The sequence below is a fragment of the Dasypus novemcinctus genome, chromosome 9, assembly GCF_030445035.2.
Source record: "Dasypus novemcinctus isolate mDasNov1 chromosome 9, mDasNov1.1.hap2, whole genome shotgun sequence".
NCBI classification, from domain to species: Eukaryota; Metazoa; Chordata; class Mammalia; order Cingulata; family Dasypodidae; genus Dasypus; species Dasypus novemcinctus.
This window is the reverse complement of record NC_080681.1, coordinates 43,225,022-43,513,379: the sequence shown is the minus strand read 5'-3', so window position 1 is coordinate 43,513,379 and position 288,358 is coordinate 43,225,022. Positions and strand designations below refer to the sequence as shown.

Here is a 288,358-nt window from a genome sequence, read left to right as displayed (position 1 = left end):
GAACATTTTAAATAATGAAATTAGGATTTCATTTTTAATCAAGGTAAGGGAGCGGTAAGACTATCTGTGAGAAAGGAATTTCATACAGATATTGACCAGCTGTTCCTTTATCTCCACTGGGAGATAAAAAATTTAAATTAGGAAAAGAAACCCTCAGATATATAGGAGGACATTTAGATGATGAGGATGACTGAAGAAGGTTATGGAGCCTTTAAGCCTGGAGGTCTTTCAAAGGACAATCCATACCTACCTGGGGTGACGAGGTCCAGACATATCACAAAGCCCCAATTAATCTAAATATTCTATTTTTGACAGGTGTTCTCTTGTGGGTTCTATGACAGGAAACTGAAATTTACATTTAAAGAGTACATCTTTGATTGTTAAGCAAAAAAATATTTGCCCAAATTAGTCTGACCCAGGATGTGAACTTTAATCTCAAAATGGTTGAATCCTGAAAACTCTGTCATTGCCTTTTAAAAAACCCCAAACTGGAGAAAGCTTCTTCAGTCATATAATTAATGTGGAAGCATCTTTCACAGATGTGACGGCATAACTTTCCATGAAGCTGATAGAGAAAACTTTATCATGCCCAGCAAATGAAAGGGTTTCTCTTTATTCTCCTATTTATCCAGTTCAAAAAAAATTTTTTTTAACTAAGTCAAACACTAAGAACTCAAAAATTGAAGCACTTAGGAATTATGTAAAGCTCCCAAATAACAGCTTGAAAATAAATCCTGTTAACTGCTCCATTTATCTATTTTTGTTTAAAAATTTTTTTATTTGTCCCTTTTCCTTTTATTAAACTCTGTAATTATTTATTATATCACCAAATAACATGTATGGTTGTTAGCAATCACCTGTAGCATTTCTTAAAGCAGTTAGAAAGCAAAGTCTTGAGATTTGCCAACATGAAAAGCTAGATTATGAAAACATTATTTCATCAGAGAAAATAAACTGTTAGAATTTTTTAATACTATGAATATACCCACACTTCTTCAGATCTTTATTCCCATTAGCATCACCTGAAAAAATAATTTATTCTGTGAAGCAGTGCCAGACCAAGTTTTAAACTTAATACAAGTTGCAAAATTCAATGAGTTTGGATGGTGGATGGATGGATGGATGGATGGATGGATGGATGGATGGATGGATGGATGGACAGACGGATGGAATGACATAGCAAATGTGGCAAAAGGTTAAAAGGTAGTGGAGCTGGATATCTGGGTGGATATATAGTGAAGTTCACTATATTATTTTTTCAAATATCCTGTAAGTTTGAAATTATTTCAAAATAAAAAGTTTAAGAATGAAAAAAAGAATTCAAAGAGCTTATCTTGTCCCAGAGGCTGCCAGGGGAGGCTAGTTAGGGTCTTATTTGCATAAAGACCCAAGGAGTCAAGAAAACCTTGGAAATACTTATTCTGACACCTAAATGTCAGGGTTAAGACCTTTAATCTACCTGGGGTAAGGTTATCTACAGCCCCCAAGCAGCATACCTGGGTGGACACTATAATGAGATGAAAAAGATGATGCTAATGATCTCATGGAGAAATAAACCATCCTGAGAAGAGAAGGTTGAGGTCCAACACTTGACCCAGGGACATGGTTGAGGTCATGGGAGACAGATGGTTTTATCAAACTGTTAGTGACAGATTTGTTTTAAAGGAAAATGCTTATGGTGCTGTGTCACATGGAAGAGTCAGGCTACCAGAGATGAGAAATGAACCAAGTTTGAGGCTTAGTATACCCACACAAAGAAAAGAAGAGAATATTTTCCTACTTCCACTTGGAGAACACTGGAACAGTACTGAAGAACAACTAGAACTAAGCCACCACTAAATAACAAAAGATAATAGCACAGGTGATGGGATCATCAAGACCTATGCTGAGAGTGACAGCAGAAATAGCAAGATAAGTGGAGATCTGCTGTATCCAGGGATTTGTTAAGAGATACTTCTTTAATTGATAGAAAGGATTTGGGGAACTGGGATTTTAGTGATTTTATTGGTGGGTGCTAAGCCAAAGATTATTGTTTTTCACCATTATTGTGATTCTATTATGGTTGCAGATAAGAATCACATAAGAACAAAAGAATAACTGGTATACTGAATTATTTAAATCCTGCAAAGCCCAGTGCTGCTGCATACTTTCTTGGGGAAATGTTGTCTGACATGATTCAACTTACCCTCTTCTCTGTATCTACCTCTGGTATGACACCCTAATGGCCTCTGGCTACTGGTATCCCTTCATCCAGTATTTGGTCGGCATCTTTGCCTGATGGCTCATGTGCAGCTATCTCTTTCAGAGTCCTCAAGATCCACAAGAAACACATGGAAACCTGCTAAGCCAAACAGTGTGGCTGCATGCAATACCCCCACTCTCTATCTTCCAGCCAGCTTTCCCCAATTCCCTTTTCTCTTACTCAAATCCACTTCATATGCAGATGTCCACCTGGAGGAGAAGTCAGTCTTTTTTTTTTTAAGGCATCCTTACAAATTTAAGAGGTTCTCTTCTCTCATTTGGATTGGTGTGAGGGGGAGGTGGGTGTCAAGAATGCACTAGAGACTGACAACTTCTCTGATTATTCACCTTGACTTCCGGGTCTTCTGCTTATACAAATGGCAGTGATGGTAGCAGGGATAGATCTCCTACCTCATCAGTAGTTCCTTAAAGGATGTTTGGAGGCTGCTTTTTGGTTTGTTTGTTTGTTTGTTTGTTTTAAGATTTATTTTTTATTTATTTATCTCCCCCCGCCCCCCCCCCCCCCCCCCCCCCCGCCACTGTGTGTTCTTCTCTGACCACTTCTATCCTTATCAGCAGCACTGGGAATCTATGTTTCTTTTTATTGCATCATCTTGCTGTGTCAGCTCTCAGTGTGTGCGGTGCCATTCTTGGGCAGGCTGCACTTTCTTTCAAGCTGGGCAGCTCTCTTTATGGGGCGCACTCCTTGAACATGGGGCTCCCCTATACAGAGCCCCATGCAGGGGCATGGCAGGGTACTCCTTGCATGCATCAGCACTGCACATGGGCCAGCTCCACATGGGTCAGAAGGCCCTAGGTTTGAACCGGAGACCTCCCATGTGGTAGACGGACGCCCTATCCATTGGGCCAAGTCCACTTCTCTGGAGGCTGTTTTTAGAATGGGAAGCTTACTGTCCTCCTTTTGAGAGATTTAGCTGCAAATTGAGACACAAGAACAGTTTGATTCAGCATCCTGTTACATTCATAAACACCTCAGTAGATGGGTGTCAAATGGGGCAGGAAAAATGTTGCTACTCGAAGCAATCTGAGAATCTTTCTCAAGATCATCTTACTTCCATTCTATTGGTACAAGATATAATAGTATTGTTATTTTTAGGTCCATTTTATAGACAAAGAAACAGAAGCTTAGCGAGATTAAATAGCTTGCCCAAGATCACATAACTAATAAGAGGTAAAGTCAAGATTCTAATACAGTTTTCTCTTGAGCAGAACTTTTTTGATTTCCTATTTGAGGAACTGTGACTCATATGTCATATTTTTTGTTGTTAAAGTGAATCACTTATATGGTTAAATCAATATCCATGTGTTAGCTCACCTAAATATGTTACATTGTTAAAAACTAAAATTCATAGTTGTAGCATCTCAAGTAGATGTTATTTGAACATTGACCTAAGTATATGGCTAAGCCCAATATATTTAAGTGAATAATCTGTAAATTTATTCTCCATATTCTATTCCCCAATTGATTTGATAAAATTAAGAACCCATTCTCTAGTTATGTGAGGAGGGCCACAGTCAGGTGTAATAGTTTTTATGTAAATTTCTACAACTTGAGACTGTCTCATATTTTATATCCTCTAACAAAGAGCAGACCAATTACAGGCCAATTAGGTAATGGGGTGGAAAATCATTAGTGAAAATAGATCTAGCATATCTGTATTTTTAGGCAGAGACCCTGCAAGATAAAAAAAAAGTGGGGAGATCAATTTGACCCAGCTTGACATTTATTTATTGTATCTATTTATTTATTGTATCATAGCCAATACAACACATCATCATAAACAATGGTGAATTTTAAATTCTGTCTAGGAATATCCCTGAATAATGACACATAGATTTAGTAAACCTTTTATAGGATAGCCAGTGTATTCCAGTTACAAGTCAAATGATAACTGTGTGCATTCAGAAGTCCTGTTTTCATTATTGAAAGTTTCAGCTATGGCCTAAGGCACTAAGGATTTTATGCTGGTCAAAGGTTAAAATTCTAAACTAGTTGCCATTTCATGCCAAAAGGAGACAAAATTCCCACATTTAGGGTACCTTAGAAGTTCAAGTTTAGAAGCAAAAGAACTCTCTAAGAATTCTCAAAGATGGAAATAAAGTTGCTTCCTTCAAAGCATAGGAATGAATACAAACTTTACCTAAATGAACAGGATCTCAGGCCCATACAAATTGCCTATAAGCTAATTGGAAGAAATAGCACATCCAAGTTGGATCAATCTTTTCAAAGCAAAGAAAAAGAAGAGTCACAGAAGGAATACACTGGTAATGCTCATCCACACATCATTGAGAGGATGCCCAGCCTCACCAACTGTATCTGATCATTTTGAGAGGTCTATTTATATTCAGGAGAATACAGCAACCATAAGGTCATAATTAACTTATGAATCATATATGTTTTCTTATTTTGATTCTATACTCATTAATAAATTTTCTGCAGAGATGGGAGTGCAGTGGATAGACATATAAACTTCTCTGGTATTCATCATATACGTTGAGAGGGCAGGATATGAGAAAGAATGAAAGAAAGGGTCAGAAAAAATGAATGTACAGATCCAGACACTTCTTTTGCAGTTTGGGAATAGAGTCTTTTCCTGGTGAATGACATTAAGAATAATGTTGGTCACAACAGTAGAAACATATTAATATGTTTTAAAATATCTTAGCAATTTTCTGTTGGTCAAGACAGAAGTTTGAAATGCATTCCAATTTTTACATGAAGTTTAGAATATGTACTTAGAATTGAAAAAGAATTTCTGTTAATTCTGAAATACTGTTTTTAACTAATAAAATTTTTTCTTCAGAATACTCAAATTATTTCTTAGAAAATATATTACAATAATGGTTTTTATAAATAAAGACATGTTTTTCTCAACCTTAAAAAATTAATTAATTAATTAATTAATTAATTTTCTGATAGTCTGGCTTCCATTGGAGATTTCCCATTGGAAGAGACTTCACCTGTCTGGTAAGTGTTCAATATTTTTCTAAAGTAATAACTTACACTTTCAGGTTTTATAAATCAGTCTTGTTTCAGTTAGGGCTCTTTAGGTGAAAGTAGCAACATTTACCTTTGACTAATATAACCAAAGATGAATTTATTAGAAGGACAAATAATGGAAGATGAGACACTTCAGATTTAGGGACAGTCAGGAACCAAAGTAGCTCCAGAGATCAGAAGTCAGAAATAATAAGATGTCTTTGGTGGAATCTTGTATCTAGGATGCATGATCTCCATCCATCTCTCCTGCCTCTGTGTCAAATCTGAAGATCTAAGTGCTGAAAGAGATGATCTGCTAGGGCAAGCTTAATACAACTGCTTTTGGTCATATTAGGGTAATTACATGAAGGATATGGATGAGGAGCCTCTTCGTATCTGCAAAGAAGTACAAGTATCATGATTCACTGTAACACCAAGACAAGACACGATACAAGAGAGGTAATTTTACCAAAGAAAATCAGAGAGTTGTTGTAGAAAAGATGCTTGTTTGGTAAAACCAAAAAATCCACCACAAGTGCCCATGAGTTTTTAAATGTGATTTGGAGGCCCAAGTTCGGTCAAATTTGAGATAAAGGTAAAATTAAGTTCTTAAGAATGCAAGGATAAGGTCCAGAAATAAATGCCACCTTATGAATTTTGGGGTAAAGTGGCTTTACAAGCCATTCCAGCCTCCCCATGAATTACTGGTATTCTCTTACACATCATGACTGAAAAGGATTGTTCGGTCTGGTATTTTCCAAACTTGGTTTCATATCAGAATCCCCTAAGAAACTTAAAAACAATAAATTCTAGAACCCCAGTATGTATATATTTATAAAAATCTTCCCAGATCATTTTGATAAAGCTCATTCCATCCTCAGACTACATTTATTTGTTTGTTTGTTTTTAAAGATTTATTTTATTTATTTCTCACCACCCCTCATTCCCCCTTTGTCTGCTCTCTGTGTCCATTCACTGTGTGTTCTTCTTTGTCTGCTTGTATTCCCATTAGACAGCTCTGGGAACCAATCCTGGGAACTCTTTCCAGAGTGGGAAAGAGGCGATTACTCTCTTGTGCCACTTCAACTCCCTGTTCTGCTACATATTCTTATTTTCTCTCCTCTTGTGTCCCTTGTTGTATCATTTTGCTGTGCCAACTCTCAGCTTCAGCTGGCACTCTTGCACGGGGCAGCTTTCCCACGCTGGGCAGCAGTCCTGTGCAAGATGGCAGTTCCATGTGGGCCGGCACCCCGTGTGGGCCAGCTCACCTCATGGGCCAGCTTGCCCTGGGGAGGAGACCCTGGGGATCAAACCCTGGACCTCCTATATGGTAGACAGGAGCCCAGTTAGTTGCGCTACATCCATTTCCCCAGACTATTTTAAGTATTAGAAAAATTTTCCCTTTTATGATCCAAATGTATTTAAATTATAGATTTCCACATATGGATACCAATTCATATTTTTAATACTAATGGATAATGACTATTCCCTCTGCTCCTTAAATTTTCAAATTTCAAATTTTCCTTAAATATTTGAAGGCAACTATTAGGTCCTTCTCCACTTTTAAGCCATCTTCAGGCTGGTGATTCCCAGGCTTTTCCAAACATCCCTTAGTGTCATCAGTCATCAAATATTTGATATTATTCCCAGCCTCACTAATCAGAAATTTTGAAAATTGCACATCTTTTATATTTTCAAGTAAGTAATTAACAAAATGCTATTTATAACAGGTTTGCAGGCAGAAATATTACAAACATGCCTCCTGATTACTATTAATTCATCAGAAATATTTTAATATAGTTATTGAACTTGTTATGACTCTACCTTATTTTACTTTCACATAGCCTTATGTCTCCCTAGTTCAAGCTTTTCATGGGAAGCAGACTTGGCCCAATGGATAGGGCATCTCTCTACCACATGGGAGGTCTGTGGTTCAAACCCTGGGCCTCCTTGACCTATGTGGAGCTGGCCCATGTGCAGTGCTGATGCGTGCAAGGAGTGCCCTGCCATGCTGGGGTGTCCCTGCATAGGGGAGCCCCACACGCAAGGAGTACGCCCCGTAAGGAGAGCCACCCAGTGCAAAAGAAAGTGCAGCCTGCCCAGGAATGGTGCTGCCCACACGGAGAGCTGATGCAGCAAGATGACGCAACAAAAAGAGACACAGATATCCGTGCCAATGACAACAACAGAAGCAGAGAAAAGAACACGCAGCAAATAGACACAGAGAACAGACAACCCGGGTGGGGAGGGGAGGGAGGTAGGGGAGAGAAACAAATGAAAAAAAAAAAAGCTTTTCATGATACAGCCAGTTAAAGAGAGAAAAAAAAAAAAACATAGCCAAGATATTTCAGTAAAATAGCTCTGGCAAAGAAACAGTTAGATTAGCATGTCTTGTGATAAGTAAACGCATCCATCAATACAATAGCTCTCCTATAAATTTGCCTGAAATTGACTTCAGTTTCTAGAGTTTATCTTTGGGTTTAATATACTGAAAGTTCCACAAGAACAGGGAAGCATAACTGCCTCATGTGCTGAGAGCCCTGCAAATTGCCCAGCCCAAGTAGACACACTTCATTGAGTTGGTTGTTTGATTGGATGAATAAATCTATGGTTCAATGAATCTACTGTTTTGCTATTTTTGAAAAAATCTAAAACTATTTTATCTGTTTCTAGTCTTCTGACTCCTCCAAATTTCTCAAATTTTCTGAGTCTTGTCTGACCCAAATTTGCCAGAAATAACATCCAGGTACATACAGGATAAGCTGCAAATAGACCCTGAAGCAATAATAGCCCACTCTTATCCCTTCCAATCTGTACGTTATGTCCTTGAATACCACACCCAATGATTTTGTAACAAATTTTGTGCCCTGGATATCTAAAGGCACTCTGATCTCTTGTGTTTTATTCCAATGCAAATCCTGTATGTTGGAATAGGTGATAGTATGTGCCTTGACTAGCTTTGCATTGGGGATTGCATCATATCCCCCACAAAAGACACGTTCTTTTGCTTCTGTGGGTGTGGACCCTTTGTAAATAGGACCTTTGAATCTTTCTAGTTAAGGTGTGCCCAAACTGAATGAGGTTGGACCTTAATCCAAAATGACTGAAGTCCTTATAAGCAAAGGAAATTGGACACAGAAAGCAAGCTACAGGAGTAGCCAGAAGCTGGAAGTCAATGGAACCCTGAAAAGAAAGGAGAAAATGCCACCATGTGATGGAAAAATGTTCACCCCAGTGTTCACAAGGAACCACAAAGATAGCTGGTCAGCCAACCAGAAGTTACCAACCCTGGAAGGAGGCAAGCCTTCTAGCCACTGAAATTGTGAGCCAATAAATCCCTATTGTTAAGCCAACCCCTTATATGGTATTTGTTTTAGCAGATGTGAAACTAAGACCGTTTTGGGTACGAGAAAGTGGGGTGCTGTTATGATAAATACCTAAAACCATGGAAATGGCTTTGGAATTAGGCAATGGGTAGAAGCTGGAGGAATTGTGAGGTATTTGATAGAAAAAGACTAGATTGCTTTGAAAAGACTATCAGTAGAAATATCAATGGGTCTTCAAGAGACTTCCAATAGAAGTACCTAAGAAGGAAATGATGCATGATGCATGTATTATTGGAAACTGAAGGAAAGGCAATCCTTATTATAAAGTAGCAGAGAACTTTGAAAATTGTAACCTGATATTGGATGGAAGGCAGAACTTGAAAGCAATGAACTTGGAGATTTCCAAGTGTAGAAGGTCCAGTCTGATTTCTTCTTGCAGCTTATAGTAAAATGAAAGAGGAAAGTGTTAATTGAAGTGTTAATACCAAAGAAACTAGCAACTGATGATTTGGAAAACCCTCAGTCTATTCAGATAGTGTGCTCTGAGAGTAGGGCCAAAAGCAGTTCTAGCAGGGACCTCCCTGAGCTTTCAGGAAATGAGTCCGCAGAGGACAGGGCTCCACGTGAGGGTTTGCTAAAGAGGGTATGGGTGGCCGCACATGGATCCAGTCAGTCATTTTAATGGAAGTCAGGATTGGAAATGCAGTTATATTCCTGCATTTGTGGAAAGTTCTATCATCTGATGGTGTGGACACACAAAACCAACAAGGTTTTTGCAAAATTTGTATTAGCAAAACCACTGCCAGCCTGGGCTGAAACGGAAGGGATAAATTGAAGGAAGAATGACTTCAAAGGGCAGAACCTTGTCAGCAAATGTCTCCACCAAAGAGATCTTCTCTGGCCAAGAGAGCGAGTCCACCCACATTCATGGAGAGGACAGGTCAGCCCTTGCACTTGGAGAGGGTGGGACTTGCAAACTGTTGTTCCAGGAAGAGTGCTACTACTCTACAAAGAAGGTGGGGCCTATACACGGCAAAGAGCCTGGCCACCATTCAGATGCTGGGACGGTGTGAGGCCTTCACCCCAGTGTTCAGGAAGAGCATGGACACTGAGCAAGCACTTGAAGGGATGGAACTGCTACTCCACCAGGCCCAGAGATGGCTCTCAGACCTTGAGAGCTAATGAGCTTTTCCCTGCTGGGTCTTGAACTTGCATAGGACCTGAGACTCTGTTTTCCTTCCAAGTTCCCCCTTTTGGAATGGGAATATCTATACTATGCCTGTCCCACCATTGTCTACTGGAAGCAGATACATTGTTTTCTAGGTTTTACAGGTCCACAGCTGGAGAGAAATTTTTCCCCAGGACTAAATACACACGTAACTGATTTGATGAGATTTTGTAGTTAACATTGTTACTGAAAGGACTTAAGGCTTTTGGGATGATGTGATAGAATGAATATATTTGCATGAGGGAATAACATGTCTTATAGGGGTCCAGATGGCAGCCTGTTGGGAATTGAATCACATCCCCACAAAAGGCATGTTCAGGTCCCAAGTCCTGGTCCTGTGGCTATGAACCCATTTGAAAATAGAACCTCTGAAGTTGTTATGAAAAAGCATACCCAAACTGAATGAAGCTGGCCTTATGAGCAAAGGAAATTGGACCCAGAAAGGAAGCCATGAGGAGCAGCCAGAAGCTGGAAGTCAATGGTAGAGAAAGAAAATGCTGTCAAATGCACTGACATGATGGAAAAGCCAAGGTACACAAGGATTGCCAGTCAGCTAAAAGTTACTGACCGTGGGAGGAAGCAAGACTTGTAGCCTCTGAAACTGTGAGTCAGTGAATCCCTGTTATTAAGTCAACCCATTGTATGGTCTTTGTTTTAAGAGCTGAGAAACTAAGATACTTCATATCCAATTTTTAACTGGAACTGAGGCTTGACTCTAGTCCCTAGGCTTGGTGCATGAACCCTTCTCTTTTTTGCCAGCCCTAGACTGGATCTCAGTTCTGATATGCTTGTCACAGACTTTATTCAGTAATCTGACCTATAAATCACATATTGTTGGCATGCCCTACTCTGCCACCTCAAAGGGCCTTTGAGCACCACCAGCATCTTGGCTAGAATTAGAATCTGCTGGCCTTGCTTATGTTTGGAGGCCTTGGGTGTCTGTCTGGCTGTACCATGGATAGGAGTAGCTCTTCTGTAAGATCATCTGTATTCTGCTTACTTTCCTTAGTTACCATTCTGGCCAGTCCCTATATGCCTATCATGTATCATAAACATAGTAAAAACAACATCTAGAAGGCAAGGCATCTGCGCTTAGAACTTCTGGGCTTTCTTAAATTCTTTGCCATTTTTAAAAATAAAATTTTATTGAAGTATATCATTCATATATGAACATACATAAACAAGTGTATAGCAAAAGTTGTGAACTTAAAAAACAAATATGCATATCATCGTAGAGAGCTCCCATACATAACCTCACCACAACACCTTGTGTTGTTGTAAAATTTTTTTACAAACTATGAAAGAGCATCATCAAAATATTACTAACTGTAGCCCATGTCATACATTTGATGTATTTTCCCCCAACCCACTTAATTATTAATACCCTATATTAGTATTATACAGGTTATAGTTCATGAGAGAATGTTCTCATATATGTCCTAGTCCATCTTCCACCACTGGACTCCTTGTGTTGTACGGCCCTATGTTTTGTACAGTCCATTCAAAGTGTACACTCAGTGTCTCTCATTTTCATCACAGAGTTGTGCTGTCATCACCTCGGTCAATTTTAGAACATTTTCATTACTCCAAAAGGAAAACTCCCATGTCCCCATATAAGCACCCTATAGTTATCTCTGAGAAATGATGTATCCCCTTTGCCATTGCTGCAAAAACATTACAGTATTGCTGAAACTATCATCCATAAGTTACATTAGTTGTAATTTTTCCATGTATTACCATATTCTTAATACTTTGTAACAGAAGAGCATTCTTATATTTATACTATTAACTCCAATCATCGTTCACCTCCCACATCCCTATGTAATACTTACCTCAGATTATTCTCGTTTCCCTTCAATTGACTTTATATCTACAGACTACTCTTTCAGCCACAATCTCATTTATAAATCAGCAGTATTAATTATATTCACCATAAGATTACCATCAATTCTATTCATTTTCAGACTTTTAAAATAAACCTTATTAAAACTTCTACATACATTACTCATCAGCTCCCATTCTCAACCCACATCCTATTTCCTAGTAACATATACTCTATGGGGTTTGCCTCTTTGAGTTTACTCAAAGTTTATTCATATTTAGTTCATATTTGTGAGACCATACAACATTTGTCCTTTTGTGCCTGGCTTATTTCACTCTTGATCCCCATATAATTTTGGGTCCACCATTGTTCAGCTCGAAGACTAATTTCCTTGACAGATAATACAAGCAAAAACAACTATGGAGTTCTGTGTTCTTTTCTCTTTTTTTCTACTAATGTATACCATTACTCCTTAATGATTAAAATAAGCCTCAGTACATTTTATATTTTAATCTGGTTGACACTGTCATCATATGTCTATTCCATTCTCTTTTAATCACCCTTAAAAACTGTCTTTCTTTCAATTTGTATATATGTATTTTTCATCCATATATTCTAAATATACATTTGGAAGATTGCTATTTGCTGAATCTTATTCTCTAAGTGCTGATGATAAAGCCATGAACAAAACAAAGCTCTGTTCTTTGGTGCTACATTCCAGTCTGGGGAGAAAGAAAATCAGCAAACAAATAAAAATATAAAATTATGTAGAGAAAAGTGTTACAATGAAAAATAAAACAATGTAAAAGGGGTACTGAATAAGGGTAATTAAAGAAGGCCTCCTAAGATCACTTTTGAGGGAGCAAGTTATGAGGATATCTGGAGGGAGAAAATAATAGGCAAAGGGAATAATAAAGGCAAAACCTTGAAATGGGAATGTGTTTGGCATGTTCATTATAGTAGATGATGTAGAGTGAGCAGCATAGGTGTGGGCAGATGAAATAAAATGGAACACTAAAAAATTAGAAAAGGAATATAGGTAAAATAAGAAGAAAAGGAAACTTGTAAGACAAATAGAAAACAAATAGCAAGATGGTAGATATAAACCAACTATATCGGGAAACGGACTTGGCCCAGTGGTTAGGGCATCAGTCTACCACATGGGAGGTCCACGGTTCAAACCCCGGGCCTCCTTGACCCCTGTGGAGCTGGCCCATGCGCAGCGCTGATGCGTGCAAGGAGTGCCCTGCCACGCAGGGGTGTCCCCTGCATAGGGGAGCCCCATGCGCAAGGAGTGAGCCCCGTAAGGAGAGCCGCCCAGCACGAAAGAAAGTGCAGCCTGCCCAGGAATGGCGCCGCCCACACTTCCCATGCCGCCCACACTTCCCGTGCCGCTCACACTTCCCGTGCTGCTGACGACAACAGAAGCGGACAAAGAAACAAGACGCAGCAAATAGACACAGAGAACAGACCCCCGGGGGGGGGTTAAATAAATAAATAAATCTTTTTAAAAATAAATAAACCAACTATATCAATAATTGTATCAAATACATATGATCTAAGTCAGCAGTTTTTAACCAGGGGTTAAGATTTCAGGGGGGGTCTATGAGCTTAAACTGAAAAAAATCAAATCAATTATATGTCCAACATGATATACACATTTCCTTGTCAAATACTACACCGTAGCTTAATGTTCTTATTCAAGATAAACAACAGTCTGCATAGTGACATGTCTTTTAAAAAATAAAATTTAACTTTAACTTTCTTATATTTGTTATGTATTGGATTATTATTTAATGTGTTAAGAAAGAATCATATGTGTATAGTATTATATCATGTGTTTTTTATTTTAGTAACTATATTTCAATATATGTAGCTGATTTCCTTCGTAATTTTATTTTATGCATTTAAAAACATTCTTGTGGGGACGTGTTTGTGCGGGTGTGATATATTTATTAAATAATACACAATAGAGTGTGGACTTAGTATGATTTTTATTTCGATGTAGCATGTTCTGAGAGCAGTGAATAACTGCCTGCAAAAAGGTTAAATAAGGATGGTGAAAATAGTTTTATGACACCGTGGGAAAACTCAAATTTCTAAATATTTGCCAAAAATGACCGTTTGCACAGATATTGAACTGTTAAGCTATCAGGTATTGAAATTATGAGAAAGTTGTAAAACTTTAATTTTGAATAATCCTAAAATTTAATTTAAAGACATGCCAGTGTATCTGCTGCTACATAAAACTATCTGCTGCTACATTCTGAGGAGGGGTCTATGGTTTTCATCTGATTGGCAAAGGGGTCCCTGGAACAAAAGAGGTTAAGAACCCCTGGTCTAAATCCATTAAAAGTCAGAGATTGTCAGTCTGATTTAAAAAGCAAGACCCAACTCTATGCTGTCTACATAAACACACTTTAAATATAAATATTCAGAAAGATCAAAAGTAATAGGATAGTAAAAGATATATCTTACGATTACTAACCATAGGAAGCCTGTTGAAGCCAAACTAATATCAGACAAAAGAGAAATCAAGACAAGTATTACCAGGAATAAAGAGTGACAATTAATAATATTAAAAAGGTGCATTTATCAGAAAGATTTAACAATTTCAAGTGAACTTCAAAATACATGAAGAAAAAACTGACAAACTGAAAGGATAAATAGACATATTCACAATCATAGTTGTTTTGTTCAATATCCTTTTCTCAACAATTTATGGAACAATGAGGAAAAACTGTCAGGAAAATGAAGATTTGAATAACCAACTTGACATAATTGACACATAAAATAATAAAGCTAATAATTGCAGACTAATATTTTATATAATATGTTATCTAAGCACAACAAAAATAAATTAGAATTCAAAAACAGAAAGAGGTCTAGAAAAAGCTAAAATATTTTTATTTTCTTAAATGATGTTATTGGTTTTGGGTTTTTTTTTTCAGATTTATCTTTTTTATTTATCTCTTTCCTTCCTTCCCCCCTCCCATTGTCTGCTCTCTGTGTCCACTCATTGCACATTCTTCTGTGTCTGCTTGCACCCTGCACTTTTTTCATGGGGGGCAGCTCTCCTTGTAGGGTGTACTCCTTGGGTGTGGGGCACCCCCATGCCTGGGCATCCCTGCATGGCACACACTCCTTGCATGTGGCAGCTCTGCACATTGGCCAGCTCACCACACAGGTCAGGAGGTCCTGGGCATCAAACCCAGGACCCTCTTCTTTGGTAGGCAGATGCTCTACCAGTTGAGTCATGTCCACATCCCCTAAAATATTTTTAAACTAAGCAGCACACTTCTATGTAATCTATGCCACAAGAATATATCACAAGGCAAAATAAAGTGTATTTTAGTTGAATATTTAAATGAATGATGATGAAAATATGACATATAAAATTTGTGTGATGCGAGCAAAGCAGTACTTAGAAATTTATAGCCTCAAATACATTTATTAGAAAAGAAGAAAGGTATAAATATAGTGATCTAAGTTTCCACCTTAAAAAGCTGGGAAAAGAAGTGCAATTGAAAACCAAATTGAGTAGATGGAAAGAAATAATAAAGAATAGAGAAGGAATCAATGATAGAAAACAAAAAATAGATAAAATTATATATGTTTATTTGAAAAAGAATAATAAAATTAATAAATTTCTAGCAGACTGATGAAGAGCTTAAGAAAGAAGACACCAATTAGTAAGAGGTGATATCACTACAAATTCTAGAGACATTAAGAACATTTATTAAGGACAGATTTATTTAGTAGACAGTTGCAAGAAACCACTGCTCTCACCCTAACAACTAAAGTAAGGCTGATCAGACAGGCTACAAAATCATATTTTAAACTAACCAAAATACTGAGGACAAAAATAATCTCAAATAAATTAAACGCCAGAAATTGAGGGGCCTTATGTAGGAGAGGAAACAACTCTTGATGCCAAGAATTGGGAAACGTGTGGAGCTGGCCCATGCACAGTGCTGATGCATGCAAGGAGTGCCCTGCCACGCACGGGTGTCCCCCGCATAGGGGAGTCCCATGCACAAGGTCTGCACCCCATAAGGAGAGCCGCCCAACATGAAAGAAAGTGCAGCCTGCGTAAGAATGGCACCGCCCACACGGAGAGCTGACACAACAAGATGACACAACAAAAAGAAACACAGATTTCCATGCTGCTGACAACAGAAGCAGACAAAGAAGACACAGCAAATAGACACAGAGAACAGACAACGGGAGTGGGGGGGGAAGGGGAGAGAAATAAATAAATCTTAAAAAAAAAAAAAAGAATTGGGAAAGATCCCTAGCAGAAATGTGAGAAGATGAAGAATCTACCTCAGGAGTAATTAGGAGAAACAAGCTGAATGTTAAAAATTTCTGTCAGATGAACAGACATCTTAGAATTCCAAGAAGAAGCATCCACAGAGAAAATCTCCACTCATTCACCAATTCTTTTCTACAGGTTTCCACCAAGTACTTCCAGGGTAGAATGCCAAAAGACAAGGACAGAGGACACCTAAGAGACACATAAGGCCTGAAATGCACAGGACCTCTTTAAGTGCATGGCAGAAAGGAGGCAAAAAGGGAAAGTTAAGGGCCCTCACCTTCTCAGGAATTCAAGACTTCCACTTAAGGAAGACTGGGGTGAGGGAGAAGAGCTGAGAGTTATGGCCCATGGCACTCAAAATTTTTTACTATTAAAGAATGAGGGAAAGGCAGAAACTTTGACATTCCAAGGTTTATCAGGCCATATAAAGGGTTAGGCCTGCCTCCTTCAGAATACCCTGAGAGTGGGGCCAAAGGGGGCCAAAAATCATAAGGCAGGGGAAGAAAGAAAAGCAGCAAAGAAGACTCACTCCTTTAGGGAATCAAACAAGGCTGCCAGTCTTTAAAAAAACAGAATGAGATCCACCCAAAGTTCCAAAAGTTAGTAGCTCAGCCAAGAAGCACAGGTAGATTTCCAAAGTCTTGTCAGTGCTCAGATCCCAAACCATGCTGAAAGATAAGTCCTAATCCAGCTTTCAAAATAATTGAAGTGCAAGTGGTAAACTCAATCAAACCAGAATTGTAACAAACCCTAGACTCTGCTCAACTACACATTAGATTATATCAACCATCATTCTAATGACATGACATAAGAAAATGTATGCCCCATTCTGTGTGAATGTTATATCAGTATCTACTGTTATTTTATAAGACAATGAACATACAATCAAACATCACTGGACACACGGAAAAGGGAAACAGAAGAATAAGGGGATTAAAGAGGAGGAAGGAAAAGGTTAGGAGGAAGGTAACAGGAGGAGGAGGAGAAAGAAGAAGAAAATGTGAACCATGGCCAAGAAAGGCAATAGTCAATAGAAATAGACCCAAACATGGTCCAGGAATTAAAATGATCACACAGGACCTTAAAATAACCATGATAGGGAAGCAGATGTGGCTTAAGCAGTTGGGCACCCACTTGTCACATAGAAGGCCCTGGATTCAGTTCCCAGTGCTTCCTAAAGGAGATGAGAAAGACAGTGAGCTGATGTGATGGGCTGGCGCAGTGACCTGATGCAACAAGAAGATGCAATGATATGATGCAATGAAAAGACACAACAAGCAGGGAGCAGAGGTGGCTCAAGTGATTGGGCACATCCTTCCCACATGAGAGGTCCCAGGTACCATTCCTGGTGCCTCTTAAAAAAAAAAAAAAAAGACAAGCACACAACAAAGCAGGCATAGAGAGCAGACAGTGAGCACAAATGGGGGGTGGAATAAATAAATAAAATAAATCTTTTAAAAAATGATAAAAGTTCTAAAAGGTTTAGCAGAAAAGGTGGATAACATGCATAAAGAGGTGGAGAATTTTAGCAGAGCTATGGAAACTCTACAAAAGAACCAAATGGAAATGCTAGAAATAAAAAATTATCAGAAATGAGAATTCATTACATGGAGTTTTTAGTAGACTAGAATTAGCAGAGGAAAGACTGAGTGAACTAGAAGACAGAACAACAGAAAGTACAAAACATAAATACAAAAAGAAAAAACATTAAAACATAGTACAGGGAAGCGGACTTGGCCCAGTGATTAGGGCATCCGTCTACCACATGGGAGGTCCGTGGTTCAAACCCCGGGCCTCCTTGACCCATGTGGAGATGGCCCATGTGCAGTGCTCATGCATGCAAGGAGTGCCCGGCCCATGCAGAGGTGTCCCCACATAAAGGAGCCCCATGCGCAAGGAGTGCGGCCCATAAGGAGAGCCGCCCAGCACGAAAGAAAGTGCAGCCTGCCCAGAAATGGCCCCCCACACATGGAGAGCTGACACAACAAGATGACGCAACAAAAAGAAACACAGATTCCCATGCCGCTGACCATAACAGATGTGGACCAAGAAGATGCAGCAAATAGACACAGAGAACAGACAACTGGGGCAGGGCGGGGCGAGGGGAGAGAAATAAATCAATAAATAAATCTTTAAAAAAAAACATAGTACAGAGTTCTGATATCTGTAGAACAATCACCATTCCAAAATCCTCAAGATTGGGGAATGAACAATGGACTAAAGTAGACTTATTATTCTACCATAGACCTATTATCCTAGCAGTGGAAGAACTCTTATCATTGATGTAAATGCAGCGACCATCAGAGGTTCTGAGGGATGGAAGAGGGAAGAATCTGTGTAATATGGGGGCATTTTCAGGACATTGGATTTGTCCTGCATAACATTGCAGTGATGGATACAGGCCATTGTATATTTTGCCATAACTTACAAAATTGTGTGGGACAAAGTATAAATTATAATGTAAACTTTAGTCTATAGTTAGTAGCAATGCTTCAATATGGATTCATCAATTGTAACAAATGTACCACACTAATGAAGGATGTTGTTAATGAAGGAAAGTGTGGGAGGTGGGGAGTGGGGCATATGGGGATCTCTTATGATTTTTATGTAATATTTATGTAATCTAAAGCTTCTTTAAAAAATAAGAATAAATATTTCAAAAAGGAAAGAAAGAAATGCAGAGGAGAAAAATGTCAAAATGCAGAGGAAGCTCTGCAGCTGAAGGTGATCTTGGGTAACAATTAAGGTGAATAAATAGGATGAAAGAAAAAAAAGTACAGAGAGTTCTGATATCTGTAGAACAATATCAAATGGTCTAACATATGTGTAATTGGAGTCATTAGAAAGAGAAATGGGGTAAGAAATGTCAGAAAAGTCAATGATAGCACCATTTCCAAAAATTATAAAATGTCTTCAAAAATCTCAGTTAAATCCAAACAGAATAAATATAAAGAAAGCCACAATTAGCATATCATATTCAAGCTCATGGAAACCAAAGATAAAGACTCTATCTTAAGAGTAGTCACAGAAAAAAAAGGATATATTACATAAGGGGATAAAAATATATAAATAATGACTTCTCAACAGAAACAAATGCAGGTCAAAAGACAAGGAAAAAAAATTTTAAAGGATATTGAGATTGGGTGTCCAGTCTACCTAGATGGCAGTGTAAGATATACCAGGATATCATTCTCCCATAGAATCTTTGAATAACTAGGAAAAACTGCAGAGCCATCTTCCTCAAAACACCAGAAAACAGTTACAGATTGCAGTAACTGGGAAGGGGGGTGAATCAAAAAAAGAGCTTTTAAAACCATAGGAGAAGTCTACAGCACACTTGCAGGTTCCCCTCCTGACTACCCAGTGTGGTATGGCACCAGCCTATGTTCCCAATGTGGGTCCCTCTGGTCCTGTTCTGGAGGAGTAATCCTTATGTGTATAGTGGGGTGTCAATCTATTGGGTGACAACTTAAAAGACTGAACCAGGAAAGTCATCTCAGGTTCACCCTCTCAGAACTTGTCTTGTAGCTAGTAGCAGCTTGCAGGCAGTTAGAGCACTTCAAGAAACACTTAAGTCAAAGCAGACTTGGTCAAAGGATTACATGCCTTAAGTCATGAAATTGAGCACACAAGTGGGGGGATGAGAAAATCTATTTCATAGGGAATAGAGGGACACTGAAATTATTGTAAACAGGGAAATTCCTAGGGCCATGAACAAACACAAGCCCAGGACTAGACACAGGCTCAGAAAAGACTGAGAAATCCCTGCACTTTATATTTGCCTTGGGCTGCGGGCGGTTTCGGGCCTCTGGGAGGGCCGGCGAGGCTGGCCGGGCGGGCTCTCCGGATGGGGCCGCCGCGCGGGCGAAGGAGGAGGAGCGGGCACATAAGCCTCAAGGCCCCTTCTCGCTGCTCAGGTTTGGTGGGGACGCGCGACGCGATGAAGAACGCCACGGAGACGAGGACTATGCGCAGGTCTGTTTATTGAGGAAGTGCTTGCAAATATAAGTCTGGGGGAGCAGAGGCGGGGCTGGCCTGGGGCGAGTGTGGATTGGTGGGAATGGACTTTATGCCCTAATATGGCTGGGAGATGTCGCTATCCAGGCCAGTGGGCGGAGACGGGGCAGAGGGGGGGCCGGCAAGGGGCGGGCCGGGGGCTGGCAGGCTGTGACTGCCAGGCGCGCCTGCGCCCTGCCGGGAGGGGTGTGGCAAGCGGTGATTATGCCTGCACTTGCGTGTTGTGGGAGGGGGGAAGAGGCGCGGGGGTTCCTCTCGCGGAGGCCCCTGAAGGAGGGGGTTGAGAGAGAGGCGCAGGCAGCAGCCGGATTGTGGCGGGGGAGCGAGGGGAGGGCGGGAAAGCGCCCGGTTTCCCCTCTCGGCAGAGGGCAGAACGCCCCTGCCTGCCGCCCAGGCTGGCTCACGCCGGCGCCTGGCGTGTGCCGAGCCCTGCCACTGCCGTGAGCCACACCTCGGCCTGACGTCTCTCCCCATTGGGCTAATCTTGAAAAGAGTGCTAAACTCTTAAAGAGAGCATTAGCCAATGCATAGCCAATTTCAAAGACAGTGAAAGGTATTTTTTGCATTAGTTTGTTTTTGTTAGCACCTAGCTAAGAAATCTCTGTCATATCATTAACTGGATAAAAACTTAAAGAAGAGACTGCTAAGAGAATAAATTCCAGAGTCAATACTAAAAATATTAAAATGTACAGTATGCAAAAAAGTTTACAAGATAAAGAAACAGGAAATGATGGCTCATACAAAGGAACAAGGAAAAAGTGTAGAAACCATCATTGGAAAAGACCAGGCTTTGAATACACTGGAAAAAGACTTAAAAAAATTAAAGTTTCCCATGTGTTCAAGGAGATAAAGGGAAGCACACAAAAAAGAACTAAAAGGTATCAGGAAAACAGTGAATGAACAGCATGAGACTCTCAATAGAGAGAAATTTTCAAGGAGAACCAGACAGAAATACTTGAGTTGAAGACCACAATAACTGAAATGAAAAATTCCTTAGAGGATCAAGAGCATATTGGAGATGACAGAAGAATCAGTGAATCTAAAGACAAGACAATTGAAAAGTTTCAGGCTGAGGAGCAGAAAGGAAAAAGAACATTTAAAAGTGAACAGAGATTAAGAGATCTTTGAAATACCTTCAAGTTTATCATTATACTCATGATGGGAGTCCCAGAAGTGGAAGAGAGAAAAGGGTAAAAGGAATATTCAAAGAAACAATGGAAGTAAGCTGTCCAAATTTAAGGAGAGACATGAATATGCATATTCTAGAAGCCCAATGATATTAAACAGGATTAATTCAAAAAGAACCATGCCCAGACATAGAGTAGTCAAACAAGTGAATGCCAAGTACAAAGAGAAACTTCTGAAAGTTGTAAGAGAAAAGCAACATGTACAAAGGAGTGCCAAAAAGAATTAAGTACTGATTTCTCATCAGAATCCATGGAGGCAAGAAAACAGTGGTACTACATATTTAAAGTGCTGAATAAAAAGCAATTTCCAACCAATTATTTTGTATCTATCAAGACTGTCTTTCAAAAATGAGAGGGAAATTAAGACACTCCCAGGTAAACAAAAGCTGAAGGAATTCATCACCACTAGACCACCCCCACAAAGCAATGCTAAAAGGAGTTCCCCAGACTGAAAGAAGAGGATACCAGACAGTGGGTTGAAGTGACATAGAGAAGTAAAGACCTACAGTACAAAGAAATAACTATTGTATTTTTTCTTTGGTTTGTAACTACACTTTTATTTCTCACAGTTTCTAAAATACAAAAGCATAAAAAAGTAATTATTTATCTATGGTTTGGGACATACACTGCATAAAGATATAATTTGTAGAACAAAAAGGTGGGGGACAGAAGATAAAGGAATATTGTATGTGTATGCTCTTGAAATTATGCTGGTATCAAATCAAATATGATTGCTATAGATTTAGGCTGTTAAATTTGAGCCACATGGCAATCGCAAAGAAAATATATGAAAAAGTATACAGAAAGAAATAAGAAAGGACTCAAGATGGTACAATACCAAAACTCAAATAAATATAAAAGTAGGCATTAATGGAAGAATTGAGAGACAAAGACTAAATGAAAAAGGAAGTCCTGCATTATCAGTGGTTAACTTAAATGTATATTGGTTAAACTCTTCCATCAAAAGGCAGAGATTTCCAAAATGGGTTAAAAATAAAAAGCATGACCAAACTATATGCTCTTTACAAGAGACTCCCCTTAAATTCAAAGACAGGAGTAGGTTGAAAGTGAAAGGATGGGAAAATATATATATACCATGCAAATAGTAACCAAAAGAGAGCTAGGGTACCTATGCTAATATCTGAAAAAAATACAAAATAGGCTTTAAATAAAAAACAACCCTGCCCTACCCCTAAGATATTAAGTGAGGGTAAACCTGGCAAATTGCAGCTGAGAGGACAGCAGATGTTTTCCTTCCTGCCAGCTACTTTGAATATGTAGAGAATGGGAAGGTGGTCTGAGTCATCTAGGAGGGTACTCGACAGATAAAGAAGCCAAAGGAAAACCCTCAGTTGCCAGTCTCTGCAGTTGGAAGCAACACATACACCCTGCCCTCGGGGCAAATAGCCTAGGTGGAGCCGCTGGCTCCCTAATCCAAACAAGGTGTGAAGGGGGCATTGCCTGGGAGGAAGAGGGGACTGGGAGGGTGGTGAGTGGCTTGTTTGTGATGAGTTTGGCCAGCTGAGATCCCTTTGAATCTTGGAGAGAGGAGATGGGAAGGGATCTCCTCAGGCAGGCTGTGACATCCAGCCTCCCAAGTAAAGAGAGGAATTAGATTAGAGAGGGGGCAGGGACAGACTGGCACCTAATAAGCAGGACTCTGGCAAACTGCAAGGAATCTAACCTGCCCAAGGAAAAGGGGGTGAATAGACTTCTGAAAGCCTAACTAACTTAAGGAGATGGATTAGCTCTGTGGAGGAATTCCTGCCTTGTATATACAAGGTTCCTGGTTTGATTCTGGGCTCTTCTTAGAGAAGTGATGCACTGGGTTATCAGGCATCCAGCTGAAACCTTATGACAAAGAACATATAGACATTCTTTTTGTATTAGCTTTCCTTGGATCACTCTCTCTCTCTCTTTTTTAAGGTTCCTTTTTTGATTTTCCTTATTTTACTCATTAAACACTGGTTCACAACTTGGAGAGGGTAGGCTGCAGGGTGTTTGATTATTGAACAGCAGCCTGGGAAGTTCTTTAGGGGTATAAGAGGGAAGGCTGTTTTTTCCTTGTTACATTTGTTTTTTGGCTCTTTTCTTTCTTCTTTTTTAAAATTAGTTGCTGCTATCTTATTTGTTCTGTTTCCCCTTCCTTTGTTTCCTGTTTTTTCCTTCTTTTACCATTTTTTAACCTATGCTATTCTTTTCCCTCCCTCATCTTTCTATCTTCTGTTTTCTGTTGTTGATCTTTCATTCCTTGTATTTTTGTTTGGTCTTCAATTTTTCTTGTTTTTATTTTCCTCTCCTTTTTTCTGTTTTCTTTCTTTTTTACTTCTTTCTTTCTCTCTTTTCTTTTTTCTTTTCCTCTCTTCTCATCATTCCAGGTTTTTCATTCATTCTATATATTTTTCTCTATACTGCTTCTCATTTCATTGTTTCTATTCCATTTCTTTATTCTTATTCCTCTGTACTTCTGACTTGTGTTATTTTCATCTTCCTAGGTCTTGTGTGGTTCCTCTTCTACCTTTTACTATTACTATTATTCCATTCCATTTCTCTTCTAATCTCTTTCCTTTTCTCTGGCCCTAATTTTTTTCCAGTGAAACATAGACAAGAGCAATAAAATAGAATAAGAGGAATGAAGTGTCAGAGTGAAACCTTACCACACAAGAACAACAAAAAAAAGCCAACAAAATAAAACCCTAGAGTAGAGAGAGAAGCCAATTAATGGAATAAACCCATTAAGATTAACAGATGCCTGGACACCAACAAAAAATTATGAGTCATACTAAGAAAAAGAAGACATGGCCCAGTCTAATGAACAAATTAAAAACCAGGAGGAGATGCAGAACATGAAACAACTAATCAGAGACATTCAAAAACATATCATGAGTCAACCCAATGAAGTGAAGGAAGAGATTAAGAATATTAAGAAGACACCAGGAAAACATACTGAAGAAATTGTAAACATACATAAAAAGATAATGGATATGATGGTGATGAATGGGAAAATGCAAGAAATCAAAAATACACTGGAAGCACAACAGCGGATTTGAACAGGCAAAGGAAAGAATCAGTAATGTGCAAGACACACAGGTGAAATAAGACAGTGGAACAGATAGATAAAAAGATAGAAAAAAACCAGCAGGGACTTAAGGATTTGAATGACAACATGAAATGCACAAACATACACATTACAGGCATCCCAGAGGGAGAAAGGAAGGGAAAGGGAACAGAAGGTGTATTGAATGATATAATGGCTGAAAATTTCCCAACCCTATTGAGGGTCATGGATGTACATGTCCAGAAAGTGCAGCACATCCTGAACAGTATAAATCCTAACAGGTCTACACCAAGACATATAGTTGTCAAATTGTCCAATGCTCAAGACAAAGAGAGAATACTGAAAGCAGTAAGAGAAAGAGATTCAAGGGAAGCTCGATAAGATTAAGTGCTAATTTCTCATCTGAAATCATGGAGACAAGAAGGCAGTGGTATGACATAGTTAAGGTGCTAAAAGAAGAAAACTTCCAGCAAGAATTGTCTAGCCAGTAAAGCTGGCATTCAAAAATGAAGGAGAATTCAAAATATTCATAGATAAACAGAAATTAAGAGAGTTTGTCAATAAGAAACCTGCCCTTCAAGAAATACTAAAGGTAGGTCTGCAGGTCAAAGGAAAAAAGAGGAGAAAGAGAGTTGAAGAGTGTAGGAACAACTAAAAAGATTAAAAAAGGAAATAAAAACAACATATGGCACACATGAATCCAAAAGAAAATGTGGTTAATGTAAGTAATTCCTTGACAGTAATAACACTGAATGTTAATGGATTAAATTCTCCAGTCAAGAGACAAAGATTGGCAGAATGGATAAGGAAATATGATCCATCTATGTGCTGCCTGAAAGAAACTCACCTTCGATCCAAAGACCCAAGAAGGATGAAAATGAGTGTTTGGAAAACAATTTTACATGCAAACAATAACTAAAAAAGAGCAGGAGTAGCTATACTAATATTGGACAAAATAGACATTAAATGCAAAACTATTGTAAGAGACAAAGAAGGACATTATATATTAATAATAGGGGAAATCTATCAAGAAGAAAGAACAATCATAAACATTTATGCACCTAACCTGGGTGCCACAAAACACATAAGGTCAACTACTGGAAAAACTAAGTGGAGAAATAGATCCCTATACAGTTATAGTGGGGGACTTTAATTAACTTTTATTACCATTAGACAGAACATCTCAACAGAGAATCAATAAATAAAGACCTTGAATAATAAATTAAAGGACCTGAACCTAAAAGACATATACAGAACATTACACCCAAATACAGTGGGATATATATTCTTCTTGAGTACACATGGATCATTCTCCAGGATAGACCACATGCTAGGTCACAGAACAACTCTCAGTGAATTAAGAGAGACTGAAATTATACATAGTAATTTCTCTGACCACAATGGAATGAAGCAGGAAATCAATAAGGGGCAAAGAACCAGATTAGGCAAATAGATATGGAAGTTAAACAACACACTCTTAGACAAAGAGTGGGTCAAGGAGGAAATTACAAAAGAAATCAGTAACTACCTTGAAACAAATGAAAATCACAACACAATGTATCAAAACCTATGGAATGCAGCAAAAGCAGTACTGAAAGGAAAATTCATAGCCATAAATGCCTATATTGAAAAGGGAAAAAACAGTTAAAATCAAAAAACTAACTGCACACTTGGGGGAATTAGAAAAAGAACAACAAAATAACCTCAAAATAAGTAGAAACAAAGAAATAACAAAGATTAGAGCAAAGCTAAATGAAATTGAAAACAGGAAAGCACTAGAAAAAAATTAACAAAACCAAAAGCTGGTTCTTTGAAATGAGTAATAAGATTGACAAACCCTTACCTAGACTAACAAAGAAAAAAAGAGAGAAGATGCAAATACATAAAATAAGAAATTAGGAAGGGTATATCATCGTTGACCCCAAAGAAATAAAGAGTACCATAAAAGGATATTTTGAAAAATTATATGGCAACAAGATGGATAATTTAGAGGAAATGGACAAATGTCTAGAAGCACACATGCATTGATGAAAGAAGAAATTGATGAATTAATGACCAATCACAAGTCATCAAAAACCTCCCAACTAAGAAGAGGCCAGGACCAGATGGCTTCACAAATGAATTTTACCAAACATTCTGGAAAGAACTAACACCAATCCTGCTCAAACTCTTCCAAAAATAGAAGTGGAGGGAACATTGCTTAACTCATTCTATGATGCCATCACCACCTTAATACCAAAGTCAAACAAAGACACCACAAGAAAGGAAAACTATAGGCCAATCTCTCTAATGAACCTAGATGTTAAAATCCTCACCAAAATACTTGCTAATCATAGTCAATAACACATCAAACAAATTATACACCATGACCAAGTGGGTTTCATCCCTTGTATGGTTCAAGGATACCCACTTTCACTGCTTTTATTTAACATTGTGTTAGAATTCCTTGCTGAAGAACTTAGGCAAGAAAAAGATATAAAAGGCATCCAAATTGGAAAGGAAGAGATAAAAATTTCACTATTTGCAGATGACCATGTCCTTTACATAGAAAGTCCTGAGAAATATACAACAAAGCTTCTCAAGCTTATAAATGAGTTCAGTAAAGGGGCAGGTTACAAGATAAATGTGGAAAAGCCAGTAGCATTTCTGTACACCAACAATGAACAATCTGAGGAGGAAATTTTTTTAAAAATCCCATTTACAAGATCAACTAAAAGAATCAAATACCTAGGATAAATTTTAACTAAAGATGTAAACAACTTGTGTGCAGAAAACTACACAACACTGTTAAAGAAAATCAAAGAAGACCTACATAAATGGAAGAATATTCCCCCTGTTCATGAATAGGAAGACTAAACATCATTAAGATGTCTATCCTACACAAACTGATTTACAGATTTAATGCAATCCTAATAACATTACCACATTTTTTTTCTGTATTGGAAAAGCTAACTATGAAATTTATTTGGAAGGGTAAGAGGCCCCAAATAGCCAAAGACATATTGGAAAAGAAAACATGAAATCAGAGGAATCACACTACCTGACTTTAAAACATACTACAAAGCTACAGTGGTCAAAACTGCATAGTATTAGCACAAGGGTAGACATACTGACCAAAAGAACTAGACTGAGAGTTCTAAGAGAGACCCTCACATATACAGTCACCTAATATATGACAAGGTCACTGAGCCCATTCAACTGGGAGAGAATGGGCTCTTCAACAAATGGTTTGAAGAACTGGATATCCATATCCAAAAGAATGAGAGAGAAACACCATCTCATACCTTATACAAAAATTAACTCAAGATGGATCAACCATCTAAATATAAGAACCAAGACCATAAAGATCTTGGAAGATAATGTAGGGAAGCATCTACAGGATCTTGTGTTAGGAAATGGTTTCATGAACTTTACACCCAAAGCATGAGCAATGAAAGAAAAAATTGATAAATGGGACCTTCTCAAAATTAAAACCCTTTGCATGTCAAAGGAGTTTGTCAAGAATGTGAAAAGGCAGCCTACTCAATGGAAGAAGATATTTTGGTAACCATATATCTCATAGGGTCTAATATCCAGCATATACAAAGAAATCATACACCTCGAAAATAAAAGTACCAACAATCTATTTAAAAAATGGGCAAGTGATGTGAATAGACACTTCTCCAAAGAATAAATACAAATTGCTAAAAAGCACATGAAAATATGCTCAACATCACTAGTTACTAGGAAAGTGCAAATCAAAACTACAATGAGATATCATTTACATCCATTAGACTAAAAGCTATTAAAAAAAAGAGGACTACAAGTGTTGGAGAGGAAGTGGAGGAATGGGAACACTTATCCACTGCTGATGGGAATGTAGAATGGTTCAGCTATTGTGGAGGACAGTTTGGAGGTTCCTTGGGAAGGTAACTATAGAACTTCCATATGATCCAGCAATCCCACTGCTGAGTACATACCAAGAAGAATTGAAAGAAGGGACACAAACAGATATATGCACACCAATTTTCATAGTGGCATTATTCACTATTGCCAAAAATTGGAAACAACCCAAATGTCCTTCAACAGAAGAAGGGATAAACTAATTGTGGTATATACATACAATGGAATATTATTCAGCTGTAAGAAGGAATGCAGTGTTAACACATGGGATAACATGGATTAATCTTGAAGACTTTATGTTGAGTGAAGCAAGTCAGACATTGAAGGACAAATATTAAATGACATTACTGATATGAATTAAGCAAATTGAGCAGACTCACAGAGCTAGAGTCTGGAAGATAGGTTTACAGGAGACAGAAAGGGACTGTACTAGAATTGATAGGTGCATGTCCAAGAGATTTAAATCTTTGGGCTGTCCATGTGCCAGCTAGGCCCTGAACCTCAACAGAATTGCAATACCTACTCTCCAGTTCATTGGACTCACCCAGGACAACTAACAAGGAGATGATGATGGACAACAACCATTCCAAGGAACAAAGACAAGCTGAAACTGCAAGCAAGGTAGTACCATTCATCTGCCCCATGGGATCTAAGCCCCCTCTCAATTAGAGGTGGAGTGGGCATCACCATCCCAGAATCCTCAGGATTAGGGAATGAATGATGGACTAGAGTACACTAACTGGTATTCTACTAAAGACTTATTTTGTTTCTAGCAATGGAAGAACTTTTGCATTGATGTGGAGACAGTGGCCACTGGAGGTTCTGAAGGTAGGGAGAGGGAAAAACAGGTGGGGGGGGGGGCGTTTTTTTGAACTTGGGAATTGTCCTGAATGACATTGAAATGACAGATACACGTCAATATATATCTGGCCAAAACTACAAGATTGTATGGGAGAGAGTGTAAATTACAATGTAAAGTATGGTTCATGTTTAGTGACAATGCTCCAAAATGTGTTCCTCAAGTATAACAAATGTACCACGCTAATGAAGGACATTGCTGATGTGGGAAAACACAGGAGGGATAGGGAGTGAGGCATATGGGAATCCCTTATATATTTTATGTGACATTTATGTAATCTAAGTACCTTTGAGGGGAAAAAATTAAAAGTACCTTTAAAAAGTTACAAGAGATAAAGTATGTCATTATATACTGATGAAGGGGTCAATTACACAAGAAGATATAATAATTATAAACATGCACCTAACAACATATCCCCAAAATATATGAAACAAATACTGACAGATTTGAAGGGATAGATTGATTATTCAACAATAATAATGGAAAATTTCAATACACCACATTCAATAATGGATAGACTATCCAGACAGAAGATCAACAAGGAAATAGAGACTTTAATGATTCTATAAACCAAGTACACCTAACAGACATTATAGAACAACTTACCAAAAGGCAGCAGAATACATACTCATCTCTAGTGCATATGGGTCATCCTGCAGGATAAACTATATGTTAAGTCACAAAACTAGCCACAATAAATTTAAAAATATTGAAATCATACAATACATCTCCAATCACTATTGAATGAAGCTAGCAATCAGTAACAGAGGGACATTTGGAAAAGCCACTAATATGTGGGAATTAAACAATGCATCTTAAACAACTAATGTGTCAAAGAAGAATTTGCAATAGAAATTAGAAAATATCTCAAGGGGAATGCAAGAGAAAACACAATATACAAAAATTTAATGGATGCAGTAAAGGAAGTGCTGAGAAGGAAATTTATTTCTAAATGCTTACATTAAATAAGAAGAAAGTTCTTAAATTAGAGCGCTAACCTCTCAATTGTAGAATCTAGAAAAAGAAGAGCAAACTAAACCCACAGTGAGCAGAAGGAAGGAAATTACAAAGAACAAAATGGAAAGAAATGAAATATAAAACAATAAACAATAGAGAGAATCAAGAAAACCAAGTCTGGTTCTTTGGAAAGATCTATAAAATTGAAAAACACATAGCTAGACTGATAGAAAAAAAAAAGGGAGAGGTACTAAGTAACTAAAATCAGAAATAAAAAGGATTATAAGAGGATACTATAAACAACTACATGCCAACAAGTTAGATACCCTAAATGGAATAGACAAATTCCTAGAAACATACAAACTACTACACTGACTCAGGAAGAAATAGAAGATTTCAAAAGACAATAAGTAAAGAGATTGAATCAGTAATCAAAAATCCTCCAATTAAAAAAATACCAGGACTACATGGCTTCACTGGGTGAATTTTACCAAACATTTCAAGAAGAATTAACACCAATCCTGCTCAAACTCTTCTGAAAAAACAAAGAGAAGGAACTCCCCAACTCATTCTATGAGGGCAGCATCACTCTAATGCTAAAGCCAGAGAAAAATACCACAAGAAAAGAAAACTACAGACTAATAACCCTTATGAATATAGATGCAAAATACTCAACCAAATACTAGGAAACCAAATTGAATAGCATATTTTTAAAATTATATACCATGACCATGATCACGTGGAATTTGCCCAAGTTATGAGGTGGTGGTTCAACATAAGAAAATCAATTAATGTACTAAACAACACTAATACAATGAAGGAATAGATACATGATCATGTATATATAAAACTCTTAAACTAGGAATGGAAGGAGATTTTCTCAACCTGATAAAGGACATATATGAAAAACCCACAGTTAACATCATACTCTACAGTGAAAGACTAAAAGCTTTCCCTCCAAGATTGAGAATAAGACAATGATGCCCACTGTCAACACTGTTATTCAACGTTGTACTCGAAATTCTTTCCAAAGCAATTAGGCAAAAAAAAAAAAAAAAAAAAGAAATAAAAAGCATTCAAATTGGAGAGGCAGAAGTAAAACTTTTCCTATTTTCAGATATGATTCTATATACAGAAAATCTTGAAAACTTTCAACAAAGCTCCTAGAAGTAATACATAAGTTCAGCGAAGGGGTAAAACATCAATATGCAAAAATCAGTAGTGCTTCTTTACAATAGTAACAAACAGTCTGAAAAAGAAAAACTTCCACTTAAAATAGCAACTAAGGAAGACAACCTTGAACTAACAGGCAGAATTCAAAGCTCTCACAAAAACAATGGAGAAAGAGCCAAAAACTGCCTGGGGGACCTGTTTGGGGGTCAGCAGACCAGGAAAGTGCTACACCACTCCCAGGAAGGTGAGGGACAGAGAGATCAAGAAGCCGAAACAACAAATGTGAGTTACTAAGCCCCCACAGCAGCCAGGAAGGGGCTCCCCTCCCCCACCCCCAGGATATTAAGCTGGGGTAAAAACCCCTGGCTCACTGCAAACAACCAAGAGGGAACAGACATCGTCTGCCCTGTCAGCTTTTTCAAGGGAAAAGGGAGAGGACATCAAGGGTACTTTTCCTGAGTGAATTTGACCAATAGATCCTGCTTTGAATCTCTCATGTAAAGATTCAATACAGGAACACAGGAAAGCAGAGACTGAAACACCTCCATAGAAAGATGTATTGACTAGTGCCATCTGCTGATCGGTCTTGAAATTGCATAGATGAAAACTTCTTGGTTCTCTTTGTATCCTACCCCTGGGAGAAAATCTGCACCTCACTAGTGACTCCCTGGTCCAATTATGATAACTTAAGCTGGGAAATTTTAAAAACCTAGGATAAGTTACCCAAATATCAGAGAAGAATTGTGGGGTGGGGGGGGTGGGGGAGAGGGGAAATAGGCAATAGAGAAAGAAATTGGCCATCAGGGTAAATTCAGCAACATATTCAGATGTCTAGACATCAACAAAAAATTACAGGCCATGCTAGGAAGCAGGAAGAGATGGTCCAGCCAAAAGAACTAACCAAATATCCTGAAAAGACACAGGATTTAATACAATTAAATTAATTGATAGTCACACAACTCTTCTAAATCACTTCAAATAACTTAAAGAAAATATGACTAAAGAAATAAAGGATATTAAGAAGACACTGGGAGAGCATAAAGAACAATTTGAAAGCCTAAAAAGAAAAGTTGCAGACCTTATGGAAATAAAAGTCACTTTGGATGAGATTAAAAATACATTAGAAGCACACAAGAGCAGATTTGAATTGCTCAAAGATAGAATAGGTGATTTTGAAGACAGAGCATCTGAACCAGAAAAGCAGGAGAACAGAAAGAGAAGACATTAGAAAAAATGGAACAGAGTCTCAGGGAATTTAATGATAATGCAAACCACACAAACATTCGCATTATCTGTGTTCCTGAAGGAGAAGTGAATGGAAAAGGAGCAGAAAGAATATTTGAGGAGACAACGGCCAAAAACTTCCCAAAGTTTATGAAGGACATAAATATCAATATCCAAGAAGGACAACACACCTGAAACAGAATAAATCCAAATAGATCTACTCTGAGATACCTACTATTCAGAATGACAATTATCAGAGATAGAGGATTCTGAAAGCAGCAAAAGATAAGTAAACCATTATTTACAAGGGAAACTCGATAAGATTAAGTGCCTACCTCTCATCAGAAACCATGGAGGCAAGAAAAAAAGTCATATGATGTATTTAAGGTACTGAAAGACAAAAACTGCCAGCCAAGAATTCTGTATCCGGCAAAACCATTCTTCAAAAATTAGGGTGAGTTCAAAGTCTTCACACACAAAAATTGATAAAATATGTTACCAAAAGAACAGAATTATAAGAGATAGTAAAGGGAGTGCTGCAGCCTGAAAGGAAAAAAAAAAACCAAACAAACCCATGTGGTTAAAGCAGATTATGGTGTTTGTACCTAGCAGAGCTATTATATATGTATGACGGTGGTTGAAAGGGAAAGTCTAAGGTCATGTACGTAACTAGAAGGAAAGCTAAAAACTGTAACACGGGACTGTATAGGATAGTAAAACTTCATATAAAACACCAATATGGATGATATTGCATATATGATTGTTTTTACAAAATATAAATACAAATATACTAGAGAGAAGAAAAAATAGCAGTTATGTATGACCCCTGAGGCATAGAGAGATTGAGAGGAGATCGGTTTTGTCTGTTCATTTGTTTTTTGTTTATTATTATTATTGGAATAATGAAAGTGCTCTGTGAATGATTGGGGTGATGAATACACAAATATGTGATTATACTGAATACCATAGATTGTATTCTTTGAATGGATTTATGCTTTATTAATATGTATCAATTAAATTGATTTGTTTAAAAAAAAACACCAGAAAACTGAAAGTGTTGGAGAGGATGTGGAGAGATGGATACACTTAGTCATTGCTGGTGGGAATGTGGAATGGTACAGCCACTATGGAATTCTGTTTGACAGTTCCTAAGTTAGACATAGATTTACCATGTCACCCAGCATATCATTACTAAGTATATACCCAGAAGAACTGAGAGCAGTGACATGAACAGACATCTGCACACCAGTGTTCATAATAGCATTGTCAAATGTCAAGCATGACTGCCAAAAGATGGAAACAACCCATGTGTCCATCAGCAGAAGAATGGATAAACAAATTGTGGTGTATACACATGATGGAATATTATGCAGTTGTCAGAAGAAATGAAATCGTGAAGCATATGACAACATGGATGAACCTAGAGGATATAATGTTGAATGAAGCAAGCCAGGCATAAAAGGACAATTATTGTATAATGTCACTATTATGAACTAAATATAATGAGTAAAATCATGGAGTTAATAGCTAGAATATAAGTCATCAGAGAATAGAATGTGGTTAGAAAATGGAAAGTTGAGGTTTAATATGTGCAGAAGTGGTAAAAAGTTTGTGAATGTTTGGAAATGAAAAGAAATGGTGAAAGGAAATCATTGGATTTGTAATTAGAGCTAGCATATGGGTATAATAGTGGTTTACTTTTTCTTTTTTGGAATAATGAAAATTCTCCAAATATTGATATAAGTGATGAATGCACAACTCCGTGATTATACCAAATGCCATTGATTGTACATTTTAGATAAATTGTATGGTTTATGAACAAAAAAAATAATAGGGTGGTTGGGGGAAAATACAGCAAAGTAAGATATGGACTATAGTTAGTAGTCATATTTTGATGATGCTATTTCATAATTTGTTACAAATGTTTCTAAACATGCAAAATATTGGTGGTGCGATGAGGTATGGGAAGTCTGTAAGATGTTATGCATGTTCATTTTGTAAGTTCACAACTTTTACTATGCACTTATTGTTTATGTATGTTCATGTATGAATGTTATACTTTAATAAATTTTTAAATGAAAAAAGCAACTAAAAGAGTCAAATATCTAGAAATAAATTTAACCATGGATATATAGAACTTATGCATGGTACTCTACAAAACATTGCTAAAAGAAATAAAAGAGATCTACATAAAGGGAAGGACACTCCATATCCATGGATTGGCAGACTAAATATTATTAAAATGTCAATTCTACCAAAGTGATTTACAAATTAATGCAGTCCCAATCAAATTTCCAGCAGCTTACTTTGCAGAAATTCAAAAGCCAATCATCAAATTAATATGGAGGGAAACGGATTTGGCTCAATGGATAGAGCATCCATCTACCACATGGGAGGTCTAGGCTTCAAATCCAGGGCCTCCTGACCCATGTGATGAGCTGGCCCATGCACAGTGCTGATGCGTGCAAGGAGTGCTGTGCCATGCAGCGGTGTCCCCTGTGTAAGGGATCACCAAGCGCAAGGAATGAGCCCCATAAGGAGAGCCACTCCATGTGAAAAAAGCACAGCCTGCTCAGGAGTGGCACTGCACACACAGAGAGCTGATGCAGCAAGATGGCACAACAAAAAGAGACACAGATTTCCGGTGCCGCTGACAAGAATATAAGTGGATACAGAAGAACACACCGTGAATAGACACAGAGAGCAGACAATGGGGGGGGGGGGGGGGCCGAGGGATGGGGAAAGAAATTTTTTTTAATTAAAAAAACTTAATATGGAAGGGTAAGGGCCCTTAATAGCCAGAATCATATTGAAGAACAAGAGTGAGGTTGGAGGAGTCACACTTTCCAGTCTAAAAACTTTTTACAAAACTACAGTAATCATACAGCATGGTACTGGCACAAGGATACACATATGGACCAATGGAATCAAATTGAGAGTTGACAAATAAACCCTCACATCTATGATCAATTGAGTTTTGGCCAGGATTCAAAGTACACTCAATTGGGAAAGAATAGTCTGTTAACAAATGGTCCTCAGAAAACTGGATCTCCATATGCAAAAGAATGAAAATCTACCCCTACCTCACACCAAATATAAAAATTAACTCAAAATTGATCAAAGACCTAAGTATAAGAACCAAAACTGTAAAGCTCCTAGGAGAAAATGTAGTGAAGCATCTTCAGGTCTGTGTGTTAGACAATAGTTTTTTAGACTTTAAACTCAAATCATGATCAATAATAATAACAAAAAAAGAAAATGGGACTTCATCAAAATCAAAGCTTTTGTGCACCATAGGACTTCATCTTGAAAGTAAAAAGACAACGACAGAATGGAAGAAAATATTGGGAACCACATATGGTGATTTGGAACTATATACCCCAGAAAAACATGAATAAATTTCCATTGCTTAAGACAGTCCATTGCCTGGTATTTGCTTAAGCAGCCAAGGAAACTAAAACACCATATATTCATTAAGTGCTTTGGTTTTTTTTAAGATTTATTTATTTATTTATTTCTCTCCCCTTTCCCTACCCCACCCCGGGTGTCTGTTCTCTGTGTCTCTTTGCTGCGTCTTCTTTGTCCACTTCTGTTTTTGTCAGCGGCATGGGAATCTGTATTTCTTTTTGTTGCATCATCTTGTGTGTCAGCTCTCCATGTGTGTGGCACCATTCCTGGGTAGGCTGCACTTTCTTTCATGCTGGGTGGCTCTCCTTACAGGGTGCACTCCCTGCGCGTGGGGCTCCCCTACGTGGGGGACATCCCTGTGTGACACAGCACTCCTTGTGCACATCAGCACTGCACATAGGCCAGCTCCACACGTGTCAAGGAGGCCTGGGGTTTGAACCACCAACCTCCCATGTGGTAGATGGACACCCTAACCACTAGGCCAAGTCCGCCGCCTCCATTAAGTGTTTAATACCCAAAATATATGAACAAAGACTATAATCCAGAAACAAAAAGAAAGAAAAACAACCCAAAGTTTAAAAATGGGCAAAAAAAATTTTGCTGTTTGACAAGGTTATGAATTCCAAAAATAGATATTGGATTATGTCTGTGATCTGGTCTGCACCTGGGCATGATTGAGTTATGATTGGGGCTTTGATTGGGCCATGTCATTAGGGCACTGAGTCCCTGCCCCTTGGTGGGTGGGGACTCACAGACAAAAGGCATGGCAAAGGACAGAATTGGGGGTTCTTAATGTTGCAGTTTTGATGTTGGAATTTGATGCTGAAGTCTTAAGCTGGCACACCAGGAAGTAAGCACGCAGAGGAAAGAGAAGCAAGCTCCAGGAAGAAAGAATTTTGAGCTCAGAGAGAAGCAAGACCCTGGAAGGGAGAAACCCAGGAAGCCTGAACGCTCGCAGATGTCGGCAGCCATCTTGCTCCAACATGTGAAAATAGACTTTGATGAGGCAAGTAACTTAACGCTTCATGACCTGGTGTCTATAACTTCCTACCCCAAATAAATGCCCTTTATAAAAACCAACCAATTTCTGTATTTTGCATCAGCATCCCTTTGACTGACTAGTACAGACATGAATAGATATTTTTCCAAAGAAGATATACGAATGGCCAAAAGCACATGAAAAGATGCTTAACATCATGAGCCGTTAAGGAAATGCAAATCAAAACTACAAGAAACCATTTCATACCCAATAGAATGGCTACTTTCACAAAAATGGAAAATTAGTGCTGGAAAGGATATGGAGAAATAGGAACACTCATTCATTGTTAGCACATATATAAAATGGTACAGCTACTGTGGAATACATAATCACCATATGTGACCCAAAAGTCCCACTTGTTGGTAAATACCCAAAGAAATTGAAAGTAAGAACTTGAACAGATATTTGCACATCAATATTCATAGTAGCATTATTCATAATTGACAAAAGACAGAAGCAACCCAAGTGTCTATCAATCAATAACAGATTTTAAAAAGTGGTACATACATACAATGGAATGAAGTTATAATATATGTGACAGCACTGATGAACCTTGAAGACATCATGTAGACTGAAATAAGCTAGTCACAAAAGGACAAATTTTATATGATCTCCCTGATGTGAAATAATTAGAATAAGCAAAATCATAGTTATAAACTAGAAAACAGGTTACCAGGGGTTGGGGGAGAGGAAGGTGTAGACAAATGTTTAACTGGTATAGAGTTTCTATTTGGTGTGATAGAAAAGTTTTGGTAATGGACGGTGTTGATGGAAGCACAACATTGTGAATGCAATTAATATCTCTGAATTGCACATTTGAATGTTGTTAAAAGGGGAAATTTTGATTGTATAAATATAACCAGGATAAGCATTACCAAAAAACACCATAGAACTGTACAACACAAACTGTGAACCCTAATGTAAATTCTAGAACTTTGATTGGGACTGTAATTCTGGACTATAATTGATGAAAGGACTATTTCATCAATTGTAACCCAAGTAGCAGCCTAATGCAAAGTGTTAATAATAGGGATGTATATGGGAACTCTGTATTTTCTGCATGACTTTTCTGTAAAACTCTACCAACTTCTCTAACAAAAAATATATTGAGGCAATGTTATAAATGAATTTACACTAATAAATACAACAACTTCAATTAAATGGTCCAAATTCCATGAAAAACACAACTTATTAAAATTGACACAAAAAGAAATGGTGGATTTAAATAGCCCTATATTTTACTAAAGAAAATGAATTTGTATTCTAAAACCTTCTCACAATGAAAACTCCAAGGCTAGATAGTTTCAATGGTAAGCTCATCTATGGAGGAAATAATACCAATCTGATATAAACCCTTTCAGAACATAGAGAAAGATGGAATACACCCAAATTAATTTTATAAGCAGAGTCTATCATACCAAAATTTGACAAGAATATTACAAAAAAAAAAAGGAAACTACAAATCAAAATCCCTCATGAACACAGATGCAAAGTTCCTTGACAAAATATTAGTACATCAAACTATGCAGGATATAATAAAAGGAAAATATATCATGATTAAGTGGAGTTTATCCAAGGAATGCAACATTTATTTAACATTTGTAAACTAACCAACATCACTCATTATATTCTAAGAATAAAGGAGAGAAACTATATGATCATCTCAATAAAAGTAGAAAAAGGATTGACAGCATTCAACTCACATTCATTACAAAAACTCTCAGCAAATTAGTAATAGAAAGGAAATTTCTCACCTGAAAAAGAACATCTATGAAAAATCTACAAGTAACATCACAGTAGCTGGCTAGATATTGAGCAGGATGCCCATTCTTACTAATTCTATTTGACATTTAGTGGAAATCCTAGTCAGTGCAAAAAGATTAGAGTAAGAAATTAAAGGTAAACTATTGGAAAGGAAGAAACAAAATTTTCTTTTTTAGTAGATAATATGATGTGTAAATAAAATATTATAAGATAGGGAGGGTTGGGAAACTTTTTGTAAAAGTTTGGACAGAAAATATTTCTAGCATTGTTATAGCCAATTAAGTCTGCCATTACAGTATGCAAGCAATTGTAGACAATATGTAAACAAATGGGTATGGGTGTATTCCAATATATTACCAATAAAACTATTTATAAAAATAGGCAGCAGTCCAGCTGTGGCCCAGGTCATGACCCCTCCCTTAAGGAATCTACAAATTGAAAAACCTTAAAAGCAACAATAAGTGAATATAGCAAGGTCACAGAATACAAGGTAATAAACATAATCAATTATATTTCTATATCCTAGCCACAAACCATTGACAAATAAAGGTTTTCTATTTTAAAAAGCAGCAAAAACATGTAATATTTGGAATACATTTAACAAAGAAATGAAATGCCTGTATATTGAAAACTCAAATCATTGCTGAGAGATATTAAAGAGGTTCTAAATAAATATATACCATATTACTGGATTAAAAGACTCAATATTATTAAGATGCTAATCCTACCCAAATTGGTATATGCATTCAATGTACTCAAAATCAAAATCCCAACAAACATTTTTGTAAAATTCAATTATTATATTTTAAAATATGAAGGGCTTAATGTAGCCAAAATAATCTCATAAAAAGAATAAAGCTACTTATTTTCAAAACTACACTATAAAGCTACAGTAATCAGGAAGCGGATTTGGCTCAACTGATACAGCATCTGCCTATCACAGGGGAGGTCCTGGGTCCAAACCCAGGGTCTCCTGACCTGTGTGGTGAGCTGGCCCACGTGCAGTGCTGATGCACGCAGAGTGCCATGTCATGCAGGGGTGTCCTCCACATAGGGGAGCCCCATGCGCAAGGAGTGCACCCTGTAAGGAGGGCCACCCTGTGTGAAAAAAAGCGCAGCCTGCTCAGGAGTGGTGCTGCACACAGAGAGCTGATGCAGCAAGATGATGCAACAAAAAAGAGACACAGACTCCTGGTGCCACTGACAAGAATACAAGAGGACACAGAAGAACACACAGCTAATGGACACAGAGAGCAGACAACTGGGTGGGGGAGAAGGGGAGAGAAATAAATAAAAAATAAATCTTAAAAAAATAAAGTTACAGTAATTAAACTCATGTGGTATTAGTGTAAAGACTGACAAAAGATCTATGGGACAGAATATGTTCCACTCAGCAGCCACTGGGGAAAACAATTTGGTGTTTCCTCAGAAAGTTGCATTAGAATGACCAAACAACCTGGCAATCCCATTTCTTACTCCAAAGAATTGAAGCAGGGACACTAAAGATATCTGTACATCAGTATTAACAGTATTATTCACAATAATTGAAAGGTGGAAACAACCCTAGTGTTCAACAGATGAATAGATAAACAAAATGTGGTATGTACACATGTGATGGTTTGTACCTTAGAAAAACATGCTCTTAAACTTAATCCATTCTTGTGGGTGTGAACTCATTGTAAGTAGGACATTTTGATGAGGCTCCTTCAGTTAACTGCCCACCTCAATCAGGGTGGGTCTTAATCCTATTACTAGAGTCCTTTATAAGTGGAATGAAAGTCAGAGAGAGAGAAAAAGTCCCAGAGGGAGCAGCCAGAAGCTGAACAACAATGGAACCTGGAAGAGAAAGGATTGACCAGGAAATATTGCCATATGTCTTGACATGTGACAAGCTAAGGACCAAGGATCACTGGCAGCCAGCCCCAGAACACCACAGTCTTTGGGTAGAAAATGTCAACTTATTATGCCTTGATTTGAACTTCTTTTAGCCTCAAAACCATGAGCTAATAAATTCCCATTGTCTAACCAGCACCAATTTCATGGTATTTCCTTGAGTAGCCAAAGAAACCAAAACAATATACAACAGAGTATTATTCAACTGTAAAAAAGAATGAAGTTCTGATTCATACTACAACATGGATGAACCTTAAAGACATCATGTTGAGTGAAATAATCAGACACAAAAGGATAAATATTGTGTGATTTCATTTATATTAAATTCCTGGAAGCAAATTTATAGAGACACAAAGTAGATTACAGGGAAGCAGACTTGGCCCAATGGATAGGGCATCCACCTACCACATGGGAGGTCTGCGGTTCAAACCCTGGGCCTCCTTGACCCATGTGCTGGCCCATGCGCAGTGCTGATGCATGCAAGGAGTGCTGTGCCATGCAGGGGTGTCTCCTGTGTAGGGGAGCCCCATGCACAAGGAGTGCACCCCATAAGGAGAGCCACCCAGCAAGAAAGAAAGTGCAGCCTGCCCAAGAATGGCACTGCACACACGGAGAACTGACATAACAAGATGACGCAACAAAAAGAAACACAGATTCCCCATGCCGCTGATAAGGATAGAAGTGGTCACAGAAGAACACACAACAAATGGACAGAGAGCAGACGACTGGTGGGGAAAAGGGGGAGAGAAATAAAAAAATAAATCTTTACCAAAAAAAAAAAACAAAGTAGATTACAGGTTACCAGAGGCTGTTGGGTAGGGTGGAGAGGTGGTAAAGGGAAAGGAATGGCGAATTATTTCTTAACGGGTACAGAATTTCTCTCTGTGATGATAATAGATGGTGGTGATGATTGCACAACATTGTGAGTGCAGTTAATACCACTGAATTAGATACATGAAAGTGCTTAAAATGGAAATTTTTGAATTACATATAAATTACCACACACACACACAAAAAGGTAAAAAATGAGTGTCCTTAAAATGTTTATTGCAGTGTAGGCATATACTCACTCAAAAAAAAAAAAAGTAGCCATTATTGGCTGCTGTTTTCCTTTTTCTTTTCTTTGATTACAGAGATTACACACAATGGGTGAATTCACAATTTACACTTCTTCCAGCATGCAAAGGAAAGCTTTGGAAGGATGATGAATTTGGGTTAAGGAATCATCACAAAAGGTTTTAGAAATGGGTAACATTAATAGCAAAGCTCAAAAGACAAATCCAGTTAAATGAGGAAATGTAAAACACATCTTGGTCCAATCCAGTTTTAATAGCTGAATTAAAGTTACAGTGGAATAACTGCTAATCAGCCTTTCTTCATTTTCACTGACTGAAAGCTCCAACTCCTATACAAAAGCTACCAATACTCTAAACTGCCTATGATTTTCCTAAGCCTCAGAGGTTTAGAATTAATATCACTAAAGCTCTGTTCTTACCACATACAGAACTCTCTCTCTTTCTCTCTCTCTCTCTCTCTCACACACACACACACACACACACACACACACATATACACAAGCCTGTGTTCAACATCAACAAATACCCACAGCTTGAGATTAATAGTCAGGAATTAGGAGGCCAGGAACCTTCTATAAAAGCCACATGTGAAGGCCAAAGTGGATTTTTAATATTGGGGACAACAAGCTTTAACTAATTTTTCCTACTGGAGTGCACTGTCCTTTAGTCTCTATTTTTGCTACTAATTGTTCCTGCAGGTAGTAGGTTAACATGTAATGTACTTAGAAAAAGAAGCAATTGAATGTGGCATAGATACTGAAAGAAAAGTCTCAATAAAAGAGCAGCATGTGCTCTAATCTGGCCTTTTACAACATCCACTGTAAAAGAGCTTTGGGGGTTTAAGGGGATTAGATACCATAACCCATCTGTCAGGTCATTATGTAAGGAAACGCTCCTGCTGTTTTCAAGGGAAGATGCCCTACTGTATATTATTATCATTAAGCATTTACAGAGTATTATAAGCCTTCAAAGCACTTTCAAAGCATTTCTACTTGTTATTACTCACAAAACATTGTCAACTGTAAGAATTATTTACAAACGAAGAAACTGAGGTACAGAAAAGATGATGGCAAATGCCTCGGTCGCCCAGGGAGTAGTGGGAACTTTGAGGGGGCTCCAAGCATTTGAGAAAACAGAATACCTCCTGTGGCCCCTACCTAAAAATATGCCAAAGGTATTTGGTTTTTTAAAAGCCAAGATCAAGTCCCTTGTGTTCTCCTATAATCTTATACATTATCCCATAAAAAAATATGTATGGATTATTTTCTGAAGACCCAGGATGTATCTCAAAATAGGCATATATCATGATTGACACTGTTCCATATGGAAGGAGAAGCAGGATGCATTCAAGCATGAGCATGTGTAAAGATGCACTGATATATCACAACTATCATTTACAAAACTGGAAATTCCAGATCTAAAGCATAACAAGGCAAAAATGAAATAGTACATGTCCACTCATCCGTTTTGCTTATAATTTGCTAGAAATAATTTAGCATTCCAGTAAACCCTAGGAAAGCAATTTAGTGTACAGGGGGAAAATAAAGATGTCCACTGGAAAATAGAAGGGCTATTTAATAGGGGCTCCCTGGAGAGGAGCTCTAACCCTTCACAATAATATGGGTGCAGTGTTTCTTTTTCTGAGATTTCCCCTCCTATTTAGAATGGAATTATTGGAGTCATTTTTCTTACAATTACTATTTAAGAGATTACAGTTTTCCTTTGAAAGGGAATTTATCTCCATTAAAATAAAGGAGTGAATAGCATTGATATATTTAGACCACAATGTCAAAAAATGTTGTGCAAAGTGTACAAATATACTGATCAAACTGGAAGACTTTTGTATCTTTCAAAGTTGGTCCCCTCCATGAAGAGGAAAAAGAATTTTATACTATTTTTCAGTCACGAGTTGGTAAAAATGATTAACAGTATTCACTCATTTATTGTCTACAAAATACCTACTATATATACACATATACACAATTCCTTCCTAAGAAGCTCACAGCTTAACAGAAGAGATAAGATATATTCACATATATCTATACTACAAGATAGAGGTTGAGGGTGCCATGAGTGAATTATAGATAAATTATTCTGGAGCTTTAGGGAAGGTCCAAGGCTGGACAGGTTACCATCTCTTTCTCTGGCAGTGGCTGGACAGGGTCAGGTGAGGAAAGGAGATGTGGGGAAGCTTTATAAGGCAGATTACAATTGAGGTGGTCCTTCATGAATGTGTAGAAACTGGGCAAATGGAAAAGTGGGAAATGAGGCATTCCAGGAGAAGCAATGCCGGATAAAAAGACACGGGTTCAAAGAAAGTACTTGCAGAGGACAGTACTTGGTAATTGGTAGTAGTTAGTACTTATAAGTAGTGCTTAGGTTGGGTCATAGTTATATGCAAAAGGAGGTAGGTGAGAAGGCAAAGATGTGTCAATTAGTGCCAGGGCTCAAAACCTGGTTAATATCAAACTACACAAATTCCATGGGATTCTGATTTAGGGTGACAGGGGTACAGGCTCTGAATCCATGAAATTATCCTCAAGCAATTTGGATACTCAGCCAGATCGAGAGACACTTACCACTTAGAATCTTCTCTTATTCAATTTTTCTCTTTATTTCACACCCACTGCTTTACTCCAGGCCCTCATTACCTCTCACCTGAACTATTGCTATAACCTCTTGTCTTGCTTCCTTATAATTTATATTTCTCATTACACTAGAATTATATTTCTAAAATACATGTATGATCCTCACTTCCCTACTTCAAAACCTCTGATGACTCTATGTTGCCCATTAAATAAGACGTGGTATACTAGGTCAGTCAAAATCTGACCCTGACCTACTCTTTGCCTTATCCGTTCCATTCATCAGCATAAATGCACATATACACACGCCCAACATTTCCTAAAGCCTATTCAACCTCTGTTGGAATACCCTCTGCTCCCAGAAGAAATGCTAACAGCACTTAGCATTTTCATTCCTGGGAATCTATTCTAATGAAAAAATCTAAAATGTCAAAATATCTCCCTTTGGTCTCATCTCTTATCACTTCCCACCTCAGTCTCTAGCTCATTGTAAGGAACAAACTATTTGCAATCCTCATTACCTCCAGGCCTTTGCAAATGGTGTTCCCTCTGCCTGATTGCTTCATTTTGATTAATTTTTTTCCCCTTGCTTCTTTTCCATCCTTAAAAGACCAGTTCCAATGTCCCTGTGGAGTCTTCTCCATTCTTCTAAGCCTGAACTATTCCCTTCACCAGATTTCCATAGCATTTTGAATATATCTTCACTATTGCACTCACCATGTTGCATTATAAGAGCTTACAAGACCATCTTTCTCTAAACCATTAGTGCCAAGAGAACAGGAATCATTTCTTGTTTATCTATGTGCTTTAACATTAGCAGTTAGCCCACCAACATTTGTAAATAAATTAATGATTCAAACAAGAAATAATGAAAACTTTAACCAGGGGTGTTTTTGAAGGCTGTTACAGAGGTAGAATTTATATAGGCTTGTTAAATGTGAATTGTAAAGCTAAGAGAAGTGTCAAAGACAAGGTCAAGTCTAGGTAATGGTGAGGATGATCTTGCCAAAAGAAATCAGAAAGCATAGAAGGAAGTTAAAAGGAAGACATTGATAAATTTAGCCCATAGCTTGGGAGAACAAGGAAATGTAGTGCAAAAGAGAGGTCTGGGATACAGGCACACACTCATTAAACATATGGATCACCCCTTCATCATTCTCGTGGGCTGAAAAATCTGGACATTTCCATGCTCTACCCCCGATTCTCCTTCTGTTAGCGCTTACACTATTGAAATACAGTGTGAGTAGCTATTACTCACTGTATGACTATATAAGAATCAATAGACATGTAAACCAGCTTATTGAAAGGGCTGAATGTAATGAATACAAACAGGAAGCAGCTGTATTTTCCTCCTTCCACTGCCTTTCAATATGTCAGATTTCCCTTTCCCATTCCTTAATGATATTTTGGGCAGTTCCCATAGCTTTGTAGTCATTTTCAATAACTACAAAAAATCAGTCTGGTTACAGTAAGTATCACTGGCTTCCAGCTAGTTAAAGGACCAGTTCAGTTAAATCTAAAACTATCTCACTTCTCATTCAAAGCTCCTCCTCTCCCCCAAACTCAGACCTGATCTGACAGTAAAGAAGCTGGGCAGTACCCTTTTCTTTCAGTCCGCCTCTGTCTCCTCCACCATTTGCACCTGACTTTTCCAGAACCTGGGAAGTGAGGAAGGAATGTCTAAAGAAAGGAACAAAATGTTTTCACGTAGGTGTTACTGCTTGTAGTTCTTTCTTGGCTATTCCTGGTTACTTACATGCCATCTGTATATTCTAATATTAACTCTTTTGTGAGGTTTCATATGTAGGTATTCCAGAGCCCTGTCTTTCTCTGAAATAGGCACTCTGCAACTAACCTCCTATGATCCCCACAGACTCACACACATGCACAGTACAGATTCTAGTAAGGCAGCTGAGTCTGGTTCCTTCAAGCATTTACTCCATGAGAAAGATACATCTCCGTGACACCAAATGATGGGAGCACAAATTTACCTTCCAGCTACCACTTCTCCCTTCATGAGTGGACCTATAAGTCCCACAAAATCATGTTGGGTATCCCCAACGTTCAAAAATGACCAACATTCCCTGTCTCAGGGAGAACAGCCTTGTTACAGCAAATGAAAAGATAGGGGGAAAAGGAAGGGTCAGTGCAAATTTTCTAAGTTTAAAATAGATTTATGAAACACAGCAGAGACAAAAGTGTGAAAGCTAAAGCTTTGACATGCAAGAACCAGATTATTTTGCAAGGAAAAAACTTTCTTTAGTTCCAAAATCATGGTTTGGGGGTATGAGGGAATAAAAAGGCAAAGCACTAAAGAAGCTCAGGGCATAAAGTTTATGCCATAAATACAGGATTATTATCCCCCCAAACAGTGCCCTGGAATCTAACAGTGGAAGTAGCACTTGGAAGAAGCTGCCAGCCCCCAGGCTCCATACATAGAATGCACTGAATGGATTACTCTAACCCAAGACTTCTAGCCCCTATGCCAAACACCACAGTTACATATTGTTTCTCTTTGGAAAAGATCTAAAATCACTGTAAAACAATAACCCTCCAAGGCTTACCTGGAAGAAAAGTACAATGACAAAAAAAACTTGATAATTTGGAAAAAGAATAAGGCAATCTAAGTTTCCATACAACAAAATGCTATTCACCCCAGCTGTCTAGACCCCTTTCCTAATTTGAGCATGTGGGAGAATGGGCTTTCTGGGGTAGCTCTGCTTCAGACTAATTTCTCCCTTGATACTTCACTTTATTCTCTTCTAGAAACTATTACGTTATGGCAAATGGGTTCCATAGCTTATCAAAAGAAAATCAAGAAAAAGGAGAATATGGAGAGGTGATGCAGCTATGAGAAATTCCAAAGTCCAATCTGCATAAGTATTAAGATGCTATTTATTGAATGTGGTACTATTCAGTTTTCATAAAATATTTAAAAATTACTGGATCATAAAAATGTTTATAACACATTCTGCATTTCTCTATATATTCAAAAGCAAGTATTTCATTCAACAGTGAAGAAATTTTCCTGAAGTTCTTTTGAAATGTATTTATATTGACTGTTTAAGAACCTATCATTATTGACCTCTAAAATTCCATTTCCTTCTATTGCATTCCATATCAATAGGCTAAAGCATGCCTGGAAAACCTTCAATAGTAAATTTCTTACAGTCCTTGGAGGACCGACTACAGTTTATATATTCTATTCACATCTATAGTTGCAAAGTACCTTCGTAGGCTACAAGATGAGATGTTACACAATGAAAATTTTCTTTGTATTTTTGACATTTTAACGAATATTTACTATGGACCTACTTTGGTGTGCTAGGAGCTGAGAAACAATCGTTGCCTTTAGGGAATTCATAATCTTTTTCATTTAGTGCCTTTATGTGGTGTTCTCTTTTTCTTTCTATTCAATTTATATAGATAAATGGGGTATACATGTTGAACTTTGCATTCATACTTCTGTGTTCTTATTTAAAGGTAAATCTCATTCTCTGCACCTCTTCTTCTAAGCTCTCTACATGCATGTCAGAGTTCATCTTCTGTTTCTCTCACTCTCCCTCTACTTCAAGCTTCGTCATACTCCTTCTCTCTTCCTTAGCCAAGTTAAGTGAAAATATATTTTGTTAGACTTGTTAGATTTGGTGGTTCCCTGATCTTAAATCTTGATTCTTACACTTTCAGTTTTTATTTATTTATTACTTATATAGTATCCCTTATATATATATTTTTCTACATGTCAGTGGAACTTTCCAGGAAAATAATTTCTCAAATTCTCTATCTCTGGAGCTGACAACTCCCCGATTTTCATATATACATTTATTAAACATATACATATACATAGTCCAAAAATTATTCCTATGAAATACAACAATAATAAAAACCTATCACTAATAGAATGAATACATTCCTTTCTCATTTTTACTCATTGTGTCAACTCTATGGCTTTCATTAGGCTTGTGCTGATTTTTTTTTATGTTCATAATATGTGAGCCAGGATAAAGCAATTGAACTTTAGAGAAATAAGAAATTCCCTTAAAAGAAATCAGGAAATGGAGAAGCGGACGTGGCTCAGGTGATGGGGCTTCCGCCTACCATATGGGAGGACCTGGGTTTGATCCCTGGGGCCTCCTGGTGAAAAAGAAGAGAAGGCATGCCTCCGTGGTGAGCAGTGTCTGCATGGTGAGCTGAGTGCCTGCATGGTGAGCCGAGTGCCCACACGGTGAGCCAAGTGCTCATGTGGGTGTCCATGTGGCGAGCCAAGTCCCCACATGGTGAGCCAAGTGCCTACACAAATGCCTGCATGGCAAGCCGGGTGCACACACAGTGAGCTGTGGTGAGCCAAGTACCTGTGTGAATGCCCACATGGCGATCCAAGTGCCTGTGCTATTGCCACGCAGCAAGCCAGTGCCTGCGTGGTAAGCCAGTGCCTGCACAAGTGAGTCATGCAGCAAGAAAATGACACAATAAAAGAGACGAAGGGGATAGTCAAGGTGAAGCGCAGCAGAGACCAGGAACTAATGTGGTGCAATTGACAGGGAACCTCTCTCCATATCCGCGGTCCCCAGGATCAAATCCCGGTAAATCCTGGAGGAGAAAGACAAAGAGAAGACAAAAAAGAGAAATAGATACAGAAGATCACACAGCAAATGGACAGAGACCACAAAAACAGCAAGGTGGGGGAGGGAGGAAAAAGAAATAAGGAAATGGACAGATTAGGAGCAAAATCTAAAAGCTAATATGTAAAAAGAGCTGACTCAAATACTCAAACATTTCATGCCCCAGAATAATTACATCTACCATACAAAATGAAATCAATGTTATTTATGAATAACAATTGTACCCTTATTTAATGAAACCCCAAGATTTTAGATTATTCACCAAATTCATTTTCATTTGGGGTCTCTTTATTAATAGGCCCTAGTTTTAGTCTTAGCTCAAAGTACAGTTATAAATATTGCTACTTGGTTTCTCCCAAAAGCTTTGCCTCCCTCCAATCTACTTTATCAATTCCCATAACAGCTTTAGATTGCTGCAGCTCCCTGACTCTCTACCATGTGTCTGAGTTCTCTCTGTGGGGAACTTTGATGCTTTGTTCTAAAATATACCTTCTCCTTATGTTGTGTGATGGGAGACGTTTTAAAGCTCTTTTGGTCATGTCTCTTCATTTGGAGTTTAAATTGAAAATCTATTGCATCAACTGGACTGCTACCCAGAGAATCTTTATCTCAAATATTCCTTGCCATCTTCTTATCCCCACAATATCTTTACTGACTTCATGCTCAACTCACACAATGTGACCTTAAGTACATTTTATAATCTTGAATTCAATGCAGTAGGTATTCATGGAGTACATACTCTGTGCCAGATAGTCTGATAGGAATTCAGAAATACAAAAAAAAGACAGGAAACTTATCTTAAGGGAAAACATGAATAGTCACCAAAAACACTTTGAATGCAATTTTAGAAATACATATAAGCTTCAGCATAAAGAACTGAGATAGTTATTAATGGGGATGGGGGTGGGGTTATTGGTAGATTCCAAGTAAAGGGAATGGAATTTGCAAAAGGAAAAGCAAGAAGGGAAACAGCACAACTTATCTCAAGTATTACATGCAGCATATATTATGGATAAATAAAGAGAGGCTCAGAGAGGTTAAATAAAAGGTGATAGAATTAGTAAATATTAGATTTAGACTTAATACTCAGGTTGGTCTGACTTGAGCCTATGCTCTTCACACTTATGCCTAAAAAAGAATTGCATTTACTGTGTGTATTATATATGTACTGCAACATGCGATGGCTTCTTAATTCCTCGATTTGGTATGATATTTGTGCTTCCCATATATTCAACCTAATCTGAACTGGCTTCCATTCCCCTTAGTCCACTGAAACTGCTTGATGAAGGTCACCAACAATCCCATGTTGATCAGTCCACCTCTCTTCTCTTCTTACTCAACTTCCATGCAGCTTTCAACTCAGAACAATTTTTTCTTTGGATTTCTATGACCACAGGCTTCTATGACCATATCCCCTGGTCTTCCTCTGACCTAAGTGGTTGCTCTTTTTCAGTCTCCCTTGCTACTTTCTCATCTCCTTCACCTCCTTTAATGTGTGAGTACCCCTGGCTTGGCCATGTATCTTTTTCTTCTTCCATCTACCTTCTCTTCCAGAGTGAGCTCATTCCAAATCCATGATTTTAAGTATCTACATTCCTGAATGCCAGAATGATAAAGGAGTGGCTCTGGTGCAGGTTCCTGGATTGTAGTCCACCTCCACAGACTAAACTATACAAGGTGATCTTGGGTTAGTTGCTTAATTCCTCTGTACCTCAGTTTTCTCATTTAAACTGGAGAAGGTATTAGTAGCTTTTATTTTATCCAACTACCTTCTTGACATCCATACATGGATAGCAAATTTGACATGTCCAAAAATGAATTCTGGATTCCCCGTCCCCTCCCAAGTCTGTTCCACCCCATCTCAATAAATGGCATCATCATACATTCACATGCTCAGGTAAAAAAACATAACAGTCTTGATTCCTTTCCTTTACTAGCTCCCAATATCTTATCCCTCAGCAAATCCTATCTTCTCTAGCTTCAAAATGTTCTATACATCTCCAGGTTTCTTTACCTCTTTTTTCTCACCCTCAAGAATCCACCATCATCTCTTACTTGGGCAATTTTAATAGCTTCCCAACTGACATTCTAGTATTCACTCTTGCCACCCTACAATCTATTTTTCACATAGGAGTAAGAATTATCTTTTTTAAAAGGTATAGCAGATCACATTACTCCTCTGCTTAAAGTCTTCAAGTAGCCTCCCACTGAAATGAACATCCAGGTTCCAAGCCACGGCCTAGAAAACCCATGTGAAGAGCTTCCTCATCTCCACCCTCATCTGTCCTGCACTCCCTGACCCATCACACACCTGCCACACTAGTCTTTCTCTGTTTCTTACATACCTCATGTTATGCTATTCCAATATCTTTGCGCTTCAGCAGAATGCTCTTCCACATGCAGGGTTATTTTTACCACTGGGTCTCTGGTACTTATGGAGTTTCTGGCACATAGTATGTGTGCAACAAATTTCTGTTTAACTGATTGATGGACTGATGGTTCTTTAGTCTGTAAGTCAAGACTTCATTTATTGAATTTATATAATAAATTTACTAGGGAAGCTCTCTGTGCAAAAGACCCCTGAAGTGAAATATTGTAAAATGTATAGAGTCATTTCTAAATTATTATTTTTAAATTGGGATTTTGCAGTTACAAGCCTATATAGGTATGATCTAAGAATGTAATTTAAAAAATGTGTCATTAGATAGATGAAATTGGTATTTTTTTAAGAAGCTATGTGAAGACCCCACAGTCTTAGGTATAATTACTGTTTTTTCAAAGGTAGATAGTAAAGGAATAGAGCAATACCATGTCCCAAAGGTGCAGTAATAGGGCCAATGCCCCCCGCCCCCAACACTGGCATTCGCATCTCCAGCACATGTCTGTCAATATTCCTAACAGCAATCCACTGAAACCAGGCAAATATTTACACACAATTTGTTAAATCCACAAGCTTCTTCTTATAGAGACTTTCAAAAGGAAATCTTTTAAAAATAAATGGCTTTAAATGTGTTTTTCTGAAATTTTCTGAATTTAAGATCACATGAATATAACTTTCCTAAAAGCACAGAACAATTGCTCTATTTGTAACCATTACCTTTTTTACCCTTTTTTCTCCTCTCACTCTGGTTAATTCCTCCCACCCACCACCACTCCCAGAGGCTGACAAGTATCTAAAGAGCCATAAAGCATGAGTTTAATAAGAGTAATAAATCATTCGTCACTGGCATTTTTAAGATTTGGCCTTATCGAGATTTAACTGATACGTTTTGCAGGTACTCCTGCTGTTATATGGTAGCAATATAAGTTTAATACTTATTACTGCAACCTACAGACACTATGCCTTACTGAAGTATGGACATCTAGAGAGAAAATAGTGTCCTTCAAACAGTTAAGATTTTAAGCCACAAAAAGCAAGCAAAATTTCTAATAAAGTTAATCATAACATTAAAAGTTCAATATTTATTAGCGAAATCATCACACTTCCATTTTATAACCAAGTCCCAATTGTTAAGAGTCCTAAAGTCTTTGAAAATTGTCCAAACATACCAGTCTCTTAAACATGGATATTACGTACTTTAATTATTTTAAAATAAAAATTGAAAAATCCACCAGTCACAACTTTGTGTTTTTTTAATTTAAAAAACTTTTAAAGATTTATTTTCCCCCTTCCCTTCCCCCTCCCCCCACCCTGCTGTTTTTTGTTGTCTGTGTACATTCACTGTGTGATTTTCTGTATCTATTTCTCTTTTTGTCTTCTCTTCTCATTTTTTCTCCTCTAGGATTCACCAGGATTCAGTTCTGGGGACCTCTGATGTGGAGAGATTTTCCCTGTCAGTTATGCCACCTCAGTTCCTCGTTTCTCTTGTGCTTCACCTTGACCCTCCCCTTCTTCTCTCTTTTGCTGCATCATCATCTTGCTCCTCGACTCACTTGTGCTGGCTCACCACACAGGCACTTGGCTCACTGTGCAGGCACTGGCTCGCCATGCGGGCACTTGCGCAGGCACTTGGCTCACCATGCAGGCACTCAGTTAGCCACGCAGGCACCAATGCAGGCACTTTGCTCACTAAGTGGGCACGCTTTCTCTTCTTCTTTTTCACCAGGAGGCCCCAGGGATCGAACCCAGGTCCTCCTATATGGTATGCGGAAGCTCTATCACTTGAGCCACATCTGCTTCCCCACAACTTTTCTTAACATCATTTATACCAAAGTAAGAAAATGCATATTTTCCTTTTTCTTTTATTATCTTTTTTAAAAGATACATAAATCACACAAAATGTTACATTAAAAAATATAAGAGGTTCTCATATACTCCACTCCCCACACTCCCCACTCCTCTCACACTGACAACTTCTTTCATTAGTGTGTTACATTCATTGCATTTGATGAGTACATTTTGGAGGATTGCTACACAGCATGGATTATAGTTTAAGTTGTAGTTTATACTCTCTCCCAGTCCATTCAGTGGGTTATGGCAGGATATATAATGTCCTGCAATATCACTGAGGAAAACTCCAAGTCCCGAAAATGCCTCAATATCGCAGCTCTTTTTCCCTCTCCCTGCCTTCAGTAACTCCCACAGCCACTGTCTCCACATCAATGATATAATTTCTCTCATTACTAGAGTCACAAAAATTCTGTAGTAGAATACTCATAAGTCCACTCTAATCCATATTTTATTCCTCCATCCTGAGGACCCTGGGATGGTGATGCCCACTCTACCTCTAAATCGAGAGGGGGCTTAGATCCTTAATGATCATCCATGGCTGATGGATGGAATTCTCCTGATTGCAGCTGTAGACTCTCTCAGTTCCCTGGTGTGGTGGTGGTTGACCATCCTCACCTCCCTGTTAGCTGATCTCAGTAAGTCCAACGAACCAGAGAATAGGTGTGAAAATGCATATTTTTGTAAGCCATTTCTGACAGGTAAAACATGCCAATGTTCAGAAACTCATAAACATGTTCCATAAGTGAAATCGTAATGAAGAAACATATTGTGCACAGAAACATCTAAAGACAAAAATATGGTCTCCATAGCATGCATCATCAACTGCCATAACCCTAACTAATCACTGCACCTCATCCATCAAGTCAGAGGCAGGTAAGGTAATAGATTCCTAAATAGGGAATGTACATGGTGCTAATGCTTACAATGTAAAATGCCCACATCAATATATTTTTGTAAAGTGTGCTTATGTTGCTCTCTCTTGGTGAAAATGTAGTACTGTTCAAATTGATTGTCACTTATTTTTTTAACTTTGTAAAAAGGTTTTCTTGCTAAGAGAAACAGTCTGTTTTGATACTGCATTTTCAGTGCTATTTGCACAAATGAAAGTGCTAATTGCAAACCTAAGAACAGCTAGAGCTACTTTAAATAATTCTGAGTTCTAAATTGATGTAAATTAAAAGTCAGTTGGAGCACACATTCAAATGTTTTCATTTATGGACTCCCAGGAAATTTCGTTTATAATAAACAACCAAAAAAGATCAAAAGGAGGAGGATACAAACTATATAAGAATGTCAGCTTTTGAAAACCTAATTCATTGAAAGAAGGTGACAAGTTTGGCAAAGAATCTCCTAAGTGCTCTATCCATTTATATATTTGCAGAAGCAAATTATGATCCATTTGAAAGAAAAAAAATTACTGGATACACTTAAATGGTAGAAGACTACATGTTATAAAAAATCTTGTGTGATTACCAGTTTCAAAGTCAGAACCAATGGTATACTAGGGCCAGCTGGTACCAGCTCACAAGTGCTAACTATGCACATATCTTCCCAACTCCTGGTTCAGTGACATCATCTTGACAGTTGAAATCTCTCAAGGTGGGAGTATTTATACCAGAGAATTAGGAAACACTACAAATCAGGGTTTTGCTTTTTTGTGTGTGTATGTGTTGTTGCTTTGTTTTGTTTTGTTTTGTTGACGACTGGTTGATAAATACCAGCACACTGCTAGAAATGCCAAAAATCATGCCAAAAAGATTTTTCCATATGACCAATGACAATTGATATATGAACAAAATTTCCTAATTGCAATGAGTATAAACACTAAATAAAGGACTTACCAATAGGAAGTCATTGTATACTAAACAATTTATAAGTGAAAACAGTAATTTTGAAGGTATCTTGAGATTCACAATATTCTCCCTCTAAATTTAGTGTGCTACCTTGTAACAAAAGGACATCCTTCCCTTTCTTTCATTCACACATAAATCAAGTAATTTATAGCACTCACTTGTCAGAATAGAAACTATACCCAATTATCATTTCCTCTCCTCCAAATAGTGAGTATTTTTAGAGAGGAATTCCAGTCATATTTTCTGCAGCAGTCAAATAGAACTGAGTAACCCTTGGGAAATTTTTAACTTATCGAAATACCACATTCAACAAAAGCTAAATGATTCTTTGTGTATTTTATATTCTAAACACGAGACTGAATGGAAGTGAATGTTCAATGTATGACCAAAGACATAAAAGAAGTAAACAAAATGATGTTCCATAAGCCAAGCCCCCTCACATGCTCCCTGGGAAACACCCACCCTTGAAAAGCAAGACTCAGGGAACTTTCAGAGTCTTCCTTTCAAATAAAGTTATTGTCAAATAACTTTAGACAAAAAAAACTCAGAAAACAACTGTTCTGGTGATTAAAACATTAGAGTAGGACCACCTATCTACAAGGCATGAAAATGTAACTTTCAGAGTATCACAGTCTTCTGCAGCTCACGTACGTCAAAAGCACCGAAGTGAAGTCATAATGCATGGTCCAGTGGCTTGTGCTTGCATTAGGTACAGCTCACTGGTGGGTAGGATTATCAAGGGAAGGTGTGATTAATTATTATTCTATCTCTGTCTAAGCAGCCAGGATCCATTTGAAGATGTTATACTTCAAGGTAACTATTCTGTTGAAGAAAATATAATATAAATTAATTAATGATTACACATAATGTAAAGAGACTAATTGAGCAATAGTTGAGTTAAATAGTTCCAATGATGCCACCAACAGTGACAACAAACTAAACAATTGATAAACAGTACCAGGCATCAAGGGCAGAAATACAGCCTTTTCAATTACTATTTCCAAGTATCTCCTCATAATGAAAACCAATAACAAAAGCATATTTCAGATGAACAGATGTTAGAGAAGATACATCATTGAAACAGCAAGAGTTGTACCTTAATCACTAAAAACCTCAGAATAAAAAAGCTATCTGATGATGTAAGATTTTTTTCTAATATTATTGATTGAAAGAGAGAAAGATCATCATATCAGTAACACAGAAAGAAAGTATTATCACACAGGAAAGAACAATCAATAGGAATGCAATTTTCAATGTTACATGTCATTAAGTTGAAGATACATAAGAAACAGTTTTAAATATAACCTATTATCAGAATCTATCATGAAATGACATAATAAAAATAACTTTTCTAAAACTGCACCAAATCAATAAGGTATTCATTTATAAAATAAAAACCTGACCTTTGCTGCAGTTATTTTGAAGGTTCTCTGTCTTAAGGAATTAAAATGAGACTTCATTTCATTGATGTCTTCAGAAATGCACAAATAAATCTTCCTAACAACGCTATGAGTATTATCATCATTCCCATTTTAAAGATGAGGAAAATAAAAAACAGTACATTAAGTAACTTACCCAAAGTCAGACAGTTAATTAGAAAGTGGTGGAGCCAGACTTCAAATCCTGGTAGTTTGATTCCTGAGTTCATGCCCCCAGTGACTACATTATACCCCTCTCAATATTTGGATAAAAACACAGCTGTAGAAAATTCAGAACTCCTTTCTAAAGAGAAAGTTCCATTTTGAGTTTTCCCCCCCCCCCCTCTCTACTATATGCTCCTATGTACAATTCACCATAACAGGCATGCAATAGCATGTAATTCTGCTTTCTGTTAAGCAGACGACCCATTACACCTGTTCTATAAGAGCCATTCCATCTGGGAACCTGAGGCAGGCCCTCGTTTTATATAGAGGTGTTCCATGCTAACAGTAATAGAACATTTTGTAGAATTCCTTACTATACCTCTATGTATCCTTATTGCACTTCATGGTAATTATTTTTTACATGACATTTCTCGTACTAGAAATTTAGCTCATGAAGTGAGGATATGACTTTAATAATTTTGTTTCTCTGGTATCTAGCACATTTCCTAGCATAGAGTTGATACTTAATACATGTTTGTTAAAAGGAAATTACATGCCAAGCCAAAGAAAGCCAGTTTGAAAGGAACAACTTTAGCTTTCATATTAAACATTGAATCATGTTTTACACTAAAGTTTTTACTATAATGAAAAAAAATGTAAATGATTCCTTCACTCCTCTCTTCATTCATTCTTCATACAAAATAGGTGAAAAAAATGTCCAAAATATTCTTTCTCAGACATGTCTCTTGAATCTGGATCATTACCACCCTTCCTCAGCTTAGACCCTTGTCCTAGCCTCCTGGACTCAGGTGACAGTGTTCCAACTGCTCTCCCTGACACTAGGTACTCCTTATCCCAGTCTTCTGCCCCATTTCCAACACAGCTGATTTCCATAAATTTTATCTCTTGATGTCCTCACTCCTACCTTTAAAAATGTCCATCATGTGCACTGTGTAAAGGCTAAAATCCAAACTCTGGCATCTAAGGATTTGTAACTTGGCCCCAACCTATCTCTCTCTATACACACTCATCCCAACCCATGCTGAGCTGCTACATTCCTTGAGTAAATCAGGTTTTCTGGCCTCTAGTCCTTTGCATATTCCCTGTGTTTGCTGTTGAAATCCCACTCACATATCAACATCTAACTCAAATCTCTTGTGAAACTTTTTCTGACTCTCTCACACAAATATAATCATGTTTCCTGCTATACTCCCAAAATTCCTTCATGTCTCAGTATTAGCTACTTTGCTGATGCAAAGTACCAGAACTCTGTTGGGTTAATTCCATATTTCAGCTTCCATGGTTTTCCTCTTAAAGCTGTTTCCCTTCAATCTTTCCCTTTCATGTCCCTTTTCGTCCAAGCTGACAGTGATTTTGTTCATACAGCTCTCTCAAAAAGCTTGTTGGTTTTGCATGCAAGAAGCAGGGGTCCAAGCCATAGAACAGTAAGTCTTTCCACAAGTCTTTCCTACATAATTGCATCTTCAATCCTGATTTACAAGCTCCAAGTTTAAAGTCTTCGAATGGGGCACTCACTATCATCTGGAAGCTTGAGTCCCAGAGGCTTGGAATTTCCAGCATCAGTTTCTGTTCTCTTTGTGCCCAACAATTCAGTCCTCAGCTTCTCTCTCTCATCTAGCATATTTGCTATAAGCTGCAAGGAGAAGCCAAGCCACATTCTCCGAGTTTACTTTGGAAAGTTCTTTAGCTAAATGCCAGACTTGCTGTTTTCAAATTCTGCCTGCCATAAAACACCAGAAGTCAATCTTGCTAAGTTATCTATAACTTTAAAACACAGATTGCCTTTCTTCCATTTTCCAATAATAGTTTCATCATTTACTTCTAAGTATAATAAAAAAGTCTCTTTAGCATCAATATTCCTATCAACAGTCTCTTCAAAGCAATTTAGTTTTTTTCCATCAAGCATCTCACAATTCCTCCAAAAAATACCCCTTACACATTTACAAAACTGTTCCAGCACTTTGTGATAATTGCAAAAACACAGCCCCACTCCTGGTACCAAATTCTGTATTAGTTGGCCAAAGGGATGCCAATGCAAAATACCAGAACTCTGTTGGGTTTTATAAAGGGTTTTTTATTTGGGGTAGAAGCTTGCTGTCACAAGACCACAAAATGTATGTTACTTTCCTCACCAAAGTATATTGCCACATATTGGAGCAAGATGTCTGCCGATGTCTGCAAAGGTCCAGCCTTCCTCTTCCTCTTAAGGCTCCATGGTCACAGCTTCTTTCAATATCAGCTGTAGGCTGAAATATGTCTCATCTCTCTCCTGGGGCTCATTCCTCTCCAGGCTCAACTGCTCTGTTTTCTTCACAAGGTCAGCTCTAGACTATCAGGCTCTCTCTCTTCCTGGAGCTCTCTTCCTGGAGCTCTGCCCTGTCTATGGAGCCATCTCTATTCCCCTGTGTTCCTCTCCTGTGTGTTTACTTCCTGGTGTTCCAGCAGCAAAAAATTCCCTCCTCTGAATCCAATATGATCTAATATGCCCAGAGGAACAGGACAATTTACAAACATAATCCAATATCTGTTTCTGGAATTCATAAATAATATTAAACTGCTACAGTCTGGGTTGTACCACTTGTCTGCATTAGTATTATCCAGTTGTACATGTGTCTCCCCATCTATAAGGCAGGTAGGAAATAGGCCCTGTGTTGATGGTGCTAAGTACTGTTTTTACATTAATGAAGCCTTGCTAAGCAAAACTAGTTGCCAACAAAAGCTTTCATTTATTATCATTTTTTCATACCTTTTTGCTTCAGAAAAGACATGCACATACATAGTAATTCTATGATGTTTGTACTTAGCATTTCCTAAGAACAAATGCCCAATAAATTATCTTTATAAACTGCCTGATATTCCTTTCTATCCACACTGTCTATTCAGAAATCTCACTGGTTAGAAGAGCGTTCTGGGAATTGAACAACCTCATTGTCCTCTAATCTGAGGACTGAAGCTAGACAGCAAGGCCTGAAAAGAACTTTCAACAGAATTGTGTTTCTCTGGGGATGGTGAAGAAAGGCATCATATAGAAATAACAATAAAAACAAACATGTATTGGGAGGTAGGTGCCAAGCTCAGAACTTTACATGCAATATCTCAATTCCCACATGACACTATAGGGAAAGGCATACTCTAATGTGAATAAACTGAAGCTTAAAGAGAATAATTTTCCTAAGGTGCTCTGGGGATTGAAACTCAGTCTTCTGGTATCTGAGGGCATCCTTTTAACAACCTCTGTATTTTATTGAGAATAACAGAAGCTATGGGTTTTTGTATTTTGTCTAAAATTTCTGGCTGTGTATATTATATAACTTTTAACTTACTATGTGGTCTTGAGCCTGGAGACTACCCTGGGCAGAAAAGGCAGTATGAGGCAAGTCCCAAACTGAACTATCTTTCCCTTGACCAGCATGCCCCACCCTTCTCTACTTAACCGTTTGCCCACGAGGTGCCTCCATGCGGGGTCTACACCCATAAGGTCCCCACCTCCATGCCAGGCTGGGCCAATACTCAAGGTCAAGCCCTGGCCTCGGACTGCAGAGCTAAAGTTCAGGTGTTGGCGGCAGACTTGACCCAGTGGTTAGGGCATCTGTCTACCACATGTGAGGTCCGCAGTTCAAACCCCGGACCTCCTTGACCCAAGTGGAGCTGGCCCATGCACAGAGCTGATGCACGCAAGGAGTGCCCTGCCACACAGGTGTGTCCCCCGTGTAGGGGAGCCCCACACGCAAGGAGTGCACCCCATAAGGAGAGCCGCCCAGCGCGAACGAAAGTGCAGCCTGCCCAGGAATGGTGACGCACACACGGAGAACTGACACAACAAGATGACGCAACAAAAAAGAAACACAGATTCCCGTGCCACTGACGACAACAGAAGCGGACAAAGAAGACGCAGACAACCGGTGTGGGGGCAGAAGGGGAGAGAAATAAATAAATTAAATAAATCTTTAGGGAAAAAAAAAAGGTCAGGTGTGCCCCTCCCAAGCATTCCTGGGTGGATGGCCATGGCCCCAGCCCTACTGGCTTTGCCAGAAGGGGTACCAAGGCTTCCCAAGGCCTGGGCTCAGGTTGATGAGGTTCTACTCAGTGAGTCTGTGCAATGTCATCTTCCAGGTCCATTTTAGCATTAAGATGGTGACACTAGGGGGCAGAGGGGGGTGGGGGGGTGGGGTTGAATGGGACCTCACATATATATTTTTAATGTAATATTATTACAAAGTCAATAAAAAAATAAAAAAAAAGATGGTGACACTATACAACTGAACACATCTTCTTGTCACACCAGGGGCCTGCACCTTTCCAAGACTCACTCTACTTCTGTGACTCCCTCCTCTAACTCAGACTACACTGGAAAGAGGCACAATCCAGAGACAAAGGCAGAAAGCCAGGAATCACATACATGGATGAGTTTCCATTCTCTCCCCTTGGGAAGGCAAGTGAGAGCCAGGCATGTAAACAGGGTATCCCACCTCTCTGCCAGCTGCATTAAGTACCAGTAAAATAAAGGAAGAGAGAGCACAAACACACTCAGAGGGTGACTTTACACCACTCTTTCTACCTCTCTACCTCCCTCTAGCGCATCTTTGAGCTGGGTTTGTATCCCCAGAGCCAGCCTGAAGGCCTATAATTTAGTGCATAACCAAAACGTTTTTGTTGAATGAAAGAAGATGATTCCCACCGGTAACAAGTTTCCTTAGTCCCATTCTTCCAAAATCTGAAACCCAGTGACAGCCCACCTGACTTAGAATCACAACGTAGGATCTTCAGAGCATTGGTGAGGTAAAATTACAGTATTTTACTCAAACACTAATGCTTCCTATCTTCCTCACAACAAAACCTTCATTTGGACAAAGGCAGTATTTATTTTTAGGAAATAAAGACGCTGACACACCCACCTAGGTCATAGCAGAACTGATTGTAACCCAGATCAGCTTCCTTTTCCAGGGTATTTTTTCTGTTACATAAGAAAAATAAAGTAGGTGAGAGATAGTGAACTAAGGAAGCTAATAGAAGCTCCAACCTTTTTTGTAAGGAGTTTCTTTTTATTTTCCCAAAGCCTTGCAATTACGTGGTAAGGTTAGGATGCTGTGCAGCCTTTTAGAAATCTGTCATCCCTCATGTAAAATTAAATGCTTAAGTCATATCTCCAAACTGCTCTAAACATTTTTAGCATGTGTAGGAAGAAGCAGCAAGATCCACATTAGAACATTCTGGGTATTGAAGTGGGCCTCTCATGATTTACCAGGACACACTTTCTCAAGTGATTCTGAGTAGCCACAGAACCTAGATAGATGTAACAGTTTACCTGCTGCAAAGAGAAATGGGACAGTATGACACTATGACTGCAGGCCGAATTGTTTAAAAAAAAAAAAAAGTCCAAAAATATGAATAATAATGTAGAAACAGTTCACCTTTGGTCTTTCTTATACACTTAAATTATAAATTATAAATTTATGTCAGTTAAAATAAATAAAATAGGCAATGATTTACTCAGCATTTTTAAAGAGTGAGAGAAATGTAGCAATGTTTCTCATGGAACAAAGTAGAGCTGAATGGGATGAATGTGGAACCTTCAAAAAATAAGGTCAGGAGAAAAAAAGAATTCAAAGAGCAAATATAAGTCATATTTGACTGAGAAACCTGAGGCTAGTAATATAAAATCAAGCTAATTTCTGAGGAATCCATTTATTCTTTATTTGTAATAAATGTTTTATGACAAGTCTATTGCTTCAGTTTGGGAAGAGTCAAAAACATAATGGAATTAGGTAAATTTGCTTGTTTTTAAAAATCCCTTCAATTTCTCCCCAAATTTGAGTTTTCCTTTATACTTTTCACATTATGATATAGAACATTTACTGAAAAAAGAGCAATTTAACTAAAATGGTATTAAGTTTTGATGATCTACCTATTTTTAGCCTAAGGACTAAGTGATTTTCTGAACTCACATTTTCATCATTTTAATGAAAATGAGGTAATATGCTAAAATGGTATTTTCTGAGATTGTATAAAGGTTTATTTGCTCTACATTTTCAGATACACTGTTTCACATATTTTTTTTCTAAGCCAGATATATTATGAATATGGAGATATAGTAACATTTTTACTGCTAACAGCATACTGCAGGTTTAAAATATGAATTTTGTTATGATTCCCAGCCTTTTAAAAATTATCTTATTCTAACATTGACAACAGTCGAGTTGTAAAAGAACAGAGCTTGACTAAATATATATTTTTGTCAATATCCTTGAAAGTTTCATTACATCAGCATCAGTTTAAGTCCACTTGCACCATTTCTTAGACTGAACAAGAGTTGAAATTTGCTAATTCTCACTGTCTGTTTCTATTACTATATTAAATATTGAAGACTGCATTGATATAAGTTTACAAATTTAGTGAGTATCCATTTATGTGCAACATACTTCCCAAGTCAAAGTCTCAGAATGGTTGAAAACTACATAATTTAGATAGTTTATAATTAAGCTCCAGCAGTACCACTAGTATATTTCTCCCTAAATATACTGAATAGTAGTATATTTAGTATACTTTTAAAGCAGGGTATTAATTTAGCAATATTTCACATAGGACAAACAAGAGTTCTTGAAGCTTATAAAGTACCTAACATACTATTTAAGGAAAACATAGACACACCAAAAATATGACTTAATAAATATTGTTTCGCACAAATACTATGACAACATTGCATAAACTCCAACTTTGAAGGAAATAAATATGTCAGTCCCAAACAGGCTTTTTCGTTTGTATAGAAGATACTTTCTAACGGCCAGCAGGTGCTTCTGGATATATTTTGTGTTACACAAAGCTATTATCCTCTGCTGATGGGTGCAGTTAGACTCTCAATAAAGACAAACTTTTATCAAATAAAATCCAATAAAGCATTCATATCTTTTCATAAGGGCTTGGACCAACCACATTCAGATCACATTCTTAAGCATTTTTATATGACTTTACGTAAGATTATGTTGCAATTGTCTAATCCACCTCACGTTTATCAATAAGGTTATCTACCTAAGGTGGTCCTTCTGGCCTTAAGCCATCCCTGTTGAAACTCTACTTCAAATATTGTTTTAAAAATGGCCAAATTCTCAAGTGAAAAGTGCAAGTAAATTCTCTCATGCAACACTAAAATTGTCAGTGTTCTTAATTATATTATCGATGTATTATTTGATCAATAAAGACACTGAATGAGTTGGTTTACTCTAGTGTTTCCCAATAGAAGACTAGTCCTAGTCCTAGGAGACGCATTGCAATAAAATAAGGTACCATGGTAGAATCAATTCTAGTCCCTTTCTTGGAGACTCTCAATGCGTGTTTGCATACTAACTCTCTAAAAGTTCCTGAAAGTAAAGAATACATTTTAATTTTTACACCCAATGTTTCGCAAACTTTCCTGACCATTGCAAAGGCATTGCAACCACACATTATAAGTACATGATGAATGAGTTAACTTCAAAATGTCTTGAAGAAAGAATTAATTGTCTTCAAATAGTTTGAAGAGCTTTTATCTCTCTTCAAAGGAGCTAAATGCTTATTTTGTTTTCAGGTTTTTTAAAGGATAATTTATTTTGCAATAAAAAAAGATTTTCAGTCATTTAATTAAATGAAATTACATATATATTTCTTTAAAAATATTTGATAAAATGGGAAGATACTCATTGGTCTCCTCTTTTTCTGTCAATAAATAAGAATCAAAGAATTCAACTTTAAAAGTTTTTATAGAATATTTTAACTGTATAAAAATAATAGTGAATTTTAAAAAATAATTTTTAACTATCAAATTTGGTTTTCAATTCAAAAAAACAAGGCATACATGCTTTAAAGTTCTACCACACATAGGATTTTTATCCAAGTGCTTCCCTTCCTTGAAAAATTCTAAACTTTTAAAGTATAATTATCTTAAAGAATAATGGCATGGATGCAATAAGACTAAGATATGCTTCTTACTGAGGCTTTGTGTGCTAAGCTTTAACAATGATAAAAATTTTAAGTTCCTAAAAAAATGAACTTCATACCTGAGATGCTTGACACTACTATTCAATCAGATTAGTAGTACTGTTGTTATAATCCATGACACTGGAAAGAAAGATATAAGAGTATCATTTCTCAATTTTAGAAGAGTTTGCCTTACAGCTAACTAAGAAAGAAAGGAATTGACACCAATTTTGTTTACCCAACCTAACTTTAATAGCAGGTAAAGTTATCTGTTATTGATGTCTGTGCAGCAGAAGAAAATTATTGTGAAAATATATCTCATCTACCTGAACGCTTAATTAATGGAAGCAAATCTCTTCTACTACTAAAAGCAATACGTGTGTGTGTTTATAAATCAGAAATAATCATTTTATGACATATTGTAGCTTTCTTATGTTAAACATTTTTTATTATAGTAACATATCTGAGTAATTGAAATAACTTACCATACAAACATCACATGCTAGAGCATGACAATGCAATGCTAATTGCACATTCTGTTGACATTTTAAGCATATTTTCTGTAACATTTGCATTCATATACAAGTAGTAAAGCACATGGGGAAAATCTGAGTCATGATTCGTGTTAGCAAATGTATTGCTTTCAAGCTCATCCTCAAACCCAGAATCTTCAGCAAATCCATTAATCTTTGGATGTTGTAGATGTACAGTAGTTACTGTATGAACCTACTATGCTCAGGACTAAAAAGTATCATTGTTAAACTTTGAAAGAGAAATATCATCATCTGATTAGTTTTATAAGATCAGCCTTCTTACTAATTTAAGAAATATCACTCTACTGAATGATGTGTTTACCAATAGTTCTCAGGTTAGTGGGTGGGGATAAAATGAAAGCTTTATGTAGTTTTCCTCAGATAATACAACCCAGTTAATGCAAAATGTGGCACCTAAATAATTTCCCTTCAATATATGATATACCCTTTGTGACAAGGGAAAAAAAAAACACCAAAAAGGGGCAGCAATCAGCAATCTCAAAGTGTGCAATAAGTTTTAATATATCTTTTTATTTTGGGTTGCAAATTTGCCTTTATAGCCATGTATCTTGGTTCACATATCCAGACAATTAATGCTTTGTAAGCACAGAGACTTGAAACTGGTTCTTAAAAATCTCACCAGACAAATTGAAATTGATCTAATAATAACTGTCTATGCAAAGTCAAAACTTGAAAGGGGCTTAGAGTTTTAAAAAAAAGACAAAGCAGGGGGAAGAACACACACACAGTTTTGACCAGCAATATATTTCTAAAATTTCAATTTATTCTTAAGTCAATATTGGCCTAAAAATAATTAGACAGCCCTTGAAAATTTTAATTTCTCAATTTAAAAGGAAAGAAAATTTTTAAAAAATCAAGTCAAAGGAACATAGCTAATTATATCGTTATACTTTTTATTGTTGAACTCTTAGAAGTAAGTAAACTAAGGCTCAAAATGTAAATTAGCATTACAGAAAAGGAAATTATTTTTTCATTCTTCTTGAGGTATTTGCTATTTTTTTTAAAGAATATGAATTGAATAATGAATCAATGTTTTATAGAATATCAGAAATAATGGAGTTTATGCGACTACAATTTCTTGGTCTTTTGAAAAATTCAAGTAATGTGCATGATTACATTTAAAGAAAAACTTTAAATGGAATGACTTTGACATGCTAAAGAAGAAAGCATTTAGATTAATATAATAAAATGACTGAAAATTCAGGTTAGATAATAAAAGTCATAGTCTTATATTTTCTGAATTATGAAAAGAATTAAAGTGAAATCCTTTTCTTGATGTCTAGAAGCCACTATAATCTAGCTGTGTATAAATACTAGATAAAAAGGTTGATCTTCTTTGTTTGGTTTGGTTCAGTTTGTTTGGTTTTAGTTTAGGGAGAAAGTATTAGGGTTGAAACATTTTGTGTACTTAACTCTAATGTTGACATATGAAAAAATTTCTATAGATCTGTGCATTTCGTAGATAAATAGAATAACTGGGATATTCAGCTATATTCTAGGCAGAGGTTGCTATTGCCATTTCCGTATTTGATTCTGTGATAACCTCGTTTTTATAATGCAAGGTAAATAAGGTGCTAGTACAAATTATCAAAATTTGAATCACAACAGTTCCTTCAATGGATTACATAAAGCAAACGGTAATTTATCTAGAATGATGGATTATTCGAGTAAAATGAAAACTAATTTGTAATCACATATTATGTTCTTAAGTGATGATTCAAAATAAAAAATTTGCTTTTAATATAATTCTGGAAATCATTCCAATATTACATAGTCCTGGAAAGCAATCCAATCTTAGATTTACAGAAAGGGCAGAGATTTTTTTTCTATAACAGAACGAAAATATGCTTTCATTGTAATAAATCAAATCCTCCTACTAAAATTCCTGGTAAAAATTCCTGGTAAGACTGAGTCACTTGGGGTCTCTCAGAGAAAGCTATTTTTTCTCCTAGAGGAGTGAAAGTTAGACCTGTATTATCACTTATGTTTTTACCCTATGAATAAGAAATTTGTAATAAAAAGGAATATTTCATACTTCTAAAACATTCCTATGGCCTCTAGAGACTTCCACATTTTATTATTGTGTCTTCTCTTAGTTGCTCATTAGGGAATAAGCAGTATATTCATCATAGTCCACATAGTACCAGGCAGTATATGTAAGTAATGAGGACATGGTTTTTAGTCACAGCATCATTATATCAGACTAGATCATTATAAGTAGGTAAATGCAGGCAACAAAATTCTAGTGCTCAAAATAAGGCCATATTTATGTTGCTAGAGAAATGAAATTTGTTCAATTAGTTTGGTAGTTTCCTATATTTAAATTTATTCTAAGCATTTTTGTGGTTTTTTAACATTTTGTTTTGGGGGATTTCGGCCATGTTAGAAATTATTATTTCTGTTTTAAATAAAAATTTCACTCATATACAACTAAAGAAAAGACGTTGCAAAGCAGCTTCTCTAGCAAACTAAGTAATCATTTGTGATTTAAGCTAATGCAAGAGAGTGGTCAGCAAACTGGGTTGATATCTAAGATTTGCATCTCATTTGTGGCCATGAATTTAAGAGAAAATGAATAAAAATATTCCATGAAAAGGCTTACTTCTTGGTCAAATTCTTAAAGTGATTTTGTGATATCCCAATATTTGCATTATTTATTTTAAGAAATCTATAATATATTTAAAGAAGCCACAAAATGGAGTCATAAAGAATTAGAACTATGCAGTAATTTCTTTCATCCTGGCATCATTATCCCCTTAAGGACATAGCAAATTCTTCTTGGGGATGCATCCATCAAGAAAAATTATCTACTAGAATGTAGATATTAGGTAGTTATAAGGAATCAAGTAGCTAGCAATAAGTTAGGAAAGAAACCAATTATTTTAGCCCAACACTGATTCCAAATATTGTTTTCAAAGCAAAATACATCTAACTTAGAAGTTTGGGTTGTCAATTATCTAGCTTGTGAATTAAACCTGGACAGTTTGCCTCTTGCCACTTCTCCTGCTGCTTTGGGGTCATTTTTTCATTTACTGAAAATTGTTTTTAGGATAGTAAAAGGAGGTAAAAAACATTCATGAATTTTCAAATAATTATCATCTGTGAGAAAACAAAACTTTTGGGAAAAGAAGTTTAAATGAATTGCTAAAAGGCAGATACTGCACTTTCTGAGAATTTCAATATCAGTGATAGTCCTGTTTATATATTTTTTTGAAAACTGAAAATTTATGCACTGTTTTTGAAACTGTAAGCAAGAAAGGGAAGTAAACGTCTATGAAACTTACACATAAAATTGGACAGGGAGGAAACTTCATACTCTATTTTGAATTTTTAAAAATCCTCAGGGGTACACTGATTATTAGTAATATCTAGTAATCAGAATCTTCTATTTGGAATCTTCCATTCACAATATTTAGATTATTTTCTATGGTGCAGTATAAAGCTACTATATTAGTTGATCTTTTAATGTAAGGTTTCTCAACACTGAGACTGTGAGACATTATTCTGTAACACCCAAAGTGAGTTTGAAATGTCACCTCTTTTACTTATGCAGAAGAGAGATATTGTCTTTGTATTTCCCCACTGAAGATATCCTTTTCAAGTAAAAATGACGGGTATAAGACACAAAAATCATATGGAAGGATTTTTTTCATTAGCATCATTTCTGTTTCTTTATGTGATTTCCAGTGGAAAATAAAAACAAAAGCTTGGTTATGTTATATTTATTTTTAACCCACTGGATTGTGTTCCATTTTAAATCATAATATGATCTTACCAGATCCTTACTGAAAATGTACATAGAGAAGTAAAGATGTTGGAGAATCAGGTTGGAATTTTTATAGTACTTTATAGTGAGCTATAGAAATAATAATCCATTTTGCACTTAATTCTATCATCAAGCAACATCAGGCTTCTCTATTTATTTTTTTCATTTTAAATGGCTACTATATGTAAGAGAATTAATAAGGTATCATGCTATTATGCTTTTTTCAAGTCAAAAGGCATGTTATCTAGAAAATAATTTAACACTGTTATAGGATCCTCAAGATCAATTTTGTTTTATATACTCTGCAGCAAAAATAACAGTTCTAGTAGGAAGGAGTTAATTATAAATCTAGCAAATTCTAGACATTCACATATTTTTGTAAACAATTTTAACATGGTTTATTTCCAGAAAGCCTAAATCTTATATTCAGTTTTCTTCTAACTCTTCTTTCATACCTTATAATAAATATATATTATTTGAGTGCACATGTGTATATATTTTCACATATATATACATAAATCAGCACTTAATGGTCACTTTCTTTGTATGTTTAAATTGAAAAGAATTAATTGCCATTATGCATAACTCATGGCAATCTTCCCTTCTGTTTCACAATTGGCCATATCTGGGTGTAAACAAAACACTGGAGCGCGTCATTCCAGGTGAATTGTATTTCAAGTTGTAGGTTGGTGTTCTCATGAAGAATTGTGTACTTCCTGGTAGCAAATACCTAGAAACAACAGTTAAAAATTAGATTTTAATGAACAAGTTAGTATTAACATCTCTCACTAAAAGATTATGAGGTTAATTAAAATACGGGCAAAAGACCTGAACAGGTATCTCTCCAAAGAAGACATACAAATGGTCAGAAGTCACATGAAAAGATGCTCAACATCGTTAGCCATCAGGGAAATACAAATCAAAATCACAATGAAATACTATTTCACACCCATTAGAATGGCCGCTATTACCAAAATGGAAGTAAGCAGTTGAGAGGATGTGGAGAAATAAGAACAATCATTCATTGCTGGTGGCAATGTAAAATGGTGCAGTCACTGTGGAAGACAGTTTGGCAGTTCCTCAGAAAGTTAAGATCAGAACTACCATATGACCCAACAATCCCATTACTCAGTATATACCCAAAAGAACTGAAAGCAGGGACTTGAACAGATAGATGTACACTGATGTTCACAGTGGCATTATTCCCAACTGCCAAGAGCTGGAAGCAACCCAAGTGTCCATCAACCAATGAAAGGATAAATAAAATGTGCTATATACACACAATGGAATATTATTCAGCTGTAAAAAGTAATGAAGTCCTGATACATGCAACAACATGGATGAACCCTGAAGATATCACGTTGGGTGAAACAAGTCAGACACAAAAGGACAAATAGTGTATGATCTCACTGATTTGAAACAATTATAATAATCAAATCATAGAGTAAAAATCTAGAAGTTACCAGTGGACGGGGTTGGGATAGAGAATAAGAAGTTAGGATTTAAAATGTACAGGACTATTTGGAATGATGGAAATGTTTTGGATGTTGATGATGGTAGCAAAATGTTGTGAATGTAATTAAGAGCACCGAAATATATATCAAAATATGATTAAAAGAGGAAATGTAAGATTGTATATACGGTAACAGAATAAAACTTTTTTTCTACACTACACAAACAGTGATTCCTAAGCTAAACCATAAAATTTAATTAACAGTACAATTATAAAATGTGCTATCATCAATTGTAACTAATGTTCTACACTAATGCAAGGTGATGATAGCAGGGTGGTATACTGGAATCCTGTATTTTATGCATGACTGTTCTGTTAACCCACAACTTCTCTAATAAAGAAAAAAAGAAAAGGTTATGGGGTTAGTAATTTATATACCCTAAACTAAGTATTATACTATAACAATGTGATCCACATAAAAAGATATGCTTCCCCCAGACAGGGGATCATAGAGCCTCACCCAACAAGTATGACATAGATGTAACATGATATTTATATCCCAAGATATCCCATACAGAGCCACAGAACTCATGTGCTGTTTAACAGTTTGTGTGGCTCATGTTAATTTGGAATTCATCATTGAATCATGTAAGTAATTTGTGAAGCTAATAGAATATCTCTTAAAAACAGATGACAAGAGAATTTGGCTAACTGCATAAATAATAATTGTTTGTTTCAAGGATATCTGAACTCTTGATTAAACTTAATAGTATTTCATTGATATATAATGAGGATAGGCAATCTAAAAAAAGTTAAAGATTAGCATTCATAACTGGATTATAAATTTTATATTTAGTCCACACAGTTCTTAGGAATACAGAAACCATAAGCAACAAGCACGATTACAGGATGCGTGTAACTCTTTCAGCCAAATGTATACCAGAATACGTATTTTTCCCAATTTTAGAAGGCACAGTACTTCAGGACAGCATCCTACAAACAAACCATTAATATTCCTGTAACGAAATGTATGAATATTCACACTAAATAATAATTTCATTTTAACTCAGGTCAGATTTGTCAATAAATTGGCTACATGTTTTAAGTGTTTGGAGCTTTGAGAATTAGCAATTGCAAATAAGAGAATGTGAACCTGTGCAATTTATTCTCCTGTAGAAAAATCTTGTTTTGCATTAGCTCAACTGAAACTACATGCCTAGAGAGAAACGGTCAAAGAAACCCACAAGAGAAAATTCATATGAAATTAAGTCCTGGTAATGATGAGAAGGACACACTGTAATGTCAGGACAAAGATATCTATGATGAATTTCCAAGAGCAGAAGTAGCAACAAAAGGGGTGTGCAATTAGCAGTTGTCTTGGAAATTGTTCAAATCAAATCATTTATTTTATTTTCATCACTTAAGATCAGAATTCTCTAGCAAAAGTAACATACTTCTATGGATATACAAAGAAATTAAGGGCCATGGTCATTATTAGCTACCTGTGCAATATTAAATAATTTTAATAACTATTGTACTTCTATGTCAATGGAAAATTACATTTATAATTGTTATATGAATTTTATCAGAATATGAATTCATTATAATCAAACTGCATACAACATTCAGATTAAAATGGCAGAATTTTCCATAATAATCACAAACATCATTTCATCATGAATAATCTAAAAATATCCTTTAAATCTATTACCTAATACAACTATAAATAATAGCTCAAATAATTAAGTTAATAGAGCTGTAAAATAATACACAACAAGCCAAATTAAATCAAAATTGCATAATGGGTGATGAATAATGAAACAATTGATTTCTCATATCACAGATTCTATAAATTATTTTCTTAATATTGCTAGGATAATTTATAAGGATTGTTATGTCAAGAGCTGGTGGCGTCATGATGATTAATCTGATATCTTCTGCCACGAAAAAGCTACCCTTCCTAACTAGGGCAGAGGTGCAAAAGAAAATGACATGCTTGATCAAAATCCACAATTTTGTACTAGTTGAGAGTTATTCTATCCTCTATTGAAAATGCACTGATTATATTGATGATTATCATAGCAAACAAACTTCTGCAAACTTTCTGTCAAAAAATCTCCAAGCAACAGTTACTATTGACATTACAATAACATTCATATAACCTTTTGAGTTAAAGATCCCCATTTCACAGATGAAAAAATAAAATCACAAAGTCCAGGACTACAACTAACTCACACAATTTTATTTAACAAATACTTAGTGTTTTCTACATGCCCAGCAACATTCTAATTGCTTTACAAATATGAATTCATTTAGTTCTCATAACATTTCTATGTTGTAGGTATTATTGTTGCTTGATTTCACAAATGAATAAAATGCTTTGACATGGTCACATAGCTGGTAAGTGGCAGGGCCAGGATTCAAGGCCACGCAGGCTAGCTCCAGAATAAGTGTTCTTAACCATACTCTGATTTCTGTATGTGGATCCCAATTTTAAACAAATTTTAAAACAAATGAATAAAGTGATTTTACTTTTTTCAGAAATATGAAGTATAAAATAATCTAGAAAGTAGGAAAATTCAACAAACTTAATAGAAGCAGAAAAAAACTAAAATGAAATTGCTATATGACCTGAAAATTAAAAGAAGTTCAATGTGAACTTAAAAAAAGCATATGAAATCACATTGGAAGAAACTCTTTGCTTTCCTCCAGCCTATGCTATAGGGGTATTTTAAAGCTTTACAGGGAAACATAATGGATTATTTGCCTTAATATCTCCATTAATACCTTTTGAGGATCCACACTAGCTGAACATCAAAGATTACTGTTGAAATGTTCTTTGTAATTAAATTAAATAATATAATTTGATTTTTTAACAGGAAAGATATCTCGAGGAAGTGGATTTGTAGACCATATATAAAGAGCTTATGTAAACCACTAAAAATTGTGAAAAGCTTAGAGCTTTATTTTTTATCTTAGCTAATTCTTGATGTACTAAAATAGCTAACTCATAGCTAACACCTCAGATTATCCTATCTCCATTCCCTTCATCCTTGAGACTGTGTACACATCTCCACATATTCATCATATAGACCCAGAACATGCACTTGTCTAATTCCTGGTTGCTGGAGAATTAGTTGGTCTGTCACATACTTACTACTATGGAGGAAATTTAGAACACAATTTATTATAAGACTGTTAGAGAATTGGCCTTGAACACTTAAGCTACACACCAACCTTCTGGGACCTTCCTGGAGTAAGACCAATAACTCCAAACCCTCCAAATAAGCTCAGTTTCCTGACCTGGAGAACACGAGGTAAATAAACTTCACCAGTATATTTGTCCCGGAGTACTAACTTTGATTTTGGGAAAGAAAAAAAAAACACAGATCTAGTTTCAAGTTACATCTCTGTCACATCCTAGCAATGTGGATTTGGACAAGTAGCTTAATTTCTTCAGGTCTGTTTTCTCAATTGTTTAAAAAAAAAAAATGAGTAGTTTCTGCCATGTCTGACTTAAAGAGTATGGAGCCAATGAAATAGTGTCCATGAGTGAAATATTATTATTTAGGTACTATGAATATCATCCCCACTAGAAAAACCATCCCTATTCGGAGACAGATATTTATCAAGTGATCCAAGGTCATATATAATACCATGTATTTTGTTCAGTTTTTAAAACATTTTACTTGTGAAACACAGCACATTCAGAAAAGTGCATAAAACATAAATGTGTGGCTTATTGAAATTATAAAGTGATTACTTATATAATTATCACCTAGGTTAAGAAACTAAGCATTTCTATCAGAGCCCTTTCTTTTCCATATACTTAACTACTGCCCTGATTTTTATGGTAATAACTTCTTTGTTTTTCTTTACAATTTTACCACCTAAATATACATTCCTTAAAGATAATTTAGTTTAGACTGTTTCCATTTTTAAATAAATGGAATAAGTGTGTATTTCTTTGATTCAACTTTACGTTTGTGAAACTCATTCATGTTGCTATGTTTAGGTGCAGTTTGTTAATTTTCATTGTTAATATTCCACAGGAGGAACTTACTAAAAATGTATCCATTCTTCCATCAATGGATATTTGGATGTTTCCAACTTTTAGCTCTTATGAGTAAATGCTATAATAATCATTCTAACATGGGTCTCAGGTGCACATGTAACACATTTCTGTGTGAACTGAATAGCTATGGAAAGTATATGATGCCAACCTTGTTAAAAGGTACCAATTTCCACTATCACCAGCAGTGTAAGAGTTTCCACTACTCTAAATTCAACTCTTGGTATGCAGTGATAGAGATGCAGTACTTTTGTGTTTTTAATCTGCATTTCCCTGGTTATTAATAAACTTAAACACTTTTTTAAGTTTTTTTTTTTAACTTTTGTGAAAGTCCTCTTCAGGTATCTTCGTTTTTCTATTAGGTGGTCTGTTTTTTTCTTAGAAATTTGTAGGTATTCTTACATAATTGTAAAAGAATCCTTTACAGGTTATATGTGTTGCAAATACCTTCTTCAGTTCTGTGGTTTGCTTTTTCATCCTCCTAATGCACTCTTCTGATGAACATATGATCCTTATTTTAACAAAGTCAAATCCACTCATCTTTTCATTTACAATTAGCATTATTTGGTCTCATTTTTAAAATCCTTTCATACCTCATGGCCATGAGAAATTCTCATATATTATCTTTGGAAATAATTTAGTTTTGCCTTTCACATTTATATATTCAATTTACCTGAAAATGATTTTTCTATATGTTGTAAGTAGGGTCACATTTTTTTTTTCATTTTTTCTTTTAATTTGGAAACTTTACTGTCCTAGAAATATTTATTGAGACTAACATTCTTTTCTCATTTGTCCTAAATCAAGTATATCCTCTTTTGTCATAAGTCAAACCTCTATATATGTCTGAACCTTTTTATGGGTTTTTTGAATGGTTCCATCAGTCAGTTTATCTATCCTTTCAACAATATTAACACAGCCATAAATTATTTTAGCCTTATTATAAGTCTCAGTACACTGTAGTTACTAAGTCCTACCATATTATTATTCTTTTTCAAGATTATCTTATTCTTTGACCTTTGCTTTTCTGTATAAATACCAGAACCAGTGTCAGACAAATGCTAGCCCCACAAAAAAAAAAAAAAAGAAGAAGAAAATTTGGATTTAATTAGGATTACACTGAATTAATAGATGTATAGAACCACTCTAGAAGAGCTGCCATCTTTATAAAATTGATTCAAATGCATGAATAAGGTATATCTTTCCATTTTTCCATCTTCCTGTACAAAGGTCTTGTACATTTTTTTGTTAGATTATTTTCCTAGAAATTGTATTTTTTTTAATTCTTTTGAAAAATTTATCTTACCTAAAATTTCATAGTCAGGCTGTTTGCTGTTTATATAGAAAAATACAATTTGTTTTTTATATTAGCCTTGATTTCATGAATATTGTTAAATGCAATAATTTATCTATAGATTTGCTTGGATTTCTATGAACACAATTATATCTATTAGTAATAAGTGTTAGTTTCTTCTTTTAACCCTAATAGGTTTTTTTTTTTTCTTTTTTTTTAAGGAGGTAACAGGGACTGAACACAGGACCTCATACATGGGAAGCAGGACCTCAATCACTGAATTACACCAGCTTCAATCCTAAAGCTTTTTATTTTTTTTCTTCCTTGCCGAATTGTCTAGGACCTCCAGTACAATGCTCATTAGAAGTGGTAACAGGCAGTTTTGTCTTGTTCTCAGTCCCAAAAGGAAAGGCTTCAATATTTTACCATTATGTATGTTTGCTATAAGTTTTTTGTCCTTACCTTTTATTAGATTAAGGAAGTTCCCTTTTTTCTAGCTTGCTTGACATTTTTATGCATGAATATATATTGAATTTTATCAAGTGATTATCCATATCTGTTGAAATGACCTTTTATTCTATTACTGTAGCAAATTACATTGATCACTTTTTATGTCATTGCACCTTTAAATTGCTGCAATAAACAGAAGTTATTTATCATATATTACCCTATGTAAAAATCGCTGTGTTCATTTTGCTAATATTTTGTTTTGGAGTTTTGCTATGTGTTCAGGAGTAAGACTGAGTTTTCATTTTCCTTTACCCCAATGTTCTGGTCAGGTTTTGTTACTGAAGTCATGGTAGCCTCCTAAAGAAAGCTAGAGAGTGTTCCCTCCTTTACTGTCCTCTGGATGGGTTTGCATACAGTTGTTAAAATTGGCTAGGGAAAGCCATGTGGCCTCTTTGGGGAAGGCTTTTAATTATTATCTCAATTTCCTCAGTAGCTACGGCTGGCTATTTAGGACTTTCTATTTCTTCATGTGTCACTTTTGGTAATACGTTTTTCTAGGAATTTTAAAATGCATCTAAATTACCAAATTTATCTGTATGAAATTGCTCATATTTTCTTATCAACTTTTAATGACTGCAGTATCTGCATAATGTGTCCCTTTTTGTGCCTGATCTTAATTACTTCAGCTTTTTCTTTTATGTTCTTGATCAGTCTTACTAGGTGTTTGTCAATTTTATTTAGTCTTTTCAAAAAAAACTTTAGATTGAGTTGATCTTCCCTATTCTATGTTTATTTCAATACATAATTATTGCCCTTATTTTTATTATTTCCTTTTCTTGTTCCTATTTTATTATTTCCTGTTCTTTGGGTTTATTTTAGCATCATTTTCTCATTAAATTTTGCCTTACCTCTTTCCTAATGTTTACAATTTATAAATATCCCTACACTAACTGATCTAACTATATCCTACAAGCTTTTATTTGTTATATTTTTATCATTCAGTTCAAAATATTTTCTTATGGCCATTATGATTTCTTCCTTTATTCATGTGTTATTAAAAAGCATACTTTTAATTTCTAAAGTATAGGTTTTATGATTCTAGACTGTTATTCTTTTCTAGCTTAATGGCATTATGGTCAGAAAAAATACCCTGTATGATTTCAGTCTTCTGAAATTTGCTGAATTTTTTTTTATTCCACTATAATAAATGATTGCTTTTTGTAAAAGTTCCTGGTGTGCTTGGTATATTCTAAAGTTATTTGATTTACTTCTCACTGCTATCTATGAAAATTAATTAAGTCTATTAATCACATTGTTAAATTTTTCTGTATCTTTACTGAATTTTTAAATAAATGTATATTAAAATCTCCCTCTGTGGTTGTGGATTTGTCTATTTTTCCATGTAGTTCTTACAACTTTTGCTATGCAAAACATCTAGAACATCATTACTCCTAGTAGGGTGTTTATGAAGGCATCCATCCTTGGCAGGTCCTGGACTCCTCCTTTCCCCCTAAGCCCATGACCCTATGAAAAGCACGACTCAGTACTAACAAGTACTCACTGACAAGTATCTTGATGACTCTCTGATGTGATGTTTTTGTCTAGAATTTCTGGTAATCATCAAGGAAGAATTAGTGCAAATACCTACTGTTCTATTACCAAAAGCAGAAACTTGGTGGTTTTTAAAAATGTTTTTAGCAGTAGAATCCCTTGTGAAATGAGCTCAGTGGAAGTTCAGCATGTGAAAGGTAGAAACAGAGCTACTGAGGCTTACAAGTGTTTGGAAATCCCAAACCTCTAACATAAGCTTAGTTACAGTAAAATATTGAACTGGTTCTAACAACTGTAAAATCCTGGGTTTATATATGAGTCATTATTTGCCTAGTTATTCTTTTTTAGTCATATATTTAGTTATTTAGCCTAATATTTCTAATTGGCCATCATGGTTAACATATAAATTCTATTTCCTTGGTTATAACAAGTCCACCTCTGAAAAATGACTCTTCACTTGGTGTGCCTACTATATTCTTATTTTTTTCTAAGACAGCAAGGTTGAGGGCCACTCATCATGTAATAGATGTCATATATTCTTTAAAACCTCTTAGGAAAGAGCCCACAGATCTTTGTCCAAAATGAACATGCTCCATAAACCTGACTGATGTTAGCTCCATTTTTTTTCTCTTCTAATTTTATAGATAAATTAGCCAAAGATATATCTCCTGCTTTTCATTTCTTTTAGGTATACTTCACACATTAAACTTATCAACATATTAATATTAAAGTAAGTGACTTCTGAATGTAAAGTAAATTACAGGGTATTTTCTTATCTATGAGAAAAAGAATATATGGCCACTTTGTCCATGTTTTTAAATTAATTTTAACTTGACTTGAGTTTTAATAGCTAGATTTTAGGGAGAAATATTTATTTCCCTTCCTTCCTTGTGTTTCATTGTAGAAGAATTTCCATTAGCATAAACTTTCTGGTCTCTTACCAAAAGTGAGCTATCCAATTTGTGAGTTTTAAAGGAGCTACGCTTGACTGGCTTAACCCCTTTCTCTTTTAAGATCCACCCATTAGCACAGAGGAAATATATGAATATTTGCTTATTTGCACTTTATTGTTCTCCTGCCAATGCTAAGGAGGTAATTATGGGGTAATGGGAGATCTGGGTTGGTACAGCTCTGCCTTTGACTTGGTGAGTAAGTTTAATTCTGATATTCAATATAAGAAAACGCACTTGGCTATTATCTATGCATGTCCCCAATCTAGCTTTTATCAGCAATGAAGCAAAATTTTAATGAGCATCTGTCTGACTTCTGCAATTCTCTCTCAAATGATTCTGAACTTGGGCAGTAATGAAGCTTTACTGAACCCCACCCCCCGCACACACACACACACAAATACTTGTAATCATAGTACTGAGTCATGCTGAGCCTTTATAAGAAGTCCAGAACTCAAACTTCCAGGGCCAGGAATATTTCTTCTGACCATCAGGGGAGGAAGAAAATAAAAGTCCTTAAGCAACTATAAGGCACAACTTTTTCCTCCAGAGTAACCTGAAAGAATGAGTCTTTCAGGTTACTCTGGAGGAGTACACCTAAACTGCACAAAATCCCTCAACAAAAGTTGGGTTACAAAATCTGAAATTGTAGGATTGATATTAAAGTGTCTGAATCCATCCTTCTTAGACTGGAATTTAGGGTTTTCCTGTCCAAGCTCCAAAAGTATCACCCTTTGAAAGAGAAGGTTCTCCATTCATATGTTGTAACATCTCAAAGATGGCTATCCTTCTTTTAAATAACATGAAAATGTTAATGAAAGTAGTATATTTCATTTCAATAACTTGCTTCCATCAGCCATTAAAACTGTGGAATATAACATTGATATTTTATATATTTGCAATGTTAGTGGCTAATTTTACCTCTACCTCTGTTGTGATCAATCAGTTTCTGTTCCCCAGAAGAGTTAAAATTGGTTCAAGGTCCTGCAACAGTACAATGACCAGGATATAAGATAAAAAGAAATGACAATACTTTTTTGTCAAAGATGTTCTGACTCATTCTGCTGTTACAGGTCATTTTGGTAGAGAGTTAGCTTTATTATATCCTCTGAGTTTTTTTTTTTAATAAACAGATTAATTTCTATATGTTCCAAAAAGAAAATCTAAGCTATGGTGGTTTGTCTACTATGTTACCTATAATGTTGAATCTTATCATCTTTTGACTATCATTTAGTTTTTCATGGTTTGCTATCTTCTGTCCTGAACAGTACTCAAATTACTGACACTAAAAATAAAGTCACATAATCATCTTTAATTTTAATGGAAACCATAATTATACTGAGAAATGCTAAAATGTACTTTTTATTTACTCTGCATTTTTTGCAGCTTAAAAACATTATTTTTCAAGCTTTCGGAAGCTACCTATTTCAACCTAGAGATTTGCTTAGGGATGAAGGGAGTACTAGAAGGATATTGAACAATAAAAATTTTTTTTTTATAATTCATTTTTTTAAATATTACATTCAAAAAATATGAGGTTGAACAATAAAAATTAAGAACAACTTTTTTTAGACTATAGCAAGCTAAAAGACAAATGTTGAAATATTTCTCTTGGGGGAAAAAAGTTAAATTTATCAGCATGTTTTTGGATGTTCTTAACTTAGCATTTGAAAACAAAGTATACAAGCCAAATTATCTCATTTTCATGAAGATTATTTCTATCACCTTCAGGTTTGTGATTGTGGTCTTGTTCATTCAGTCCTTTAAAGTTAAAGACTGCTAATTAAAAATATTTTGTAGATAACAGCTTATATGAATTTTCTGTCCTTAGCTTTTCCTCTAGATGCATAAGTAAAAATAGGCTCTCAATTTCAAACTACATTGTGACATAACTTTATGTGAGATTCACAGTAACTAGAAAATGTAAACAAGTACCTGGAATTATGCCAATCAGGACCAAAGCCTGAGAGTGATCCTCTTGTGTCATTTGCATATTTGTAAACCACTAGCAGGCACTGTTTACAAAGCTCAACCAGGCGCTGGCAACATTGGAGTTGCAAAGGAGTCACCATTTCCAGGCTTTTATTGAATACACTCTCCCAAGAGGATCTGTTGGCATGGAAACAGACATGACCTCAAGTTCACTGTTAAAAATGGCAACCAGCTATATCACTTACCTAGCAACAAACCTTTAAAGGAAAGTAGGAATGGCCTTGCACATTTGAAGTAATAATAGATGATCAAAAGGTATATAATAAATACAAATTAGGAAATTAATCTTTGTGTTAAAAAATACATCTAATTCATATACAGTACTATTTATCTTTAAAGCTTTTAATGCTGCCAAATATGGGTTGCTAACAATATGGCTTCCAACACCTCCTAAAAATTGGAGTTTCTCTAAACTAATGCATTCATAAGATAATGAGCTAATTCCTCAAAAGTTACATATTCTAGGAACTTAGGTTTTCTACAAAGCTATGTTTGCCTTTACATTAATAATTATCCTGCAAAAGAATTAAAAAGTTGCTGCAACTTCATTTGTGGCCTCACTGCACTGGGAGAATTTAGGCCAAGCCCTTGATTTGAGAACCCCTTTCAAAACACCTTCATATGTAATTATGTGCCTAATATTCTTAGAATACTCTCCTACTGGAATCCCAAAGTGGTCCCTCCTCCTTCAGCACACAGCTATCCCAAAGTAGGAAATAGCACAGGCTTCCTCTATCTGGAAACACCTGACCACCCACCACCACCAAAAAAAAGAATCAGAGAGGGGGAGAGAAAAGCCTGTTTATTTCCTCAGTGTGACTAAAACTCTTTCCAAGCCACAAGGGGAAAGTTACCTTTGAGACTTGGTGAACATAAACTGATTCACTCAACCCTTAGAGAGAAAAGAGTAGATTTTGAGAAAGAAAAAGTTTAAGGAAAATGTTTTCCTTCAGAAATGTACTTTCCCTATGTACTTGACTCCATTTTCAACCCTCTGTGGATATGTGAACTTTAAAAAATGCTTTAGAAATTCAGAAAGGAATTTTTTAGTAGAAAGTCTACTGTTTATTCTTTCAGAAAAAAACATAGTCTTAAAAAAAGCAGCATGTCCTCAGTCGGCCTTTCTTTAGAGGAGCAAGATTCAAATAAGCAGATTGCAAGAAACAAATTCTATGTTCTGAGATGTTCAGGACTCAATGTAGCACTGTTTTTATTATTAACAAAGGAGTAAATGTAATTTTCATTCAAGAAACAATAATAGGGAAGTGGCTGTGGCTCAACTGAAAGAGCATCCGCCTACCATATGGGAGGTCCAGGGTTCAGTACCCAGGGCCTCCTGACTCGTGTGGTGAGCTGGCCCACACACAGTGCAGCTGCACGCAAGGAGTGCCATGCCACACAGGGGTGTCCCCTGTGTACCCACACGCAAGGAGTGTGCTCTGCAAGGAGAGCCACCCCGTGCAAAAAAAGCACAGCCCACCCAGGAGTGGCACCACACACATGGAGAGCTGACACAGCCGGATGATGCAACAAAAAAAGCAACACAGTTTCCCAGTGCCCCCAGACAAGAATGCAAGCAGACACAGAAGAACACACAGTGAATGGACACAGAGAGCAGACAATGGGGGGGAAGTGGAGAGAAATAAAATAAAAATAAATCTTTTGAAAAAAAAAAAACAATAATAATCTAGTTAAATTAACTAGAAAAATAAAATATAAACTGTTACTAAACATTAGAAAAACAGATATGATATACTTATGTATGTGTGTGTGTATTGTTTACCTAAATTGATCATGAAAAACACTTAAAAAATAAATTAATGAAATTAGGGAATATGTTATAATTATTTTAATATGTCAGTCTAGAGTGGGCCCAGAAGAAATAAAAATGTCTTGTATATATAGATACACACAGAAAGAAACATCCCATATTCTGATTATCTGCCTAGCACTTTTCCTTTCTTGTGTACTGAGATTCTAGTTATGCTTTAAAAAATCTACCTCCATCAGTATATCCCACCCTCAATTTGGATATATTTATAGTTTGATCCTTTGGAACCATTTTACTAGATTGCATAATCAGGTCATTGTCATCATGGAATTGTTTTCTGCCTTATTTGAGATCTAGAGATAGGGAAAGGAGAAATAAAATGGAAAAAGGATGAAGAGGTTACTTTTATAATACTATAATTTGATGTAACTTTCTGAATATTATGTGAGTCATAATATGAGCTGGCTTTGGCTGGATCTTCCTTTAATATTTGAAGTAAACCTATAAATCAAGGGCCAATACAAAATTCTGATGTGTGCATTCACTACCACTGGCCAAAGACCACTTTCTATTCTGTTAATCCATATTTAAATATCAGCATACAAAAATTCTTCACAAAGAAAAAAGAAAATGAATGGGATATGTTTCCTGTAGTAATGGCAGTCACTCTGTATAAAGGAAACCTATCATTCAGAATGAGTGTTCTATATACCCATCCCCTGGAAAAACTGAGTAGCTGTGAAATGCCTCTATACTGTGTCTTAATTTTCAATATTAACCACCCAAAAAGATTTTAAGGTGAAGGGAGACAGAAATAGTTAAAAGTCCCAGTGCCTTTATAAAAAACTCAGGGTCTCATCAGCTTACTTTCTGAATCTGAATTCCAAGGAAACAGGAGTACCAAAAATCATGATTTCAAAAAGTAAAATTAAATGATTAAAAAATTCTTTGACTCTCCCTAATATTCAGAGAAATATGAAAATGAAAGGACTTTAAATGACATTTTAATAGTAAAATGATAAGACACAGAATACTGAATGCCTTTAGCAGCAATGGGACATATTAATGAAATCCAGACTTTAAAAGCCTCATATTATTCAGTGATGCCACAATCTTTTCACCACTTTTCCCATCAAAACATTTACTGAAACAATTATCTAAAATAGGGAGAGTGAGTGGTTTCTTCTCCTTCTCTGGAAGAAGTCCTAATGGGTGACCGAATGGCCCAAAGTTAAGTAGCAGAAAGTAGAAAGGAAAGTAAAAAATCTAGGCAACATACCAACTGGATAAACAGCAACAGAAAGATTAATGAGCTGATAAGTACACAAAATAACACATCCAACTGAAAATTATATAAAAACAGTGAATTTCATATCATTTTCCATAGTCTATATGTAATGGACACATTTTCAAGTCCAGTCTTCCTTCAAGTTTCTTCCTGCCCTAAGATTCTTAAAGAAAAGCTTTTACATGACAAACTTCCATAGGAAAATGCTTTCGCCACTCTCATTGGGCTACCTCTTTAACTAAATGGTAAAATATTAAAAATAACAATAATAAAAGATTAATTAGAACTTACCCTGAATCACAGAAACAGTTCCATAATCCTTGGCCATGACTCCAGAGTAAGCGGTTAAAAACTCGGTTAAAAATACGATATAAATTTACTTCTTCAATATCAGATACCTTCCAGATGCGTGGAAGTACAGTACGAACACTCATTCTTACTATGTCCAAAACCTAAAGGAAAAAACAAAGTAATTCAAAATCTAGGGGTGTGCCTGCATATGTGTGTGTGTGCATCTAAACTTCAAAGACGAATATTTATTATTGTACTAATTAAACAACGGTATAAAATAAAGAGTCCAAAAATAGATCCATGATTCCATGGAATTTTGTTATATAACAGAGGTGACAAGTCAGACTGCTGGACTGACCTCAATAAGTGAAGATAAAAATAGTAATAACATTTATGGAAAAAAAGGATGAAGCTGAATCCTCTTTATTCAACCAACAAAAATCAACTATAGAGGAATTAAGGTTTGTTTGTTTTAAAAGGTTTATTTTTATATACTTCCCTCCCCACCCTCCCTGCCCCAGTTGTCTGTTCTCTGTGTCCGTTCACTGTGTTTTCTTCTGTGGTTGCTTCTATTCTTGTCAGTAGCCTGGGAATCTGTGTTTCTTTTTGTTGTGTCATCTTGCTGCATCAGCTCTCCATGTGTGTGGCTCCACTCCTGGGCAGGCTGGACTTTCTTTCGTACTGGGCGGCTCTCCTTAGGGTGCACTCCTTGCACGTGGGGCTCCCCTACTCGGGGGACACCCCTGTGTGACACAGCACTCCTTGTGCACATCAGCACTGCATGTGGGCCAGCTCCACATGGGTCAGGAGGCCCTGGGTTTGAACCATGGACTTCCCATACGGTAGGCTGACGCTCTATCCATTGAGCCAATTCCGCTTCCTGAATTAAGATTTTAAGTGTCAAAAATAAGCCATTAAAAATCTTATTGGAAAAATTCCTAGAAGGGAATGTAGGGAAACATCTTCAAGACCTGGTGGTAGGTGGTAATTTCTTAAACCTTACACTGAAAGCATGAGCAACAACAAAAAAAATGGATAAATGGGACCTCCTCAAACTCAAAACAATTTTGCAATTCAAAGAATTTTGTCAAGGAGGTGAAAAGGCAGCCCACTCAATGGGAGAAAATATTTGGAAACCACTTATCTGATAAGGGTGTGATTTCCATGCTATATGAAGAGATCATACAACTGAACAATAAAAGAGCAAGCAATCCCATTTTAAAATGGGATAAAGACTTAGACATTTCTCCAAAAAGGAAATACAAATGGAAAAAGCACATGAAAAAATTGTTCGCCATCACTAACTATTAGGGAAATGCAAATCGAAATGACCATTGGATACCATCTCACACCACAAAGAATGGCCACTGTTATAAAAACAGGAAACAACAAGTGCTGGAAAGGATGTGGAGAAATAGGAACACTCCATCACTGTTGGTGGGAATGTAGAATTGTGCAGCCTCTGTGGAAAAGAGTTTGGTGGTTCCTCAGGAAGCTAAATATACAAACTGCCATATGACCCAGCAATCCCTCTACTAGGAATATATCCAGAAGAACTGAAAACAGTGACATGAACCGACATTTGTACAATGATCTTCACAGGGCGTTATTCACAATTGCCAAAAAATGGAAGCAATCCAAGTGTCCATCAACTGATAAATGGATAAACAAAATGTGGTATATACTTACAATGGAATGCTATGCTACCATAAGAAGGAATGAAATTGGGACACATATGATAACATCTATGAACCTTGAGGAAATTATGTGAGTGAAATAAGCCAGACACAAGAGGACAAATATTGTATGGTCTCACTAATATGAACTGAATATAAAGCATAAACATAGAGTTAAAGCCTTGAGTATATGTTACTAGGAGATAGGATGAGAGCTGAGAAGGAGTACTGATGCTTAAGGTGTGTAGAATTTTTAATTAACTTGATTGTAAAAGTGTGTAAATGGATAGAGTTGATGGTAACACATTATAGTGAGTATAACCAACACAGCTGGTTTATAAATGGGATCATGGCTGAAAGGGGTGGTCTAGGGATTTAAATGTCAATTGAAGGAAAGCTAGAGAATAATCTAGGAACTGAATAACATAGTTGAATGCAGAGGTGGATAAGAATTGTGGTTAACAGTACAAATACAAGAAAGTTCTTCTATGTATGTCACTATTACAGAGTGGTAAGAATATGGTGATGCATGGGAGAAATACAAATAATGTAAATTAGGGACTATAGTTAACTGCAATATTGTAATATTCATGCATCAATGTCAAAGAAGGTACAATATCAATGCTAAGGGTCAATAATAGAGGGATATGGGATTTTTTCTATTGGACTAGGGAAAACATTCAAAAATTTACTGAGAAAATGACTGCACAATTCTGTGATGGAAGTGAGAGGCAGTGATTGTGCACTTTGGATAGACTGTACAAGGCATGGGACTGTATAACACAGTGAACCATGTAGTGGAAGATGGACTACGGTTAACAGAAATATAAGAGTATCCTCTCATAAACCATAACAAATGTACAATACTAATACATGGTGTTAATAATAGCAGGTGTATAAGGAAAATATGCCAAATGTATGCTATGGACCATAGTTAGTGGTAATAGTCTGACCATGTTTTTTCATAACCTGTAACAAATGTTTCATTACAATATAAGGTGTTGGTGGAGGAGTGGTGTATGAGAATTCCGCACATTATGCATGATTGTTTAGTAAGCTATAAATTCTCTAATAAAAAATATACATAAAAAATAATATTGGAGGGTATTGGTGACTATCTTTAAGACTTTGGATTAGAAAAAGATTACTTAAATCACAAAGAAGCATGGAGTATAAAATATTACCAGATTTTAATTATATTAAAATTAAGACTTTTCTGATCATCAAAGGATATCTCAAAGAAAATGAAATACCTAATTACAAACAGGGAAATACATTAAAATATATACATCCAAAAAAGATTACTATAATGAATATATAAAGAATGCCTAACAAAGTGTTAATATAAATACAAACAACAGAAAAATACATGAACAGGCATTTCTGAGAAGAAGAAATAAAAATGCCCAATAAACATAAAGAATAAGATATAGTTTTATATCATTTAACTGGCAAAAACTAAAAGTCTGACAACTCCAAATGTTGGAGAGCATATGAATCTACTGAATCTTTTAGACATTGTTGATGGAGGTGTAAATTGGAGCAGACACTCTGGAAAAATAGCTCGGCATTATCTCCTAAAGTAAAAATGTGTATATATATATATTGACCCAGCAATTTTATTTCTAAGAGAAACTCTCATAGGTAAAAACAAGAGGCTTTTACAAGATTGTTCATAGTAGCACTATTTACAATAGTACACACCTAGAAACAATCTAACTCTCCATTAATGTGAGAGTGGATAAATAGTGGAATACTCACCCCATTGTACTACAGTAGTCAAAATAAATCAAACACAACATACATCACAGAGCATTTTAGCAATATAACTGTAAGTTAAAAAGAATATGTACCAGAGATTATATATAGTATGATTAAAAACAACTAGGTTTTAAAAATACCTAAGAAGAATACACATAGATATAATAAAACTATATAAAGAAAAAAGGGGACTAGTGAACACTGGATTCAGGATAATGGCTATCTGGGATGTGGGAAGCCATGGAGATGGAAGGGAATCATTCAGTTAGATAGAGGTTATTGCCATGATCCTAGGATTTGTCCTGGGTGGTGGGTTCACAGGTAGTATAACAATCTTAAAAACTCTAAATTAAAGTAGACCATGCATGGAGCAATAATGAAATGAGGATTATGATCTATCTAATTCTGAACAACTGAAATTCTAGAGAGAGGTCCTGAAAAAAATTGTGAACCACTAAGAGCTATTTGATCTATTTCTCATAAATACAATATGTATTCAATACAGATATTTTCCATCAAAACATTTGTAAAAAACAAAAAGGTAAAAACCAACAAATATATTTATTCTAAATGAGGTCATCAAAGTGGATTTTTCATGATGCTTTATTTATCTATTTAAGCAACTGGCTCTAAATGTAAGTGTGAAATATAAAGAGAGAGAAAAATGGTTTTTAAACATAAAAGTTGAGTGAAGAAACATTTTTTTAATAGGCACAAACATATGAAGACTTGGAAGCAGATGAAATAATAATTTGCTTCTCTCTAAAATATCAATAATACTTAAAGAAGTGATATTATTCATTTCTGATCAAGGAAAATTTAGAATAAACATTTGTTTAAAATCAATTTAGGAAAAAGCATCCAAATTGGAAAGGAAGAAGTAATACTTACACTATTTGGATGTGACATAGGCCTAAATATATAGAAAGTCCAGAAAAATCCACTAAAAGCTACTAGTGCTAATAAATTCAGCAAAGTGCAGGGTACAAGATCAACACACACAAATCAGTAGTGTTTCTATATAATACTAATGGGTAATCTGAAGAAGACATTTTTTAAAATCCATTTAAAATGGCAACTAAAAGAATCAAATATCTGGAAATAAATTTAACTAAGAATGTAAAGGTCTTATACATGGAAAACTACAAAACTTTGCTAAAATAAATCAAAGATCTTAATAAATAGGACATTCTATGCTCACGGATTAGAAGACTATATATTAAGAATTCAATCCTACCCAAAAGGATTTACAGATTCAGCACAATCCCAATCAAAATTCCAACAGCCTATTTTGCACAACAAAATATTAGCAAATCAAAGCCAACAGCATATTTTAAAAATTATATACCATGATCATGATCAAGTGGGATTTATACAAGTTAAGCAATGGTAGTTTGACATAAGAAAATCAATTAATGTAATACACAAAGAATACAACACATGATCATCACAACTGATGCAGAAAAGGCATTTGACAAAATACAGTACCCCTTTTCTATAAAAACTCTTGGAAAACTAGGAATAGAAGGATATTTCCTCAACATGATAAAGGCTATACATGAAAAAACCAACCACAGCTTATACATGGAACACTAATGGAACACTATAAAGCATTTCTAGAAGAAATTTTAAAAACTAACATAAATGGAAGGACACTCCATATCCATGGATTGGTAGGCTAATAAATAAACGGTTAAGATGCCAATTCTACCCAAAGTGACATACAAATTTAACGCAGTCCCAGTCAAGGGTCCAACAGCCTTCTTTGAAGAAATTCAAAAGCCAATTATCAAATTTATTTGTTAGGGTAAGGGGTTCAGAATAGCCAAAACCATCTTCAAAAGGAACAAAGTTGGAGGACTCACATTTCCTGTCTTTAAAGGATATTACAAAGCTACAGTGGTCAAAATAGCATGGTGCTGGCACAAGGATAGATATATAGATCAATGGAATTGAATGAGAGTTCAGCCATAGACCCCACATCTATGGTCAGTTGATTTTTGATTAAACTACCAACTGCGAAAGAAGAGTCAACAGATGGTGCTGGGAGAACTGGAATATCCATATGTAAAGAATGAAGGAGGAGCCCTATCTCACACCCTATATAAAAATTAACTCAAAATGGATCAAAGACCTAAATATAAGAACCAGGACTATAAGTTTTTAGAAGAAAATGTAGGGTAGCATCTTCAGGATATTATGTTAGGCAATGGTTTCTTATACTTTATACCCAAAGTACAAGCAACAAAAGAAAAAACAGATAAATGGAACTTCATCAAAACTAAAAACATCAGTGCATCAAAAGACTTCATTATGGAAGTAAAGAAAAAACCTACAGAATGGGAAACAAAATATTTGGAAACCACATATCTGATAAGGGTTTCATATCAAGAATTTATAAAGAAATCCTATAACTCAACAATAAAAAGACAAATAACCCAATTAAAAAAATGTGGCTCAAGTGACTAGACTCCTGCCTACCACATGGGAAGTCCCTGGTTCAGTTCCCGGTATCTCCTAAAGAAGACAGCAAGCTGGCACAATGGGCAGGCATGGCAAGCTGATGCAACAAGAGACACAAGAAGAAAAACATAATGAAAGACCCAATACAACAGGGAACAGAGGCGACTGGAGCAATTAGGCACAACCCTCCCACATTGAAGGTCGCAGGTTTGGTTCCCAGTGCCTCCTAAAGAAAAAAGGAAGATGAACAGACATAGCAATTGCAAACAACAAGAGGGTGGGGAAAAATAAATTTTTTACAAAAAATCTTTAAAAAAAAATAGGCAAAAGACTTGAATAAACATTTCTCCAAAGAAGATACACACATGGCCAAAAAACACATGAAAAGATGCTCAACATTGTTAGCCATTAGGAAAATGCATATCAAAACCACAATGAGATAGTATTTCATACCCACTAGAATGGCTACCATTAAAAAAGAAAACTAGAAATAACAATTGTTGGAGAAGTTGTTGCGAAATAGGAACATTTATTCATCGCTGGTGGCAATATAAAATGTTGCAGCCACTGTGACATACGATCTGACAGTTCCTCAGACAGCTAAGTATAGAATTACTGTATGATTTGGCAATCCCTCTACTAGGTATATTCCCAAAAGAATTGAAAGCAGATATGAAAACAAATATTTGTACAACAAAGTTCATAGCTGCATTATTCATAATTGCCAAAAGATGGAAGCAATCCAAGTGTCCATCAATCAACAAGTAGATAAACAAATGTGGTACATATATAAAGTGGAATATTATTCAACATTAAAAAGAATGAAGTATGGTACATGAGACAACATAGTTGAACCCTGAAGACATTATGTTGAGTGAAATAAGCTAGACACAAAAGGTCAAATATTGTGTGATTTCACTAAGATGAAATAATTAGAATAAGCAAACTTAAGAGAGATAGAATCTAAAATATAGAAGATAGTAGCCATGGGAGTTGCTGAGGCAGGGAGAGGGAAGAAGAGGTGTAATATTTGGGGCATTTTTGGAACTTGGAGTTGTCCTCAATGATATTGCAGGGACAAATACAGGGCATTATATATCCTGCCATAACCCACTGAATGGACTGGGAGAGAGTGTAAACTACAATGCAAACTATAAACCATGCTGTGTAGCAGTGCTCCAAAATGTACTCATCAAATGCAATGAATGTACCACATTAATGAAAGAAGTTTTCGATGTGGGAGGAGTGGGGGGCGTGGGGAGTGGGGTATATGGGAACCTCTTATATTTTTTAATGTAACATTTGGTGTGATCTACGTATCTTTAAAAAAAAAAAAAGATAATAAAAAAATGAAAAAAAAAAGAATCTAGAATACAGGTTTTACTGGGGGATAGATTGGGGTTAAGGAATGGGGAGTTAATGTTTAATTAGTACAGAATTTATATATTTGAGTCAAAGGTAAAGTTTTGAAAATGGATATTGCTAGTGTAATTAATAGCCCTGAATTAAATATGTGAATGTGGTTAAAAGGGGAAATTTTAGGTCATATATATGTTACTAGAATAAAAATTAAAAGATAAAACATAGGACTGTACAACACAGTGAACCCTACTGTAAACAATGGGCTATAGTTAATAGTACAATTATAGATATGTTCTTTCATGAATTATAACAAAAGTACCACACTAAAGGAAGGGATTAATAGTAGACTGGTATATGGGGAAAAATACAACCTTTGTAAACTATGGACTATAGTTCATAGTACAATTATAATATTCTTTCATCAATTGTAACAAAGGGACCACATTAATGCAAAGTGATAATAATGGGGGGTATATGGGAATGCTGCATTTTTTACAAGATTTTTCTGTAAACTTACAATTTCTCTAATTTAAAAAATTAAAATTCAATTTAGCAAAAATTTTTCAAAATAACACATTATTTGTAGAAGGATATGAACTACAGTTTGTTAACGATGAGTCATGTAAGCAGCATCCATTGTTTATATGTTCCAGCTTCCTTAACTGGGAAGTATGAGCAGTAATTTAAATCCTATAGTAGATTAAGGTTGTGTCAGTGGAAGCGGAGGGAAATGAAGATGGATAATGCAATCTGTAATGAAGTAACTGGTAAAAAAAAAAAAAAAAAACTGCCCTGGTAAAGCTCATTATTACAGGTAATCAATGCTTAATTATGAAGAGGGAATTTAAAAAAAATTTTAACATGAATTATTCAGAAAACTGATAGAAAATGCACATCGGCACTAATTCAGACCTTTCACTTTTTATGACTTTAAGTTATTAGTTTAACTCTTTATAATTTTAATGTAGAAAGTAGCACTGATGACACGGCATAAGAATCAATACTAGCAGTAAATGATAAACTTAAATCATTTCTCTTCTCAATTTTCCTTTCTACTTTCTGTCAATGTAATGAGTCATAACAGACTAAAAATCATAATGCAGGAAAGAAAAACTTAAAAGTAGCCAAGATAACCCATAAATGAGTTCCATATAATAACTGAAACTGAATTGTTAACCATACTGGGAATTTTAACATTATCTTGGTTCTCACATTCACTTTAAAGTGTTAATGCACTTGAGATTATTGGGTGTTTGTTCATTTCTTTTTAAATACACTTTATGGTAAAAATGTATATGACACATAAGAAACAGGGAGCAGTACAACAGGTATTGTCTGCCTGCTGTGTACCAGCACTATGCTAGATCCATTAATTAGAGGAGATACTCTTAGGCCACCACTTCTGTATATATTTTATTCTTAATTTGGAAGGAAATTTGAAAGCACGAAGGCCTAATATTCTAGCCCGCACATAACAGTAGCAACTTCAGAATGGAGGCAGGGTATTAGGAGTGGGGAATGGCTCTGCTCCACTCCTAATGTTCCCTTCCACATGGAGATGGATAAAATTTCAGTTTTCTCAGCATCCCACCAAGCACCCCTGCCTGAGGCAAGGAGAGATTTCCCAGGCTGGTGAGACTGGCACAGTCTGAGCAACTTGGGCACTTCTTCCTTCCTTTCTAGAGAAGTCCATTAGTACATACACTCTTTGCTTCTCTTTACCTTCACTTTCAAAAGAGACCCCAAGATAGCAAGCTCTGGTCCTGGAGGGAGGAATGGGTGAGGGAGACTTGCTTTTGGGCCAAAATAAAATGCTTGATATTGGTTGTATATAGGGGCTTATATTAAGCCATTGTGCAGGTGCCTTTTAACTACTATGCACTAGGCAAAAGGCTGCAAGGTACTATGAACTTTTCAAATCACTGCAGCTGGTAGAAATTTTGTCCACAGTGGCTGTTTTTCTAGAGGTAAATTGCATATGTCAGTCTTAGGCAAAGCATTCAGGCCTCAGCAGAAATGTAAGCTTTTAGTATGTGCAGAGCCTGAGTAGCACAGAGCTAAGGTCAAGAATCTCTGCAAAGGCACAAGCCCAGGGGTGATGGGGGATGGGAGGAGAAGGATCTCAGGAATATTGGTAGCAGAAGCTTGATCTTGAACTAAATACAATCAGCATATCTGTGCAAGCAACAAAGGTCTCAGTAGGCTAGTGTAGCAGAGGCAAGAGTGACTTACTCCATTAGTGTGTCTGAAAGAGAAATGGACTGTGTAAAGGTTAGCCACTTCCTCTGTCCTTCTAGGAAACGAGCAGCCTGAAGGAAGCTCACATTTGACAGGGGGTTGAGAAGTGACTCTCCTGGGCTGGTCAATATTTGGGATCCTTTACTATTTGGGTCCATTATTGAAAGCCTCTTTGTCTGCAGACAAAAGCTCACCTACTAAGAGTTTTATCAACAAAAGGCTAACATTTTGGCCTCCATATGACTTAATTCTTTGTCTTATTTGTCCATTAGTTAGAACATGACCAGAGAAGAAATGTGCTATTTATCAAGCCTTGCAAATTCCAATAAGGGGACACAACTGGTCAGTAGCAGGTAAAAGGGTGTTAACAATAAGATATAGATTTAAAAAGCATGGTTATTTGATATGCATCTATTGTAAGAGCAAAGTATCTTCATGTATTTAGCAATAACTGTAGTGACCAAGGAAAAGTGAAATTGTGTTCACTATATTCTGCTTGGGAACATAAGAGAGTAGATTATCCATTTTGGGAGAAGCTAATAAACATTATAGTAAAAACAGCTTTGGTAGCTGAATGATAAGCCTCAATTACCTGAAAATTTTATTAGCAGTGTAAATTTTACTCCATTGATATTCGATGAATACGTTAGCAGGGACTTAAAACCCTATCTCTTTCCCGCACTGATATAAAAGTCTCTAAGTGGCCTACTGCTTCCATTCTTGATCCCAAGTAACCAGCCCCTACAAGTAATCAGAGTGGTCATTTAAAATGTACACCTCTGGGAAACGGACTTTGGCCCAGTGGTTGGGGCGTCCGTCTACCATATGGGAGGTCCGCGGTTCAAACCCCGGGCCTCCTTGACCCGTGTGGAGCTGGCCATGTGCAGTGCTGATGCGCGCATGGAGTGCCGTGCCACGCAAGGGTGTCCCCCGCGTGGGGGAGCCCCACGCGCAAGGAGTGCGCCCGTGAGGAAAGCCGCCCAGCGTGAAAAGAAAGTGCAGCCTGCCCAGGAATGGCGCCACCCACACTTCCCATGCCGCTGACGACAACAGAAGCAGACAAAGAAACAAGACGCAGCAAATAGACACCAAGAACAGACAACAAGGGGAGGGGGGAAATTAAATAAATAAATAAATCTTTAAAAAAAAAAAAAAGTACACCTCAAAATATTATTTCCCTACTTAAAACCCTTTGATTGGTTCCATCGCATTTCAAATAGAATGCAATGTTCCTTTCACAGTCAGCAAGGACTTCAATGTACTTATCGCTGCTCCAGGCTCATCTCTAACCACTCTCTTCCTTGCTTACGCACTCCAACCACACTAGCTGCCTTTTTCTTCTTTGCACACACCAAGCACTTTCCTGCTTTAGAACTTTTCTGCTTAAACCTTGTTCTATCTGGAATTGTCACTGACTCCCCACTTCCTTCACCCCTCGTGACTGGTTCCTTCTCTCCCATCAAGATGTGGCCCTATTATTACTCTTTAGAGGGGCTGTTCCTGAGAACAATTTTAAAGACTCCACGTACTTCTTCCCATCACCTAAATTAATCCCTATCGTATCACTCTGTTTACTTCCTTCACAGGTCTTTTCACAATCTGTATTATCTTCTTATCTATTTTCTTTTTTTCTATTTTTCCTCCTTTTATGAAAATATAAGTGCTATAAGGTGAAGGATCTTGCCCTAATTATTCAATGCTCTGAAATTCAAAGAACCTAGAACAGTACATTCACAGAGTAGATATTCAATAAATATATATTGAAAGAGTGAATAAAAATCTCTGCTGTAATCATTATTAAGAAACTTTCAAAAGCAGTGTGGAAAAAAAAACAACTAAAAGAGAAAAACACTAGCTCTATCTTCATGTATCATTATATGAGTTTTTAATTAATTTTTTTATTTTTAAAGAAGTTTTAGATTACATAAATGCTACATAAAAAAATATAAGGGATTCCCATATGCCCCACTCCCCCCACATACACTTTCCCACATTAACAATTCATTACATGGTTCTTATCACCATTAAAATGCTTTTTGATCCTGAATAAAGGGGGGAAATGGAAAGGACAAATGAGTTTATATGGCTATAAGTCTCCAAAAAAAGACCCGGGAGGTCATCAGAGGGGTCACCCTTATGCATACCTCAGCAGAGTCCCAGAGACAGCTAAACTAGATACAATCCCAGGTGTTGGTTCTTCTGAGGGCTACAGAGACCCACAGGTTCTATGATCATGGCAGATGGACTTCAGTGCCATGTCAGTTGGCCCTACTTTGGAGTTTGTGGTCCTGAGTGTGATGGAGTTGGACTCAGGTGTGATCTTTGTTCACAAGCCTCTCCTGTCACTTTTACCAGACCTGTGGTTGGCACTGGGGTTTACTGTATACTCAGGGGACCTGAATCTCTGAACTCTCCATGTGATAGCCAGGCCCTGAGCCTCAAAAGATTTGTAACTCCCACCCTCTGGTTTATTGAACTTACCCCAGCCAGCTAACAGGGAGGTGAAGAAGGTCAACCACCACACCAGGGAGCCAGGAGTGCCTACAACTACAAACAGGAGAATTTCATCCATCATCCAAGTGGAATCGAAGCACCCTCTCAATACAGAGGTGGAGTGGACATAACCATCCCAGGGTCCAAAGAATGGAGGAATAGAGTATAGATTAGAGTGGACTTACTGATACTCTATTCTGGAACTAATGTGATTAGTAATGGAAGTAAATGTAGCACTGAGATGGAGAAAGTGGCCATGGCAGCTGCTGAGAGTGGGAATGGGAAGAAGGGATGTTATGTGAGGGCATTTTCAGAACTTGGAGGTGTCCTGGGTGGTACTGGACATTGTATGTCCTCCCATAGCCCACTGGGTGGACTGGGGGAGACTGTAAACTGTAATGTGGACCATTGACTAGGTGGTGCAGCAGTGCTCAGAGATGTATTTACCAAGTGCAATGAATGTCCCATGATGATGGAAGAGGTTGTGGTTTTGGGAGGAGTGGGGTGAGGGGGGTGAGGGGGTATATGGGGACCTCATTTTTTTAATGTAACATTAAAAATAAATTAATTAATTTAAACTTTTTAAAAAATAAAAGTGATTTAACAAAAAAAATACACTCTCAGCAACTAACAGCAGATTTGAACAGGCAGAGGAAAGCATTACCGATGTGGAAGATAGTACAACTGAAATAAAAAACATAGTAGAATTGATAGATAAAGAGATAGGAAAAAATCCAGCAGGGACTTAGACATTTGAATGACAACACAAAACACAAAAACATACAAATTTTAGGCATCCCAGAGGGAGAAGAGAAGGGAAAGGGGACAGAAGGGGTGTTGGAGGAAATAATGGCTGAAAACTTCCCAAACTTACTGAGGGAGACGGATGTACATGTCCAGGAAGCACAGCACACTCTTAACAGTATAAATCCCAACAGGACTACTCCAAGACATATACTTGTCAAACTACCCAATGCTCAAATCAAAGAGAAAATACTGAAGGCAGCAAGAGAAAAGAAAACCATCACATACAAGGGAAGTTCAATAACATTAAGTGCTGATTCTCATCTGAAACTATGGAAGCAAAAAGGCAGTGTGTAACATAGTCAAGGTACTAAAAGAAAAAAATTTCCAGCCAATAATACTCTATCTAGCAAAGCTGGCATTTGAAAATGTTGAAGTGTTCCAAATATTCACAGATAAACAGAAACTAAGAGAGTATGCCAATAAGAAACCTGCCCTTCAAGAAATACTAAAGGGAGTTCTGCAAAACTCTTTGAAAGAAAAAAACAGGAGAGATAGAATTGGAGGAGAGTATAAGAACAACTAAAAAGACAAAAAGAGAAATAAAAACAATATGACATACACAAATCCAAAGAAAATATGGCTAATGTAAGTAATTCCTTGAGAGTAATAACACTCAATGTTAATGAATTAAACTCACCAGTGAAGAGACAGAGATTGGCAGAATTGATAAGGAAATATGACCCATCTATATGCTATCTACAAGAAACCCACCTTAGACCTGGGGATTCAAGGAAGTTGAAAGTGAATGGCTAGAAAAACAATCTTATAAGCAAACAATAACCAAAAAAGGGCAGGAGAAGCTATACTAACATCGGACAAAATAGACTTTTGTGACTATTGTGAAAGACAAAGATGGACACTATACATTAATAAAAGGGGTAATCTTTCAAGAAGAAAGAACAGTCATAAACATTTATGCATGTAACCAGGGTGTCTAAAAATATATGAGGCAAACACTGGAAAAACTAACGGGAGGAATAAATGCCTCTACAATTATAGTGGAGGACTTTAATACATGAACATCTCAACAGAGAATCAATAAAGAAACAAAGACTTTGAATAATATATTAGAGGATCTGGACATAACAGACATATACAGAACATTACACCCGAATATAGCAGGATATACATTCTTCTCAAGTGCACATGGATCATTCTCCAAGATAGACCACATGCCAGGCCACAGAGAAAGTCTCAATAAATTCAGTAAGATTGAAATCACACAAAATAATTTGCCTGAACACAATGGAATGAAGATGGAAATCTGCAAGGGTCAGAGAACCAGATTAGGCACAAAGATATGGAAGTTAAGCAACACACTCTTAGATAAACAGTGGGTCACAGAGGAAATCTCAAAAGAAATCAGCAACTCCCTTAAAAGTAATGAAAATGACACCACAACATATCAAAACTTATGGGATACAGCAAAAGTTGTACTGAGAGGGAAATACATAGCCATAAATTCATATATTAAAAAAGAAGAGCTAAAATCAAAGACCTAACTGCACACTTGGAGGAATTAGTAAAAAAAAAAACAACAAACTAAGGAGGGAGGGAGGGAGGGAGGGAAGGAGGGATGAAAGTCAAAATTTCACTATTTGCAGACAACAAGATCCTATACACACAAAGCCCTGAGAAATCTACAACAAAGCTTCAGTGAAGTCACAGGTTATAAGACCAATGCACAAAAATCAGCAGCATTTCAGTACACCAATAATGAGCAATCTGAGGGGGAAATCAAGAAAAAAATACCATTTACAATAGTAAGAATAAATTTAACTAAAGATGTGAAAGACTTATACACAGAAAACTACACAACAAGGAATCAAAAAAGACTTAAATAAATGGAAGACTTCCCTGTTCATGGATAGGAAGGCTAAATATCATTAAGATGTCTATCCTACCCAAACTGATCAACAGATTTAATGCAATCCCAATAAAAATCAACACAGCATTTTTTAATGAACTGGAAAAACTAACTATGAAATTTATTTGGAAGGGAAAGAGGCCCTTAATAGCCAAAGACATATTGAAAAAGAAAAATGAAATCAGAGGAATCACATAACCTGACTTTAAAAATATACTACAAAGCTATAGTAGTCAAAACGGCATGGTATTGGCACAAGGATAGATATGCTGATCAATGGAACTGAATTGAGAGATCTGATATAACTCCTCACCTATACAGTCATCTGAATTTTGACAAGGCCACCAAGCCCACTCAACTGGGAGAAAATGGCTTCTTCAACAAATGGTCCTTGGAGAACTGGATATCCATATGCAAAAGAATGAAAGAGGATTACCATCTCACACCTTATACAAAAACCAACTCAAGATGGATAAAGACCTACATATAAGAGCCAAGACCATAAAGACCTTGGAACACAACATAGGGAAGCATCTACAGGACCTTGTAATAGGAAATGGCTTCATAAACTTAATACCAAAAGCATGAGCAGCAAAAGAAAAAAATAGATAAATGGGACCTCCTCAAAATCAAAACCTTTTGCACCTCAAAGGAGTTTATCTAGAAAGTGAAGACAGCCTACCCAAAATGGAAGAAAATCTTTGGTAAACATATATCCGATAGGAGCCTAATATCCAGCATATATAAAGAAATCCTACATCTTGAAAAGAAAAAGAAAAACAACCCATTTAAAAAATGGACAAGCGATTTGAACAGACACTTCTCCAAAAAAGAAATACAAATGGCTAAAAAGCACATGAAAAGATACTCACCATCACTAGCTACTAGGGAAATGCAAATCAAAACTACAATAAGATACCATCTTATACCCATTAGAATGGTAGTTATTAAAAAATCAGAGGACTACAAGTTTTGGAGAGGATATAAAGGAATGGGAACCCTCATCAACTGCTGGTGGGAATGTAGTAGGATCCAGCAATTGTGGAGGACAGTTCGGCAGTTCCTCAAAAAACTAGCTATAGATTTGCCATATGACCCAGCAATTCCACTGGGTATATACCCAGAAGAACTGAAAACAAGGACATGAACCAATACATGCACATCAATGTTCATAGCGGCATTATTCACTATTGTCAAAAGTTGGAATCAACCCAAATGCTCATCAACAGATGAATGGATGAACAAAATGTGGTATATACAAACAATGAAATACTACTCATCTGTAAGAAGGAATACAGTACTAATACATAGGATAACATGGATGAATCTTGAGGACCTACGCTGAGTGAAGCAAGCCAGGCACTGAAGGACAAATACTACATGACCTCTCTGATACGAATTAAGCAAATCAAGCTGTCTCACAGAGCTAGAGACTAGAAGATAGGCTTACAGGAAATAGAAGGGGAGAGGAAGGTTGTGATACAAAGCCCACATGGGTGAAATCTATGATAAAGTGGAGGTAAGTAGTTGTACAGTGAAGGGATAAAATGGGAGGTGTAGGGATACTACAGGGTTGGGCTTTGCAGGCTTGAGGGGGCTAGGGTTGGGAGGATGGGTCAGATGGTCCATGGAATTGAGGAGAGGATTGGGGGGGAGCAGGTGAACACGGAAGATTGTCAGGTACGTGGTTGAAACTATAATGTTGAGAAAATTCTTTAGAAAATACAATAAGGGAGGGTTACAGGTTTAAGGTGTTTGATGGGAGGCATCTGGCACAGGGTGACCTGAGGCCAGCTTCTAGGGACTGTGTGAGTGCTCATCTTGTCATAGTGTGTTGTATCAGTGGGTGGAGACCCATACAATGAGTGGGAAGATGTTATACCCCCATTCCGGGAGGCCCGATGTTCTCAAACAGAGGAGAGGGTGTCTCTCAAGCGCATGGGTGGTTCCCAGTGAGGGAGGACAGACTAGTGTGTCAATTCCTCAGCATTGTTGCAGGTATCTACGGATCTTGTCTTTCAGGGAGTAAAGTTTGGTTATTACTGAGGGTCCCGGGGGGTGGGGGAAGAGGAACAGAGTAGATGGAAGAGAGGGTAACTAGTGGGCAATGGAGGTGTTCTGCAGGATCATGCGGTGATGGATGCAAGCCATGTTAAATTTCACCAAAAATTCATAGAGGTGTATGGTCTAAAATGTAAACCATAATGTAAACTGCAATGTAACCAAGAATTTATAAGTGTAGAGTCTAAAATGTAAACCATAACGTAACCATGGTTGGTAGCTATGTTTCAATATTTGTACATTAGTTGCAGCAAATGTAACACCCCCATGTAAAAAGATCATTGCTGGGGAGGAGGAAGGAGGGTGAGGATATTGGGTATGTGGGAGCCCCCTGTATTCTGTATGTGACTTCACTGTGACCTAAAACTTTTTAAAATATATATATTTTTAAAAATTAAGACACAGAGGAAGAAATGGAAGAGGCTGCCTTGCCACTGTACATACAGGGCAAAACCTATTACAGTGATGAAAGGCAAAATGTCAAAAAAAATTCATATTTTTCATTTTTAATACCCCAATTTATTTTTTACTTTATTTTAGTTTTCCTAATTATGTATTTTATTTCTAATCTTTAAACCTATCATTACTATTTCATTTTCCTATTAATTGAATTTGGCAATATATTAGGCTTCATTTTTGAAGAAGTTTTGGATCACAGAGGGCTTCAACTACAGCAGGGGAGGAGCAATGCTGTGGGGTATCCCTGATGGGAGACACATGAGTGGGAAGGAGTTTTACAGGGTATGAATATAGGGTATATTGATATGTTCGGATGTTCACTGGGTATTGACATAGTGGGTACAGTTTCACACAACTGAGGGAGTGCTGAGTTCCCATCCTGGGGAGTTCTGTCGCATTCCCCAATAGAATAGCTACAATACCTTAAGGGCAAAGACCAATGAAGAAGGATGGTCAAATGTTGGGCCCTTGATACTGATGACTATGCTTATGAGTGTGTTTGCTTAAAATTTCAACTTGGGGAAGAGGATGTGGCTCAACTGATAGAGCATCTGCCTACCATATGGGAGGGTCCAGGGTTCAATACCCAGGGCCTCCTGACCTGTTTGGTGAGCTGACCCATGCACAGATCTGCCAAGGACAAGGAGTGCCATGCCACGCAGGAGTGCCCCCATGTGGGAGTGCCCCACATGCAAGGAGTAGGCTCTGCAAGGAGAGCCGCCCTGCCTGAAAAAAGTGCAGCCCGCTCAGGAGTGGTGCCGTACACACGGAGAGCTGACACAGCAAGATGACATAACAAAACAGAGATGCAGTTTCCTGGTGCCACCAAGGGTGCTAGTGGACACAGAAGAACACACAGCGAGTGGATACAGAGAACAGACAATGGTGGGGGGCAGGGGAGGAGAGAGAAAAAGATAAAAAATGAATCTTTAAAAAAAAAATGTTCAACTTGGCCTAGAGCTGCAGGATGCCTTAGAGTTACTCCTGAGAGCTTCCACGTTGCTCAAACATGGCCACTCTCTAAGCCAAACTCAGCATATAAATGCATTACCTTCTTCCCAGCATGGGATATGACTCCTGGGGATGAGCCTCCCTGGCACCAAGGGATTATAACCAAGCACCGTCTGGTGATGCAACTAGAAAAAGATCTTGAATGAAAGTGGGAAATAGTAAAGACAAATGAGTTTACATGGCTAAGAGACTTCAAAATGAGTCAGGAGATCATCAGAGGGGTCGTGAAGGATCTCAGAGACAGCCAAAGTAGATGCAACCCCAGGTACTGCTGCTCCTGAGGGCTATGGAGACACCCAGGCCCTATGGTCATGGCAGATGGCTCTGGAGTTCAGTGCTTTGCCAGTGGGCCCTACTTTGGAATTTGTGCTCCTAAGTGTGACAGAGTTGGACTCAGATGTGACTTCTCTACACACGCTGCTTCTGTCAACTTTATTGAACCTGTGGTTGATGCTGGGGCTGGTGTATGGCCAGGAAACTTGAATCTCTGGACTGTCCACATGCCAGCTGGGACCTGAGCCTCAGCACAGTTGCAACACCCACTCTCCAGTTTATTGGATTTACCCAGGTCCGCTAACAAGGAGGCGAGGATGGTCAACCACCACACCAAGGAACTGAGAGAGTCTACAACCGCAATCAGGAGAATCTATCCATTAGGGATCAAAGCCTTCTCTCAATTTAAAGGTGGAGTGGGCATCACCATCCCAGGATCCTCACGTTGGAGGAATAAAATATGGATTAAGAGTGGACTTACTAGTATTCTACTATCGAATTATTGTGACTGTAGCAATGGAAGAGATTCTATCACTGATGTGGAAACAGTGGCCATGGGAATTGCTGAAGGCAAGGAAAGGGAAGAAGAGGTGTGATATGGGGGCATTTTGGGGACTTGGAGTTGTTCTGAATGATACTGCATGGACAGATGCAGGACATTATGTATCCTGCCATAACCAACTAAATGGACTGGGAAAGAGTGTAAACTATGTAGCAGCTGCGTAGCAGCACTCCAAAATGTATTCATCAAATTCAATGAATGCACCACACTAATGAAAGAAGTTGTTGATATAGAAGGAATGGGGGATGTAGGGAATGGGGTAAATGGGAACCTCATATTTTTTTAATGTAATATTTTGTGTGATTTATATATTATTTTTTTTTAAAAGATAAAAAAATGATATCTGGGCAGATTAGTGGGGTCATCCACTCACGAGGGCCATGAGTACAGGCTAATTTGCTTGAAAGGTGATAGGAATGGGGAGACAATGACTGCACCTTCAGCACAAGACCCATTGAGTAAGTTTAGAAAGGTAGGAGGGAGGCAAGCAAGAAACCAGACTGGGAGGAGGTACATTAGTGCCAGTTTTATCTGTGATATTTCTTTGGATTTCTGGATAATCTGAGCTTAAATTAAAATGGGTGGAAGAAGAAAATTTTTGAAATAGAAAAATGGGCCATCAAGGTGCCCTTTGTGTTTATCTGTGGGCTTAACTGAGGCTAACTTATAGAATATAGGTATCTATTTCCCTTATTGGGACTTTTAAAAGCATCTCAATCCAACTTTAAGCTCTCTGAGGGAAAAAACAAATGAGAGAGCCAGTCAATGACAACATTAAGAAAATGAAAAGATTTGTCTTTTCCATAAGAAATATAGCACATTTAAAAACACAAAGCACAAAAATTCTTATTTTGCAAAAACATACAGATGTTGAATGACAAACAACTCCATATGGCTTGAACAGTTGGCCCTAAATTAAAATAAGAGCATGAGGTGAGGGAGGTTTAGAAATAACATTAAAATCACTACATGCTGTACTAAAGATGCACGCAGCGGTCATGGCTATAGGGTAAAAGCATCTCTCCTGATGCAAAACAAACTGCTATGTATAGAATCTATGTCAGTCCAAATGAAAAAGAGATGGAAAATAATACCATCAAAATGCATGCAGAAGCAACTGTAGTAGGTATTAAGAAGAAATTGCAATTTTAAAGAATACTGAAAAAAACAAGAAACTCTGAGAACCCTAAAAATAAATGCAAATATAGTACAACCTTAATATGACTACTTATTTCTCTTCATCCTCCATTCTTAGTTTATGCCTAGATATCACATCAGAGAATAAGCTTCTCAGCAAATTTGGCATCCTTCACAGCCTACCAACACTCCTTGTTTTCCTATTCATATATATTCCCTACAAACTAAACTACATTCCTGGCAGAAAACGAAACAAATTATGCAAGCATCAAGTTAGTACAACATGACATTAAATAAGAAAACTATTTTCATTTGATTAGGATGCTTTTCAGCATTTAATTCCCTCATTCTTGACCTTTAAATTTCATACTCATTAAGGAAATTTTGAAATAGGGCAAATAATTTTCTTTTATTTCCAAGAATACATAAAGGAAATCATGGTAAATGTAGAACATTTTATGTGTATGACATCCTAATCTCAAGAATTTTACAACATTGTAGTGAGTAACCAGGAAATCCCTTGAAGTTCGAACAGAAAAAGTGAGGTACATATTTCAACAATGGTCTCTGAGATGAGTTAAGGGAGGTATATGAGTTTTGTGCACTTCATATCTAGAACAGTGAGTGCTTGGGGCATGGTAGCTACTCAATAAATATCTGTTGAATGAATGTATACATGAATGAATGAGCAAAAAAATAAATTCTTGAAATCAGCAATAGTGCTAGCATAGGTCTTATACAAAATGGGCAAACAATAAATGTTTATCAGATTAAATCACATCACATGCTGCCTTTGCGGCAGCCATGGAGATATGCCACTACTATCTCCCTTCAAGAAAGAACGTGGTTCAAAGAATGTAGTCAGCTGCCACATTCAAACCATGTTTATGTTCTTGCCAGACTACTCCCAGCTAATGACTGAGCATGACTGCGATACCAGAGCAAGGCTATTTCTGCTCAGTAGGGATCCATCTCATAGGTAATCTGTGTTCTGGGCTCCTTATCAGTCTGACCAAAACTCTTCCAATTTCACTAAAGTCTGAGATTCTTCCTACCCAATCCTCCTTCATTCCATTCATAGGTGTCACACCCGCATTTAAGTCTGAAGGCTCTTCATGCCTATTGTAGCTCTCTTTCCCCAATATTTTTCTTGGATATTTCCCCTTATTAATTTCTCTCACTTCTAATTCCACCTTGAGGTTGGCTTCCTGTATTAGTCAGCCAAAGGGGTGCTGATGCAAAATACCAGAAATTGGTTGGTTTTTATAAAAGGTATTTATTTGGGGTAGAAGCTTACAGTTACAAGGCCATAAAGTGTAACTTATTTCCCTCACCAAAGTCTTTTGCCACATGTTGGAGCAAGATGGGTGCCAACACATGCCAGTGTTCAGGTTTCCTGGGTTCATCTCTGCCTGGGGTTCATTTATTTCTGGGCTCAGCTCCTCTAGTTTCTCTACAAGGCCAGATGTAGGCTATTAGTGAAATGGCTTGTTTTTCTTCCCAGGGCTTTCTCTCTTTCCTCACAACCAAGCTCCTCTGTGCTTACTTCCTGGGGCTCCAGCTCAAGACTCCAGCATCAAAATCCCAGTTCCATCCTATGCCATGTCTTTTATCTGTGAGTCCCCACCCATCAAGGGGCAGGGACTCAACTCCCTACTGCTGTGGCCGAATCAAAAGCCCCAGTCACAATTTAATCATGCCTAGCTACAGACCAGTTTACAAACATAATCCACTATCTATTTTTGGAATTCATGAACCATATCAAACTGCTATACTTCCCAAATGACTAAACTGACTTAACCTTTCAATGATTATTGGCTATCATCACAGTCAAAAGTTGGATGGATCTAATTAATCAACCCCTAGATGTACTTACAAATAGGTAACATTTGATAATACGTAATTCTTCATTCCTCAGCTAAACTACATTTCTAGGTTTCTTTTTTTCCTTACTTGAATGTAATTTCTAGCTCTACAAAATGATAGCACAAATTTCAAACTGATAATCAAATAAATGATCAATATGATAGAATCCAATAGAAAAATTTTACCTCACATTTCTATGTATTCCACAAAAAAAAAATTCTGCATATTTTATTAGCAGTAAAATAAAATATATCAGAGTAACTGCCTGGCATGTGGATTCTAAGTTAGAAAGAAAAAAATTTCGATGTCTCATTTCCTCACAACAATTCTCCAATATTTCATATTAAAAATCTCAAAGAAGTTCTGACAATTGTGCAAGGAAAGGGGCAGAGGCAGTATATGAACCCAGGTCCATATGACTCCAAGTCCGATACCTCATTCCACTACACAGTATTTAAAGCTTTTTAAAAAGTTTTCAATGTATTTTTGGACTCATCATTGTATTAGTTCTCTTGTTGTCACAAAAAAAATACTCAGTTCCATCATTTTCTGACCCCACATCACCTCTGACTTCACCTGAAGTAAACCTGAGGGAAATACTCAGGCAAAACATATATACATATATCAGCTAAACTCATTTAAGTGTGTCCCAATAACTGTCTCTATATTTATCTGTTGTAAACTTTTAGTATTTCACATAATTGATTCTAATGCTATTGATTGAGTACAAAAATGTTCTAAATATTTCAGTGAGAAATCTTTGTCTACCCTATAGCTCAGCAGCTACTTTGCTAGCTGATATGGTGACATATATGCAGCAGCATATATGTTTTTTTACATATATTACCCATAAATTACAAAAGTGAAAAATCTCACAAAATTTTGTTTATATTTCCTCATTATTCAAATAATTTCTCATAGCTAAGAGCTCTTAAATTACTCATGCAAAGAGTAGGGAAAGAATCTTATCACAGAGCAAATGCTGCTGCTTTTCCCAAGAGACCCATGCCTCCTCTTACTTCCTTTTCTGTTATTTATCTGAAGAATTAGAATCTGTTTTAAGAAAAGCCTCAAGAGGAACAAAATGATGGAAGAAAACAAACCAGAGTAATCATGCGGACAGCAAGAAAAAATTAAAACAAATTAAGTTGCATATGTATAAATCATCAGCTTCCCCTTCTGATCACAGACTGGGACTACCATGTCCCACCTACCCTTCAGGTCCTTCTAATTCTTTGGGACCCAAATTCATGCTATAAATTCTAAAAAACATAAAAATTGCCTATTAAATTACCCATTACAGAAGTATGACTCCGTTTGGGTGGTGCAAATCATGAAACTTTTAACAACTTTTTTGTACTGGAGATAGGACATCTTAATACTTTCTAAAAAGCACCAAGAAAATACCATACCTTTTACTTGTACCTAAAAGAAGAAGGAACAAAAGAGATTAAAGAAAGGATAACTAGGTGTGTACATTGCAATAAAGATCTTGCCTCCTTACATTAGTGCTTCTGCTACCTCCACAACATAACATCATATGACTAATATGTAGGTGTTGCTCATTGGAGAACTGGAGGAAAGGATTACACAAAGATAATTCACTCCAAATATTCTTAGAGTGAATTGATATGGGGGAAGTAGATATATTAGCATATATTGGCATAATTTACTTGATAGTAAATTTATAAGCAAGCATTTATTCTCTTATTTATAAATCAGATTGAGCATATACTGGGGGATTGAATTATGTCCCCCACAAAAGACTAGTTTAAGTCTTAACTTGTGTTCCTTTGGCTGTGAACCTGTTTGAAAACAAAACCTTTGAAGATCCTACTGAAGATGCTACATCAGTTAAGGTATAGGGTCATTTGTGAATGGATCTTTGCAGATCCTATTTAGATGATGCCAAATTGAATCAGAGTGGGTCTTAATTCCATATGGCTGAAGACCTTATAAGGAGAGGAATTCTAGATAGAGACTCAGACAACTGAGAAGGGAAGGAGAAGCCATCTGACGTAAGTGTCATTTAAATAGGATCTGCAAAGATCCATCAATGTTTGCCAGGCTTTTTCCTATCATGTATTAAAAAAAAAAAAACAGAATAGTAATGCCTTGTTTATTGTTGCTGGTTGAATAAACACATATCACAAATAAAGAAAGAAGGGCATAGAAAGAAGCAGCTAGCTTGCTATTGACAGTTCATAAAAGGGTCTAGATATGAATCAACTTAACAAAAGCTTATAGAAAGCGTCCTACAGTTGACTATAAAGTAAGATACACCCCCTTGCTTTTATTTTTTTTTAAGATTTATTTTTTATTTATTTCTCTCTCCTCTCCCCCCGCCACCGCACCCCCCCGCCAGTTGTCTGCTCTCTGTGTCCATTTGCTGTGTGCACTTCTGTGACCGCTTCTATCCTTATCAGTGGCACTGGGAATCTGCATTTCTTTTTGTTGCGTCATCTTGCTGTGTCAGCTCTCCATGTGTGCAGCGCCATTCCTGGGCAGGCTACACTTTTTTCATGCTGGGCGGCTCTCCTTACGGGGCGCACTCCTTGCTTGTGGGGCACACCCCTGCGTGGCACGGCACTCCTTGTGCACATCAGCACTGCACATGGGCCAGCTCCACACGGGTCAGGAGGCCCGGGGTTTGAACCGCAGACTTCCCATGTGGTAGGCAGACGCCATATCCATTGGGCCAAGTCTGCTTCCCCCCTTGCTTTTAAAGGGGTAGAAAAATTAATACATATATTTCACAAGGCAGTCATAAATACAATTGGGTACAAAGTATGGAGGAGTATAGACAGGCTTCATGAACAAGATGGAATTGGACTTTCAAATGGTGGGGAAGGTGGGGTGAGGGAAATAGAAAGAGAAGAGAGTCTAGGTAGCAAGAGCCATTTGTTGATTCTTTCCCTCACTTCTACCTCAATATGAAATTGTGACTCATGATATGAAACAAATCCATATTACCATTACTTCACTAGCATCTTTCCACAGATCCCTGTGTCTCCCTATCATTCATGTATTTTTAAAAAAATTTTAACTTGAAAAAATATGGAAATATGCCAAAATAAAAGGAAGGATAACACCAGATATCACCACCTTTCTTCTCCTAGCTCAGTAAGTCTACTTTCCAGAAATAAACTATCTCAATTTCATAGCTATCTTCAAAATGTTCTAATATAGATATATATTTTTTAAAATAGCACACACAAGTAGGTGATTTAAAACAAGATGTCACATATTATTGTACATATTTTTTTGTTTCATTTAACATCTGAATAGCTTTAAGTCAGTATACTGAGGGGAAAAGAGTAACAGATGTTCTTCCTCTTTGATGTGCCCAAGGCAATCTTAACCCCTTTGAAGATTCTTGCAAACCTTCTGATGGAATTTACCAGCAAAAAGATAACTGAGAAAGTTCCTTATCCAGAACATTTCTAGAAGGCCATATCTGTTGTGCCTAGGTCTGTGCTGTCACATATGGAAGCCCCTATAGAGAACTGGCTATGAAAATTTAAATTAACTAAAATTAAATTAGATGTTCAGTTTCTCACTTGCAATAGCCACATTTCAAGTGCTCAAGAGCCACATGTGGTCAGTGACTACTGTGCTGGAGAGCACAGATATGGAACACATCTATCATTGCAGAAAGTTCAGTCCGACAATGTTGGTTTAGATGCTCATTGTAAACAAACTTGGAATTTTTTTCCCAAGGGTCTGGAAAATAGAAAGTAGTCACACAGACTACCTGGATGACTAATGTAGGATAAAAACTAAGGCACCCCAAATCTCAAAGGCTCCCTTGGTGCCAACCTGAAACACAGAGTTATCACTTGTCACTGTGAACCCAAAATGCCACTAGGAATGTGAGTTATGTGAAAGGGTAGCCACTTCTTGCTTGTATCTATCCTTTGCTCCTAATTAGTAAAGTATGGTTAACTTTACTAATAAATATTTGTGTCATATATCACGAGTTCTATCTTGTGCTGTATCTCAGGTGAAGAGCTGTGATTCCAGAATGGTATTCAATTGAATGCAAATGAACAGTATGCATATACTATAGTTTATTTAATCATATATCTATTGATGGACATTTAAGTTGCTGCAAATACTCTGCTTTTATAAACACCAATTTAAGCAATGCTCATGTACATAAATCTTGTATACATTCAGGCTATTATTCTGTAGGATAGAATCCTGGAAGTGGTTTTATGAGCCACAAGATTATGAACTTTTACAATTTTAATAGATGTTGCAAATTACCTTTAAAAAGAGCTGTACCAATGTATTCTCCCTCTAACAGCATAGGAAAGACATTTTTATCCATACTATTTCCATCAGTGGATATTATCTGACATTAATTTTTGACAATATGATGGTTTTTATTTGTTTTTCCTTTGTTATTAGTGAGGTCAAAGACCTACTTAAAAGTTAATTGGCAGGAAGCGGCTGTAGCTCAATCAGTTGGGCTCCCATCTACCATACAGGAGGCTCTGAGTTCGCATCCCAGGGCCACCTTGTGAAGGCAGGCTCTCCCACACGCCGCAGAGAGCCGCTGGCCTGGGCGCTGCAAAATGCTGCCTGGCCCACAAGCGCCACAGAGAGCTGACTCAGCAAGGTGACACAACAAAAGGGAAGATAAGCAAAAATGCAGAAGAGTGAGCAAGGAACGGACACAGAGAGCAGACAGCACGCAAAAAGCCACAAGGGGGGGGGAACTTTAAAAAAAAGTTAATTGGCAATAAATATCAAGATCCATAAACTATCTTTTCATGGCTTTGCCATTTTATTCATTAATAAATAAGGTAGGTTATCTTCTGTCAATTGATTCATAGAAGGTATTGGTTACTGGTGTTACTTTGTGCTTTACGTGTTGCAAATACAATATGTCTTCCTCAATCCACCATCCTCAACCTTCCCACACACACAAACTTTGCCATTTCTGCCTGTTAATTTTGTTTAAATGTCTTTTGCCATTTATAAAGTTTTAAGTGATAAAACCTGTAAATCTTTTCTTTTATGTCTTTTAGATTTTAGGTCTTTCTTAGGAAGACTGTTCCCCCACTCTAAGATTTTAAGCATATCCTTATATACTTTCTTTTAAATTTTAAAAATATTTTCTAGTTTTTGCATATTAAACTGTAATCTACCGGGAATTTACTTTTGTATGTAGAGTGAGGCAGGTTTACAACTTACTTTTTCTTAAAATAGTCAATCATTTCAACATCGTTTGGGGGAAAATCATCTTTTCTCTACTGATTTGCAATGGTACATTATCAATATTAAAATTTATATACTTTACTCTGTTTCTAGACTTTCTACTAATTTACGCACATTCTTCTTTCTTCCAGATGACAACAATTACATGGACTTGAGAATATTCAGAGTTACATTTCTAATAAAAGATCTTTTCTTGATCTAACAAGGCTATAGTCAATGATTTGACAAACATGTATCCAGGGCTTACCAAATATTTTGCAATCTACCTCTGTTTCTAGCTTTGCTATACCCTCCTCATCAGGGGCACAGTATTATTACATGGAAGGGCATTACGTTAATATTTGCTGAATAAATTAATGTGCAGTAGTGAATTCAGTTTACTCAGGTAAAATATATAACTTAAAATTCATTATCCTATGAGTATCAAATTGAAACTTACACTAATGCCTAGCAATAGGAAATGATGGCTTGTATTACTGAAGGAATACAATTTCACTAAAACTACTAAAATAGCCTATCTCCCCAAAATAATGTTGTAATGCATTTGAAGGGTGCTTCAGCGCTGCTGGTCAGTCTTAGCACATTTGCTGGCCACCTTCCTCTCCCACTCTCCAAGACAACTCTTCACTGTCTTTTGCTTTCTCCTCAAGCCTCCAGAAGCCCTTCCCCACCAAAAGCATCCACATCTTTCCACCACTGCCATACACCCTGCTTCCCCTCCTATTCTAACTAGTTCATTCTAATAAATGAACTGCCTGCACTCCTGCTTAGGATAACCCCTCCCAGCTATCTTACTCAAGGACATCTTATCACCTCTCTTTTCTACACTTTTGCTTTTCCTCCCCTCTAGATCATTCCCATTCAGCACACAATTGTAATATCCTCTTTGACACCTTTTTAACCTACATCCCTCTCCAGCTACCACCACATTTTCCCCTTCTCCTCTACAGCAAAATTATTGAAAAGTGCCTGTCCTACTGGTGTCTTTTTCCTCTCTGCCTTTTAACTCTTGAACCTACTCCAACCAAATTTTACTCCCCATCATTCCCCTGAATTTGACAGTGTAAGAGTCACCACTAACCTTTACATTGCCAAACACAACTGCCAATTGCCTACAGCTTACCTTCAAAGTTCTATCGGCAACATCTGACACCCTTGATTGCTTCCCCCAGGAAAGGCATTTTGGTGTTTTTTTTCATACCTCACAGGCGGCTCCTTCTCAGTGTTCTTTGATGGCACTTCCCCTCTTTGACTTGTGTATGTAGGAGGGCCCCAGGGCTGAGTTTTTATAGCTCTTCTCTTCTCTAAACCACACTTACTTTCTGGGCAATCTCATCCAGTCCCATGCCATTAAAGATCCTGGTGATTCCTGAATTTTTATCTCCATTCTCATTTCAGCCCTGAACTCAAACTCAGAAATACAACTACGTACTCAACATCGTAATTTGAATGCCCATTCAATATACTGTTCTTAGCATGTCCAAGACCAAAATCAAAACGAAACAAAACAACAGCAACAACAAAAACCCTGCCTCTTCTCCAGCATTAACCTATCCAGCTACCACCCAAGCTAAGCAACAATTAAACACTCCCCTCAAATCCAAAAATCTTGTCTTGTCTCTACTGGTGCTCTGCCACATTTCCCTCTCCCTACTCACCAATTCTATTTTTCACATAGTAGCTTCCATGTGCCTTTTAAAAATGAACCAGACTGTGCAATTTTGTTCAAAATCTTCCAATGGCTTTCTACCACTTAGAATAAATTCCAGACTCTTTCCGTTGCCTATGAAGTTGCTGTCTGTCCCCTGCCTATCTGTCCATCTTTATCTTTTACAACTACTGCATCACTAGGTCTTTTCTAGGGAAAAAACAAAACAAAACTATACTATGAATAATAAATAAATAAAATGACTATCTTGCTATGCCTTACACACATATCAGCAGATATATGTATGGCATGACTCTCATTTCATTTAGGTCTCTGCTCAAATGTTACCTTCTCCCTGATGTTTTACCCTACTTTATTTTTCTTCATAGCAGTTAATATTACCTTACATTCTATTTATTTCTAGTCGAACACGTTAATTAGAATGCAAACTCTATGAGTACATGTTTTTTTAAATTCACTTTTTATCCTTTGAACCTAGAACAGTGCCTAACATATAGTAAATACTCAATAAATATTTGTTGAGGAAATGAATGAACAAATGAACATGTATATAGCTTGACAATGAATTTTGTCTATCTGAGCCTAGCTTAAAATATAATCATAAAAGGCAAGACTATTTTTGGACATTACTCACTTTTCGTTGTTTCACTGAATCCAATTTTATGAGCCAATATGAAGCCACTTTTGTTTTATGATATTTCCAGTTATCAATTATCTGTTTTGGAGAGAAGCATAAGCAAATTTTATCTTGAGTTTTCCTCTAAAGTAGTAAATAAAAGGGTTGAAACTAATTTATTTAATTGTGCAATGGAAGCCCTATAGTTTTACTTGAAATGAACAATGCCTACATTCACAAAAGGATGCGTGCAAAGATTATTCATATAATGCAAAGGAGCCATCTGAATCCAAAATTTTCTCTTTTTGCTATACTAAGCATACAATCTAAATGAATGAAAGTCAAGTACTATTAGGTATGAAGTTTGGTAGAAACCCCAGATATAGATTTTCCATTTATCCCATCACCCATAATAATGGAATATTGAATAATACTTTAGAATGCAGTCTATACATAATTAGGATTCTACTTTTTGGTTTCCTTTTTGTGCAAAAATGCAAATTTTTGGAATGTATATTCTAGTAATATATAATGGAGCAAACAGATAAAAATATTACTATACATATTGAACATATAATAATCCAAAATCTGATATAATTAATATATTTTATTGATTATATAAGCCAAATATGTTCTATATAGAACAAATACATTAGTCACAAATACCAGTTCTACTCTTTGATGATCTAATTTTTCTTCTAGTTCATTAAAGAAATAAAACTAATATGTCTAAGAAATACATAAAATAATAAGTAAAGCATCTGGTACAAGGTCATTGGCCTTACTTAGAACTTGATCAAATAAGATAACATGTAAATAGCATAATGCTGTGCAACTAGTTTTCTTTTCTCTTCCCTTTCCTTTGATGTAACAGGCAGCAGCTCCTTTGCAAACAAGATACCATGTTCATTTTTTATATATATAATAACACAATTCATAATATTTGGGGAATTTTGTCATGATTGTAAAATATAAATTTTCATTATGGATTTTTTAAAACAAGAAAACCTTCTCTATTGTCTGTGTTTTTCTGTTGTTGTTGTTTTTAGATACTTGCTTTAAACACGTCTAAAATAATGCTAAAATACGAAAAAGGCCAGGGCATGGCTGTGGTTTTTAATCCTACAATTGGCCACTAGATGGTGCCTTTCTCCTCTAGAAAAAAAATTTTAGGGAGATAGAAAAAAAATGTTCTATTACTGAGGAATTACTTAAGAATGACCATTTTATGTCATTCTTAGGTTGTTTGAATCAAGTATTTAACCAGAACACCATGTGTCTCAAGTGACAAAATGTTCCCTTGCCAAAATATCTGAATGATTTGGACCTTTCTCAATGAGTAGTAAGTCACTGACTTTAATGTGAATTTTAGGATCCTTTACCATTTTAGAATGTTTCACTGGGTAGTTGCAAATATTTAACAAGAAAAATACACTCAACTCAGCTTAAGTCATTTCAAAATTTGATCAAAGCTGTTCTAAATTCTCAAATTAATAATATATTTTCTATCACAAGGCATACATTTAGAAAGCATTTGTATTAAAATATACATATGAATATAAAGAAAATGCCAGTGATTAAGAATGTTTCAATTTCCTACTATTAATATTAATAAAACTTGCATTTATATGATTTCAGCAAGCTAACTCACCAAAAGGAAGTATACAATATTAAAGGAAGAAGGTATCAAGATCAGGACTTCCATTTGAAAGGGTCTTAGACACAACCATCACGATAGTAATTTAAGTTACATGCATTAATTATAACAGCACCTGACACAGAACAAGAACTTTACATTATCTCATTTATTCCTTATACACTGCTGTGAGGCAGTTATTATTATCCAAAGATCAAAGGTGAATAAAAACAAGGCTCTGGAAAGTCGAGTAACTTGCTCAAAGTCATTCGGCTCATAAATGATGAGGCTTAGAATCATTCATACATTCATTCCTTCATTTTTGAGCATCTATTATGAGCCAAGCACTTTTCTTAAAAATGAGATACATCAATTCATAAAACAGACAAAATACCTGTTCTTATGGAGCTTTATATTTTTCTTAAATAAATATATACATATTTTAATCGTAGCACGCCTGGCTTCAGAGCCTAAACTGTTAATCACTATTCTATGCAAAATTGGTTCCTCAAAGTGGTTTCTAGCTCATCATAAGTACTGATTAAAGGAGGCTGAATGAATAAATTTTTATACTGATTATCTATATAGGAGTTTCTCCCCATTCTCTACTCTCTATTTCAAACCTTAAATGTGTTTTTCTCCTTATTTTTCAATATTTTCTACTTTACATATCTATATTTGATTATATACCTTATTTCATTTATTTTCTTTTTTACTTTTTTTACAATATTCATTCAATGTCTCACATTCAAATATCCTTGAGAGTTAACACCAGGACCTCATTTTTTCATTACAACTCATTTCAATTTGATAGTTTTAAACATTTCTAGAAGCAGATTAACCTACCATTTTTTTAATCACTAAGAATAATAATTTTAACACTAATTATTCTCATTTGGTGAAGCAATTTTATCATTAAAATGAGATTGTATACTAAAAGGTATTTTGCATTGCTGATTATAATGTGATCTCACTGTTCATAAATCATAATAATTAAAATAACCTCTATATTTTCTAAAGCTTGTGGAGATTGAAAAGAACATCAACTAAGTTTACTATGTCATTGAGAATAATGTCATCAGGAAATAAATTTTAATATGTTAAGTATAATTAAAAGGGATGAGCAATTTGGCATTTTAGATATATCAAATACTTACATCTTCTATCAAAAGTTCTGATTCTGCATCTGTTTTTCCTGGAACTCGGATTTTCATGTCCTTGAGAACAAGTAAGGTCTGACTTGTTAGATCATTCTCTTGTTCTTTTGTTTCCAGTTTTCGCACAGATGCACTCTTAAATTTGAAAGAAGACAGATATTTGGAGAGGGTCTTATGTCATTGTGCCATTATAATCTGAAAGATATCTCTAGGTAAAAATGATGTGCTTTTAATTAAAAAATAGTAACAATGAAAAAGGAAGAATTTTTTTCCATTTATAGAATACAGCTATAATAAAATGTAAAATACTCTCCTTCACTAAATATTATCTAATTAAATAAATTTTAGAATTAAATGGGCGTGAATTCTCAATAATACATTTCACAATTCCACACACTTGTATTTTATTTAGCTCAAAATATTAAAATAAAAACATGAGTGTTTAAAAAGGACTTCCTGGTCAGTTTTACTTGCTACATTTGCCTTGGACAATTGCTTTTGTTTAGGAAAAATGCCATTCACCATTACCAAGTGAAATTCACTCACTTATATTTCCTGACTCTCTTTTCTTTGGTGATACCAACCATATTAAATAAGCAAAATAAAACCCTAATATACCAGAAGGTACTTGAGAGTATCTATTTGAGCATTTAAGAGTAAGCCTGGTTGCAAGATAAATTCACTGACTTCCTCAATACTGAGTCTCTGGGATTCATGCGAAGGAAGGAATACTATATGTTGATTTAATATACAGAAAACATTATAAACAATGGTGTACTTAAATATTCTCAGGAGAATTTACCAATGGTTTACTTTTTAACCTATTAATCATGTAATATTTCCACTAACTAAAACTTTCCATACAGCAAATTTCCCCAAATTTACAGATACACTGCAATATATACTACAAAACCATACATTTACTCATTAATTTTCAACAAAATTATCTTATTACATCAGCAAACGGAAAATAGCATTAATGTTATTCTCAGTGTCCATCCTCAAATTCTGTGATATATATAGAAAAGTCTGCCTTTTAAGAGTTCTTCTAATATGTCTTACTTAATTGTAGACTAAGATAGATGAATAATCCAAATTCTAGGAGATCATGAGTTAAATTACAGAAAGGATCAGAGTTTCAGTCTGTCCTCCTCTCAGATGATCCCCATTACCACCTAAATTTTGGGTACAGTGCTTGCTGTAATCTTGAAAGAGTAAAATAGATGACTTACCACTTGACAGTTGGCAGAGCTGGCATCATTACCCTGAGGCAACTGTCTCATGTAGGAGGAAGCACGATTTAAGGAATGTGATCGGGACCCTGAAGTTGGCCGGGATACTGAAATCATCTGATGAGCAGAAAAGGGGCGGGTGTCCCCACTGGAAGGTGACTGAGCAGAGATGGACCGAGGGCAGCTGACAGAACGCCTTATGGAGCCTATTGATGATGGAGAAGAGGGATGGCATTGTAGGAGTATTAGTAGAAGTTTCCCACAGTATCAGGACTACATAAAATAATGACCAGACCACATGGTAACAAAGTGACAATAAATGTCAAGGCACCAACATCATCATGGGAATATGAGTTTGGAGGTAATGCTTTAAATAGTGAATTTGTTACAGAATCCCTGTGATGAATAAAGAATGGCTGTTATGAGAATAATACTAAAAATAGTACTTGAATTTTTCATTCTTGAAATGTGACATAAAAGTAGCAAGAAAAGAAAATTAACTTTCATGGAGCATCTTCTATGGGCTAGGCATTGTGCTAGACTTTTAATCTTGACAGAAACCCTCTGAAGTAGGAATCTCCATCCCTGAATCTCCCACCAATTTTTATGGATGAAGAAAATAAGGCTCAGAAGACAAACTTTCTAAAGTCACATAGCAAGAAAGTGGTCAAGCTCAGTTTAAATTCTTTTTTTTTTTTTAAAGATTTATTTTTTTAATTTATTTCTCATCCCTTCCTCCCCCCTGCCCCTACCCCAGTTGTCTGTTCTCTGTGTCCATTTGCTACATATTCTTCTTTTTGTCCACTTCTGTTGTTGTCAGAGGCACGGGAATCTGTTTGTTGTTGTTGTTGCGTCATCTTGCTGCATCAGCTCTCCATGTGTGTGGTACCATTCTTGGGCAGGCTGCACTTTCTTTCACACTGGGCAGCTCTCCTTACGGGGCGCACTCCTTGCATGTGGGGCTTCCCTACTCAGGGGACACCCCTGCGTGGCACAGAACTCCTTGCGTGCATCAGCACTGTGCATGGGCCAGCTCCACACGGGTCAAGGAGGCCCGGGGTTTGAACCGCAGACCTCCCATGTGGTAGACGGATGCCCTATCCACTGGGCCAAGTCTGCTTCCCTGGTTTAAATTCTGACCTTTCTAATTCGTGTCTTTCCTCTTTCTGTAATACTGTGATGCCATCCACTTTCCTTGGGATTACACTGGTCATTTATTAGAATCTGCACAGTTTTGAGATAAAATATTTTATAGCAAGATCCAATTAGGATGGGATGGAAAGGCATCCAGGGAATGGCCAAGGTAAATGTGTAAGTTATAGAATTTAAAGCCCATAAGAAAAAAAACAGTAAAACAAAAGAAAAATCTAAAGGATTATCGTAATGGAGTTTAAATAGATAATTGGTTATTACAAGAGTAATACTAAATAGAGAGTCTTCTTACTCACAGGAGAGAAGAATAACAAAAAATTAGATTTAAATTCCAATAGTAAAAGATGTAACAGAAGAAAAAATGCCTGGGTCTAAAGGATTGTTACCAGAATATACATCTTGTGAAAACCATGGAATATCTCCTCCAATACATCCTGAGAATTTTAAGAAAGAGAACAAACTGTTCCAGAATATTTTTGATTCCTAATATAGAAAAATAGACTACATTTCCACTCAATACTGCTATCAAAATTTACATCTTTTTTAGCTCATATATTTTATGTACCCTCTATTCTATATTCTCTCTCCTTAGGGAATACCTCAATCTTTATTAATTAAATAATAGAATAAAACTCAGAAGAAGGCAGGTTGAATACCCAAAAATTTCTCTTCATTAGCTCTCCAAAAAATTGACCCTTTATACAGATGATAAATATAAATCTTATATTTAGGGACATACTTATAAATAATATGTCAAGAAGATGATAAGCATTATAAGTCTTCTTTTAGATTCTAGAGAGCACGAAAAATGTATACTAACTCCAGCCATAAAAAAATGTTAGAAAACAAACTTCTATTTGTCCCCTACTAGCTCACGCTGTTTAGGTAGAACACATTCGCTAATAAGATAGATTTGAAAACAGAAATTTTGGAATAAGAACGTAAATTTCCAAAGCAGAAAAAAAACAACAACTATATTTACACAGAGAGAGCAATAAAAGTACTTAAGGGAGCCTTAAGAAAATAAGAAGCAATTAATAAAATAGCCTACAAATTCTGGAACAGGGGCTCAAGAAACATGTCTTAAATGAGTAAATAAACAAATGAAATGGAATATAGTGCATTATTTCTCCTCCAAATATATACACACTCAAAGACAGAACAGGAGCATGTAGCTTTATGGAATGATCTGGAAGCAAAGGAAAGGCCATTTCTCTAAAATCGTCACTATTGGTTCTGCATTCTTCATACATTTTGCCATAAACATAAAAGGCGAGTTTTAAGATATAAACATTGTCAGGGAAGCTAACATATTAAATCATTACCGAAGATCAATAAATAAAGGCTCATAATTCTGCTTATTGCATTAATTAACTGGCCCCTTTAGTAGTTTCCCAAGACAAGGGAGCACAAGGCAAATAGAGCTGAGAGATGAGTTAAAAGTCCTGGATTCAATGAGGCAGTATCAGGAAGAGATGTCATACTGTATGAGCCAGAGCTAAGAACAATACTAAAATGAACATTTGGGGATGAAAAAAGAATCATGGGCACAATGTTGGACATTGGGAATTGAAGAAAGAAAGAAAGATATAGAAGGAAGAGGAAAAAAAACTTGAAAAGAAATACAGGTAAAAAGAAGGAAAAAGAAGCAGAAAAGGTAGGAGAAAGAGAGGCTGGTTAGTTGCTTTTCTGAATACTTCCTGCACACCAAAAGACATGACTTCCATGCTAAACCATGATGAAAAGGGGAGGAAACAAAACTTCAACTATTTCACAATTGCATGGCTCACAGATACATTCACAGTAAATGCATAGAGAGATACCGCATTTAAAAAAAAAAAAGGGGAGCCGATGTAGCTAAAGTGGTTGAGCACCTGCTTCACATGTTAAGGTCCTAGGTTCAATCCCCAGTACCTCCTAAAAAAAAAAAAAGAAAGGTGATAGTATAAGATAAAATAGATAACAGAAAGGTGGAGGAAATGGGGAGATGTAATCAGCAGCTCAGCCATGAGGCAGATTTTATAAAATTCTTGCAAAAAGCTAACTCTTAATAAAACTGAAATATAGAATGGACTATAGAGATCCTTAATTCAACTCTTTCATTTTCCAAGTGAAAGATGTACCCAGGTCTGGTTAGGAAGGATGCGGGATAGGATCCCGGTCTCCGCATACACAAAGGGTGTTCATTTGGTTCGCGATTCTTTTACTGAGTTCAATAATTTCAGTTCCATAATTCTTTATATAATAACTTAATTAGAAGAATTGAACTTACTGGATTGTTGAATTAATTTGTAGTTGTTGGAGTGTTTAAAGTTATATGTAACTTGCTTCCCTTTGTCCTTGTTTTGATACTCTTCTTTTTCATTTTCATCACATTCTGAAGAGCTGCTGCTACTTTCATAACTGCTGTCACTGCTGTTGTACTTCTGTCTTTTCAATATCTCAGTACTCTCAGGCATGGAAGATAGAGGCTAAAATGGGGGAAGTATGTTATTGTGTTAGATTTTTTTTAAAGGTTATTAACATGGTTAGTTACTATTTTTTATTTCCCACTTAAGCTTGGTGCTTTTCACTGAAGGCTGAGAATCCCCCAAAGTACTAACAGTACAATGCTGCTTCGCCTACAATGCTATTCACTAACTGTTCTATTTCTGCAAAATATTCTTTCTCAAATGATGCAGTTCAGTCATGATGAGGAAAATGCTGTTTCTACTGAAATTATTCTATATTCATTATTTTTTAAACAATAGCAAAATGACTAGAATAAAGGACCAGAGCATCCACAAAGAATAAAAAATAAAATGAAAACACTTGAGATGAAAGTATAAAAATCAGAAACATAATGAGTTTTACTTCATTCCACACACACAAATTACTTGAGACTCAGAGGTGGTCCTTTGTTGTATCAGTAATGCTCAGTCACTCAACCAAGTGTAAGGGTAGGTGGAGGGAGAGAGAAACAAAGGGAGGAGAGGAAGAATGGAAGAAGGTAGTGAAGGGGGAAAGGGGGTAAAGAGAAGTCACTATAAAGTAAAGCTACATCTTAAAACAGAGCCTCTGACCTTCCCCACTCAGCAAGAAAGGTGCTATTCCTCACATGCTAATTCACTGTGGACATTTTTACAAATATTTTTAATTATCCACTTTCCTAACTAGTCCATAAACCACTCTGTCTCTTCTAGAAGGATTCCTAACTCTGATGCCTGTGCTCTGGCCACAATGAGCAAGAGTGCTTTTCATTGCCCATGCTACATGAAATACAATGCACGTAATATGAAAATCAGTGTGCTTTGAGTTTTTTAGCAGATAGGTGCCACGTAGAAAGGTAAATCTGGGAAGGTTCAAAATGCCATGCTACTATGTTGCAATATCTCTATTAGAATCACTTGTTTCCAATTCTCTCAACAACGTCTTTCCAATGATGCCAGCTGAAGGAAGAGAAGAGAAGGCAAAGGGGAGGCTTCACTTCGGAAAGAATGTGTATAATGGAGAATAAGACAGTTTTATACCAGTCATTTTAATAGACTATTTATTACACACACCATATGCCTCCTATTTCTGCTGGGAGAGGTTCCTGCAGTTGTATACTAGGTGTTTGTTCTCTGTTAAATCAAACAAAAATGTTTTGATGTTAGCAAACACCATAATGAAATCCTTGGATATCATGGGATTTCACTGAATGAAGGTATATCCTCTAGTGCAGCAGTGTAGAATGAAAGATAAAAAGAGAGAAATAGCATTTCATGAAGTGCCCGGAATACATAGTAATACAAAGCATGGTCTTCTTGAAGTTACAGCCTTTGCAAAGGATGAAAAACAACCAAAGCAGGAAAGTAGTTAATACACTAAGGTACCAACTTGTGTTTAAAACTATGCTCTCCCTTTGATAGTCTAATATTTACTGAGTATTAAAAATGTTCGAAGAGATATGCATAAAAACATTTACCAGTAACACAATCATCAAACATTTTGATAGTCTTGGGGAATATAAATTCTAGAGGAAGGATGTTTCTTCAGAAATTTAGCATACCCAGAAGAAACAGTGGCACAATCGGGCTTGCTAGAAGTGCCTTCCTTCAAGTAGGCAAACGGCTTTAAGGTTTCTTAAGGAACTTGACTATATAATGAGTTATTCGGCCCTATAAAGAATCACAAGGGGAAATGGATAGCTGAACCTTCGTGTGATATATACATTTGGGACTTTTTGACCAGTATATTATTCAAGCAACAATTAATAAGAAGTCACAGTGGCATAAAACTCTAAATATTGTCTTAACTACAAGATGGAATTTGTTAACTTCATAAACTGGCATTGGGTTATGACAAAACCATACTACTCATTTTTATATTCAATTTTATTATGAAATACATCATATATAAAGTACACCTGAATAATACAATAATAAAACCTACCACCTCAGCATAACAGAATATTGCTAAAACCTTATGTGATATTTATTATTTATGTAGATAATTAACATTTCTTAAGATTCTCAAGTGAAAATTTATTATTATAGCATTTTTCCTAGTACAAGTTTCATTTAACCTTGATTAGCTCCAATTATTCATCTACCAGTAAAGACACTGGAAATTAGTATTTGGCATGTGGTCATTCCTCTAAAAGGGAAGGACTGCTTTGAACTTTGGCTTACTCCAGACATAAAGACAAAAGTTAAAATACTTCTACTTTAGACTTAGTATGCAACTACTTTGAAATATTGCTGGCCTAGACAACTACAGAAACTATCCAATTAATTTCATTTCAACAAATATTTTTATAATTTCTATTACTTTCAAAGAATAAAAGGGATTAGAAAAAAATATATTATTTTACCTCTGCTCTCCAGGAAGTTGTATTTTTGTTTGAATAATCCATACATGATGAAACAGTCAGGTGACAATGTCAAACAGTATAAGGCTGATATAGGGCCTTTGCATTTGTAATTCCATCATGAACACTGAGTCCCTGAGTAGCCTCACATTCTAGTTTACTAAATTACAATAACTAATATATAAAGCATAGAAAATTCCAAGGGTTTACTAAAGTGAAGCAACAACTCATGCAGGTGTTCACTTTTACTTAACCCTTGAATTTTAAATATGTTTGTTCCAAAGTAATTATCAGTAGCATCTTCCACAATGTTTCAACATAGAGCACATAATTCAGAAGGGCAGCGCCTGACAGCGAAGGTTTCTGGACTCCACTGAATACTCATCTCTCCCCAAGCTCATCTTGCAGCCTTTCTTCCTGCATGAACCCTCCACTTGAGTCATACCAAATTCTTCACACAGTACTCTGTTACTGTGTCACATCTTCACGTCTTTGCCCTTGGTGTTCTCTTTGCCCCAAATGGCCTTCCACTCTTCTTAAGTTTTTTAGAGTGCTACTCATTTTTCAAGGTCTAGTTCAAATGGTACCACCTTTATGATGTCATCCAGACTCTACCAATCACTTTCCTTTCTATGCTGATGTAGCACATTACACTCCCTTACCAATACTTGCCACCATATAATAATTTTTGGTTTACCTGCCTACTCTTTGACTAACCTCTCAAGTAATGAGAACAGAAATTGCCGTCAAGATATTTAACTAATGGTTCTTGAGAACCTACTATGTTCTAGACACTGTGCTAGGAAGTAGAGATGCAAAGATTAAAAGACAGTTCCGGGAAGCAGATTTGGCTCACCTGATAGAGCATCCACCTACCACATGGGAGGTCCAGGGTTCAAACCCAGGGCCTCCTGACCCATGTGGAGCTGGCCCACATGCAGTGCTGATGCACGCAAGGAGTGCCGTGCCACACAGGGGTATCTCCCGAAGAGGGGAGTGCCACACTCAAGTAGTGCGCCCCGTAAGGAAAGCCGCCCTGTGCGAAAAAAGTGCAGCCTGCAGGGACTGGCACCACACACACGGAGAGCTGGCACAGCAAGATGACGCAACAAAAAAAAGAGACGCAGTTTCCCAGTGCTGCCAAGGGTGTAAGCAGACACAGAAGAACACACAGTGAATGGACACAGAGAGCAGACATTGGGGGGGGGGGGGGCGGGAGAAATAAATAAAATAAATCTTTTAAAAAAAAGACAGTTCCTACCTCAACGAGCTTGCAACCATATAGTAAGGCAAGCATGCAAACACTAATATGCTACAGAAGTGTTATTTATGGTACTGGGAGAAGGGGGGTAGGAAGATCTATGTCTATGGGAAAGTAAGGGAAGGCTTCACAAAAGTGACAGCAGTTCAGCTGGATCAGAATGGAGTCTCTTATTAATCAAGTAATGAATCAATGAATTTTTAAAAGTTGTCAAGCATGTCAGAAAAGCATGAAAAGCATGACAGAGCATGATATATCTAAGAATACAGAGATAGTTTATTATTATTAAAATATAAGGTAAAAGGAACAGAATGAAAAAATTTTTCTGAGATTTTACAAACTCAACTCTTTCCTACTCTACTAGCAAGTACTCTGACATGAAATAAAAGAACAGATGAATATCTTTACCACAGAGCCAATGCAGGTAAAACAAAACTCTGACCATGTTCACCAGCATGATAGCTGTGTTATTTATTCTATGAACTGTACCTATTTTAACTAACACAAGATCAATGTTGCTGGATCAGCAAAAGATGGGGCCCCCAATAAGGGTCTCTGGAGTCATGATTTGCCTTACAGATAATGCTATACAGTTCTTTGATATCTTCCCAGAGCTACAAGGAAAACTTAATAATGAATTTAGAATACAGATACTAGTTCTAAGTCCCTCTATGCCCTGACTCATATGGTCTCCACTTAATTTCAGGCAAAAAAAAAAAAAAAAGAAATTCCACTTAAGTATAACATAATACCATCTTATCAACCTACAGGAATTGGACATTGATCTATTATATAATATATTCCTGATAATTCCTTAAAAATGGCATCAGATCATTATAACAAGAAGTACTAAGAAAAAGACAACTGTATTATATCATCTTCTTTGATACCAAGGAAGGAAATGATACTGCACCTTTGGTCCACGAGGTTTTGTAGTTTTGCCCATCAACTTTTCATCGTCAATTTCACATTGCTCCAGAAGATCCAAAATATCTTCCTCCTTAAAAACATATTTGCAATTGTAATCACTGATGGCTCCAGCATTTTTCCAGGTTCATTAATGTCCATAAAACAATATACAATGAGGATTACTGAAATTATCTACTAAAGATTGTTCAGATCAAATAAAGATAAATAAGAGTCCCAGAAAACTCCCTTGAAGAGTTTTATTAAATGGCACTATAGATAATACAAAGTTGAAATCTATTATGCATTATCATCATATGCAAATGAATCCTTATGTTTAGAGTACACTATTAAAATCTTAGAATACGAGACTTTAATAAATTAGTCCACTGAACATTTTAATGTTTCTAGAAATTCATTCTAATTTTATCAATCATTTCTGTACTGATTAATGTCAAAAGATAATACATCTCTAGACAGAAGACTGATGATTGATCTAACAGTTTCACTCAGAAACAATCAAATGTTAGTATATAGGTTAATAGGCTCTATTTAATTAAATCCTTTCCAGATGTTAACTGTTGGATCAAGGGTATCTTTAAAACTTTATCAAAGGGTTTCATTCTATAAAGTCATTAACAGTAGTGCCAAATGACAAGTGGCCTGATGCCTTCTTTTATGCTCTTCCACAGGTATTTGGATGTCAAAGGGAAAAGTTATGAAACATATACCCAGGAGAATGCTTAGTAAACCAGAACAATAGGAGTATGATAGCTATACTGAACACGCTATAATAAACTGTTTCATTGAGCTGTTAAACCTATAAAAATCTCCCAACTTTATATATTTATGATTTATACTTCAACGGCCCTTAAAAAAGTTTCTGAAGAAACTAGAAATCTCACTATGAGTGGAAATTTATAAAGTAAATTCATCTCTGTCCCAATCTAAAGAAATTTAGCTATTAAAGTACCAAAAGACTTTCATTATAAAGTTTTGACTAAAAAATAATAGAATGAATTTTAAGAATAGCAACACAGGATATTTAAAATGAGTCTGCTTCTGTTTAGGAGAAAGAAGGTCATCATAAGAAAGACCAGAAAAATAAACTAAACAATCATATTTTTAAGACATCAAAAAGCAGTGGGCGGCAGACTTGGCCCAGTGGTTAGGCATCCGTCTGCCACATGGGGGTCCACGGTTCAAACCCCGGGCCTCCTTGACCCATGTGGAGCTGGCCCGTGCGCAGAACTAATGCGCAAGGAGTGCCGTGCCACACAGGGGTGTCCCCCGCGTAGGGGAGACCCACGCGCAAAGAGTATGCCCCATAAGGAGAGACGCCCAGCGCGAAAGAAAGTGCAGCCTGCCTAAGAACGGCGCCACCCACATGGAGAGCTGACACAACAAGATGACGCAGCAAAGAGAAACAGATTCCTGTGTCACTGAGAACAACAGAAGCGGACAAAGAAACAAGACGCAGCAAATAGACACAGAGAACAGACAACCAGGGTGGGGAGTGGGGAAGGGGAGATAAATTAATTAATTAATTAATTTAAAAAAAAAAAAGAAAGCAGTGGATGCAATGATGAAAGAGGCTGTTGATGTGGGAGGAGTGGAGGTGGGGTGCGGTATATGGGAACCTCTTATATTTTTACTGTAACATTTTTTGTGATCTATGTATCTTCATAAAAATACAATTAAAAAATAAATAGGGAAGCAGACTTGGCCCAATGGGTAAGGCATCCACCTACCACATGGGAGGTCCACAGTTCAAACCCCGGGCCTCCTTGACCCATGTGGCGCTGGCCCATGCACAGTGCTAATGCATGCAAGAAGTGCCCTGCCACGCAGGGGTGTCCCCCGCATAGGGGAGCCCCACGTGCAAGGAGTGTGTCCCGTAAGGACAGCTGCCCAGTGCAAAAGAAAGTGCAGCCTGCCCAAGAATGGAGAGCTGACATAACAAGATGACACAACAAAAAGAAACACCGATTCCTGGTGCCACTGATAAGGATAGAAGCGGTCACAGAAGAGCACACAGCGAATGGACACGGAGAGCAAGGGAGGGAGGAGGGGAAGAGAGAAATATAGATAAATAAATAAATAGATAAATAAATAAATGAAAATAAAAATAAAAAAAGAAAGCAGTGGATGAAAGGCAGTGTTAAGAAACTAAATTCCAGAGAGAGATAAATTCTTCCTAGAATATCAAAGATGAATGGCTACTTTCTATCAATAGTTTAGGGTTATTTTTCAAGTCTGGGAATAGCTGGGTAGAGATCAGGCCTATAATAGACAGACAAAATCTTCTGCGATAAGGATCATCCAAAGAGTTTTCAACAGTCATGTTGGCTGGTGTGACAGTCTACTATCTAGAGTAGTGCCTAAAAGCTGGTTCTCTTCCCCTACCAGAGCTCGCCTATAGCAATTCAATTGAATGTGTAAAACTGCAGGAGGATGGAGGCTAGACTGCAAAGTCAGAAAGACTTCTCAATAGTCTTACCTTACTTAAATATTCTTACCTTCAAGGTGTTTGAACTAGAAGTAAATTGAAATTAACTACTACCACCCATCCACAACCTATTTCAACTCTTCTTTGGTAAAAGTGATTAGCCCCTCATCCTAGCACTCTGAAAGAAGATAGTGTGCCTTCTCCTGGGAAAATAATGTCAGTTCAATCTTTATGATTCTTTTTATAATGAATGTCCTGTCAAACAAAAATTTGGGCACATTTTAAAAAGCAGGAAAATGTTACTCATATTCAAAAGGAAATACAACAATAGAAGCAGGCCCATAAATAACAATGCAGATATCAGAATTAGCGGACAAGAACTTTAACTATGTATGTGTGTGTATGTGTATTAATATATATATATGAAAATGGATGAAAATATGGACAAAAATTAATGAAAAGCAGGATTTAAACAGAGAAAATAATAAAAAACCAAATTGACATTCTACAATTGGAAAAATATATCTAAAATTAAGAATCCATTGGATGGGCTTAATGGCAGAATGGACACAGCAAAAATAGGTAAATAGAAATTATCTAATCTGAAGCATGCAGGGAGGCAAAACAGAACACAGCATCAAAGATATGTGGGTTGCTGTCCAATGATCTAATATACATGTAATCAGAATGCCATAAGGACAATAATAGCTAAACACTGAATACATACAATGGAAGCAGAGCACAAAGAAATGGCATCTTAAAAGTTCTAAAAGGAAAAAAACAAATAAAACTGTCAAGATAGAAATTCTAAATCCAGGGAAAGTATCCTTCAAAAATGAATACAAAATAAAGGAAAATTTGATACGCCCTCCGCCCCCCCCCAAAAAAAAAAACAAAAACAGAAAATTCATCATCCTACAAGAAAATACTAAAGGAAGTTTCTTCAGACTGAAGGAAGATGCTCTTGGTCAGAAGCATGAATATGTAAGATAGAATGAAAAGCATCCAAAAGGGTGAAAATATGGGTAAATGTGAAAGACTATTAAAAAATTTTAGAAGAACAGATATGGCTCAAGAGTCAAGTTGAGCATCTGCTTCCCACATGGGAGGTCCTAGGTTTGATTCCCAGTGCCTGCTAAAGCCAAAAAAACAAACAAGCAAACAAACGGAAAAACCAACTCAGGGGAGCCATTGTAACTCAGTGGTTGAGTGCCAGCTTCCCACAGTAACTAAAAAACAAGAAAGAAAGAAAGAAAAAATTTAAAGACTACTAACTGTTCAACAACAATAGCAATATATTTTGAGATTTGTAGCATATGTAAAAGTGAAAAGTATTATAACAACTGCACAAAGCCTGAAAGAAGGCAGTAAATGAAACTGAACTTAAGCACTTATTTTACCTCTCCATTTTTATCTCTCTAGTTCAGCTTTCACACTACAAGCTGCAATAAAATACAACAGAAATGAAAGGAGGGATGTTACAACTAGCCTCACAAAAATAAAAATGATCATAAGAGGATATTATAAGAAACTGTAACCCAACAAATTAGGCAACCTAGATGGAATGGATAAACTCCCAGGAATGCACAAACCTACACTGACACTACAAGAAATACAAGAACTTAACCAATCACATTTAAAGAGATTGAATCCATCATCAAAAATCTCCCAACAAAGAAAATTTCAGGACCAGATGGCTTCACAGGTGAATTCTAACAAGCATTTCGAAAATCCATCTTTCTGCTCCATGGGATCTAAGCCCCCTCTCAGTTAGAGGCAGAGTGGGCATCACCATCCCAAAATCCTCAAGATTGGGGAATGAACAATGGACTAAAAGAGACTTACTATTGTTCTATCATAGACTTATTGTTAATCTAGCAATGGAAGAATTTTTCTTTGATGTGAAGACAGTTGCCACCAGAGGTTCTGAGGGGAGTGAGAGGGAAAAAGAGGTGTAATACAGGCACATTTTCAAGACCCTGGAATTGTCCTGCATGACATTGCAATGATAGATACGAGTCATTATACATTTTGTCATAACTAACAAAATTGCGTGGGACAGAGTGTAAACTATAATGTAAACTATAATCCATGGTTAGTGGCAATGCTTCAATATGTGTTAAACAATTTTAACCAATGTACCACACTAATGAAGAATGTTTAACAAATGTACCACACTAATGAAAGTGTGGGAGGAGGAGGGAGTAGGCATAAGGGAATTCCCTATATTTTTTATGTAACATTTATATAATCTTTTTTAAAACTAACTAAATAAATAAAAAGGCAGGTGGGAAGACTTACACATCACGACCAAGAGGGATTTATTCCTGGTATTCAAGGCTGGTTCAACATAATAAAATCAATCAACATAATTCACCACATTAACAAATTGGAGGGAAAAAAACACATGATGATCTCAATCAATACAAAAAAGGCATTTGACAAAATCCACCATTCTTTCTTGATAAAAACATTTCAAAAGATAGGAGTAGAAGGAAAATTCCTCAATATGATAAAAGGCATATATGAAACTATAAGATCAACATCTAAGATCCTCTAAGAATGGGAACAAAACAAGGATGCCTACTGTTACCATTGTTATTCAACATTGTACATTGTACTATAAATTCTACCTAGAGCAAGAAAAAAATTTAAAGGCATGCAAAAAGAAAAAAGGAAGCAAAACTCTATTTGTGGTTGACATGATCCTATATTTAGAAAATTCTGAAATGTCTATGACTAAGCTGCTTGAACTAATAAATGAGTTCAGCAATGTGGCAGGATACAAGATCAACAAACAAAAACCAGTAATGGTTTTTTACACTAGTTTTGAACAATTTGAGGAGGAAATAAGGGGGAAAATTCCATTTATAAAAGCAACAAAAAGACTTAAATACCTAGAAATCAATTTAACCAAAGAAGTACAGGACTTATATGCAGAAAACTAAAAAACAATGCTAATAAAAATCAATGAAGACCTGAACAAATGGAAAGACATTCTATGTTCATGGATTGGAAGACTAAATACCATGAAGATGTCAATTCTACCCAAAGTGATTTATAGATTCAATGCAATACCAATCAAAATTCCAACAGCCTACTTTACAGAAATAGAAAAGGCAATTACCAAATTCATTTGGAAGGGAAAATGCACCCAAATAGTCAAAGCATTCTAAAAAAGAGCAACGTGGAAGGAATATCACCACCTGGCCTTGAAATATATTACAAACCTACAGTGGTCAAAACCTCATGGTACTGGCATAAAGATGGACATATCAATCAGTGGACTAGAACTGAAGGTCCAGAAATAAACCCTCAACCTTTATAGTCAGTGGTTTTTGACAAACATACCAAGTCCATGTTAATGGGACAAAACAGTCTCTTCAACAAATGGTGCTGGGAAAACTGGATATCTACAAGCAAAAGAATGAAAGACAACCCCTATCTCACTCCCGACACAAGAACCAATTCAAAATGGATCAAAGACCTAAATATAAAAGCCAGGGCCATAAAACTACTAGAAGAAAATGTAGGAAAACATCTTATAGACTTTGTGGAAGGTGATGATTTCTTGGACCTTATACCCAAAGCATACACAACAAAAGAAAAAATAGATATATGGGACCTCCTCAAAATTAAACACTTTTGCCCCTCACAGGACTTTGTCAAAAGGGTGAAAAGGCAGTCATCTCAATGAGAGAAAATATTTGGAAATCACATATCCAATGACATATAAAGAGATGTTACAACTCTACAATAAAAGACAACCCAATTAAAAACTGGGCAAAAGACTTGAACAGACATTTGTCCAAAGAAAAAATACAGATGGCACATGAAATGACACATGAAAAAATGTTCAATATCACTAATGGTTAGGGAAATGCAAATCAAAACTACAATGAGATATCATTTCACAACTTTCAGAATGACCACTATTAAAAAGACAGAGAACTACAAGTGTTAGAGAGGATGTGGAGAGATAGGAAAACTTATTCACTGCTGATGGGAATGTAGAATGGTACAGCCACTGTGGAGGACTTTTTGGCAGTTCCTAAAGAAGTTGAATATAGATTCTCCACATGACCCTGAAATACCACTCTGGGTATATACCCAGAAGAACTGAGAGCTGTAACACAAACAGACATCTGCACACTGATGTTCATAATGGCATTATTCATGATTGCCAAAGTTGGAAACAACCCAAATGTCCATCAATCTATGGATAAACTGTGGTGTATTCACATGAAGCAATATTATGCAGTTGTAAGAAGAAATGAAGTCAGAGGACATTATGTTGAGTGAAGCAAGCCAGACATAGAAGGACAAATACTATATGATTGTGCTACTATGAACTAAATATATTGTATAACACATTATATGATTCCATTTATATAAATGAAAATATAAATCAGTATATAAAGATGAAATTAGATTAGAGTTTATGTAGGGCCGGGGAAAACATGTTAACAGGTATGGAGTTTTTCTTTTTGGAGTAAGGAAATGGTTCCAAAATTTTTTGTGGTGACGAATGCATAATATTGTGATTATACTAAAAGTCATTGATTATACACTTTGGATAGATCATATGATATGTGAATATAGCTAAATAAAACTGTTGAATAAATAAATAAATATACAAGAATACCCAGAAATAGCAGTTATGTACAGCAGGGAAACATACATTGAGAGGTGAAGAATTTTTTTTAAATTTTTTTATTAAATTCATTTTTTAAAAAAATATTACATTCAAAAACATGAGGTCCCATTCAACCCCACCGCCCCCACCCACCCCCCACTCCCCCCACAGCAACATTCTCTCCCGTCATCATGACACATCCATTGCACCTGGTAAGTACATCTCTGGGTATCGCTGCACCCCATAGTCAATGGTCCACATCATAGCCCACACTCTCCCACGTTCCATCCAGTGGGCCCTGGGGGGATCTACAGTGTCCCGTAGTTGACCGTGAAGCACCACCCAGGACAACTCCAAGTCCCAAAAACGCCTCCCCATCGCATCTCTTCCTCCCATTCCCCGCACCCAGCAGCCACCATGGCCACCCTTCCCACACCAATGCCACATTTTCTCTGTGGACATTGGATTGGTTGTGTCCATTGCACATCTATGTCAAGTGGGGACTTAGATTCCACATGGATACTGGATGCAATCCTCCTGCTTTCAGTTGTAGGCACTCTAGGCTCCATGGTGTGGTGGTTGACCTTCTTCAACTCCATGTTAGCTGAGTGGGGTAAGTCCAATAAATCAGAGTGTAGGAGCTGAAGTCTGTTGAGGCTCAGGGCCTGGCTATCATATTGTCAGTCCAGAGATTCAAATCCCCTAAATATATCTTAAACCCCAACACCAACTACAATTCCAGTAAAGTAGCATGAAAGTCTTGTGAAAAGAGATCCCATCTAAGTCCAGTTCCATCACACAGAAACACCAGCTCCAAAGAAGGGCCATCTGACAAGGCAGTGAACCCCATCTGCCATGACCATAGAACCCGTGGGTCTCTTTAGCCCTCAAAAGAACCAATACCTGGAGATTGTATCTACTTTATCTGTCTCTTAGACTCTGCTCATTTGTGCATAAGGGCAATCCTTCTGACAACCTCCAGACTTTTTTAGAGACTCGTAGCCATATAAACTCATTTCTCCTTTCCATTTCCCCCTTACATTAGGTCAAACAGCATTTTAAAGTCATGCTATTATATGTAGACAGGGATATTCTGCTGATCCGCATTGAACCTTTAATTCAAGGTCATTTTCTAGTTGCATCTTCAGCTGGTATTTGGTAGTGATCCCTCAGTGCCAGGGAGGCTCATCCCCGGGTGTCATGTCCCACGCTGGGGGGAATGCACTGCATCTACATGCTGAGTTTGGCTTCGAGACTGGCCACATTTGAGTAACAGGAAGGCTATCATGAGGAAATTCCCAGGCACAATGCTGCTCTAGGCCTTGTTCTTATTGCAGGCGTATAGGCTCACAAGCATAGTCAATAGTATCAGGAGCCCACTGTTGGACCCTCATTCCTTCCTGGTTCTTACCGTTGCACCTGGGGACTGCCGCTGCTCCCCTAGGGGCCACGACAGAGCACCCCCAGCCAGGAACCCAGTACCCCCCCAGCTGTTGTTTTTAATTGTTTCCACTATGAGTATATCTAAACATTACCATGCACCCTGGACATATGCCCTGTATAACTCCCTGTCAACCATATATAACCTGTCAATAACATCCCATACCAGTATTCCTCCACCGTCATTGTTGAACCACTCTGTAATCCAAAACTTCCTGTAAAGTGAATCCCAATATAATGTCAGGTTCCCTTACTAGTAAAATGGAATATAGTGACAAGTTTAAAGGTTAGATCTAGAGTACATTTTGATTTGGAAAAATTTCTACATCCTGTCTTTTTCATTTCTTTTTTCCTGATTATTGAGCTTCTCTTCACAAGAGTCTTAGATCACAGTAATTCATATATACAATATACAGTACTCCCACACATCCACCATAAAACCTTTTCCCTTCCACAGCGATAATCTTTTAACTTATTCATATCATATTTACTGAAACTGATGTACAGACTCCAAAACAATAGCTTTCAAACAAGGTGACATCTGTGCTTACTTTAGGATATACAGTTTTCTAAATTTTTTAGTTATCCTATGTTTTACATTATGGTTTACATTATTAGTCTGTCGTCCCCTGTATGTTTTTGGTGTAATATTACATGTTTTATATTCATCCTTGTGTACTCTCGCATAACTCCTCTCTTGCCCCCACATTTACCTTGGTTCCATCCATTCAATATCCATTTTCCCCTCCCCTTGGGGCCCACAGCGACAGCCAATCTCCATTTCCCGAGGAGCCACATCCAGAGATACTTGCAACAGTGTTCAGCGCCTGACTTGCTCAACTGCCCTAATGCCCTGGGAGCCACCCTTTCTCTCGAGAGATACAGTTCTCTCTATTTGATGGCATTAGTCCTCCCCAGGATGTAGGACCACCCCAACTCTCACTTCTTGGGTCTCTACCCAAAGGTACAACCCACCCTGGCAAAATGAGCATTCAGACATTCCCCAGGAGTCCGTCCCGCATCAGGCCATACCCTCTGAGCATCCTAAACAGGTAACCCTCCTAATTATATTTTGATACGATTTTCTCAGCATTTTACTCTCAACCAACACCTGACACTCTCCTATGTTTGTATGTTGCCCCTCCCTCCCCCCAATTTTGTGGGCAATATTACCCATCCGCCCAGCCCCAGCCCCCCTCAAACCCGCAAAGCCCCACCCAAAGGCAACCCCTTGCCCCCATTTTATCTCTTCTTTCTGCTCATACTTACTGCCAGCTCATCATAGATTCCACCCCTACAGACGTCGGCTCACATCCTTCCTCCTCCCCCCGATTTCCTGTAAGCCTATTTTCCAGTCTCTAGCTCTCTGAGGCAGCTTGTTTATTTCATATCATTGAGGTTATGTAGTATTTGTCCTTCAATGCCTGGGTTGCTTCACTCAACATAAGGTTCTCAAGATTCATCCATGTTATCACGTGTGTTTGTAGTGTATTTGTTCTTACAGCCAAGTAGTATTCCATTGTGTGTATATACCACATTTTATTGATCCACTCATCTGTTGATGGGCATTTGGGTTGATTCCAACTTTTGGCAATAGTGAACAATGCTGCTATGAACATTGGTGTACATATATCGGTTTGTGTCCTTGTTTTCAGTTCTGATGGGTATATACCCAGCAGTGGTATTGCTGGGTCATATGGCAAATCTATGGTTAGTTTTTTGAGAAACCGCCAAACTGTCCTCCAGAATGGTTGGATCCTTCTGCATTCCCACCAGCAGTGGATGAGTGTTCCCCTTTCTTCACATCCTCTCCAGCATTTGTATTCTTCTGTTTTTTTCATAGCTGCCAATCTTATGGGAGTAAGATGGTATCTCATTGTAGTTTTGATTTGCATTTCCCTGACAGCTAGAGATTTGGAGCATTTTTTCATGTGCTTTTTAGCCATTTGTATTTCTTCTTTGGAGAAGTGTCTGTTTAAATCTTTTTCCCATTTTTTAAATGGGTTGTTTATCTTTTTATTATCAAGATATAGGAGTTCTTTATATATGCAAGTTATAAGTCTCATATCAGATATATGGTTGCCAAATATTTTCTCCCATTGTGTGGGTTCCCTTTTTACTTTCTTGACAAACTCCTTTGAGGTGCAGAAGGCTTTAATTTTGAGGAAGTCCCATTTATCTATTTGTTCTTTTGCTGCTCGTACTTTTGGTGTGATATTCATGAAGCCATTTCCTATTACAAGGTCCTGTCGATGTTTCCCTACACTGCTTTCCAAGATCTTTATGGTCTTGGCTCTTATATTTAGGTCTTTGATCCATCTTGAGTTGATCTTTGTATATGGTGTGAGATGGTAATCCTCTTTCATTCTTCTACATATGGCTATCCAGTTCTCCAGGCACCATTTGTTGAATAGGCCATTCTCTCCCAGTTGAGAGGGTTTGGTGGCTTTATCAAATATTATATGGCTATATATATGAGGTTCTATATCAGAACTTTCAATTCGATTCCATTGGTCTGTGTATCTCTCCTTATGCCAATACCATGCTGTTTTCACTACTCTGTAGCTTTGTAGTATGCTTTGAAGTCAGGAAGTGTGATTCCTCCAATTTCGTTTTTCTTTTTCAATATGTCTTTGGCTATTTGGGGCCTCTTTCCTTTCCAAATAAATTTCATAGTTAGTTTTTCTAGTTCCTTAAAGAAGGCTGTGTTGATTTTTATTGGGATTGCATTGAATGTGTAGATCAGTTTTGGTAGGATAGACATCTTAATAATATTCAGTCTTCCTATCCATGAACAAGGAATATTCTTCCATTTATTTAGGTCTTCTTTGATTTCCTTGAACAGTCTTGTATAGTTCTCAGTGTATAAGTTTTTTACCTCTTTAGTTAAATTTATTCCTAAGTATTTGATTTTTTTATTTACTATTGTGAATGGTATTTATTTCTTGATTTCCTCCTGATCTTGCTCATTATTGGTGTACAGAAATGCTACTGATTTTTGCGCATTGATCTTATAACCTGCGACTTTACTAAACTCATTTATGAGTTCTAGAAGCTTTGTTGTAGATCTCTCAGGGTTTTTTATGTATAAGATCATGTCATCTGCAAATAATAAAATTTTGACTTCTTCCTTTCCAATTTGAATGCCTTTTATATCTGGTTCTTGCCTCAGTGCTCGAGCAAGTACTTCTAAGACAATGTTAAATAGGAGCGGAGACAATGGGCATCCTTGTCTTGTTCCTGAGTTTAGAGGGAAGGATTTTAGGATTTCTCCATTGTAAACAATGTTGGCTGTAGGTTTTTCATATATACTCTTTATCATGTTCAAAAAATTTCCCTGTATTCCGATCTTTTGGAGTGTTTTTATCAAGAAAGGGTGCTGTATTTTGTCAAATGCTTTTTCTGCATCTATAGATATAATCATGTGATTTTTTTCCCTTCAATCTGTTTATATGGTGTATTACATTGATTGATTTTCTTATGTTGAATTATCCTTGCGTACCTGGTGTGGGACAGCAAGCCTCCCTAGGCACGGCCAGCCCCGGCGGAAGGCATACGCGTAGCCTGGAGCCAGGGGTCAGGGTGGCTGGCACGGGCGCAAGCCCTCAGCCTGCCCAGGCCTACTACAGGGCGGCTGGAATGGGCGGCCGCGTCCTCAGCCGGCACGGGCGTGACGCCCTCAAGCCCGCCCAGGCACCAGCAGAGGCTGCGCCCATAATCTCCCGCCTAAACGTAACATCTGGTCGGCCCCTGCCACTCCACCCTTCTTCCTCCCCTTCCTCTCCCGCTCCCTTCCCCCCCACGCAACTGCTTTGTTCTCTATTTCCCGCCACTGCCTAAGAAGCTCGAGTCTGCCCTCCACCCCGGCAACAGCAATAGCCAATCCCCTGCCACCACCTCTCCCACTTCATGTAACCTCCCACCAGCCCTCCCCCCTGGCAACTGCTTACGGCAGCCAACCAAAATGCTGCTCACCCCTAAACCAATTAGCATTCCCCATGCCACCCCCCTGCCCTATAATAATGTGCTCACTTCCTGAATAAACCAGACCTGTGCCACCAGCCTCATCTCCGTGGTTTGAGTTCCTCTAGCCCAGCCGCGTCGTCCTCACTTAAGCCCGCGGCCCCAAGAAGCCCCCCAGAGGCTTCAATACCTGGAATAAATCCCACTTGGTTGTGGTGTATAATTCGTTTAATGTGTTGTTGAATATGGTTAGCAAGTATTTTGTTGAGTATTTTTGCATCTAGGTTCATTAGAGAAATCGGTCTGTAATTTTCCTTTCTTGTGGTGTCTTTGTTTGGCTTTGGTACTAGGGTAATGTTGGCATCATAGAAGGAGTTCAGCAATGTTCCTTCTGTTTCAATTTTTTGGAATAGTTTCAGCAGGATTGGTGTTAGTTCTTTCCAGAATGTTTTGTAGAATTCACCTGTGAAGCCATCTGGCCCTGGGCTGTTCTTAGTTGGGAGGTTTTTAATGACTGATTCTATCTCTTTACTTGTGATTGGTTTGTTAAGATCATCAATTTCTTCTTTCGTCAATATGGGCTGCTTAAGTGTTTCTAGGAATTTGTCCATTTCCTTTAAATTGTCATTTTTGTTGGAATATAGTTTTTCAAAGTATCCTCTTACGATAGTCTTTATTTCTGTGGGGTCAGTGGTGATATCGCCTTTCTCATTTCTTATTTTGTGTATTTGCATCTTCTCTCTTTTTTTCTTTGTTAGTCTCGCTAAAGGTTTGTCAATTTTGTTAATCTTCTCAAAAAAACCAGCTCTTGGTCTTGTTTATCTTTTCAAGTGTTTTCTTATTTTCTATTTCATTTAGTTCTGCTCTTATCTTTGGTATTTCCTCCCTTCTTCTTCCTGTTGGTTACTTTGTTGTTGTTTTTCTAATTCCATCAAATGTGCAGTTAGTTCTTCAATTTTTGCTCTTTCTTCTTTTTTGATATATGAATTTATGGCTATAAATTTCCCTCTCAGTACTGCTTTTGCTGCATCCCATAAATTTTGGTATGTTGTGTTATCATTATCATTTGTTTCAAGGTAGTCATTGATTTCTTTTGAGATTTCCTCTTTGACCCACTGTTTTTCTAAGAGTGTGCTGTTTAATTTCCAAATCATGGTGTGAAATCTGGGCCTCTGACCCTTGCAAATTTCCAGCTTCACTCCACTGTGGTCAGAGATATTGTTTTGTATGATTTCGATCTTTCTGCATTCATTAAGCCTTTCTTTGTGGCCTAGCATATGGTCTATCTTGAAGAATGATCCATGTGCGCTTGAGAAAAATGTATATCCTGCTGTGTTTGGGTGTAATGATCTATATATGTCTATTAGATCCAGCTCTTCTAATATACTGTTCAAATGTTTTGTTTCTTTAGTGATTCTCTTTTGAGATGTTCTGTCCAGAGTTGATAGTGATGTATTAAAATCCCCCACTATAATTGTAGATGCATCTATTTTTTCACTTAGTTTTTCCAGCGTTTGCCTCACGTATTTAGAGGCACCCTTGTTAGAAGCATAAATATTTATGATTGTTCGATCTTCTTGACAGATTGTCCCTTTCACTAAAATGTAGTATCCTTCTTTGTCTCTCACAATTGTTTCGCATTTAAAGTCTATTTTGTCTGATATTAATATAGCTACTCCTGCCATTTTTTTGGTTATTGTTTGCTTGTATGATTGTTTTCCAGCCATTCACTTTCAACCTCCATGAGTCTCTGGGTCTAAGATGTGTCTCTTGTAGACAGCATATATATGGGTCATATTTCCTTATCCAATGTCCCAGTCTGAATCTTTTGATAGGTGAGTTTAATCCATTGACATTCAGTGTTATTACTTTCAAGGAATTATTTGTGTTAGCCATATTTTGATTGGATTTGTGTTTGTCATATTTTGTTTGTATTTTTTTCCTTCTATTTTTGTCTTTTTTGTTGCTCTTACACTCTCCTCCAACTCTGCCTGTCCTGTTTTTTCCTTTCTTCCTGCAGAACTCCCTTTAGAATTTCTTGAAGGGGAGGTTTCTTGTTGGTATACTCTTTCAGTTTCTGTTTATCTGCGAATATTTTGAACTCTCCATCATTTTTGAATGCTAGTTTAGCTGGATAGAGTATTCTTGGATGAAAATTTTTTTCCTTTAGTACCTTGACTATATCATACCACTGCCTTCTTGCCTCCATGGTTTCAGATGAGAAATCAGCACTTAATCTTATGGAGCTTCCCTTGTATGTGATGGTTTTCTTTTCTCTTGCTGCTTTTAGAATTTTCTTTGTCTTGAGCATTGGATAATTTGACAAGTATATGTCTTGGGGTGGGTCTGTTGGGATTTATGACCAGTGGAGTGCGCTGTGCTTCTTGGATATGTACATCTGTGTCTTTCAGTAGACTTGGGAAGTTTTCAGCCATTATTTCCTGCAACACTCCTTCTGACCCCTTTCCCTTCTCTTCAACTTCTGGAATGCCTATAATATGTATGTTTAAGTGTTTTGCATTATCATTCAGGTCCCTAAGTCCTACCTGGATTTTTTCTATCTTTTTATCGACCACTTCTACTATCTGTTTGATTTCCGATGTACTGTCTTACACATCACTAATTCTCTGCTCTGCCTCTTCTGGGCTGCTGATATTTGCTGCAAGTGTATTTTTTATTTCTTGAACTGTGGTTTTCATTTCCATCATATTGTTATCTTTTTGCATATGTCTGCAATTTCCCCTCCAAGTGTTGTCTTCATGTTTTTAACCTCTTCCTTTACTTCATCAAATTTGTCGGTGATAAATGTTCTGAGATCTTTCATTGCTTGTGCAAAGTTCTGCTCCCCTTCCTGATTTTTAGTTTGTTGATTGGATTCAGTCATGTTTTCCTGATTACTGGTTTGGTTTGTAGATTTTTGTTGCTGTCTGGTCATCATTTTTTCCTTGACAGGTTTAATCAGTTCCTCAGCTTCTTTGTCTAGTCTTGGAAATTAATTAGCTGTTGTTTTTGCGTAAGTGTTATATCTTCTCTTCGTCACTTTGTTCTTCTTATTCTAATTTCTTATTGCTGGTTAAGTTCACTTAAAAGGGAAGTATTAGTGCTGGGGAAAGGCAATTGTGTAAGCAAGGAAAAAGTGTAAAGTAGTATTGGTGATATATGTTAACAAAGCAACAATATGAGATCTGGGAGGATGGAGGTTAGATTCATGTAAATTGTGTAGAGTTATAGCAGTAGGTAGAGTACCTATAATGAGGTAGACGACTGAATATGGGAGGAATATAGTATGAACTAAAAAGCTATTGTTTTTGTGAGAGAGGGAAAGAGAAAAGAAAGGTAATAGTTTCAAGAGTGGATAACAGACAGAAAACAAAACAAAGGTATTAGAAATTAAGAGTTAGACACTTTGTGGATCAAAGAAAGGGAGGTGCAATATAGGAGAGATAGTAGATAATGGTGGATATCAAGATGTAGGGGAAAGGAGATAGTGTAGATAGCCAAAATCTATTCACATAGAAATGAGGCAGTGAAGGATGAGGAAACCTAGCAAATGTGAGGTGTTTCCTGCAGCACCTATTGCATAGTTAAGATAAAATAGAATAAGAAGAAGATGGGGGACAAGAGAGAGAGAGAGGAAAAAAAAAAAGACTTTGGGGGATACACTGGGAGAAAAGACTAGGGGATAATGCAATGTTAGCAATCAGAACATTAAAAAAATAAAATAAAAAATTAAAATAGAGTAAAAATAAAAACAAAACAAAAGAAAACAAAAAAGAAAAAATGCAAACCTTGAGGGCTAGGACATTCAAGGACCTCAGATGGACCTCAGGGAATGATGGATTCAGGGATGGAAAGTCTGAGATATTGAGGACTCAAGAGGTGTGAGTCTCTGGGGTGTGGGCCACCAGAGTTTATGGGACTCAGACCTGGCAACCTCAAGTCCGGTTAACAGGAAGCCTGGGAGCACCACAGTGCATCACAGCCTTCAGGGATCCCCACAGGTGGGTGCCAGCCCTATGGGTGAGGTCACATCCACAAGCTCTATCCTGTGTTCTGTACCCCACAATTCATTCACTTACTGGGGTCTATTTCTGTGGATATATCACCAATTGACTTCAGGACCCCTCCCACCCTGTGATCCCCCGGAACGGCCACCTGGGGGCCCTCTAGGCTGCAGCCAATTTAATGACTCAGATCAATAGCCAGGTCTGGGGAGGGGCTCCAGCCGGAAATGTTAATAACAGAATCCAAACCCGAAATTCCCACGCTTCGCAAAATATTCCCCTAATCAGCTCCCAAACGTCTCCCACCCTACCAGACCCTGGTGGCGTCTCTTTATTGCTATCACTTTAAGTCCACTGTAGATGGGCAGCCAGGCTTGGGGGGGCATGGCTCTAGGCAGAAGCGCTATTGTTTGTGTCCGCAATCAAAAATTCCCCCTGCTTTGCCATAAAACTCCCGTTTGTCTCCCCAAATCAGTCTGCAAGCGCCTCCTGTCCTATTAAAAAAAAAACCGCCGCAGCAGCACCTGATGCCGTGGCTCCGCCCACCCAATCTGTTACCTTCCCACCAAACCATTGTCCAGATACCTCCTGACCCGCAAAAATCCCAAAACAGCCTGGTCCCGAAGAGGCTCCAACATCGCCCAGCCACTTCCCTGCAGGAGATACTATCAGGCAAGTTCACTCAGCCACCATCTTGCCCCCCAGATAACCAAGAATTTTCTTGTTTGTCTGTTTTTTTATTATTATTGTTGAAATAATGAAAATTCCCTAGTAATGACTAAAGTAATGAAGGCACAACTATGTGATTACACTAAGTACCATGGATTGTACCTTGAATGACTTGTATGCTTTAATATTTATCAACAAAAAATGATTTGCAAAAATAATTCAAATTAATGTGTTAAGGATACACATTTTCATCTCTAGAAAACCACCCCAAATAATGTTAAAATATAACCAAAAAAGCAATAGAGACAGTAAAATAGTATAATAAAAATAACTGATAATTCCAAAAGAATACAGGGAGGGAAGAAGAAAGAAAATAATGAACAGATGGGACAAACTGAGAATAAAGAACAAGTTGGAAGATATTAACTCAACTGTTTCAGTAAATGCATTAAATGATTAAAAGATAGTATCAGATTGGATTTTAAAGCAAACATGACCAAATTATAGGTTATTTACCAGAGACTTTTCAAATAAGAACATGGATGAGTTGAAAATAAGTGAATTAAAAAGATAAACCATTCAAGTACTAACCACAAGAAAGGTATCTATGGGAAACGGACTTGGCCCAGTGGTTAGGACGTCCGTCTACCACATGGGAGGTCCGCGGTTCAAACCCCGGGCCTCCTTGACCAGTGTGGAGCTGGCCCATGCGCAGTGCTGATGCGCGCAAGGAGTGCGCTGCCACACAGGGGTGTCCCCTGTGTAGGGGAGCCCCACGCGCAAGGAGTGTGCCACATAAGGAGAGCTGCCCAGCGCAAAAGAAAGTGCAGCCTGTCCAGGAATGGTACCACACACACGGAGAGCTGACACAACAAGATGACACAACATCTTGAGACACAGATTCCTGTGCCACTGACAACAACAGAAGCGGACAAAGAAACAAGATGCAGCAAAAAGACACAGAGAATAGACAACTGGGGTGGGGGTGGGGATGGGGAGGAGAGAGAAATAAATAAATCTTTAAAAAAAAAAAAAAGAAAGGTATCTAATGTAACTACATCCATAGCAGACAATGGAAACTTTAAGACAAGAGAAAGATGAACTTTTCATAATTGATAAAGTGGAAAGTATGAATTCATTAGGAAGATATATTAATAAATTCAAAGTATATGAAGCAAAAATTGACAGAACTAAATCTATGATCAGCTGGAGATTTTAACATATTTCTCCATAATTGATAGAACAAGGAGGCAAAAACAAATAGAAAGAATATTAAATATTTGTATAACACTTAATAGCCAAATTTACTTAAATGACATGTATGAAACTTTTATAGCCAATATCTGTAGAATACACATTATTTAAGAAGACATGGAACATTCACTAAAATAGATACTATGTTGAGTCATAAATCAATTCTCAATTAATTTTTAAAAATTGAAATCAGAGTATTTCTCTGACAGCAATGGAACAAAACTAGAAATCATTAATAAAGTACAACTAGAAAAAATCTTAAAGTATGGAAATTAAGTAGCAAACTTCTAAATAACCCAAAATAAAAATCAGAAACTACTGCAGAGTGAAAGTTGATGAAAATACAACATATAAAATATTGAGGGACACCTAAGTGATGCTTAAAAGGCAAATGTATAAATATTAGTCAATCAAACAGGTTTATAATCGATAATGTAAGATTCCATCTCTGTTAGCTTGAAAAAAACACAAATTAACACAGAGTAGAAGGATGTAAATATTAAAGACCAGAGATAAACAAATAAAGTAGAATACAGATATGAAAAGACAATAGTAACAAGGTCAAAAGAGAGTTCTTTTAAAAGAATAATGAAATTCACAGACTTTAAGAGTAACCAGGAAATAAAGGAGAATGCACACAAATTACCAGTATCAGAAATGGAAAAGGAGTGATTGTTATAGATCCTGACTGACAGTAAAAGGATAATATTATAATGATCAAATTCATGCAAATAAATTTGACAAGTTAATCACTGAGTATACAGGATATCTAAGACACTGGGAGATCATGACCGGGAGATGACCAGTAATGTAAGATAAATAGTTTAACAGGTCTTAGTACCCTATCTAATGCGATATGCACATCTCCAGTGTTCATGCCCTTGTGAAGTTCCTACCTACTTTGACTCTGGTCGTGTAATTTATTTGACCAATGGGACATTAGGAGGCATGATGCAAGCAGTGGCTTCATAAGCACTTGCACAATGGGGCTTAGCTTCTTGAAATGCTCCCTTTTGCAACCCTGAGCCACCATAACAAGAATTCCAGCTACCTGTTGGAGAGACCAGTTATAGAGAAAGAGATTCCCAGCCAGTCCCCAGAGTTCCAACCATCACATCAGAGGCACAAGACATGTGAGTGAAGCCATCTTGGGTTTCAAGCTCCAGCTGAACATCCAGAAGAATGTTATCATATGAGTCACTCTAGGCAAGATCAACAAAACCACCACTTAGCTGAGCCTAGCCAAGACTGCAGAATAACAAATAAGTCATTCTTGTTTTAAGGTACTAAGCTTTGAGGTGGTTTGTTATGCTCAAAAGATAACTGGTCATAGACCATTTATTAAGGTAAATGGATACTGTGGGTTGTTTGTTAATTACTTCCTCATGTGTCAAGTCCATGTAGTACCAGGAAAAAATGCTGTATAATGTTAGTTACTACCCAAACAATGTAAGTGTCACAAACAACAATGTTAATTCCAAGGATTTTCTTATCCAGTTACACATCCATATCTGAGTAATAAGCCATTTTTAATGATACACTAATATTACAATATAATGTCAAAATTACCTAGCCATAATTTGTCCTGTTAGATAACATCTTGTTTATGAAATAATTTAATTGATTTAAGAAATGTTAGCAACTTGCTAGCATGGGTAGTTTAAGGAAAGTGGCATCTTGAAATGTTTTCCTATATATGTAGAATTAAGGTGAGTTATTTTTAAAGATTATTAAAGTTTATTTTAAAGATTGTTAGGCTTCATTCTTTTTTCTCTGTATAAATGTTTTTTTTTTTACCTTCATCCTTTTCAAAGGATTATTCAGCTCTCGTTGGAATGAAGCTGCTCTTCCTGAAAGGAAGGTCTGAAAGGCAACAGCCAACAAATTTTCATATTTTTCAAGTAGTGTTTTATCTTCAGGAGGATAAATCCGTCTACAATAAATGCAGAAAAACCAATTTTTTTAAAAGAAGCTATCAGTAGTTTTGGTCAACTTAAATAATTGTTAAACACATTTTTTGAACCAGTCACTTCACTACGTGCTAGAAATAAAGATGAGGTATAAGAAAATGATACATTTTTATCTATTATCCACATAAATTAAAGTTCATCTAGATAATTATCATTAAACAATGCAGTTCCAGAAGGTACAATATAAGGATTTGGTTGGAATGGTGGTTGGAGAAGAATAAAGAACTTTATGGGATAAGAGCTCAGGTAATGAGCTATAACTAGGTAGCTTTAGACTTCCTATAGTTAGTGAAGTAAACAATGTAAGGATTAGTCCTAAGATCTCTTTCAGAGTGGTGGAATTTGCCTTATAAAGTAAAGAGAATTGAGAGAGAGGTAGAATAGGAGGAATGTGTCCTTATCACTGTTGTAGATTATTTTAAGGCCAGAAAGGTGTTCTTAGCAGGGTGCAAGAAGCTCCTTGGCCCCATCCGCTCCTTAACCTGCTGAGTCAATGTCAAAGCTTGGGAGAAGAGGCACAAGCTGCTTAGGGGGTCACTTTTTGTTCCCATCAAGGGTGGTGCTGTGGAAGGTTCCACTTCAGAACAATTCACACCCTTTCTATTATCTCATACCTGGCTCCTTCAAACATTTTCATTATTTGCCTCCTCCCTGAAGCATTTGTGTCCAAAAGATTAACATCACTTTGAACTGACAGAAAGAACACTAGAAATCTGAATCCTGAGGACCTTCTCAAAATATGCCATTATAACCAAAATAAAGCCATAGGATAACACATAGTTGAAAAAGACATAGTTCAACAGCTCTAGAGGCTAACCAGCAGGAGCTCTCCCAAGTCTAAACCATGTATTTGTAGACTACCTTTTCTTTCTTGATATTAAACAAAAAGCATTTTCTGAAAATGAAAAAAGTTTTTAAAATAATCCTAAAAGGTAAAAAGCATAGAAAAATTGATTTCACCTTTCACTTCTTCTATCTATACAAATATAAACACACAGTTACCTATAATTCCCCATATGTCGATTTTCATGTTCTTCTTTTACGACCTGCTTTCGTACTTGAGCAAGTCTCTCTTTCTAGAAATGAAGAAATTTAAAAAAATAAATCTGACAAATCAATCAGAAAATTTCAAATTGTGGGTATATTAAAATTTTCATACCAACTCTTCTTTCCGCCTCTCTAGTTGGTGTCTCTGTTGTTCCCAGTCTGAGGACCCTGGTAAGAGCCTTTTAATTGAACTTTGACCATAAAGCCTCCTTTGAGCCTCCGCTTTTTGTTTCGCCAAGTTTTTCCTTTTATCACTGGTCCTAAAATATAAAATACAAAACCATATTCTAGAATTCAAATGAGCTCTGATCTTATCCCTGTAAGGAGAATTAGCAGAAGGGGAGAGACAGTGTATAGGAATCCATATTTAATTAGATTTATATATTCATATACATATACATTATACTCATCTGATTATCCATCAAATATGAGTCTACATACGATAAATTAGAAGTCCTGAAGGTAATAGGATAAAATGGAAACATTACAGATTTTGAAGAATCAGATAGACCTAATTTCTTATTTCATCCTAGCAACTTACTAGCTGTAGAATCTTAGATCAATTACCTGCTTTGAGTCTATTCCCCATGTATTAAAAGGTGATATTAAAAGTTAATAATGTCTTAAATGCTTCCCTCATAGAGTTCTTATAAAGGTTAATTTATGATGACATTAACAGGTATTTAATAAGTGTCAGTTCCCTTCTCCTCCACCAACCAATTCCATTTACAATTCAAAACACTTCTCATTTGTACTTACCAGCCTTTAGCACATTTTCAATTCTCACCATAATCCTGGACTAAGTTATTATTTATTTGAAAATATCAGCATAGTCCTTCTCATCTTTTTCTGAATCATGAAAAAACTTCGTTGTAACAGATTTTTATAGGAAAAGTACTGCCATGAGAATGCTTTCCTCTCTTACCTCTTTTCTCTCTCTTCCCTCCCAACCAGTTAGGGTAATAATACAAGCCTGTGGTATCTTCTCCCCAGTCCTTTCAACTTGCACCTGTGCACATTACCCTTTAATGTCCTAGCAGTAACAAGGTAGGTTCCAGGAGGAAAAAAAGAAATGCAAGGCCAATTATGCTCTAAGCCTTAGGGGAAAAGAAGAGCTATCCTGGAGCTTACATTTCCATGCCTTCTACTGTCTTTAGCCTGGTAGGGCACAGATGACAGCATAAACCAAAGAGGACAGGAAGGCCATTGACCAGCTTGTAGTGTGAAAGCTGAACTAGAGGGGTAAAAATGGAGAAGTAAAATAAGTGCTTAAGTTCACGTGCAGTCCCATACAGTTCATCAGAGGAGATTGCATAGAATTGGGGGTGAAGGCCCATATGACAGTGTTCTTTTGCCGGAAGGATTTACCAACCTCATACTTTAACATATAGTAGTGTTAGGAAACCAATCCATTCTCTTTCATAACAATATTGAGGCTTGAGTGTCAGAAGTTCAACAGTCATCGCACTTGGGGAACACATTTTGGGGCACTGCTGCACTACACAGATAATAGTTTACCCTGTAGTTTGCGACAGTGATAAGGGAGGTTGCTGGTGTGGGAGGAGTGGGGTGGGGGAGTGGGGGGTATATAAGGAACCTCTTACATTTTTTAATGTAACATTTTTTTGGTGATGTATATATCTTCAAAAAAATACAATTTACAAAAGGGATGTGGTGGGGGTGGGGAGTAGGTTATATGGGAACCTCATATTTTTTGTATTTTTATGTTTTTTAATGTAACATTCCTTATGATCTATTAACTTTAATTTTAAAAAATTAAAAAAATTTTTAAATTATAAAAAAAAGTTCAACAGGTAGTGTGGGTAGAAAAATCAATTTGAGAAAAGGCAAAAACACCTTCAGAAAATTACAAGTCATTCAGAATGGCTGGAGCTATGGGTGAATGCAAGAAACTTGGTAGATAACATGGGCTTAAATACTACGTTACTGAGTCTCAAGTTTAACTTTAGGCAATGGAGGGGAGGTGAATATTAAAGAATAGAAGGATATTATTATATTTGCATGTTTAAAAGATTATGCTCTTAGCAAAATATAGAGCGGCTTAGAAGTAAATGAGAACAGAGTCAGGCAATTCAAGATGGAATGCTATTTCATTAGGAAATATGAAATATGAGGGTCTGAACTAAAGAAAAAGCAGTGGATATTTCTAAAGGAACAGGTGAATATTTTGGAAGAAGATTGGATATGTTTTGGTGATTAATAAGAAAGAGGGATGAACTTAGGAACACATGAATATTTCTGATTTGAGTAAATGACAGAGGATTCCATTTTTCCAATGATGAGTATTAAATCTGTCTCTGAGTTTCCTTACAGTTAGAGGGAAAAGGAAATGATATAGCTTAGGTAGTTCTCTTTCTGTTAAAAGGAAGGTTGCCATTTCATCTAAAATTCTCACTTCTACATAGCATCTAGTATAAAGGGAAGAGTAGGAAGAAGGAAGTAGGAATTAAAAAACAAAAAAACAGGAGCAGAGAAGAACTAAGACTAAACAAAGAAAGGGAATAAAAGAAATAGAGGAAGAAAAAAGGTAACAAAGAAAAGAGGGGGCGGCGGACTTGGCCCAGTGGTTAGGGCGTCTGTCTACAACATGGGAGGTCCGCGGTTCAAACCCCGGGCCTCCTTGACCTGTGTGCAGCTGGCCACGCACAGTGCTGATGCGTACAAGGAGTACCGTGTCACACAGGGGTGCCCCCACTTAGGGGAGCCCCATGCGCAAGGAGTGTGTCCCATAAGGAGAGCCGCCCAGTGCAAAAGAGAGTGCAGCCTGCCCAGGAATGGTACCACACACACGGAGAGATGACACAGCAAGATGACGCAACAAAAAGAAATACAGATTCCCGTGCCGCTGACAACGACAGAAGCAGACAAAGAAGACGTAGCAAACAGACACAGAGAACAGACAACTGGGGTGGGATGGGGGCTGGGGAGAGAAATAAATAAATAAATCTTTTTTTTAAAAAAAAAGAGGAAGGGAAAAATTTAAAAATAAAAGAAATGAGGTGTTATGATGTGAATGCTGTGAAAGAAATGAACAGAGATTTATAGGCACATCCATGGCAAATGTACTAAGACACTTTTCTCTAAAGGAATGCTCCTATATACTAGCCTTTAGGAATACTGCCATTCTAAAAACCATGTTTGCATTTCTATAAATACATGCCTAAATCACCACTAACAACTCTTAGTACTTGCCTCAAAGATCAGAATTAAACTTAAGGAAAAACCAAAACAGCTTCATTAACTTCTAGTTGCATTTTAAATGTATAAGTTTGTTTTTTAAATTTTCACTTTTATTTTTATTTATTTTTACAAACACTCCCTCTATCCCCATCCCTGGAACCTCTAATATGCTTTCTATCTCTTGACATTTTTTATATCTAGTCACCTCTTTTAAGTTATATCATAGAATTTTTGTCCTTAAGTGCCTAGCTTATATCAAGCTTAATGTCAAAGTTCTTCCATGTTGTAGCATACCATTCTTTGCTAAGGTTGAATATGTCATTTTGTGCACGTACCACATTGCTTTTACCCATTCATTTGCTGATGAATCCCTGGGTTTTTTTCAGGCTTTGGACTACTGGGAAAAATGCTGCTATAAACACTGGTGTACAAGTATCTGTTTGTGACCGTTTTCATTCTCCTTGCATATATGCCTAGAAGTGGAATCAGTGGGTCAAATGGTAATTCTACATTTAACATTTTAAGGAACCACCATATTGTTTTCCACAATGGCTGTGCCATTTTACATCCTGACCAACAATGCACTAGAGTTCCAATTTCTCCAGATCCTCTCCCAGCAGTTGTTATTTTCTGTGTGCTTTTTTTTTTCTTAATAAAAGTCATCTTTGTGAGGTGAAGTAGTATTTCTTTGTGATTTTGATTTGCATTTCCATAACCATTAATGATGTTGAGTACTTTTCATCTGTTTACTAGACATTTGTGTATCTTCTTTAGAGAAATGGTATTAAAATCCTCTGTCATGTTTTAATTGAGTTGCCGCCTTTGGTATTACATTGCAAAAGTGTTTAATATATTCTTGATATTAAGCTCTTTACTGATTTATGGTTTAAAACTATTTTCTCCCATTTTGTAAACTGTCTTCAGTTTCTTAATAATTTCCGTTGATGCACAAAAGTTTTTAATTTTTATGAAATCAAATTTATCTATTGTTCCTTTTATTGCTCATGCTCTTGATGTCATATTCAAACTAAGAGTTTTCTAGTTTGAACTCAGATTTAGGTTCATGATACATTGTGAGTTGATTTTTTAATATGGTGTGAGGTAGAGATCTACCTTCATTCTTCTGCATGTGGACATCCAATTTTTGCCATACCATTTGTTGAAAAGACTATTCTTTCCCATTTCATGTACTTAGCACCCTTCTCAAAAATCAATTGGCAGAAGAAGGTTGTATGAAGATGGTAGAGTGGGGAGCTCTAGGACTCAGTCTTTTGAATAAAATAACTATTTAAACAGTTAGAACTGTCTGAAACTACTTGAAACTCTGGAGGCCAGAAGAACACTGTACAGCATCCAGGGAAGAGGAGAGGAAGAGGCTGATAAATTATGGTCAAGAAGAGTAAATTGTTTTCTCTGCATAGAAGCTAATAGTGCAAATCTCCACTGTCTCAGCAGATCACTGTGGGGTCTAGACCCTGGCTAGGTCAGTGGGGACAGAAAAACACTTAAAAATCCTCAACCCAAGGCAACGGGTGGGCATGGCCAATCACTGATCACGACTTTTGATGAACAACTTTGTATTGCTGGCAGCCCAGCTCTTTGGAAGGCTATTATTTCAACACTCCCCAGCAAAGGGAGCAGGGGCCATTGTTACAACACACTCTGGAAAAGGCTGCTGTGAAGGAAACTTAAAGATGCCATGCTTTCTCAGGGCTGTGGGGGACAGTTAGTTAAAAGGCTACATTTGCTGCACGGGCCAAGAAAGCTCAGCTTTCGGGAGCTGTGAAAGAAGCTCTTGTTCCCTTTCTGATCTCCTCCCCAGGGCACTTTGGAGCTGGTCTGTAGCCCCCCTTGGGTCCCTGGCCCTGTTTCAGCCTGAAAAGACTGACTTGGGGAAGTCATTTCAGGCATGTCCCTCCTCCCAGAATTTGCCCTCCAGGCAAAAGCAGGTTGAGACAATGGAAGGAGTGTAAGAAACAATAGAGGTGGACAGTTCTGGGACAAAGGCTTGTCAGCTTCAAACAAGCAGGAGGGAGAGGTGGGTCTCCTGGGAAATGAAGAGAAAATCAAGCCCCTGTACACGACGAACTCCAAAACAAACAAACAAACAAAAAAAGCAAAAAACCAGAATAAGACATGGGTCCAGAAAGACAGAGAAAACCATGCACACTGTGTTCATCTTGCGCAAACCTTCCTGAAAGGAGAGCTGAAGCTGAAAAAAATCTCTCACTTATCAACTAATGGTTACAAAATCTAGGAACAGACAACTTAGGAAGGAAATTCCAGAGTTAACGCTTTTAAATATTGAAATGTACAGTGTGCAATAAAAGAATGCAAGACAAGAAATAGGAAATGATGGCCCTTCCAAAAAAAGAAGATAAAAATCTAGAAAACACCAGAGAAGAAGACCAGAATGTGGACGTACCAAACAAAGCCTTTTAAAAAGTCAAGATGAACAAAAATACAGAGAAACAACTAAAGGATATCAGTAAAGCAATAAATAAGCAATATGAGATTCTTAGTAAAGAGAAAGAAATTTTAAAAGAAACCAAACAGAATTACTGGAATTGAAGCCCACAACAACAAAAATGAAAAAATTCCCCAGAGAGTTTCAAGAGCAGATCAGAGCTGGCAGAAGAAGGAATCAGTGAACTCAAAGATAAGACAACTGAAATGAGTCAGGGCGATGGACAGAAATAAAGAATTTTAAAAAGCGTGGACCAGCAGAGTATCCCTGTCTACATATAATAACAGGAGTTAAAAATGCTTTTTGACCTAAATTAAGGGGAAAATGGAAAGGACAAATGAGTCTATATGGCTATGAGTCTCTAAAAAAAGAGCCTGGAGGTTGTCAGAAGAATTGCCCTTATGCACACCTGAGCAGAGTCTCAGAGACAGATAAAGTAGATACAACCCCAGGTATTGGTTCTTTTGAGGGCTAAAGAGACCCATAGGTTTTATGGTCATGGCAAATGGAGTTCACTGCCATGTCAGTTGGCCCTTCTCTGGAGTTGATGTTTCTGTGTGATGGAGCTGGACTCAGATGTGATCTCTTTTCACAGGCCTTTCCTGCTACTTTACTGGAATTGTAGTTGGTGCTGGGGTTTAAGATATATCTAAGGGATCTGAATCTCTAGACTGACAATATGATAGCCAGGCCCTGAGCCTCAACCGACTTCAGCTCCTACACTCTGGTTTATTGGACTTACCCCACTTAGCTAACATGGAGTTGAAGAATGTCAGCCACCACACCATGGAGCCTAGAGTGCCTACAACTGAAAGCAGGAGGATTGCATCCAGTATCCATGTGGAATCTAAGCCCCTCCTCTTGACATAGATGTGGAATGGACACAACCAAGCCAAGGTCCACAGGAAGGAGGAATACAGTAAGGATTAGAGTGGACTTAATGATATTCTATTCATGAACTATTGTGGTTAGTAATCGAGAAAATGTGGCATTGGTGTGGAAAAAGTGGCCATGGTGGCTGCTGGGTGCGGGGAATGGGAGGAGGAGATGAGATGTGGAGGCATTTTCAGGACTTGGTGTTGTCCTAGGTGGTGCTGCAGGGACAATTACCGGACATTGTAGATCCTCCCATGGCCCACTGGATGGAACATGGGAGAGTATGGGCTATGATGTGGACCATTGACCATGAGGTGCAGCGATGCCCAGAGATGTACTCACCAAATGCAATGGATGTGTCATGATGATGGGGGAGAGTGTTGCTGTGGGGGGAGTGGTGGGGTGGGGACAGTAGGGGTGAATGGGGACCTCATATTTTTTTAATGTAATATTTTTAAAAAATGAATTTAAAAAAATGGCAAAAAAAAAAAATTTTAAAAAGCAAAATTAGCCTAAGACACCTCTGGGACATCATCAAGCATACTAATATATAGATTATGGGAGATCCAGAAAGAGAAGAAAGAAGGAATATTCAAAGAAATAATGAAACGAAAGACAAGTACCCAAACTTAGCAAAAGACTTGAAAATTTACAACCCAAGAAACCCAGAGAACACCAAACAGGAGAAACATAAAGAAAAATAAACTCCATCTTATACTGATCACACTATAAAATGCAAAGGACAAGGAGAGAGTTGTGAAAGCTGTAAGCAACATCTTATGTACAAGGGAACCTCAATTGTATTGACTGCCCATTTTTCATCAGAAACCATGGAGGCAAAAAAGCACAAAGGCCAACCAAGAATTTTATATTGAGTGAGACATTCCTTTAAAAATGAGGGGACAATTGAGACATCCATAGATAAACAAAAGTTCCACTATTCCTGCCCTACAAGCAATGCTAAAGGGAGTTCTTCAGACTGAGAGGAAAGGACTCTAGACAGCCCAGTATTATTGTAGTGTATTGTTTGGTAAGCAACTCAACTTTCTTTTTTTTTTTTTCTTTTTTCTTAGGTACTGGGGGCTTGTGATTGAACCCAGGCCCTCGTATGGGAGAAGCAAACGCTCAACCACTGTGCCACATTGGCTCCACTGAGTTGGTTTTTTTGTTTGTTTGTTTTGCTTGTTTTTGTTTGTTTGTTTGTTTTGTTTTTAAAGGATGCACCAGGAACTAATCTAAGGACCTCCCATGTGAGAAGCAGGTGCTTAACCACTTGAGCTACATCTGCTCCCAACTCCACTTCTTAATTCCTACAAGTGCTAAGAAGCAAATGCATAAACAATAATGAGGGAAGCAGACTTGGCCCAGTGGTTAGGGCATCCGTCTACCACACAGGAGGTTCGCAGTTCAAACCCCGGGCCACCTTGACCTGTGTGGGGCTGGCCCATGCACAATGCTGATGTGCCCAAGGAGTGCCCTGCCATGCAGGAGTGTCCCCCGCATAGGGGAGCCCCACGCACAAGGAGTGCGCCCTGTAAGGAGAGCCGCCCAGTGCAAAAGAAAGTGCAGCCTGCCCAGGAATGGTACCACGCATACAGAGAGCTGACACAGCAAGATGACACAACAACAAAAAACGCAGATTCCCGTGCCACTGACAACAGAAGCGGACAAAGAACACACAGCAAATAGACACAGAGAGCAGACAACTGAGACAGGAGTGGGGAGGGGGGAAAAGGGGAGAGAAATAAATAAATCTTTAAAAAAAAATAATGATAAATCTAATGTTTTAGACATACAATTTACAAAGATAAAAGTGGTAAAAATAACAAAGAAAAAAGGTAGGGGAACAGAGAGAAATAGGAAAAGTATATGGGCATGCCCTTGAAGTTAAGTTGGTATCAAACAAAATACACTTGTTATATATTGGATGTTAGAATTTAATTTCACGATAACAAGGAAAATAAATGAAAAATATATTAAGATAGAAAACAAGACACTCAAAATAGTACAATTTAAAAAAACAAATAAATATAAAAGTAGATATTAATAGAAGAATTGAGGAACAAAAAATGCATAAAACATGAAAACAAAAGCAACGGTAAGTCCTGCTTATCAATAGTGACATAAATGTAAATGGATCAAATTCTCCAGACAAAAGACAAAGATTGGCAGAATGGATAAAAAAGTATGACCCAATTACAGACTGTCCGTAAGAGACTCACCTTAAATTCAAAGATAAAAGTAGACTGAAAGTAAAAGGATGGAAAAATATATATACCACGCAAGTAATAACAAAAGAGAGGTGGGGCAGCTATAGCTATACCAGATAAAATATATTTTATATCAAAAACAGTAATGAAGGACAAAGATGGTCATTATATATAGAAAAAGGGGAAAATCCAACAAGAAGATGTAACAATAAATATATATGCCCCTAACAGCAGAACACCAAAATATATGAAACAAATATGGATGGATTTGAAGGGAGAAATTGATGGTTCTGCATTAATAGTAGGAGACTTTAATACATCCCTTTTCTATAATGGATAGAACATCTAGTCAGAAGACCAATAAAGACATAAGACTTGAATAATGCTCTAAACTAGCTAGCTCTAACAGACGTGGATCATTTTCCAGGATAGATGATAAGTTAGGTTACAAAATTCATCTCGCTAAATTCAAATATACTGAAATCATACTTTATACATTCTCCAACCACAATGGAATTGAAACTAGAAATCTATAACAAAGGAAGTAATGGAAAATCCATAAATATATGGAAATTAAATAACATACTCTTAAACAAACAATTAAATAACATACTCTTAAATAACCAATAGGGTAAAGAGGAAACCACAAGCAAAATAAGGAAATATCTTGAGTCAAATAAAAATGAAACTACTGCATACCAAAACTTATGGAATGCAGAGAAGGCAGTGCTGAGGAACTGGTATCAAACAAAATACATTTGTTATATATTTAGGATGTTAGAATTTAATCTCATGATTAAGGAGAGGAAAGCTTATAACTCTAAATGCTTACATTAAAAGAGAAGAAGGACTTCAAATCAGAGACCTAACATCAAAACTGGAAGAACTAGAAAATGAAGAGCCAGTTAAACCCAAAGTGAGCAAAGGAAGGAAATAACAAAGATTAGAGTTGAGAAAAATGAAACAGAAAACAAGAAACAATAGTGAGAATCAACAAAACTAAAACCTCATTCTTCAAAAAGGCCAGCCTTTAGCTAGACTGAAAAAGAAAAAAAGAAAGGATACAAATAAAAATTAGAAATGAAAAGGGGGACTTTACTACCAACTCTGATGAAATAAAAAGGACTATAAGAGGATACTATGAACAATTATATGCCAATAAATTAAATAACCAAATGAAATGGACAAGTTCTTAGAAATACACAAACTACTACATTGACTGAAGAAGAAATAGAAGATATCAACAAACCAATTACTAGTAAAGAAATTGATTCATAATAAAAATTCTTACAACAAAGAAAAGTCCAAGACCAGATGGCTTCACAGGGGAATTCTATCAAACATTACAAGGAGACTTTCCTCCAATTCTGCTCAAACTCTTCCAAAAATTGAAGAGGAGAGAACACTCTAACTCATTTTATTAAGGGCAACATAACTCTCATTCTAAAGACAGATAAAGATACCATGAGAAAACTACAGACTAATACCCCTTATGAATATAGATGCAAAAATCCTCAACCAAAGATTAGCACACTGAATCCAACAGCATCCTAAAAGATGTATACACCATGTTCAAATCGGATTTATCCCAGATCTACAAGGTTGGTTCAACATAAGAAGATCAATTAACGTAATACACTGCATTAGTGCAATGAAGGAAAACAAAATCCACATGATCATCTCAACTGATGGAAAGAACATGTCTTTTTTGGGGTTCAGAGTGTGGAAAGTGACAGTTTAAAGTTTTGTGAATCCCAGAAAAGATAATGCTCTTAAACTAATCCATTCCTGTGTGGGGTCTTTTATTGTATTAAGGGACCTTTTGATTAGGTAACTTGATTAGATCAATTTAGGGTCTTTGATCAGACTATGTTAATGAGGTGTGACCCAGGGTGGGTCTCTACCCTCTTACTGGGATCTTAAATAAACTGAGAAGTGGTCCTGAGCTTTTTGTAAGAATTTTGATTATGAATTTGTTGAGTGACTTGCAGAGCAACAATGTGGAAACTCTAAATGGGACAGGGTTAGTATTAGAAGCAGGGAAGAAGCCAGGAAAATAGTCCTGAAGAAGTCTTTAAACTTGAAGAGGAGAATAAGAAATTAAGAGACACTCACAAATTTGATAAATTCAGATGATTCATAAAAAAGGAAGGAGTTTAGGATAACCCCCAGTGCTATAGCCTAGATTTTTATGTGGGTGGTTACGTCATTAACTAGCATAGCAAAGAAAGTTAGAAGACTAGGTATGTGTGATTATAATGTTGTACTGTCCTTGTCATTAAACATATGTTTCCCTTTAATAAGGAGCTACTTAAGGAGAGGAAATTTTATTCATTTTTTTATCTCCAGCTCCTAGCACAGTACAGGCTCTTTAAGAATGTCCATTAAGAAGGTGAGTGAAGAGAACACAGGCTCTCTATATATTCTTTTTTTTTTTTAAAGATTTATTTATTTATTTATTTCTATTCCCCCCACCCCCCACCCCGGTTGTCCTGGTTGTCTGTTCTCTGTGTCTATTTGCTGCGTCTTGTTTCTTTGTCCACTTGTTTCTTTGTCCACTTGTTTCTTTGTTGTCAGTGGCATGGGAATCTGTGTCTCTTTTTTTTGGGTCATCTTGTTGTGTCAGCTCTCCATGTGTGCGGCGCCATTCTTGGGCAGGCTGCACTTTCTTTTGCACTGGGCGGCTCTCCTTATGGGGCACACTCCTTGCGTGTGGGGCTCCCCTATGCAGGGGACACCCCTACGTGGCTCAGCACTCCTTGCACGCATCAGCACTGCGTATGGGCCAGCTCCACACGGGTCAAGGAGGCCCAGGGTTTGAACCACGAACCTCCCATGTGGTAGACGGATGCCCTAACCACTGGGCCAAGTCCATTTCCCTATATATTCTATATATTATTTCTTATAGCTGTATTCTAAAATTACCTCAAAATGAAAATTTTAATTTAAAAAACTTAACACACACACAAAGGAATGTCCATTAAATATATGTGAATAATTAGATTTAGCCTTTGTGGGTTGGAGGTATTTGATACTCTTAACAGAATAATAGGAAAAGATACCCAACAAGAGGAACATGTTTGAAGATGAAAATAATTCAACTTTGGTCATATTGAACCTTAAGTGTCATCCGGGCTTTCATTCATTCATTCATTCACTCATTTACTACATGTTTACTGAGCACGAATAGACCAAAAGCATCTAGTATACATGGTGAACAGACATGTAAATGGAGGACTGGAGTGCCAAAGCAGGTCAGACTTGGAGAGAGGCACCCTTAACTATACCTCACTACATACAGGTATAGATTAGGGACTCCAGTGTCAGACTCATGAATGATGCCACAAAAGTGAAGGAGATTGTCAAGAAAGAAACAAGGGAAGAGGCAAGAGCACATTGAAAAACTGACACCTAGGGAGCAGAAAATAAGTGAACCTATAAAGGATACTGAGGAATGCTCAGAGTTAAGTGGAGCCAGAAAATAGTGTCAGAGAAAGTCAGCAAAGATAAAGTTTCAACGGCTGGTAGCATTAAAATGCTGCAAATGCCAAATACCTCTAACCCATGAATTACTTCCAAATAGGCGTCAGGTAACGGAATTAAATTAAATGTTTTCCAGACCCATGCACTCATGGGACAGTGAATGTCTTTTCCAAACTCTATTTTCATGATTCAAATAGAATACATATGGAGGAAGATTCTTATCAACCCAGTAATATTGCCACAACACAAGGTTGGATGATTCTTTTATTGCAGAAAAGAAGTTATATGTGTTCTTCATATAGCCCCTTTTACTGTGTCTTGTCTCTGAAAACCTTAAGCACAATGTTTCAGATAATTATTTGAATCTGAACCCAGATTGTATTGCGCCATACAAATACAAAGGGATATACACTGATCCCCTCAATGAGAGCCTCTGGACTCCCAAGAGTTGTGATGGAATACCCTGAGAAATTTATACTCCTCTGGAATTCCCTGAGACTAAAAGCATATGTTTGAAAAATGAACTTTAGGATACAGATGGGGCCCATACAGAGCAAAGCACTATGCTAAGGACTGTGAGGAATAGAAAAGTATATACTCCTTGGCTTAAAGGAAATTAAAATCAAATTGAAAAGAAAAATCAACAATGCCCAAGTAAAACAGCACAGATCATAAGAGAAAACAAAGTGATAAACCATACATTATCCCTCCTAGAACTCAAAGATGGGCAAGACTATGTGGGCTAAAAGGGAAGATTTCATAATACCAGATGGGATTTAAGTTGTGCACAGAAAGGGTCCGTGAGAGTGGGCAAGCAGCATGGGAAAAATAAAGAGATAATCAGACTAACTGAAACAGTTTGGGTTGGAGAGAAAAAGGAAATAAAATAGGACAGCTAAGATAATGTTATATTATGGAAGGCATTTAGATTTCTTTAAGTATTGGCAATAGAAATCCATTTAGGCTCTTAAGCAAAAAGTTAATACAATTTAAAAAAAAGACCATTCCAATATATGCAAATAGGGAATTGATGAAATCATGGAACTATTTATTATACCCCAAATTAAAACAGTCCACATGAAAATAAAACCTATAATATTCAGTAAATAGGCCATAATTCTCACAGTGTTCTTAGTTTCTGCTTATGTTCCTGGGATGTGCCCATCATGGACCTATTCATGGTAAAAACCAGTCTAATACACACACCCATAGAGCTCTTCTTCTGGTTGGAGAGAAAAGGCACTTTAGTGAATGCCTCATTAGCATATGCTCTAAATGTTAAGAGTTGTCCTAAATTCTCTGTGCCACAATACTAAAAAAAAAAAAAATGACAATTTCAATTCTTGCTTAGTTTTAGGTCTAGAAATTTCTTTCTTTTTAAATCGCCTATGCCTTATTTTAAGAAGGACCAAAAAATGTCCATAGATAATGTCACAAACTGGTAGTATCACTGACAAAGTCAAAAGACATAGCTCATTCTTCTGACAAAAAAAGACTAAATACCAAGGCCATCTGAGCAAATAATAGTAAATGTTTTGAGGGAAGGCATATTGCTTAAATAATCCAAAAATGATACTTGTATAAGCAAAAAAATCTCATTCTACATCTTTTTCCTTTCTACTCAATTCTTTTGGGGTAATTGAAATTTTAGTAGAATTTGGCCAAGTCCATCTTTGATCAGGCAAAAGAAAGGGCCATACAAAAACTTCTCAACAAAGTTGTCTCTTTCTTGAATGGTACTTTACATATAAAACTACTTCTCAGTCAGGCACCTGGTAAATGCCTAGAAATATTTAAAATAAACAAATCACTTACCAGTATCCCAGAACTTTTACAGAGGTCTCAAAATGACAATTAGAATAAACTGAAATCTTAAAATCCAACTCTGCTTGAACACTTACAATGGCAAACAACTCACTACTTCATGAAGCAGTTTAGTCAAATTCCAAACAGATTTCGTTCACAATAAGCCAAAAGCTTTTCCCATATAATAGTATTTCAAATATTCAATATCCATGGTTATGTATACAGCAACTACCTCCCACACCAACCAAGTCTCCTCTCAAATTTTACTACCCACTCTTTCTATCCTTTACATGGGACAGCCTTCAGTTAATACTAGTCTTTCATTTGTTTACATGACATAGTGGGAAGTTTGCTGGACTAACAGATAGGAAAACCGTTCTTGAGATTTTCTTGTCTTCCAGAATGACCTCTCTGTGTTTTAGTTTCTTCACTTATGAAATAAGGAAGATAATCTAGAGAATTTCCAAAGGTATTTTCCAATTCGTCTACTTACTCTATTGAATAGTTATATCAATGCTGTAATTTAACCATATCTACTATAGATAGAGAGCATTATATGGGGAACAGAAAAACATATTAAAGGGGGAGAGGGAAGATTACAAAAAAACTAAAAGGTTTTGTGTCCATTCAATTAAAGCAATTAAAAAACTGAAACAAGCAATTTCCTTCAAAACACACACATGCAGAAAGAACAAGTTTTACATACAAATGATTCTTCTATGGCAAATGCAGGAAAAAAAGGTTACAAAAGATGGAAGGAATACTTCACCTGATGTTTAGTAGTTTCAATGCATTTAGCAGCACTCCTCTTTTTACATCGTAGTCTATTTTCTGATCAGTTCCAAAGCTTGGGGCTCGATTAATCTGAAAATTACAAACAATGAGAATACCCAAATGTTGGAAAGTCAATAATTATTCAATGCATATTTGCTTATCTAATATGGGATCCTCAACCAGTATAAGTACTGTAAAATAAACCACAAAGCTTTACAGGATAGATGGCCGAGGTACCATTGCCCCACATCCCTTCCTCACAACAATCGGGTCAAAGAATTGATTATTGGTGCTACCCCACCCCCCTGCTGCCTTAGCTCAAGATCTTCACTGTCATCATTATCTGCCCTCTGTCCCCTCCCCTCTCTCCAACCCATTACCCCATGGGCTCTAGACTGTAATTTTAGGGGAATTAAAAATGACTCATCCTGACAAAAAAAGGTGGAAGATCAGTAGTAATAAGTGATATACATGTTACCTCTTCTAGCAATAATTACATGCATATAAACAGCATATAGAAACAATAAGTATCTTCTTTTTAATGCTTCAAGATTTTACTGATGAATTCATCTACTGTTGCATAAAAAGGAAATTTTGTTTCTTTCTACCTGGCTCAAAACAATAATTCATCCATTTTCACTTCCAAAGACACTGACTATATCACTCAAAGGTACCATTAAGGGTAGCTGCAGACCAATCTCTGTGAGATTTTCTAACTGTATAAGGACTCATGGTAACAAATGTGCCATTTGTGGCTATTCATACTTTCTGATGTCAATTCCAAGAATTCATTAAGAGGAAAAGTAAGTAATAACTATATATACACTGAAAACTATTATATACCATATGCTACCACTTCAAGAGCTGGAATTTTTCTTTTTATCTTTTTGTTGTTAAGAAATGGTAACAAGAATAGCAGGTATTTGTTAAGAAAAGTAATTAAATGATTAGCTCAGTTGGTAGAACACTGCTAATAAGTTCAATACTACAACTCAGCTCTGTGGCCATCAACTAAACCAAAAGACTATATCAAAGAGTATGTGCTACTCATGATAAAGAAGGTTTTTAATCATACAAATCCATTACCACAAGAGCATGGATTCTACAATTGGCAGCTGAAGAAAATAGCAGGTTTTACTCAAGAAGTCATCCAGGAATACAAATTCCACTAACTGGAAATGTGGCACAGGTACGCTGCAGAAGAACATTAGTAAATAGAAGCAAAATAAATTACCAAAAAAAAAATTCACCTATAATCTCACTACCTAGTGTATTATTTACCATTTGGTAAATAGTATTCCAGATATTTTCTATGCATACATGTTTATAGTATTAATTTTAACTTACATACACATGTCTATACTATCATATTTGATCATGCAAATTTTCTCTTAACAACGTAACATGAAAATCTTTCATGCCATCATTTTGACTGATGCATGCTACTCCTTTTATACAGATATGGCATATTATATTTTGATCCTTTGTTGATTTCTGATTTAGAAATCAGGACTCAAGGGGCAGAGATACCCCAGCAATTACAGGAGTACCCATTTACTCCATGTGAAAATGAGAAAAGGAACTAATTAATTTATTAATTCAAAGTTTTAAGCATTTCTTTTACAAGTGCAGAGAAAGGGTAAAGTGACATATGAAAAAAATTCCAACCATTCCATATTGTTCAAATTTCTCAAATTTGTAATACAATTAATGATAGTTCTGCTACTACATGCAACAGGATAAAATAAAACAGACATTTAGTAACTGATGATTAAGTGGTTCTTTGAAATATTATCTACTATTATAGAAATTCTTGGGTGTTGCATTCCAAAATTGTAGTCGGGAATTCTGTCAGGCATATCCATTCTTCAGAACTATGAGTGAGTTCTTGGTATAACACAACCTCATATTTCTTTCTTCTTACCTATATCAGATTCCTCCTATTATAATATAAAAGAAATTGGTCTATGAAGAAATTTATCCAAACAAGAAAAATTAACATGTGGAAATTATGAAAATCTTGTTTTCAATTTAAGTAAACTTCAAGATTATGTGTATGTGTTGGAAGTTATATGAGAAAGGAAAAGAAAAAATTAAAAGGAGAACCTCAACAGCTGTCAGAAGAAGCTCTGAAAATCAGGGTTTCACACAGCTAAAATGCTACTCTGTAATGCTGAATGTTTTCTTGGTTTTCAAATCTCAGATCTCAGTCTTAAAATGAGACAGTTTTTAAATGCATTTGAAACAAAAATCAAAATTATTAGAAAGTAAATTAAATTAGCAAATACTGTTTATTAACTGTCCAAACAATAGTTTTAATTATTATCAAAAAAAGAAGAAAAAAAAACACTCATTTCATGCTTATATCAAAATAAGCATTCTGTGCTACTAATTAGTGCTGTTCCCTCTGACTGGTGGCTTCACCCCATGGCACCCGATCTGTACCAGCCCCAGACACTACCTCACCTTCTGCAGCTTTAAAAATTCTGCTCAGGTGTTCTCTCTACTGCAAAGATTTTTTTAACTCCCAAATATACACATGCATACATAGAGTTAATTGCCCTAATGGTTGTGCTATTTCCCTGTGTCCCTTCTTAAACTTATAACTATTACCATAAAGCACACATCTGTGTCCCCACTAAATTATTATGTCCCCCAGGACAGGTATTGTGTTTTAGTCTTCTTTTATTTCCACCACCTAGAACAATAATTATAACTAAATGTCCTTGTTGAAATTAACTTGTTGAAATTAACTTAAGGGTGCTTAAAGTATTGGCAGAATATTTATTCAATTTCTACTTTTTTCCTGATAAATGTTTTCTAGTGCTTAAAATTGTCTAAAATTCTGCCACTACTAATCATTATCTGTAATTATTCTATTTAACTAAAAGGGACCACATTCTCAAATGCACCTTCTACCATATTCCACTTGATGGCGCCAAAAAGTATTTTATAACATACATCTGAAACACTAGTTTTACCTAAGAGCAAAATGCAAAGAAGCAAGATCTATGTAAGATTCAGTCAGAGTCAATCTGATAAACCAGCTAATGAAAGGCTCCACTTAGGCAAAGGTTTAAAAAAACAATCTATTAAAATATCTATCCTTTAGTTCCAGATCATGCATGTGACTCTCCTTCCCCACTCTTCCAAGCATAATAGATAAGGAGCAGAGGTAGAGGAAAATTCAGCTAAGAGCAGGAAAGGATAGCTACAGACAGTAATAAACTTGCAGAAGAAAATGCCAGGCCTTTGTAAGGTGAAGGGTCTATGGTACAGAGTCAAGCACTTTTTCCAAAGATTGGAAAAAGCAAAGGGATAAGCAAAATTCCTCACATTAATCTTATTGTAGGATCCGAGGAGCAAAATTTGAGCACCTGTATTTTCTTTAAAATATAAATATTTGCTCATAGTAGATTGAACATATACAAAACCTTTGACTTTCAAGATGGAAAAATACTCTTAAAAAATATATTTTGGATACTTTGTCCTCACCTATCATCCACTCAATTTGCTCATGCATACCTTGATATTAGACATCAAACTTCTAATTACTAAATCACTAGCAAAAAATAAAAAGATAACCAATTTAAAGTGAAAGGAGGAAAGTGAAAGGTAGCTATTGACTACCTCTCCTGCAGCAATATATTCCTTGAAATGTAGCTAATCCAGTAAACACTAAGTGTTTAGATGTGTGCTATTTTCCTAATAAAGTTTCCTAAACAAAATACTTCAATGGCCATGTGAAAGCTCTGTGACTGCATATCACAGAGTTTAGAGGGAATTGCTGGATGGGGTATTGCTGGACCACATGACTTCTGAAGTATCTTCCACATATAATATATAAATATAGATATGACTTGCAAGAAACAAAAATCCTAAACAGAGATAATCTTTATTTTCTTCATGTTAGTCTATAATTTCCAAATGTTCTTAAGTGACCTTTCATAATCAAAGGAAAATAATGACAACTCTGATCTAGTAAGCCCAAAGGCATAGAGTTGTCAAGCTGGACATGTGAGGAGCCTGAGGCATATAATAGGGCCTTAAAGGAGAATTTAGACCACCTGGATTAATGGATCAATTGGAGACCCCATCGTCTTAGAGATTTTTAAGGGAGACACATAGAGGGGGACAGGAATGCTGGTCTTGAAGCCCATGCACCCAGACAGAGAAAAGAATATATCCAGAAGCCATCAAGTGGTAGAAGCTGTGAGGTTGAGAAAATAATAGATCAAGTAGACAATAAATCAGTAAAAGCAGATACATACATATATTCAAAATACCTGGCCTAAAAATTCACTAAGTACTTATTTGGGTAAAGCAATATCAAACACACACTGATTCATTCTTGGAACCATTCTGATCCCTGACTTTTCCTACTCACCCTTCCAATCGGGCCTCATTCTGCTCAGTTAATGAGACAACTATGCCAAGCACGCAATTTTAATAAGTACATAGGGTATTTTAAAAACACTTGTTTTAATACACAACAGTGATAACTTCTTTCTTCTTAAAGAATGCCTTACCTCCAGAAGCCATGGCTTTAGTTTTCTATCCAACAAAATATCAAATCCCAGGACTTCAAAGCAGACACTTTCACTTCCTGGAGGTTGACCAGGTCTGCACATTCGATAAGCATGGAGGACATGAGGCTCTGCTACAATCAGAGTCTTTACCACCAATTCCTATAAGGATTATGACAAAAGAGGGGGAAATGGCTTATTGTTTTGTACATCATTTACTATAAGAGAATACATATCTAGCTTCCTGGTGAGGTTTATAAAATTTAAAGGCATCTAGCCCCTGCCCCTTCTCTGACTTCATTTCAGCCAAATCTCTCCCCTGCCCACTATACTACAGCCATATTCCCCTTGTTTGGGCTTCTCAAGTAATAAGCCTTCCTTCTGCATTAGGTTCTTTGCACTAGCTGTCTCCTCTTCCTGGAATGCTCTTGTCCTGGTATTGCCATGACTACTGGCCCCTTGGTAATTAAAAGGTCTTCCTTGACCTCTATCATTTCTTACAGCATCATCCTACATAATGCCATTTACAGCATATAACCAGGAGGTATTTACATATTTTTCGTTATATCAAGGTGCTTTGACTGTCATATTTATGATTCTATTCCCAGTGCCTACAATAGTGTTTAGCACTTAGTAGATACTAGAAAAATCTTCGTGAAATAAATAAAACTTGATAAAATGGCTTCTCTCATTAAATAAAGTAAGAGTAGGAACATTTGCTAGCCTTCACAGTAACAACAAGGGGGTGAAATAAGGAGTGACAGGGGAAAATATCCCAGGAGAGTAAATTAATTCACAAACAACATTACAGAACCTTCAACCTCCAGTTAGACAAAGCCCTTAAAGGGATCAGAGGACAGAATCTACAAGACTTAGTTTTCTTTGTGCAGTGATGAATTTGTATAATATTTCTTAGTTTTCGGAGATGAGAGTTTTGCCATTAAAGAACTAGCTATCAACATTTTCTGTGAAAAAACACCTAATGCTACCAGGGTGAGTTCCTGATTTTAAAAACCAAAGGCTGGTTTACTGAAGTTTGAGAACAAGTTATAGGTTGTGAATAACTGTCTAATTGGTTTTTGCTTGGAATATATTGTCTTTATAACTGCCCATCTACAGGTACTGGCAATACAGCAAGCAGGGCAGTTAAGAACTTGTCTCTGAAGCCAGACTTCCTAATTGGTTCCTGGCTTTGCTATTTTCTGGCTGTGCAACTTTGGTCATGTTGCTTAAAACTTCATGAATCTCATTTTTCAAAGTAAACTGGAAGCAGCAATAATATCTGTTCACAAAGAGACTGTCATAAAGACAAAATAAGATTCCATGTGAAATTCTTAGTATAGAGTCTAGAACAAAGTAAACCTGGAACATGGTAGCTACTTTACTACTATTGTTTCTGTTACTCTTTCATTCCTCTAGAATTCCACCTCACATGTCAGATTGGACACATATTCAACTACCTGGTGGAAGGAGCAAAAATTATTAGATGGGAGAAAATAGGTAAGATAGATGTTAACTTCTCTATTTCCCAGCCCAGCCCAGATCTTATCTAGGAATAAGTGTTAAAGATGTTGTGAGTGTCAGTGATGCTGTGAGAGGCTGTAATCAGTAAATTTCATTCAAAATAACAAGTGCATGGTAACACCTGAGTATGATAAGATAAAAGACAAAAGCTATTTCATATAAATCTTTGGAGGTATGCCTAAAACCACTTGAGAGTAGGAAAATAAAATAAATACTTTGGCTAATATGTGTCTCTATTGAGAAAAAAAAAAAAAACACAGCCTGGGGAAATAAAAATTAATAGGTCCTCAAATACATATCTGCCTTTGCTATGTAGAAAACAACACATGACCATGAAGGCAAGATTACCAGTATATACGAAAATCAGAAGAGATAGAACCAAAAACAATTTCTACTAATGCTTTTGAAGGTTTTTATCATAGTGCCATTGCTTTAAAACATAATTTATGGGAAACGGACTTTGGCCCAGTGGTTAGGGCGTCCGTCTACCATATGGGAGGTCCGCGGTTCAAACCCCGGGCCTCCTTGACCCGTGTGGAGCTGGCCATGCGCAGTGCTGATGCGCGCAAGGAGTGCCGTGCCACGCAAGGGTGTCCCCCGCGTAGGGGAGCCCCACGCGCAAGGAGGGCGCCCGTGAGGAGAGCCGCCCAGCGTGAAAAGAAAGTGCAGCCTGCCCAGGAATGGCGCCGCCCATACTTCCCGTGCCGCTGACGACAACAGAGGCGGACAAGGAAACAAGACGCAGCAAATAGACACCAAGAACAGACAACCAGGGGAGGGGGGGAAATTAAATAAAATAAATAAAATCTTTAAAAAACAAAAACAAAAAACAAAACATAATTTATATATGTGTTCCTTAAGTATATGAAAAGTATTAAGCAAAGACAGTTTTATGAGGGATTATAACCATTTTTAATATCCATGGCCTGATTTTCTACTGTCTTATTAGTTGCTGTTTCTTTTTTAAGATTTATTTTTATTTATTTTCTTCCTCCCACCCTACTGTTTTTGCTGTCTATTTGTCTTCTCTTCTCATTTTCTCTCCCCTAGGATTCACTAGGATTTGATCCTGGAGACCTCTGATGCAAAGAGAGGTTCCCTGTCAACTGCGCCACCTTAGTTCCTGGTCTCTGCTGTGCTTCACCTTAACTCTCCCCTTGTCTTTCTTGATGCATCATTATCTTGCTGCATGATTCACTTGTGCAGGACACTGGCTCACCACACAGGCACTCACATGGGTGCAGGCACTCATGCAGGCACTGGCTCACCATGTGAGCACTCGCATGAGTACTGGCTTGCTGCGCAGGCATGCTTTCTCTTCTTTTTCACTAGGAGGCCCTAGGGATTGAACCCAGGTCTTCCCATATGGTAGGTGGAAGCTCTATCAGTTGAGCTACATCCATTTCCCACTTACTAGTTCTTGACAAGCCCAAAAGCACACAGCTCTGTTCCTGATAAAGGGTACTGACGAATATTAGTACAACCATATGTAGATGGTTGCTTTTTAGAGAAATTATCCCCCTAAAACAGAGTTCACTGAAAAAGACCTAAATTAAATTCATGGAATTTGTAAACTAAGGCATTAAGATTAAAATTTACGACATAATTTCCTTATTCATTTCCTCCTATAATTCTTTTTATATTATCCCATTGATTCACCTTAAAAAGATATTTATATAAAGCATATGTAATTCTCAATAAAGAAAGCAAATTTTCAAATAATTACAAAATGGCAAGCAGTTTGATAAGACAATCATAATAAAACTACTTGGAAAATTTAACAATTTATTGATCATCAATTATTTGTTTATTTACTAGTTTTTAATGTACATTCTAGCTAATGTACCCAAGAGTAATGCAAATTTACCCATTTATAGGCGATCATGAAATGAGTCAAATCTTAGTAAGGGGAAGCAGACTTGGACAACGGATAGGGCATCCACCTACCACATGGGAGGTTCATGGTTCAAACCCCGGGCCTCCTTGGCCCATGTGGAGCTGGCCCATGTGCAGTGCTGATGCGCGCAAGGAGTGCCCTACCACACAGGCGTGTCCCCCGTGTAGGGGAGCCCCACGCACAAGGAGTGCGCCCCATAAGAAGAGCCACCCAGCGTGAAAGAAAGTGCAGCCTGCCCATGAATGGCGCCGCACACACAGAGAGCTGACACAACAAGATGATGCAACAAAAAGAAACACAGATTCCCGGTGCCGCTGATAAGGATAGAAGCAGTCACAGAAGAACACGCAGCGAATGGACAGAGAGAGCAGACACCTGGTGGGGGGGCGGAGGCGAGAAAAATAAATAAAAAATAAACTTAAAAAAAAAATCTTAATAAGCTTTCATTGGCCATTTTCAAAAAATGGTCATTTTGAAATATTGTACTTTGAGCTCTAACAGAAAAGTTAATTCCCTGTTCTCTTACTAGTATTATTCTTACTTGTATATCTTCTCCTAATTCAATTCTGTGGAGAAAGTACCATTTAAAATTAATGCATGCAAACTGAATGATGTTTATATTTCTCTCTGGCTCTTTCTATACATTCCTTACCAAGACTGTTCACAGGTTCTACCTCTTCACAAAGACATCTCCTTAATTAACAAATCAGTATGGACATGAAAAATTTGGTACAGGAACAAAAGACTGATAGAGGGAATATGAACTTGTCAGTCCCTTTGACCTAGTCATCTAATGACACATTCACTAACCAGCAAGGTATCATCTTGTATGACCTTCCATCAAGAGCTCATGTCCAAAAATAATGAATTTTAAGACTGATGCTTCATACTGTCTGTGATAGTAAATTATCATTATTAGAATATATTTTGGAATATCCACAAAATTGGTCTTGGTAAAATAAATACATAGATAAATAAATAAAGAGAGCATGTTTTAATCTAATTTCTAGTTTGGAGGCATTAGGCTCTCAGGAAGATAAAACAAAAAGTTAACTAATTGGTGGCCATATCATCAAATCCAGCCAACAAACATCTTTGGTGCAGACCCTACCTTTTTATAAATTATGAATTAGTTGCCAACTTTGCAAATCAGAGAATTATGACTTCTATTGACAAATGAAAAGAATGTCCCTGTGGCACCAATAAGTGCCGAGTGGTGACTATCCCTTCAGCCTGCATCTGCTCTTCAGATTACCATAGTTCCTAGAACACCCTATATTCTTCTCTCTGGACTACTTCACTCCTTCTTACTTGTCTGACCCATAGGGACATTTGGATCTAAAGGGAGTAGCAGAGAAAATCAGGTTAAAACAACATAAAACAAAACACACAGCAAAGCAATCAACAAAAAAGGTAAATATAATGATACTACATTTTCCCTCTAATTGATTCTCTCAGTAAGAGAAACTCAAGCCCAACTAACTCTGAACTTTGATGACCATTTTCCAGGACAGATTTATTTAAATTATAAGCTATTCACCCCAAAAGTGAGCTGAATCAAATTGTGCAGCCCTAATCATATTACGTTTTCAAAAGACGTATTCCTCTGACTTTGAATACCATTTCAATCCCTCTGCTAGAATGAAGAATCTGCTTCACCAAAGTTATCGTCTTAGATTCCTATGTTTATCTCACTGTCACCTGTTTTACAAGCTTATAGGTCCCACCATGTTTCAATTCAGGCCACTCATCTTAATGAAACCACTATAAGAGCCTCCTAAATGCCCTCTCTCCCTACTCTTGGTTTCCACTCTAATCTATCTCATACTAACTGCAAGATTTATCTTTCAAATTCAGTCTTTGGTCACATTACTTTTTGCCTTAAAAACCTGAATGAATCCCAGTGCTTACCAAATTAAACCTTATTTTTCAGATCTAAAATCTGGCCTCCATGTATCTAGTCAGCCTTAAGTCCCACAACTCTCCCACAAATGCCATATATACCAACTTAGACCACTCATCACTAGCCTCATATCTTCCTGCCTTTACTTAAGTTTTTGCTTCTACGTAGAATTCCCTCCCCCCATCTCTGGCAGTAAAAATCCTACTCATCTCTCAAAGGTTCCACCTCCTTCATGAAAACACACTTTATCTGCCCAATCTAATGTACTCTGTTGTTATTTGAAATTGCTGATGGTCCTTTAATGCTGAGGAAGGTAGATATAATTGAAGAATGGTATAATCTTACTGAAATATCACTCCAAAACTTAGCAACATCATGTTCATTTGCTTGTAGAAATTCTGTAAACCATTTGATAGAACGTTTGCTGCCTTTGTTTTCAGTTTCATCCCGTTCAAAATGCTCATTATGCTTGTTCACAGAGTAGTTTGTCAGGTGCATGTATAACTGGGTCTGTAACAATTAAAAAGCAAAATTGTTATCACTTGTGAGACTCCAGAACTGTGAAGTTTCACAGAAAAGAAGGCATTCAAAGACTAAAGATATTTTTAAAGTTTAAAAATACATAGACTGACATTTTAATGGTTATTTATATAATTTTCAAGTTAATTGAAATGGTACATTTCTTTCAAAAGGACTGAGAATTTAATCATCTACAAAGTTACTCTACATATTATTCAAAATATATCTACCATAAAGTTAAATTAACAAGAATATGTAGAGGAATTAAATAAAATGTGAAGCTATATAGTACTAAGCAAAAAAAAAAAAAAATGGTATAGGTTTGTTTTATTATATTTGTTTTTAATATTTTGGGCCACTTACAGTTGTACCCCAACTTGTTTTGGGAAAGGAATTTTCTGAAAGATCATTTCATCTCTTTCAAAGAAGTGAAAACAAGAAATGAAAGCTCAGGGAAGTAACATAAACCAAGAGACAGGACTATCAAACAATACCTGCCCTTCCATACTGACTGAGAGGCCAATTTAACTAGTTAACACAGTGCACAGAAAGTCAGCAGATGGAATGCACCATACAATGTTGTGCAATGTATAAATGATTAGGAGAAAATTTAAATGCTCCAATTATGCCTTAGTCATTATATATTCTTATATTTGTTTCAACTGTTTTCTTCATATAAATTTGAAAAAGAATACAAAATTTAAGACCTCCTAATCGTCCATTCATACATACCTAAAGGCTCTTAATCTACCATAATCATTTATCAAGTCTATTTTTAATTCCTACCCTCACAATCCTATTCTCAAAGATTAATTTTATAGCAATGTTTTAACAAACTGAATATATATATTTCATACCGATGATTAGGACAATTTTGATTTATTAATGACCAACTATATTCATATCATATTTTACTTTCACTGCAGTTACTTTGGTCTAAGGTATTGAAATCTTTGAAGCAAATAACAGAATTGATATTTTGAATTACATGTTGTAATATTAACCTCTGGGCCCACCACTCATTAAGAATTTATTCTTGGGAAGCAGACTTGGCCCAACGGATAGAGAATCTGTCTACTACATGGGAGGTCCATGATTCAAACCCAGGGCCTCCTTGACCTGTGTGGAGCTAGCCCACGCACAGTGCTGATGCATGCAAGGAGTGCCGTGCCACGCAGGGGTGTCTCCCATGTAGGGGAGCCCCACGCACAAGGAGTATGCCCCTTAAGGAGAGCTGCCCAGCACGAAAGTTCAGCCTGCCCAGGAGTGGCGCTGCACATGTGGAGAGATGACGCAGCAAGATGACGCAACAAGAATAGACAGAGATTCCTGGTGCCACTGACAACAATACAACAATAGAAGCAGGCACAGGAAAACACACAGCGAATGGACACAGAGAACAGACAACTGGGGCAGGGGAAGGGGGAAGGGGAGAGAATTTTTTTTAAATCTTAAAAAAAAAAAAAGAATTTATTCTTCATCCATTACTCAATATTTAAGCATCACTTTCTACGTGCAGGAATTTGTGCTAGCATGTGAATACAGACATGAAAAGGACAGACCCAGGCCCTGCCTTCATAAAACTTAGTAAAAGCTCTACATTAACTGATATTTAAAAGGAGAGCACAAACCTTCTACTTGTCTGATTTTAAGCTCTAGATATTTTTAAAGAATGAAATTAATCAAACTGTAACATTTCTTGGTTTCCAAAATAGAAATCTCTCTTTAATTAAAAAGGGGGGAGAGGGATGGGATATATTTTAAGGAGCTCTCCATTTGACAAGAACTTCTAAAAGCAATAATAGTAGTAATAGAAACACTAACTAGTCTGGTGAAAAAATGAATAAAAAACAGGACTTTCCATTTTTTTAAAATATTATCTTTGTATGTGGAATTTGCAATTCCACAGTTTCACAAAAATCCCCTTCTAAATGGTTCATTGCCAGGTGGCCATTTGGCATAAGAAGTGAAAATAGCTATGAACTGCAGAGCAACATGCAGAAAGTAAAAATAATATTAACTATTGTACACATCATTTTTTAGCATATAGACTCAATATAATGAATTGGTGTACTATATAAACTTTTCAAGGATTGGCAAACCTCTACACTGGAAAAGAAAAATGAACAAATTTATTACATTTCAATATTAGATATTTGCTTTCTTATGATCTCATTTCTCATGAGCTCCTTATACTAGCTTACCAATATTTAATTCTTATAGAAACACACAGTTCATTACAAAATGCATGCTCCTATTTTTAAAATTAAAAATAAAATGGAATAGAAAGAAGGAAAAATGTGCAGTAGCCTGCCATCCAAAAACAATGAAAGAGGGAATTTTGATTCATTATTTCCCATCTTTTTTCCTAAACTTACCTTTAATTGTGGGATAATTTTACATAAAATTTTGTATTTTACTTTTCACTTTTTCATATCCTAATCTAGGAAGTCGATCATAAAATATTAGAGATAGATGAGGTATATTGAAATTTATGTAGAACATCCTTATTTTCTATTGTTGAGAAAACCAAAGCTAGAAGCTTAAATGATTCAAGAGCACTTGACAGTCAGATGCAAACCCACATTTCCAGACAATTGATCTCTCCTTATGATGCCCTAACCTTGTGTGCTAAAGTAAATTATATACACATAACTAAATATATTAGAATAATGTATGTTATAGCCTAACTGAACTCTCCGAGGTTTCCCTTTACACAATATCAAAAGATCTCTATCTGCCTTAGATGTATCACTCTTACCCATTCCAATTACTTTAATTATAATTTATGAACCCACAGTTCCAAATTATGCCTCTTGCTCAGATCTCTTTTGAGAGATCTCAAGAGATCCCTGTAAATGCCTATAGTGTAGATGCAGTTGGAGGTTGCATAAGGCATGTCAAATTGAAAACATCAGCTTTCCCCAAAACCTTTAATAATTACTGTATCCCTATCACAGTGAATAACACCTTATCCATCCAACTGCCATGCCAAAAATCTAAATTTTATCATTACTTTCCCTCTCTCTTTCCCTCAACCTACAAATCTATTCACCATATTATAAATCTTATCTCCTAAACACATCTCAAATCCAAATTTTTGGTCTGGCCCCAATGTTATTACTTCAATTTAAGTCATCTTGCCTCTTACACGTGGACAGACTAGAACGCAGATTCTTATTCTTCTCTTCCTTTCTCTAGTCTTACCCACTCATCTCCGCCCCTTTCACATTCCCTTCATTGTAGACTCGATGACCTTTTTAAACCACAAATCTCTTTCCTTCATCCCTGTTTAAAATCTTTCAATGGCTTCCCTTACTCTTAAGTTAAATTACAAAATTGTAGCCATTGATTTAAAAAGCCCTGAAAGATCTGACTTCTCAAACAATCTATTCTCATCTCTGGACACCCATCTCTTCATAGTCTATTCTTAAACTATACTAAACTTGTCTGCTTTCTCCAGACACGCCATACTCCCTCTTGCTTCTGTGCCATTTTTCTGACAGAAATTCTTCCTTGTCACAATCTCTCCCACCCCCAACCTGGTTATCCCCTCCTTATTCAGAATTCAATTTACGAGCAAACTACCTCACTAACCTTCTAACCTTTACCTCCAACTGAGTCAGAAGCCCCTGCTATGCACTGCCATAGCACTCTTAGTTTCTTAGGCCATCACACTTACCATCCAGTATTATAATTGTTTATTTATTTTCTGCCTCCCCAACTAGACTGTTGATTCTCTGAGGTCAAACACTGTATCTGTCTTGGTCACTGTTTTTCCAAAACCAGCACATGCCTAGAATATAGTAGAGTTCATATATTATGTTGTGATTGAAAATCACACCTTATAACCTTTAAAGAGTTATTCCTTTATTTTACCTTCCTTTCCTGTGGAAAGTTTGACAATTCCCTTATTCTTCCTTTGCCAAGTTTACAAATTTTTTTCAGTTTATTAAAAATAGCAACATTTATATTCAGTCTTTATTTAATTTTTTAAAAATACAACCACTGTTAATGGAGTTAATTGTATGCATAATATTGAGGAGAACAATAACTATGCCTCTGACAAAGTGAGACACAAAACTTACTTAATTGTAATTTTTAATATAATCCATAGATCCAAAAATAGGGTTAGAGGCTAACTAAATTTTTAAGTATAGATAGCAAATTACAATTTCACTTTCATAAATTGTGAATTACTGTTTATAACTTTCACGATAAATTATAGGTATGATTTTCATCAGTATATTATGGATGCATAATGGAAATCTTAATGGAAAAATATCTACAAAAAGCGCTATTTAATAGACTTTAAATTATATAGTGAAATTGCTAATTTATTTCTCTACATCACATTTGCTCGATGTAAATTTATAACTTTTTACTGATATTTTCTTCCAACAAAATTATAATAATTATTTTCCTGATACTTTCGCTTACTCTGTTTCATATACTTTCTCCCACATCTCTACATGTTTAACCCTACCTATTATATATGGCCTGCTTGAATGCAACCTCCTCCACGAAGAACTGAACACAATCTATCCCTACACTCAATTCCAAAACACTTTATATTTCCCAATGCCATGTTTTCCTTTATATTATAGTCATTTCTGTACAGGAACACTGCATACAGATATGTGCTCTGAAGTCCAGCCTTGGGATCATAGTACTCAGACAGGGCACCTCTTTCTAATTAGTCTATCTGGAGCAGACACTTTTTTTTCTAATTTTCCCAAAGCTGCCTGTAACTTACCAGTTTTGTGTCAGAATACATTTTTCCTAGACCATAAAACCCTGAGACAAGGGACTGTGAGTCATGCAGTCGTTATATACAACGGTGCTTTAAAAGTACATTTTAAATGTACTGAATGAAATCATAAATTCTGAACAACTGAATGAAATCATAAATTCTGTCCGATATCACTTACCAAATTGGATTCATTAGGAGGTATGTACTTCTCTGTTCCCATTCGCACAAGACCATCATGGTAGAGAAATATTTTTAGGGGATCACATGATGTTACCAGAATATAAATTCGTAAATCAAACTTGTAACCTTCCATTAGGAAAGGCTTTTCAATGTATTCCTGGACAATCAAATGATCCTGAGATGGAAGTTTGTCACCATTTCTTATCAAAGAAATCCTAAATTTAAAGAAAAGAATAAAAATAGTAATATGGTTTGGAGCAAAGATGTTTACAGACAAAGCATATACTCAATAAGAAAATGGCAGAGAGAGGGAAGAATCTGATTTCCAGAGTCGCCACATAAAAAGGGTCCATTTTTCAACAAAAAAATTATGAGGCACACAAAGAAACAAGAAAATATTGTCCATATAAAATAAAGGTATCAATTAATATAAAATGTCCCTGGGGAAGCCTGATGTTGAATTTACTAGACAATCAACTATTTTAAATATTTTCAAAGAGCTAACAGAAACCATGAACAAAGATCTAGAAGAAACCATGAGAATGATCTTTCACCAAATAAAAACTATCAATACAGAGATAGAAATTATAAAAAGGGAACCAAGTAGAAATGTTAGAGATGAAAAATAAAATTACTGAAATGAAAAATTCGCTAGAGGGGCTCAAAACAGATTTTGGCTGGCAGAATAAAAAATCAGCACACTTGAACTGAGGTCAATTAAGATTATCCAGTCTAAGGAATAGAAAGAAAAAAAGAATGAGGAAAAATGAGCAGAGCCTAGGAGACCTGCAGGACACCAACCAGCATACCAACATACACATAATGGTGGGGTCCCTGAAGGAAAAATGAAAGGGCCAGGCAGAATATCCAATGAAATAATGGCAGAAAATGTCCCAAATGTGATGAAAAACATTAATCTATATATCCAATCCAATAAGCTCAATGAACTGTAAGATAAAAAAGAGAGATCCCATCAAGACACACTATAATCAAACAGCCAAAACAAAGAAACTTGAAAGCAGCAAAAGAAAAGTAATTCATCATGTACAAGGCCTTGTCAATAAGATTAACAGCTGATTTCTATTCAGAAATAATAGAGACCAAAAGACAGATGACATATATTAAAAGTGTTGAAAGAAAAAAATAAGAATTCTAAATATGGCAAACTATCCTGCTGCAAGAATGAAGGAGAAATCAAGACATTCACAGATAAGCAAAAGTTAAGGGAGTCTGTTACTAGTATACCTGCCCTACAAAAATGCTAAAGGTAGTCCTCTGGGTTGAAATAAAAAGATACTAGATAGTAACTCAAGAAATAAATAAAAACACCAGTAAAGGTAATTATATAGGCAAATATAAAAGCTAGTATTCTTATGTTTTGATTTGTAACTCCTCTTTATTCCTATATGATTTAAAAGACAGCTGCCTAACACAATAACTAAAAATCTATGTTGATGGGCACACAATGTATAAAGTTGTAACTTGTGACAATAACAACATAAAGACATGGGGGAGAGGATCAAGTAGGAGCAAAGTTTTTGTATACTATTCAAACTAAGTTGTTATTAATCCAAACCAAATTGTTTTTAAATTGAGATGTTGTTATCCCAGGGCTACTAAGAAAATAACTCAAAAATATATAGTAAAAAAAAGAGCAAGGGAAATCAATGATACACCAGAAAATACATATTTAACACAAAAGATGGTAGTAATGGAGGAAATGGGGAACAAAAATAGTATAAGACATATAGAAAACAAGTAGCGAAGTGACAGAAGTCCTTTATTAGTAGTTATATTAAATGTAAAGAAATTAAACTCTCCAATTAAAAGGCAGGGTTTGGTAGAATGAATTTTTTAAATGATCCAATTACAGGCTGTCTACAAGAGACTCACTTTATATTCAAAGACTCCGACAGAAAGTGAAAGGGTGGAAAATATATTCCATGCAAATTGTAATCAAAAAGCGAGCTGGAGTGGTGTAGCAGTTTGATATGGTTATGAATTCCAAAAGTAGATATTGGATGATGTTTGTAATCTGGGCTGTACCTGGGCGTGATTAAGTTATGATTAGGGCTTTGATTAGGCCACATCATCAGGATGTTGAGTCCCCACCTCTTGGTGGGTGGGAACTCACAGATAAAAGGCATGGCAAAGGACAGAGTTGAGGGGTTTTGATATAGGAGTTTTGATGTTGAAGTTTGATGCTGAAGCCTTCAGCTGGAGCCCTGGGAAGTAAGCTCACAGAGGAAAGAGAAGCAAGCCCCAGGAAGAGAGGAACCATGAGCCCAGGAAGAAGCAAGCCCTGGGAAGAGAGGAACCCTGAACCCAGAGAGAAGCAAGACCCTGGAAGGAAGGAACCCAGGAAGCCTAAAACCTCACAGACAATTGGCAGACATCTTGCTCCACATGAAAAAAAGACTTTGGTGAGGGAAATAACTTATGCTTATGGCCTGGTATTTGTAAGTTCCTACCCCAAAGAAATACCCTTTATAAAAACCAACCAATTTTTGGTATTTTGCATCAGCACTCCTTTGGCTGACTAATACAAGTGGCTATAATAATATTAGATTAAACAGTCTTTGAGACCAAAATTTTACAAGATACAAAGAGAGACATGATATAACAATAAAAAGGAAAGTCAATCCATCAAGAAGATAGATATAACAATCATAAACATACCTGCACCTAACATTAAAGCTCCAAAATATGTAAAGCAAAACCTAACAGAATTGAGGTGAAATAGACCAACAATAATAGTTAAAGACTTCAATACACTACTTTGAATACAGGGTAGAACAACTAGACAGAATATTGGCAAGGAAATAGATATATACTCATCAGATGAGAGAGGAATCCTTTACTGATGTACTACCATATTACATGAGATAAACCCTGGCAATAGAGAATGTCCTTTCAATTATCTGCTTTTCTAGCTACTTTTTAATACTACCATCAAAATAAATCAGAGGATTATTGCTTATTCAAAGCAAACAGTCAGGAAAGAAATTTTACTTTGCTAAATATGTTTTAACATTAAAACCAAGGAAAATGTGAACTTCAGTTATCCACCTCCCCAAACAAAAATGTGATTTGTACTAAAATATAGGAAGCCAACTTTATGTTAAGTAATCAATATAAAGTTCCCATTAAAACTACTTGTCTATTTTTAAATAACTAAACCACAGGTAAAAATAATATATGAATGAATTATGAAGCTTTGATTAAAAGTTCAAAGGAATTTCTTGGGCAATAATTTACATGGTAACTACATTTCCAAATATCTTTTCCCACAATATTTTAAATCAAAAGATTAAAATCATTTGTTTTTTGTTAAAAGCAGCCTCCGTCACATTTTCTTTGAAGAAATGCATAGCAGGAAAAAAAACATAAGAAAGAAAAAAAGAGTTGCCCGTTCCATTCTCAGTTGCCATATTTGTTCTTGGCACCTTAGCTTAAAATCGTGTTCTTCTCATTTCAATCTAATGACCATGGATATATAAAGAAAAATTATTTGTAAAGCATTCTTCGAAAGTTCCACCTATAAAAAGAGTAGCTTCTTTTCTATTTTTTTCTCTAATTCAGTTTTCCTCTATTGTACCAACTGATCTATGTTTAAGATTACTCTAAAATTACTATAAATAAAACTTTAATTTTAAGAAAAAATTAGGAAAAAAGGGTTTCCTCTCTACTTTGTAAATTCCACTAAAGCTTCACAACCTATTGGTTTAAAATTTATATTGAACCCAAAAAACCCATGGAACAGAGTGAAACAGGAGGGCTAGCTCATTAGTTTCAAAATACCAATACTTAGAAACCTATTTATTATTTTCGTATTAGTATGCAACGATAAACAATTCCTCACATTTACTCTTTTCCCAAAATTTTGTTAATAATTTATATATTCCAAGTAATTAAACCTACCCATGACCCATTGCACCATTAGCTGGTTTTACTATAAAAGTTTTCTGCTTCCGTTTTTTCTTTAATTCTTTCACATAATTCTGGAATTGAGTATATTCAGCAGGGAAGATCCATGTTCGAGGAACAAAGGTATAATCCAGTGGCCGAGATTTGATCATTCTATAAATTAGAGATAATATGAAATATAATTTCTACTCAAATACTAAATTTTTCTGTACTATTGACATTTACTATAAAATTCCTTCCATTCCTTCATTTAATCAATTATTGGTTCACTTAACAAACATCTGTTAAGCACCTACTATATGCTAGGCACTGCTATAGACCCATTCATTAGTAAAAAAAAGAAATAGACAAAAATCACTGTGCATGTGCTATTTATATATTAGCAGATCAAACATTTAGGTATTTACTATGTGTTAGGTACTGGGATATTAAGATAAGTTAATATGATCTCTGCCCCAAGGAATATACAGACAGACTAGTAATTACAAACAACATGATAGGTGCAGTAATAAGGCATATAAGTCAAGGTACCACCTGTAGGGAGTCATTAACTCTGTCTCAGTGATGGGGGAGGGGAATAGGTAATAGTTTGTCAGGTACCATTTATATTGCTTCTTTAATAGTGATTATAAGTCCTTTGGGCATCAACCACAGGGAGCAGTTTTTGTTCATCTTTTCCTTCAGAGTTTAACTACTTTTCTGAGAAAGCCAAGTGAGACCTCTGAATCAGTAGAGGTTTTATTTATGTGACCTATCTACACTCATGGTTTTAAAGCTAAAATGTATGCCCTAATATTTTTGCATTTGCTACAAATTAGACAGCCTATTTAATAAATAATTTAGGGATAATATGAAGGATTTTTAAAAATTAATTCCAATATTAGCCAATTGTACATATAATTTCCCAAATAAAAATGAAATTCTGAGAAAGATTTTAAAATCTTATCTGTTAAAGAATATCTGATTATTTCAAAAGATTTTTTTCTAATGTATGCAAGTCTTTACAAATGAGCAGCAATTGAGTATGGTAAAAGAGAAGTAGGACCTAAATTCTAAAAACTAGGGTATGAAATATACATCACCCGCATGGTTCCCCCAACAGGAAGTTCATACATCACCATTTTCATATGCTTTTTCAAGAGAACCCTATAAGAAAGTTATGTTTCTACTATGAGAAGGGAAATAATTATATTCTACCTTCCAAATCCAGATTAAACTAACAGGCTAAACAACCTCAGTGCAAACTAGGCTAACACTAACAGGTTTGAAAAATCACATTTAAAAAATCTAATGGAGCTACAATAACTATGCTAGTGTCCTTGTTTTTGCTTCCAACACCTTTAAATATATTATTATATATTTAACAATGATAATAAATCAAGTTAAAGCTTTAATCATATCAATATATTTTAAAACTACGTGGTATTTACGAATGGTAACATTCTTTTACATATATATTTGGAAAAAGTCCAAGCACACATATAATAGGAGATAGACTTTATTCCATTTAGACAATCTAGCATAAATCATTTCATGTAAAAATGTACAGTTTCAAAAGAGACATGCAGACTTAACTTAGGAATTTGGGAATCTGGAATAATTTCTGCTCTCAGCTCTGTCACGGATTGACTGACTGATATTAAACAATTAAGTTAAATCTATTTTTATGGTACTGGGTCAAAACTTTTTAGCTAATAGAAAACTATTTTTTCCTTAGTGAGAGTTTAAGGGAAAAAGAAATGTATCTGTTTACAATTGTCTGTAGATGGATCTACCATCATCTCCTCTTGCACACCTTTCATCTTTGCAACCATACACATTTCTCCTCTCTACAAAGCAGTTCAATGATCTTTTCAACATGAGAAACTGGTCACATTTCCTTGACCCCCAACATCCTCACCCCGATATCCCTCTAAGGCACTTAGGATAAATACTATAATCCTCATCATCACGCTTCAGCCTCATCTTTTTCCCCATTTCCCATTTTTCTGGGCTCTAGCTATACATCTGGTCATATTTTACTATCTTGACTATTCATGTTTTATCCCACCAAATAATCTCAGCCCACGCAATTTTTCCAACCTGAAATATTCTTACCTACAACTTCACCAGTAAACTCCTACTCATCATTGATATTTCCATATCACTTCCTCAGGGAAATTCTCCCATACCTTTCTAAGTCTGAGGTCCTTTACAACACAGTGTTTTAAAGAACTATGTACCTCTACTTAATATCACTTAACACAATTGCAATTGAATGTTTTAAGAGCCATAAGTCTGTTTTTGATCACCTCATGGGCCCAGAGCCAGCACAGTGCCTGGAATATAGTATCAACTTAGCAAATTAGAGTTAAATAAATGATCAAATAAAACACAACACAGTCCAAAACTTTACAGAGGTAATTACACCTTTCCTCTGAAGTCCATTTGCCTCCTTGGATTCCCTGTTAATAAATCATATTATCTACACAACATGCTAAGTCAGAAGCCTAGGGGTAATCCTGGAGATTACTCTTCTTTATTTCTCACATGAGATCTGTTTTCAAGTCCTATCAATTATACCTTCTTAATATCTTTCAGAATTATTCTGTATTTTCCATTCCCACTACCTCTTTTTTGGTGCCGATGCTCATTATTTCTCACCTAGACCTTGACAATTATCTCCACCCCAGGGCCACCTCCCTCTGGTCCTACCTTCACTAATCCATTATCCATCCACAGTGCCCCAAGATTACGTAAAACTTTTTATTTCTCTGTTCATTCCCACTAAATAACTCCTCATTTCTCTTAGGATAAATTGAAATGTTTATTGAATAAAGAGATTAATGAATGAAAGATAACATAATTAAATAAAATATAATAACATGGCCTAACCTTTACATATATCTTCAAACAAAAATCACCTCAGTTTGAGCCTCCCAACATCTTCTATAACCACAAATTGCTTAAAGATTACCCAACACATCATGTTGGCTCAAGCCTCCACAAATTTTCTCCTAATGTTGTCTCTGCCTACAATCCTCTTTCTACTTCATAAAGGGGTGAAGTCCTATAGACCTTTCAATAAAGCCTTGCCTGCCCTCCCAAAGATAATCTCTCCCACCATCTTTGTCACAACCTTATACTGACTCTACTTCTAAAGTGGCACTATCAAACTATATTGTGTGTACAAGTTTTTCTCCCTTACCAGAGCGTGAGTTCTAGGCAAGAACAAGGACTCATTTAGCTTGTTTACTTAAAATTCAACAGTCTCTAGAGCATATAGAAGAAAAACCAAAAAATATTTGTTGAATCAATGGATGCATAATTATAAACTTTCACAAGGAAACATACTGACATTTCTTTAATTATACATACGAGTTTACTAAAATTTCTCTGTGAAAAATAGTCCTCTTTTTAAAAAATCTCTAATCACTTGGCTTTCTTAAGCTAAAAAATATATATATAATCAGCAGAAACATAAACTGAATTAAGAATTCTGTAGTTCATCCAGTGAAAGACTGGAGTATCTATTAACAATTTTTTCGATGAAAGCAGATTGTGACTCTAAATGTCAATTTCAGAGATAGATATAATTTGCATTTACTTCCCTGGGAGGGCATGCATATGTGTACCTATGTGGAGGTGTATGCATGCAAGCACCTAGCACAGTCTCTGGTACATATTAGACATTCAAAGGCCCATGTGAACACATACACACATGCACATCTTTCACATAATGCAACAAATTAATTCCTTCAAGGTTTAATTGAAAACAAACAAGTATATATTGATGATACATATAGATAACCTCTTTTATATTTAAATGAAAAACTTCTGGTGCTAGAGAGGAGTCATGTTACAGTAGAAACAGTTCTGAGAATATAGAGACAGGGATTCCATTCAGCTCTGCTATTAACTATTCATTTGACTTTGTGCAAAATATTCATTTCTCTGACCCTAAGTTACCTCCTCTGCAAAGTGAAAGATGAGAACCAGGGATCTTTTAAGATTCGTCTAGCTCTAAAATCCTATATCTGCCATCTACATATCATTTCAAATTAAGGAAACCTTATTTTAAAAAATAGCACTGTAATATTCATAACGTAAATTTTGGGCAGGTTTTCTCTATTACAAGAAAATGAAAATTACTTGGTCATATTTCTTGCTAAGAAATCCTTCCTACAGATCTCCCCCATTCCTGGAAAATGGTTGATCCTCTGGAAAATAAAAAGGTAAAGATTAATATTCTTATTGACTTAATAAATATATTATTTATATTATAATACAGTAATATTCTTTGAGTTTTATATTTTAATAAATTGTTAATTATTAAAAGTAAAAGACTTAAGATTAAGTAAACTAGAATGAATTTATGGATTTAAACCATCTATGGTGATCAAAGAACTTAATTGAAAATTTTAAAGAAATCAAAAAGCGTATTTCACAGACATTAAAATTACAAGTATTAAATAAGTGATATTCTGATTTCCATATTTTTTATATTCTAGATTTACTAAATTCATACACACAGGAATTGTAGAAAAATTGCATGAAAAATTGTGTCCATTGTGAAAAAGTAACTTAAAATATCTGTTGCCTTCAGTCAATTTTGTATTACCCTAATACATCAGGAATTCTTAAGCATGGGTCCATGAACCACCAAGGGGGTCCATGGGAAGATTTCAGGGGGTCCGTGAGCTTGAATTTTAAAAAACCAACTTAATTACCTCTATTTTCTCTGACCTCTAACTGGAATCTAGCATTTCCATCACTTACGAATGTATGCAATAAATTACAGTAGTATTCATTTCATATCACATTACAGTTGTTGCACATCTCAAAAAATCACTTACGCTCATCCATACTTCAAAATTACGGTACTTATTAGACCCGACACTGGTGTCATAAAATTATCTACCACTGCATTCTGAAAAGAGTCCGTGGAACAAAAAAGATTAAGAACCCCTGCTATACATTAAAAGATGAAGGACAATAGAGAATGTCAAATGTCTAAAATGCCTTGTATTTAGTTTTTTAGTATGATGAATAATTTCTTCTGAATCCAAGTCTCTACTTACATTCTAAAAATAAATGAAGTCAGATTGTGTATAGCTGACAGCACAAGGTATTTCTACAACCTGCTCTCTCTATGCAATCTATTCCACATTATTCATCTTTTAAGAGTAATACAAAGCACAATCCTAGGAAGAGTTTTATTCTCTCAATTTGTCCTTATGAAAATAGAGATTAAAAGTTAAGTTTGGAAAGGATGCAAAATTCAGGCAAAGAATCAGTACAATTGGATAGCAACAAAACAGACTATTCAGATGAGTTAGAACTGAAATTCAGTATGCCAGATTAAGAACATTAGCTAAAGGAAATTATGAGGAATTTCATAAAACTTTCCTCATAATCAAGAATGGATCATGATTAATTTCCCACCTGGTAATTTTGCAGCTCTGCAATCTTCTCCTGCTGAACTGCAGAATCACACCATATAAGGTTACTTGTTTCATCCTCATCTGGAGTTTTCAAAAATCCCATTTCATCTATTACTAAACGAACTGGAAGTAAATAGTTAAATTACAATTAAAATATTTTTGAAATATATCCATTGTGGAAACACATTTTGAGCTATATATATATATATATATACACACATCTATATACACATACATAAATTTTAGTCCATATTTCATTTGCATTATTTCATTGCAAATATTTCATTTGCAAAACATCCATTAGCATATAGCATAACTCTATTATTAATTACAACAGTTTTATCTAGGGCCCAATTTCTCAACATTAACTGAGAGTTGAATTTAGTTTGAACCTAAAATCCTTAGTTTCCATCATCTGAGATTTAACCAGTACAAAACTGCCAAAGGGTTTGGTGATTATTTTTAGCACAATGAAAACATACACACAGCTGAGACACCTTTACTCAGAAAAATGTACATTTATGATTTTTGTGACCTTGAACTAGATATAAAAGGACAAAGGTAAAAACTGCTCCTGGTCATGAGACCTACTTTCATGAGACAAAGGTAAAAACTGCTCCTGGTCATGAGACCTCCCTGGTTCAAATTATATTTAGCACTTAAAACAAAGTCAGCTATATTAACTCAAGACATGAAATAATGATGCTTAACTCATGGAAAATATTTGGATACAGCCCTCCTCTCCACTCCCATTCCTTCTACCATATTTAAGTTTATGCTCAGGGGAAAGCCTCTTTTTTAAAACAAAATATGTGCTCGTCTCTGATCTAGATACCACAATTAACAAATTGACATTTTTCTGCTAAATGAATTTCAAGTTTAGAATAAAGCTAAGTAAAATACTTAGGGAGGGAAGCGTACTTGGTCCAGTGGTTAGGGTGTCCGCCTACCACATGGGAGGTCCGCGGTTCAAACCCCAGGCCTCCTTGACCTGTGTGCAGCTGGCCCATGCGCAGTGCTGATGCGCGTAAGGAGTGCCCTGCCACACAGGGGTGTCCCCCATGTAGGGGAGCCTCACATGCAAGGAGTGTACCCAGTAAGGAGAGCCGCCCAGCGCGAAAGAAAGAGCAGCCTGCCCAGGAATGGCGCCACACACACGGAGAGCTGACACAACAAGATGACACAACAAAAAGAAACACAGATTCCCATGCCGCTGACAACAACAGAAGCAAACAAAGAAGATGCAGCGAATGGACACAGAGAAGAGACAACCAGGGTGGGGGGGAAGAGGAGAGAAATAAATAATAAATCTTAAAAAAAAAAAAAAACTTAAGAAAATATTTGAGTTCCAACTGAATTCTGAGTCTTAACAGAATGGAATAGCTATATTTAAATATTTTACTGTTTTATTTTTAAATGTTTTCCTTTTACTGGTACTTGATATGTGAGGAGAAATGGTAAATGGGGTCATTAGTATGAGTGACTCAAGTATGAAAATGATGACTGGACACCTGTTGGTCTCAAGTCCAGAGGGCTCTTGATTATTTTTGGCTGAAGAGGAAGAAGGACTTTTTATGCAACAGTGCCTGGAATACAGGCATAAAAGAACAGTACACTGATCAGGGTGGGGCAGCGGACTTGGCCCAGTGGTTAGGGCATCCGTCTACCACATGGGAGGCCCACAGTTCAAACCCCGGGCCTCCTTGACCCTTGTGGAGCTGGCCCATGCACAGTGCTGACGTGTGCAAGGAGTGCCATGCCACGCAGGGGTGTCCCCGTGTAGGGAAGCCCCACGCGCAAGGAGTGCACCGGTAAGGAGAGCCACCCAGCACGAAAGAAAGTGCGGCCTGCCCAGGAATGGTGCCGCACACAGGGAGAGATGACACAACAAGATGACGCAACAAAAAGAAACACAGATTCCCATGCTGCTGACGACAACAGAAGTGGACAAAGAAGACCCAGCAAATAGACACAGAGAACAGACAACCGGGGTGGGAGGGGAACGGGAGAGAAAATAAAAAATAAATAAACCTTTTTTTTTTAAAAATGATCAGGGTGGACAGCAGAGGGGATGGAATTGCTGAGTTGATGTTGCTGTTTTCCATAAGAGGCTTGGTGAAATGTGGGGCCATTTTGGAGGCCCAGATGACAATGTACGAGAGTTGAGGAAAGGGCCATTCTTCTCATATCTGCCACAGATCACTGTGCAGTTTAACATACAGAGAGCTCAGGAGTCACTGCACCACCTAGAGCTCATGTGGACAAATCAGCTCAGCCTGGGAGACTCCCTAAACTGGATCACAAGCAGAAAACCTCACTGTTGAGGCCAGAACCAGAGCTCAGGAAAAGAATGTTCTTGAGTACGTGACAAACATTCCCAGGGACTCTCAGAAATAACTAGAGAGACTTCAGTGAGAGAATGGAACATCTGCAGTTATGGACCTAGTATAAGGGGCATAATAAAATGAAAAGTTGAACTTCAAAGAAAAAAACATATCAGGCATTAAACTGTCACTTTCTTCAGTTAAGCTATTTAACCTTATTTTTGTTTAATTTGAAATTTTAGAAATAATTGGCAATTCTTTAAGGATATTATCCTCCACTGCCTAGAAAAGAAACTCATGCCTTTAAATGTTGGTCTTGTAGATGATTTCTTTAAAGAGAGGTGACATCGTGGCCTCCATATTTAATTGTTATCAAATGAAACTCCCTATTCATAAAACAGAGATAATCATACCAACCATTTCTTTCATTTCCCTTTATATACTTAGATATACCCCCTACCTGTCCTCACTTAATGAAACTTATGAAAAATACATTCCTCATAATTTTGCCTTCATTTTTTTGCCCTGGCCCATACATCTTTCAGGAGTTTTAAAAATGGAAATTCATGTAACAATTCTCTGAATTTTAGAATAGAAGACACTTTAATACCCCTTATTTTGAATTTCAATTCATATTTTATTTAAGCAGCATGTTATAGTAAAAAGAACACAGTATTTGCAACCAAAGTAAGTCAGATTCAAATCCCACTTGCCAGCTGTGTGACCTTGTATGAGGTACCTACCGCCTCATCCCACCCCAACCTTCAGTTTCTTTACTTTTAAATGGTTATAGTAATAGCAATATGTTAGTCATTAGTGTGCAGTAAGGACATAATAAGAAATTATCATATGAGACCTCCTAATGTATTAATTACAGAGAACTGTGAGGATATATTTCACTATTCTACAATATGATTCCATTAGGAATGATGAGAAAAATTTCTCTCAAGATTCAGGGGTAGAACAACTTGTTTTTTCCTTAAACAACCAGTATGATTTTTCTCCTCTGGCCACCATGCATTTTATAAGTGACTGTGTTTCAATATTTATTTTGTTTGTTAAGAAGTTCTGTGCCAAATCCATGCCAATCTCTAAATACAGAGGATCTCATGGAATGTATTTTGTGTTCTAATTAGCCATAAGATTCATCTAATTTTGCTATCTTTATTTTTCCTTATTTATTTTCATATTTTGGCCTTTTCTGTAGAATATAGGTCTATTAGCCACTTCAAATTCATTATTAGAGTAAGGAAGGCAGGAAAAAAGGAGCAAGTGAGTAATGGACTCTATTTCACAGTTATTTGGAGGATTAAATGAGGCTATGCATGTGAAAATATTTGGTCAAGTTATGCGAAGATTAATTTTAAAACTAGAAGCAGTCAAGGTATTCTACATGAGGAAACAAAGATGTCAGGGCTAATAGGCAAGTTTCCTGATTATGGCCTGACCATGGCCTAACTAACTTTACACACCTGTTCAAGTAAGCAGGAATGAAATTACAAAGAGTAAGCTGTGGTGTATCACTTGGTTAAATAAGGGAAAACAAGGTGACACTTAGTCTTGGCACATACCCAAATCCCTCTTTCCTTCCTTTGTACTTATTAGTTTTGTACTGTCCCAACAGTTGCTGATCCAAAGCTCCAAGCCTCTCAAGCGGGGCCCTGTGCTAAGCACCACTGAGCAGGTTCAGCACAGAGGCAGGAGGATCAGTAAGAAGAATGCTAATGAAACATCACTCTCAGAAAGGTTACTGGGAAAGTGAGAAACAATGCCGTGATCACTCTCCTTTGGGTTGAGGTTGCTTATGACCCCACCAGAACCTTAAACATAAACAATCAAATTTACAATGGTCACCTTACCCTGTCCCTTCACTCTAGAAAATATGCTCTAAATCAGGGGTTCTTAACAAGGGTCCATGAGCTTGAACTGAAATTCAAAAAAACATTATTCTTGTGGGGACATGTTAGTGAGGGCACAATATGTTTACTAAATAATACAGTATAGTATGGACTTAGTAAAGGGTCTGTGGTTTTTACCTGACTGGCAAAGGGGTCCATGGAACAAAAAAAGGTTAAGAACCAGTACTCTACAGACAACGGGGGGGCGGAATAAATAAATAAATCTTATTAAAAATAAAGAAAAAAGAACCCCTGCTCTAAATAAACTCTGAACCTTTCACACATTCTCACCCTCCTATTACTGACTTACTCTAAGGCTTCTCCTGTAAGGAAACATATTGGAATACAGTGTTAGATCTCAATTCCAATGAAATATTCCACTAAATTCTGTTAAAGTCTGGTAAATTGCTATATAGAAATGAAACTCCCCCAAAATTAATAAGGGTAGGAATAATTAATATCCTAGGAAGTTCATATAATTTTCCTCAACTCTTTTAATGAAAATTACTAAGAAAGGAAGGTTATTTGAGTACGTATGGTATTTGTAATAAGTTTCCCAATGCTGGTTGAAATCATCTTAATTTAAAGGAATTAATTCTTTGTATTCATTCTCTACACCAGATACTGCTTACATGTAAAAATTAGAATATTGTTAATAAAAAGCAGCAGCATTGTCAAAAGTTTTTTAAAAGCAGGCGATCAAGCTCAGAAAATGCTGTTGCTTCTCCCTGCAAGGATGAGGACCCACATAAGCCCCCTAAATAAATGCTCATTTTCCACCAAGCTGATCTTGTCCAAGTCTTTCTCTGGTCTGACATATCTACTTCAGTTTGGCAGGAAGCCATCATTTTTACACAGCTCTGTGTGATACTCGGGACAATTGGCATAGTTGGCAGAATGCAGCAGACCAAAATACAAGCTGGGGCAGGGAACCCATGGGAGGAAATATGCCAGGGTGGCCTGCTACCGCCATGTGAGGTGGGGTCGCCCACTTGCTTAACTGTTTTTTTGTTTTTAAAGATTTATTTATTTTTCTCCCCTTCCCCTCCACCCACGCCCCAGTTGTCTGTTCTCTGTGTCTATTTGCTGTGTCGTCTTCTTTGTCCACTTCTGTTGTTGTCAGCGGCACGGGAATCTGTGTTTCTTTTTGTTGTGTCATCTTGTTGTGTCAGCTCTCCGTGTGTGGCTCCATTCCTGGGCAGGTTGTACTTTCTTTCGCACTGGGCGGCTCTCCTTACAGGGCACACCCTTTGGGCGTGGGGGTCCCCTACACGGGGGACACCCCTGCGTGGCAGGGCACTCCTTGCCCACATCAGCAGTGCACATGGGCCAGCTCCACATGGGTCAAGGAGACCCAGGGTTTGAACTGCAGACCTCCCATGTGGTAGACGGATGCCCTAACCACTGGGCCAAGTCCGACTCCTTGCTTAACTGTTGTGGGTCACCACATGAGTAGAGGAATGCCTGAAAACACTGGAGATAACAGAGAGCGTATTTCATGAACAAAAGATTTTGAAATTTAGTAAAGTATGACAAGCGTGGTGTCACAAAAATCAGCTGGCTGTTATGGACTGTACAGTTACCTACAGCAGATTGTCTGAGAAAGAAAGAGAACTCCACCAATTAGGGAAAAGTTCCAACTAGAAAGGGATATGCTGACTTCCACATCTGCTTTAATGACAGGTCTCTTGGAACAACTAGATTAAAAAGTTGGAAAAGGCTGGAGTACGGTTCTTTTAAAAAAGAATCCTGTAGCTTAATTCAGCCAGGACAGCTGGCTAAAATCAGCAGCTGAGCCAGCAAAATTTTCACTCCTGGAAATTCCTTCAGGAATAAACAAAGAATTTGTATGCATCCTTACTCTAATCCCTACGTCAGATTTATATAACTGGGAAAATGTATCCTACTCTATAGAGGAAACCCAAAAGAAGATAAAAAGCTTAATTTCCCCAACTGATAATTAAAATTTATAGGGAATAAGTGAAGTTGTACAGGAACTGAGGAAAAGTGCCTCAGCTTTCTTTAAGGTCAAGTGGAGAAAAGCCCATTAAAGGGCCAAAGTTCACTACTAAGGTCAATTAGAGCAGGGTTAGAACAAAAAGTTAAGACCTCAAGGGGTGGGAGAATTTTTTAAGAAATTAGAAAGCCCCAAGGATAGTTGGGTGGTAACCTACAGAAACCCGGAAGGAGTTCCACTGAATTAAAATAACCAAATATTAAAGCATAGCCTGAATACATATCCCTTGCTAAAAACCTGCTACCCAAATAATGTCCGGATAACCTTTTCTCCCATTAAATGTTCATGCACTTAGACCACACCCCAACTACTGCAAATGGTGTCTCTCCATTTGAGTTAGTGGCCAGTTAGTACAGCCCCTAAAACAATGAAGGTACCTGCTATTTCACCTGGCCGTGCCCCTCAAGTGATGGAAACATGCTGCTAATGAAAACTACTGTGGCACTACCAGTCAGTGATGACTTGTTCTCCTTGGTCTGACAGGGGACAAATGTTTCCAGACTGGTTCTGTTTCAGAGTGCTGGAGGGCACTGGAGCCAGCCTTCCTGTTTTTACTACAGAATGTCAACTGCAGGAAAGACATAACCAACAGGGGCAATACCTGCCAGGGTGAGGTGGGTAGAACTTAAACATAACCGCCATTAAGGCCTGCTCCTATGGAGGGTCAACAAGCATGGTACTGTAAGCCCAGATCCTGCCCACACTTAGCAAATATCTTAAGACCTGTAAGAAAAAGTCCCACTGTTATTCAACTCACTAGAGAAGACCTCCCCCTCTGACTACCTACTAAACATTTGTGCTTACAACTTTAAGTCTCTCTTCTTAATTCATACGGCTTTGGCTAAAGTCCCTCTTGACTGGGCTGCCCTGGTGGCAACAATTCACAATCAGTCGGACTATTGGGTGTGTGGATACGAGCCCGCATCTGGCAGCTCTGGTCTCCCCTGGAATATCCTTCTTTTATCTTTGACAAAATGGAGTAATTGGCTAAAGACTGCAAATAAGAGCCACCCTTCTATGTGGCAATTTCAGACCCCATGAACTCCTAGGAGTCACTTGTTTGCCTTGTTGTTGTTTATATTGTAGATGCACCCTCACATCACAGCACCACTTTATAAACTTCCCATTCCATGTTCAGGGCTTCGTGCCGAAGTGGTGACGGAACGACTGTAAGCAGTGTGGGATGGTGGATTGTAGCATACATGACTTTGCATTTTCTCTCCCAACCCTTCCAGTTATTTCCACCCTCCCCAAGTTGCAACAGCATTCCTGAGTAGTTAAAAAGGCAAGCCTCAGGAACTGGTTTAGAACAGGTGAGGGATCAGTACGTCTTGTAACACTGCATTCCTTATAAGTCCTGCTGCCCCTCACTTGCCTTCCCCATCTGCATGTGGGCATATATTATAAAACACTCCTCTCATTCTTGGAAAATGCCTTCTCTCCTTCCATGGATAAGGATGAAGACCCCATGAAAGCTCCCTAAATAAATACTCATTACTCTCAAAGAAGAAAAATTAAAGCATAAAAAGAAATACATTTTTACTCTATTCTTTAAAAGTTAGGCACTCATTGTGTAATAAAAATATCTCAAATTCTGCGCTTTTTATTTTACATTATACATTTTAATCTGTTTTTAAAATTATTTACAAAATAAATGTTATAGATTAAAAATAATTTTAGCTCCAAGTTTTTAAAAAAAGTCACTAAAAAGGTACACTTTCCCTAAGCACATCTATATTTAAAGGGTAGAGAAATTACATTTGGTTTTAATGTTCATATTACTTTATATTTGATTTAAAGTTAAGTATTAAGCAAGACATATATATTTAATCCTATCCCATTAACAACTACCACTTTGAGTTACATGTATGACCTATTTGATTACTGACATGTTAAATATCTCAAAATAATAAAATTTTATAGGAGGGACTTAAAAATCCATTACATAAAAGATAATTAACTCTGAATTTCTACGTTGTTTTCAGCAACAAATTGACTTCTTCAACAATTATGAAAATCTCATAACTCTCAAGAGACCTACCAATTTCAAACTTTGTCCCAGCAACATTCGCCGTAATAGTTCCCTTCTTTTTCTTCTTTCCAACTTTCCTTTTCATTGTGCTATGATAAGGCAATTCTGTATCCAGATCCAAGTGAGAGGTTCCCTGAATAACTTGAAAAGAATTATAAAACAAATATCACTGAAATAACATTCTATTAGAGAATACAAATGCCTCCAAATGAGCAAAGAAATTATAAGTTTAGAAACTTGAGAAATTCTCAATTTTTAACACGTAAAGATATTAGCATTAATGAGCTATATGGGCCATGCATACTTTCTAATGTGGCTAAGTCAATCTGCTTACCTCCTTGAGGCAGAGATGGCATTATTGCCCGTGCTGACTCACAGTGTGCTGCTTAAAAAGCTCTCAGGAAATCTGGGTGGCCTGCATTAGTCTAAGTAGGATATGGCCCCACTCACTGGAAGTTCCTATCATATTATCTTGGTGGAATTCTCAGATTTCAGGACACTGAAGTTATGGGATAAGAAAGTACCTGCAGAGATTTTAAAACAAGTCATTTAGAAAACATTTATTAAATATTTTTGATATATGTCATTATAATTCTTTTTCAAAGTCAAAACTATTTGTTAATTTATAAATTAACTTTGTTAATTTATAATTTATGCAAACACCAAGTTATGGGTCCCTGTCTTGCAAGAGCACATAGCTGAGTGGAGGAGGTTTTATTTAAATTATGTTATCACATTTACATACAATAAATATCCTATCATGCAGAAATAATAACAATAATCGCATTCATTACCATTTATTGAATTTACTATCTCAGGCATTTCTATAATGCCATTTAATCCTTTCAACATTCCTAAAAGGTAGAAGATTTTCTCCCAATCTTACCAAAAACTAATACGAAATCAAAAGGGACAAATAATTTTGTATATCCCTACAAAGAAAGCAAATGATAAATAGAGATTAAAAAGATTCCTCTGATACCAAAATCAATGCCCTTCACCAGGAGCCCATGGTGCCTGGACTGTCTTCTGAGAGAATGCATGGAAAATTGATTCTTTTGTACAGGGAAAGACAGCAAGGTGGGGAGGACTCTATTAAAGACCACAAATGAATTGTGCCTTAAAAAATAAGAACATTTTTGAAGGACAAAAAAATGGGAGGAATCACTATTACGATGGTATTATTTAGGTATACAGAGGAATGCAATAAATATTTCTTAATGAATTAACTAATTTGGTTTAACTACATCTAAACAAGGCCAATATTACACTTCACTTATATTTTCATTGTATCTGTATGAAGCTAGATATTTATGCCCAGATTAGCAAATCAGACTCTGCCTAGTCTACAGTATCAACTTTCTAATCTCTTCCTTCATGCTGTAAGAATCTTTGTTCTTTTGTAAAATGTCTCTACACAATGAAAAACTATTTTTTAAAATATTATGATATATAATACAAAGGTATGATATCAATTTTTTGTTAATATCGGAAATCCAACTACATAAAATGTGATTCTTACACATCACTCCCAATCTTACGCATCACACCCAATACTCATAATTAATAGTAAGATTTATTATTCAATAAAATGTAGAGTTTAACTGTTCTTATGTGTCATTTTTTACTAGAATAATTCAATATCAATTGGATGTAATATTTATTACAGACTAACTATGGGCAGGCACTGTGTCAAATATCTAAAACATTTTATCTTGCTAATAAACCTAAACTTAGGTATAATTTCCCCCATTTTCCAGATATGGACACTAAGTCTATTTAAGTTAAATTAATCAAGACAACACAGTTTATAAATAAAAGCCCAGGATTTAAATCCAATTCTGTCTGCTTATATATTCTTTTAATTGAGCTTCCACTCTTTTCAGAACCCCATATTAATATACTTTATAGATGTATACAAAGTTTGCAATTCAATTAAAGAATATTCTTTAAAATTTGGTTATATTCCGGGAATCCACAATACTTGAAACCAAACAGTGTAGTCACAGTAAGCATCCCTAACACGACCTCAACTACCAACTCCAACCTGGAAACAAACTTTTCAAAATAAAAGACAGAAGTAGTATGAAGTACAGTTTGAATTCTTTCTGGAGTTTCTCTGTACCCCAGGGAGTTATCTATCTGAATTTACAAGTCTGCATCCAGCATCTTGTTACTAGAATAAACAAAGATCCTCTTTATGGTAACTGAGGACTGATTACATTAAAAGTAGGTGACTAAGCAACAAGAATTTGAGAACAGTTAGTGCTTAACTACACTAATAATCTATTAGTAATTGTTACAGACTTTAAAAATAGATTTGTTAATTTCTGAATTAAATAATGAGCCAATAATAAAAAGAACAAATCCCTCTTGCTTAGAACTCTAGAAGACAATAGAGAATAGAAAAGGATTCCACAAATGCTGAATCAAAGAAAGAAAAATATCAGGTGGGAAACTTCCATACTGAACCACTGATCCACTTCTCTTCCCCACACACAGTCCCGTGCAGCTTGGGAGTTGCTCAGAGGCAGTGGCCTGGATCCCTCCCACCTTCTAACCAGGAAAAAGACTATACAGCCATTCACAGTAGTAAGTGAAGTGAAGAAATATCAAGGCACAGGGACACAAGTCAGTGAGTAAAAGATGCTGAGGAGTGCTGCACACAAAAGAGTCTCTGGGGAGAGGGGAGATGAGGTGGAGGGGAGATAGGCCACAGTAAAACTGCAGTTGACAAATGGTAAGCTCACCCAATCCAGTTTCTGTTGGCTAGACTACCTAAATACAAATGGACTTTTGTGGAGTGATCCACCTTTCTGTATAGACATCACCTGGCCCCCTCCAGAGTGGGATACCCTAATGAGGAAGAAACAGGAGGAAGAAAAGACTCATAGAGAATAAAAAGGGAGGAGGTTAAACTGAACTGTTGTAAGACAGGAGGGTCGCTGAACTCAAAAGTGTAAGGAAAATGGGGCACTAAGTGAGAGAATTTAAACAAATCATAGGACCTGGGGAGAAAATTCTGCACAAAAACAAACAGAAAAGATCAAGATTCCCAGAAAAGGAAGAGAGGAAAGGAAGCTTTCAATTGGAGGTGAAACAATTGCACAAAAAGTGCAATCTTAACAATTTACTACATATTCTAGGTAAGAATCCAGATGAAAAAGAGCTGAGAAAATCTGACCAGTTCAACACTAGCTATTCTAAAGGTCTAGAAAAGTTGGACTAAGAACCAAAGAAGAGCCTTAACACAAAATCAATCTACAATAAAAACCCTAGACAAGAGGGGAAAACTGACCTTCAGAATTAAAACATCAAGATAATCAGATACCTAGACATCAGCTGAAAATTACAAACCATAATAAGAAAGAAAACAGGAAGATACGGCTAAGTCAAGGGAACAAATTAAAACTTCAGAAGAAACTCAGAAGTTGGGACAATTAATCAAAGATGTTCAAATAAACCTCATAAATTACTTCAAGAAGATGAAGGAAAATATGCATAAAAAGATAAAGGATACTTAGAAAACAATACTTGAACATAAAGAAGAATTTGAAAGTATGAATATAAACATAACAGAAATTATAGAGACAAAAGGCAAAATGGTACAACAGTGGAGTTGAACAGGTAGAAGAAAGAATCAGCAAACTAGAAGACAGGATAATCGAAATCATAAAATCAGAACAGAGAGAGAAGAGAATAGAAAAAATTGAACAGAGGTTAAAGGGTTTGAATGACAGTACAAAGTTCACAAACATGCATGTCACAGGTGTCTCAGAAGGAGAAGAGGAGGGAAAACAGGCAGGAAGATTATTTGAGGAAATAATGGCCAAAAATGCTCCCACTCTAATGAAAGACATAAATATACAGTGCCCAAAGCCAGATAAATATACCACAAAAAAAGAAAATTACCAACCAATATTTCTTATGAATACAGATGCAAAAATCGTCAACAAAATACTTGCAAATTTAATCCTACAGCACATTAAAAGAATTATATTCCATGATCAAGTAGTTTTCATCTGAGGTACATAAGGGTGGTTTAACATAAGAAAATCAACTAATGTAATATAAAACATTAACAAAACAAAGGGGGAAAAAAAACACATGATCATCTCCATTGATGCAGAAAAGGCATGTGACAATACCCAGCATCATTACTAGATAAAAGCACTTAGAAAAATAGGAATAAAAGGAAACTTCCTCAAAATAATAAAGGACATATATAAATGATCAGCTAACATCATTCTCAATGGTAAAAGACTGAAAGCTATCCCTCTAAAATCAGGAGTAAGACTAGAATGTTCACTGTCACCAATTTTATTTAACATTGTATTGGAAATTCTAGCTGGAAGAGTTTGGCAAGAGAAAGAAATAAAAGACACCCAATTTGAAAAGACAGGAAAAGTTCCCTCTTTGCAGATGACATGATCCTATAAATCAGGGGTTCTTAACCAGGGTTCCATGAGCTTAAATTGAAATGCAAAAGAAAACATTATTCTTGTGGAAATGTGTTGGACTTAGTAAGGAGTCTCTGGTTTTTACCTGACTGGCAAAGCAGTCCATGGGACAAAAAAGGTTAAGAATCCTTACTATAGGGAAACGGACTTTGGCCCAGTGGTTAGGGCGTCCGTCTACCACATGGGAGGCCCACGGTTCAAGCCCCGGGCCTCCTTGACCCGTGTGGAGCTGGCCCATGCGCAGTGCTGATGCGCGCAAGGAGTGCCGTGCCACGCAGGGGTGTCCCCCGCGTTGGGGAGCCCCACGCGCAAGGAGTGCACCCATAAGGAGAGCCGCCCAGCACGAAGGAGGGAGCAGCCTGCCCAAGAATGGCGCAGCCCACACTTCCCGTGCCGCTGCCGACAACAGAAGCGGACAAAGAAACAAGAAACAAGACGCAGCAAAAAGACACAGAAAACAGACAACCAGGGGAGGGGAGGGGAAATAAATAAATAAATAAATAAATAAATAAATAAATAAATAAATAAAAAAGAATCCTTACTATAAACAGAAAGTCCCAAAAATTGACCACAAAGCTACTAAAGGCAATAAAATCAGCAAAGTAGTAGGGTACAAGATCAACACACAGTCATCAGTAGGGTTTCTATACACTTGTAATAAGAAAGATGAGGAGGAAATTAAGGGAGAAGAAAAGTCTATTTACAGGGAAGCAGCTGTCGCTCAATCAGTTGGGCTCCCGTCTACCATAAGGGGGGCCCTGGGTTCATGTCCCAGGACCTCCTTGTGAAGGCAAGCTGGCCCATGCCCATGGAGAGCTGGCACAGCAAGATGATGCAACGAAGGGAGACAAGCAGACAAGCAAAAGAACGTGCAGCGAATGGACACAGAGAGCAGAAAGCAAGCAAGCCACAAGGCGGGGTGATAAAATAAATAAGTACATAAGTAAGTAAGTCTATTTACAATGGCAATTATTAATTAAAGAATGAAATATCTGTGAATAAATTTAACCAAGGATGTAAAGGATCTGTACATAGAAAACTATAAAATATTGCTAAAAGACATCAAAGAAGACCTAAATAAATGGAAATACATTCCATGTTCATGGATTGAAAGACTAGATATCATTAAGATGTCAGTCCTACCCAAAACAATTTACAGAATCAATACAATCCCAATCAAAATTGCAACAACCTATTTTTGCAGAAATGAAAAAGCCAATTACCAAATTTATTTGGAAGGATAAGGAGCCCGAATAGCCAAGGACATCTTGAAAAAGATGAATGAAGTTGGAGAACTCACAATTCCTGACTTTAAAGCATACTACAAAGTTACTGTAGTCAAAACAGCCTGGTATTGGCACAATGATAAATATATTACCAATGGAATTGAATTAAGAGTTCAGAAATAGACCTTCACACCTATGGCGAATTGATTTTTTACAAGGCTGCCAAGTTCACTCGACTGAGAAAGAATGGTCTCTTCAACAAATGGTACTGGGAGAAATGGAGAGCCATGTGCAAAAGATTGAAAGACAACCACTATCTTATACCGTATACAAAAATTAACTCAAAATGGATCAAAGACCTAAATATAAGAACAAGGACTATAAAACTCCTAGAAGATTATGTAGGAAAGCATCTACAAGACCATGTAGTAGAAAATGGTTTCACTAACTTTATACCCAAAGCACAAGCAATGAAAAAAAAAAAAAAAGATAAATGAGAGCTCCTGAAAATTAAAAACTTTTTTCCTTCAAAGCAGGTTGTCAAGAAAGAGAAAAGGTAGCTGACTTAATGGAAGAAAATATTTGTGAAGCACCTATGTTACAAGGGCCTAATATACAGCATATATAAAGAAATCTTCTATCTTGAAAATAAAAAGACAAACCCCATTTTTTTTTAAATGGGTAAGAGATTAGAATGGACACTTTTTCCAAAGAGGAAATACAAATGGCTAAAAAGCACATGAAAACATGCTCAAAACCCCTAGCTATTAAGGAAATGCAAATCAAAACTACAATGAGATATCAACTTACATCTATTAGACTGGCTGTTATTAAAAAAAAATAAAACCAGAACACTACAAGTGTTAGAAAGAATGTGGAGAAATAGGAATACTCATTCAGTGCCGGTGAGAAAACAGAATGGTGCAAAGACAGTGGTGGAAAGTTTGGCAGTTTCTCAGGAAGCTAAGTAAAGAATTGCCATATGATCTGGCAACCCCACTACTAGGAATACACCCAGATGAATTGAAAGCAGGGACATGAACAGATATATGCACAGCAATGTTCATCGTGGCATTATTCAAACTGCCAGAACTTGGATGCAACCCAAGTGTCCATTGACAGACGAATGGATAAACAAAATGTGGTATATACATACAATGGAATATTATTCTGCTGTAAAAAGGAATGAAGTATTGATACACACGACACGGATAAATCTCAAAGACCTTAGGTTGAATGAAGTAAGCCACTCACTAAAGGACATTGCATGATCTCACTGATATGAACTAAGGATATTGTGCCAATTCATGGAGGCAGAATTGGAAGATAGGTTACCAAGAGACAAAAAGGTAGTAGACAGTGGTGAGCTGATGTGCAACCTTGGCATAGTCTATGATAAGATGGATAGGAGAGGTTTGGCAGTGGACGGGGGTGATGGTGGTGCAGTGATATGGGTGGAGTCAACAATGCTCGAGTGTGAGTGTGAGAGGGGTTGCGGGGTTGGGATGGGCTATCAATAGGGCTGGGGGCAGGGCTGGAAGAAAGAACAGGTGAGTTCTAGGGAGGTAGAGAACAGTGGTTGAGAATACAATTGTGGAAATGTTCTTTTGGCAACTATGGCAGAGGAGAGTCACTAGTACAGAGTATGGTGTGTATGTGGGGGTGGATACGTGGGGAAGGGTGCACCTGAAGCATACTTCTATGGAATATGAATGTGTCCATGTGGTCATAGGCAGTTATTTCAGTGGGTGGAGACCCACACAATAATCAACAAAATATTAGATTCCCGTACTGGGGACTCCTTCTACATTCTTTAACAGAGTAGCAAGAATCTCTAGAGTACGTAGGCACTAACTAATAAAGCAATTTTGCCCATATTTTTACATATGGTTAAATTTTCAGCCTTGGTCCTCAAATCAAATTTAATATATTATTTTTTTATTGGAAAAATAGCATACTTTTTCTTACAGGAAAGTTAGAAAATGAAAGTAAATGAAACATGCCATTTTTTAAACATTAAAATTTGAAATGTTGGGAAGTAGATGTGGCTCAAGTGATAGAGCTTCTGCCTACCATATGGGAGGACCCAGGTTCAATCCCTGGGGCCTCGTGGTGAAAAAAAAAAAAAGAAGAGAAAGCATGCCCATGTGGTGAGCTGGTACCTGCATGAGTGCCTGTGTGATTAAGCGAGTGCCCACGTGGTGAGTGCAGGTGCCCACGTAGTGAGCAAGTGGCTGCGTGGTGAGTGCAAGTGCCCACAGAGTAAGCCAGTGCCTGCACGAGTGCCCATGTGTTGAGTCAGTGCCTGTGCAAGTTGGTCATGCAGCAAGATGATGATGCATCAAAAAGAGAGACAAGGGTAGAGTCAAGGTGAAGCACAGCAGAAACCAGGAATTGAGGTGGCACAATTGACAGGGAACCTCTCTCCACATCAGTGGTCTCCAGGATTGAATCCTGGTGAATCCTAGAGGAGAGAAAATGAGAAGACAAGACAACACAGAAAGCAAAAATAGCAGGGTGGGAGGAGGGGAAGGGGGGAATAAATAAATAAATAAGTCTTTTTAAAAATTTGAAATGTTATTTGTCTTGACTATTATTAGGATTAGATTTAAAATGAGCTATAGACCAGTACTTTTTACATTTATCTGCATACTAATCACCCAGGGATCATGTTAAGAGTTCAGATTCTCCCCCCAGCATAGGACATGACTCCCAGGAATTAGCCTCCCTGGCACTGAGGGATTACTACCAAGCACCAGCTGGTGATACAATTAGAAAAAGATCTTGAAGAAAAGAGGGAAATGGTAAAGACAGATGAGTTTATATGGCTAAGAGACTTCAAAATGAGTCAGGTGGTCATCAGAGGGGTCACGCTGACACATGTCTCAGTAAGATCTCAGAGACAGTCAAAGCAGATACAACCCAGGTAGTGGTGCTTCTGAATGCGACAGAGACAGCCAGATCCTACAGTCATAGCAGATGGCTCTGGAGTTCAGTGCCTTGCCAGTGGGCCCTACTTTGGAATTTGTGCACCTTAATGTTATGGAGTTGGACTCAGATGTGACTTCTCTACACATGCCTTTTCTGTCACTTTTACTGAACCTTTCGTTGACACTACAGTTGGTGTATGCTCAGGAGACTTTAATCTCTGGACCTTCCAGCTTGGCCCTGAGCCTCAGCAGAGTTGCAACACCTACTCTTCAGTTCAATGGACTTACCCAGGCCAGCTAACAGGGAGGTGAGGATGGTCAGCCACCACACCAGGGAACTGAGAGAGTCTACAACTGCAAGTAGGAGGATTTCATCCATCAGCCATGTGGGATCTAAACCCCCCTCTCAATTTAGAGTGGAGTGGGCATCATCATCCCAGGGTCCTCAGGATGGAGGAATAAAATACGGATTAGATGGGGGGTAAAAAAAAAAAGGTCAGATTCTGATTCATTAGATTTTTGTGGAGCCTACACATCTGCATTTCTAGCAAGTTCCCATGGATGCTAGTCCGCAGGCCACACTTTGCATAGCAAGGCTCTAGATCAGGACTTCTTATCCAGGGGTCTGTGTGCTTGAATTGAAATTCAAAAAAATACTATTCTTTTTTCTCTATTTTTTTTAAATGTTACATTCAAAATATATAAGAGGCCCCATATATCCCCCATACCCCTCACCCCACTCCTCCCACATCAACAACTTCTTTCATCATCGTGGGACATTCATTGCATTTGGTGAATACATTTTGGAGCACTGCTGCACCACATAGATAATGGTTTACATTGTAGTTTGCACTCTCCCCCAGTCCACTCAGTGATAGGACATACAATTCCCAGCATCTGTCCCTGTAGTACCACCCAGGACAACTCAAAGTCCTGAAAATGCCCCCAAATCATATCTCTTCTTCCCTCTCCCTACCTTCAGCAGCTGCTGTGGCCACTTTCTCCATATCAATGCCACAATTTCTTCCATTATTAATCACAATAGTTCCACAGTAGAAAATCAGTAAGTTCACTCTAATCCATACTCTTAGTAAGGAGTCCATATTTTCACCTGACTGGCAAAGGGGTCCATGGAACAAAAAAGTTTAAGAACCCCTGCTCTAGATGACCACAATGTTTCTAAATGAACCAATTTTTTTTAACTTAAAGCCCTTTTTTATAACATGCAAAAATTGTATTATAAAATGATTTTAAAATAAAATTCACGTGGGTGAATCTGAGATTATATATAAATGTTAAAGGGATCCATGAGTCAAAAATTAAAAGAAAAAGATTAGGAAATGTTTGCCTAGAGCATGAGTTCTCAAAGTGTGGTCCCAGGACCAGCAGCAACAACATCATTCTGGAAACTTATTAGAAAGGCATATTTTCAGGCCCAACCACAAAACTTCAGAATCAGAAACTCTGGTGGGTGAGGTCCATCTATCACCAGGGGATTGCAATGCACTAATGAACTACTGGACTACAGGATCAAGGGCAGGCACTGGCAGAGCCCAGGTAAGGGAGGAAACACCACCACCTGTAGTCTAGTCACTCTTCATTGGCCTGTTGAAAACTGAGTAGAGTAGCTGACACAGAAATCATCCGGCCATGCAGGGAATGCAGGAGAAAGCATTTGCCAAGCAGATGTCTTAAATTTTCTTTTCCAGATCTGCTTTGGAGAGCAGCTAGAGGAGACAAAATTAGCTATAGAGGATCATGCAGACAGCCCTGCTATGTGAGGGGGGGGGGGATTTTGCTAACCTAGAAAGATAATTTACCCACCTAGTTTGAGTCCAAACTAGCTACCAATACTGAACAACCAAGACATTCATTTTAAAGATAAATAATCCTTTGAAAATCATTAAACATATGAGGATTAACAACAACCACAAATATTAATAATGTACTCTCTACCTCCCAAACATTAGGCCAGGAGCATGGGAGACTTGACCTGAAAAGGCCATGGATAGCCAAAAAATGTGGATAAGAAGAATGCGAATAAATACTAACCAGAGAGTAAACATAGATTGTGGTATATTCATATAATAAAAATACAATGCAGCAGTGAGAAAAAATGAGATAGAGGTGGGGAAAAAATGAGATAGAACTAAATGTATCAACATGGATGAATCATACAAACAATACAGTTTGAAAAAGGTTACAGAAGAATACATACAGTGGCATAGCATTAATATAAAATTTAAAACTCATGCAAAGCAATAATACATATGTTATATATATATACACACACACATATATTGTTTAGGAATTAATGCATATGAAGCAAAAGTATTAAGAACTAGATGGGAATTACAAGCACCAGGTTAAGTACCTCTTGAGAAGAAAGGAAGAGTATACAATACCATTCAACAGAGGATGAGCACCTGTGTTCTCACACATATCAAAGATGCAATTTTGAATATAAAGAATGAATATACTTTGCCATAGTTTAGCTTTTTAAAATAATACAGAGAAATGAAATAGCCATAATACTTTTCTATCAACCATTGTATCTCTTTGGATATATCCTATCAACTATGATATCAATATATCCTAACTGATATATCAGTTAGGATCTAACTGAAACAAGTTAGATCCTAACTCAAAGCAATGGAGACTCACTGAAGGACTTTAAACAGGTTAACATAATCCAAATTTCCTTTTGATAGATTACACTGACAGTACTATGGGGGCTGAATGGCAGAGGGGCAGAAGCAGAGACAGAGAGTCTTTAAGAGGCTATTGCAAAACTCCAGGAGAGAGAAAACAAGAGCCTGATTACAGAGAGAAGCCAAAGACACAGGGAGAAAGAAATACCACTACTACAGAGTAGTTGATGATCAAGAAGGAAAAAGTAATCTGGGATGATTTACAGACTTCTGGCTTAGAAAAATTGGTAGAAGATGACACCATTCATCAAAAAAGGCCTGTTGGAGGAGCCAGTTTAAGGGGTTAGATGATTTCAGTTTTGTATTTGCAGGAAAGGATGGACAAAAAATGCAAAAAATAAGATAACACCCAATTAGTGACTGGAGATAAGGGATAAGGAAGACCTCTACTTTAATTAAACACAAAAATGTCCCTTTCAAAGCATAACTGCTCCTATTTCTGTGCTTTCTGCCAAGAAAAGACAATAGATTTCAAAATGCACAGCTGCCTGACTGGTGAACAAATGACATCACCCAAACAACTGACATAACAATAATACATTGACACCACTCATGTGCACAAATTAAAAGGGTTTTTAGAGAAGCTACTTACTCCCTGAACATAATAACTTTTGTCTCCCTTTCTCAAGCTGAGTATAGTCACAGAATTTGGCTCTGTAGTGTGTTTAGACCTGAAAAAAGCGTTCCAAAAACCTGCTAGAAACCAAGTGCAGCATTATGGAAGAAATAAACAGAACTGTTTATTCATTTTGATATCATAATTAATACCTTGAGCAAAAGTAGCTCCCACCAATGTACTAAGTTAGTTTTCAAACTGCCCTAGACTGCTACAAATTTGTTCAATCTTTATAGTTAGATTACAGCACCCATAAACTCTATAGAATATCTTGTCTTTGGAATTTAGCCTAGTATAACATGAAAAAGTGGAGATTGATAAATGGCTAATAATAATACTAAATACCTTAAAGGCATTTTTCATTTATTAATATTTGTGTTTCCAGGACCTAGTGTAATGAAAAGGGCAAAAAGCTCACTCGATAAATGCTGAATAAAGCTCAAAGTAAGTAAGAGCCATAATTCAGTTATTAAACTGACAGAAGCAAGGTGATTTCATCATGTATACTTTAAATTTAAATGCTTAGATAGAATCAAGGCCCCTTGGCACATTTCTCCTGGAACATAATATTGAAGTTCTAAATACTTCTCCAATTGTCTAAAAAAATCCACAAATGTCTTTAAAGTGCCTTGTTCCTGAGGATTAACATGTCATTCTATCAGTTAACTTTTGCATATCTCACTTTTTCAATCAATTTACCTCCTCCTATTCCCATACCTCCAAAGAGAGTACCAAATCTAAGAGAGTTCAGTCTCAAATCTGCAAAACACCTAAGCTATGCTTGACTACACAACTTGTGTAACTAAGGGTCCTTTGGACCTAACTCTCGCTAGCTTTCAATACCTGAATCACAAGTTCAAAGAGGAACTGAGGAAGCAGAGAATTTCTAAAATACCAGTTCTTGATTCTCTGCCAGGAAATGAACAATAGATATCAAAAAGTGCAGCTGTTTAGCTGGTGAGCAAATGACATCACCCAAATGTCATCTGATACAGCGTTTATAATTCTAAAATGTCCAAAAGTTAACCCTTTAACTACCGCTGAACACCTGGTACTCCTCTTATGTTCCCTGTCTTGGCAAAGAGCATCACCATGTAGTGGAACATCCAAGAGATAGATACCTCAAAAGGATTTTTAGCTCTTCCTTTGACATCTTTGGTGCTCATTCAATGCATACTTTGTTACCAATATTTAGAGTGTCTATTAGTTTTTATTGTTTATATTTTCATCTACTTCTAAAATAAACTTTAAAGCTTAAATATATAAAAACCACTAGGTGAGTAAGTAAGCCTCCAGTGTAATCCATGTTAATTAATAAGTTAAGACATGGTAAAGCCTGTTGGCTCCCTACCCAAAAGCCATTCACTAGTTCTTCCTTACTAAAAGACCAACACATAGTGAATTCTTATTAGGAATGACACTGTGCCTAACAAAATAACTATATTTCCCATACTTCCTTATAGATGTATGTGGCCATGTGACCATATCCCCAGGATCTTAAAGAGTCTGACAACACAAGTTTGCCACCCACTAAAGTCACTCAGGAAACTCAAAATATATTAATGGCAGAACAAGCCTTGTCATCAAATAATGAAAATTACAAAATCAAATTCATTATTTCATAGGTTCAACTATGGTTCATGAGACTAAAAATCTGATTTAAGTCACTCTATACTGCAAGAAGATGGTGGGGTAAATGATATGCCAGCCTAAACACAGGATGCTTATTTTAAAAACAGGGGATGGGTGAATGTAATGATATAAAGAATAATTTACAGAATTCATCTCTAGAATAGAAGTGGGTAGATGAATAGATAAGAGATACCATACAGTAATTACCACCATATTTCTTTTATTCTAAGCCATAATGCTGTTTCATGTTGTTGGGATTTAGTTTTTAACATTTTAACACTTCTAAAATCATGAGGTATCTTATAATCACTGTCACCCAGGCGGCAGTCCTGACATAGTTATCACTGCCTGTGAACACACATTAAAATTTGCAGAATGAGTGCCAGAGGTGAGAAAAAACTCTAGATACTCTTTTAAGAAGTATTGCATTAGCAATTCTTGATGGCACAGGGATTTTAAGTGGAAAAACATGGACAATGAGGACTCTGAGTCAAGAAGTAATTTAGAATCAGTTTCTGAATATGAACTTTAGGAACGCCTTTATTTTACTTATATTTTCTTTTTCTTTCCCGTTTTTGTATGCATGAAAGTGATGTGATATTTTAAAATCTACCTTTAAAAGGCTCTTCCAACATGGATAAAATAAACTTGTAGTACCAAGAAAGCACTGTTTCACAGTCTAAATGGCAGAGTGTTTTTCAAGTGAATAAAATAATGGTGTGTGTCATGGATTCAACTGATATGTTGAAGTCCTAATTCCTGGTACCTGTGAAGATAATCCTATTTAGATACAGGGTCTTTGCAGATATAATCAAATTAAGATGCGGTCATACTGAATTACATTAGGTCCTATCCAATATGGCTGGTGTCCCTATAAGAAGAGAGGACATACAGATGGAAAAAGGTCATGTGAAGGCAGAGGCAGAGGCATAGACTGGAGTTATGCTGCTACAAAACAAGGATTGCTAAGAATTGCCAGTAACTGCCAGAAGTCAGGAAGAGGCAAGGAAGGATCCTTTCCTTGAGCCTTCAGAGAGATCATGGCCCTGCTGACACCTTAATTTCAGCCTTCAAGACTCTAGGACTGTGAGAGATTAAATCTCTGCTATTTTAAACTACGAGTTTGTGGTATCTTTCATTGCAACCACAGGAAACCAATACATCTTGGGATGAACGTGATCTTAGCTGTGATGAAAAATGGCAGCTTATTGGCTACCAGAAATTCTGGGGTCCACAGGATGGAGGAATAAAATATGGATTAGAGTGGATTTACTGGTATTCGACTATAGAACTATTATGACTAGTAATGGAAGAAACCGTAGCAGTGATATGGAGAAAGCGGTCATGGTAGTTGCTGAGGGCAGGGAGAGGGTAGAAGAGGTGTGATATTGGGGCATTTTCAGGAGTTGGAGTTGTCCTAAATGATACTGCAGGGACAGATGCTGGACATTATATATCCTGCCATACCCCACTGAAAGTACTGGGGGAGAGAGTAAACTACAATGTAAACTATAATCCATGCAGTACAGCAGTGTTTCGAAATGTATTCACCAAATGCAATGAATGTGCCACAATGATGAAAGAGGTTTTTTATATTTTTAATGTAACATTTTTTGTGATCTATGTATCTTCAAAAAAAATTTTTTAATTAAAAAAGCATTAAAAAAAAGGCAATTTATACCTCAAAAAAAAGAACTAATGACAACAACAATCTAAACCCCCTCTTAATGTAGAGGGGGACTGGATATAGCCATCCCAGGTCCACAAGATGGAAGAATAGAGTATGGATTAGAGTGGACTTACTGGTGTTCTGCTGGGGAAATACTGTGATTAGTAAGGGAAGAAATTGTAGTAGTGATGTGGAGACGGTGGCCATGATGGCTGCTGATGGTCGGGAGAGGGAAGAAGAGATATGGTGTGGGGGCATTTTCAGGATTTGGAGTTGTCCTAGGTGGTGCCGCAGGGACGGATGCTGGACGCTGTGTGTCCTGCTGTGGCCCACTGGCTGGACTGGGGGAGAGTGTGGACTACAATGTGGACCACTGTCCATGTGCTGCAGCGGTTCTCCAGAATGTATTCACCAGGTGCAGTGGATGTGCTACAATGATGGAAGAGTTTGTTGATGTGGAAGGGGTGGTGTAGGGGGTAGGGTGGGGGGTATATGGGGACCTCATATTTTTTTAATATAACATTTAAAAGAAAATAAAGGAAAAAATGAAAAAAAATAATAATAATGACAACAATATCCTATTGAGCCTTTATTCTATGTCAGCAGTTCTCGAACTTGAATGTACATTAGCATTTCCTGTAGGCTTAGATTCAGATTGCTAGGTCCCATCTCCAAGTTTCTGGATAGAGGAAGCACAACTCAAGTCAGACCTCACCAGCACTGTGACTCCAAGACTCTTGGTCTTGGATAAGATTAGGTGATGAGCAAAGGGCTGAGTCTGCAGAGAAAGGATATCAGTACTGGCAGCTGCAGCTGCACAGGTGTGGAGGAAGCAATGCCTGACTCAGGAATAATCCATTTTCCAGTTCTAATTCTAACACCAACAATCTCGGTGATAATGCACAAGGCACTAAGGTTTCCGATTATTTATATGAAAAAACGAAAAGTGGAGCTAAGATTCCATCTAGTTCTTAAATTCTAAAATCTTCACCCTCAGAAAAAAACAAGTATAATTTAGGTCATTCATGATCCAGTCAGATTATCTATAAAGACTTCCACCAAAATTAACTTTTAACATTCCAATTAAAACAGGACCCAGAAAGGTAAACTTCTGGAATTGTGGAGTGAACACCTCAGCAAATCTTCCCCTATACTATTTAACTATAAAATAATTTCTCAAAAATAACCACTTCAGAACTTTGGAGAACAAGCAAAGGCATACAACACAGAAAAGCTTTCATTCAAGAAAAACCACTAGACCTGAGGTAAGAACAGTGGGAGACTATGAACTATGAAGACCGAGGCTGTTCTCACATCCTCCCACCCCCAGTTCCATCTGTGTAGTTGTTCTACCAGGGCTGGGCAAACTGAAAATCAGCAGCTTAGCTAATGGAGGGGAACTGACTGGATTTGGGACAAAGTGTGGAAAAGTACTACCCATGGGCATTACCAAAAAAAATAGTGAATTATTACAGATCAAGGATAAAAATTTTCATAACATTCAGAGAAATAATGTCTCATGCTTACTGATAAAATCTCAGTTTATATTAGTTTTATAAAAAGACTAATCCAAAAAATTTTAAGCCATTAGGGTACTTTATAAATGAAAGAATAGAGAAACAAACTTATTTACTGGATTTTTTTTTAATTCCTTATTTATACTAAGCAGTATGAATTGAAATTCTAGGCATATGAGTGAACCTAGATTCTAACCTTAATTAGAAGTGATTCTTCTATTTATCTCAAAGTAAATTAATTAATTAAAATAAATTTTAAAAAAAGAAGTGATTCTATAATCATACAGTAATTTGTCCTCAAACATATGTTCTTCTTGTAGGACATCCTAATATAAGAGATTTATTTCTTCAATACAAATCTCCTGCTCAAGTACAAAAATAATTTTGGTTCACATATACGCAGATTTCAAATAATCCTTATTGGCAATAATCAGAAAAAAAGGAAAACGGAGTTTGGAAATCCAAAAAAGGAGGGAAGAGATGGTAGAAAAGGGTTGGAGATGCTTATATTAAAGCCTTGGGAAATATAAAGGAAGCTGAGAAAAAGTAAAGCCAGACCTTAGAATCACAGTCTTGCATCTATCAAAAAAAGAGAGAAGTGAGAAATACAAAACAAGAAATTCACCCACAGTGAGCCAAAATCATAACCTATGGGCAAGATGTTGCAAATGCCAGCTTAGTTACAGAGAGAAGGTTAAATAAGAGTCACAGAAGATTTTCTCATTTACAGCATCAAATTATTCATAGAATCATGGTGAGATCTAAGACACAAGAGCCAGAAACCCTAAATCATAAAAGTACAAAGGCAATAAACACTTAAAACACACATGCACTAAAAAAAAAAAAATCTCTTGATGTTCATGTTTTCAACAGAGTGAAAAGAATGTCTAAATATCTCCTGAAAAACATTCTACTTACTAAAAGATATAAGTGAACATTACTCATACAGTATCCAGGATTACTAAATTAAGAAGAGTAAAATTTTACTGCAGTTCTCTTTATTAAAGGTTCTGCCTTAGTTTATACTGAATAAAATTATTAGGATGTTGTAGAAAATTGAATTATTTACCCCAACAATAACATGTTCTTAATCTTAATCTGCATTCCTGTTACAGTATATGCCTTTGTAAATAGGACCTTCTGAAGATGTAATTTTCAGTTAAGGTGTGGCCAACTGAATTAGGGTGGGTCTCAATCCCTATTACTGGTCACCTTATAAAGAGTAGAAACTGGAAGCCAGAAGTCAAAGAAGGCACCAGGGAGAAGCCAGAAAAGCAGAAACAAGAAGCGAAAGATCGCCATGAGACAGGAAGCAGAGACGCAAGCCAAACAACCCCAAGGGTTGCAGAGAGTACCAGAACATTACACATTCTGGGGAGAAAGCACAGTTTTCCCAAAACCTTGATTCTGAATATCTAGCCTCTGAAACCGCGAGCCAATAAATGCTAGTTGTTTAAACCAACCCATTATGTGGTATTCATCATAGCTTCCAGGCAAACCAAACAGGCATTCATAAGTTTATTTGCAACATCGGTCCCCAAACAATATCACTGCTATAATTTTATACCATTGTTGTTGTTGTTGCTTTTAGGAATCTAAAGGACTATATTTATTTCTAACAGTAAACTACAGAATCACTCATTTCCTTGTCAGTCCTAATGTTTATCCAGACTAATGATTTTCCTTTCAAATAATTTTCCTCAGGTAATAAGAAATCAAAAGGAGAAGCAATCCACATATAATTAAATTTTACTAGTCTATGACAAGTAAATAATATATAAATACATACTAAAGCCTTCATTATTTGGAAGTCCTCAGGAATAGGCAGGTCTGCATAGAAAAGTTTATCAGACAGCTTAGTGTTTACTTCTTTAAAACTCAAAACTACTTTTAATTTTGAACATTTTCATGGTTTAATAATTGTAAAAAGGCAAGAAGTATGTTAATTGCAATATTATCTATAGTAGCCCTCCGAACCTGGAAGCAAGCAACCTAATTTTCAAAAATGGGTAAATTATAGCTATATCCATATACAAGAATATTACAAAGTCCTTAAAATATATTTTTGAAGACTGAAAATATGAAAAATGGTCACTAGTTAACGCTAAGTGAACAAAGTAAAATATAAAATGTTTGTGTGTAATTATTGCACATATATAAATGAACACCTAAATATTAAATACTGAGAGATAATATACAAAATGATATTTGTTCTAGGGATGTAAGACTAATGGAAATTTTTATATTTCAAGAACTGTTTTGATTTTTTTTCAATTTTAAAAATAAACATATGTGGCATTCTAAAGAGAAAGGAGTAGGGAACAGGTGCTGAGCCAGTGCAGCAGTTAGCGTGATCTGTGGTTGTTTCTTACAGTGTTGATGTATCTCATTATTTGCATTCGATTCCCCTGGACAGCCCTGTTGGCCAGTTAATCTTAGACAGGCAGCTTACAGGAAAATGCAGATTTCCTTTTTATTTCCTTTTCTTTTTTAAGATTTTATAACTTGATTAAACTCCTATTAATGTTGTACGTATTATTAAAACTGCTTTTTCCCAGTTAAAAAAATAAGCTGGCCATAAATGTGAGGATTAATTTCTGTGCTCTCAGGCGGCAGACTTGGCCCAGTGGATAGGGCATCCATCTACCACATGGGAGGTCCGCAGTTCAAACCTCAGGCTTCCTTGACCCATGTGCAGCTGGCCCACGTGCAGTGCTGATGCGAGCAAGGATGCTGTGCCACAGAGGGGTGTCCCCCGCGTAGGGGAGCCCCACGTGCAAGAAGTGTGCCCCGTAAGGAGAGCCACCCAGCGGGAAAGAAAGTGCAGCCTGCCCAGGAATGGTGCTGCATGCAGGGAGAGCTGACGCAGCAAGATTACACAACAAAAAGAAACACAGATTCCCTTTGCCGCTAAAAAAACAACAGAAGTGGACAAAGAAGACACAGCAAATAGACACAGAGAACAGACAACCGGGGTGGGGGGTGGGGGGAAGGGGAGAGAAATAAATAAATAAATCTTTTTTTTTTTTTAATTTCTGAGCTCTCATTAGATTCTATTGGTTTATATGTCTGTCCCTGTGCCAGGACCATGCAGTTTTGATTACTATAGCTTTGAAATAAATTTTAAGATCAGAAACTGTGAGTTCTCCAACTTCATTCTTTTTTAAGATGGCTTTAGCTATTCAGGACCTCTGACCCTTCTACATAAATTTGATACTTGGCTTTTCCATTTCTGCAAAGAAAGTTATTGGAATTTTTATCAGGATTGCATTGAATTTATAAATTGTTTTGGGTAGCATTGACATCTTAACAATATTTAGCCTTCTAATTCATGAACATAGTCTGTCCTTCCATTTATTTAGCTCTTCTTTGATTTCTTTTAACAATGTTTTATAGTTTCCTGGGTACATTTTCCTTTATATCCTTGGTTAGATTTATTCCCAGATATTTGATTCTTTTAGTTGCTACTGTGAATACAATTCTTAATTTCTTCTTCTGACTGTTCATTGCCTGTATATGGAAACAATACTGATTTTGGGGTATTGATCTTATACCCCACCATTTTGCTGATTTCATTTATTAATTCTAAGAGCATTGCTGTAAATGTATTGAATTCTTAAATCTGTGTTTTATTATTTTTATTTTCTTGCTTTGCTGCCAAGGTTATTGGGCATTTCCCTTTTATTACAATGATGATTAAAAATTGCTAGGGGGAAGCAGACTTGGCCCAGTGGTTAGGGCATCCGTCTACCACATGGGAGGTCCACGGTTCAAACCCCAGGCCTCCTTGACCCATGTGGAGCTGGCCCCTGCGCAGTGCTGATGTGCGCAAGGAGTGCGCCCCATAAGGAGAGCCACCCAGCACAAAAGAAAGTGCAGCCTGCCCAGGAATGGTGCCACACACATGGAGAGCTGACACAACAAGATGATGCAACAAAAAGAGACATAGATTCCCATGCTGCTGACAACAGAAGCAGACAAAGAAGACGACACAGCAACTAGACACAGAACAGACAACTGGGGCAGGGGGAAAGAGGAGAGAAATAAATAAAATAAATCTTTAAAAAAAAAAAATTGCTAGGACTTAGAATCACATAAACGGGCTTATTAAAACTGAGTACATCATTTTAATAAATAGGTTACACTATGAGTTAATTGTTTCCTGTGGTTATAAATTGTTATTTTATATTCAGATGTGCAAGGAAAATATAGTTTCTTTATTTTTTCAAAAATTGGCCAAGTACCTCCAACTGCCAGGAGTCAGGGATATCTAAACTTGCCAGTTAACAATGCCTAAGTCTCTTATCTTTCTTAAGTTTGGCTAAATGCTGAGCCTACTGTGTGTCCTCATGGAAATGGGGACAGAAGCTTCTCTGATAGGCAAACCAATCCGTGTTCTATTTTCCATGTCTTTGGTAATGGGTGTTCCTAGTCTCCCCTGTCACTGTTGGAACTGTCAGTACTCACTGTTGAGGTTATGTGGCTGGTAAATTTGTCAGGGGCCTGTGGCCTTCCTTGTCTACTCTACCTCTGCTCCTACTGTACTGTTAGACTTCTAAGGTCTGACTACAACTCCAGCCAATACCTGGACAAGGAGATTAATCCTGTAGTCCTCATCTACAAGTCTCTTTGCCCTGCATATGTATTCTGCAGCAATTTCCCTGGAAAGCTTACCAGTCAGTGCCATCAGCAATTTTCAAATCCATCCACTGGCCCTCAGGAAGTTGTAGATGTCTTCCATGTCACAAGACAGATATGGAAGATTTAGGGAGGCTAAATGTAGGTCTTTCTTCATCAATTTATTCTAGCTGCAGCCATTTTGGCATAGGAATGCCCAGCAATGAGATTTCCTTCCAAAGTCCCAAATGGGAGTTAGGCAAATGTACATGAACTCTTAGCTTCCTTCCCAACATGCCACCCCATGCAGAGCTTTGGCACAGAGAAGGGATGTTAAAACCCAGGTTTCTCACCATAAGCTTCCCTGACTTTTATATCTTTCTTCCGATAACATACCAGAGCCAGAAGCCCTCTACTTCCTCTTCCTGTTTATTATGACTTCCCCTATTCATATCCTCCTTCCTGAGGTGACAATCGCCCTCCCACTTCCTCAGAGTTATAAAGGCAGAATGACTGTTGGGAAGTAAGAATTATATGAGCAGAATAAGAAACTCACTCGTTTGCTATTTTCAAAATATCCCAGTACAAGTATGGGGGCTTCTGAAAATGCACTTCATGATAACTCCAAAAAAACCTTCCATGGTACAAGAACCAAGTCTATTCAGGTCCAGACTGGAATTAGTGCCACTTAATGGCAATTATGTGCTTCAATATTTTTATCAATGGAGAAAATTCTGGGTCCTATGGATAGCTAGGCCTTCCATAATAAGAGTTTTTCCTGGAATCTCCCCATTATCAGGCCAGAAAATTACTTAAGACATATCAAGCCTTCATCTCACCAATTTCAAAATGAGGTTGCCTATCATTTCTCTGCCCTCCATCCTCATAACCTCCACTCCTCACTGACTCACCAAGAAGTACTTAGCATGAGATCAACAGCAAGCAGATAGTATCTAAATTTATGTTTTCTAAGGGGACATCATTCCACTTTGGCTGATCAGAGCCAATTATAGATACTTCCTAGTTCACACTAGATTCTAGTTAGATGAGACTATTTAACAGCTGAAGAGGTTTTATTATAAATGAGATATAACTGAAAACCTAAACATCAGTTAGGATATTGGGCTGGAAGAGTATCATTTCTCTTGGCCTCTTGTTACAGAAAGACTTGGAAATTGAGATACCTTTCTCAACTCATGAGTTTCTTCTCCATGATAATTCCCCCAAGGAGTCCCCATCTTATACAGTTAAGGAAAAGGGGAATGCTGATAACATAATCTCAATCTACATAACTGTCAAAAGGAATTTTCCTTCACTAGAGGAAGGGTTAATTTGCTCAAACAATAATAATGATGAACATTAAAGCTATTTAGAGAATATCCCCAACTACTCTTTAATTTTATATTTTACCATATTACATTTAATTTTATATAATTTATTCTAAATGACAAAAATAAGTAAAGATACACAGATGTTTATTTCCAAATAAAACCTTTAGTCTCAGAAAGAGAACATTCTTACTCATCACAAAGATAAAAAAATAGACACAAAAGTGTACTTCCCATGAACACAGCAACATCCTCTGAGCATAATAGACATGTCCTAAATATTTCTGGAATTAAAATAATAAAAATTTAAAACAATTGTTAAAAATTGCTATTCAATTTTATTATTTACAATTATTTTCTCAAGGTAAACAGATAATTCTCAGAGATGTACCAGAAATACCATTTGATGATATTCAATGTCAGTATTTCCCTAGAAACAATACTTCGCTCAGGTTTACTTCTGGTAAAGTGCCTATGTAGGAAATAGAGTCATTGATAAATGAAATATTTAGTTTTCCAGAGAAGACGGGAGTACACTGGAACAGACTAGTCTTGATGGGCACTAGTCAGTTTCACACTTTGCTAAGTAGGTTATATTGACTCCAATCAGTGTAACATTACTAAATTTGAAACGTTATTTACACAATGGATGGATGGATACTTGGATAGCTGGCTGGGTCTGGATATCTTGGTGGGAGTACGTTAGAGTTCTTTATATAGGTTGCTGGTTTTTGGTTGGCTTTTTTTTAAATTATTTTGCAACTGCCTTGTAAATTTTAAATTCTTTCAAATAAAAAGTTTTTTCAAATGTTATTTACGAATATCTCATATAATAAAATTAAATATATTACTTTTGAGTATATAAATCACCACTTTAAGAAGAACCCACTGACTTTAGTACTATTTATATTAGAAAACTTAGAAACACGGTAAATTATAGGCCCAACAAGTGAATTCAAACTCAAAACAATTTGAGCCTACTTACTTAGAGATAGCCTATTTTTTTTCTCTCTCTCTCTCTCTCTAGACCATCATGTTTCCAGGAAACAGTCTAGAAAGCAACTAGAAAGTACAGCTAACAAAAGCCTAAAACATGTAACGTGTTTATGGACTCTAACTTGGTAATTCTACCTCCAGGAATATCCTCATTAAATCATCCAAAACAATGAGGAACATTTGTGAATAGGGATATATATCAAGCTATTATTTATAATGGCAGTAACTGGGTTCAACCTAAATGTATTCAGGAAATTATGATACATCCAAAGAGTAGGTTATTGTCTGGTCATTAAAATTGACTATGAAGAATTCTTATCAGTGTGAGAAGAGAAACATTCAACTGTTTGCTTTTTGAATGTTCAGAATATTTTAAACCAAAGAAATGAAAATTAATTATGTACAGGGATGAATTTTACTATCTACTATTAATATTTTTCACTCTTAAAATAATCTACAAAATTGGCTACTTCCAAAAGAAATTGATTCCTAAGTAGTACACAGTATTATGATTATGAATTATAATGTTTTGTTTTTATTTTGGAATTTGGAATATCTGCTCAACTACCACAGAGGTTAACTCTTCCAGAGTAAATTCAAATATAAACTAACTAATTCCAGGAATTTAAGCCAAGACTCGGATCATCAAGTAATAATAGCTAGCAATGAAATTACAGTACCAGTTATATTTGTATGAGGTCCTCTTTATCCTCAAATCAGAGAAAACTGGGAATATACAGTACATACTAAATTCACTAAAAGCTTTTTCATTTAGAATCAAACAGGAGGAAGAACAAACAAATTCCTAGAAACATCTTCCTAATCAAAGTGGAAGCACTCTGTTTTAAATCTTGATTTCAATTTGGACACGTCAGGTTTGAAATATGGACAGTATGTCCAAATAGAAATTCCAGGAAGCTGTTGGGAAAAGATAATTGGTAATCACAAAGAATAAGATTATTATTATCCAAGAGGTTTTCGCTTGGGTTCCCCCAGAAACAAACCCAAATACAATGATCTGGTACAGGCAGTTTATTTTGGGGAGTGCAGGAAACACCAGTTGGAGAGTGGGGAAGCAAGACAGGGAAGGGAAGGCAGTCAGTGAAGGGTGTGATATCAAGCCAGTTACATTGTGGGTAGGTGGAGATTAATCCAGTAGGAAACTCTGGGACCCACTGTAAAACATAATTGCTTCAGAATAACCCACCTGGGATGATGTATTGCTTCAGGGCAGAAAAGTCCTCAAAAAGCCCTGAGGCAACTTCAATCTCTGGACTGCCCATGTGCTAGCTGGGCCCTGAGCCTCAATGGAGTGGCAACATCTACTCTCCAGCTCATTGGACTCACCCAGGACAACTAACAAGGAAGTGATAATGGACAATCACCATATCAAGGAATCTAGACAGCCAACAACTGCAAGGAAGAGACGCTCATCCATCAGCTCAATGGGACTGAAGCCCCCCTCACTTAGAGGTGGAGTGGGCATCACCATCTCAGAATCCTCAGGATTGGGGAATAAACTATGGACTAGAGTAGACTTACTGGTATTTTTACTTATTGTAATTCTAGCAATGGAAGAAATTATAACATTGATGTGGGGGCAGTGGCGACTGGAGGTTCTGAGGTCAGGGAGAGAGAAAACAGGTGTAATATGGGACATTTTTGGGATTTAGGAATTGTCCTGAATGACAGTGCAATGACAGATACAGGCCATTATATATCTTGCCATAACCTAGAAAATTGTGTGGGAGAGAGTGTAAACTATAATGTAAACTATAATCCACGCTTGATGGCAATGCTCCAAAATGTATTCATCAATTGCAATGAATGTACCACACTAATGAAGGATATTGTTACTGTGAGCATATGGGCACAGTATGGGGAGCAGGGCATATGGGAATCCCCTATATTTTTTATGTAATCTATTTTTTTTAATTAAATTTTTTAAAAAAAGAAGTTCTCAGGCAAAGATATGCAGACACTCACAAAAAATTGGAAGTAGGGGATAGTAATGAAGTGTTAAGATGCCAGGGATATAGACAGGGCCCTGAGGGCATCTTCTCAACAGCTATTCCTGAATTACATTATTTGTGCCCAAAGCTTCAACTATCACTTACCTGATGAAGGATCTATTCCAAATGTGCCCTTATAATTCAACCAACATACCACCTACCATGCCCCAGCTATCACACAAAAAGAAGTCACATATCAGTACTGGTTTTTAGCAATGCCTGGGACCCGTTTCCAGAATGGAGGATTTAGGCATAGTAATCTGGTTTGGGTGAATAGTGTTAGGAGATTTTGTCTTTGCACAGAAAGTATGTAATTGTTGCCTTGTCCATTATTGATTGTATTTGCATAGCAGGTAAACTATATTTATTTAGATTGTTTAATTGGGATGATTTTGAGACAGTTGATGGAAAACAGCTGTTATGTAGGTAACACTCCCAGGATATCTCTCAGTGCCCCACTGCTGGAAACTGTCACTTCTCTGCCAACTCCACTGTACTTGTTCGTGTTTACTAAGACTCTGGATTCTGTACTCTATCCTGGACTGCTTTTTTCTGGACTTGTCAGTTTTGCAGCCCATTCAGACTTACGTTTTGGCTCCTTGGCACACAGTCCTTGGTGCTCCTTGTTTCTGAGGTATTGGTGCTTCTGTTATCTCTAGTAAATGCTTTACTCCACTGCCCCTGCCCTATAAAAACTCACCAACAGTCCGAGACATTCTAAAAGTAGAAGGGAAGAGGAGGACTAAGGGAAGAGGAATAATGGCACGAAGGGGGTTAAAACATCTACCTCTAGTTCCTAAATAGCCCAAACTCTAGATTCATATTGCCAAAGCCATCTGTGACACTTTGAAGCTGGATGGACCACAGAAGATCATGTCCTTAGAGCTAATCCATGCCTGTGCATGTAAACCTATTGTAGGTGAGACATTTTTTTTTTTATTAAAGAAGTTGTGAGTTTACAATACTATCATGCATAATGTGCAGAATTCTCATACATCACCCCTCCACCAACACCTTACATTATTGTGGAAAATTTGTTACAGATTATGAAAGAACATAAGACTATTACCACTAACTATGGTCCATAGTACACTTGGTATATTTTTTCTATAACCTCCTATTATTAACATTATATATTATGATTGTATATTTGTTATAGTTTATGGAGAACACTCACATATCTGTACTGTTAATTACAGTCCATCTACCACTGCATGGTTCACTCTGTTATACAGTCCCATGCCTTGTACATTCTATCCATAGTATACACACAGTGGCTCTCACTTTCATCACAAAGTTCTGCAGTCATTGCCCCAGTAAACCTCTGAATGTTTTTCTTAGTCCAAAAGAAAAAATTCCATACTTCGCTATTATTGACTCTTAGTGTTGATATAGTATCTTCTTTGAAATTGATGCAAGAATATTATTAATACAACATTGCTATTAATTATCGACCATAATTTATATTAATTGCAATTTTCCCACACATCACTTTATTCTTACCACCTTGTAACAATGACATACATTTGTTTTAATCCACAGAAGGATATTCTTATATTTGTACTATTAACCACAATCCTCATCAACCTCTGGGTTCACTATGTTATTCAGTCCCTAGATTATTCTCTAGCTTTCTTTCAATTTATATTTACATCCCTAGACTACCCCTTTCAACCACAATCCCATTTATAAGCCAGTCGTGTTATTTATACTCACTATAATGCTACCATCAGCTCTATCCATTTCTAGATGGGACCTTTTGATCAAATTACATCAGTTAAGGGCCTTTGACTAGATTGTATGACCCAAGCTGGGACTTAATCCTCTTCCTGGAGTCCTTTATAAACAGGATAAATATATAGAGAAAGAATGCCACAGAGACACATAGGAGCTCAGTGAGAGAAAAAGGTCCAGGAGTCAGAAGTTGAAATCAATAGAACACAGAAGCTAAGAGGAAGCCACATTATCCAAAAGCTGAAAGCAACAGGCCCAGAGGAGAAGGGAGAGACAAGCACATGCTGCCATGTGCCTGACTGCCCACAGCTGCAGCTTGAGGAGAAAGCATTGTCTGATGATGCCCTGATTTGGATACTTTCACAGCCTCAGAACTGTAAGCTTACCAGTTAATAAATCACCATTGTAAAAGCCAACCCATTTCTGGTATATTGCTCTGGCAGCCTTTAGAAAACCAAAACATTGTCTATTTATGCATCCCTCAGACATTTCAATAGTATTTCTATCTCAAAACTTCAGCCATCCCAATAAGGGTATATGTGTACCAAAAGATCTGTACAAGAATGTTCATGGCAGTTTTATTAATAATTAGCTCAAAGCCAGAAATAACCCAAATATCAATTAAGAGCAAGCTGAACAAATAAATTGTGGTATATTCATACATGGAGAACTACACAGCAATAAAACGAATAAACTACAGCTATTCACAACAACTTAGGTAACTAGCAGCCTAATGATGACTGAAGGAAACGAGGCACAACAGATTCCCTAGCATTTGCCTAAATTACAGTACACCTGTCCTGACATTACTCTCACAGCACTGGGTACCCTTCCTTCACAGCACCTTGTCATAGTAATTATAAATTTATTTTTAATTTTTTAATTCTCCCTTATTGAGCTATAACCTCACAAAGAGCAGGGACTGTGTTTGGTTCTCCTCACATTTATATTCCATACCTAGAAAAGCTGGGAGATGGCAGGCATTCAATACATATTTATTGAATGAATATTTACCCTGTGCCAGGCAGTAAGGCAAAGCTCCTTTACATACACTATATCACGTCATACTTACATAAAAGTTGGTGCTATCATCATTCCCATTTTGCAGATGAGTTGATGAAGTTACACTGGTTATCTTATGACGTTTGAGCAGAGTTTTACTTTGGCATTCACACTCATGATCCCTTAGCCTTTCAGAAACTAAGAGATGAACCTAATAGGGATTGTTTTCTTTGACAAACAAATAAGCTGGGATTTATGAGTACAGTTGACTTGCCCAAGGCTATAGCCTTATCTAGTACTCAGTGCCAACACCAAATTCATTGCTTTTTAAAAGCTTGATTTCTCTGCCTCCTCTCAAGTTCATCCCTATGCTGCTATACACCTTCAGTCTCCCCAAATCTCTTTTACCATGACTGACCTCCACGGTGAGCTCTCTACAGAGCACATCTGCTTTTCGGATATTAGTAAAGGTGACTGAAAGATACCTTAAACAGCACAGAGCTGTATGCTAATGACCAACAGCAGGAAGGCTTGTTTCTTATTAGCATCATTTTAACACATCTCAAGCACTCTAATAAAAGAGAATTGTACAATGATCATAAATGAATACTATATCGTAGTTATGTAGAAAAGTTTTTCAAAAGGATGCAGCTAATTTTCATAAGGAAAGAAGAAATAGGCTAAGAAAGGAAAGAGAAAAGGAGAAATAGGGTAGGAGGGAGGGGCTGAGAGCTAAATTTTTCTCCACACAAAATCAGGTCAGCATTTTCAAAGTCAAATTAGAATGCATGATTCCATTAGCCTCTACGAAATATACTTAATCATTAATCCTAAGTAAATCACACTGTCTCTGAACACGCCACCCCAAAACCTATCTCTGTGACACGTTCTAGATTTCAATTTTCAATTACAAGAGATTCTTACATTTCACAATGTCAGAGGAAATAGTCTAAAGATGATGACAGCAGAATGAGACTATGGCAGATAATCATACTGACAATACATTACAGTCTTCATAAGATAAAACACAGTTTGGATACTTCTCACAAATTCTAGAATCCAATCCTAGTGGATAATTCCTAGTCTGAATTTTATCATACTGGAATCATTTGAAAACAAATGATCCTTCATTTAAAACTTTCCACATTCAGAAAATATTCCTCCATTCTCTACCATCTCCCCTCAAAACTGTTTCAGTGTAATCTTCTGTATACAAAAGCTAACAATGTAAAGGATAAAACATTTCTTTAAGCTTACAGGTCTTTAATTTTCATAATATCCTTTAATAGCAGACCTATTTTCCCCACCAGGAACTAGACACTTCAATTTTAAACAATTTCAACTCTGAATATACCACACCTAATGGTATATCAAGCATCTCAATTTTAAGTGGCAAACACGGATAAGTAGAAATATCAACTTTTACTCTACAGACACAAAATTATAAATTCTTCAACCTCTTTGCAAATATCTGACTCTACGATAACACATTTTTGCAAGATGTATTTTTATAAATCATTGGCAGTAGATAATAGCTAACATTTATTAAATGCTTACTAAGTACCAGATACTGCTCTAAGAGGTTTACATTTAAATTTAAGATATAAGTACATTACCTAATAAATGTTTTAATAATTCAATAGCCTAAAAAAAAATTGCATAAAGGAAAGAGTAAGAGAAACATGCATTACAATTTACAATCAATTTCCTAGACACAGGTGGCTATCTTTTGTTTTGCTATTTGAATATGTACTAAATGTAAGGAACACTTAGTTCATACATCTATGAAAAAAAAATGCTTTCTCAGTTACTAATATAGAAGCTATTATTGAAAAGTAAGACACAAACTAAAGACTATGACAAGAATAAGTCAATTTTTAAAGGCCAAAAAAAACTATAAAATCATTTATTTGAAAGGAATATTCCTTGAGATGTTCTTTTAAAAGCAGTTATTATGGGAAAATCATATTGAAAAAATAATTTCAAAAAATAAACAAGCTTTCTAAGAACAAAATCACAAAAAAGTCTATCAGCATACAACTATATGTATCTATTCAATGCAATGGAAAAATATGGACCATGTTATACACATAAAAAAAAAATTCTTAGTCACAATGACATTAAGCCTAGCAGATTTGATGTCAAGTGAATGGGAAAATGGCAAGAAGCAATTGTAGGTTAATGCTCACTTTTTTGTACTTATATAGAAAACATGATCTATATCACGTATGATCCTACTGTATAATACCAATATATTTCTGCTATATAACTAAGATTATATGTCTGAAGTAGTTATCACTGCCAATTGATCTGCTATTCTTGCCCTATAAATCATTGTTTAAGGTTCAAATTTTAATCTAAAATATTTTTTCAAGGAGTCAATCTTGATCTAAGATAATTGTACAAATCATTGAAATAATTACAAAGTTACCTGAGCTTCTGATAATAAAAGTAGTCATTTTCATCTCTAGTAAGCAGCCACCAACTATTCCATTATTTGACAGAATAACAAAATAAAGCATAATGTTTACCAAGTGATAAGAAATATGCTTAGAACAGTACAAAATAAGCACTCTAAAAGGGTTAGTTACTAATATTGTTATTAATATCTAAGGGAACCAGACATACCAAATGTTCCTCACACTGCCCTAAGGCTTTAAAATCAGATGTTTCGACATAAACAGATTCGGAGGAGATTTAAAAATTACTGATGCTGGGTCGCAGTCCAAAACATTCTAATTTAATTGGTCTGGGGCACAACCTGGGCATAGGGATTTGTTGAAACTCCCCAAGCGTTTTAAATGCACAGCCATATTTAAAAAATATGTTACCTCATTTAATCTACATAGATTATTTTATCAATTCCATTTTACAGATATGGAAACTGAGACTTTGAGAGACTAAGTAATTTGTTGAACATTTGAACAAGTCTGCTCAAGTCCCAAAATTGAAATCTTTGCACTATTCCATGCTGCTTTCTGAGCTGCAAACATGTCAAAGCAAACATTTCAAAGCAACCATTCCTAAAATCTTGAAACCCTGCTGAGAAAGAGCCAAATAGTTTCTCTGCAAATCTGTATATTTGGTATGAAAGGGAACTCCCTGTGAATTCTCCGCTCTAGCAAGGGTTTTTTGTTTGTATTTCTTCTGTTTTTAAATATAGCTCATGACCTATAGAGGGCCACGATATCATTGTGTGAGTCTCAATAAGCATTTTTAATAGAAAGAATAGAATAAAATAGATGAAAATATCACAGTGCCAGAATGCATTGCATGTGGTAGGAAAAGTATTAACTGTAAGTATTATTTCTTGAATCTCTTTCAGTTTGTGTGTGTGCATATACACATGTATACTAGGTAAAGATGCAAATCACATTATTAATCATATTTTGCAGTATGAATAAGTTTGGAAAAAATTCCAGCTGGATATAAAAATAACTAGATGAAAAGTCAACCCTAAAAATGTCAACCATTTTCAAACTTCCATACATTCATGTTTTTCTCTAATCCTGGAATATCTTCCTTCTCTAGCCAGCTTTCAAGCCCAGCTTAATTGTCTACACTCTTCCTTCTTTCTCCCAGACACAATTAACTGTCCTTCAGTGCATCACACTCTTATAACATCTACTCATTTTACCTTATTTTTTAAGTATTTAAAGTTCCATAATGGAAAAGGCAGTGTATATCATTATGAACAATAGGAACAAAACACAGAGTCTGATACATAGTGGAACACAATTTGTAAAAAATTTTATAGATGCTCTCCATGTTTCACACATAAAATTTCGGTGATACAAAACCTAAGTTATTGGGTTCCTGGCCAGTGGTGCTCTGTCGTGGTCCCTAGGGGAGCAGCGACAGTCTCCCAGGTACAGTGGCGGGGACCGGGAGGGAGTGAGGGTTCAACAGTGAGCCCCTGATGCTAATGACTATGCTTGTGAGCTGATAAACCTAAAATAAGAACAAGGTCTAGAGCAACATTGTGCCTGGGAATTTCCTCCTGTCAGCCTTCATGTTACTCAAATGTGGCCAGTCTCGAAGCCAAACTCAGCATGTAAATGCAATGCCTTCCCCCCAGCGTGGGACATGACACCCGGGGATGAGCCTCCCTGGCAACGAGGGACCACTATCAACTACCAACTGATGATGCAACTGGAAAATGACCTTATACGGAAAGTTCAATGCGGATCAGCAGAATATCCATGTCTACATAAAATACCATGACTTTAAAATGCTGTTTGACCTAAAGTAAGGGGGAAATGGAAAGGAGAAATGAGTTTATATGGCTAAGAGTTTCTAAAAAAGAGTCTGGAGGCTGGCAGAAGGATTGCCCTCATGCACAACTGAGCAGAGCCAGAGAGACAGATAAAGCAGATACAACCCCCAGATATTGGTTCCTCTGAGGGCTAAAGAGACCCATGGGAGTTATGGTCATGGCCGATGGGGTTAACTACCAGGGCAGATGGCCCCTCTTTAGAAATGGTGTTTATGTGTGATGAATCTGGACTCAGATGGGATCTCCCTTCATAAGACTTTCATGCTAATGTGCTGGAGGTGCAGTTAATGTTGGGGTTTAAGATATATTTAGGGGATTTGAATCTCTGGACTGACAATGTGATAGCCAGGTCCTGAGCCTCAACAGACTCCAGCACCTACAATCTGATCTATTGGACTTACCACACTCAGCTAAGATGGAGTTGAAGAAGGACAACCACCACACCATGGAGCCTAGAGTGATTACAACTGAAAATGGGAGGATTGCATCCAGCATCCATGTGGAATCTGAGCCTCCTCTTGACATAGAGGTGCAATGGACACAACCAATCCAATGTCCACATAGAAGAGGTGGCATTGGATTGGGAAAAGTGGACATGGTGGACGATGGGTATGGGGAAAGGCAGGAAGAGATGAGAAGTGGAGGCGTCTTTGGGACATGGAGCTGCCCTGGATGGTGCTTCAGAGGTAATCACCGGACATTGTAAATCCTCACAGGGCCCACTGGATGGAATGGAGGAGAGTATGGGCCATGATGTGAACCATTGTCTATGAGGTGCAGAGGTGCCCAAAGATGTACTTACCAAATCCAATGGATGTGTCATGATGATGGGAATGAGTGCTGTTGGGGGGGGGAGAGGGGGGGTGGGGGGGTGGGGTTGAATGGGACCTCACATATATATTTTTAATGTAATATTATTACAAAGTCAATAAAAAATAAAAATAAAAAATAAAAAAAAATAAAAAATTAAAAACCTAAGTTATTGGGGAGCAGGTGTTATAACATAAGTTATCAAGGAGCTCAGTGGTTGAGCACCTGCTTCCCACGTATGAGGTCCCAGGTTCAATCCCCAGTACCTCCTAAAAAAAAGTTATTAAGAATGAAGCACGGGGGGCAAATCAAGATGGCCGCGCCCGTGTTTCAGGCTGCGTTGCGGAGCTGGAGAAAAGGCTTCCAGCCGGGTCGCATGCTACGGCATCTGAGCCAGCCCCAGGGGCCTCCTGATTACACCAGTTTTGTGGAGTCTGTGCATGAATACCAGTTTGTGGAGCGCCTTATACCCCCAACCAGCATTCCAAAGCCCCCAAAGCATGAACAGTATTCCACCCCCAGTGGCTGGCAGCCCCCGCAGGACACCCCACCCAACCTGCCTTATTTCGTGCGGCGCTCTCGGATGCATAACATTCCTGTCTACAAGGATATCACACATGGCAACCGTCAGATGACAGTGATCCGGAAGGTGGAGGGCGACATCTGGGCCCTGCAGAAGGATGTGGAGGATTTTCTGAGCCCACTGCTGGGGAAGACACCTGTTACCCAGGTCAACGAGGTAACAGGTACCCTGCGGGTCAAGGGCTACGTTGATCAGCAGCTCAAAGCTTGGCTCCTGGAGAAGGGCTTCTGAGGCCCCACTGAGCAGCCTATGACAGCATCCCCCCCAGACTGGCAACCTTGGGAGAGGGAGGTGGGTGTTGGAGCCAAGGGACGGGTTATTGAGAGAATAGGGGTAAGGGCTGGGAAAGGGCAGGGTGAGGGATAAAGGCCTTGCATGCATGGAGAGAGAAATGCGACTCCGCTCAGGTGTCACCATGGGGGAGGGCTATCTACAGTGGAGACCCACTAGGAATAGCCGAGCTAGTGGGAGGCATTAGCTGCAGCTCCCCACTTTCACTTTCCTCTCACTGGGGCTCTTTGGACTCAGCTATTCAAATTCTGGGGTGGTGACTGCTCCTCTAGTGGAAGCAACAGCTCAGCCCAGTTTAAGGGAAGCTGCACACGACAGACCTGTTAGGGACCCTTCTCTTCCTCAGTCCCCTGGCCCTCCTGAGCTGACTGCTGCGTACACTCCCGAGCCCCTGCTCTAGGCCAGAGCTGGCTTGAATGGAAACTAACAGACGACTCAGACTTATGTCCTGTAGGTCTTAGCAGGGCTGGGCACAGGAATGAATGCCTCTTAACCCCTGGGCTCTTTCTACCTGTGGAGAGGCAGAAGGCCTGGCTGGGGTCTCTGTTCTTTTCCAGACCAAATTGGGCCTGACTGGCTTTCCAAGATTCTGAAAACAGAAACACTAGGAAATTAAATGGTTTGCTTTGGTTGGCCTAACCGTGAGGGAGTGCTTGGGAACTCCAAGGAGCCCAAAAGAGCCTCTGCCCTCAGCCTGGTAACCTGGTTTCAAGGCTGGACAGGGAGTTTGCAGGCAGCAAGATGCTGGCTTTTGTCCCTGCCAACCCATTCTGTCCCATCCCACATAAAACAGCCTCCACACTTGCCCCTCCTTGGAATCTCAGGGGCCAAAGACCTAAGTCCTCTCTTCTACCTCACCCCACCTGAACCTACCATCACATTGGCTAAGACAAGGTTTAGATCCTGCCTCCACTACCACTACCTAAGGCGAGGAACTCGCTTTCTCTGGAGCCCAGGGTCTCTAAGTATATGGATCTGCTTCCTAATAGTTAAATCAGCACTGCCCAAGGGCTGAACTGTCCTCTAAATAAAACCCTCACTCCTGCAAGCTCCAGGCCATTCTCTAGTTGACACCTTGAGCAAGGAAAAGTAGCCTGACACTGACCCTATGACACCAGCCCCACCAATTGTTAATGCAAGTTTTTATTTGGCTGTATATACAATTTAAGCTATTAAAATTTGTACAATATTTACAAATTAAAAAAAAGAATGAACCACAATTTAAAAAAAAAAAAAGGATTAACCACATGGTTCATCTTTCTGAATAATTACAAATTACTTTAATAGCTAGTTTATCCATAGCTAATCCAGATGATACTCTTCTCCACCAAAGATTACATCAAACAAGAGGAAGACAAACTCTGAAAGTAGCTTTAACTGAATTAGTTTACACAGTGTTTACCAGCCATTCACTTGACACCAAATCTGCTAAGCAAAATATCACAATGACAAGAACATTTTTTTATATTTAATAAGGTCTATATTTTGCCATTACATTAAGTAGATGCATTTAGTAGTCTGCTGGCATGCTTTTAGTTATTGTTGTTTGTTTGACTTTGGTCTTAGAAAGCTTATTTATTTATTGAAATTTTTCTATGTGATTTTTCTGTAATAAATGGTTTTTTTAAAAAGTCTTAAGGATTGATTCATTTCTAATACATAATTTGTTTTCTTGGCATTTAAATACGAATTTACTTATTCTTGTACTCATGGGTAGAGAGTTCATTAGGCACTCTTAAATAAGTGTTGCACTAATGAATTAATCAGAAGTCAAGTTTATAGGCTAGCCCTTATAAATTTTTTGAGATTACAAGTAATATAACATAGTCAAATGCCTTTAATATAAGTAATTTCCATTTTTGCCACAACTAGATTCGAGCTTCTCTTATCCATTTTAATATCAAATTGACTTTTCCAATTCCTGTTTCCATACTCGCTTTTAATCTAGTAGACATTTATTAAGCACTCATTAAATGAAATGGACTAAATTAGATGTGATTTTGTTTCTATTTTATTAATGGTAAGGGGGAAAAAATCAGTAAAATGCTAATCAAAAAGGAAATAACCATTGATTCTTTCTTGATTTTGACTTCAACCTCTCGCTATCAAACTCTTTTTATCATCTATTTTTATATACATAATAGGCATTTTTGTCAAGTCTTTTCTGTTTCTTAACTTTATTTAGATATCGAAATTTTTTGATTATTCAAATAAAATGTACATACAATTTTAATATCTTGTATTCCTGACCAGTCAAAAGTACTATATTATTATAGGATCTGCATAATTAAGATATTTCATAGATATCATTGATAAATAGTATATATCAAGTACCAGTCAGTATAGAAACAATATAAATTTGGGTAAATAAGAACTAAAATTTATTTAGCATAGGAAGAAAATAATTTAAAGTTATAACAGGAGAGAAAAAAGAATTAAAATTGGAAGAATATCAGGAAGTATACACACACTGCTCCATAAAAATTCTATTTTAGGAATTCGTGTTGAAAATTCTACCATTCTTTCTGTAAAGTTAACCTTCAAATTTTCCAGTTACAAATGTATCATGAAATCTTAAAATGTGAAAAAAAAATCACATGCCATTTTTCGTTTCTAATCTTGGGCCCAAATCAAATGACTTTATGACCTTCTACTTTATGCAGCTTCACTTAAACCTACAAGCTCAGTTATTAGAGTCAAGTCAGCCTTGGCTGGAGCTGACTGGCAGAAAGCATCGCTGATTCATCTCAGGAAGAGACAGTCTGCAGCATCCACAGTTTTTATGATGTCCAAAGAGGGTAAAGAACTGGTCACAAGCCAAGTATTTCCTCTTGGAACACAGAGAAGAGGACTGGAAGTATACAAAATTCAAAGCTTGCTGTATTTGAATTCCAATTTAAATTCAGCCTTTCTGGCCAGATAAAAAAGAAAGGAGTATACAAATAATAATTTGCAAAGCTATAATATGATTCCAAGACTGGACAATTTAGGTATGTTTTTAGAATAAGGCAGTGTTTTCCTTATTCATTTCCTTATTCAGCCATTAACAAGAGTTATGTAACTATTTTCATTTATACTATACTATTTGGTACTTTGAATATAATTCCTTCTAGGTAGCCCATGACAAAATAATGACTTTCCTATTTTCCTCATTTATGTCCACTAGGTTTTATATAACATCTATCTCACTTACCAAATATATAACAAAAACTCATAGAGTTAAAATAACTATCCATCATCCATTATGGAATCTGGGGCAGCTGCTTAAGCAGACTATCAGAATTAAAATGATGCAGACAGCAGTCAGAAAGAGAGACTGGGTTACAATATGCCCAAGGGACTGTACGAGCCAGGGAATCTTTTCTTCATTCATCTGGCTCCTTACAAACAAGATGCTATAAATTAGAGGACACCACCCAAAACAAAGAGACCCTTAACCCAAACAGTACACAAAACTCAAATACGACAGATAAATTATAGTCACTTAAAAAAGAAAAATGACCTCTCTCAATCATTCTCTAGAATGGCATATTCAAGATTTTACATATTACGAAGAAGAGATGGTCTTTGTGAAAAGTCAAACATTGTTATCTAGATTTCCTCTGAGAAACTATAAATTTCAAACATGAAAGTAAGGCTCGGAAGTGGCATTAAATCTAATGTTTAAATATTTTAGTTGTCTTTATAACTGAGAGGAAAATATATATCATTTTTTAAGGATCAGCTTAAATCAAAATTATAACAGAAGGCTTCCCAAAAAAGGAAGAGGTGCTTTGATATTTGGGGGAGGAGAATTAAATGAGAATTTCAGGAGAGTATTGATTTAAACCCTTGAAATTTTAATCTGATTGTGACAAAAATGGAAATTACTTATATTAAAGACATTTAGCTATACCATCAAATTAGTCACTTATAATTTCAAAAAAGTTATGAGGGCTAGGATATAAACTTGACTCTTAATTCATTCATGAGTTTAACACATTTAAGAGTATCTAATGTACTCAGAACCCTGACCATTACTTCCCACTGAATTACTTTGTATAGGAAGGATCTGGGCCCTGTTTTCTCTTGTTGAGTCCTCCGAAACAGAGAAGAGACCATGTCTAGCTTCAGCAGCCTGCAGATAACACAGTGAATCTGAGTTAGCCTTCTTTGGGTAGCCCTGGAAGACTTTTAATGATGTGAAATATATATATATGGAGATACAGGGCTTGCTTAAAGCTAAATCACAGGAATTATTTAATGAAAGAAAATTCTACTCTGACAAAAGACTCAAAAGATTTTAAAAATCAAATACTCATTACATTGTTGTGATACCTGATTCTAAAAGACCGCTAAGGAAGCAAATCAACCCTCTCAACTACTCTTACAATTACTAACAACTAATTTTATTCCTCTGTTTAACTGAAAATTATATGTAAAGTCCAGGGCCTCCTATATCAGCTTTTACTGAAAATTTACTAAACATCAACAATTTTGTTTTCTCTTTCCATTGATAGAGACTTGACTGATGGTTTAAAAAAAAACACTCTAGGAAAATTATTTTGGTCTGAAGGAAAAACTTACACTTCCCTATAAAAGAAGTAGAGGTGGTAGTTCCACCTTTATAAATTTGTGAATAAATAGAGTGTACTGGCCTAGATAGGTATTTCGAGCCATGTTCTATGCCATTTGTTCAAGTACCCATCATTCACTCCTCTGTGGGTTAGGGAAAACCCAAAACTATCTTTGGAGAAAGTTTCAAAACTGTGTAGGGTCACATCTTTAGCCTACTTTTGTGCAGAGGTGCTGTGCTCTTCAGTTCAGGTACATATATTTGATAACTTCCTATCACTCATCTAGCCAACTCTTAAATCACGGGATTCTATACTTGATTGGAAACAAATAGCAGCAAGGCAATTCTCAGGGAGTAAATTTGAAATGTACTGCCCTCAAAGTCTCAACAAGAAAAATAATATACATGAAGGATTTCCTGAAAGATATGCAGAACTTCATCCTTTGAGACAAAGTAACATCCATTCTGGGATTGAGTTCATCAGAGAGCTGTCTACCTGAACTACACCACATTGCTGGTCATAGCCAGCTGGTTCAATTCCCAGTGCCTCCTAAAAACAAAAAAACAAACAAGCGAACAAGTGAAAAAAAAAACAACTCCGGGGAGCCAAGGTAGCTCGGTGGTTGAGCGCCAGCTTCCCACATTTGAGGTTCGGGTTCAATTCCCAGCCCCTACCTCAAAAAAAAAAAAAAAAGAAGATTTTTAAAGAAACTATGGGAGAAATTGCACACTGGATTCAATACAGGAACAGTTTTTAGATTCAGTATAGAAAGCTTTGTTTCTCCTAATAGGTTTGCTTTCTTATGGACCAGTTTTCCAACTAATCATTAAACTGTCGTGTGTTCCTCTTTGCATAGAAATTAGAAAACTGAGAATCACATGTATAACTTGGCCCTAATAAACATACAGAATTTCAGAGCATTTCTAAGCTTATCTCTCCCTTTGCTTACATGATCTTATTTTTTCACTGGTATTCTCAGATTTTTTCATCTAATGTACATGCTATAAAACAACTCAAATCTTCAAAAACTATTTACCCAAAATCTTGTAAAAATTTTTCAAATTGTACACTTTACCATATATAAATTACACCTCCACAAAGTACTGGGGAAAAGTGTATAACAAAAATCCATATTAATAATCAAAATCAAAAGATAATAAATCAGATATAATTTCTTGTACTATTTTTGAGTCAGTTCTTAATAAAATTTTTATATTTGCTACATCCCTGCATAGGTTATCAGTGCATTAATATTATTATTATCTTTATAATTCACAACAAAATAAATTTCAATTTCTATATATTGTATTTGTTAGAATAAAGTTGGGAGAGGATAATTTTGAAGGGTTTCATTTTGTGAAGATTCTATTGCTGAGATCTATTGTTCTACTTACCATATTTATTCTGGAAGAGAGGAGTGTATAGTAAAGTGTGAAGGATAAAGTATCCTATGTGAAAATGAAGGTATTAGAAGAGATCTATTGTTCTACTTACCACATTTATTCTGGAAGAGAGGAGTGTAAAGTGTGAAGGATAAAGTATCCTATGTGAAAATGAAGGTATAGAAGAGAAACAGGAAAAGGGGGAGATGGAACAATCTGGTAAAATCAATGCCCTTCTTTTGTCAAGTGTGAGATGCCACATGCCTATGCCTCTGGCCTCACTTCCCTCCTTGCTTTGTTGTTGTAGACTAATAAGACTCAAACATTTTGGTCTTAAAACCCCGTATACTCCTAAAATTAAGGAACTCAAAGAATCTTGCTTTAGAGGGTTATATATTGATATGTACATTAGACGTTTAAATGATAAATGTTTATAATATTTATTTTTGTATTGATTTTTAAATAACATATTTATTAAAATAACTAAAATTTCCAAAAAAGCAGTGCTAGGAGTGGCATTATTTTACATTTTTTTAAATCTCTTTAATATCTGGCTTCAGAAGATAGCCAATTCATACCTCTTTTTCATTCAATTTATGTCATTCTGATCAACATATCTATGAAGCAAATCTGCCTTCTCAGACATAGGCAATTGGAAAAAAGAGTATTTTAAGAGTCTTTTCATATAACTGTGGATATTATTATTTGATACTAAACCATAATGCAACAAGTGATAGTATTTAAGGTTTGTTGCAATGTGCAATCTGAAATTACAATCCATTTATTTAACAAATACTATTGAATGTCTTCCACTTACCAGGAACTATTTATTTTTATTTTTTTAGGAGGAACAGAGGATTGAACCAGGGACAAGTGCTCCCCACTGAGGTACACCGCTCTGAGACTGTAATCTGAAATTACATTAGCAAATTTTTCATTTTCTGTTACTTTAAAATCCATTGGTCTATTTTACCCTTTGAATATTTTTCTTTACCTATGCATGATTTTATATTGGTTTATTCAGTTATACAAATTTTCCAAATGTTGACAATTCATTACAAAATGTCCAAAAAAATCACTAAGGCATTTCATCAGAAAAGTCTTTAAGAATGAGTGTGCTGAATAGATATAATTTTTCCAAAATTTTGATTTTTGTTTGCAAGATTAAACTGTACCTTTGCCAAAAAAAATACTGTCAGTGGTTTTCCTTGAAGCAACAGCCTCACTTTGTCCATTTTCAGCAAAATGCCTACCAAATACCTATGTTTGAATAACTACGATTTGTCTGTTAAATTGTTCTTTCGAGTAAAAATGGTGCTCCACAAAAAATAAGATATCTAAATTAGCTTGCAACTCAAATACTTGCACAAGTGTCTTTCCTTAAGACAAGCTTCATACTTCGTTATGCAGCAGAAGTGCCTTATGAATACCTTCCATTGAGTAACAAGGTATATTAAAAAAAAATGTACTCAATTTTTCCTGCTTTCACCTCACCCCCAATATAACTACATACCCAGAAAATTATCCATCAGATAAAGAAATACTGAAATCTGGAAGTAAGAAGATGCACTGGCTAGTCCAATGAGCTGAGCTTCCTTAGTTTTCTTTTAATCTCCCATGTATCCCCAGAATTGGAACTGTAAAGGTCTGCAACCCAGAACCACCTTCGGGTATTGACAAAAAAGGGAAAGAAAAGAGAAGAAAAGATTGCTCTTCACCCAAAATACCAGGAAAGTAAAAGTCCAAAAGAGACCCAGAGGGGAACCCCAGCCCCCCACTTCAAAAGGACAACCTAAGGCACCGGTAGGAGCAGAATTAGCAAAGACCTGTGTCTCCCTGCCCTATACTCAGAGGCAGAAAGACCCAAACCCAGCAGCTTCTGTGTCCTCCCCCACTGCCCCAGAGAAGGTGTAAGCCCCGGGGAGCGTCTCACACCCCCAGACAGCAACAGCAGGGACTGAGCGTGAGCCTCAGTAGCACCATATGAATGAAGCAAACCAAAATAGCACCACAAAGCCTCTGAAAATTGAACTATCATTGGAAATAAGGCCCACAAAAATGGGACAGAGCCTACACACTAAATGTAAACAGTGATTACCTACTAAAACAGAAGATTTAAATAGGATCAAGAATTTCCCAACAATATGGAGTGTGTGTAAATAAAGTTAATTTTTTTTTAAGTAAAAAGAAAAGGAATCCCCTAATACAACCAAAACGACAAGGATACAATCAAAATCATTTGTCGACACAAGCTTGGGCCCAATAGGGGAGACGGAACCCAGGACTGTTGAAACCTGTAAATCCCCTGCCCTTCCTCCTACCACCTCTGCCACTTTATAGCATCCCCCTCCCTCTACCCATTCCCGTTCTGATAATCTGGCCATGACTAGTAGAAGCACAGCCAGGCCCAACAGGCAGCCCCAGGCCAGCAAAATATGCCAGTTCAAATTCATCATTATTGCCCTGGTGGGGAACAAAGCTGACATGGCCAATACGCACATGGTGGAGCATGAAGAGGCCAGATAGCTTATTGTTTATGGAGGTTTCAGCCAAGACACCTGTGACCATGAATGATCTCTTCCTGGCAATAGCTAAGAAGCTGCCAAAGAGCGAACCCCAGAATCTGGGAGGTACAGCAGGCCAAAACCAGGGTATGGATCTCCATGAGCAGTCCCAGCAGAACAAGAACCAGTGTTGTAGTTAAGGGAAGGACTGGCAACAACCAAGTATGGAGCTAGCCTGAGAGCTGAGAAATAACCTCCATCCCTACCCCTCAGCACACATGCCCTATGGCAGCAGCACGCTGAGCCCTAGCTCCCAAGGGCTGCCTCCTAACAGCTCCATCACAGCACTTCTTAACGCTTCAGCAACCAACACCAGGCAGCTCTTGCCACTGGCCTCCTAGTCCCTACTCTGGGGATTGGCAGTCAGATACCCCAGGACTTACCTTCAAGAGAAACTTTCTTCACTTTGTATTATAAGTATAAAACAGTGACCTACTAATCTTTCCTCCTTCCCAGTGTTACCCATTTTTTTCCAGAAACACTTTGACTCCTGCCCTTCCTTTCCTGCTTTTGGTCAATCCCTGTTCTTGATCCCTTTTCCCTCCTCTCCCCAGGATGGAAAAGGTGGTGAACCCAGGACCTGAGGAATAAGGTTTCCAGATCAGTCACACAAAGGGCCTTGGGGAAGAGGGGTTAGGCTTACAGCAGGAGGGAGTAAGGAAACATTTCTTTTTTGTTTTTATTTGGCTGGACTTTCTCATATTTGAAAACACTGCAATATCCATGAATTGGCCTTACAAAGGGTGTTTCTAGGTAGAGATGAGAATAGGAAGGCAAGCTCTCTGGCACCACGTTAGAGTTCAAATTGCATTAGCTCACCAGGCAGAGGTGGGGGAGATAGATGGGCAGTGTTATCTGTGCCTCTGGAACTCATCCAAAGCCTGGTTATCTCTTAGGTAACTTCTCCCCCATGGTGGGGATTTGACCTCAGAATCCTCCAAAGAAACTTCACAGGTTGCCTGTATCATGGGGTCTGCTGTAATCTAATTGGAGGAGGAACCAGTTTCTGATATCCATCCTGTTTTATACATAGGCATGTTTTCAATTAAGATTCTTGTTTCACAGGGGGTTTGATTGATTAACTCCCCCACCTCCTTTAATTGGATGGAAACTGAGGTATATACAAGGTTTGGGAGGGCTGTAGAGAACCATTCCAGAGGCAGCTACTCAAGCCCAATTTCCACTGCTAGCTTCCTCCAACTCTGATTCTTCACCTACATTCTAGCCAACCTAGCTCTTGAGGGGAAGTTTGCCCTTCCGGAGAATTAACTGAGCAACTGGGAAGTGGTCTGAGGAGAGCATAGGCTAAGGCAGGGAAGTGAGGAGATGCCAGGCAAGAGGGAGGAGTTTTCTCTCCTTTTCAGAGTTCATGTTCAATTTGATAACCATTAACATGTCTTTTCTATTTCCCAGTAAATAGGTGTGGTCTTATTTCCCCTGTACAGTCTGTTCTATCCCCCATTTCCCATCAGGCCTTATTTCCTTACTCCTTCAGTTTATAAAATGTGAAGAAAGAAATAAAATGTTTTAAAAAGACCTAAATACCTAGAGAGAGAGACCATCTTCATGGATTGGAAGAATCAGCATAGCAAAAATGTCAATTCTCCCTAAATTGATATATAGGTTAACACAATTTTTATCAAATCTGTTTAATTATATCAATATTCCACATTTTGTAGATCACTAAGTGGCTCTTCAAAAGACAAAGTTAATAAAACTTAAGTTTAATTTGTTAAATTAATTGTACCATAATTATATAGTCTCAAAAACAATCTTGTCGTCTTTAAAGACTAAGGAGGAAAATATTTATTAAATAATAATTTGAAACCATTCTAATAATACATTATTAAACTGATAAAAATAAACAATTCTATAGCAATTAACTAGAAGAAAAAGTTTCATTTTTAGAATTCCTACAAAATGTCAGAAAGCAACCAATTAATTACATAAATCACAATTTTTTATACTCTTTTGAAAGAAAAAGTTTCTACTTCATTCTTCTGGAAAATATGGTAATCACTTTCATACCATCAGGTTATGGTCAGTTATTTAAAGGGGACAGAAACTACTAGACTACCATTAGGTAATTTTACATGGTGATCTAAATCTCCACATTCATAATATTGCTGAGTTTATTTGCTTAATTTTGTTCCCATTAGAAGCTACACTTCAGGTTCTACACCGATCCTATATTTATATTATTGTGATTCCTTTTGGGTTCTAAAAATACAATTCATAGATACACTCTCGAGCATGATATGGAATATGCAGCACCATACCTAAAGCATATATTTAACTTTTTATTCTAGTCAAAGATGAAAATAACTCTCTCAACACACAGTATGTATCCAAGATAAATTTGTAAAAGAAAAATGCCTCCTGTTCTGAAAATGACAACCCAATAAAATATGTCACAGTAAACTTTTCCTCTGCCAAAAAAGCTCATCTGGCACTGATTTTTTTTTTTTTTTCAGGCAGTTCCAGGGATTGTACCTGGGATCTCATAAGTGAGAGGCAGGCACTCTATCAATGAGCTACATTTGCTCCCTGGTACTGATTTTTGACAAGTAAACAAGATTTTCCACTTATACAGTCTCCATTCCTCAGTTCTCTTCTATACCCTACATTACAGCGTATTATTTCAAATCTGCTTTATATTTTGTGACACAATGTACCACAAAAGCCCACATATGAACAACATAATATTTTAAGACATTGTAAATTATATGCCAAAAGGCCTTAAAATAAAGTACAGTTTTAATAATAGCTTACTATATTTAAAAATAATATTACAAGAATAGCAAATTTATGACACATAAACCCTCCTGTTTTCATGGCAGATTTTGCCAAATAATCTTTTATACTGTCAGAAGAGTATAAAAATATTGATTTATGAAATTATTTGATACCTACTAAGCACAAACATAGCCTCAAACCCTCAAAATGTCATGCCACACAACCACTACCAATTAAAAGGAATAAGCACTGGAGGTGAAATTTAATCTCCATCCCTACTAGAAACTTTTTAATTTTTTAATTTTAATTAAGAAATATTTCAAACAAAAAATATGCAATGAAAACCCATATAATCATACCTAGACTTAATAGATGTTATTACTTCACTACATCCATCCCATATAATTTTTATCAATATATCTCTCTGAAGATTTTATAAACACCTTACTTTACCATCACGAAAAGAAAATACAGAATTTTTAAAATTGTATAGGATTGTCCCTAAATGTCTAACAGAGTTGATGGAAAAAATAAAATCCTCCTTCTCCCCAAAAACATTATCATAAGAAAATATTTACTTAAAAATTCTTGGGAACACAACATTTACGACTTTCAGTTTTCTAGTAAAATACATAACATTTCACATTTTCAAAAATGTTTCTATGTAAAATATGTCATTTGATCTTCAGACATCAGAGCTCTATGTTTATATTTTACAACTGAAGATCAGGAGTTACTTAAGAGTTGTACACAAGATCTCAGGACTAGTTCCTGGTCCCAATGTTAATGAGTATAACAACAATGTGGACTCCTAGAAAACAACCAAATAAAGGACCTTATTTAAAATACTTTTCCATTTTTTATATATAATAGGATATAAATATATGATACATCTTTACCATTCCTGGAAAAGTGATTACCTTAATCTCTTAGTCATAAAATTTTTTTTTAACTCCCTCTGAAAAACACAGGCAATAAAACTAAGATCTTGTATATTCCCATATAATTTAGGTCCTGGCACATAAGATGTGATTTGCCACAAAAGGCACATTTTCAGGTAGCTGAAGGGTTCCTGACTAAAATTCAACTTTATTCCAAAGTTATGGATTAGAAATACTGTCTTTACCATCAGAGAGGTTTTTAGCACCCTTTCAGACCCCTTCCACAGGGACTTTGGACTAGTCTGTGCTTCCTTCATGGGTTCCTGGACATCTTTTGTCTGGGAAAGACCAAATTGGGAAAGTCCCCCAGGGGGTGACCCAGAAATTGCCCTCTAGGCAAAAGCTATGTGAGACAATTGAAAGGAGAGTAAAAAAATACAGAGGCAGAAAGACTGGGACAAAGGCTGCTTTGTTTCAGATTCCCAGGAAAGGTTTGTCCCCTGGGAAAAAGAAGGACAAACTCCTGTAAACAAGACTCCATAACAACTAAAAAGTAAAAGCCCAGGACAAGACAGAGGCAAGAAAGACAGGGAAAGTCCTGCACGGTGCACTCACCTTGGGAAGACCTTTCTGATAGGAGAGCTGAAGCTCAAGAAAATCTGTCTTATTACCAGCTGATTACAAAACCAGGACACAGACATGCCAGAGAGTATATCCAAGAGTTCCCAAGCTAAATATATTAAAACGTACAGTGCACAACGAATGATTACCAGACAAAGAAAGAAACAGGAAATGATGACCTAGGATAAAATACAGAAAATACCAACCAAAAAAAATGAGAATGTGGGCATACCAAAGACTTTTAAAACCTGATCTTAAAAATGCTTAAAGAGATGAAGGAAAGTATGGAGAAAGAACTACAAGATATCAGGAAAATGAATGAACATGAGAGTCTAGAAAAAGCAATTTTTTAAAACTTTTAGAGTTGAAGACCACAATAACTCCCAGAGTTGGCAGAAGAAAGAATTAGTGAAATTGAAGATAAGATACTTGAAATAAGTCAGGCTGTGAAGCAGAAAGAAAAAATATATATTTAAAAGAGAAAATAGTCTAAGACAGCTATGGACACCATCAAGTGCACCAGTAGACGTGTTATGGGAGTCCCAGAGGAGAAGAAAGAGAGAAAGGGGATAAAGGAATAGTCAAAACCTGACGGAGAACTCCCAAACATAGCAAAAGACCTGAATATGCACATCTAAGAAGCTCAGAAAACACCAAACAGGATAAACATTTTTTTAAAATAGACAAATCTGGGAAACGGACTTTGGCCCAGTGGTTAGGGCGTCCATCTACCACATGGGAGGTCCGCGGTTCAAGCCCCGGGCCTCCTTGACCCGTGTGGAGCTGGCCCATGCGCAGTGGTGATGCGCGCAAGGAGTGCCGTGCCACACAGGGGTGTCCCCCGCGTAGGGGGAGCCCCACGCGCAAGGAGTGCACCCATAAGGAGAGCCACCCAGCGCGAAGGAGGGAGCAGCCTGCCGAGGAATGGCACCGCCCACACTTCCCGTGCCGCTGATGACAACAGAAGCGGACAGAGAAACAAGACGCAGCAAAAAGACACAGAAAACAGACAACCGGGGGAGGGGAGGAGAATTAAATAAATAAAAATAAATCTAAAAAAATAAAATAAAATAAAATAAAATAGACAAATCTGATAATATCTGATAAAGGTTTAATATCCAGAATATATAAAGGTATCATTCAACTTAAAAACAAAAAAACAAACCAATTTAAAAATAAGCAAAAGACTTGAATAGACTTCTTCCAAATAATATATACAAATGGCCAGAAGGCACATGAAGAGATGTTCAGCACCATTAGCCACCAGAGAAATGAAAATCAAAACCACAATGAGATACCAGTTCACACCAATTAGAATGGCTGCTATTTTAAAAATGGAAAATAACAAGTATTGCAGAGGAGGTGGAGAAACAAACACTAGCTCATTTCTAGAGGTAATGTAAAATAGCATAACCATTGTAGAAGACAATTTGGCAGTTCCTCAAAAATTTAAGTATAGAATTCCCATATGACCCAGCAATCCCACTACTAGGTATATACCCAAAAGAACTGAAAGCAGGAGCTTGAAAAGATGTTTGCACAACAATGCTCACAGCAGCATTATTCACAGTTGCCAAAAGATGCAAGCAACCCAAGGGTCCAACAAGTGATAAACTGATAAATAAAATGTGGTATATACATACAATGGAATATTAGTCAGCCATAAAAAGGAATGAAGTCCTGATACATATGACAACATGGATGAACTTTGAAGACATCATGTTGAGTGAAATAATACAGACACAAAAGGACAAATATTGTTTGGTCTCACTGGTTTGAAATAATTAGAATACGCCAACTCATCAAATAAGAATCGAGACTCTAAGTTACCAGGGGATAGGGTGAGGGTAGGGAATGGGAAGTTAAGGCTTAAAATGCACAGGGTTCCTATTTGGAATAATGAAAATGTTTTGGTAATAGATCGTTGTGATGGAAGTATAACACTGTGTACACAATTAACAGCACTTAAATATATATATATGAATATGATTTAAAAGAGAATGTTAAATTATACATACGATACAGAATATACAGAATAAAACTTTCTTTAAAAATTCATTGAGGAAAGCAGATATGGCTCAACCACATGGGCGACCATCTACCACATAGGAGGTCCTGGTTAGGGTCCCAGTGCCTCCTAAAGAAGATGAGCAGATGCCGCCTCCCACCGCAACAAGTTAGACTCCACCCCTGCCATAACAAGCAGAAGCTTCAAGCCAGCAGACATGCAGCCGGCAGGAATGGATGTGGCTCCGGCGGTTGGACACTCCCAAATTTGGGAGGTCCCAGGTTCGGTTCCCAGTGCCTCCTGGAGAAGGCAAGCAAAAAATGAGCAGACAGATGAGAGAACCATCTGGGGGGTTAAACATTTAAAATAAATGTTAAAAAAAAAAAAAAATCCATGGAACTGCAGTACACAGTGATCCCTAAGTTAAATCATGGACTTTAATTAACAAAACAATTATAAAAATGAGCTATTGTCAATTTTAACAAATGTTCTACGCAATGCAAGGTGTTGGTGATGTGACTGATGGCATATTGGAATCTTGTATTTTATGCGTGATTGTTCTTTTAACCCCAAATTTCTCTTATTAAGGAGGAAAAATACTTTTAAAATATGTTAAGATTATGTCAGCATTTCTCAAAATTTCATCAACATTTCTAAAAATTTAGTCCCTGGATCACTTTATTGAATTCACCCAGGCTGCTTGTTAAAACTGAAAACTGAGCCTTGGGTTAGAACTACTAGGTCAAAATCTCTGAGAGGGAGGTCAATTATTTGCGTTAAAAAAATTTTAAAAAAGTCACAATGTGTTTCTTACGCAACTAAATTTTGAGAAGCACTAAGGCCTCCCTTTCAAACTCTCCTTCATATTTAAAATATCCATTTTCCCTTTATTGTTGTTGCAAATTTAAGAAACTCTTGTTTAGATTTCCTAAAAATAATGGGTTGAAATGTGTGTGTTTTGAGTCAGTGGAAAACTGATGTGAACTAAAAATAGACAGCAAAGCTTAGAGAAGGTATTCAATGAACTTGAGAAGTTACATTTCCCTCAAATACCCTCAAAAATTAAAACCAAAGAAAAAATCAATAAAGGTAGTCCTCTCATTTACATATTACAATAAATACTCCCACTTACATCAAAATTAGTATCTAAGAGAAGCAGCTGTAGACCAATTTCTAATCCCTCCATGATTCTGTATGGAAGTGTTGCCTGTTTTCTCTCCTCTCTCTCACTCTCTCTTTCTCTCTCCCCCTCTCTCTAGCTTGACTTTTCAAATTGTTAAAATTGAGTAAACAGCATCTGCCAATCTTGAGGATTCTAGATTGAGAGATGCTAAGTAACTAAATATGATCATCTTTGATACGATCAAACCTAAAACTAAATGAAAAAGACCCATCTGGTTTCATGTAAATTAAACTGATTATAGAAAGTATTCAATTTCCTTTCCAGCTAGCACATATTTATTAGTAAACTGTAGACTGAGTCTAAATATAAACTGAGATGTGTGCTGAAAGTATTGCCCTGATTTTTTGGCAATCACTATTAATACACACATCATAAATTTTGTTAAGAACCTTGAAAAAACAGATTTTAAATAACAGTGATGACAAAAATTACACTTGAAAAAAATCCCATGAAATGCAATGATTCAAATTAAACCCACAGTTGCTAACTAGATCTATTTGCTACCAATATTTCACATGTGACCAATCATATCACAAAGCTTGTCAGAACTTGCATTAAAAACACATCAGTTAAAGCAGATTTTACATAGAGTTTAATTTGGGTAACTTCTCTTTCAAAAGTAAGATAATATGACCTTAAATGAGAGGTATACCTAAGTAGCCCTAAAATTCTAATCAAATAAATAGCCTTGAAATAATCTCCAAACTACTGTCTGGCTCCAACTTTCAAAACTACAAATGTTCATTTTCTTAAAAAAGTCAACTTCATTGCACATACAGTAATGGAGGAGTAGGGACATTTTTATGAAAACAGGCTACTGCCATCTTGTGTAATTAGCTGTGGCATCAATTCAACTTTGCAAAGCTGTGAGTTAGAGTAGGAAACGTTCAGAATAATCCTTTGTCAAATATAGTGTTTCATTTCACATGGCTAGGTAGAGGGATAAAAATAACACAGAAGATTAGAACTGGGTACCACAGCACAGCTTAGAAAAAGTAAACAATATGGATGGTGCAGCACAACCAATGGGTCAACAATATCATCAATTTCAAACTGAAAGTTCCCAGGGACTTTTGAGTCAGCCCCAGAGAAGACCCAGTGACCATTTGACCACCTAACTCTAACCCTTCAAAGGAATCAAAGGACCATAGGCCAACCAGTAGCTTGCAAGTAAAAAATGAAAGAAAAAAGAGGAAACTTATCACTCACCTTCCCAGAGCCTAAACAATCCCAACGTCTTGGCTTTGTCAACTAACATGTGTACTATGCACAGCAGTACTTTAGCAGATAAATGTCAAATGTGAACTAGAGAGAGTAAAGGTTAGTGTAACCTATTTAAATTTAACAGTTTTCTTCTTCAACTTAAAATAGCCTACTTCAACTTCAACAAATAATGCCTGAGAGAAATAGAAATAGATGTAGCACCTTCTAACAGCTTAAGCAAAAAGTTTTTAATAATAGATCCCAACTAAGCACAAAAAAACTCTGCCTAGATGAATGTTCATCTTCCACCCACAATCATAGATAGCATCAGGACCCGATGAAGTGGAGCCTCTTTTCATTTTGTCACATGGTGCTTCAGTTTTTACAGTTTCCTTTCAAGTCTCCCAAGACTGATGACTTATTTTAAGTCTGTTTCTCTGCTCCCTGGTTGCACCCTCCAGGCATGCTCATGTTCCCCACACCCCTTCCACCAACCAGACAATGACCTCGCCCCCTAATGGGCTCCCCAGCAGAACCCAGGAGAGTGGGGAGAGGGGCGGGACCTGAGGAAATTCAAGTGTGCACCTTGGAAGGCAAGCCAGGGACCTGACCAAGTGTAGATCCAAGACTGGGCCCTTGCCCTTTTCGTTAAAGGAGGTAGTACGAAGTTTTCCTAAAACCGAGAACAGATGGGGAAAGAGGAGGCAGGGTCACCTCTGTGAAGGGAATTCCCTCTGGAGTGGGGATGTTGGAGGGGAGATGGTCTGGATGCAGGGAAGGGCTGCTGAGAATATTATGGTTCTCCCAGTGGCCACTGTTTTCAAAGATGTCTCTGGCAGCATACACTGGAGAAGAGTGAGGAGCTTCAACATTCACACAGTGGGTTTCCCACAGCTTGTAACCAGGGCTTCTGCTGAGAACTGGTCATAGGTCCCATATTCCTGTCCTCAGCTACCTGAATTCAACAAATTAAAGTCTAAAAGTAAGCTTACATCTGTGCTTACCAGGATACTGACTTGGAGAAGTGGGAACCTGATGAAGGTAAAAGAAGGAAGCTGAACTTTGAAGGAGATGGATATCATGCCTGTGTGGTAATGGTGGTGGAGGGGGTTGGGATATGTAAGTGAGGTTCACAAATACAAGGACCAGAAAGCAGTCTGTCACATATGCCCTTTCTGTGACTCTTGCTCACTCTCACCATACCAGTTTTCAAACTTTATTACATCTTTTCTCCTCAATGACTATGTGCCGCCTGCACTTCTCCCAGCCTTTATGACTTAACTAATCATTCTAATCTTCATTCTAATCAAAAGAAGAGTTTGACTGAAAGAGTATAATCTGAGGAGTCATGGACAGGATGGTATTGATTACTGATTATTAAAATGCAAATATTCTGTACTTAATTTAGAAATGTTCCAAAGGGGGTAAATATATAGAACCCAATAGGATTTCTAAACCGGCTTAATATAGTCAAACTCTAAGAACTCATACCTGTTAACCCAGAAATTTTATTTCTGAGACTCTATCCTAAGTACTAATTTTCAAAATATAGAAGGTTTTGTGCATAAAGATGTTCATCACAGTGTTACTTGTTAACATCAATAAAATAGCAACAGTGAGGAATGATTAGGAATTTATGGTATCTCTAGCTAATAGAAAATTATATATGCATTTTTAAATGTTTATTGTCCAACTGTAATTAAATGAAAACTGTTATAGAATTTAAATTAAAAATATAATATGAAAAGTAATATAGTAATACATATAGCATGATTAAAATTATGCATGGAAAAAAGAGTGGAAGGAAATATACCAAAATATTAATAATGGTTGTCTTCTGTTGGCAAGATTATGGATTATTTTTTCCTTTTTATGTTCTTGTAGTTTCCCAATTGTTCATAATTCTAAAATGGGGGGGAACACTTTCATAAAGGCAAAAGGCAAACTTCCTAGGAAGAGGAAAAATGCTACTTGTATAAAAAAACTTTTTCTGGGTTTAGGTGATAACTAATCCTTTAGTATCAGTACCCAGAAAATAAACCATTTTCTGGAAGGGGACTTGAGGCAAGGGTTATGGAGAACATGAGCAAATCCAAAAAGAAACTTAGCCTGCATAGAAATCTACACTAGCTCCTTATTATTGCCTGGTATTTAAGGTTCTTTACAATTTGTCACCAAATATCCAAACAGTACTTGAGCACTTCTCACCTGAACCTTTGTCTGGCTTTCTCTTTGCCTATGGAAATCCTTCCCATCTCTTAGAGACTCATTTAAATTCACTTCCATCCATACTTTCCTGATTATCTGATTACCCCAGCCTCTATGATTTCTTTCTCCTAAACTGATGCCTAAGCACTTAAGTCTGAACCTACTGTTTCTGACAAATTAAGCCAATTCTAAGTTATTTCATTAATTACTCTTGCATAAGTAAATATCTCCCCAGCAAAACTGTAAGCTGCTTGAAGTCAGCACAGTAATCATTTGACAAATACATACATACTGTAGAGACAGGAAGTGCAGTTCTAAAGTTAGGTTGATATTATATTCATACCTCAGTGATGTTATCTAAATAAAATGTGCTACTTCAGTATTTAAATGCTGCTGCTGACCTTTCATCACTAGGATATGCATTTCCCTTTTTTAACAACCATGATATTGTATTTTTGCTTATTCATTCATGCCAATTCTGTTGTCCCCCTTGGGATTAAACAGACTGGATTGTGAGAAGCATCACCAAGGCTCAAGAAACAGTCTATTGACATGGAAAAAAAAATAAAGAGAAATTACATCCTAAGGAATCAAACTTAAAACTCATCACAGGGCCTGACTCATAGTCTTGTCTGAACAATAATTGTAAATTTGTGCCTCCATTTTAGGTCCTTATTTAGGCAGTGGGCTTTTGTCCATCAATATTCCCATTAACTTTAAAAAATTCTCCAATGCAAATGGCTCAATATTTTAAAAGTGATGGACTAAGACGACTATGCTTTTGTGTGCCATCAAATACTATTCCAGTACTTAAGAGATAATGAGCACTGTACAATAGCAACCTGTCTCCTAAGACATCAACAATGGTTGCATATCTTAAGAGACAGTCCATAAATCATAAATGAAAGCAAGCCAAATGAACCACCAAAGGACAAAGAAAGGTTTATCATCATCCATTATTTTTGCAGAAGGAGCACACAAGGTCAATACCATTGTCGACGCTAAAGGGCAGGGCAAAAACAAATCAATTCAGTTTCCCACTGTACTGAACTATATTTTGCTACAACACACACATATTTTTTAGTGGAAAATCTAACACCTGAGACTCATTGCTTGTACAGATTCCATCACTTACTAGCTGTATGATCATGTACCTTCTTTGTATTTCAATTCCCTAGCCTGTAAAATGGAATTATCACCTGCTATGCCAAATCACAGAGTTGTAATAAATCAAATAGCCTATGTGAGTCTGCGTTGATCTGTCACCCCATCAATGAGTGTTCAGTCACACACCCTAAGAGAATAGTTTATAACTGGATAACTCATCCTACTGCAAAAGTTTCCTAGAAGTTTAAAAAGAATTCAGATTTCTTTTTTACTTTCCTAATTGATTTCTACAACACTTGAGCATCCACCATATATCACTGCCAAAAATGTGTTGAACATCTGTTATGCCATGGCTCTCTTTTGCATTGTCCAGATGTTTTTTTGGCATATGCTTTCTAAGAAAATAGATTTTTTTCACATTATTCATACAAAAAATAATTCCATACACAAGAAGTTTAGAGGTTGTTGTTGATGTTTGAGATTTATTTACACCTTAGAAATTGAACTATACATTTAATACCAATAGACTATGTATATATACACTTGTACAAATTACTCATTAATACAATGGAAAGTTCACTGGTTTTAGAGACCTGACTCTAAATTCTGATGTTCCTGTATTCAAACTGAGTTCCTGTATTCAAATTCCAATTCTGTGACCTTGAGCATGCAATTTAACTTCTCTGCCCCTCAATGTCCACCTTTGTTTCTGGATTGTTTTGATGATTTAATGACACATATTGAAGTAAGTGCCTAGGCTCTGAAAGTATTTTTACCGTCCCTTGAGCCTTTTCCTCTCATGCCAGGACCAATCAAACCGACCCGGAACACAAGACAACTCTGATAACAGCATCTTTCACACACATTAGCGGGGGAGATGCTATATGATGTAAAATAAAGTGAGTGAGAGCATGAATTAGTCAACCACAGAAGGAAAAGCGGAGAAACTAAGTGATATTAATGAGGGCCCTAGACTTCACTCGCATGTGCAAAAAAAGACACTAATCTGACACTTTAAAGACTGCACCTCACGCAGAGGTTTGTGCCAAGAGGTGGAGAAAGGAGGAATTATAGAACAAGCCGGCCGGGAGCCTCCCTGTGGACCCCGCCCAACACCACCCGCCCAGGTCTTTCATCTGGAGCCTAGAAACTGAGGTGAGAGCTTAGCAACTGACCTTGTTCCCTCACCTCCTCCACATTCTGCCCAAACCTCTCGGGGCACGAATGGTGCTGAATCATTAGCACTAAGAGCAGCAGCTCCCCGTTCTGCTGCTCCCACCAGGGACAATGTTCCCAGAGCTGTGACCCCTTGTGCGTCCAGGTGGGGGCCGAGGCCCCGGCACTAGGAACGTTGAAGGGGGTCCGAGACGGATCGGGACCGCAGTTTACTCACCCCGGGGTGAGGGAAGCCCAGCCCTGGTCCTTGCCTCCCAGCTGCGGGCGGTTCCTCTGCGGCTCCCGCGCTTCCGGGCTTCCCCTGCGGCTGCCGCCCGGGGCCCGGGCAGCCAGCGCGGGTGGACCGGTGCTCCCCTCCGCCCGCCCACGCCCGCGGCAGCCACGATTCGGGGCTCGGGGCTCGGGCGCTCGACCGCGAGCAGCTGGAGCAGCTGTCGCTGCCTAAGGGGGTGGCGGCTACCGACGGGCCAGACCATTCGCCGACTGCGACAGGGGGTGCGCGACGTGCCGAGAGGAGCGGCGCGGCCGGCGCGGAGGGCCGGCGACGGTTGGGAGGAACCAAGGCCGAGGGGAATCCTCTGCCCCGTCGGCGCCGGGAGGGACTGGGGACAGGGGGTGGCAACGCAAAAGCATCAGCTTTTCCTTGTTGTTCGTTGGAGACAGCCCGTTGGCTTTTCCGGGAGCTCCCCCGCCCCCTGCTCTTGCCTTGGTCCAGCTCGCGGCTCCTTTAGAACGCGGCAAACAGAGGACCTAGCAACGGAGCGCCTGGGCGGGTCCCTCCTCAGGAGATGCGAAACCTCGCGCCTCTGAGCCTGACGCCTGGTGCCGCCGCCTTCTCCTCCAGGAGCCCTCATGGTGTATGTCTTACGCCGCAAGAGTAGGGCACTCGAGCCGTTGAAAGGGTTACTCGGCTCATTTCTCCAAGCATCTTTGCGCAGCAAAGAAAGGATACCCAAAGGAAGGATGAAAGTTAAATTTAAAAAAATTTTTTTAATCAGCTGCTCCCCCCGCCCCCATAGCTGCTTTGTAGATATGGGAGTGGGGACCATTCTGAATTACAAAGTTACTGCTGCCCAAATGTTGAAAACTACAGCAGTTGGAATATGAAGATTTAGGAAGCAGTGTTAACGTAGAGATAAAAGATTATTAAAGAAATCGAAGAATATTTGAGATTCACCATTAGAGATCAGTGTCTTGGGAATGGGGAGGCAACCAGTCTTCATATGTAATGAACTTTATAGACTGGAAAGAGAAGTCTGCACAATGACAGTCCCTAGACTTTCGTGAAAGCACTTTTAAGGTCTCTGTCCCTGACACAATCAGATTCATTTAGGGCCATGATGGAGATCAAAAGAAGTGTGCAGTTTCCCATAGGAAAAACGACAAGACAGAACAGAGTTGACAACGACCCTTAAAATATGACTTAAGGGAGAGGAAAAAAACCCACTCCAAATGCCTTCCAAATGATATGAAATTAACAGTTAATATACATTATCTCTGGATTAAGATTTTGTCTCTTTTTGAGTAAATTAACATAAATTGAGCACCTACTATGGGCCAAATTATACTGAAAGTGTTTCCAGTTTTATTCCTTCTTTTATTCTTATCAAAACTCCTGGGATTGGTAAAATTGTTCCTATTTTTCAATGGAGAAATAGGGCTCAGAAAGTTTGTTGTACTGGGTTTTTTAAGTCTCCTAGATTTTAAGTGACAGAGCAGGCATTGCAGCCTGGCGTTTTGATTCAAAGCCTTTCCAATAGAATACCTCTGGGAGGGATGCACAGTAAGCCTTATCATATCCATGATTGGCACTTGAATGTGAGTTTGTTTATCCTGCCTTTGTGAAAACTGGGTTTCTTGGCAGAGAGAGGGGCACACTTAGGTATCTAAGGTAGACATTACACTGAGGTGGTAGGAATAGGGACCAAAAAGAAGAAACTGAACTTCAGGCAGTGCTAGTCTGGAAACATTAACGGCAGAAATGAACAATTAGGGTTACGTGAGGTTCAGGAGGAAGTTTCAATTACCTTTTGTTAATCATTTTTTAAACTATCATTATTCCAATCCCTGTGAGGAAGAAGGGGCAAGTTTTTAAATGGGCATGTTGTCATGAGTCCTTATATACCTTGACCAGAATTTAAAGAAAAAGTAGCACCTGAGAAATCAAGACTAAAATTAAATTATTTCCATATAGTGTGCCATTGTTATTCTGTTAACTGAATTGTTTGTAAATGTTCACAAATCAGTACCAATGCGAGAGAAATCCCCAGAGCTCCATGTTACTGAGGAACCAGGGACCTGCTCCCCAGTGATGCCAGGCAGCTGCGACTCAGAGATAGAGCGGCCTTAGCCTCAGAAATGTGTGGTTCTTCTCTCCACGCTCTGTTGTTTCTCTTTCAAGAGGAACTACAACAGGAATAGAACAGGAATAGACAAGATGCCCTTTGAATCTATGTCCAGTGCTGTCCAGGATGAGAGGAATATTGGAAGTGAGGAAATAGTCTTGGAATGGTCCACCTGAGACCAGGATTTAGAACCTGATCATTTATAGACCTTCTCCAGCCAACTATTTGTGTATGTTGACATGCTTGCAGCTTATGTTCCTGAATGAAGAGCGAAGAAGGAATTTTGTGCAGGTGGCCTTGGGAAACTGTCAAAAGAAAGGGAGGGAATGGCGTGATATCTTTGTTCTCCTGCTTTCTACCCAGAATCCTAGAATAGTTCTGAATCCTCGGGGGAAAGTCCAGAAACTTAGGAATAATTTTCACAAATGACTTTATGAAAGATTTCAGGTCTAAGAATCACAGCACAGAGCTGGAGAGAGAACAATTCTCTCACCCAGTTTGCCGCAGACCTTTGTACAGCTTTGCCACCAATGGAAACGGTTCTGCCCTAGCAAGGACTTACTCTCACGGAAGACACTGATGGCTAATCCAAGATCAAGGTAATAGGAATAGGATCCCAGAACAGCAGTGCAAGAGTGGAATTTTCCTGAGCACCTGGGAATACCACCAAATCAGCAGATTTCCTGTTGTAAATGAGGGCAATGGGATGGAGGGAAATGATTGTTTCACTAAATAACTATAATTATTTAGACATTGGTATTAAAGTGAATTCATTTGTATTCACACATCAGCATAAACTAGGGACATTCAGATGATACTACTTTAAAAAATGATTCTAATAAAGAGCTGACTAGAGAGAAAGAGAATACTTAATGCTTTTGATACTTAATGTTTAATACTTAACACTTTGATAAAACTGAAGTGCAGGCTGTACAAGTTGAAACTTACTCTCTTTGGCCCTGTTCTCAGGCTTGTGGGGACTGACATTAACCTCCCGAGTTACTCTTGCTGAGGAAGTTGTTTAGTAGTGTTGTTTCTGGTTGTTTGATTTTAGAAAGCACTTCTCAAATCATTAGTATGTTTGAGGTCAGTACTATTACCATATGAAGTACGATTATCACTCATAGATAATTATAGATGAGAAGAAACAAAATTACAATGGTAATTAGTTTGTCAAAGGCAACACAACCAGAAAGAGGCAAAGCTGGATTTCAAATCCAAACCAATACACGGCACTGTTCTCAACATACTTTAAATGCCCCTGCTACACAGAAAACAGAGTGTACATTGCATATTTCTCTGCAATAGAAATTCTATTTTCCGTGTGATTTTTTAAATCTTTTTTGACTCTCATTCCTGAAGGAAATGAGTTATTTCTCACGAAGGAGATTTAAATGACAGTCCTCCCAATGGAAATATTTCTGCCCTTTTCTGGATTTCTATACTCAAAAGAAGCCCTGAAACAGGAAGCGATCATTCCATCATAGACTTGGCCAGTAGTACCTAAGTTTTTGCTACAGATTCTGATTGCAGTAACTCTTGGGAGAGACCCTGGAACACAGATGTTCTTTTAAAACTCTATAGGAGATACTAATGTACAGCCAAGTTTGGCCAGACCATACAGGACAAGAACAATGTGAGACTCACGTAAGAAATACAGCCGCATAGATTTAAACCTTTAACCCATTTAAGGTTAAACATTTATTCCTTATTGAGATAGAAATAGAGACTGGTATTTAAAACCTACTATATATGACTTTCAGTTTATTGTACATAAATGTATTTACAAAACTGTTTAGAGCCTTTCTTTCATAGTGTTGTTTTGATTATTCTTAACAAATCTTCAGAAAACCCAATTTAAAGATTATACTCATTCGTAATGACTTTTACATGTAGATACTTGAACCTTTAAGTGTTCTTTCGATTATTATATGATATTTATATAGGAGAATAAAGAGTTTAATTAGTAATGCATTAAATATATGTATTACTTTTTAGAGAATTAACATTTTATAACATTAAGTGAAAACTTTAAGATGATTGGCTTTTCCATTTGATTATATTTTGTTTCGGGTTACCCAATAATTTTTCCTTTCATTTTTTTTGTATATATTTTCTACCTTTCTTACCAAATTTATATCAAATCATTTTATAGCAATTGTCTTTTGAATGAAATATTTTTCCCATTTCATTTTCTAGGTTCTTTTGTCTGAGTAGAAAGAGGGTAGTGATTTCTCTAATTTATTTTATATTAATCCAACATATCAAATTCTCTTAATTCTAATTTTTCTTATGAGTGTTTCTTGAGTTTTCTAAGAAAACAGGCATATCATCAATATCAGGAATTTTGTCTCCTTTTTCTGCTAATTATAGCAGCTATTTTATTTACATTTACTAGAACCACTAATACAAGTGATGATAGTGATGCCTGTCTGATAATGACTTTAAGGTATGATAGTGGACTTTTCTCTATTATATAAGTAATTTACTTCTGTTCCTATTTTGCTTAGTGTTTCCCTTGACATTGGCTGCTTGAAGTATATCTGTCTTTTCATCATCTATTGAAAATGATCTGGGCTTTTCCTTTCATTTTTAATATAATCAATATGTAAATACACTTCCTGGTATTGAACTGCTCTTTCATTACTTTAAAAAATATTGTGCATTTGTAGCGTATTATTCTTTCAGTTCATTCCTATATTGTATTCTCTAATATGTTATTGAAAAATTTGGCATCTATATTCATAGATGAAATTGACTGGTACTTTTTATTATTATGGTTCTTAGAGTTTGATATTCAAGTTGTTTGAGTTATTCTGGCTTCATAAAATTAACTGAAGAGTTATCAATCTTTTCCTAAGAACTACAGTAGTTTAAATGATATTTTAATTATCTATTCTTTAATGGTTATATTAAAATTTTAGCTGTGAATCTATCTGCCCACTGCCATTTTCAATAGTAGGTCATTAATCACCTCCCTAATCTCTTCTATAATAATTGGTCCATTCAAGTTTTCTACTTCTTACATCAGTAATGATAATGTATATATTCCTAGGAACATATTCATTCCTCCTACATTTCATTTTTTAAAATGTATTTAGTATTTACTTCGAATTTTTAAAATCTCCTACATTCACATTGTTAAGCTTCTGTAATTTTACGTTTTTTCTCTTTTCTTTAGTAGACTTACATGGTGTTTATCTATTTTACTGGGTTTCAAAAATGACTAATCTTTGAATTTATTTTTTATTACTCGTTTCAATAATTTCACTATTTTCATTATTAAATTCTCTCTCAACCTTCTTTGTTTTGTTTGTCACTGTTGTTATTCTTACCTGGATTCATTAGTACTTAATTCATTTTTTTTTCAACTTTTGGCTTCCATAAAAGCAACACATTTTCATCTGAGTTCAGTTTTTGCTGTATCTGATCATTTTTGTATAAATTGTTCATTTTTCCAATGTTTCTGCTTTAATTTTCTCCTATATACAAGACTAATTTCATTGTGTGTTTCTTAGTTTCCAATTAATTTTATTGGATTTTGATGATAAAATGTAACCTGTAAGCCTGCTACTTCTTTGCATTTGTTAAGGTTTCTTTATGGCTAATAGCAGGATAAATTTTTGTAAAAGTTCTATGGAAATATGAAAATATACGTATGTATTTGCTATTTAAGGAATAAAACATTTTATATTAACATTTAGTACATTAAATCAAATTTATTAATTGCATTGTTCAAATCCTCTCTATAGCCTTTTTGTCCATTCCAGTATTTCAATTCTTGAAGAGATACAGTGAAAAAATACAGCACAATTGTATTTTTATCGTGTTCTTTCATTTTTCTTTTTTTTAATTGAAGTAAAATGTCTCCTTGAAGTTCTAAGTTTAGTTTGTGTATTTAGTTTCTTATGTTTTCTACAAAGAGGTTTATGATCACAATATCTTCTTTATATAATCATTTCATAGTCTCTCCATATAAATTTAATGATTTTAACCATAAATTTTACGCAGTCTGCTTTCAATATTGCTTCCCTTAATGTCTTTCTATGCATTTCCACTGATTGTTTTTGGTTGTTGTTCTTCTTCCTTTATTTTCAATCCCTTTTCTAAGTTTAAGTATGCATTTTTGTGAGGTACGTAAGTCTGCATTTATTTTAACAAATCTAACAGTATTTTTAATGTTTCATTCCAAACATTTTGAATAATGCCTAATATACTTTACTTTATTCTTTCTTTCTTATTTCGTACTTATTTATTTTACTATGTTGTTTCCCCCTTTTACTTTTTTACTTTTTCTTGCTGGTTTAATCAAGTTCTAGTCATTCTGCTTTCCCCTCATTTATGTGTAAGTTCTGACAGGGTTTTTCTTTTTCATAAATGGTTATCTTTCTTGTCCTCGCTCTTTTTTTTTCCTCTCCCCCCCCCACCCCCTGCTGTTTTTGCTGTGTCCATTCACTGTGTGATCTTCTGTGTCTATTTCTCTTTTTGTCTTCTCTTCTTGTTTTTCTCCTCTAGGATTCACCAGGATTTGATCCTGTGGACCTCCAATGTGGAGAGAAGTTCCCTGTCACTTGCGCCACCTCAGTTCCTGGTTTCTGTTGCATCTCACCTTGACTTTCCTCTTCATCTCTCTTTCTGTTGCATCATCATATTGCTGCATGCTTGCTGCACAGCACTGGCTTTCTGCGCAGTCACTCCTTTACCAGGAGGCCCCAGGGATGAAACCTGCATCCTTCCATATGGTAGACAGAAGGCCAATCACTGGAGCCACATTTGCTTCCCCCTTGCTCTTTAATTAGACAGTATTACTGGAAAAACATTGAAACAAGATGTTAATTATTTTCCTACCACGATCCTATATTTTCCTCCATACCATCCCCCATTTGAATAAAATAAAATTTTCAGAATACTTTCACATCCTTACTCTTTTCAATTTTCTTCCTCTCCTGCTCTATAGTTTTATTTCTCTCTTCATCTTTTTCCATACTGAAATTTCTGCTCTTGAGATTTCTTTCTATTTCTTCTTTGCTTAAAACCTTTCTAGTGGAATTTCCTCTGATGAGGTATATAAGTAATAAGGTCCTCTTTCTTGTATATCTTCAAATACTTTTCTTTCATGCTGTGAGGTGAATGACATATTATTCAGATTTTGGATATGGCGTTATTTTTAGGTGTTAATTAATACATTATTGCAGATGAAAAGCCTGATGCAAATTTATATTACTTCTTCTTTTGCAGGTAATTTGTTCTTAGTGCTTGGAAACTTGAGAGATATCCCCCTATATTTTTCATATTCAGTAAGCTTACTAGACTTAAGTGTTAAACTAGGGAAATTTTCTTCTGATTATTTTTAACCCCATCTGTTTTTTTTCTCCCTCTGTAATTCCATACACATTAGTTCCTTTGGGCCTGTCTTCCATTTCCTTTTGAGATTTTGTTTTGTTTTGTTTTTTGTCTTGTGCTTTGAGATATCTCTCAGCACGTGATCCTTCAGATCATTAATTCAGACGTTAATAGAAACTGTCTTCTCCTTCAATTTTTCTCTTGAATTTTTTTATTTTGGGCACTATGTTTTCAATTCCAGAAAGCATTTTTTATGCTGCTCTTGAAACTTTAGTTCAACTTATCACTAACTTGTCCAGCATCACTTCATTAGCAGTATGTTTGTTCTGATGGCTGCTCTTTTCACAGCTATTAGATTGGTTATTTTTATTTATCAGCTTATTGGAACTCAGATCCTACATAACAGGAATCTCACAGTCAGTGAAAGATGTAGCTGTCTCTACAAACAGAGACCTGTAGTTTAAAGCAGAGAGACTTCCATCCCCTGCACATCTGAAGGAAGTGACCCTGCTCTCAGATTTCCTAGAAGCAGGGAGATCCAGGAGTCCTATACAATTATTTCTAGGTATTTGTGAGGGTAAAGAGATCTGAGCAGCATTGTCTTCTCCCTGAGGATGAATAGATCTCTGACCACCCAGTTCTCCCCAGGAGCCACAGCTTTCAGTACTCATTAGCTCTCTAAGGATATTCTTTGCCCATTCTATGGGAGAGAAAGCTTCAGACTAATTTCCCTCTGCTAGAATTCCAGCAGAACCTGAAATGTCACTTCCACCAGCTGTCCAAAGGCACCAACACACCCACTAGGCTTCTTAGAAGCTGATAACTTAGGGCTGGGGGTGAATGGAAAGGGAAATGAATTCATGTCAACATATATTCAGAATCTCCCTTAGGTTTAAATGTATTTTACTGTAACTCAAATTAACTTTGATTAAAATCTCCCACCTGGGAAGTGGATTTCGCTCAATGGATAGAGCATCCACCTACCACATGGGAGGTCCAAAGTTCAAACCCAGGTCCTCCTGACCCATGTGGTGAAGCTGGCCCACGCGCAGTGCTGATGCACACAAGGAGTGCCATGCCATGCAGGGGTGTTCCCCGCATAGGGGAGCCCCATGCACAAGGAGTGCGCCCCATAAGGAGAGCCACCCTGCACACAAAAAATGCAGCCTGCCCAGGAGTGGGGCCGCACACACAGAGTGCTGACACAGCAAGATGATGCAACAAAGAGAGACACAGATTCCTGGGACCGCTGACAAGAATATAGGCGGACACAGAAAAACACACAGCGAATGGACACAGAGCAGACAAACGGGGCGGGGAGGAGAGAAATAAATAAAAATAAATAAATCTTAAATATATCTCCCACCCAATCAAGTAGTGAAGATTTAATCTCAGTCAATTAAAAATCTTCCCTCATTTTTGTTGGATTTGAGTCATGGTTCCAGATGTCCTATATGGTGCTGAGATGCTGGAGCAAGAGAGATGGCATCTGATCTGAGTCATCTATCCATTTTGGCACTTACATAGTGCCAGACTGCCTGCGTTAGTTGTTATTCAATGTTGTAACAACTATTTTCATGTTATGTAAAAGGATGCATAAATGATGAGGCTAGGGTTCTTGACTGAGCCTAAGTAGTTCATGTTTTGTAGACCAGTTATGGCTTGTCTGGAAGATTAATGTCTGCCAAGAATATATATGAATAAAAGACTCAGGAGTTTCCTGCAAAATAATAATAATAATAATAATTCATCCTAATGGAGATAAAGTTGGTCACACAAGCTTGTTTCAATAGCCATGCCTCTGTGTCAGAAGAGAGAGGAAATTTTAATGCAGCTTGATACTTTTCACTCGCATTGTTCTCCAGTCTAGCTCCCAGGTCCAAGTCCTAGGAAGATGAGGGTACAAGAAAAACTAAAAAGTCTGTTTTGCTGGAAAGTCAGTAAGATATTGAAAGCAAAAAAAAATTATTATTTCGAACTTCCATGACAAAGATGGGTGAGAAGATTTTTTTTAATTTTGTTTGTTGTTGTTGCTTGCTTGTTTTCCTACTTTCAGCTAGACCCATTTGAGAACAGAAACTTAACATTGACATCAGCAGTACCAACAAATTGAGGAAAAAGCAGCACAAGAGGCAGCAGCAGACTCTGATTTCCTGGGATCTCAAGGAGAAGAGGAAGAAAATGGTAGACACCCACGGTAACCAAGAGACCTAAATTTTTTAGCAACTCTCCACCAACCACATTCCTTTCCCAGAAATAATTAAAGAACATGCTGTCTAGTGCTCAAAGTCCCTCAGGATAAGATGGGGGCAGAACCAAGGAATATGGCTTGTTGTAATTACTGTGTCTCTATTTTTTACCCCAGCTGTTGAGGCCTGAGGAGACACAATTTTATAATCAAAGTTTGACCAAGAAGGGTCATGTGGCATTTGCCAAGGTCACATAAGAAATCATGACAGGGGAAATCAAGTGATAGGACTTCTGCCTACAATATGGGAGGACTTGGGTTCAATCTCTGGGGCCTCCTGGTGTAAAAGAAGAAGAGAAAGTGTGCCTGCATGCTGAGCCAGTGCCCACGTGGTGAGCCAAGTGCCCATGCAGCAAGTGAAGTGCCCACGTAGTGAGCCAATGCCTGTGCAAGTGAGTCACACAGCAAGATGATGACGTAACAAAAGAGAGATGAATGGGAGAGTCAAGGTGAAGCACAGCAGAGACCAGGAACTGAGGTGGCACAATTTACAGGGAACCTCTCTCCACATCAGAGGTCCCCAGGATCGAATCCCAGTGGATCCTAGAGGAGAAAGACAAGAAGAGAAGACAAAAAAGGGAAATAGATAAAAAAGATCACACAGTGAATGGACACTGACAGCAAAAAATCAGCAGGGCAAGGGAGGGAAAGGGGAAGAAGAAAAAATATCATGACAGGTCCAAGAAATAAAGCCTAGTTCATTCAATTCATCACCCATTATGTCATCTACTTTTCACTTAGAGAAGGAAAAATTCAAAGTAAATCACCAACGAAGCAGACGAAAAAAAAGAAAAACCCTCTATTTGTCCTACTGATTATGGTTCAGTTTTTATCATTGGATTTGAGTGACTACAAAGTCAATAGCTCCTCATGCAAACAGAATCATATCAAGTCTTGTGCATGGCTCCCATTGAAACATGGCTCTCCCTATCGAATCAAATACCCACTTCTTCACTCTATCAGGGATGTTGCTTCAGGTTTTCTGTTTTCTGCTTCCAGTGACAGATACCATTCTTCTTATATTGGTAATTTGTAGGTCTGGTATTTTAAGATTGATATTATAACATTTCTGATTGATAATTATAGTAGTTCACTGTGTGAGTAACACAATTTCAGCATATCCATTTTTCCTCCAGAAATAATGATAAATAATTCAATCTAAATCACCAAGAGAGGGTACAATCTTATTAGATAATTATAGAAAGAAAGCCAATAATAATAGCTCTTTTTTTATTGAGTGTGGTAGGTTGAATTATGTACTCCAAAAAACACATGCTCTTGGTTTTACTCTGCATTCCTGTGAGTGTGAACTCATTGTAAATAGAATCTTTTGAGGCTATTATTAAAGTGTGCCCAAACTGAATGAGGGTGGTCTTAATACAATATAGCTGAAGTCCTTATGAGCAGAATAAAACTGGACACACACACAAAAGCCACAGGTAAGCAGGAAGTCAGCAGAACCCAGAAAAGAAAGAAGAGGAAATTGCCATGTTATAGGAAAACCAAGGAATACAAGGAGTGCAAACAGCCAAAACGCTACAGAGCCCTGGAGGAAGCATGCCTTATAGCCCCTGACACTGTAGGCCAATGAATTCCTGTGGTTAAATCAACACTTGTATGGTATTTCTTATAGGAGATGAGAAACTAAGGTATTGAGTGTTCAGTAAGTATAATGGACTATATTTACTTCATTTAATCTGCATAACAACACCTTGAGGATACCATATTTCTCCCATCTTATAGATGAGGAAACTGAAATTTTAAAGGTATTAACTTCCTCAATTACAAAGCTAGAAGTTGACAATAAGGATTTGAATCCAAATTTGTCTGAATCCAGCTCTTTCTGATTCCTGAATCAACACTCTTACTGCCCCACTCTAGTATACCAATAACAGAGAAAACTCAGTATAGTCCATCCCATTTGGAAGTTCATGTATCCCAGACATATAGCACGTCATCACCAGGCAGATATTGAGAAAAAAACATTCTACTTGCCAAGGAATCAATACATTAAACTTGCTAACATTTTGGCCCACTTTCAGATTCCAAGAAGGGTAATTTCTGTAGAAATATGAGGAATGAAAATCTAACTCACTATATATAATCGTGTCAAACAGATTTCCATACTGCCACTGAGCTCGCTCTTTTACCTAAAGTCATTACCAAGTCTAATAGATCCCATAATACTCTCAGGACATAGAAAACAATCATTGAATGCATCTAAGGATACAAAGAAAAGAAAAAAAAAATCAGTGTAACGTATATAAAATATTCTAGTTGGCTTAGAATTTTGGAATTATTCAAACCACTGCCTATAAATAAGAGATCAAATTTATCAGACAAGATTCTCAAAGAGTTTTTTATTTTAGCACATTAAAAAGATTATCCATTTCCCTTTACAATAATATATTCTTACATGTTAAAGAGACAAATAATTTACTAGGGCACAAACTGAAAGTTTAATGATAATATTGCTATTTATACTATACAGAGAATTTATCTTCCAAAGGTTGTTCTATTTTCCCTAAAATATCATATAATCTACATGGTGATTTTGCATTTTCAGTTAAAAATAGGTTCCCTAATATTTTTTTTACATTCTCTCCTATTCCTCACTACCACAATAAAATAGATTAGCTTAAACATGCTTATAACTATATCAATATTCAAGAATACCTTGAAAAATAAGGGAAAAAGCAAAATCACAGTCAAAAAGTGTATCACAAAGGTTAAAATTTTAACTCTTAAAACATCACTTATTTTGTGTTCATTTGTCCACAATTCCAACAGAAATATTGTCTTGCACATAAAAAAAACCGATAAATATTTGTTGAATGAATTTATGAATGAATAAATAAGTGAATGGATGAAACCTTGATTATAATAGATTTTGCTCAGTAAATCAGAAACATCTATAGGCATAGTGGAAAATTGTGTTGTTTTTTTTTAACCTGTCCCGGATCCATTCACACGAAACAAGTGATATAACAAATTTTGGTTCATTACCTATTGCCCATTGTGTACACCCATGGCATCTTCCTAAACAGAAGGGATGGGCATGAGAACTTAGTTATGCCAATCACAAATCCTTGCAAGACTTTAAATCTAGAGGACCTAGGACATTTGGGATTCTTTCCTTCCAAAAGAGGTACCCTGACAAGAGAGTAAAGTAGGCCTTGTTGCTGAACCCTTGGAATTCCTTTAGTACTTGTCAAATTTACATCTGGCTCTTTAGCTTTCCTAAGAATTTTAACTCACCAATATCAATATGATTAAAAGTCATTTCTGCTTCATTTAGCTGAATTGATTTTTATTGATTAAAACTGAAGAACAGAAGATTCTATTTATGCTTAGGATATGCAAAGCTATAAAGATTATTACACTAAACCTAAACATAAGAAAAAATCTGGCCAATCTACAAAAACATATCTTTCTTTGAGCATTTCAGAGCATTGAGAGCACAATGCAAATGAATAATTTCCATTCCAAAGAGGGACAAGACCCTTCAAGGAGAGATGGTACACATGAACCTTTGACTTGTGGCAGAGTATGGGAAAAACTACTGCCATCATAAAAGTGAGTAAGAAGAAATGAGCTAAAATTAAAGGTAACTGTGGACTAACACATCTGTTTGAGACAGTTGGAAATCCTAGATACGGTGGAAGACTGCCCTTACTCTCAAATTTTATCCCAGAGGCCTCCAAAAGGTCCTCACCAGAAAAAAACAAAAGACCTGGACAGAGAACCTGATACAGCCACCTCAGGTGTATAGGTGTGAAGGAGGTGACTGGTGGTTCTTATGAGATGGGCACAAGGCTTTATTACTTCCTTCACTGTTTCCTTCTCTCCTTTGAAGCAAAAGCCTAAGCTACTGTGGGAGGAGGAAAAAAATCATCTTGCCTACCGGGTAGAGGAAAAGATGCATTGCATTTGATGAAGGAATAGAAATAAAACCCATCTGTATCTGGGAGAGAGGCAGGAAAATATTGTGGTCCCAGCATCTTACATCTCAACCAAGCAGAGCTCTACTACCATTGGGGGAGAGACAGAAAACTCCTGCAAAAACTAACACCAAATATAAAAAAGAAATTTGTTGCCAAAGGGAAGATACACATGAATATGGAGAATGTTCTATCTCCAAGTCTCAGCTTTTCAGGGCTTGCATAAGACTGAGATTGGAAAATTATGACAGAGAATCTCCCCTGGAATAGCATTCTATAACTGGAGAGAGACAAAAGCAAGGAAAGAGGTCTTCTCTGTAGCATAGGTATGCAGTGGTGATGGAAATAGAAAAGATGAACAGAAATAATGAGGAAAAACCCTCCAGCACCCTATCTCCCATCCCAAGCAGAAGGCAGTAGTAACCCAATGCCAAAAGAATTTGAAGCCTATGGTACTTTGAAGGCAACAAAAGCAATAACAATACCCAAACAAAGTTCAACTCCTGACTAGATTGACCTAACTCCCAGAAGAAATGGCACACCCATTTCCAGGACTAAATACTATTTGCCTCAGTCTCTACTCTTCCATATTTGATGTCCAGCTTTAAATAAAAATTTTAGAAAAGGCAAGATACTAATAAGCAAGAAAAAGCAAACTACTGTAAGCAGATAAAATAAACAACACAACCAGACTCAGAGATGACCCAGATGTTGGAACTATCAGAAAAAAATCTATAAAATAATTATGTATTTAAAATACATATGTTAAAGAAGCAAATGTAGGAGAACAAATGAGGAATTTTAGCTGAGAAATAGATCAAGAGCCTTCTAAATTTTTAAGAAAATTATATTGTCAAAGAAACCATGAGTCCTGATTATGACAGCATTTAACTATTCAAGATTTAAAACAACCTTCAGACCCACAAACTTGCATCAGAAAGAAATGGGCTGTAAATGCTAAGCAGAGACTGTCCAAAGAATTTGTTTATGATTGTATATGAGGTCTGAGTGAACTAAAGAGAGAAGTCAAGGAGGCTTTATTGATTCTCCCTAATTATAATTGTGGGATTGCATTAACAGGGCTGTTGAAGCCTATTGGGCAAGCAAGTTTCAGGGAAAAGTAAGGAGTTTCATTTTAGATATGTTAAACTTGAGATGATTATAGACATTGAAGTGGAGTTCTCAAGTAAGAAGCTGAATGTATACATCTAGAATTTGTGAGAGATATCTGAACTGGAGAAATAAATTTGTGAGTTAAAAACAAAAAATGGGGAAACGGACTTTGGCCCAGTGGTTAGGGCGTCCGTCTACCATGTGGGAGGTCCGCGGTTCAAACCCCGGACCTCCTTGACCCGTGTGGAGCTGGCCATGCGCAGTGCTGATGCGCGCAAGGAGTGCCGTGCCACGCAAGGGTGTCCCCCGCGTGGGGGAGCCCCACGCGCAAGGAGTGCGCCCGTGAGGAAAGCCGCCCAGCGTGAAAAGAAAGAGCAGCCTGCCCAGGAATGGCGCCGCCCAAACTTCCCGTGCCGCTGACGACAACAGAAGCGGACAAAGAAACAAGACGCAGCAAATAGACACCAAGAACAGACAACCAAGGGAGGGGGGGAAATTAAATAAATAAATCTTTAAAAAAAAAAAATGATGATGGTTGGGGAAAAAATACACTAAATGTAAGACATGAGTTTTAGTTGGTAGCAATATATTGATGATCTATTTCATAGTTTGCGACAAATATTTCACAACAATGTAAGGTGTTGATGGTGGACTAATGTGTGGAAGCCCTGTATAATGATATGCATATTTGTTTTGTAAGTTCACAATATTTACTATACACATATTGTTTATATATGTTCGTGTATGAAGGATATATTTCAATAAATTTTTAGTTTAAAAATTATTTAATAAAAAAAACAACAAATGGATGGCCCGCCTGACCAAGACAGTCAAGTGAGATGTTCCAGGGCTACATCCCCTCACAATAGCAAGAACTGGCTCCCAGTATGAGTCCTTATTCTTGGTTCTGCAGGGAGAAGAGTAGCATTTGTATGCATGCTAGGGTGCATGTATATCTGTGCTAAACTGTCTTGGAGTAGCCTCAAGTTCTGAGCCAGACCATGCATTGCAGGATCACTGCCCCAGAATTTTCCTTGTGCCTAGAGTAGGCTCACAGAGTGCTCCTCCAGGACACTATAGGAGCATAGTCAAACCAGAGCTGCCTAGAGTAAGGGAGTGCCATCTGTGGGGCATACTGTAAATAACTTGAGATCATGAGGAGCTGTTTCCTTAGGGTTAAGGACATTTGTAGCCATGTAAGTGGAGAAATTTCTAGGGCCATGCACACATGCCTGGGACAAGCCATATGTGCCAAAAGACCAGGGAGGACTCTATGCTTTTGCCTCAGGCCATTTCCTAAACTTATTTTTAAGGTCAGTAAGCTGTGAAGGAGAGCACTCATACAAGCCAATCTTTAGAGACTGGTAGACATATTTTCCTTTTTTCTTGTTTGCTCCTGGCACTGAAGGAAATCTCTGTCATAACGTTAGTTGCATACATGCTCAAGAAATGGATGCTGCGGAGTCTAGATTCCAGTGACAACACAATAAAATATCAATATGTCCAGGTTGCAACAAAAACTTACTAAAATATAAAGAAACAGGGAGTGATGGTTCAGGCATAGAAGATTACAGCACTAGAAACCATCAGTGAAGAGGGCTAGACCTGTGATATACCAGACAAAAGACATTAGAAAGAAAACGGTAGATAAATACAAATAGAATATCAATAAAGAGATAGAAATCATGAAAAGAACTCAAACAGAGTTGAAGACCACAGTAATAGAAATTTAAAATTCCCTAGAGGATTTCATAGATTGGAGCTGGCAAAAGAAAGAATCAGTGAACTTGAAGATAAGATAATTGAAATCACTCTGTCTGAGGAATGAAAGAATAAAAGAATGAAGAAAAGTGAACAGAGCCTGAAGAACATATGGGACACCATCAAGTGTAGTGGGAGTCCCAGAAGGAGAAGAGAGAATGTTACAGACAGACTAATCAAAGAAATAATGGCTAAAAACTTTCCAAATTTAATCAAAGGCATGAATATATCTCCAAGAAACTTAACAAACTCCATATAAGATAAATGCAAAGAAACCCACACTGTTACATATTATAATTATATTGTCAAATGCCAAAGATAAAGAGAGAATCCTGAAAGCCACAAAAGAGAAGCAATGTGTCACATACAAGGGAGCCTCAATAAGAGTAAGTGCCACTTTCCCATCAAAAACCATGGAGGCAAGAGGCAATAAGATGCATTTTTTTAAGTGCGTAAGGGAAAATATTGCCAAAGAAGAAGTCTATATCCAGCAAGCTGGAGATAGGAATTCTATATCTTAGGGATTGGGTGTAGCTCAGCGCTTTGAGCACCTGCTTCCATGTATAAGTTCCCAGTTTCAATCTTCAGTACCTCCTAACAAAAACAAAACAAAACAACAAAAAACTGTCTTTCAAAAATGAGGGAGAGGTCAACCACCACAACATGGAACCTAGAGTGTCTACAACTGGAAGCGGGAGGAGTGCATCCAGTACCCATATGGAGTCTAAGCCCTCACTTGACATAGATGTGCAATGGACACAACCAATCCAATGTCCACAGAGAAAATGTGGAATGGGTGTGGGAACGGTAGCCATGGTGGCTGCTGGGTGTGGGGAACGGGAGGAAGAGATGAGATGTGGAGGCGTTTTCGGGACGTGGAGTTGTCCTGGATAGTGCTTCACGGACAATTACGGGACATTATAGATCCCCCCAGGGCCCACTGGATGGAACGTGAGAGAGTCTGGGCTATGATGTGGACCATTGACTATGGGGTGCAGTGATGCTCAGAGATGAACTTACCAGGTGCAATGGATGTGTCATGATGATGGGAGAGAGTGTTGCTGTGGGGGAAGTGGGGGGCGGGGGCGGTGGGGTTGAATGGGACCTCATATTTTTCATAATGTAATTTAAAAAAATAAATAAATAAATAATTTAAAAAAAAATGAGGGAGAGATTGAGGCACACCCAAATAAACAAAAAGAAAAGCTGAGGAAGTTCATCACCACTACACTAGCATTACAAGAAATACGAATGGAAATTCTTCAGGTGGAAAGGAAAGAACACTAGACAATACATCTAAACCTCATTTAAAAAGTAAAGATAATGGCATGGGTAAATATAGATGCCAGACTATTTTATTTTTGATTTATAATTCTACTTTTCATTTCCTAGAAATCTAAAACACAAATGCATAAAAAGTAGTGGTAAGTCAAAGGTTTTGAGGCTCATAATATATAAATATGTAATGTGTAACAAGAACTACATAAAAATGGGGGGATGAGGGCTTAAGGAATATAGTATTTGTAGGTAATCAAAGTTAAGTTGGTATCAAACCAACCAAAAGTGTGATAGATTTAGGATGTTAAGCATAATTGGCATAGAGTTTCTATTTGCAGTGATGAGGAAGTTCTGGTAGTAGATGGTGGTGAGGGAAGCACAGCTTTGTGAATGTGATTAATCCCTTTGAATGGTGTGCTTGGGAATGGTTGAGATGGGAAAGTTTATGTTGTATATGTTTTGACAATTTTTAAAAAAGAGCATCTAAAGGGATAATGACAACTAAATGCAATACATGATCCTGGACTAAATCTAATAATTGAGGAGAAAAGGCTCAAAAGAATATTATTGGGATGTATGGAAAAACAGGAAGATAGTCTGTAAGCTTAATATCAGTGTTAAATTTCTTGAACTTGGTAAAGTTCAAGGTGGTTACATAAGTGAATATCCTTGTTCTTGGGAAATACACAGGGAAGTGTTATATGTTCAAGGAGCATAATGAGTACAACTGTTCTTTAATGTTTAGAAAATAGAAAAATAGATATATACATAAACATATAATCAGAAAGATAGATTATATAGATATAGATAGATAATAGAGTGGTAATACATAAACATATAAATTAATATGTATATGTCTAGATATAGATAGATAATAGTCGATGGATGGGTTGATAGATGAATAGATAGTATGATACAGCGAATGTGGCAAAATGTTAAAATTGGTGGATTTGGAACTGCCCTGTAAGTTTGAAAATATTCAAAAATAAGAAGTTTAAGGAAAAAAAACATATGAATGGTATTAAAAGCCACCACCTCACTGAGAGCACTAAGAAAGCTGATTTAGCTAGAGAAGTGTGAAGACTAAGGACTGAGTCATGGGGCACTGCAAACTTACAAGGTCAAAAAGGAGGACCCAAAAAAGGTTACTTATACACTACCCCTAGATACATCTCATTGTATGAGTGATTGCACTATCCTGACAAACTGACAGCAGTCACTGGTCACCTTGAAGAACTGATAATATGAAATTTTTAAATGAACAGTCTTAAGATTCTTTTATTTGTAGCAGGTTTTTAAGTTAATATTTTCCTAATGCTAAACAATTTATTATGAAAAAAATCTATTTATATTCATATAGTATGTTTAAGGTATACAAGTGATTAGTTTGGAAACAATTTTCCTATACCAGATGTCATATCATCATATGTATGTGTAATCTGTAAGTGTTAACAAATGAGTTCAGAATAAAAAGTTCAGTAGTGCTTACGTTTTTATAGGAACTAGCTCAAATGGCACTAAAAAAAAGTAATTTCTTTTTAGGCAAAGTAAAGTTATTGATTCTGCATGCTGATGAGAACTTTAATTTTAATGCTTTTTTAAAAAGTTTTATATAACTTCTGTACTAATTTTCTATGTATTTTTTTCACAGTTACTTATAAAGTATGACATATTTATGCATTTCATCTTACAGCAAGAACTTGTAATATAACAGTAAAAAAAAAGACCTAGATTTTCTTAATGTCTGCCTATTTCTTACTTTGGGAAATGACTGTCTCTGGTTAACTGTACTGAGAGTTAACTAGAAGAATTAGGCTTTCCATCTTTATCACGTACCATGCTAAACACCTTAAGAAAACAAAATTTCAGTGAATAGAGGCTTTTGCCATTTTCCCTTTATCTTTGAACAATTTTTCTAATTCATCTTTCAAATGATTCAAATCTTTATTATATTCTATTTCCCAATTTTCTGATAATTCTGAGCCATGCCTTTATTTTTATCCCTTTTATGTATATCTCAAATTACTAAAAGTTGAGCTTTGTTGGATTGCTCCTTTGACATCATTTCATTGAAGTCACTAATGGGAGAAGTTAATTAAACTTTTTTACAGGGAAAGGGATATTAAGAGATTTTGATGATGATGATGATGATGATAGGACCTACAGGTAATTTTTTCATGCACTTATATTTTGGGCATCACACATTGGGGCACTTTGCCCCCAAATTGTGAGAGGACAAGATCTAAGTTCTCAGAAGATTTTTCTGCTTTCTGTGAGGACCACTCTGTCTGTCTTTCAGGACCTCTGTCTCTCTCTTCCACTTCAGAGTTATTGAAGCCAGAGAATGCATCTCCATAGATTGAGTATTCCACTAACTTTTCTTGTTATGCCATGCTGTGACTTGTGTTTGAATCATTAAATTGCACTGTTTTCAGGTGGTTTTGGTTGAAATCTTTATAAACTGATATTTCAATAATATCAATATTATTGACAATATCAATGCCAATATAATTTAAAAGTTCAGGAAAAGATTGGCTGAAACTAGCCAAGCAAGGCGTGCTATTGGTCATACTATTCTTTGCTATGGAAACAGAATAAATTTCATCACCGAATCAGTTTATAGCATGGCATTTGAATTTAAAGAGTTCTTGTTCAGGTGGCTGGGGTCTTCTCTGGAAAGGATGCTACCAAAGGAATTCTCAAAGCGTGAAGGAAGTGTGGATCATAGTTACCAACTTCTTTTCCTGATGAAGGGATTGATGTTTAGAAGGATTATTTTAAATTTCTAATCAGTTTTGATTCTGGATTTAGAATTTTGATAGTCTCAACTGGCTTGTCATTTTGAATATTAAGACAGGGAAATTGTGGTTTGGGTCTTAGCTCCTCCCAAACTTGCTCATATTCTGCTGTAATGATATCTAAATCAGCAAAGGCTGATGGAGGGACAGAATTTTCAGGCAACTGAACCCAATTAGAAGTAATGAAGATGGGACTGTATGGGAGGCTGAGAATGTCATGAAAAGGATAGAAAGATAGCTGCAGAGAGTTCATTGTTGGACAAACTCACTGTCCAACCTGCAGACACATGAGAGCAGCTGGCAAAGCATGCTGTGCCGGTTGGATTGAGAGGAATATACCCTTCTCTTAACCTAGTTGGGCAAAAAAATTTTTTTCTTGCTCCTCATGGATTTATACTTGTCTTTCCTTTTCAGGTGGTCTGTTGTACCAACTCATGTTCTTTCTCTTACTGTCTGAAATTAAATATGTCATAATTCATTGCAGAGTTTATATGTTTCCTATTGTTCTTGTCTGCTAAGCTGCCAAAAGCAATATATCAGAAATGGGTTGGCCTTTACAATGGGACTTTATCAGAGCACAAGCTTACAGTTCTGAGGCTGTGAAAATATCCAAATCAAAGCATCATCAAGTTGATACCAACTGCCTGATATCAAGATAATACCTTCTGCCAGCAGTCTTGGTCTCTTTCTTCCATCTTGTTGTCCCTGTTCACTCTCTACCCATAGGAAGAAAGGAAAAAAAAAACAAAAAAAAACCACGAAGAAGTAAAGGGCAAGTGGATTCCTCTCAAGGATATAAGCTGGAGGTAGCACTTAACACTTGTGCTGACATCTCATTGGCCAAAGTGATCACACAGCCAAACTAACTGCAAAGTAGACTGGGATATGTAGTCTTTGATCGGGTTTACATTTAGGGAGTACTATTGCTAAAATAAAGGAGAGAATGACTATTGAGGGACAAATAGCAATCACAGTCATTTCTCATTTTATATATCAAGAGTTAGTGGGTACAAACATTTTTTTCACTTTGATTTTTCCATTTTGAATTCTTATGTACCTCAAGAAATCTTAATAGTCTTTAGCAACATTTTAATTGGCTGTCTATCCACAGTAATAATACTTCATAATGAAAATAATAGCTATTACCTATTCAGTGCTTACAGTGTGGTAGGCAATTCATTTTAGGGTGGTGCTAATAGAAATTTCTTAAGTATTCTGTGGTTTCCCACTAAGGCGTAAATGCTTTATTTATGGTCATAGATGATTCAAAATTTAAAAATTTTACTGCCCCCTTCTGTGCAATTCCCTTTTCTATTAATCCCAATCACCTTTTCTCTTTAGTGAATACATGGGATCTACCCTAATTCTGAGTACTTGGTCTGTTGAACCTCGAGTTGGGTGAAGGTTCCAGTTCCAAGACAGCTAAAGGTAATGAAAGAGAAGCTAAAGGGCCTCCTTTAACAAATATGAGGAAAACCATAATTGCCTCCATGGCAGAATGAAAGAAAAGGTGTTTGTTTGTTTGTTTGTTTTTTAACATTCTCATATAAGCATTATTCAGAATATAATTTTAGAGCAACTCTAGAAACAGACATTCCCTGTTCCCAGGTGGTCTGTCCATCCAAGCAACACGATATCAATTAAATGGCACTCTAGATGGCAGATTGGTCTATTGCAATTTGTCATCACGTCACTGTAGTACCTTGAATGGTCTCTAAAACGTGGCACTAGCAACAGTTAACATGTGACTTCTCACAACAGTTCTATGAATGGAGGTATTCATAGAACTGGTATTCATTAATATCAGCTCAATTTTATAGATAAGGGAATAGAGACTCAAAGAGTTGAAATAACTTGCTCAAGGTGACACAACCAGAACTTAAACTTAGGTCTATATTTTTGAACCTTTCATTATACTTGCCCAGCTGCACCATGCCCCAAATTTAGAAATCTTCCCAGAGTTCTCTTTGTCCAACCAGTCACCAAGTCTTGTCCTTTTTATTTCTAATAGTTCTCCATTTGTTTCCACTTCCCTATTCCTATCACACCTGGCCTAGTCAAGTGATTTTCATCTCTTACCAATATTAATTTAATTCTAATAGTTACCTAAGTAGTCTCTCTTGCCTCGAATTTTGTCCCAATCCAGAATTATCTGCCATATTATTGTCTGAGTGGTTTTACGTTAATAATGTAAACCTGATCCTGAATCTCCTCTACTTAAACATCTTCACTGGCTCTCCCTAACATCCAAAATAAAGTGTAGCTTCTTAGTTTGGTTTAAAAGACCCTTGAAAATCTTCCCTCTGCTTATCTCTTTAGGTCTGGTTCAATCCCCCTGCCAGTTCTTCTAATCATCTCCAAAGCCCTCATGTAAAACAGGGTCATATCTACCATCATCCAAGTAGCTCTTACCATGGATTTACAAAGAATTCTTAATCTCTTTGAATAATTATTAAAAATTTTACTTTTAAACCAGAACATATTTATTAACTATACATAGGTAGCCACGGACATTCTTGTCTCTATAAATTGCTACACAGGCAATAGTCAAATCTAAGGAGATGCTTTTTTTTTTTTTCCTGTGCTTCTGGAAACATACTTGCTATGAATGCCTGAGAGTTCCCTTTTGCCTTTCTGGAGTGAAGTAGGTATTTGGCTCTTTAGATTACCCAGTCTTTTGTTAGGAAAAGAAGTACTTCCGAAATAAGTGCTATATGAAAAGGTTTTCCTCACTCATTAGAAGTCATTTATCTCTGTGTATAGACCATAACTATAAGACTTGATGGGGAAGCAGATGTGGCTCAAGTGATTGGCCTCCCAACTACCATATGGGAGGTCTAGAGTTCGATTCCCAGGATCTCCTGATGAAGGCATGCTGGCCTGCATGGCGAGCTGGCCTGCGTGGCAAGCTGGTCCAAGCTGAGAGCTGGTGCAGCAAGATGACACAACAAAAAGAGGCACAGAGGAGAGACAATAAGAGATGCAGCAGACCAGGGAGATGAGGTAGTATAAGAGACTGAGCACCTTTCTCCAACTCTGGAAGGTCCCAGGATAAGTTCCCAGTGTCGCCTAAAGAGAAGACAAGCAGACACAGAAGAATGCACAGCAAATGGACACAGAGAGCAGACCACGAGAGGAGGGGATAAGTAAATAAATAAATCTTAAAAAAAAAAAATTTGATCAAGTACTTTTAAATATAGTCAAAATATTTGCTGCTATTCTCCCTTTCAGCGCCATCTGTCCTTCCCTTTTGATGGCAGGCTTAGCCATAGGCCTTGTGAAACCATTGGAATGTGAGTGGAAGTGGTGATACCAACTCTAAGTGAAGTTTGAAGAGCCTTATGTAGTTCCACAATTTCACAATTCCACAACTGTCTAGATATAGACTTCTTTCTCTGTCTGCATCCCAAGAGTAGAAAATGTGGTCCAGAGTTTTAGCTAAACTGCAGATAACATACAATAGATTAAGAAAGAAATCTTTGTTGTAGAAAGCCACCAAGATTTTGCAATTCTTTGTAACTCCAGGTTCCTAGCAAAGGCAGACTGATACAGTTGGGACTTTCATATATTCTTTTTTTTTTGTTTTTTTTAAGATTTATTTATTTATTTCCTCCTCTTCCCCTCCTCCCACCTTGCTGTTTTTGCTGTCTGTGTTGTCTTCTCTTTTCATTTTTTTCCTCTAGGATTCACCGGGATTCGATGCTGGAGACTTCTGACAGGGACAGAGGTTCCCTGTTGATTGTGCCACCTCAGTTCCTGGTTTCTGCTGTACTTCACCTTGACTCTCCCCTTGTCTCTCTTTTGATGCGTCAGCATCTTGCTGCATGACTCACTAGCATGGGGCATTGTCTCACCATGCGGGCACTCACGCGGGCACTTGCGTGGGCACTGGCTTGCCACACGGGCATGCTTTCTCTTCTTCTTTTTCACAAGGAAGCCCCAGGGATCAAACCCAGGTCCTCCATATGGTAGTCAGAAGATCTATCACTTGAGCCATATCTGCTTCCCAGCTTTGATATATTCTTGTTCCATATTCCATCATGTGGATTATTTATGCATTCTCATCTGTAATCACATAAGCATCTTTGGTTGGCATTGGCACATATTGTCAACATTCAAAGGAAAGACATTGACTCTCATAAGTCTCAGGTTTAGAAGGCACTTTAAATATTTGGCCCAAATCCCTACATTCTTGACTACGTTATATGATATTCTTGACAAAACTCTTAAACAACTCAGGAAGTAAGAAACTCACTTTCCCCAGGCATGCCATATCATTTGAGGCAGCTTTGTTAGGAAATTCTTTCTTAGAATGAGTAAAATCAGTGGTTCTAATTCTATTCTCTGTGAATGTATGTTTCTCTTTTTCTGTTTTCCAAGCTAATTGTTTCTGCACCCTTCCAATGTTTCCGATAGGTCATAATTTAAATTCTTATCACAGTGCTTAACTGAAAGCACTCCCAGTTTGCACAGTCCCTCTTAAAGTGTGTATTCAAAACTGACAGCAGTAATCAAAGTACTTTTGATACTTTGTACAGAATAGACAGAGCCTATCATCTCACTTTTTTAAGTTAGAGAAGTTGTAGGTTTACAGAAGGGGCATGCATAAAATATAGAGTTCCCATATATCAACCTATAATTAAACCTTGCATTAGTTGTGATACATTTGTTTCAATTTATGAAAGAACCTTTATAATTGTACAATTAACTGTAGTCCATTGTTTACAATAGGGTTCACTGTTTTGTACAATCCTATGTTTTAAAAAAATTTTTTATTCTACTTACATGTATATGACCCACAATTTCCCCTTTTAATCACATTCAAATATAAAATTCAGTGCTGTTAATTACATTCTCAATGTTACACTACCATTACCATCAAAAATTACAAAACTTTATGACCAGCCTTAATAAAATCTTCCCATTCCCTGTCCACATCCTTTCCCTAGTAACCTATGTTCTAGATGATGTTGAACCTCTCTTCATGTGCTTGTTGGCCATTTGTATATTTTCTTTGGAGAAATTTCTATTCAAGTATATTGTCCAATTTTAACTGGGTAGTTTGTCTTTTTATTGCTGAGTTGAAGAATTTCTTTATATATTCTGGATATTAAATCCTTATCAGATATGTTATTTCCAAATATTTTTCTCCCATTGAATAGGTTGTCTTTTTACTTTCATGATGAAGTCCTTTGATGAACGAAAGTTTTTAAGTTGGATGAATTACCATTTATCTATTTTTCCTTTGTTGCTTATGCTTTGGGTGTAATGTCTAAGAAACCATTGCCAAATACAAGGTCCTGAAGATGCTTCTCTATGTTTTCTTCTAGAAGTCCTGCCTCTTATATTTAGGTCTATGATCCATTTTGAGTAAATTTTTGTACATGGTATGAGGTAGGGTACTACCTTCATTCTTTTGCACTTGAACATCCAGTTTGCCCAGCATCATTTGTTAAAGAGACGATTATTTCCCTGTTGAGTAAAATTCTCAACCTTATAAAAAATTAGCGGAGGGGAGCAGGTGTAGCTCCGTGGTTGAGCACCTGCTTCCCATGCACAAGGTCCTGGATTCAATCTCCAGTACCTCCTTAAAAAAAACTTTTTTTTTCTATTATTCTATATTCTATTCCACTGATCTCTATTTCTTTGTGCTAGTGCCATGTTGTTTTGATTACTATGGTTTTGTAATGCAATTTAATATTAAGATCAAGAAGTGTCAGTCTCTGACTTTGTTCTTCTTTCTCAAGATCACTTTGGCTATTTGGAACCATTACCCTTACATAGAAATTTGATAATTGGATTTTCCATTTCTGCAAAGTAGGCTGTTGGAATTTTGATTGGGATTATGTTGAATCTGTAAATTGCTTTTGGCAGAATAGACATCGTAACCATATTTAGTATTCCAATCCATGAATATGGAATGTCTTTCCTTTTATTTAGGTCTTCTTTGATTTCTATTAGCAATATCTTATAGTTTTCTGCATACAAGAAATAGATTTATTCCTAGAAATGTCGTTCTTTTAGTTGTTATTATAAATGGATTTTTTTCTTAATTTCTTTTTCAGATTGCTCATTAGTATGACATAGAAACATTATTAATTTTGGAGTATTGATTAAAAAACTCTGCTTCTTTGCTGAATTCATTTATTAATTCCAGTAGCTTTGTTGTGGATTTTTCAGGATTTTCTATATATAGAATCATGTCATCTACAAATAGGGAACATTTTCTTTCTTTCCAATTTGGATGTTTTTATTTCTTTCTCTTGCCTAATTCTTCTAGCTAGAATTTCCAATACAATGTTTAATAAAATTGGTGACAGTAAGCATCTTTGTCTTGTTCCTGGTCTTAGAAAGAACACTTTCAGTCTTTCACCATCCTATATGATGTTAGTTGTAGGTTTTTCATAGATGATCTTTACCATGTCAAGGAAGTTTCCTTCTTTTCCTAGTTTTTTAAGTGTTTTTTATCAAGAAGTAGTGCTGGATTTTGTAAAATGTCTTTTCTGAAACAAGTGAGATGATCATGTGTGTTTTTTCCCCTTTGTTTATGTGGTGTAATACATTCACTGATTTTTTAAAAAGTTGAACCACTCATGCATACCTGGACAAATCTACTCGATCATGATGTCCAATTAATTTTGATGTGCTATTGGATTCGATTTCCTAGTATTTTTTGAGGATTTTTGCATTTGTATTCATAAGGGGTATTGGTCTGTAGTTTTATTGCCTTGTGGGATCTTTATCTGGCTTTGGTATGAGGATGATGTTTATCTCATAAAATGAGTTAGGAAATATTCTCTCCTCTTCAATTTTTTTGAACGAGTTTGAGAGAAGAGATTTAATTCTTCCTGGAATGTTTGGCAAATTCACCTGTGAAGACATCTGTTTGGGGGATTTTCTTTTTTCAGAAAGTTTTTGATTACTGATTCAGTCTTTTTACTAGTTTCAGTAATTGTTGAGATTTTTATTTCTTCTTGAGTCATTGTGGGCAGTTTTTGTGCTTCTAGGAATTTGTCCATTTCATCTAGGGTATCTGATATGTTGGTTACCATTGTTCATAGAATCCTCTTACAGTCTTTTTATTTCTGTGGGGTTGGTAGTAATTTCCCATTTTTGATTTCTCATTTATTAATTTGTGTCCTCTCTTTTATTTTGTCAGTCTGGCTAAAGATTTGTCAATTTTATTGATCTTTTCAAAGAACCAACTTTTGGTTTCTTGATTCTCTATTGTTTTCTTCCTTTATTTCATTCATCTCTAATCTTTGTTGTTTCCTTCCTTAGCTTACTTGGGTTTTATTTTTTTCCTTTTTCCCCTAGATCATCTAGTTCTGAGGTAAGGTTTCTAATTTGAGATTGTGTTTCTTTTTTAATGTAATCATTTAGAGCTACAATTTTCCCTCTCCACATTGCCATTCAGTTTGGTATTTTGTGTTTTTATTTTTGTTTGCCTCAACCTGCTTCCTAATTTTCCTTGTGATTTTTTTCTTTGACTCATAGATTGTTTAAGAGTACATTGTTTAATTCCCACATACTTGTGAATTTTCTATTTCTCCATCTGTTATTGATTTCCAGCCTCATTGCATTATGGTCAGAGAAGATATATTGTATGATTTCAGTTTTTTTTAAATTTATTGAGAATTGTTTTGCTACCTAACATATGATCTGTAGCAGTTTAATATAGTTATGAATTCCAAAAATAGATACTGAATGAAGTTTGTAATCTGGTCTATTACTGGGCATGATTAAGTTATGATTAAGGCTTTCATTGGGTCATGTCATTAGGGTGTTGAGTCCCCACCCCTTGGTGGGTGGGTACACACAGATAAAAGGCATGGCAAAGGACAGAGTTGGAGCTTTTGATGCGAGGGTTTCTGATGTTGGAGTTTGATGCTGAAGTCTTTAACTGGAGCCCTGGAAAGTCAGCATACAGAGGAAAGAGAAGCCAGCCCCTGGAAGGAAGGAACCTTTAACCCAGAGAAAAGCAAGCCCCAGGAACGTAGGAACCCAGGAAGCCCGAACCTTCGCAGATATCGGCAGCCATCTTGCTCCAAATAGACTTTGTTGAGGGAAGTAATTTATGCTTAATGGCCTGGTGTCTGTAAACTCCTACCCCAAATAAATACTCTTTATAAAAACCAACTAATTTCTGGTATTTTGTGTCAGCACCCCTTTGACTGACTAATACATGGTCTGTCCTAGAGAATAATTCATGTGCACTGGAGAAGAATTCATATTCTGCTGCTGTTGGCTAAAGTGTCCTATAATTGTCTGTTAGGTCTAGCTGGTTTAAAGTATTGTTGAAGACTATTTTTCCTTATTGATCTTCTGTCCAGATGCTCTATCCGTTATCTAAAGTGGTATATTGGAATTTCCTATTGTTAGTGTAGAATCATCTATTTCTCCTCTCAAATCTGTCAATATTTGCTTCATATATTTTGGGACTCTGATGTTAGGTGCATATATATTTATAACTGTTATGTCTTCTTGTTGAATTGACCCCTTTATCAGTACAGTGATTCTCTTTGTCCCTCATAAGTTTTTTACTTAAAGTCTATTTTAGCTGATATTAGTACTACAGCTACCCTGCTCTCTTTTTGGTTACTACTTGCATGGTAAATATGTATTTTCCATTCTTTCACTTGCAACCTACTTATGACTTTGTGTTTAAGGCAAGTCTCTTTAAATTCTGCCAATCTCTGCCTTTTAAGATGGGGAGTGTGAAAGTTTGAAGTTCTTTTATGAATCCCCAAAAGAAAAGATTCTATTTTTGAGTTACTTCATTCCTGTGGGTGTTAGACATTTTTGATTGGACTCTGTCACTGAGGTGTGACCAGCTTGGGTTGCTACCCTCTTGGTGGGCCTTAGATAAGCAGAGACAGACAGACAGACAGACACATACACACACACACACAGAGGAAGGAAATATTATATTGATCCTGCCATGTGGGAGAGAGAACTGCACAAACATAGAGAAGACATGAGTGGCTGAGAGAGTTCCTGGAGTCTGAAACCAACAGAGAACAGAGGCCCCCAAGGGGCTGGGTCCAAGGAGCAGCTCAAGCCCAGGAGGTGAGCCCTGCCATGTGCCCCATTGCCATGTGACAGGACACCAGAATCAATAGTAGCTGACTTTAGTGACAAAGCATCTCTGATTATGACTTGATTTGGACATTTCATGGCCTTGGAAATATAAGCTTTTACCCCAAATAAATCTCTTTTATAAAACCCAACATTTTTCTGGTTCTTTGCATTGGCAGCCCTGGGGCAAACTAAGACAGGGAGTTTAATCCAGCTACATTTAAAGTAACTATGATAATGCTTAATAATAAAAAATAATAAAAAATAATAACAAAATTGCTATTTTGTTTAAGTATTATACCTTTTTAGACCTCAATTCTTCCATTACTGCTTATTTGCATATTTTTTGGCTGTTTGTATTGTGCCAATTTGAGAAACTTTCATTTCTTTCTGAATTTTCTTGTGGTTACCATGGGGTTAAAATTTAACATCCTAAATCTATAATGATCACATTGATTTGACACCAATTTATCTTCACTAACATATACATACACTGTTCCTATATCCCTCCATCCCTCACCATTTTTTTACTTGTCACAAATTATATCTTTTTATATTGTACGCATAAAACTACTCATTATCATACTTTTTATGCATTTGAATTTAGCACCTGTATCAAGCAAGAATTGGAGTTACAAAACAAACAATACAATAGTACTGGCATTTATAATTATTTATTTGGTTACCTTTACTAGAGATATTTCTTTATACTGCTTTGAACCACTGTCAAATGTTCTTTCCTTTCAGTCTGAAGAATTCCCTTTGGCACTGGTTTTAGGGTGGGTCTAGTGGTGATGAACCTGTCAACTTCTGTTTATCTAGGAATGTCTCAATCTCTCCCTCATTTTGAAACAAAGTCTTGTTGGATGTAAAATTCCTGGTTGGCAATTGTTTCCTTTCAGCACTTTAAATATTCTGTACCTCTGGCTTCTTATCTCCGTGGTTCCTGATGAGAAGTCAGCACTTAACCTTAGTGGGATTCCCTTATATAACTCATTTTCTCTTACGGCTTTCAGAACTCTTTCCTTGTCCTTGGTATTGGACAATTTGATTACTGTGTGTCTGGGCATGGTTCTCTGACTTTATCCTGTTTTTGGTTCCTTGGGCTTCTTGAATGTACATATTCATGACTTTTGTTAAATTTTGGAAGTTTTCTGTGATTATTTCTTTGAATATTCCTTCTGCCTCTTTCTCTCTTTCGTCTCCTTACGGGTTTCCCCTAATATATATATATTGGTACACTTGGTGGTGTCCCATAGGTCTCTTAAGCTCTGTTTGTCTTTTTAAAATTCTTTTATCTTTCTGCTCCTCAGCGTGAATCATTTCAGTTTTCTTGTCTGAATTTACTGATTCTTTCTTCTGTTGCCTCCAATCTGCTGTTGAAACCATCTAGGGAATTTTTCATTTCAGTTATTGTGTTCAACTCCAGTATTTCTCTCATTTATATTGTTCATTCATTGTTTTCCTCATATCCTTTGCTTCTTTCTCTCTCTCCCCCTCTCCCTCTCCCTCTCTCCGTCTACCTCTCTCCCTCTCTCCTTCTCTCCCTCTCTCCCTCTCCTCAAACATATTAAGGAACATTATTTTAAAGTCTCTGGTAATCCAGTCTGTTTGTCTTTGTTGATGGTTTCTGGATTTTTATCTTGTTCCTTTGGATAGATCATTTCCCGTTTCTTTGTTTTTTACTCTTGCTGTACACTGTACCTTTTAATATTTTACTGTGTCAACTCTGGGATTTAGCCTTAATTCTGTCCCTTAAGTTTGTATCTCACTACCGATATGGCAGAGATTTTCTTGAATGTCAGGAGCTAATTGAAACAAATAAATCAAGGCAAAATCACCTTTCTGTTTGCAAATTGGCTGTTTTTGTGATCTCAGAGCTTAGTTCTCCTTCAGTCCAAGGCAAATAGGAAATGCAAAGTTCTTTCTGTCTTTTCTGAGTCTGAGTGGACTTGGGAAGTCTGCATTGTCTCCTGGGCTTGTGCTTGCTAGATGTCTTATGAATTCCCTGTTGACAGTTTACAGGAGTTTAAGTGAATGTGCCCTGTACTCCCTTTGTTGTTGTTGGTTTTTCAAAATTTGTTTTTAGGATTGAACCTGGGACCTCATACATACATGGGAAGTAAGTGCTCTACCACTGAGTTACACCCACTCCCCAGCCCTCTCCTCCCTTTGGAATATACCTCCTTCCCACCCTGGGTGCTCTCCTGAGTGACTTAACACCATTAGTCCTTTGCCCCAGGCCATTTCAACTTAATTGTTTCTCACACCGTCCCAGCTGTCTGTAAGGGAGTCTTGGGTCTCTGGATAAACTCTGGGAAGGGGGCCTGAGAAAAGTTCGTTGAATCAATCTCTCAGCCTTCTACCCAGTATGCACATAGGGGCTACTTTTCTCCCTTTGGAACAGGACCAGGGACCAGCAATGGGAGTGTAAGTGTACCATGGACCAGGTAGGGAAGAGCACCAGAAACGTCTATGACTTTTTTTTTTTTTAAAGATTTATTTATTTTATTTCTCTCCCTTTCCCCTCTCACCCCCCCCACCGCCCCACCCCCCCACCCCAGTTGTCTGTTCTCTGTGTCTATTTGCTGCGTGTTCTTTTTTGTCCACTTCTGTTGTTTTCAGCAGCACGGGAATCTGTGTTTCTTTCGGTTGTGTCATCTTGCTGTCAGCTCTCCGTGTGTGTGGCACCATTCCTGGGCAGGCTGCACTTTCTTTCACGCTGGGCGGCTATCCTTACAGGGGCGCACTCTTTGCGCATGGGATTCCCCTACATGGGGAGGGCACTCCCTGCGTGGTAGGGCACTCCTTGCGCGCATCAGCACTGCACATGGGCCGGCTGCACACAGGTCAAGGAGGCCCGGGGTTTGAACCGTGGACCTCCCATGTGGTAGACAGATGCCCTAACCACTGGGCAAAGTCCGCTTCCCCTTCTATGACTTCTGAAGCTGCATTTTCTTTATTTAGCACTTGCCTGATTAATGCAGCCCTTTAACTGTTTTCCATAGTTTTGAGGAAGGTTAAAGATTCCTCTGCCACCTTTGCCCCAGGAGAACTAGAGCTGCCCTTAGAGCCAGCACCCATTGATCTAAAGTAGCTGATCAAAAGAGAGCTCTAGGATCAGATCACACATCCCAGAGGTTTGGAGGACTAGTTTTTTATGGCCCACCCTGGCACCAGCAAGCTGAGCCAGGAGCTGGTACTTCAGTCCCCAGAGCCATCTACCAAGAGAGCGGGGAAGGGGGATGGTAGCCATTGCAGGAAGGGTGAAACTCACCAGTATTTAAAGTTTCAAAATGAGCATGATCTAGTCTGAGTCTACCATTCATTCACTTAATCACTCATTCAATAAATATCTTTGAGTACCTACTTTAGGTATACAGTAGATATAGCGATGACAAAATAAAAACTCCCTCCACATAGAGCTTACTTTCTAGTAGAGGATGCATCTTTTATTAAATCCTTCCATAACACCTGATCTGGTATAATCTAAGGATAACTGCCATGCAAATCCCTGCTCATGCTGTTTTTATTTATCAATGTCTTCTCCATACCTGTTTATAACATGAAATTCTCTATGGTACAAGTCTTAACAGTACTTCCCTTTATGTTTTCTCAATGCTCTGTTTATATTTATACTATGTATTTAATTTGCTTTATTTTATGTAATTACTTACACGTCCATCTTGCCTTATAAGAAACTGCTTAAGAGCAGGAAATACATTTTGTCTTTGTACTGTCCCCTCCCCATAATGTTTTGTACAAAGTAGGAACTCATTGAATTTGTTGTGATCAAGTTTGTATAATGATTGTTGGTGAAACAAATTTTATTGGGGGATGGGAGAAGAATTACATTTATTGAGTCATTATTGTATGCCAAAAGTTATCCTATATGCTTTTTGTAGATTAATCCATATAACTTCATACTTTGGCAAATCAAGGCCAAGGGAAATTAGGTAATTTATGCAAAAGTCACAGTTAATGTTCAAAGCAGAACATGAACCCCAATTTTCGTGACTACTAAACTCAAGCCCCTTCTACTTCATTACACAGTACTCTGGTTTGTCACTATGAATAATATGAATATAATTTTCCTTTACTGAGTCATAGTCTTCCTTTTCACCTTTGTTAAAGACAGGCATCTATTGTAAAGAAGCATAAAGCAGCAAATGTGTTTGTAAATTTGGATATTATTTTTGATGTACAGGTTCAAGTAAAAAAAATGCATAGCACAACACTGAAACTGGAGTGACTGTTTTTGGAGAAAACATGATGGCAAATATTATTTTCCATTTTAATTTTATCCAAAACAAAGTTATAACTTTTCCAAGTATTACATAATAAGAAAGGAAAAATAGTTCCTTTTGTTTTCTAAGTGCTCCTGTTTCTTTCTTTCTTTTTTTTTTTTTTTTTTAGGTATCAGGGCTGGGAACTGAACCTGGGACCCCCATGTGGGAAGCAGGTGCTCACCTGCTTGAGCCATATCAGCTCCCTTTCTTTTTTTCCCTAACACTTTCAGATTGTATTCCAGTTCTTCTACAAGAGCTACACTACAGTTCCACTTGGGTACTAACTCATTTTCACTTTTGAGTAGGTTACTTAATCACAGCCGATTATTTTAATTTTCTTATCTGTAAAGGATTATAAAGGGAAGCAGACTTGGCCCAGTGGTTAGGGCATCCGTCTACCACATGGGAGGTCCGGCGTTCAAACCCCCGGGCCTCCTTGACCCATGTGGAGCTGGCCCATGTGCAGTGCTGATGCGCGCAAGGAGTGCCCTGCCACGCAGGGGTGTCCCCCTCGTAGGGGAGCCTCATGCAAGGAGTAAGCCCCGTAAGGAGAGCTGCCCAGTGCGAAACAAAGTGCAGCCTGCCTAGGAATGGCACCGCACACACGGAGAGCTGACACACAGATGATGCAACTAAAAGAAACACAGATTCCCGTGCCGCTGACAACAGAAGCGGATAAAGAACACGCAGCAAATAGACACAGAGACTAGACAACTGGGGTTGGTGGGGGGGAGGGGAGATAAATAAATAAATAAATCTTTTTTAAAAAAAGAGTGCAAATAAAAAGGATTATCAAAACAAATGAATACGGAACCTCAGATAAATTCCATTATTGAACAAAGGGACTGAAATTATGTTCAACAAGAAAACTTTGAACTGCACTAGAATAATCTGAACAATTCTTATCATAGCATGTTTGTAATTTATTAGCTATAAAATTACTTCCTCATTTTGAAAGTAGTATTCTGCCCTTTGCCTCATGTTATCATTTAGTTTAGGTCACACAATAATATACAATAATGAAATACTGGAATATGTGAATTATTACTCAAAATAATCATAATCCTATGATCATTAAGTAAATTCCCACTTCTATTTATTTGGTGAAAAACAAGTTATGAAGACAAAATGACCTGGTTATATTTTCCAAAAATTATCAACTTATCTGTCCTGGTGACTATAAAGAAAAACAAATATTTCTGAAATATATTGATATATTGTGTTTTTGAGGCTGCTTTATTTTTAAAGTACTTGTGTCTTAGTTTGCCACAGGGCTGCTGATCAAAGCACCAAAAAAGGGTTGGCTTTTATAGAGATTTGTTTGGGGTAAAAGCTTACAGTTCCAGAGGCAGTGAAATGCTCAAATCAAGGCACCATCAGATATGCTGTGTCACTAAAGTCAGCTGCTGTTGATCCTTGTGTCCTGCCACATAGCAATCAGGTATATGGTAGGCCTCATCTCCTCAGGCTCAAGCTGCTCCTTGGGCCCAACCCCTCAAGGGCCTCTTTCTGTGCCTCTCTGCTCTGCTGGTTCTGACTCCAGAACTTCTCTCAGCCTCTCAGGGCCTTTCTGTTTTCCTGCAGTCCTTTCTCTCACATGGCAGGATCAATATGGCATTTTCCTTTCCTCTCTCTTTGTGTCTCCATTAGGGCAGAGAACCAAAGTTGGCTCATGCCTTACTGAGGTAGTCCAATCAAAATCAAAGTGATTCTAATGCAATCAAAGGGTACCATACCTATAGGAATAGATTAGTTTAAGAACATTATCTTATTTTGGGATTCATAAAATTCAAATTGTCACAACTTGGAAACCAAATTGGCAATACTACAAAATAAATAGGAATCACAAATTACTAATTATTTTCCCACTTGTCACTCCTGATTGAAGAGGGGACCCTAGGAAGAAGAGGCCCAAGGCTCTTTGTTCTTAAGTTTTCTCATCTGCAAAATGGGGATAATAATACCTAACTCTAATGAAGATTGAAATTACATTTGTCTAGCACAGTGATAGCATATAATCAAGTGCTGTGCCACTTATCCTTTGAGTGACCTTGGCTGAATTACTTTACTTCTTTGAATTTTTGTTTTTACTCATTTGTAAAATGGGACTAACATAATTTGTCTTACTTATGTAAGTTTGTTTTGGGGGTCATATAAAATAATGGCATGAAAGCGGTTTTATATATCATAAAGTACTAGAAAATATAATTATTTCCAAAGGAACTACCATTGGTACAATTTTCCCTGCTATATAGCATGTTCTCAGATTAGCAATTATATATCTATGACTCCCTTCTTAACTGCTTTTCTTTCCTAGGAAAACAATTGTCCAATGCCAGTTCCAATAATTCAAGAATGACTGAACAGGTAATGAAACACCTGCCTTTTCTCGAATGTAAAAAAAAACAATTCTCAATTGTCTTTTGATGCTACATTAGGCAATGGACTTCTTTAGAGAACTCTTTTCTAATAATGGAAAGTGACTTGTTTGTGATGATGAATAAATGATTATCAAAGTTCACTGAGACCTAATCACCAGCTTATACCTTTAAAGTATAATCTTCCTCGAACCAGAACAGTAGTGTAAACTAATACAAGAAACATAAATAACGGTATAAGGAAAAAAGAAAAATAAGCAATTTCAAATGATTTATCATTTTTTCTCAAAGTTATTAACAAATAATTTATTTCCTTAACCAATGATAAAGTTAAATTGAAAGAGAAAGATCATTTTGTAAAGCTGAATTTTTTGTTTTACTTACTAATTTTATAGGTGAATGTGGTTTACCCACACATTTACTACCTAAAGTGGTTATGATGTGTGGAACTCAGTAATAGCTATTAACTATCTCCTTTGCAAATTAATGATTTTTTAAACACATGGCAGTGCTCTTATTACACATCTAGAATTTAAATTAGTTTGCATTAAGGAAAATGACAAATTATGAATAAAATCACTTATGTGGTTTGATGCTGTTTAATGAACGTTCTGTTTGTAGAGAATAATTTTACATCCATAGCACAAAATTAAACGTGATTGAAAGGATGTGACATTGTTCCATGCTAACACAAAGCCTCACATAATCTATTCTAAATCCTTCTTTCCCTACTGCTTTTTATCTTACTTGGATTTAATGGCAACTCAGAAACTCAGAAACAACATAATGAATTTCTCCAAGAAGTAAAATCAAGGTATAGATATATTTTTAAAATCAATGGGACTTCAATCAGAAAGAAAGCAGTTTACAACAACCTCTTGCTGGTTCCTGATCAACAAGAACAAAGGGTTAGACTCTCAAGCTCAACTGCCTAGGTTCAGTTCTGCTTCAACTACATAATAGCTGTGTAACCTTGGAAAAGTTACTTCTCTGTGCCTGTTTGTTCATAAGTAAAATGATAAGACCACCTATCTTGTAGAATTCTTACAAAGATCAATGAGTTACTATTTGTATGGCACTTGGAATAGAGTAAACCAGATATAGTAA

At 36.9% G+C, this 288,358-nt stretch overlaps 1 protein-coding gene and 1 pseudogene across 2 annotated transcripts; one reads left to right on the top strand and one right to left on the bottom strand.

The window, feature by feature from the left end:
• Positions 1 to 64,744: 64,744 nt before the first annotated feature.
• Positions 64,745 to 251,625, bottom strand: TTLL7 (tubulin tyrosine ligase like 7). Of its 2 annotated transcripts, none has more exons than XM_071217321.1 (21): positions 251,385 to 251,625; positions 194,979 to 195,168; positions 194,654 to 194,785; positions 186,375 to 186,496; positions 185,082 to 185,149; positions 180,945 to 181,103; positions 177,022 to 177,238; positions 171,917 to 172,081; positions 166,251 to 166,409; positions 161,717 to 161,811; positions 147,017 to 147,164; positions 146,860 to 146,933; positions 145,685 to 145,820; positions 125,480 to 125,566; positions 120,747 to 120,945; positions 117,323 to 117,528; positions 116,091 to 116,225; positions 113,316 to 113,396; positions 83,751 to 83,911; positions 80,344 to 80,517; positions 64,745 to 69,368 (listed from the first exon to the last, which is right to left on the bottom strand). In XM_071217321.1, exons 2-21 carry the CDS (start codon positions 194,998 to 195,000, stop codon positions 69,248 to 69,250), a joined length of 2,661 nt encoding a protein of 886 aa, XP_071073422.1. In that variant the 5' UTR covers positions 195,001 to 195,168; positions 251,385 to 251,625; the 3' UTR covers positions 64,745 to 69,247. The 2 variants fall into 2 exon arrangements, with proteins under 2 accessions (XP_071073422.1, XP_004454460.1); XM_004454403.4 differs by lacking the exon at positions 251,385 to 251,625 and adding an exon at positions 250,897 to 251,283.
• On the top strand, positions 228,486 to 230,254 carry LOC101422376 (large ribosomal subunit protein mL49 pseudogene; annotated as a pseudogene).
• Positions 251,626 to 288,358: the final 36,733 nt, after the last annotated feature.

Excerpts from the sequence above, each read along its gene's own strand:
- TTLL7 (XM_071217321.1), bottom strand. The coding sequence starts at position 195,000 with ATGCCATCTCTGCCTCAAGGAG. Across the intron at positions 177,239-180,944 it reads AATGGTGCAATGGGTCATGG|GATTTCTTTGATAAGAAATG; the intron begins GTAGGTTTAATT and ends CTTTAAATTTAG. Across the intron at positions 69,369-80,343 it reads CCTGATTGGCATAATTCCAG|GTATTTGCTACCAGGAAGTA; the intron begins GTACTTGTTTAC and ends TGTTGTTTCTAG.